The 222,499-nt window shown below is 43.1% G+C and overlaps 1 protein-coding gene across 1 annotated transcript; it reads right to left on the bottom strand.

Annotated features, from left to right (window-relative positions):
* Positions 1-72,297: 72,297 nt before the first annotated feature.
* fer1l6 (fer-1 like family member 6) lies at positions 72,298-207,320 on the bottom strand. Its single transcript, XM_033018878.1, has 41 exons — positions 207,193-207,320; positions 200,896-200,978; positions 192,518-192,638; positions 190,341-190,395; positions 190,106-190,237; positions 187,794-187,856; positions 185,408-185,486; positions 175,382-175,541; positions 173,442-173,628; positions 168,533-168,725; positions 166,386-166,708; positions 163,770-163,878; positions 159,782-159,959; positions 156,148-156,268; positions 154,826-154,926; positions 153,700-153,784; positions 147,811-147,927; positions 144,111-144,263; positions 141,118-141,298; positions 138,072-138,196; positions 130,886-131,020; positions 129,353-129,502; positions 126,678-126,788; positions 122,067-122,228; positions 119,489-119,663; positions 117,170-117,285; positions 115,290-115,406; positions 112,130-112,181; positions 110,378-110,493; positions 104,522-104,653; positions 103,310-103,429; positions 102,456-102,583; positions 99,995-100,165; positions 96,149-96,303; positions 87,551-87,693; positions 86,331-86,419; positions 84,559-84,657; positions 80,357-80,598; positions 78,949-79,112; positions 75,647-75,747; positions 72,298-73,011 (listed from the first exon to the last, which is right to left on the bottom strand). Exons 1-41 carry the CDS (start codon positions 207,213-207,215, stop codon positions 72,831-72,833), a joined length of 5,448 nt encoding a protein of 1,815 aa, XP_032874769.1. The 5' UTR covers positions 207,216-207,320; the 3' UTR covers positions 72,298-72,830.
* Between the last annotated feature and the right edge of the window lie 15,179 nt (positions 207,321-222,499).

Here is a 222,499-nt window from a genome sequence, read left to right as displayed (position 1 = left end):
TCCCAATCCGACCTCTCTGTCCTGGGTCTCCTCCATTGCCAGAGTGAGCAACACCGGAAATTGGAGGAACAGCACCTCATATTCCGCCTGGGTTGCTTGCGTCCGGATGGCATGAACGTTGAATTCTCCCAGTTTTGCTAGCCCTTGCTGTCTCCTCCCCTTCCTTAACCCTCGAGCTGTCTCCTCCCATCCCCCCGCCCTCGGGCTCCTCCTCCTCCTCCCTTTTTCCTTCCTTCTCCCCCCGCCCCCCATCAGTCTGAAGAAGGGTTTCGGCCCGAAACGTCGCCTATTTCCTTCGCTCCATAGATGCTGCTGCACCCGCTGAGTTTCTCCAGCATTTTTGTGTACCCTTAAGTCTTATGATTTGATTTAAAAAAACCTGTGCATATTTTAATTGTGAAGTTTAAAGTTGTATTTCCATGTTCACACAATAGTTATTGTAATTTTATGTTGTGCTTTTGAACGTGATACTTTGAACTTCATTTCAGTTACAGGGCACCATTAAATGAAATGGTGATACTTGCTTTGATTGCAGTGCTGTTAGATTTTTTTTTTTTAAAGATGCTGAAAAGCACGTCCAATTAGCACCAAGTAAATGCTATTGAGATTAGAGTGATATTTCCAAAACTTAACTTGCATTGTGTTCATTCCAATGCAAATCTTAAAATATTTTGTTTCTTTGGTCATTCTAAGAAGATATTTCTGCTGTGCGCAGCTGTGATGTCTTTAACTGAAGTTGCTATTTTGAGGGCCAGTACAATGACACTTGTACCCGTGGACAAATTTGAGCGGGGGGGGGGGGGGGGTGGGGTTTGCGGGAGGGGATAGGATGGGGAGGGGGGGGTGAATGGGGGAAGGGGAGCGTGCGCAAAATTATAGCAGTTTTTGTTTTGTTTTAGATGTGGTAATTAGGTTGCAAGCCAAGATAAGTTAACACAACGGCATCTTTGAATGATCAATGCAGTTTGTCTTTTGCCGAGAGGTGCCTGGAAGGAAAAAAAAATAGAACAAATTAGATCAGACATGCTGTGTAGCACAGCACGTTGGTGTTTATTCCAATGCAAATCTTAAAGTATTTTGTTTCTTTGGTCCTTCTAAGAAGATATTTCTGCTGTCTGCAGCTGTGATGTCTTTAACTGAAGTTGCTACTTTGAGGGCCAGTACAATGACACTTGTACCCGTGGACAAATTTGAGGGGGGGGGGGGTGAATGGGGAAGATGGGGTTTGCGAGAGGGGGGCTGGATGGGGATGGGGGATGGGGAAGTGGATGGGGGAAGGGGGGGGCGGATGGGGGAGGGGAGGGGGGGGGCGGATGGGGGAGGGGAGGATGGGGGAGGGTGGATGCGGGAGGGGGGGGCGGATGGGGGGAGTGTGCGAAATTGTAGCATTTTATGTTTTAGTTTCGTGGTAATTGGGTTGCACAACGGCATCTTTCAATGATCAATGGCGTTTGTCTTTTGCCGAGGGATGCCTGGAAGAAAAAAATGGAACAAATTAGATCAGAACCCTCAAGGAAAAAAAAACTCGTTTTGAGTATTGGGGAAAAAAACTTATCAAATGCTGATCAAGGTTTAATAAAAATAATTTAGGCTGAGATATGGAGGCTTTTAATTACTGCCTTCAATTGTGAAGTAATCTGCTTAGCTTTATTTATAATGCAGCTAATTTGCATTCTTTTCGTGCAAGCAAAATTGTTTTGTGTGAACATTAAAATAGTGCAATGACTTGTAGTTTACAGCTTAATGTATGTATGATAAATTTGTAGTTATATAAAATATTACTTGTATATAATTTGTGATGTCTAAATAAATGTGAGGAAACTCATTTTCATTTGACAGACAGATGTTACGATGGATTTTTCTTTATTGAAAGCTTCATATATGATCTTGAGTGCTAACATTTACTCTATCATCCACCCACAAAAATTCTTCATGTGTGCAACTATCAAGTTCTTATGTTGCACTAAAATGTTTTAAGTTTTCAAAATGATATATTTAATGTAGTGACTAACTTTAGAGAAGGGGTGCATATTGAAAGACAGGAAGGCTCTATAAAAATTGGGACAGGCTGCATTTGACCTAAAGTCCATGCTGAAAGAATACATTGATCTATAGATAGTGTTTCAGGTTTATGAGTGGCTGGTCTGTTATTTTAGCCTGAACCATGATAGTTCATTTGACCTGAAGACAAGCTAGCAAAGAGCGTTTGTTTGAGATGATGAATTCCAGATCACAAGGGCTTTATAAATGAATAGGAGAACATAAAAAGCATTGCCAGGCCAAGGCACTGTCCCAGTATTTTGTAAGAAGTGACATTTCCTGACAATCGTGAACATGTCAGCTTTAATTTGTAAGGATATGTTCGACGAGTCATTCAGTACAAAACGAGCACTGAGTCGCAGAAACCATACCAACTATCAGGCACTCATTTGTGCTAATCCGGTTTTATACACCACCACTTTTTTCACCAACTCCCCAAAGTTTCTACCAGCTAGACCTTTTTAGTGGGCAATTAACCTACCAACATACAGGGCTTTTGAAGAAAACTGGAGCACCCAAAGGAAGCACACTCAGACAGAGGGAGACCAAACTCCACACAGGCAGCACCAAAGGTTAAACTTGGACTCTTGTCAGTGGAGATGACGCAGCAGCTCCACCAGCTGCCCCACTCTGCCTTATGATTCAATTCATCACCAAGGTTCAGTCCTCGATTTTCATTGATGTTTCATTTTCACAGTAAGGCTACAATTTTGATTCCATATTACCCTGGACATACCTGGATACCACGTTACAATTTTCTGTCCTTTAGGCTGGTGGAACCGATTTCCGTACACTTTAAAGGTGGAATCCGTGAACACACACTCAACTTGGATGTGCCCTTTTAAATAATTTACCTGCCTGGCAGCACCCTCTCCCATATTTACACAAAAATAACCAAAGAAATGTTGGGGAAATAGATGTGATCTTTATGCAGATTTAGTTTCTATGTACAACAGCAATGAATTGAAATTCATCAATTTACTTTTTGTAGCAATCTTGAGTTCTGATAAGAGCTATGCTGAAGGAATGCATACCTCTGGTAACGTTTCCAACTTTCTAAATTAACTCTTGATATTCTGTCACCCCTAGATGCCAACATGCCATGATTATGTTGGTGCTCAAGGGATGGCAGTATGAACCAACCCTGAGACCTAAATAGAAGTCAAGGGGATCTGAAAATTTGCCTCATCCAGTAGTGGTCGGTTGGAGTTAGTAAGGGCGATCTTCCCGGCTCTGTTGCCGGTTACTAGATTGCTTTGGTGCAGACCCCTAAAGTAGTACAGTACACTACCTGCAATTTTCACCCAGTTCATTCGTTCCCCTTTCTATATATTTGACACCTTTATAGAATTACACCTTTGTGTCATTCTATATGTCTCTGTTTTTCTCTCTGTTGACACTGCAGTGTTCCAGAGCCCCATGTAATCATAAGCATTGACAGGTCAATTCCCTTAATTGTTTGGAGGATACGAATGTCGTTGGAAATGCAGGTCCATTCCTAAATTGTTCCTGAAACAAGGAAGCAGTCGAGTTAACCACTTGTAAAGGAAGTGGCCGAACCGGGAACTCCAAGCCGCGTAGTGTGTTCGGTCTGTCCCGACGTCAGAGCTTCGATCATCCCGACGAGAGGGCTCGCACATCGGGCCGGCCGTAGCGACCACGGGTGAACAAAGGAGGAACACCGACTGAACTTTATTGCCTTCCATCACAGTGAGGAATGCTGTGGTGGATGTTTATGTTGAATTGTATTGTGTATTGTGTTCTTTTTAATTGTATAGTTGCATGATAACTCATTTCACTGTAACTTCATTGGTGCATGTGACAAATAAATGTGAACCTTGAACCCCGAACCTTTAGTGAGTCTAGAATCACCTATGGGCCAGTCAGAAGGAGAATGCAACATTTTCCTTTCCTGTGGGCAATTAATATACCAATTACTTTTTACAACAATCTGACGATGATGGCTTTTTGCTTTAAATTCCAGATTCATTTAATTACTGAAATTCAATTCTAAAGCTGCCACGGTGGGATTCCGACATATGTCTCTAGATAAATGATCCAGAAACTGGCTGGTATTATACTATGCCTCTTATAACTTGTCGTTTCAGGGGCTATTATGGCCTGCAGTATTTTTTTTTTTAGTCTAGTTAAACTGTGGTTGAAGATAATCGTCATGCTAATCTGAGGAGTTTCGCCATGCTATTTCTAGGACAGACTGAGGACCAGTCTCCTCCATTGTCAGAATGAGGCTAAATGCAAATCGGAGGAACAGAATCCTATATTTTGCTTGGGCAGCTTACAGCCCAGTGGTATGAATATTGATTTCTCTCACTTCAGGTAGTCCCGGCATTCGTTCTCTCTCTATCCCTCCCCAACCCAAGGCGCACCAGCTTCTCATTTTCACCCTACAAACAGCTAACAACAGCCTGTTTCCTATATCATCGTTACTTGTTTTGCATTTTTTTTCCATTGTTCATTATCTCTACATCATCGTCTATTATCTCTTGTTTCCCTTCTCCCTAACCAGTCTGAAGAAGGATCTTGACCCCCCCAACATCACCCATTCCTTCTCTCCAGAGATGCTGCCTGTCCCGCAGTGTTACTCCAGCTTTTTGTGTCTATCTTCAGTTTAAACCAAAGATACTTTGGTTTAAACCAACATCTGCAGTTCCTTCCTACACTCCTCGGCCTTTACTCCACCCCCACCTATTAACCATATAACCATATAACAATTACAGCACTAAAACTCATAACTCATTAATAAAATCCAACTATCCTCAACTATTAGATAAACTTAGAAAAAATATTTTATATTGGAAAACACTTCCTATATCCATGATTGGTAGAATAAGTGCCATAAAGATGGTATTTCTACCGCAGTTGTTATATTTGTTTCAGGCTATTCCTTTTTTTCTTCCGAAAACTTTTTTAAAAAAAATTGATAATATTGTCAATAGTTTTATTTGGGATTATAAAAATCACAGAATAAATAAAAAACATCTATGCAAAGCTAAGATAAATGGAGGATTAGCACTTCCAAACTTTTTATATTATTTTTGGGCTGTTCAGATTAAGAATATGAATTTCTGGTGGGTAAATATGGATCATGAACCGACATGGTTAAATATAGAAAAGGAAGACTGTCTACCTTTCAATGTAGGTTCGATAATTTTTGCACCAACGGAAGTACAAAAAAAATATTATAAAGACAACCTAATAATATATAATAATAGACGTATTTGGAAACAAATAGTTAAGACTCTACATTTGGATAATCTCTCATTTAGATTACCAATTATGAATAATCCATCGTTTAAACCTGCTATATTAGATGGGGGGTTTAAACAATGGGATGATTTAGGAATTACAAGGATAGAACACCTTTATAGAAAAGGAAAATTTCTTTTATTCCAGGAGTTACAAGATATTTATGGATTGTCTCCACAACATTTGTTTAGGTATTTACAAATTAGAGATTATATTAAATCCAATACACAAGATTATAAAAATAAAGAAGCAGGATTGTTAGACGAACTGTTTAATTTATATCCAAATACAGAAAAATTAATAGCCTATATATATAACATCATTTTGGATAAGGAGAATCCAATAACGGAAATATATCGTCAAGCATGGGAAAATGAAATGGGATTGGCTATAACAAAAGAAAACTGGGAAGAAAGTCTACAACGAATACACCGGTGTTCATTAAACGCCAGACATATACTGATACAATTTAAAGTATTATATAGGTTACATTATTCGAAAACTAAATTAAATAGTATTTTTCCGAATCTCTCCGCTATTTGTGATAAGTGCAAGAAAGCAGAGGCAAATTTAATACATAGTTTCGTTACATGTCCTAAATTGAATTATTACTGGACAGAAATTTTTAAAGTTATTTCTGAAGTCATCAAAGTTAAATTGGACCCTAACCCAAAGCTAATAATATTTGGAATTCCGGATTTACATCTATCACTTACAGTAAATCAAAGAAATTTCTTTGATTACTGTTTGATAATTGGGAAAAAAATCATATTGAAATTTTGGAAGGGAACATTATCCCCCACAACCAAAATGTGGGCAACAGAGATGATGGAGACGTTACATCTGGAAAGAATTAGATTTGTCCTATTGGACAAGTATAATTCTTTTGAACAGATATGGTCTCCATATATACAGTATTTAGAGAAGTAGCTGTTCTTGGCAACACAGCTCGGCGTGCACCCTGCGGGATTTGGTGAGAATAATTCATTTTTATATTGGAATTAACATATATGTCTTTATTGATACTATCACTTGTAGTAGTGTTATTAATAATACATATTGTGGTTACTCAAATTTATTTTTTTTTTTTTTTTTTTTTCGTTTCTCTTTTCTTTCTTATATATAATCAAATTATTATTTAATCACTCTCTTAATGATTTATAACTGTTCTATTCTTTCTCTATCATTATTTCTAAAAAAATAGTAGATAAGTATTACTAGTGTTTTACTTAATGCAAATTGAATTAATTTGATATAAAGTTGTTTGAAGCATTGTAATTGATTACCTTTAATAAAAAAATATATTAAACAATTACAGCACGGAAACAGGCCATCTCGGCCCTACAAGTCCGTGCCGAACAACTTTTTTCCCTTAGTCCCACCTGCCTGCACTCATACCATAACCCTCCATTCCCTTCTCATCCATATGCCTATCCAATTTATTTTTAAATGATACCAACGAACCTGCCGCCACCACTTCCACTGGAAGCTCATTCCACAGCGCTACCACTCTCTGAGTAAAGAAGTTCCCCCTCATGTTACCCCTAAACTTCTGAATTCTGAAGTCATGTCCTCTTGTTTGAATCTTCCCTATTCTCAAAGGGAAAAGCTTGATCACATCAACTCTGTCTATCCCTCTCATCATTTTAAAGACCTCTATCAAGTCCCCCCTTAACCTTCTGCGCTCCAGAGAATAAAGACCTAACTTATTCAACCTATCTCTGTAACTTAGTTGTTGAAACCCAGGCAACATTCTAGTAAATCTCCTCTGTACTCTCTCTATTTTGTTGACATACTCTCTCTATTTTATTTTATTCTCCCACACCACCCTGGCAAGCCACATTTTATTCCTACCATTGGGAAGAAGGCACAGGAGTCTGAAAACCGTAACCACCAGGTTCAAGAATGGGTATTCTTATTTTTCTTTATTATATATTATCTTTGTGTACTAGGTTGTAGACGCGTTATGCTGCAGCAAGCAAGAATTTCATTGTGCTGTTGTCAGTACACATGACCATTGACACTTGATATCATTACAGATATGTTCTTCCCAATTCCTGCCTGACCACCCTTCACTATTTTACCTAGACCTATATATATATATTTTTTTTTTTTTAAATATTTTTATTAGAAGCAGACATATTATGGTAAAATATAGTTACATATTATAGTAAAAACTTTTCATGTACATCAATCATACATCTCAAAATCTATTCCTTAACTATGGTTTAATAATAGCAAAAAAATTAATTCTTAAATTTTGGAAGGGTACACCAATACCAACGCTTAAAATGTGGATTGCAAGTATGTTGGACACCGCTCATCTTGAGGAAATGCGATTCCTCCTAATGGATAAATCAGACCAATTCATAACGAGTTGGTCTCCATTCGTCGTTTTTTTGGAATCATATGGTGCAACACAATTGTAAAAAATAACTTTCAGGACTGGACGAGAGTTGGTCAAGATTATAAATAATGATCTCCTTTTCTTTTTTATTTTATTTTATTTTCTCTATTTTCTCTCTCAACTTTCTTCATTTACTCGTTTTCTTTTTTCAAAAAAAAGTAATAAAATAAAAACATGAATACATTATTAAAAATTTTCAATTGTGGATTGATTCTGCTTCTAGTATTTTTTATATAGATAGAAAGAGAGAGAAAAAAAAAAAAGAATTACAAATGTCAAAAAAGAAAAAAAGGAGGAATGCGTTACTAATAATACGTCATTGGAGATAGGTTCGTAGATTATAAAGTATAACTTTTCATCTAATCCTGAGCAAGCTTCAGTTAGGTTTCTGTGCCGAGCCAATCTATCCCTTCAAATAGTTAATGAATGGGGACCATATTTTAATGAAAAGTTCTTGTTTGTCCATTAAGACGTCTAATTCTTTCAAGATGTAGGGTCTCCGACATTTCCACGATCCACATTTTAATTGTGGGGGTTCTAGACCTATATTCATGGAAGCATCGTAAAGTCTCCAACATTGTCCAGTTCTGATGATAGGACAGCAATTACTATGTTTCTTTCTGAGCGCTACCAAAAATCATCCCTTGATTATACAAGGGATTTTTTTAAAGACTTCTTCACTGAGCTGGAATCAATATTGCTTTTACCAAACTGCCACTCTCGTATTATCATGGACATTTCCCAATTGTACATTGTCAAGGTCACTTTACAGTTAACATAAAAATAGCTGCATATCTGCCATAATTTATAGTTGTATTCCATAAATTATCTATTGCCTTTTAAAACTCGATCTAAATTTGTAGAGGCATACAGCATAAAAATGGGCCCTTTGGCCAGTATGTCCATGCCAATCTTTACCCCAATAATCCCATTTGTCCACTACAGGGCTGTACCCTTCAATGCCTTGCCCATCAAAATAGTTCTTAAATATAGTCGTTCAAAAGGGAACTGCAGATGCTGGAATATCGAAGGTACACACAATTGCTGGGGAAACTCAGCGGGTGCAGCAGCATCTATGGAGCGAAGGAAATAGGCGACGTTTCGGGCCGAAACCCTTCCTCAGACTGATGGGGGGTGGGGAAAGAAAGAAGGAAAAGGGGAGGAGGAGGAGGAGCCCGAGGGCGGGCGGATGGGAGGGTGGGAGGAGACAGCTAGAGGGTGAAGGAAGGGGAGGAGACAGCACGGGCTAGCCAAATTGGGAGAATTCAATGTTAATGCCATAAGGACGCAAGGACCCCAGACGGAATATGAGGTGCTGTTCCTCCAATTTCCGCTGTTGCTCACTCTGGCAATGGAGGAGACCCAGGACAGAGAGGTCGGATTGGGAATGGGAGGGGGAGTTGAAGTGCTGAGCCACCGGGAGGTCAGGTAGGTTATTGCGGACTGAGCGGAGGTGTTCGGCGAAACGATCGCCCAACCTACGCTTGGTCTCACCGATGTAAATCAGCTGACATCTAGAGCAGCGGATGCAGTAGATGAGGTTGGAGGAGATACAGGTGAACCTTTGTCGCACCTGGAACTGACTGCTTGGGACCTTGAATGGAGTCGAGGGGGGAGGTGAAGGGACAGGTGTTGCATTTCTTGCGGTTGCAACGGAAAGTGCCCGGGGAGGGGGTGGTGCGGGAGGGAAGGGAAGAATTGACGAGGGAGTTGCGGAGGGAGCGGTCTTTGCGGAAGGCAGACATTGGGGGAGATGGGAAGATGTGGCGAGTGGTGGGGTCACGTTGGAGGTGGCGGAAATGGCGGAGGATTATGTGTTGTATTTGCCGGCTGGTGGGGTGAAAGGTGAGGACCAGAGGGACTCTGCCCTTGTTGCTTGTGCGGGGATGGGGAGAGAGAGCAGTGTTGCGGGGTATGGATGAGACCCTGGTGTGAGCCTCATCTATGGTGGCGGAGGGGAATCCCCGTTCCCTGAAGAACGAGGACATTTCCGATGCCCTGGTATGAAATGTCTCGTCCTGGGAACAGATGCGGCGTAGGCGGAGGAATTGGGAGTAGGGGATGGAGTCTTTGCAAGGGGCAGGGTGGGAAGACGTGTAGTCCAGATAGCCATGTGAGTCAGTGGGTTTGTAATGTATGTCGGTCAGGAGTCTGTCCCCTGCGATGGAGATGGTGAGGTCAAGGAATGGTAGGGAAGTGTCGGAAATCGTCCAGGTGTATTGGAGTGCCGGATGGAAGTTGGTGGTGAAGTGGATGAAGTCAGTCTGTTGTGTGTGGGTGCAGGAGGTGGCACCAAAGCAGTCGTCAATGTATGTCGTCAATGAGCTTTGGTGCCACCTCCTGCACCCACACACAACTGACTGACTTCATCCACTTCACCACCAACTTCCATCCGGCACTCCAATACACCTGGACGATTTCCGACACTTCCCTACCATTCCTTGACCTCACCATCTCCATCGCAGGGGACAGACTCCTGACCGACATACATTACAAACCCACTGACTCACATGGCTATCTGGACTACACGTCTTCCCACCCTGCCCCTTGCAAAGACTCCATCCCCTACTTTCAATTCCTCCGCCTACGCCGCATCTGTTCCCAGGACGAGACATTTCATACCAGGGCATCGGAAATGTCCTCGTTCTTCAGGGAACGGGGATTCCCCTCCGCCACCATAGATGAGGCTCACACCAGGGTCTCATCCATACCCCGCAACACTGCTCTCTCTCCCCATCCCCGCACACGCAACAAGGGCAGATTCCCTCTGGTCCTCACCTTTCACCCCACCAGCCGGCAAATACAACACATAATCCTCCGCCATTTCCGCCACCTTCCAACGTGACCCCACCACTCGCCACATCTTCCCATCTCCCCCAATGTCTGCCTTCCGCAAAGACCGCTCCCTCCGCAACTCCCTTGTCAATTCTTCCCTTCCCTCCCGCACCACCCCCTCCCCGGGCACTTTCCGTTGCAACCGCAAGAAATGCAACACCTGTCCCTTCACCTCCCCCCTCGACTCCATTCAAGGTCCCAAGCAGTCGTTCCAGGTGCGACAAAGGTTCACCTGTATCTCCTCCAACCTCATCTACTGCATCCGCTGCTCTAGATGTCAGCTGATTTACATCGGTGAGACCAAGCGTAGGTTGGGCGATCGTTTCGCCGAACACCTCCGCTCAGTCCGCAATAACCTACCTGACCTCCCGGTGGCTCAGCACTTCAACTCCCCCTCCCATTCCCAATCCGACCTCTCTGTCCTGGGTCTCCTCCATTGCCAGAGTGAGCAACAGCGGAAATTGGAGGAACAGCACCTCATATTCCGTCTGGGGTCCTTGCGTCCTTATGGCATTAACATTGAATTCTCCCAATTTGGCTAGCCCGTGCTGTCTCCTCCCCTTCCTTAACCCTCTAGCTGTCTCCTCCCACCCTCCCATCCGCCCGCCCTCGGGCTCCTCCTCCTCCTCCCCTTTTCCTTCTTTCTTTCCCCACCCCCCATCAGTCTGAGGAAGGGTTTCGGCCCGAAACGTCGCCTATTTCCTTCGCTCCATAGATGCTGCTGCACCCGCTGAGTTTCCCCAGCAATTGTGTGTATCTTAAATATAGTCATTGTTTTTGATGCTGCTACCTTGAGTTCCAGATATCATCTGCTCTGTGTGGGAATGAAAAACTACTTTTACCTCAGATCCCTCTTTAGATCTCCATTCTTTGTTCATAAACCTATACCCTCTTATTTAAGTAAGTAAATAAGTTTATTGGCCAAGTATTCACATACAAGGAATTTGCCTTGGTGCTCCGCCCACAAGTAACAACATGACATACAGTGACAGTTACAAATGACTCAGAAAACACTGAACATTAATAATAATAAAACATTAATGATAAAACACCATTGATCAAGCATGTGAACCAACAAAATACCAGATCAAAGGGAGGCTGCAGATTTTTGGCAGTTGAGTAGAGCAACTACTTGTGGATAAAAACTGTTTTTATGTCTGGCTGCGGCAGCTTTGACAGTCCGGAGTCGCCTTCCATTTTTGATAACCAACCATGGAAAAAAAAGTTCTGACTGTCCACTCTATCCATGCTTCTGATAACTTCATATATCAATTACATACTAATAATAACATATTGTATGTTGTCTATCATCCTCTACTTTCATCAGTGGATTATTAGTTATTAGTTTCATTATTTCAATGGATAATTGAACTTCATTCATTTGATGAAACGAATGATGAATTTCATCATTCATGAAACAATGAATCCATAAAATAATATGGTATTATTGTTACACGCATTTTCTTCCAAGTGCCAAATGTGACAAAGCAGAAAAAATATACATGGCTGCAAGTTTGAAATAAAAACAAAGATTATTGGAAATATTCACCAGGTTTTTCAGCTTCTGTGAAAAGAGAAACTGAGGTAATATTTCAGATCAATGACCTTTCATCAGTATTGTGCCTTTTTATTTGTGCCTGAAGACTGCAACGACCAGGTTCAGGAATAGCTACTTCCCCACAGCCATCAGCCATTAAACCTGGCTCGGACAAACTCTGAACATTAATAACCCATTATCTGTTATTTGCACTTTATCAGTTTATTTATTCATGTGTGTATATACGTCTATAAGGGTATATGGACACACTGATCTGTTTTGTAGTCAATGCCTACTATATTCTGTTGTGCTGAAGCAAAGCAAGAATTTCATTGTCCTATCAGGGACACATGACAATAAACTCTCTTGAATCTTGAACTTACTTGCTAAAAATGTTGCACAAAATTTGTTGCTTCTTGTATATACATTTCCCAGAAGGCTTGTGAATCAAACATCAATAGATGAGCAGAAATTTATTTGGAAAAAGTGAACACATTAATTAAAATATGTTATTGGTATTCTCATTCTCATCTTTGTTAAAATATCATTGGCTTTACCCATTCCAGGCTAACTGCCTGCAACAATACAGCCATGCCCTAACTGAAACCAGTGATTCAACTCTGTGTTTGCTGACCCTCATTGGTGCCCAATAACAATGACGGTCAGCAAACACAGAGTTGAATCACTGGTTCCAGTTTTGTCTCCTTGTTTTTATTTTTGAAAACACATACTACCTGACCTGATGAGTATTTCCAGCAACATTTCGCTTTTATTTCAGGTGTGTCGCAGTTTGCAGTGTTTCATTTTTAAATAAATTTCAGTGTAGTCCCATTAACAACTGACTTGCAATGAATGATAACAATTTTTCAACCGTGTGCTGGGGGATATTCCATTTTATCCTTTGTTTAATAAATATACTCATTTTGTCATGTTTTGGACCTTTTACGTTTTTCCTTATTTCTTCTAATGTCAACTGTTCGAATGCTGCTTTGATCCTATTTTATACAATGTTCAGCATTGTTTATATGAGGCCACAACACAGTCTGTGGTCAATTGACAGGGTTCAATGAGTTCTATATGCCTTCACTCCCTGTTGATGCAGGGCACAACCCTAGCTTGAGTTCTGTGATTCCTTACACAACATTTAGAGATACTGGTTATTTTTTATTCAAGATATGAAATTCCCTTTTACCTCCTGCTAACATACTGGGCATATTGACAAAGAAAGAAAAGATCCAACACCAGCAAGGTGTATATACACTGTGGCTTATTATCATACTATTTTTAGATCCCTGACATGACCTGAAGCGCTGTAGCTTGAAATCGAAACAAGATCCAAGATACTCTGGAAAAAAAATCTTTCTTTTATTGAATGAAATGAGATGCATAACTGGTTCTTGATCATTTCATTTTACTTCATTAATATGATCATAATAACAACATAGATTGCAATTTGAAAGGAAGAAGAAGACATTACTTTTGATATGAATGCGCATTTTTCCAACTTGTCGCACCAGGGTTGGTTGAACAGAGTTTATTAAGAGATAGTCCCAGTTAGGAGATGAAATGAATTACTCTGATTTAGCAACACAATGATTTCAAAGCAATTTTACTTGGGGTGGGTAATAGAATAGAATAGAAGAATAGAATCTTTAATTGCCACGCAACCAGGGTTGGTGGTATTTGGGTTCGGTACATGATGGTACACTGCTTTTGTTACATACCACTAATAACACAGATCACCGTAATAAAGTGCATCCATACCACATCACAAATCACAAATCTCACCAACAATACATAGTGCAAAAGAACAAACAAAGACCATAGACAAGACACTGTATACATCAAAAGTCATATTATTGTCTGATTATTGGATGGAATTGAGAGTTCTTATTGCTGAGGGGAAGAAACTGTTTTTAAAGCGGGTGGTTTTAGTAGCAAGTGACCTGAGGCGCCTTCCCGAAGGGAGAGACTGAAAAAGGTGATTTGCTGGATGGGAGTGGTCCGAGATGATCTTTTTTGCCCGTTGTGAGGTACGTTGGAGATAACTGGAATGGATTGAGGGGAGGGGGGAGTTGATGATCCTGGAGGCCTTGGAGACAATGCGTTGTATTCTGTGTAGTGAGTGACTATCGGTGTTACCGTACCAGACTGTGATTGAGGAGGTGATGATGCTTTCAATGATTGATTGATAGAAACGGACCAGGAGGTGTTTATCGACTCTGAACTTTTTGAGCTGTCTGAGGAAATATAGGCGTTGTTGACCTTTCTTGATGACGTGGTCTGCATTGATGTGCCATTTTAGATTATTGGAGATATAGGTGCCTAGAAACTTAAATGAGTTCGTGGAGGTTATGGGGTGAGAGTTGACATGGACCAGGGGTTTGTGGTTTTGATTGCGTCTGAAATCTATGTCTGAAGTCTGAAATCTAAGATAGCAGTATGGATCTAATTTCTAGTTTAATTGCCATAAATGAGATTCAACCACACATCAGCCTTATCCTTTGTTAGCGTTTGCTAATACCTCCAACAGTTCCTCCAGCAGTTAGTTTATTGCTCTGATATTAGACTTTACTAATGATGTTATTTCCACAACTTCCTCAAGCTTTCACCATCATTATTAAACTTGCAAGAGAGTAACTTCAGAAACTATATGTTGTATTATTCACATGGGATGTCCATTAAGACTATCAGCATGCCAGATTATAATTATTGTGAAACAATGCATCTCATGCAGTCTTGTTCTAATTTAGAAATGCACCATTCAATTAACTGTGAAACCTAGCATACAATTCTCACTTTGCAATGTTATTTCCAGATGGTTGAATGATTCTAATGGAAATTGCTGGATTGTTAATTATGAGGAGATATTATTTGCTGGGACTGGACGCTTTAATCATGTATAAGACATCATTGTTGTCACAAATATCATACTATGCTGTACAGGTGTCAGGTTATGTGGAGAAGGTAGGAGAATGGGGTTAGGAGTGAGAGATAGATCAGCCATGATTGAATGGCAGAGTAGACTTGATGGGCCGAATGGCCTAATTGTACTCCTATTCCTTATGACTATACATAGCATACCAGGAGATAAGCCATGGTGCATAGTTATAGCTTCTGACTGAATAGAGAATCTTGAAGTCGCATGTCCCACCTGTCAATAAGGCAGCAGTAACCCAGCTGGTAGAGCTGCTACCTCACAGTACCAGAGATCCAGGTTTGATCCTGACCTCGGGTGCTGTCTCTGTGGAGTTTGCACATCCTCCTTTTGACAGCACGGGTTTCTTCTGGGTGCTCCAGTTTCCTCCCACATGTCAAAGACATGTGGGGTTGCAGGCTAATTGACCTCTGTAAATTGCCCCCACTGTGTAGGGAGTGAATGAGAAAATGGGATAAAATGGAACGAGCGTAAATGGGCGATCATAATGGTCGGCGTGGATTTGGTCGACCGAAGTGCCTGTTTCTATGGTTCTGTTTCTCTAAACTAAATTAAACCAAACTTAGAACAAACAAACATCTGGCAGCCGGAAGCTGGGAGTGGTGGGCAGTTGGGGGCAATAACAGAATAGGTGTGTGGGATTCAAGAAGAAGAGGAAATGCGAAATCATGAAAGGTGAACAAGGGGACAGAGACCAAGGGCGAGACTGAGGGAAACAGTTAGAGGAAGGGTTTGGGAAGAGATAAAGATTGGGGGAAAGTGGGAGGGGACTGAGACATAAAATGTGCGTAAGTGTGTGTTTATGGTGAATAGGTGGTGAGAGTACATTGGTGAGTACTTTGAATGTGTGTACATGCTAAATTGGTGCAGGAGAACCTGGTGCTCAATCATCTTGGACCTCCATCAGGCCCATGCAGTAGCTGGTGTGTCACAGCTTTCCTCTGGTAAAACAAATTCATGCACGTCATTCCGCGATGATAATAATATTGATAATAGATAAAGGTATGTTATCTGAGACAGAAGGTACAGATTATTAACCTACTATTGCATACAATTCATGAGCACTGATTCATTTTGTTACATTCTTTAAACGTACAATGGGATTTAATCATTCAATAAGAAATACATGATTGTTGCTGAAGGATATATTCACAGGGTTATGGGAAAAGGGGTGGAGAGTGGAGCCAGATGGATAGTTTTCTCAATAAGCTAGTACAGGTGAAGAGGACTGATTGGCCTCCTGTGTTGGTTGGTTTTGCTTAGTGTTGGATGCTATGTTTGACAGTTCTCTTTACTTAATAGTAATCAGGACTAAGAATATTTGCTTTTTCATGCAACACATGAGTATGATTGTGAAAGCCAGCATTTGTCATCTATCTCTACAGTATATTCAATTTCTTATGTTTGATCCATCTCCTTGAAATTCTGCAGTTCCGTTACACAGGGATATTCTGGAACTTGGCTAATCAACGATAAAGGAATGGGCGATGTGTGACTTAAAATGGAACGGAAGGCTGGCTCAATGCCGTAGCATCTGCTGCCCTAATTCTTTCGGGTGGAAGAGTGGTGAGCAACTCTGATGTAGTGTACCTGGCATTATGCATAGCCAGCATCCTGCCAGAGGTGATGGGGTAAAAGCTTGTGATGAAGTATGATGAATGGATTGTCGGTCAAACAGGCATGTTGACCAGGGTATTAAACCTGCTGAGTGTTAGTACCTCAATGTTCTAAGATGCCTGGGGATAGTCTATCACTCTTCGGGTTTCTGCGTTTTAAATAAGCATTATAATTTAAGAAGAAAGGTCAGGGTAGGTCAATAAAGGTGGTGTGGCTGATGTAATCTACATGGATCTTACCTTGTGATAGGCGGCTGGTCAAAGAAGTGCGAGTCTATAACATCCAAGTGGCAAGTTGGATCCAAATTCAATCACTGGCAGAAGTAACGGGTATTGTAACTGACCCTCTTGGCAACTAGAACAGTTATTTGACAGGACAAAAATATGGTGAGGATATTTACCATGTCAGGCATTATCTCTGAAGAGCAAAAGTCAGCTGTTGGCCTGTTTCCTTTTTCACCGTTACTTGTTTGCATATATTTCATCATTATTCTTTATCTCTCTACATCATCGTCTATATGTCTTGTTTCCTTTATACCTAACTAGTCTGAAGAAGGCTCTCGACCCGAAACGTCACCCATTCCTTCTCTCCAGAGATGCTGCCTGTCCCGCTGAGTTACCCCAGCTTTTTGGGTCTATCTTTAGTTTAAACCATCACATGTTTAATCAATGATGTTTTATTATTAATGTTTAATGTTTTATGTATCATTCCTAACTGTCACTGTATGTCATTGTCACTTGCGGGCGGAGCACAAAGGCAAATTCCTTGTATGTGAATACTTGGCCAGTATACTTATTCATTCATTCATTCATTCATTCATTCATTCATTCATCTGCAGTTTCTTCCCACAGATGGTTTCAAATGACTGACCCTTTGTCAGAACTTGAAAAGGGAGGAAATAAATGATTTTTTTTGCAAGTGAACAAAGTGAATGTCTATGATAAGGTTGTCCAAGTGATGTACTTGGTGTAAGCGCTGTCAAAGCGAGAGACAGGAATGCTGATTAATCATAGCAGATCCGTCTGGAGGAGCAGAAATATAGGAAGGTGAATGAAGGAATTTAGAGGAAAGAAAACATGCTGCATGTATGAGGTTCTACGTAGAATACAGCCGTTCTTGAAATTCTGAAATAAAAGAGAATAATGGAAATATTTAGGAGGTCAGGTAGCATCTGTGGAAAGAGAAAACAAAATTATTTTTAAAGGTGGATGACCTTTGAGATGAAGGAGCAGTTCACTCTCACATCATCTATCTTAGTGTAATGCATTCTTATAACAACAACATCAATGACAACACCCAAGGCAGCAATCCCATTAAGAAGTGAGTTGCTCAAGATGTCTCTCGTGTTGTACAATTCTGAATAGTTGACAATTGGTACTCATGGATTCTGTTCAGTTTTAAAGGAAGTAACTCTTTCCAAAGGACCTTCATTTAACTCTCTCATGGGATTTATGTTTTGTCCAGGTGGATGTGTTCATTCCTCCTCACAATCTTCAGTCAACATGTTCCCCAAAAGCCCATGTTAGGAAAGATCAACATTATTCACTAGAATATCAATCAATCAATCAATATCAATAAATATCAGTTTTATTCGTCACATTGCACATAAAGTGCAAGTGAAATGAATTTGTCAGCAGCGGTACAATGATAAAGAACACACAATACACAATAAAAATTTAACACAAACATCCACCACAGCATTCATCACTGCGGTGGAAGGCACACAATTTGGCCAGTCCTCCTCCATTTTCCCCCGTGGTCGGGACCTCAACCCTCCGCAGCCGTTGCTGCAAGCGTCCAGATGAGTAAACACGGTAAAGTCGAGGTAAAGGAATACCCAGCATTGTTCATAATGCCTAAAAAGGGAATGATCTGTTATATTTGCTGTACAATGCAGCACAGTGGCAAACCTAGTAGAGCCACTGCCTCACACACCAGGTGCCCTTGGTTCAACACTGACCTCTGATGCTTTCTATGGAGTTTGTACCTTCCCCGGGTGTTGCATGGGTTTTCTCCAGGTGCTCTGATTTCCTTCCACATCCCAAAGAAGGGCAGTTTGGTAGGTCTTGTAAATTGGTCTTGTCAATTACTCCTGATGTGTAGGTGAGTGGTACAATCTGGGAATAATAATATAGGGAGTATTTTTTTAAATAATTGTTGTCAGATTAGGTGTAAATGAGTGATTGATGGTTGGCATGGATTCAGTGGACCCTATCTATGTTGCATTTCTCAATGAATCTATCTAGCTATAAATCATAACAAAGCTCAGTTAACTCAATCTCTGAAACAAAATATTTGTACATATATTGTACCATTTCTCAGTCATTCTGAAACAATAAACCCTTGCAGTACTGTTATGCTGTCATGTGGCATTGGATGCTGATTTAATTACAGTCCTAGAGTCATCATACAGTGGGGTTGCCCCACCACAACAATGTTTCAATTTCTAAAACTATAGCAGAACATAAGGAGCGTAGAAATTAGGTTTAATATGTTTATTGTTCCCTGCAGCTTGTTTCTAAGACTGTGCCTTACTGGATGCCAATCTCAGATTCCTAAACCCGCGGAAAACTGCTTAACTAGTCCACAAAGATTAACGTTTAATTTAGATTTGTTTCGAGACACAGCATGGGAAAAGGGCCTTGGCTCACCAACTCCACGCCATCCATCGATCATCCATTCACGCTAGTTCTATATTATCCCGCTTTTGCATCCACTTCCTACCCACATTGCGGACAATTTATAGATGCCAATCAACCTGCAAACCTGCATGTCATTTGGACGTGGGAGGAAAGCAGAGCACTTGGAGGAAACCCATGCGGTCACAGGGAGAACATGCACACCCCACACAGACAGCACCTGGGTATGATTAGGATGATGTATTTCCTGACATGCACTTACCAGCCTGCAGTAGAGACACTAAATCAGAGAATTGTCTATATCAATCCAATTTGGATTGACTAAATTCTGTTGAATACTGGGCCACGTTGAATGCTTATCAACAATTATATATTACCACATGCAATTCAGTTGCCTCGTTGGAATGTGGTGCATTCACAGCTGGCAATGCCCACAACAAGTTGTCAATGTTACTTCCAAAAATGATAAAATTGACATTATTTTTAAAGTATTGACGAACTACTATTGCCCAAACACATACAAAAAGTCGTGATAGCTACTAGGGACAGCTAAACCTGACATTTTTAGATAGACACACAATGCTGGAGTAATTCAGCAGAACAGGCAGCATTACTGGAGAGAAGGGATAGGTGACACTTATCCACTGAGTTACTCCGGGATTTTGTTTGTATCTTCAGTATAAACTAGCATCTGCAGTTCCTGCCTACATATCAATCAATCAATCAATCAATTTTTATTTATATAGCAGATTTAAATCAACTTGCATTGAACCAAAGTGCTGTACATAGAAGAATTTGGGTGATTTGTTTTTAAGTGGATGGAGTTATTTTTAATAGTGCCCTTAATGTGTGACTACCGGAAAAGGATAAAAAGCTCAATGTTACCACAATGTTATTAAGGAATAATCCTGTGTCTGAAAAGCAAAGGGCAATGGGAATAATATTGGGAAATATCAAAGATAATTATGTTTGCACCTCCTCCAGGAAGTGTGTCAGCCAGGCTGCTTCCACAGGAAGCTTGTGGCAACCCACTGATAATTAGCCTGACTAAAAATACAAGCTGGTAGTACCTCTGAGACAAACAGAATCCAAGGGGAAAATAAATACTTCAGATAAAAGTCTGTGTGACTCCTTGGTTACCAACTTGTTTAACCATTTTAAAGATAGTCATCAGGGTTTACAACAATTTTAATTTGTGTGTGGATCCACAGAATCTACAGGAATGGCAATAGGTCTTTTAGTTTAGTTGAGTTTAGTTTAGTTTAGAGAAACAGGCTCTTCGGCCCACTGTCCGCACCGAACAGTTCCCAGTTTTCACTAACGCTATCCTACATACACTAGGGACAATACACAATTTTATTTCAAAGTCTCGTGACGAGACTACATGAAGAACCCGCCAGCCCACATGCGCATCAATAGGTCGTCGCATGGCGCGAGATATGGATGCATTCAGAAATGCTCCGTCAGAGTTTAACGGTGAGATAAGGTTTTTTTTTTGCAGGAACGGTGCTTCTTGTTTCAATGTGGGGTTGATTTCCAAAAAATGGACAAACCAAGAAACAAGAAGAAAAGCCAGCGGGGAATGGCGGCAACGAGCGAATTTGGTGGCCGTTGCTATCGAGCTCAGAGACGCTAACAGGGGGCTCGGAGATGCTGGCAGGTGTGGCCTGTACAACAACCTCTGCGAAAGCTAGCTCCAAAATGGAGCAGCTTGTCGACCCGGGCTCGGAGACGCTGGCAGGTGTCACCTGTCCAACAACCTCCACAAAAGCACCGAAAAGGAGCAGCTTGTCAACCCAGGCTCGGAGACGCTGGCAGGGGGGCCTGCACAACAACCTCCGCGAAAGTTATGAAAAGGAGCAGCTTGTCGACTCCGGGTTCAGGGAAGAACAAGTCGGAACTGGTTGTCCAAAAGGACAATACTGGCCAGGCAGGCACTGCCTCAACATCAGGTTATCAGTCAACTCACATGAGTGGGGATAACTGAGTGAGAGGCTGGTGATGGGGAGGTGCATTGCACTGATACAGGCAGTTCAATTCAGATATCTGAGGATATCTCCCACTCAGAGGCTGGGAGTTTGAGGATTCCCTCAACAAATGCACAAATTTCAGCTCACGACTAAAAAAGAGCTGCCAGCACTCGGGATCAAAATTTGCCATTCCCTCGGGGATAGGTGAACCAGTAGAGGCAGAACTGGCAAGTAGTATTATATACTTCACTTCAAACCAGCTGAATGAGGAGAACATGCTGGACAATGCTGAAAAGTAGGTTAATCCTGACAACCGCTAGACTCGTGATGTATCATAGAAACATAGAAACATAGAAAATAGGTGCAGGAGGAGGCCATTCGGCCCTTCGAGCCTGCACCGCCATTCAATATGATCAAGGCTGATCATCCAACTCAGTATCCTGTACCTGCCTTCTCTCCATACCCCCTGATCCCTTTAGCCACAAGGGCCACATCTAACTCTCTCTTAATAATAGCCAATGAACTGGCCTCAACTACCTTCTGTGTCAGAGAATTCCAGAGATTCACCACTCTGTGTAAAAAATGTTTTTCTCATCTCGGTCCTAAAAGATTTCTCTCTTATCCTTAAACTGTGACCTCTTGTTTTGGACTTCCCCAACATTGGGAACAATCTTCCTGCATCTAGCCTGTCCAACCCCTTAAGAATTTTGTACGTTTCTATAAGATCCCCCCTCAATCTTTTAAATTCTAGCGAGTACAAGCCGAGTCTATCTAGTCTTTCTTCATATGAAAGTCCTGACATCCCAGGAATCAGTCTGGAATCGAAGGTTAACATCACCATCTGGGACATTCTGATTGGCTAAACGAAGTCTAAAGATCTAAAGTGGGATTTTAGTGTTTGCGAGGTCGGTGGATGGAACACAACGTTCTGAAGTGAAGCAAGACACCTTAGCACTGCTGTGTAAGGATATCATCACTAACAAGTTAGTGGCTGAAACCGCTGCACTGAGGCAGGTTGGAGCACCAGGCCTACACAACTAAGACAGATCCACAAGCCTTTTTAAGACACAGGTTCATAGCACTCATTATGGAGACAGCGCGTGTAACACACTCGGTCTCAACCCCCAGCAGGCCAAGATGTCAGAGCCAGAGGGAACAAATATTAGTGTCAGCAAATGCTATCAATCAACCACCGAATCCCGTTGAGGTAGGTGAGTATTTATTATTCCTTCAGCTGCATGAAATGTACGGAGGATATTCAAGTCGAAGATATATTGAGGCTGTTCAAAAGTGGGAAAAGATAGCCACTGGCCCCTTCACTTTACTAGCCATAAATGGCTATAAATCTGGCATTCTGTCTGACCCGTTTCCTCCATGGCAAGAGAAGCCCTAATTCCTGCGTAAACAGTCAAAAGAGGAATATATAGCTATCCGAGTAGAGGCAGTGAAATTACCTTTTTTCACAGTGAAAAAGGATATGATTGAGGAGATTGTCCATGAACAAGATGAATATATTTCCAATATCTTCACAAGGTCTAAGGAAGATGGAGTATACCAAATCATTCTTGATTGGGCTAATCTGAACATGTGCTTGGAATGAAACCATTTTAGAATGGATTTTCATTCAGCAAAACTGCTGATTATTGAGGATCGCTTTATGGCCTCAATCGATCTCAAAGATGCATTATTTCCAGTACCAATATATGAGAGTCACAGGCAATAGTTGAAACACTCATCGTAGGAAAGATGATATATGAAACAGAGGCAGCTGCTTTAGCAACCTAGACATTCCTAGAAGATCTAGGATTTGTTCTTCATCCAGTTCTACAAAAAACTGTTGCATATCTAAGCTTTGTCATAAACTCTTCAGATAGGTCTGTGACCCTACCTGCAGATAAGAAACAGAATTTTGGAGATGCATGCACAGGGTTACTTAAGAATGGGAAGTCTACTATACGACAGCTTGCGAGGGTGATAGGCATGCTGGTAGCTGCCTTCCCAGCTATGGAACATTGAAGCCTGTATCGTGAAAAGGATCTTATCCTAAAATTGAATATGGGACATTTTGATAGATGTATGAGGCTGGCGACAGAGTCTATATCCAAATTCCAGTGGGGGATTGGGCACACACGAGGGTACAGGGGTCATAGTACCTCGTAAGCCTGCAATTACACTACAAAGTGAGGGCTGGGGTGCACCTGACACCTATACTGGTTGTGGTGGTAGGTAGAATGAGGATGAGTTGAGACATAGCCATAAAATATGGCATAAACTATTTGGAAATGCTGGCAGCATGCCAGGCATTGAGAATGTATTGTGGGAATGACCATGATATGCAAATTAGGCTACATAGGGACATTACAACAGCAGCAGCGTATGTTAACCATATGGGAGCTGTAAGTTTCCAACATGTGGCAGCATACCCACCAGATCGGAGATTGTGGGTGTTTATGATGTGAAAAAGTACAGTGAGGTTACTAAGAACCTACAAGATGATGGAAAAGCTTTCTTCATAGTTATAAAAAAGTCTCACAAGAGAGTGTCGGTGCAGACTATTTCATGATGGCTAGAGTGTACGCTGTTGAAAGCGGGAGTGAATACAGATAATTTCAAGTCACACTCTACCAGGGCTGCCTGTAAGTTGGCAGCCAATAGAATGGATGTTCCTCTTGATCACATTCTTGCAACTACAGGATGGTCAGATGAATGCACTTTTGGAAGTTTATAATAAGCCGTTTAACAGGTCTGGATGATTGCAGATAGAATTCTGGACTGTTACATAAGCTGTTTGTCTGTAATTCCAAGGCTAATGGATCTGTGGTCCAGTTAAAGGTGATGCACATGTATGTAAAGTTAGCATCATGTGTTAATGGCCTATGTCTTTTCTACCATTTATGGTTTATCTGTGTAGTGTGTACACATACAGATTGGTTTACTGCATGAAACCTCAGAGCTTCAAAGGCTTCATGTCATGAGACCAAAATATAATAGAAAGATTAAAGGAGAACTTACCGTTTGAAGCTTGATCTTTATTTTATGTGAAGTTCGAGTGAGAGACTATGTGCCCTCCACTACCAACCCTAAATCTCATAAATTCCATTCGGTAAGTCAAGGGTTATTAATCTTTCTATAGTTTGATTCTGGTTCAAGTGGACTGCGGTTTCATGCAGTGGCTCTGAAGATTGATACGCATGCGGGCTGGCGGGTTCTTCATGTAGTCTCTCACTCCAACTTCTCATAAAATAAAGATCAAACTTCAAACGGTATGTTCTCGTTTAATCTTTCTATTAACCTACAAACCTGCATGTCTTTGGAGTGTCGGGAGGAAAACGGAGCTCCCAGAGAAAACCCATGCAGGTCACAGGGAGAACATACAAACTCCGTACGGACAGCACCCGTAGTCAGAATCGAACCCAGGTCTCTGGTGTTGTAAGGCAGCAACACTATTGCTGTGCCAACGTGCCGCCCTGAACTCCTCGTGCTGGTGGCTGTGATTCTTCCTCTTTCCTCCTGAGGAAAGACATTGTTGCCATAGAGGGAGTACAGAGAAGGTTCACCAGACTGATTCCTGGGATGTCAGGACTTTCATATGAAGAAAGACTGGATAGACTCGGCTTGTACTCGCTAGAATTTAGAAGATTGAGGGGGGATCTTATAGAAACTTACAAAATTCTTAAGGGGTTGGACAGGCTAGATGCAGGAAGATTGTTCCCGATGTTGGGGAAGTCCAGGACAAGGGGTCACAGTTTAAGGATAAAGGGGAAATCCTTTAGGACCGAGATGAGAAAAACATTTTTCACACACAGTGGTGAATCTCTGGAACTCTCTGCCACAGAAGATAGTTGAGGCCAGTTCATTGACTATATTTAAGAGGGAGTTAGATGTGGCCCTTGTGGCTAAAGGGATCAGGGGGTATGGAGAGAAGGCAGGTACAAGATACTGAGTTGGATGATCAGCCATGATCATATTGAATGGCGGTGCAGGCTCGAAGGGCCGGATGGCCTACTCCTGCACCTATTTTCTATGTTTCTATGTTTCTATGTTTCTATACAGGAACTCAGCTGCCAAACAGCATTAGCCACAAACAACAAATGCTGCAGAGAACTTATCAAAAAGCTCAAGTTATTCAACATGCTCATTTTTTGCACTGAGGGTGAAAGGTGAATTCGTATACTCAAACTCTTGAATGGGAAATAAATGTACAAACTTTGCAAGTGGTCTCCTGGTTCAAGAGGAAAGTTAAGGATTTTAAGAAATAGTGCAGTCGGAAGAAACTAGCATTATAAACACAAACAATTGATATAGGCACACTGCCTTTATATATACGGTATCTAGAAATGGCACTCTGGTTATTAGCATGGATGAGGAATAGAGAAATGCTCAAAGTATTCTAATTCTAGATATTATTATTACTCAAAAAAATTGAATATGTCAGAAAGGAGAGCAAATGCAAATGGCTTATTTTTAAATATCTACATTCAGGATTGTAGGAAGCGGCTAAATGCCAGTAATAAATATTTTTTTCATGTAGTCACGATGACCTCAGTTTGAATCCTCTGCTTGATGAAAAGTCAAAGATTAAAAAAACGTAAGATTCCTTCCAGCAACAAATTGACGGGATTAATTTCCTTGGAGTGATTATTTTAGTGAGCCTGTTATCGTCATGAATATTTAACTTCTTGTACGATCACGGTCAATGATGTAGGAAGTTAGTGATCACATCTCTCAAAGGACAGTGCAGGACTGTGAAAAATTAACTATTAACGGAATGTGTAGGAGCATCAAATTCTATTGTTCTAAAATATTAGAGAAAAATTATTTTTAATAAAGTGACAGAAATATTAATTTTGCAGGCGCTCGCTTACTTAGTGCTTCAATTTGCGGTAATGAAAATATTAGCTGGTTACAATGCACCTACATTATGATCACCTCAGAATTTTGTTTAGCTAAGAAGCCTCTTAATTGGTACTAGACCAAGTAGGACCTGTTGGGTCCCGTCCCCTCAACGCCCGGTTGCGGAGGCAGCCTGCGGGGACACACACACACACACACACACACACACACACACACACACACACACACACACACACACACACACACACACACACACACACACACACACACACACACACACACACACACACACAAACAAACAAACAAACAAACACACACACACACACACACACACACACCACACACACACACACACACACACACACACACACACACACACACACAAACAAACACACAACACACCACACACACACACACACACACACACAACACACACACAAAAACACACACACACACACACACACGCACACACACACGACCCCCCTCCCCCCCACACACACACACACACTAACACTAACCACCTCATACACACACTAACCACCCCCCCCCCACACACTAACCACCCCCCACACACACACACGCACACACACACGAACCCCCCCACACACACACGAACCACCCCCCCACACACACACTCACACGCACACTAACCCCCCCCCCCCACACACACACACACGCACGCACGCACGCACACACACACACACACACTAACCACCCCCCCCCACACACACACTAACCACCCCCCCCACACACACACACACTAACCACCCCACACACACACACACACACACACACACACACACTAACCACCCCACACACACACACACACACACACACACACACACACACACACACACACACACACACACACACACACACACACACACTAACCCCTCCTTGATATTATATTAATATTATAATTAATATTAATTAATATTTAATTAAGAGAGAGACAGAAGGAACTGCAGATGCTGGTTTACCCAAAAAGACACAAGGTATTGCAACTTAGTGAGTCAGACAGCATCTCTGGAAGACAAGGATAAGTGACATTTTAGATCAAGACTCTTCTTCAGATTTATTTAGTTAGTTAGATTTGAATCTCACAGATGCCTTAGAAGGATTTGAACACCTCACTCTGGTTCCCTGCACTATCAAGCACATAGTTTACTGATCTATGATTTCAAAATGGGCGCAGCCTATGGCGTCACACATACACACTAACCTCTTGGTATTATATTAATATTATTCATTCGCTCCTTTCCCCCCATCCCCCGCCCTATCCACTCATGTATAGCCCCCAATAAAGAGGGGGAGGGCGTTAGAGAGGGAGGGGGATAGAGAGGGGAGTAGAGGGGGAGGGGGGTGGGGTAGAGAGTGAGGGGTTAGTGAGGGAGGGGGACGGGTTAGACAATAGACAATAGGTGCAGCAGTAGGCCATTCGGCCCTTCCAGCCATTCAATGTGATCATGGCTGATCATCCCCAATCAGTACCCCGTTCCTGCCTTCTCCCCATATCCCCTGACTCCGCTATTTTTAAGAGCCCTATCTAGCTCTCTCTTGAAAGTATCCAGAGAACCTGCCTCCACCGCCCTCTGAGGCAGAGAATTCCACAGACCCACAACTCTCTGTGAGAAAAAGTGTTTCCTCGTCTCCGTTCTAAATGGCTTACTCCTTATTCTTAAACTGTGGCCCCTAGTTCTGGACTCCCCCAACATCGGGAACATGTTTCCTGCCTCTAGCATGTCCAAACCCTTAACAATATGATATGTTTCAACGAGATATCCTCTCATCCTTCTAAACTCCAGAGTGTACAAGCCCAGCTGCTCCATTCTCTCAGCATATGACAGTCCCGCCATCCCGGGAATTAACCTTGTAAATCTACGCTGCACTCCCTCAATAGCAAGAAAGTCCTTCCTCAAATTAGGGGACCAAAACTGCACACAATACTCCAGGTGTGGTCTCACTAGGGCTCTGTACAACTGCAGAAGGACCTCTTTGCTCCTATATTCAATTCCTATTGTTATAAAGGCCAACATGCCATTCGCTTTCTTCACTGCCTGCTGTACCTGCATGCTTACTTTCATAGACTAATGTACAAGGACCCCAGATCCTGTTGTACTTCCCCTTTTCCCAACTTGATGCCATTTGGATAGTAATCTGCCTTCCTGTTTTTGCTACCAAAGTGGATAACCTCACATTTATCCGCATTAAACTTCATCTGCCATGCATCTGCCCACTCCCCCAACCTGTCCAAGTCACCCTGCATTCTCATAGCATCCTCCTCACAGTTCACACTGCCACCCAGCTTTGTGTCATCTGCAAATTTGCTAATGTTACTTTGAATCCCTTCATCCAAATCATTGATGTATATTGTAAACAGCTGCGGTCCCAGCACCGAGCCTTGCGGTACCTACTCTTTGTTTCCTGTCTGCCAACCACTTCTCTATCCATGTCAGCACTCTACCCCCAATACCATGTGCCCTAATTTTGCCCACTATTCTCCTCTGTGGGACCTTATCAAATGCTTTCTGAAAGTCCAGGTACACTACATCCACTGGCTCTCCCTTGTCCATTTTCCTAGTTACATCTTCAAAAAATTCCAGAAGATTAGTCAAGCATGATTTCCCTTCGTATATCCACGCTGACTCGGAATGATCCTGTTACTGCTATCCAAATGTTCGGCTATCTCATCTTTTATAATTGACTCCAGCATCTTCCCCACCACCGATGTCAGGCTAACTGGTCTATAATTCCCTGTTTTCTCTCTTCCACCTTTCTTAAAAAGTGGGATGACATTAGCTACCCTCCAATCCACAGGAACTGATCCGGAATCTACAGAACATTGGAAAATTATCACCAATGTGTCCACGATTTCTAGAGCCATTTCCTTAAGTGCCCTGGGATGCAGACCATCAGGCCCTGGGGATTTATCAGCCTTCAGTCCCATCAGTCTACCCAACACCATTTCCTGCATAATGTGGATTTCCTTCAGTTCCTCCGTCACCCCAGATCCTCTGGCCACTAGTACATCAGGAAGATTGTTTGTGCCCTCCTTAGTGAAGACAGATCTAAAGTACCTGTTCAACTCATCTGCCATTTCCTTGTTCCCCATAATAAATTCACCTTTTTCGGTCTTCAAGGGTCCAACTTTGTTCTTGCCTAATTTTTTCCTCTTCACATCCCTAAAGAAGCTTTTACTATCCTGCTTTATATTCTTGGCTAGCTCACCTTCGTACCTCATCTTTTCTCCCCGTATTGTCTTTTTAGTTATCTTCTGTTGTTCTTTAAACATTACCCAATCCTCTTGCTTCCCGCTCATCTTTGCTACGTTGTACTTCTTCGCTTTAATTTTGATACAGTCCCTGACATCCCTTGTCAGCCATGGTCGTCCCTTTCTCCCCTTGGAATCTTTCTTCCTCCTAGGAATGAACTGATCCTGCACCTTCTGTATTATTCCTAGAAACTCCTGCCATTTTTGTTCCACTGTCATCCCTGCTAGGATATCTTTCCAGTCAACTTTGGCTAGTTCCTCCCTCATGGCCCCATAGTCCCCTTTATTCAACTGTAACACTGACACCTCCGATCTACTCTTCTCCCTCTCCAATTGTAGATTAAACCTGACCATGTTATGGTCACTGCCTCCTAATGGCTCATTAACCTCGAGGTCCTTTATCAAATCCGGTTCATTACATAACACTAAATCCAGAATTGCCTTCTCCCTGGTAGGCTCCAATACAAGCTGTTCTAAGAATCCATCACTAAGGCACTCTACAAAGTCTCTTTCTTGGGGTCCAGTACCAACCTGATTTTCCCAGTCTACATGTTGAAATCTCCCATAACAACCACAGCATTACTTTTTCTACGCCAATTTTAACTCCTGATTCAACTTGCGCCCTATGTCCAAGCTACTGTTTGGGGGCCTGTAGATTGGTCCTATTAGGGTCTTTTTACCCTAATGGTTAGAGAGGGAGGTGGAGGGGTTAGAGAGGGAGGGGTTAGAGAGGGAGGGGTTAGAGAGGGAGGGGTTAGAGAGTGAGGGGTTAGAGAGGGAGGGGGTGGAGAGGGAGGGAGTAGAGAGGGAGGGGATAGAGAGGGAGGGGTTAGAGAGGGAGGGGTTAGAGAGGGAGGGGGTGGAGAGGGAGGGGTTAGAGAGGGAGGGTTAGAGAGGGGTTAGAGAGGGAGGGGTTAGAGAGGAGGGAGTAGAGAGGAGGGATAGAGGAGGGGTTAGAGAGGGAGGGGTTAGAGAGGGAGGGGGTGGAGAGGGAGGGGATAGAGAGAGGAAGGATGAGGGGGTAGAAAGGGGGGAGGGGTTAGAGAGGGAGGGGGAGGGGTAGATAGAGAGGGGGAGGGTGTAGGGAGGAAGGGGAGTAGAGAGAGGCCTGTAGATTAGTCCCATTAGGGTCTTTTTACCCTAATGGTTAGTGAGGGAGGGGGAGGGGTTAGAGAGGGAGGGGATAGAGAGGATAGAGAGGAAGGGTGAGGTAGTAGAAAGGGGGGAGGGGTAAGGTCCCAAGCAGTCGTTCCAGGTGCGACAAAGGTTCACCTGTATCTCCTCCAACCTCATCTACTGCATCCGCTGCACTAGATGTCAGCTAATTTACATCGGTGAGACCAAGCGTAGGTTGGGCGACCGTTTCGCCGAACACCTCCGCTCAGTCCGCCTTAACCTACATGACCTCCCGGTGGCTCAGCACTTCAACTCCCCCTCCCATTCCCAATCCGACCTCTCTGTCCTGGGTCTCCTCCATTGCCAGAGTGAGCAACAGCGGAAATTGGAGGAACAGCACCTCATATTCCGTCTGGGGTCCTTGCGCCCTTATGGCATCAACATTGAATTCCCCCAATTTGGCTAGCCTGTGCTGTCCCCTCCCCTTCCTTCACCCTCTAGCTGTCTCCTCCCACCCTCCCATCCGCCCGCCCTCGGGCTCCTCCTCCTCCCTTTTCCCTCTTTCTTTCCCCACCCCCCATCAGTCTGAAGAAGGGTTTCGGCCCGAAACGTCGCCTATTTCCTTCGCTCCATAGATGCTGCTGCACCCGCTGAGTTCCTCCAGCAATTTTGTGTACCTTCCCTCCTCCTCATTTCCCTCCTCCTCCTCTCCTCACTCCCATTCCCTGCCACAGCACCTATCCATGTTGTAGAGCAGAGTCAGGGCCTGGAACTCGGCCTGGTTCTCATACTCAGCCTGGCTCTGGCTGTAGACTGCAGCTGTCAGCTTGGCCGCTGCCTGGTCTCCAGTCCAGGCCCCGACTTCATCTCCAGACCAGGCCCCGACTTCATCTCCATGAGCAGCGATTGCAGACGGCAAATACATGGCTTGTCATTAGATTAGATTAGATTAGATTAAACTTTATTAATCCCCTTATTCAGCGGAAATTCTGATGTCCTTGCAGCACACTAATAAAAATACAACATAGCATTCAAAAAGAAGTTCAACGCAAAAACATCCCCCCACAGTGATTCCCACTGTGGGGGAAGGCACAAAGTCCAGTCCCCATCCTCTTGTCCACCCAAAGTCGGGCCTATTGAGGCCTCCACAGTCGCCGCCACGGCGCCCGATGTTCTCGCCGGGTGATGGTGCTCCGGCGTTGGGAGAACCCCCAGCGGCTTGGGGTGCCAGGAACGGCCGCCTTCCCACCGGAGCCCGCGGCTTCCAAGCCAACAGACCGCGCCGGACGGAGCTCCACACACTGGCGATCTCAGCAAGAGATCCCAGGCTCCGGGATGTAACGTTCAGCGTCGCAGCTGGCCGCTCCACAGAACCGCGGCTCCACAATGTTCTTATCGGCGGTCCCAGCATCCTGGAGTTCCAGCGCGGCGACCCAGGAAAGGCATCGCCCGCTCCGCAATAGCGCTCCAGCGCTGCGCCGCCGCCAAAGCCGATGTTCTGGCCAGGTCCCCTCAGGGAAACGTCGCTCCAGGACCCGCTGGTAGGCCGCAAGGACAGGTCGAAGTCGCTGCTCGGAGGAAGGCAACCCCTCCGACCAGGTAGGGACTCGAAAAGCAGTTTCCCCCTTCCCCCCCACCACCCCCCACACATAAAATGATTAGGCCCCCTGACTACACACTCAACGTACTAAAAATAATTAAAAAGAAGGGAAAAAAAACGGACAGCTGCAGGACAGGCAGCCATTCAGGACAGCGCCTCCTCCGGAAACAAAGAGACAGAGACAGAGACAGAGACAGAGACAGAGACAGAGACAGAGACAGAGACAGAGACAGAGACAGAGACAGAGACAGAGAGACACACACACACACTCGCTAATTTGAGTTTTTGATTAAACCTTGTCGGTCTTTTCTTTCTCTGCAGCTGCTGTCATATATTTGCAATAATTCCAGCATTTCATGGTCTCAATTCATTAATTTTAATCAAATGACATGCAGCATGAGCTTCCACCCCAGGATCTTATGTATAGAGAAAGCAAATGTTTAGTTGCTTTGTTTTTTTAGTAGCATGTTTGCAGAAGATGAAGAAAACAAAATCGTTTGGAATGCATCCCCCCACAGATGCACTTATCCCTAATGAGGCACAAAGAAAAATGTATTTGGATGTAAGGATTTATATCCCCTATTACAATTCCTGTAATAGAATAATTTAATTTCACTTACAAAAGTGCAGGGTTACATGGTTAAGGTTAATGTTACTGAAATCTTTTGAGTAGTTGAGACTTCCTAAAACTTATATCTAAGTTTAAGTTATCTCATAAACAAAATGCTGCATGTCATTTGATTAAAATTAATGAATTGAGACCATGAAATGCTGGAATTATTGCAAATATATGACAGCAGCTGCAGAGAAAGAAAAGACCGACAAGGTTTAATCAAAAACTCAAATTAGTGAGTGTGTGTGTGTCTCTGTCTCTGTCTCTGTCTCTGTCTCTGTCTCTGTCTCTGTCTCTGTCTCTGTCTCTGTCTCTGTCTCTGTCTCTGTCTCTGTCTCTGTCTCTGTCTCTGTCTCTGTCTCTGTGTAATCCATGACTATTATCGCATAATTGTTAAGAATTCTGACACTTATGAGCTACTAGTAGAGGCTTATCGTAATGAGATCACATTTAGCTGATTGGATTTCATTGGTCTGGCTTAAGGCAGCTGAATAAAATGGCTTGTTAGACATTCAGAAGTCATCTGACTCAAGATGATCTAAATCTGCTTTTGTCCTTCACCTCTGCTGGGATTGCTAGATATTGCCTTTTGTATCGTGATCTAAGTGAACAAACCAGGTAATTTGGATAAAAGCCAAAATATAGATGTGCACAGAACTGATCCAGCAGTTATTAACATCAAGGAAGGTTAAATATGTATGTTATCATTTCTGTGCAGGAAGGGATGGCAGTTATGTAAACTCATGGATGCCTTTAGCTAAGCATTTCTGACAGGTCTTTCTCGGTTCTTCTTTCCATGTTTGTGTATTGTGATCATGCCATGTTGCGAACTTCTGAACCTTGTTACAGTGATTCACTACATACCACATTTAAGTTGCCTAATTATGTGCAATCACTTCCACAAATGAGGCTTTTGCTCTTTAGTGAATAGCTCTTTAAAAGGCCACTCCCATAGTAATTAACCTTGTCATTAGTCTCTTTTTTTAAGGTGAACTCACCCAACAATTAAATATCCAGAGATGTTGCCCGTCTTGTTGAGTTACTCCAGCATTTTGTGTCTATCTTCGGTGTTAACCAGCATCTGCAGTTCCTTCCTACAAACTTAAAATACCTGTCCCTGGGATTTGAGATGAGGGTTGACGGCAGCCAAACTGAAGAGCTAGTTTTGTCTCAATGCAGTCTGATTCCTCAAAGCCAAGAACTTCCAGGTTTATTCCATCACATCTTTTCAGTGTGGGTGCATTTACATGAATTAACAATTCTTCCTGTGTATTCCAAGGTAGTTAATGTCAACATGAAAGTCAACATGAATAATACTAGTAATAATAATAATTTTAATGGAACTTCACTATCAAATTGATAGCATCAAATTTCCAATATAGTATCACTTCTGAATTTTGGTTCCAATGTGGGACTGAACATCAGAAGGAGAATACAATGCACAAACAAAACCATATATTGCACAGTTAGTAGTTAATGGATATGATACAGTTGAAATTATGGAGACATGGATCCAGGGTGACCAAGGCTGGGAGCTCAACATGAAGGGGTATTCATTATTCAGGAAGGACAGACAGAAAGGAAGAGGAGGTGGGGTGGCATTGCAGGTTAAAGAGCAGATTAATGCAATAGTAAGGAGAGACATTAGCTTGGATGCTGCAGAATTAGTATGATAGAACTGCGAAATAGCCAAGGGCAGAAAACACTTGTTGGAGTTGTATACAGACCACCAAAGAGCAGTGGGGAGGTTGGGGATAGCATCAAGTAGGAAATTAGGGATCCGTGCAGCAAAGGTACAGCAGGTATCATGGGTGATTTTAATCTACATGTAGATTGGGCCAACCAAATTGGTAACCGCACCGAGGAGGAGGATTTCCTGGAATGTATACGGGATGGTTTTTTAAGGCAATATGTAGAGGAACCGACCAGAGACAGGCCATCCAAGATTGGGTATTGTGTAATGAGGAAGAATTAATTAGCGATCTTGTTATGCAATGCCCCTTGGGCAACAGTGACCTTAATATGGTGGAATTCTGCATTAGGATTAGCATTAGGAACCTGCTCCTCTCTACATCAGATGGCACAGATGGCACAATAGGCTAAGTGTTCGGCTGGCAACCGGAAGGTAGCTGGTTCGAATCCCGCTTGGAGTGCATACTGTCGTTGTGTCCTTGGGCAAGACACTTCACCCACCTTTGCCTGTGTGTGTCCTTGGGCAAGACACTTCACCCACCTTTGCCTGTCTGTATGGAAGTAATTGTGTGAAGCACTTTGGGGTCAATGCAAGTTGACTAAAAATGTGCTATATAAATAAAGACATTATTATTATTATTATTATCAAAGGAGACATGGTGGAGAGAGTCACTGACTTTAAGTTCCTGGGAATTTACATCTCCCAGGACCTCACATGGACAGTGAACACCGTCACTCTCGTGAAGAAGTCACAGCAGCGGCTGTATTTCCTGAGGTCTCTGCAGAGAGCAAATGTTTCACAGCCGCTGCTACTGTCCTTCTACTGGTGCGCCGTGGAGAGTATCCTCTCCTATGGCATCCTGGTGTGGTTTGCTAGCTGCACTGTGGCTGAGAGGAGGGCGCTGCAGAGAGTTATTAAAACGGCACAGAGCATCACAAACGCTCACCTGCCCTCCCTGGATGACATATACAGGGCCCGATGCTTGCGCCGGGCCACAAACATCAAGCAGGACACATCCCACCCTGCTAACCACCTTTTCACTCTGCTACCCTCTGGGAGGCGATTCAGGTCTCTGAAGGCTCGCACCGGTAGACTAAAAAATAGTTTCTGCCCATGTGCGATAAAAGAACTTAATTCTAACAGAGAACACTGGGGGAAGCACAATATAATTCGGGGTGCAAGATAATGCGAAATATTTGAAAATATTTTTAATACCTATTTATTATTTGCTTTACTGATTTGTGTATATGTGAGTCAATGGCTGTTGTGTTTTGTTCTTTTTAAACCGAAGGAGATGTAATGGAATTTTGTTGCACAGTTTCTTCCCAACCAATTGTTCAAGCGCTTTTGATTGCAACATGCGCCTTAATTTCGTTCAACAAAGAAACTGACAAGTTACTAAAGAACCTTTGGTGCAATAAACGTATACTATACTAGGATGGAAAGTGATAAGGTTAATTCAGAGACTAGGGTCCTGAACTTAAGGAAAGGAGATTTTAATGGTATGAGATGGGAATTGGCTGGGATAGACGGGCAAATTATACTTAAAGGGTTGACGGTGGAGGTGCAATGGCAAAGATTTAAAGATCGCATGGATGAACTCCAAAAATTGTTCCTCCCTGTCTGCCGAAAAAATAAAACGGGGAAGGCGGCTCAACCGTGGCTAATGAGGGAAATGAAGGAATGTGTTAAATCCAAGGAAGAGACATATAAATTGGCCAGAAGAAGCAACAAACCAGTGGACTGGGAGAAATTTGGAATTCAACAGAGGAGGACAAAGGGGTTAATTAAGAAGGGAGAAAAAGAGAATGAAAAAAAGCTTGCGGGGAATATAAAAACTGACTGTAAAAGCTTCTGTAAAAAGGGAAAGATTCATGAGGACAAATGCAGGTCCCTTACAGTCAGCGACAGGTGAATTTATAATGGGAAACAAGGAAATGGCAGAACAGTTAAATGAGTACTTTGGTGCTGTCTTCACGAAGAAAGACACAAACAATCTCCATAAATACTAGGGGACCGAGGATCTAGTGGGAGGGAGGAACTGAAGGGAATCCACATTAGTCAGGAAATAGTGTTAGGTAAACTATTGGGACTGAAGGTATATACATCCCCCGGGCCTGTATGTGTGAATGTATTTCTCCCACTATCTCTCCCCCCCCCCCCACCACTTGTTCCCTTCCATCTATAACCCTCCCACTGCCTTTGCATTTCACTCCTCTCCTTATCTAACCGTTTTGTCTATTTATATCCTTTTTGTCCCCTTTGTCCCTTTGTTACCCTTTTGTCTCCTTTTCCTCTCTAGTCTTTGTCCACCCATCTGCCAGGAAAGCCGACATCATCCGTATTCACCTATCATTTGCCTGGCTTTGTCTTGCCCTCACCTCATTTCTCGCCTTCTTCTCTCTGCTACAATCAGTCTGAAGAAGGTTCGCCTATCCACGTCCTCCAGAGATGCTGCCTGACCTGTTGACTTACTCCCTTGTGTCTACGCAATATTCCAGCATCTGCAGTTCCTTGCATCTCCAAGAGCTTTTATATATTCGTCTTTATCTGTATGGTTACAATGGTATAGAATCAGTTTTAATTGCCTTATGGGCCTGTCCCAATTAGGCGACTTTTTAGGCGACTGCAGGAGACTATGCAGTCGCCACATGTTCGCCACATGTTCGCGGGTGGTTGCCGGGGAGTCGCCTTCATGGTCGTGAGGAGTTCCCACATTCTAGGAACTAGTCGCAGCCTCATTATGGTCACCACAAATTTTTCAACATGTTGAAAAATTAGCGGTGACTAGAATGAAGCCGTCATGGAAAGTAGCGAGAATTCTCGAGCCATTGGTGGGTCGCCAGGAGGTCCTAGTGGGTTGCCAGGAGGTCGAAGGTTCTCGAAAGTTCTCGTAGGTTGTAGCCAGTGCTGACCGATGAATTTCATTGGCTCATTGGGAAACAAAAACATAACCAAGGATAACCGACCGGTAATGTTAATGTCCTCCGAGCTTCACAGCGGTGTATCTCTGGCTACTTAAACGTTGGCTCCACTCCTTCTCCCCCTTCTCCCCCCTCTTTTAAAGGACTTATCGTACACTGTACTTTAGCCGTCTTAATTACAGCGGCCAACCTTCCTGTTCATCGCGGTGTGTGTCTGTATCAACTTGGTTTTGCACCGTGGGAATTTTTTAGACAGTGCTCCCCTCAGCTTGCCCTGTCCCCCAGCCTGCATAACGGGCTGGTGAAGGAAGCGATGTGTGTGTGTTCCACTTTGACAGTCGCCGTTCCAGTTGCCAGTTTTTCAGGCAACTGCCGGCAACTTGACAGTCGCTGGCAGTCGCCTGAAAAATCGCCTAAGTGGGACAGGCCCATAAGAGTATCAATGACTGTTACACAGTTTAATTTAGTATTTCAAAGGTGTCACTCGAAAAGATTTGCCATGTCAGTTTCTAAAGAAAATCTCTTGTGCCTTCCGGTTGTGAATTAGCAGGTGTGTCTCTAAAGACAATGTATCAGTTTGATTGTTTAAGAAGGAACTGCAGATGCTGGAAAATCGAAGGTAGACAAAAATGCTGGAGAAACTCAGCGGGTGAGGCAGCATCTATGAACCGAAGGAAATAGCAGCGTTTCGGGCCAAAACCCTTCTTCAAACTGCAGTTTGATTACTGCAGTGAGGTTACATGTAAATTTTATTTCTGCAAACTGGTTTCTTTTGAATTAACTAATAGCTGTCTCTATTCCATTACTCCTGTGAAGATGTTTACATTTCTGTAACTAACATTCCCGTCATGAAAAATGTTTAAAATATGTATGGGATAAAATCAGGGCCAGATTAAGACCCATAGAGCACTTAAAAGATTTTGGTGCCCCCATATATATGTAATTCAAAATATAAACAATAATAAACCATAAAATAAATTTTTATTTTTCAAAATGAAACAAAACTAACAGTAAGATTTAAAATAATGTTTATTTTTGTATACTTCCACTTTATTTATATTTGAAACGTTTTCTCCTACTTTTTTTAATTGCAAAGTCTTTGATCAGATCCTCAAAATTAATCTTACGTAACACATCTGCTTCTATACTTAGTGGAGATAAGGCATCCAGCCTGCCTTGTTGCATAGTTGATCTGATGGGATTTTTAATATTCTTCAACTGAGAAAATGAACGCTCAGCTGAGCGTTGTCTTCTACAATATTGTCTTCTACAATTATTTTATAAAGTTCAGCATGACTGAATCTTGTTTTTACATTTTTTGTTGCACTGAACTTATGACGCACTTCGAAATTATATTTCCGATCATATAAACCACTTCGAATATTATTTTAGCAAGTTTAAAGTGATTTCTTTTGTGCCATAAACCATTTACCATTTCTGCAGTGCCCCCCTTACCTTGATGCCCTAAGCACGTGCTTATTTTGCTTAATGGTTAATCCAGCCCTGGATAAAATTGAGTAAAGTCAGATTTCATAAATCAGGTCTTCCTTAACCTGGAGACCCCCTATACATAATTTCAGTACCAAGGGAAGTGCTGTGCTTGCTGTTGGTTACAGTGTGTTCTTACAGAGCCACAAAGGCAATGCAACGCTTAATTAGATTTACTGTATGTCTACAATTCCACAAATGTCAAAAGAATGATCACAAAGAGAATGATTGGGCCACTCAGAGTAGCCAGCCTCGGAAGGAGACCAGGGGACTTTAAACAAATGCTGATGATTTAAAATGGCAATGGGCTTTGTAGCTAGCAAGGGGAAATTATAATGTTTTCTATGTACATTTGTAATAGTCGTGGAGCTATTATCAATATTATGTAAGATTACAAAAGTGCATGTTACCTATCAAAAAACCATGATAGTTTTAATCATAATTTTTCTTATCAATCAATTATCACTGCCAGCATTCTCACAGTTTGTTTTCCCCTCGAGTAATGAAAAAATGCAAAGGTAGTCTTCAGATTCAAAAAGCTCCAATTACTGCAGTCAGTATTCAAAATATTTAAAGAGAGATTTAATTGGAATCAGATTATCCAAATAACTTCACAAATAGTGGTAAATTGACTGAAAAATGCCAGCAATTTCAAGAATGTTTCATGCAATTGTATTACTGGTGGTACCAGTTATATTGGTTAACAAAATCCCTTATGGTTACATTTTTGCTCAGTTTGAAGGAAACTATTACAAAGAATACAGAAAGCTGATGTCAGCTATACATCTCTCCAGGATATTAAGAATAACGAGAAGGTCACCACAAGTCATTTATTGTTTAGCTGTAGGTTATAAAATGAATCAAATCTTGCTCACAAAAGAAGCACTTACTGTAGCAGTAGATTCCCGTGATGCTTTGCATCCCACAGTCTTTACGCCTCAGTTATTCGGAAACCACATTTTTAATTTAACCCTTCCTCTTTCAGTTCTGGCCGTGTATCACTGCGGAATGAAAAAGTGTTTTTATTATCGTATTATACTCTGGATTATTTCTGTAGATACAGATTAAGAGAATAAATTATGTTACAACACCTTTGTTTGGGTTACATCTGGGATAGCTATCTGGGGATTGGCGATTATCTCTCTGTATATGAAATATGTGACTACATGATCAAGGAACAGATGGTGAACTCTGATAATTGGCAGCTAAACGTCCTTGCAGGCACAATCAACAGTGAAATGATGACCAAACTGTTTGACCCTGCCATATGGAAGATATCACCCATTTCTTGGAAATATAGAGCTTTGAGAAAAAATTGCACTTTTTCAGTTTGCACTTTATCAGTATATTTATTCATGTGTGTATATATTTATATTACGGTATATGGACACACTGATCTGCTTTGTAGTAAATGCCTACTATGTTCTGTTGTGCTGAAGCAAAGCAAGAATTTCATTGTCCTATCAGGGACACATGACAATAAACTCTCTTGAACTTGAAACTATAAATTAAATTATAGTTTAGCCTGGTAAAAAATATCAAGTGCATTTGCTCTGCTTAATGTTAATAGATTTAATGTGCATATCATTAATATTTTCTTTTCTCCTCTTTACATTCATAGTGTCCTTTAGTTGGGGCGCAGATTCTTACTTCTATCTCAAGAACATTTGGCAATGAGGAATGAGAACATGATCATCAACAACCAAGCTATGCCCACACTCCAGCTGCTTCTCCAAAGAGCCAAAGGTTGAAGATGGTCCAGCCAGCATTAGTATTCCTCATCTTGTTTGACCTGCCTGCAGGCTGCTTTTAGAGTTGTACAGCACAGCTGGACTGCTTTTAGATCTGAAACATCTTAATGGAAAAACATTATCCTTTTTCTCCAGAGATGTTGCCTGACCAATTGAGTTACTCCAGCACTTTGTGTTGATCTTTGCTCCATGTGTGGATCCATCAATTACTGGCTAGCTCTTGTCCCATCTCTTCCCTTCGCTTCTTTCTATCTGTTATCTTCTCTCGAACCTATCAATCTGAAGAATAGTTCTGACCCAAATGTTGGTCCATTTCCCTCAGATTTCTTCCCAGCTGTTATCAGGCAACGGAACCATCCTACCAACAATTAGAGAGTAGTTCTGAACTACTATCTACCTCATTGGAGATCCTCGGACTATCTTTGATTGGGCTTTACTGGCTTTATCTTGCATAAAACTTTATTCACGTTATTTCATTGATAATGTATCTGTACACTGGATGCTCGATTATAATCATGTATTGCCTTTCCACTGACTGGTTAGCAAGCAGCAAAAGCTTTTCACTGTATCTTAGTACAGGCGACAATAAACTAAACTCAACCCAGCTGAAATGCTGCCTAACCCATTGATTTACACACAAAGTTTTTTCTATTCTTTCAGCTCAGTGTATAATATCATCGATTGGGTGCATTTCAAACACTGTTTGGATTATAATGGGCACCTGGAGTCCGTATTAAAGCAACGGACCCATGCAGTTCTAATGTAGAGAGATGGAGAGGCATTCAAGATAAACAGTATTGTGGAAATTAAGGCTCAAGGATTAAAACGTGTTAGGATACTCTCCTGAGGTACCAAGCCACTGCTATTTTTAAACAAGAGCTCATTTATTAATTTTAGTTTTATTCCCCAATCCTTACCGTCATGTGCCACTGGATGAGTAGCCTGATGATCCAGATGGCTGATGAAATCAATTGCTGCTGACCCCAAGTGGCCCAGTGGCCCAGTGACTCACTGCCAATGCAATTCCACTCCAGAGCACAGGCCACCACTGTAGATACAACATCACGAGCCGGTGCCCAACCCTGCGAGAGCCATGGTTACAGTCTGGAATTTGCTGGGAAACCTGGGTGGGACTAGTCAGCCTTTGTCAGCGTCGTTCTGTGTAACTGTGAGAGTGTGTCTTCTGCATTACCATGCAGGCACTTGTGAACACAGAGGTCTCGAATCCCAGGTAAGGAAACACAGGAATGTTCAAGATCTGTGGCCGTAACAGAGAGAACTCAAATGCAGGCAGACTGGATGGCAATTGGAAAAGGATTTGAAAGTGGAACCAAAAAGATGCAAAGTGGGACAACCCTGTCTTGGATATGGCACTGCTGAAAAGTGCACACATCAACAGACGTGGAGAGCTTCAGGTTAAAGAGACACAACATGATTTAGGACAGCTTTGATACATTAGAACAAGTGAAGACATTATATGAAAAACCACTATTCCTCAAAGGCCTTTCACTGGGAGAAATTGTACATGAGTTGGAGTCAGCTTGGATTGTTGGCACACTGATGAGGTGAATCTAGGATTGTCGTGGGGAGGAAGTAAATCCTGAAGCTTGTTAAAGATCTACGTAATTATTCATAGACTCTTCATTGCCAATCAGAGGAGCTGAGTCATGCGACCAATCAGAGATCTGGACCTATGGTTTAGAAACATAGAAATATAGAAAGTAGGTGCAGGAGTAGGCCATTCGAGCCAGCACTGCCATTCAATATGATCATGGTGGATCATCCAAAATCAGTACCCCGTTCTGGCTTTCTCCCCATATCCCTTGAATCCCTTAGCCCGAAGAGCTAAATCTAACTCTCTCTTGAATAGATGACTACTCTTATGATGTTGCCTCTGTGAAAATGCTACTAGAGGGAGATTAAGGAGGGAAGAGACAGAGACTTTAAGACTTTTGCCTCCATCACAGTGAGGAGGTGTCCGGTGAACTCACTGTGGTGGATGTTAAATTTGTGTTTATTGTGTGTTTTGTTATTTATTATTATATGTATGACTGCAGGCAACAACATTTCGTTCAGCCCGACAGTTCTGAATGACAAATAAAGGAATCTAATCTAATCTAGATAGAGTGGTAAAGAAGGCATATGGTATCAGTCGAGGCATTAAGTATAAGAGTCATGAAGTCACAGTGTAGCTTTATGAGATGTTGATTTGGCCAAATTTGTAGTAGTTGGGTCGCGTATTTGTGCGTAGTTCTTTTTGCCCCATTACATGTAGGACCTGGAGGTTTGGGGAAGGTGCAGAAAAGTCTTACCAATATGCTCCTTGGATTAGAAGGTATTAGCTATGAGAGATTGGACAAAACCGGATTGTTTTCTCTGGAGCGTCAGAGGCTGAGGGGAGACCTGATATATGTGTGTAAAATTATGAGGCAGAAATAGACCCAATAGTCGGAAGCTTTCTCCCAGGGTGGAAATGTCAAAGTAGAGGGCACAGCTTTAAGGTGAGGATGCAATGTTTAAAAGGGATGTGCAGGGAAAGTGTTTTACACAAATAATAGTGTGTGCCTGGAACATGTTGTTAGTTGTGGCGTAGGCAGATACAATTATAGAATAGAATAGAATAGAATAGAATAGAATCTTTATTTTCCACACAACCAGGGTTGGTGGTATTTGGGTTCGGTACATGAAGCCTTAGTCACATTAACACCAATAACAACACAGAGCACAGTAATAAAGTGCATCCACACCTCATCACAAATCACAAATCTCACCAACAATACATAGTGCAAAAGAACAGACAAAGACAAGACATTGTATACATCAAAAGTCCTTAGTGTTGTCTGTCATTGGAGGGGATTGAGTGTTCTTATTGCTGAGGGGAAGAAGCTGTTTTTTAAAATGGGTGGATTTTGTGGCAAGTGACCTGAGGGGTCTCCCTGAAGTGGGAGTCTGGAAAAGGTGGGTAGCTGGATGGGAGGGGTCCGAGATGATCTTTATTGCCCGTTTTGAGGTACGTTGGAGGTAAATGGAATGGATTGAGGGGAGGGGGGAGTTGATGATCTTGGAGACAATGCGCTGTAATCTGTGTAGTGAGTGACTGTCAGTGTTTCCGTACCAGACTGTGATTGAGGAGGTGATGATGCTTTCGATAATGGATTGATAGAAACGGACCAGGAGGTGTTTGTGGACTGAACTGTTTTGAGCTGTCTGAGGAAGTATAGGCGTTGTTGTCCTTTCTTAATGATGTGGTCTGCGTTGATGTGCCATTTTAGATTATTGCAGATATAGGTGCCCAGAAACTTGAATGAGTTCGTGGAGGTTATGGGATGGGATGGAGTTGACATGGACCGGGGGTTTGGGGTTTTGTTTGCAGTCTGAAGTCTATGGTGATTTGGAAGGTTTTTGATGTATTAAGCTGGAGGTTGTTGTCTGCACACCATTTGACTGCGCTGTCGACTGTTTGATGGTATTGTGCTTCGTTGTTGTCTGAGATGAGGCCAATTATTGTTGTGTCATCTGCATATTTGAAAACTTTGACTGAGCAGCATTGGGATATGAGGTTGTTGGTGTAAAGTGAGAAGAGCTGAGGTGACAGAACGCACCCTTGGGGGGCTCCTGTGTTGAGAGTCAGAGGGCTGGAGAGTTTTTCACCCACCTTGACTCTTTGCTGTCTGTTTGTCAAAAAGTGCAGGATCCAATGGCACATGGCTGGGTGAATGCTCATGTCCAACAGTTTATTATAGAGTTTAATTGGGTGTATGGTGTTAAAGGCCGAGCTAAAGTCTATAAACGGATGCGTGCATAATTGTGGTATTTAAGCTTTTGGATAGGCACATGGATATGTCAGGAATGGAGATATATGTATCATGTGCAGGCAGAGGAGGTTAGTTTAAGTCGGTATCATGTTTGGCATAGACACTATGGTCCAAAGGGCTTGTTCCTGTGTTATATTGCTCTGTGTTTTATGTTCCATATTCTAATATCTTGTCCAACTGAGCTGAGAGTAGTTATTTTTTTTTTCAAAATGAGTTTTCCCTCAAAGTAATATGTAAACAAACAATTAAAATTCACCTTCATGGGTTTATTGCAATGGTTCCCATCAGCATGTGAACTATTTTTCTTGTACCTGAGTGATTACAGTGAGCATAGGTAAGTGGTAAGTCTAGTCCTGTTCTCATCCATGCATTGTATTTGTCCAGTCACCGTCCTGGCATTTTCCCTCCTGTCAAGCTGAGTTTGCCACTGCTAATGATTGAATACAGCTTGGATGGAGTATTGAAAGTAAACATGCAAGTACAGCAGGCAGTGAAGAAAGCTAATTGCATCTTGGCCTTCATTACAAGAGGAGTTGAGTATAGGAGCAAAGAGGTCCTTCTGCAGTTGTACAGGGCCCTGGTGAGACCACACCTGGAGTATTGTGTGTTGTTTTGGTCTCCAAATGTGATGAAAGACATTCTTGCTATTGAGGGAGTGCAGCGTTGGTTCACGAGGTTAATTCACAGGATGGGGGGACTGTCATATGTTGAAAGAATGGAGCGGCTGGGCTTGTATACACTGGAATTTAGAAGGATGAGAGGCGATCTTATTGAAACATATAAGATTATTAAGGGATTGGACAATCTAGAGGCAGGAAACATGTTCTTGATGTTGGAGGAGTCCAAAACCAGGGGCCACAGTTCAAGAATAAGGGGTAAGCAATTTAGAACTTAGAATTGTAAATCTGTGGAATTCTCTGCCTCAGAAGGCAGTGGAGGCCGATTTTCTGGATGCTTTCAAGAGAGACTTTCAAGGGGCTATGGGGGAGGGGGACTGTGGGGGGGGAGGGGCTGGGGGATGGGGGTGATGGGGGGGAGGGGGTGTGTGGGGGATGGGGGGTGTGGGGGAGGGGGTGTGGGTGAGGTGTGTGTGTGGGGGCAGGGTGTGTGTGGGGGATGGGGGTGTGGGGGAGAGAGATGTGTTGGGGAGAGGGAGGTGTAAGGGAGGAGGGGTTTGAGGGGGCGGTGTGAGGGAGGGGCGGTGGGGGAGGGGGGGTTGTGTGTGGGGTGGTGTTTTCGGGATGGGGTGGGGAGGGGGGGGGGGTGGGGAGGGGGGTGTAGGGGAAGACGGATGTAGGGGAGAGTGGGGTGTAGAGGAGGGGGGGTGTGGGTGAGGCGGGGTGGGGGAGGGGGTTGCAGGGGAGGAGGGATGTAGGGGAGGGGGAGGCATAGGTGAGGGGATTGTAGGGGAGGGAGGGTGCAGGGGAGGCAGGGTGTAGAGAAGGGGGGTGTAAGGGAGTGGGGGTGTAGGGGAGGGGGTGTGTAGGGGAAGGGGGTTTAGGGGAGAGGGGGTGTGGGAGGGATGTGTGTGGGCTCATCGGTTCCCGGATCCGACCGCACTCCTGGATCCACGAACACAGCCCGCCCCCACCCGTGGAACACAGCCCACATTCCGCTGCTTCAGCTTTATTCTCGGCGGCTTCTGCACGGGCGGCTTCTGCATGGGCGGCTTCTACACATGCTCACAGACTCAGCCCCGCCTCCGGGACTTTATTCTCCAGCGGGTGCCGGAAGGGGCATTACCTTCATAGTGACTGACAGGCGAGAAGACCAATCTGCTGTTCTCACAATTTTTTAAACCTTCATAACTTTTGTTACCTTCCACCGATCGGAACACAACTTGGTGGCTTGGAGCAGAGGCGAACGGTGAGTAATTCCGATATAGGATACTGATTTTGCGCAAATTTAAAAACAACGCAGACCGGAAGTGGTCACGATGAGAGTTTTAGTCATAGTATAGCGAAAATGAGACTTCGAAATATGACTTCGAAATATGAGACTTGTCTTAGCAGAAAAACCAGAGCAATTTTCGAAGACATGGACTCCATCCATAGATTCATTACAAGGATAGTATGGTGCAACACAACTTTGGAATTAAATCGATTTACGGGTGAGGTGATGGGTGGGGAGAGATATGAAGCAGGTATATCATCACTTTTTGTTTTTCTTTCTGCTTTTGTCTTTTTATTTCTTTACGTTTTTCTCATTTCTTTTACTTAATCACTCTTCGACTACACCAATTTGGTAGTCTAGGGGTTCTATTCTTACATATTCTCTTTCACTTTCTTTCTTTCTTTCTTGCTTTTTCTCTCTTTTTCTTTTTCATCTTATCTAAAAATTAAAATTGATAAAATAAAAATGGATAAAATAAAGATTAAAATTAATACATAATAAATAAAAATTGATAAAATAAAAATTAAAATTAATACATAATAAATTAAAATTGATAAAATAAAAATTAAAATTAATACATAATAAATAGAAATTGATAAAATAAAAATAAAAATTAATACATAATAAATGTATTATGTCATATGCCGTGGTTTATCCAACACTAGGAGCTCAAGCAGTTGCAACGCGATTTATGATATCTTTATATCTCTTCGCTATACTATATATATTTTTGTTTTGAATTTATTTTTATTAGAAGCAGTGTACAAAAGTATAAACCATGGCATATGACATAATACATTTATTATGTATTAATTTTAATTTTTATTTTATCAATTTTAATTTATTATGTATTAATTTTAATTTTTATTTTATCAATTTTTATTTATTATGTATTAATTTTTATTTTTATTTTATCCATTTTTATTTTATCAATTTTAATTTTTAGATAAGATTAAGATTAAGATCAAGACAAATCTGTGAATGTGCAAAGTTGGTTATCTACACATTACACCTTTAAATGCTGCTTTCTTTATGATTAGGGAAGCTGATTTTAGAACAAGAATCCATATTTCCTAAAAATGCAGTGATACTAACAAAAAGAGGCTTGAAATGTAAGCGACTTATGCCAAAACAGTATTTGTCTTCACACGTAACCAATTACAGGAGAGTCTGACAATTGTTATCAATCAGACAAGTTTATGGCCACAATAATACGGAGCAATAAATAGGTGAGAGTCCAACAGGTTATTCAAGCTGACCTTGTGGTTCAGTTAGAAACATAGAAAATAGGTGCAGGAGTAGGCCAATCGGCCCTTCGAGCCTGCACCGTCATTCAATATGATCATGGCTGATCATCCAACTCAGTATCCTGTACCTGCCTTCTCTCCATACCCCCTGATCCCTTTAGCCACAAGGGCCACATCTAACTCCCTCTTAAATATAGCCGATGAACTGGCCTCAACTACCTTCTGTGGCAGAGAATTCCAGAGATTCACCACTCTCTGTGTGAAAAATGTTTTCCTCATCTCGGTCCTAAAAGATTTCCCCCTTATCCTTAAACTGTGACCCCTTGTTCTGGACTTCCCCAACATCGGGAACAATCTTCCTGCATCTAGCCTGTCCAACCCCTTAAGAATTTTGTAAGTTTCTATAAGATATCCCCTCAATCTTCTAAATTCTAGCGAGTACAAACCGAGTCTATCCAGTCTTTCTTCATATGAAAGTCCTGACATCCCAGGAATCAGTCTGGTGAACCTTCTCTGTACTCCCTCTATGGCAAGAATGTCTTTCCTCAGATTAGAGACCAAAACTGTACGCAATACTCCAGGTGTGGTCACACCATGACCCTGTACAACTGCAGTAGAACCTCCCTGCTCCTATACTCAAAGCCTTCATCACTGCCTGCTGCTATCTCTACCAACTGCCAGTTGGTAGAGCTACTGCCTTCGAGAGCCATTGTCATGGGCTGAAATCAAGACCTCGGGTGCTGTTGCTGTGTAGTTTGAACGTTCCTCCTGGGATTGCATGGATTTATGTCCGGTGCTCAGGTTCTCTCCCAGATCCCATGAATGTCCCGTGAGAGAGAATAGATTTCAGAGAAGAAAATGGGGGAATAGGACTGATGAAAATGCTCTGAGAGCTGGCATGGACTTGATGGGTGGAATTGCTTCCTTCCACCTCTTATGAAAACATAATGCATGAGAAAGACTGGGAGGAAGTACTGCCCACCAGTTGACATTTTCCCTTTTGATACAGAATCAGGAAGGTTATGATCTTAAAGGTAGACACAAAATGCTGAAGTAACTCAGCGGGACAGGCAGCATCTATGGAGAGAAGGAATGGGTGACGTTTTGGGTCGAGACCCTTCTTCAGACTCGATCCGAAACATCACCCATTCCTTCTCTCCAGATGCTGGTTTAAACTAAAGATAAACACAAAATGCTGGAGTTACAGGGCAGCATCTCTGGAGCGAAGGAATGGTGACGGATCGGGTCGAGTCTGAAGAAGGGTCCTCGAACCCGAAACGTCACACATTCCTTCTCTCCAGAGATGCTGCCCGTCCCGCTGAGTTACTCCTGCATTTTGTGTCTACCTTCGATATAAACCAGCATCTGCAGTTCTTTCCTACACAGGCAATCTTTGCTACCAGACTCCCCTTAATGAGGCACTGAAACCAGCCGTAAATGTGCTGTTAATGATTGGGCTTCTGATAGAATCCACTCACCCTGTGCATCAGAACAACATGCCTGTCAGTAGAATGATCAGGTCCTGGTCCAGCATCTAAACCTAACAGGTTGGCTGTAGTCGAAAATAAAACTGAAAACACCATAAATCATACAAAATGAAAATATGTGCTTGATCCAGCCCACAACTTAGATATGGCATCTTCTTCAGGGAACGGGGATTCCCCTCCACCACCATAGATGAAGCTCACACCAGGGTCTCATCCATACCCCGTAACACTGCTCTCTCTCCCCATCCCCGCACCCGCAACAGGGGCAGAGTCCCTCTGGTCCTCACCTTTCACCCCACCAGCCGGCAAATACAACACATAATCCTCCGCCATTTCCGCCACCTCCAACGTGACCCCACCACTCGCCACATCTTCCCATCTCCCCCCATGTCTGCCTTCCGCAAAGACCGCTCCCTCCGCAACTCCCTCGTCAATTCTTCCCTTCCCTTCCCTCCCGCACCACCCCCTCCCCGGGCACTTTCCGTTGCAACCGCAAGAAATGCAACACCTATCCCTTCACCTCCCCCCTCGACTCCATTCAAGGACCCAAGCAGTCGTTCCAGGTGCGACAAAGGTTCACCTGTATCTCCTCCAACCTCATCTACTGCATCCGCTGCTCTAGATGTCAGCTGATTTACATCGGGGAGACTAAGCGCAGGTTGGGCGATCGTTTCGCCGAACACCTCCGCTCAGTCCGCAATAACCAACCTGACCTCCCGGTGGCTCAGCACTTCAACTCCCCCTCCCATTCCCAATCCGACCTCTCTGTCCTGGGTCTCCTCCATTGCCAGAGTGAGCAACAGCGGAAATTGGAGGAACAGCACCTCATATTCCGTCTGGGGACCTTGCGTCCGGATGGCATGAACATTGAATTCTCCCAATTTTGCTAGTCCTTGCTGTCTCCTCCCCTTCCTTAACCCTCCAGCTGTCTCCTCCCATCCCCCCGCCCTCGGGCTCCTCCTCCTCCCCTTTTCCTTCCTTCTCCCCCCCACCCCCATTAGTCTGAAGAAGGGTTTCGGCCCGAAACGTCGCCTATTTCCTTCGCTCCATAGATGCTGCTGCACCCGCTGAGTTTCTCCAGCAATTTTGTGTACCTTCACAACTTAGATATGTTGGATTGAGGAGCTGTGGGTGAATATGGATTCAAGGCTAACATAGGCAGAAGAGCAGGAGCTCAAGAAAATAAATGCTGTCTGTCTGTAAACACTCTTTAAATTGAGATGACACCTGCCTAGTGGAAGCATTTATTACTATTTACTTCTCGGTTATTATTTAACTTTTCAAATGACCATATGACTAGTTTAGTTTTATACCTCCTTGTTGTCAATGGGTTTGAAATGCGGCACTCAACAGCAGAATAATCTAATTACAATTTTACACAATAGGTGGTCACTTGTTTGTATTTTTGTCCATTGGTTTTATACCATCGTTGCTAACCAACAAGTTGTTCATCCAATGTTTTTTTAACAAGAGTACCTGTACCCTCAGGCATGCATTTCAAACACTGATTATCAAGAGAAACACAGAGTGTTATTTGGTCATTAATTGTTTGAGCATAGAAGGTACACAAAAATGCTGGAGAAACTCAGCGGGTGCAGCAGCATCTATGGAGCGAAGGAAATAGGCGACGTTTCGGGCCGAAACCCTTCTTCAGACTGATGGGGGGTGGGGGGGAGAAGGAAGGAAAAAGGGAGGAGGAGGAGCCCGAGGGCGGGGGGATGGGAGGAGACAGCTCGAGGGTTAAGGAAGGGGAGGAGACAGCAAGGGCTAGCAAAACTGGGAGAATTCAACGTTCATGCCATCCGGACGCAAGCAACCCAGGCGGAATATGAGGTGCTGTTCCTCCAATTTCCGGTGTTGCTCACTCTGGCAATGGAGGAGACCCAGGACAGAGAGGTCGGATTGGGAATGGGAGGGGGAGTTGAAGTGCTGAGCCACCGGGAGTTCAGGTAGGTTATTGCGGACTGAGCGGAGGTGTTCGGCGAAACGATCGCCCAACCTCCGCTTAGTCTCACCGATGTAAATCAGCTGACATCTAGAGCAGCGGATGCAGTAGATGAGGTTGGAGGAGATACAGGTGAACCTTTGTCGCACCTGGAACGACTGCTTGGGTCCTTGAATGGAGTCGAGGGGGGAGGTGAAGGGACAGGTGTTGCATTTCTTGCGGTTGCAACGGAAAGTGCCCGGGGAGGGGGTGGTACGGGAGGGAAGGGAAGAATTGACAAGGGAGTTGCGGAGGGAGCGGTCTTTGCGGAAGGCAGACATGGGGGGAGATGGGAAGATGTGGCGAGTGGTGGGGTCACGTTGGAGGTGGCGGAAATAGCGGAGGATTATTTGTTGTATTTGCCGGCTGGTGGGGTGAAAGGTGAGGACTAGGGGGACTCTGCCCTTGTTGCGAGTGCGGGGATGGGGAGAGAGAGCAGTGTTGCGGGGTATGGATGAGACCCTGGTGCGAGCCTCATCTATGGTGGCGGAGGGGAATCCCCGTTCCCTGAAGAGCGAGGACATTTCCGATGCCCTGGTGTGGAACGTCTCATCCTGGGAACAGATGCAGCGTAGACGGAGGAATTGGGAGTAGGGGTTGGAGTCATTACAGGGGGCAGGGTGGGAAGGTGTGTAGTCCAGTTAGCCATTTGAGTCAGTTGGTTTGTAGTGTATGTCGGTCAGAAGTCTGTCCCCTGCGATGGAGATGGTGAGGTCAAGGAATGGTAGGGAAGTGTCGAAAATGGTCCAGGTGTATTGGAGTGCCGGATGGAAGTTGGTGGTGAAGTGGATGAAGTCAGTCAGTTGTGTGTGGGTGCAGGAGGTGGCCCCAAAGCAGTCGTCAATGTAACGGATGTAGAGGTCGGGGATGGGGCCCTGGTACGTATTGAACAAGGATTGTTCAACGTACCCGACAAAGAGGCAGGCGTAGCTGGGGCCCATGCGTGTGCCCATAGCTACGCCTTGTGTTTGGAGGAAATGGGAGGAGTCAATGAGCATGTCAATCTGTGCCTCTTGTGCTAACCCTGCTTGATAAGCTGAACACTGTCCAATGCCTCGGGCACAAGCGTTAAAGCCCTCGCCAATCTGCCGAGACAGCCAGAAATACAGCATTTTTAACCCAACGGAATCCATCTCAGTCTAGGTTAGGTTACCCTGCTCCAGAAATACAAAGAGCTAACACTATGTTGCCTCGATTGAAACACTTCAGTTCAAGTAAAGTCAAGTCAAGAGAGTTTATTGTCATGTGTCCCAGATAGGACAATGAAATTCTTGCTTGCTGCAGTACAACAGAATCTTGTAAGCATAGATTCAGTTCAGTTCAATTCAATACACACATAAATAAACAGATAAAGTGCAATAGGCTGTTACAGTTCAGAGTGTGTTTGTTGGCAAGTTTAATAGCCTGATGGCTGTGGAGATGCAGCTGTTCCTGAACCTGGATGTAACAGTTTTCAGGCTCCTGTACCTTCTACCCGATGGCAGCGGAGAGATGAGTATGTGGCTAGGAGGTGTGGGTCCTTGATGATGCTGGCAGCCATTCTGAGGCAGCGACTGCGATAGATCCCATCTGGGGAGAGGTTGGATAGACAGGGTTTGTTTTCCCAGGAGCAATGGAGACCGAACGCTGGCTTGAGAGGTATATAGCACTATGGTAGGCATAGATAGGAAAGAGAGTCAAGATTTTTTTTTCTCCCGTGGTGGGGGGGGATGGGCATCAAAAACCAGAGGGCATGTTTAAGGTGAGAGGAAGGAGCTTTTATGGGGGATCAGAGGGGTAAGCTTTTTATATACAGAGAATGGTTGATATTTGGAACTTGCTGCCTGAGACATGACAATAAACTCTCTTGACTTGACTTGACTTGAACTGAAGTGTTCCAATCTAGGCAACATCCTGAGTGTTAGCGCTTTGTATTTCTGGAGCAGGGTAACCTAACCTAGGCCGTCGTTCCCGTAAGTCCAGGCAGGGCTGTAGGTTAACCTGGCGGGACAGGCAGAGCAGAGCTAGATTTAGCGTTGCTTCTCTGCGCTGGCTGCGGGCCTGGGGGCACCACTCCCGTCGTCTCTGGCCACCCCCGGCATGGGGGGGGCACTCGGGTGGGGATGGTCCAGTGGCGGTTCGGCAGCGATTGCAGCGCCGGAGACCCGGGATCGATCCTGGCTGCGGATGAGGCGCACATCTGTGTCCAGGGCTGCCGAGAGTGTTTTTCGCTTGTGAACCTATGACCTGGGCATGTCATTCAAGCTCCGCTCTATGATCTTTGCTCCACCAGGATGTCTCCCTCCTCCAATCACCACGCTCTATCCTCAGTCCCACCCCCCTAAATGGCGGAGGATTATTTGTTGTATTTGCCGGCTGGTGGGGTGAAAGGTGAGGACTAGGGGGACTCTGCCCTTGTTGCGAGTGGGGGGATGGGGAGAGAGAGCAGTGTTGCGGGGTATGGATGAGACCCTGGTGCGAGCCTCATCTATGGTGGCGGAGGGGAATCCCCGTTCCCTGAAGAGCGAGGACATTTCCGATGCCCTGGTGTGGAACGCCTCATCCTGGGAACAGATGCGGCGTAGGCGGAGGAATTGGGAGTAGGGGATGGAGTCTTTACAGGGGGCAGGGTGGGAAGATGTGTAGTCCAGTTAGCCATTTGAGTCAGTTGGTTTGTAGTGTATGTCGGTCAGAAGTCTGTCCCCTGCGATGGAGATGGTGAGGTCAAGGAATGGTAGGGAAGTGTCGGAAATGGTCCAGGTGTATTTGAGTGCCGGATGGAAGTTGGTGGTGAAGTGGATGAAGTCAGTCAGTTGTGTGTGGGTGCAGGAGGTGGCCCCAAAGCAGTCGTCAATGTAACGGAGGTAGAGGTCGGGGATGGGGCCCTGGTACGTATTGAACAAGGATTGTTCAACGTACCCGACAAAGAGGCAGGCGTAGCTGGGGCCCATGCGTGTGCCCATAGCTACGCCTTGTGTTTGGAGGAAATGGGAGGAGTCAATGAGCATGTCAATCTGTGCCTCTTGTGCTAACCCTGCTTGATAAGCTGAACACTGTCCAATGCCTCGGGCACAAGCGCTAAAGCCCTCGCCAATCTGTCGACACAGCCAGAAATACAGCATTTTTAACCCAACGGAATCCATCTCAGTCTAGGTTAGGTTACCCTGCTCCAGAAATACATAGAGCTAACACTATGTTGCCTCGATTGAAACACTTCAGTTCAAGTAAAGTCAAGTCAAGAGAGTTTATTGTCATGTGTCCCAGATAGGACAATGAAATTCTTGCTTGCTGCAGCACAACAGAATCTTGTAAGCATAGATTCAGTTCAGTTCAATTCAATACACACATAAATAAACAGATAATGTGCAATAGGCTGTTACAGTTCAGAGTGTGTTTGTTGGCAACTGCCTGATAGCTGTGGGGATGCAGCTGTTCCTGAACCTGGATGTAACAGTTTTCAGGCTCCTGTACCTTCTACCCGATGGCAGCGGAGAGATGAGTGCGTGGCTAGGAGGTGTGGGTCCTTGATGATGCTGGCAGCCTTTCTGAGGCAGCGACTGCGATAGATCCCATCTGGGGAGAGGTTGGATAGACAGGGTTTGTTTTCCCAGGAGCAATGGAGACCGAACGCTGGCTTGAGAGGTATAGAGCACTATGGTAGGCATAGATAGGAAAGAGAGTCAAGATTTTTTTTTCTCCCGTGGTGGGGGGGGGGGGGGGGGGGGGGGGGGGGGGGGGGGGGGGCATGGGGGGAGGGCATGGGGGGGGGGGCATCAAAAACCAGAGGGCATGTTTAAGGTGAGAGGAAGGAGCTTTTATGTGGGATCAGAGGGGTAAGCTTTTTATATACAGAGAATGGTTGATATTTGGAACTTGCTGCCTGAGACATGACAATAAACTCTCTTGACTTGAACTGAAGTGTTCCAATCTAGGCAACATCCTGAGTGTTAGCGCTTTGTATTTCTGGAGCAGGGTAACCTAACCTAGGCCGTCGTTCCCGTAAGTCCAGGCAGGGCTGTAGGTTAACCTGGCGGGACAGGCAGAGCTGAGCTACATTTAGCGTTGCTTCTCTGCGCTGGCTGTGGGCCTGGGGGCACCACTCCCGTCGTCTCTGGCCACCCCCGGCGTGGGGGGGGCACTCGGGTGGGGATGGTCCAGTGGCGGTTCGGCAGCGATTGCAGCGCCGGAGACCCGGGATCGATCCTGGCTGTGGATGAGGCGCACATCTGTGTCCAGGGCTGCCGAGAGTGTTTTTCGCTTGTGACCCTATGACCTGGGGCATGTCATTCAAGCTCCGCTCTATGGTCTTTGCTCCACCAGGATGTCTCCCTCCTCCAATCACCACGCTGTATCCTCAGTCCCACCCCCCTACTTCCGCCTCTGACCGACACCTCCCTCCTCCAATCATCGCGCTGAATCATCATGGTCCCCCCCATTGTTTGCTGACCGATGTCTCTCACGTCCAATCAGCGCCCTCGATCATCAGTCCCACCCCCACTGTCTCGCGGAAAGGTATAAAATCAGGATGATAAAAATAGGGGGGGAATCGTCCCCCACCTCTCAAAACAAGGGGGTGCCGTGTGTCCCCCCCCACCCCCTCCCGGGATTTCCACCCCGGACAAATGGCAGAAGCCAAAGGTAACCTGTAGAAAATCTTCTTTGCATGGAGATTTACTATGATTTGGACTGCACTGTGTGAGAGTGAAGGCAGATTCATTCACCTCTTCTAAAATAGATTTTGGTAGACACTTCAAAGGAAAACATTTGCCAGACCAGAGAATGGGACACCACTCAGTCCACGTCATCCATTGATTTGCTATCCATGTATCCTCAGACTTATAAGGAGGCCCAGACTACACTTGAATATTCCCATAATAGATATCTATATAAATGTATACATTGGGGAAAAAACTATAATCTATTGTTAGAGCAGGTTATATGCATCAATGTCTTGCCAATCTCTACAATTCGCGACTTATGTTTATTCATTATTTTTGTACGTTTGCAGGAATGTGGGTGTCATTGGCAAAGCCAATGGTTCTTGCAAGTCCCTGATTACTGCTTGAAAGAGGTGCTATTCTTCAACAGCTATTTCGGAAGCTGTGAATGTTCAAACACTTTGGTGTGGATCCAGAGTTACAGATCAGTCAGTCATGGTGGAATTTAAACTTGTGTCGTTGGACAATGGTACAACACTCTGAATTTCTTATCAAGTGGTTTAACTATTCTGCTGCCGTGCTTTTCATTTCTTTAGAATTTGGAACTAATATTATTATTAGTGGTTGGATGTTCTTGTGTGATGCAGCTGGTTCTTGACTGATCTACATTGTATTGGGATATTCAGTACAGGATGAATAATCTGCAGTACAGAAGTGTTGTCTTTTATAACAGGATGGCAGAATAATCAACTTCTGCAAAAACCTAACAAACCTTTTGCCTGAGAAGGTGGTGCAGGCAGGTAGTTTCGAAACATTTAAGAACCATCAACACCTGAATTAATCACTTAAGGGCCTGTCCCACCAGCATGCGACTGCATGCGACGAGCGTGACCTAACGTGGTCGCTTGAGGCGTACGGCCTCGCGGGGCCGGTCCCACTTCGATCGCCGGAGCCGTATGGAGTTGTGCGGGGCTGGTCCCGACATCGCGCGGGGCTCCGAAAAACTGACACTGTGTAAAAATTCCGCGCGGCAACGGCCTGTCGTCCCGCAGCCGCATTGAGGCCGTACGCAGCGTCTTGATGTCGTACGCAGCATCTTGACGGCGTACGCCTAGCGCGTGGCGTTGCGCGATGATGTCACCGCCCGGCGTGCCGTTGCGTGATGACGTCACCGCCCGACGCCAGAGCGACGTCCAAATACAGTCGGCCCGCCTCCTGCCCAGCTGATTGGTGAGTATGATGTCGGGACCAGCCCCGCACAACTCCAGACGCCTCCGCGGTTGGAAGAGGGACCGGCCCCGCGAGGCCGTATGCCTCAAGCCACCACGTTTGGTCGCGCTAGACGCATGCAATCGCATGCTGGTGGGACAGGCCCTTAAAGCTATGGACCTAGTGCTCATGAGGTGCTGACGAATGGAATTAGTATAAATGGTGATTGATGGCCAACATGGTGGGCTGAAGGGCCTGTTTCTTAGTTGTATCATTCTGTGACTATGTCTGCCCTTGAATGATAAAGACTCCCTGCCTCAACTGTTCACCATAGGAAACAACTGCAATGCCATAAACACTCCACTCACCACTTTCCCTGAATGATGTTTAAATTGAAGAACACGGCCCTTATTTCATCTACTTTCCCCAAACAGAGGGAATTGCTTCTTTCTACTCAGTAGACCATTCATAATTGTAAAAGCCTACATTAAATCACCCGTGGACTTCACTTTCCCAGTGGAAACTTTGCTCTCCATTAACCTGTGTTTATTCAGATGTAGAATTGGACCATAAATAGGTTACAGACGTCTGGTTTATAGCCTTACACACAGTCAAGCAGTGGGAGGGATATGCTTGCCACTGTAGGACTGCTAGGCATCTTTGGCTGTGTGTGAACTCTGTTCCTGGCATGTCTAAATGGTTGCGTTAAACGCCCTGGTTTAGCTACACATTGACCTTGCTTGGCCTATGTTTTATTTAAATGCATTGTTGGGAGGCCGCATTTCCAATTTATGAACTGTTTGGGTTACCTGACATTACCTGGGTATACTGTTGGGAGGACCTGGGTAACCTTGGGAGGACCTGAGCACTCACAATTTGATGAAGTTTCAAGGAGCAAATGTCTTCAGATAAGCATTAGACCCCACCCTCTGTTTTTTTTACTGGACAGGTAGAAAACGGCAAAATCAAGAGTTATTTCCATTATATGTGAGTGGTGTACTCTCTACAATTTTTCTTTCAATCAAGTGATTTCCTTAACCCTTTTGTAATGAAATGTTAAACCTGGAGAACATTGCAGATGCGTGAAGCTGATGGAGACAGATTATCAACAGCGGAAGGAAATATCAATGTCTGCAATTAGATTACAATATAATAAACTGTGAAAAAAAGGATTGTGGGGGTAAGATTGGAAGCAAAGCTAATTGAAATAATTGAAATAATTTAATTGCCACACAACCAAGGTCGGTGGTAATGAAAGGGGCAATGTTTGATTGTTTCTTATGTTTGTCCCATATGCTGGTTTGAACGAATGTGCTTCGTAATGAACTGAGTTTTAAAATGTACATCTTGTTGTCATTGAATACCATGCAGTATTTTCAACCATGCCACACTTCGAAGACAACTATGTGTATTTTTTTTTAAAGGGCATGTCTAGAATTCAGTACTCTCTAAAACTAAGATTGTTCATTTATCATGACATCTCCATCATCATTGGCCTGTCTGCATTATTCTCCAACAAAGAGGTTTGTCATTCTGGGTGTTTACTTTGATGCCATGGTAACCTGAATGTTGCTGTCCAACCTGCAGCAGAGATTTAAAAACAAATTCAAGTTGCACTGAATCTTCTGATGGAGTACAAGGATATCATCTTGGTGCAAACCCATTTGTAAACCATTCACAATCAATGCAAACACAATTGCATTGAGAGGGGACACTGTGCCCAAATCTACACTCAGAAATTGTCCACCTACAAGCTTACCCAGTAGCAGATCCAAGAAGGTCTTATTGCAGATTTACCCTATTGATTTGGAGACAGAGAACTCAGACAAAACGTGTGAGAATTTGAGAATTTGATCTAATTCTCCATGTGAAAAAAAATTAAATTGTCAGATTGCCCTGATTATGACAACTTCAAGATATCTTACTAGTTGATGACCACATGTTTTAATTTAATTTGCTGTGTTTTCATTTAATTTTGAATATGTATATACTGTAGTTATATGTACATAAAGGCTAATTTTCACTGACTTGCTTTCAGACATAATATATTAAAAATCTATTAAAAAAATGGAGCTTAATTTCAATTTAATCTTCTGTACACGGTAAGCTGATCTGGAAGGTTAAATCACGTGACCCAGGGTGAGATAGCCAATTGCATACAAAATTGACTTGAAATTAGCAAACAGAGTTGTAGTAAACTATAGTTTTTGATCTGGACACCTTTTATAAGAGACTAGACCAAGTGCAGACACGTTGGGTCTGGTCCCCCAACCCAAGATTCCACCAGTCACCGGTTCCCCCAACGCAAGCCGTTCCCCCAATGCAATATTGCGCCACTCACGCGCACGCTAACCCCCATACCTGCACAGGACTACCCAGATCGTAGAGCAGCGCCAGGACCTGGAACTCAACCTGGTTCTCATACTCGCCCCGACCCTGGCTGTAGATTCCAGCCGTCAGCTCGGCTGCTGCCTGGGCTCCAGTGGGCTCGTCCCTGACCCCGGACCCAGGCTTGTCCTTGGTTCCAGCGGCGGCTTCTGTCTCGGCCCCATCCCAACCCCCGGGCTCGGCCCTCACTCCAGCTCCAACACCACCCTCCCCGTCGGGCACCGGCAGCGGCCGCCACGCGAGTGCTGGAGTACCCCTCCCTCCCGGAGTGTCCCGTCCTGCCTTGCGAGTCCATTGTTACGTAACCCGGGTTTTTTTTCCGAAATGGGTGAGTTTTCTGGCTTTTTAAAAAAACTTTAAACGGTTAAAAAGTCTGGAAATATAGGTTGGAATGTGACGGGAAGATGTTTATCGCCTCTACGGGAAAAATGTGAGTAGAATGTGTGAAAATGGGAAGGCTGTGGCCTAGTGTTTGGAAGAAGATAGGAAAATAGGAAAATTAACCCGAATGACACATACACACACACACACCCACATACAAGACGAAGACTTTTAGTATTATAGAGATGTACCACAGGGATTGGTGCTTGGTCTACTGTTGACTGTTATTTATATTAATGATTTGGATGTGAATGTGGGAGGCATAGCTAGTAAGTTTGCAGATGACATTAAAATTGATGGATTAGTGGACAGTAAAGAAAGGTATCTTGAATTGGGTCAATGGACCGAGGAATCGCAGATGAAGTTTAATTCAGATAAATGTGTGGTGTTGCATGGTATGGGCTTTGAGGAGTGTTATAGAACAGAGAGACCTAGGTTGCAAGTGCAAGGTGCCATGAAGGTGGTGGCACAGTGTACAGGGTGGTAAAGAAAGTATTTGGTAAGCTTGCCTTCGTCAGTTAGTGTATTGAGTACAGAAATTGGGATATAATGTTACAACTGCATAAGACTATATACAATTAAATTATCAGGGGCATAGATAAAGTGAATACCCATCGTTTTGTTTCCAGGATTCAAGATCTCTGCCTTGGGATTTACCCTGAACAATTTAAACTGTTTTACTCGAATAGACATTGAAAAGCAAAAAATTGAATATGGTGGAAATTTGGAATAAGTTGAGTAAATGCTAAAAACATCCATTAGGTCAGTCAGCATCTGTGAGAGAGAAAATAAAAAATAGGAATAAAAACCAAACTGGACCAATATCATAAAGAGGTGATGGATACAGACCTGAGAAAACACATTACCTGTAGTTGTAGAATTCAATATTGACTTTAGGCTTTTAGGTTTAGAGATACAGCGAAGAAACAGGCCCCTCAGGACACGCCGACCAGCAATCACCCCGTACACTAGCACTGGGGGCCATTTACAATTGATACTGAAGCCAATTAACCTACAAACCTATAAATCTTTGGAGTGTGGGAGGAAACAAGAGCACCTGAAGAAAAAACACATTGGTCACAGGGAGAATGTACTAACTCCATACAGACGACACCCGTAGTCAGGATAGAAGATGCACACCCTTCTTCAAGCTTGTGTTTTGTCTCATTGTAACAGAACAGGAGGTCAGAGACCAAGCTCAGTGGGGATGGGGTGAGGAATTAAAGATGCCGGCAATGGGATTGTCAGAATCACTCCCACACACCAAGTACAGGTGTTCCACAACACCGTCACCCAGTCTGTGATTGGTTTCTCCAATGCAGGGGAGCCCACATTGTAAACACTGAACTGTGAATATCCGTCTTTAGAATGAGTCAGTACAGAATCTGGTATCTGATTCTAATAAAAATTAATGAAAATGAATCTACTTTAATTGTCTTCAAATTGAGTGAATCATTAGTTATAAAATGCTATAAATACCATGTGCATTAAACGCAATCATTGAAAGATTTATCTAATCATGAAACTCTCAACTAAAAAAATACTGAACTTTTTGTGGGCTTATTTTCACAAGTTTTAATGAATTTATTAGAACTTTTTAATGAATTGAGCTGGATCATTTTCTTAATTCTGATGACATTTGAATCCAAGGTTAAATTCACTTTTGCTAGTTTTGCAACAAATATAAAACAAGCATTGCTCATGTTATTGGCCATCTTGAATTGCTTGAGTTCTCTGCTCTATTTCCTTTTCGGCATTGTATCATCTTCCAACAATTACCATTGGGGATTGATCAAAATAACACATCTGCAAAGGAATGTGATCTCTTCTCTTAGTCATCAGATGTTTTTTATATCTCCTTCCACAAGCCGTAGGAAAACTTTATCCAGCTTTCTCCCCCCACTACAATCAGTCTGAAGAAGGGGCCTGACCTGAAACATCGCCCGTTCATTCCCTCCACAGATGAGTTCATTCCCTCCACAGATGAGTTCATTCCCTCCACAGATGAGTTCATTCCCTCCACAGATGAGTTCATTCCCTCCACAGATGAGTTAATTCTCTCCACAGATGAGTTCATTCCCTCCACAGATGAGTTCATTCCCTCCACAGATGAGTTAATTCCCTCCACAGATGAGTTCATTCCCTCCACAGATGAGTTCATTCCCTCCACAGATGAGTTTCTTCAGAATTTAGTGTTTTGCGCAAGTTATGGGAGTTGTGTAAATGATGACACCACACATTCACACTCAACAGTAGCAGCAAATGTGTTTATAAATAGAATCGCTATGGACAGCTCACTAACGCCATAGAATTAACGCATACGTCGGGCTGTTGTTCTTAGACTACAGCTCAGCATTCAATACCATCATCCCCTCCAAATTGGTTACCAAGCTCACAGAACTGATTCTCTGTGCATCCCTCTGCAACTGGATCCTTGACTTCCTCAACAGAACATAATCAGTACGAATTATGTACTGATTCGTACACAATCAGTACAAAACACTTCCTGTTTGGGTGACCATTGCATAGGGACACATCAAGGTTGTGTGCTCAGCCCCCTACTCTACCTACTCTATACCCATTACTGTGTAGCTGGACACTTTTCCTGCTCCATCTTCAAATTCGCTGACGACACCACCGATGTTGGAAGAATTATAAAAGATGACATGTCTTAATATAGGAGGGAGATCGATCTATTGTGCAAATGGTGACAGAACAACGGCCTTGCTCTCAAAGTAAATAAAACCAAGGAACTAATTGTTGACTGTAGAAGTGGAAGGATGAGGATCCACCAACCTGACTGGTGGAGAGAGTCAAAACCTTCAAACTCCTGGGTGTGCATATCTCTGAAGATCTATCCTGGACCTAGCACATTTATACAATCATACATAAAGCCCATTAATACTTCTACTCCCTAAGAAGATTGAGGAGATCCAGCATGTCAAGAATACTCTCTTACGGGTGTGCAGTGGAGAGCATATTGACTGGTTGCTTCATGGCCTGGTTCGGCAACTCGATTGCCCAGGATGGAAGAAATTTGCAAAAAGTGGTGAACATTGCCCAATCCATCATGGGTACTGACCTCATCACCATCGAAGGAATGTACAGCAGTCGCTGCATCAAAAAGGTATCATCATCAGAGATCCACACTACACTGGCCATGCTCTCATTTTAATTCTATCATTGGGAAGAAGGTATGGAAGACTGAAAACTGCATTGCCCAGGTTCAGGAGCAGCTTCTTCCCGACAACCAGGCTATTAAACATTACAACCTCCAACTAAGCTCGAAACTTCATAGACCTGGGGGCATTATTTTTGTCTTTGCACTATTATTGTTTTTTTTAAATCGATTCTCAACTACTTCTTGTTGTTTATTATAGTGTTTACAGAGTACTGTGTTTACATATGTGTTGTGCTGCTGAAAGTAAGAATTTCATTGTTCTGTTTTGGGACATATGATAATAAAAACACTCCTGATTCTCTTTTGATCTCTTGTTTAAAAATCTCATACCCTCAGAATTCATAAGCCAGAGACAGTGGTGATCTGTCAAAGTGCATGTTGGAGATGAAACCTGACTGTCTGAGGCCTACTGCATCTTGGAGCCTGGGCATGTCTTGGGTATGGAGGTCAACTTGTTCAGCATCCAGAGAGGTACATCTGTTTAGGTGGGTGGTGGATGCAGCTCAACTAGGCCCAGGGTCATCTCTAGACCAAGTCAAATGTGTCCAATTGTCATATGTGCTGGGAATGAAACAATGACATTGTTATTGCAACTGTACAGGCACATTAACGTAAGAACAATAAAAATATAATACACAATAATATAATAAATTATCAGTTATACTAGCTGACCAGATCATAACAGTGCAAGCCAAATTATATCATGCAACTCTGATACGAAGTGCACTGTGGTTCAAGAGCCGAATGATTATGGGGAGATGGCAGGAGAATGGGGTTGAGTGTTGAGAGGGAAAGATGGATCAGCCATGTAGGCTCAATGGGCCAAATGGCCAACTTTAGCTCCTGTAGATTGGTCATTGCATGTGAACCAATCATAGTAGAATAGCATCACTAACCCCACCTTACTGTATGATCCATACTAACACCCACTTCCTATACTGGTCAGTCTTGGAAGCGGTAACGATGAATTAACAACTACCAACCTGCTGTACCGTTATAATATGGGTACTGATTAAAGATGATCTTGAACTCCAGATTGTACAGTTTGCTTAGTTACATGGTGTCATTAAGCTTGGAGTAATCCACTGCGTCCGTTTATCAGTTTTTATTTCTGTTTATCAGTTTTTTTCTTGCTTCACTATGGCTCAATCATGCAGAGAGCTTGCACAGCTTATCTTCGATTCGGACATCGGTGAACGATGGAGACTCTTTGAAATTGATTACGGACACTACGTCAATATCGTCTACCGAAATGAACCAGACGCTGTCAAGGCTTCCCGCTTACTTAACCTGGTGGGACCCAAAGCCACGATCAGAGCTCGGACTTTTGAATGTGCACCAGCTGGCTATGACTAACAACAACACTACCTCTCCCGCATGCTCCCCCTGTCGGTCACCACGAGTGGCCCCTGCTGCTTTCTCACTTCCGGGTTCACCGCCTCCCTCTAACTTTTCTGGGGAAGGGGGAGAGGGCTTGGTCCGTACGTGTTCGGGCCATATTAGTAGACCGCCTGACAGACATGGCGAGTATGTTTGATTTCTAAGCTGCATGTGCGTTTAACTATATTCACTCTTTACGGGGAAGGATGTAGATTGGTTATTGCATGTGAACTAATCATAGTATAGGTATGTTGCAAAGCCTACCTGAAGCGTGGCTGAAAATCTGTCGCTGCGGGTGTGCGCGATTTTGGCGCCGTTTAGAGGGGGCGGGTTTAAAACGCGATTTTCTCTAAGCTGTTCCAATCGAAAATGTTCAGCCTAGTTAATTATTAACGAAAAATCGCTGGAAGACCCCGTCGCAAAAGCTATTATTAGGTTTAAAGCCCTTGAATAATAGTTATAGTAGTTTAAAAATCAATCTCTAAACCCGCGACCGCCAGCAACCGCAGGGTCTCATAAAGCAAACCACAGAAGGTAGGCTGTATATTTTTACATTAAAAAGGGCTTCTAAAGATCCCTTTATACAAAGTTTAATATTGCGAGTAGCTCATTTTGGGCCCATTATATCCCGCAGTATTTTTCTCGGGGGGCACAAATCTACCGCAATGTGAACGTTCTAAACCAGCGCGTTCCACAGGGACCCACTGGAAAGCTGATTTAAATGGACATTTATTTACAGCAATTAAACACTAAATTCCTTCCATTTGGCCTATAAATTAATGTAAATGAGATTTAAAAATCATGTTTTATTGTGAATTATTTGTGAATATTATTTGGACATTTAGGCTATTTAAAAATGTTAATCATTTATTAAGAAATGGATAGATGTTTAGATCTAGTAATTGAAGTCTGAAATTAGCTACAATTAGGTAACTAACTAATTATATGCTTTAATTTCAGGTCATCCAAGTAAGATTATTTTATATTTGTTTCAGAATGCTTCAATCTATGATAACTGAAAATTTCATTCAGTTCTCTTAATTTTTAAGAAAGTTATGGGCTTTTGACTGTTCACGATCACAGCTTTTTTGTTATGTCCATAGAAAATCAATAGGGAACAAGATGCTCATTTCCCAGTATGAAAATGGCCATAACTTTTTAAATACTTGAGATATGAAAGTGAATTAGGTGTCAAATTAAACTTATTTTTATGCTTTATCTGATGGGATAAATTACAGACTTGATTTTTTAAATCTCAAAATTTTGTAACATTGCTACATAGTAGAATAGCATCACTAACCCCACTTTACTGTACAATTCATACTAACACCCACTTCCTACACTGGTCAGTCTTGGAAGCGGTAACGATGAACTAACAACTACCAACCTGCTGTACCGTTATAATATAGGTACTGATTAAAGATGATCTTGAAATCCAGATTGTACAGTTTGCTTATTTACAGCTCCTATGACATATGAACCTATGAACTTATGAATGGTTGATGGGAAGATGCTGTTCTTTAACCTGGAGGGCACTGTTTTTTGGACTCTTGTACCTTCTTCTTGATGGTAACTGAGATGACAGGGTGGTTAGGGTGGTGTGGGTATTTGATGATATTGGCTGCATTTTTGAGGCAGCGCTTCCTGGAGATCTATTAAATTACTGCATTGCACTCAAATTGTAATAATTATAACACACAAACATTAAGAACTTGCCGAGCATGTTTAATTAATTTAACTATTACCGGATAAAACATCTAATTTAATTATCCTAACTGAGCATGACTCCTAAAAGGAATCAGTGATACTGTTTGCTCATGCAATGTAATCGTGACTTTTAGTCTACTTCATACTCCCTACAGGTTTTGGATTGAGCTGTAATAGAACCATTATTGAAGAAGCTAATGAGCTTTCACTTGTGATTTTGTGGAGATCCCAGCTAGTGACAAATTGAACATCCTGAATCCACAGTTGATGAAACCTCTCTCTAATTTATACCCGAGAATCTTCAAATGTCGAAGAATAATTTAGGTTCAGAGTCTGTACCCTCAGGAAGCTGCACAGAATTAGTGCCACTTATAACATGTGGTCACATGTGGCTGTTCCACTACCGGAATATGTTGCATCTTCCAGAACAAGCTGAAATGAATGAATGTAGTTCAATTTGTAAACAGCTCATAATATATTCAGTCATCCTTTACACCAGCAACCAAGCCATGTCGTATGTAATCATTTCCTCTTTTATTTGGCATTTTTCCTGACATCTCGCCCCCATATCTCATGGGAACAATGTCAATGATTACTGCATGATAGCACTCAACAGCAGCTGCATACATATTTATAAATAGAGCTAGCACAGATACCCTGATGTTCTCACTTCACTTGTCGTCAAGTCCTAGAGTTTTTATTTTTTTTAACTACTTCAAGAGTCAACAGTGTTTATTATATACGTGCCCCACACATGAACAAGCAACAACATGTGTAGGAAGGAACTGCAGATGCTGGTTTAAACTGAAGATAGACACAAAATGCTGGAGTAACTCAGCGGGACAGGTAGCATCTCTGGAGAGAAGGAATGGGTGGCGCTTTGGGTCGAGACCCTTCTTCAGACTAGTGTCAGGGAAGAGGGAGATACATAGATAAGGAAGTACGCACAACATAATATACAATCATTTGGCATTGTCAATAAATTGTGCCATTTAAGATGATTTTAGATAGGCACGTGGATATGCAAGTATTGGAGGAATATAGAAAATGTCTAAGCAGATGAGATCAGTTTATCTTTGCATTATGTTCAACATGGACATTGTGAGACAAAAAGCCTCTTCCTTCTTAATGCTGTACTGTACTGTTCAATGTGTATGTTATAAATTATCAGTTATACCAAGTCCACCATGATAGTACAAAAAACAAAGTACTTCATGCCCCAGTTCCATGCACAAGGAGTTAAGATCACAATCGATAATTGCAGGAAGGATGTGGGAGGAAAGTGGAATAATGGGACAGAGATTGTGTTGATGTGAGGGAGGAAGGTGGGAATTATCTCAGCAGTAGAGGAAAGAAGGGAGAAGGAGTTGGTAAGAGAGAACACGCTGAGTATGAAGCACAATATGAGGGTGTGTGTGGGTGGCACAAAGATGCTGAGCTTGTCAAAAGTAGAGGATCGGAATGGAACACAGGACCAGCTGGGCAATGGGGGCAGCAGGGGGACCTTAAAGGGAAGGTTAGAGGCATTATCTCTTCACAAGAAAATGCTTTGCCCACTAACCTTTCTCTGCTTCCCGATTTAGAATATTCACTGCTCAGGCATTAAAGTCTGAAGAAGGGTTTCGGGCCGAAACGTTGCCTATTTCCTTCGCTCCATAGATGCTGCTGCACCCGCTGAGTTTCTCCAGCATTTTTGTCTACCTAAAGCTTAAACACTGTGGCTGACCATGTGAGGAGCACAGTGGCGCAGCAATTAGAATTGTTGCCTTACAGTGCCAGAGACCCTGGTTCGATCCTGAGTACGGGTGCTCTCTGTACGTTTGTACTGCATGTGTTTTCTCCGGGTGCTCTGGTTTCCTCCCATATTCGAAAGATGTGCCGGTTTGTAGGTTAAATGGCTTCTGTAGGTGATACCCTAGCATATCGAAACAGAACTAGTGCATGGGTGATTACTGGTCAGTGAGGACTGTGTGGCCAACGAGCCTATTTCCACACTGTATCTCTAAACTAAAATAAACTAAAACTATAACGATAACTAAAATTAAACCTAAAACTAAATGTGCTGTCAGAACATACACTGTTTTGGAGTAATAAAAATAACCATCAAAAGCAAAGAATCTGGGAACAAGGTATCCTTGAGACACCTAGCTCTAACACAGGAGCCCAAACTCTGGGGCTTTTGCAGAGTGACTGGAAAATTGGCATGGATACACCATGGATACGCCATGGATATGCCATGGATACGCCATGGATACGCCATGGATACGCCATGGATACGCCATGGATACGCCATGGATACACCATGTATACACCATGGATACACCATGGACACCTTATTTTGAAGCCACAAGCCACAAAAAACAAGATAGCTGTGGTCAGCCTTTCTGATACCACAACAGCATTTGTTTTTTAATATGGGCTCAAACACAGGAATATCTCGCAAGGGACTTCACAGAAATGAGGCAAAGGGCGTTGCAAAGGGAGAGATTTAAAAAGGGTGACTTAAACACCTGGTCAAAGTGGTGGGCTTTAAGGCGAGCCTGAATGGAGGAGTGAGTGGTGGAGATTTGCAGGGAGCAAACTACAGGACATACATTTGTGAAAACACTGCATGGCTAACAGAGGCGGTGCGGACTAGATAAACATCTTGGAGGAGGTTACCGAGGGACATGATATTTGCAGACAAGGTAAAGCCAATGCAGGTCAATGACAACAGAAGTATTGGGTCAAGAGGACACAGTTCCTGGAGATTTACGGTCATCCCCACCAAGCTCACCACCAAACTCCACCAGCTAGGCTTCAGCTCGCCGATATGCGATTTGATCCTGAATTGAGTGAGTGAGACTGGGCCCGCACCTGTCCTCCACTATCACCCTGAGCACCGGCACACCACAGGGCTGTGCACTAAGCCCCATGCTCTACTCCCTCTTCACTCCCGACTGTGTCCCTGCATTCGACACCAACACCATCGTCAAGTTTGCAGACGACACAACAGTGATTGGGCTGATCACCAACGGTGATGAAACAAAATACAGAGTGGAGGTGCAGAACCTGGCGGACTGGTGCGCACGTAACAACTTGTCACTAAACACCTCCAAGACCAAGGAGCTGATTATTGACTTCAGGAGGTCCCATAATGGAGAATACGCCCCAATCTCCATCTACGGGGACAGTGTGGAGAGAGTGTCCAGCTTTAAGTTTCTGGGCACTCACATTTCAGAGGACCTCACATGGTCCACCAACACCGCTGCGTTGGTCAAGAAGGCACAGCAACGACTGTTCTTCCTGAGGACATTAAAAAGACTGGTCTGCCCCAACAGCTGCTGACAACCTTCTACCGCTGCACCACAGAGAGCATATTAACGTATGGCATCTCTGTGTGGTATCTCAGCTGCACGGAGGCGGAGAGGAGAGCTCTTCAGCGTGTCGTCCACAGAGCGCAGAGGATTATTGGGACACTGCTACCAGCCTTGGAGGGCATCTACCACACACGGTGCCTCAGGAAGGCCGTCAGCATCCATAAAGACTCCTCACACCCTTGTAACGGACTGTTCGAACTACTTCCCTCCGGCAGGCGTTACAAGGCCTTCTACGCTCGAACCTCCAGACTCAGAAACAGCTTTATTCCCAGAGCTATAGCGGCTCTGAACCGGCCCTGCTGAGTGTCCCCCACCCCCCTGGACTGTCTCCCTCGGATGGTCACGTCGCACAGACACATCTGCACTTTAGTCTGTTTGAACTGTTTTGACTATTTTACTGTTGTAATGTTCTTTTTACAAACCATGTTCTCGGGGTATCTAAATCTAAATTTTATTAGTTATTTAAGTTATGACATCGGATGGAAGCTGCAAACCCAAATTTCGTTGCACTTATGTGCAATGACAATAAAAGATATTATTATTATTATTATTATTATTATCATTATCATTATTATTATTATTATTATTGTTATTATTATTATTATTATTATTATTATTATTATTATTATTATTATTATTATTATTATTATTATTATTATTAGATGGGATAATAAAGGTAGATTTCTTTCCCTGGGGGGACTTGATTGGTTTGGACAAAAATCTATCATTTTCATTGTCACCATTATTGACACAAGCTTCTATTTAATTTCCAATTTGTTGAACTAACGAAATATAAATTCTTCAGGTGCCATGATGAAATTTTAACTGATACAACTAGGCAATTAGTAAAATAACCACATTGCTAACCTTCCTTAAATTTAATTGTGACGGTGTCATTTCACTTCTGCATTTCAGCAGTTGGTTTAACATTAGTAATTCATACAAAAATAATCCCATACTGTAATTTTTGAATTTCATAGGTGAAATTGAAATACTATCATTATTATCAAAGACCTGAAGAACACTTGTATACGTCTGAATTTTAATGATTGAATACATGAACTAACCAAGTCACCATAAAGCTTTCTGATAAATATGCAAAATACAAAGCAAATTAGGACGATGAACTTCATTATGAAAATTGTTATCTGCTTTATTTAAAGTCAATATGCAAACAATACAAATAAAAACTTGCCAATGTTAGAAACGTGAAAAAAAGAAATGTGTTGGCAAAACTCACTGGGTCATGCAGCATTTGGGAAGAAGACAATTGGGCTAATAACTTGTGTACAAATTCTACAAGTTATTCGCACACATAACAATGTTTATTCTGCAATCATGAATAGTCTATAATCTGTCTTTGGTTGCACTAAGGACTATAATTTGTTACACTAGTATTGTGGTTATTAATTTATCATATGTTTATTATATATGAATTATTTTATTATTGGTTAATGTGTGTGACGCCACATGCCCCCCCCCCCCCCCCCCCCCCTCCCAACTGCACGTTGGGGGAACAGACCCGATGGGTCTGCACTTGGTCTAGTTATTGATTTAAAAAGGCAGACTAATAAACAAAAGGAATATGATTTGCTTTGGGAAAATGAATAGAATGTTCTATACATGAAAGAAAAGTGAATGGTTTATTGCTGACCACCAACTTGGTGAGGATTAGCTATAATTCACTGTAATCCAATTCCTTTAATGTTAACGGCTTCACAAGCTGATCACAGTCCCTGGCAACATTTTCCAATGCATTTTAATCATGCCAGGTTATTTCCAGTCACACAACCAACATGGTTCAGCAACCTTCTCTCAATATGCCATTGTGTTATAAATTATTCCCTTGCACACCTCTCTCAGTTGTGCTGATATGAATTTGTTTTAGTCTACCGACTAATCACAAGCATCTAAAAGATCAGGAGTTTAACAAGTAAACCTTGTGCTATTGAGGGAATGCAATTTTCAAACTTTACAGCAATATGAGATTGAAATATAAAATGGATCGAATATTGGCAACTGTAATTGTGGGGAATTTATTAAGTGAAATACTAAAAGCATTGCACGGAAGATTACATCTTTTATCTATAAAACATATATTAACAGTTGACCCTTGGCACTGGATAAAAAGCATTACATTTTGAAGTAAAACAAGATAAAGATGATCAGATATAGACACAAAATGCTGGAGTGTGTCAGCATGTCACGTACTGGCTTTTTGTGCCCTTTTTCAGACTAATTGTAGTAGAGAGAGTGGGGGGGGGGAGGGGACATGGAAGCAGTGAAAAAACAGGACAAATTGGAGCAGGCAACAGATGACCTCAGGCAAAGTGGTTTCCAGATAGGCTGACTGTTGGCTAGGGACAGGTGTGAGCCCAAGAGGGATATATAGTTGCAAACTGTGGAATTCGTTAATCCACTTTTAGTGGACGAAGAGAGGGAAAGAAGGGAGGCGAGGGAGGGAGGTGTTTGTAGAAGTGACCTAAATTTAGAGAATTCAACGTTCATCCCATTAGGTTGTAAGCTAACCAAGCGAAATATGAGGTGCATTCCTCCAGTTTGCATGCAGCCTCTGCATATGCTCTTGTTTTCAATATTTCATAATTGTCTTTCTCTCAGTTACACTTTCACTCCAATTTTGGCTAATACATTTGCTACTTCAGTCAAATGGTTCCTGACAGGCAGATAGATGGTATTCACAGACAGGACAGACTAGATGCAACTAGATTGGTGTCCTTGCAATGAAAGAGAGATACATCAGTCAGATGGCACAATGTGCACCATTGTGCCTTAAAGCACTTACAGCGCCAGAGGGTTCGATCCTGACTACGGGTGCTGCCTGAACGGAGTGAGTATGTTCTCCCCCTGACCGCATGGGTTTTCTCTGACACTCCAAAGACGTACAAGTCCGTAGGCTAATTGGCTTGGTATAAATGTAAATAGTCCCTAGTGTGTGTAGGGTGGTGTTAATGTGCAGGGATCGCTGTTCGGTGCGGACTCAGTGGGACGAAGGGCCTGTTCGCATGTTGTATCTCTAAACTAAACTAAAGTCAAAAATAAAGATGAGCTTAAGTCAAACTCAGAATTGTTGTCACTGGAATTTTCCAATTATTTTGTTTTGCTTATTCTGAAATGCAGCAACTCCTATGCTTTGCTGATTCTTTCCCACAGTAATCTATAAAATGTGGGACAATTTGAGTGACCTATTGTCAAGTTGAGGCGAGAACTAACAGCAAAATGAGTAGGTTGCTGCTGCGCTATGCATTGTGGACAGGCCTCTCTCTAAGATGCAGCTATAAACTTTCCCCTTGAAATCTAATAGACATAGCTAAGACCATAGCTATATATCCATTTAGGTTCATTATAATTTAGTAAACTGGGAAGTTTGCATCATAGTAAAACATCACATAGACCTTGCAACAACAATAGAGTAAACTGCAGTGGCAATATCAGAGACCAATTCAATACATTGCAAACTACAAATTTTAAGAGCCTTTTGATGATGTGAAACTAAAACAGAAAACACAGTCTGAGTTTAATTTAAATAACTTGTGGGTGAGTACTTTTGGGATTCTGCAATTTCATTTCCAACTGTTTCCATTTCACCCATTCATTATCCGTGTGCTTATTGCAGCAGGCAGTGTGTAGATCAGCAATACAATGAACAAAGTTACAATGAGCAAAATGAGCCCAATAATGATGTACTTCTTGTAGTTCTTCCAGATGAAATAATAGACGCATTTGAACGGTTGCATGAACCAAGTGAAGGTGGTATCAGGACGGCTATAGAGTGAAAACAATAGCTTAGTGAAATAGTTAAAACCATTGCATGTACATTGTTGATGATCTTCTTAAATTTAAGAAGCTCCAGAACCAGGGGCCACAGTTTAAGAATCCAGAACCAGGGACCACAGTTTAACAATCCAGAACCAGGGGCCACAGTTTAAGAATCCAGAACCAGGGACCACAGTTTAAGAATCCAGAACCAGGGGCCACAGTTTAAGAATAAGGAGTAAGCCATTTAGAACGGAGACGAGGAAACACTTTTTCTCACAGAGAGTGGTGAGTCTGTGGAATTCTCTGCCTCAGAGGGCGGTGGAGGCAGGTTCTCTGAATGCTTTCAAGAGAGAGCTAGATAGGGCTCTTAAAAATAGTGAGTCAGGGGATATGGGGAGAAGGCAGGAACGGGGTACTGATTGGAGATGATCAGCCATGATCACATTGAATGGCGGTGCTGACTCGAAGGGCCGAATAGCCTACTCCTGCACCTATTGCCTATTGTCTATTGCATATTACCAGAGTATTTGCTGATAGGAATAAAACAAGTAACATTAAATCACCAAATATTAGGAAAGTGGAAAGATTTGAATTTCATATGGTTTTCAGGATGTCCCAAAGTGACAAAGGAGCAGCAGTTGCCATTTTAACACAGGCAATCCAACAGCTAATTTATGCCGAGCAATCTCTCCCAAAGAATTATATAGTAATGACCAGATCGTTTGTTTTGGGAATGTTACTTGATGGATAAATATTGGCCACAAAAAGCTCCATTACTTTTCGTTGAAATAGTGCCATGCACTCTTTTACATCCACATGAATGGGTATGAAAGGCTTTGGCTTAATGTCTCATGCAATAAATGGCATCTCCAGCAAGGTTATTGATGCTCTGGACCAAGGCATCCCAACCTGTGGTAAATTTACCCCCAGGAGGTAAATTCTGCCTACCCAGGGGGTAAAGTTGTTGATTCCGGATTTGTACATATTTTTCTCATTGACTGACTGTGTTTGGTTCTGGTATACCCGTATCTGTTCATCATTAGTCGTTCATAAACAAGTGAAATAACATTGTTATGTGCTATTAAAGTTGCCAGGGTGCAAACGGGACGAAAAAGGTTGGGAACCCCTGCTCTGGAGTATCAGTCTAGATGCTGCTGTCTGCATATTTTCAAGCTGCAACCTGTTTACTTAAAGGTAATAGTGTTTTCAACCAGAACAAAACAGAAATAAGTTTACAATCAACAATGCTTGGAAGTTCACACTGTTTGCAATATCATACACACTTAGAAAAATGCAGTGATATTTATTTGTTAAGAAATCCAATGGGTTAAAGTTATAGTAAAAGCCACATCATGGCACTACATTTAATTTAGCCCAATCCAAGAGTTTATTTGACTTTGCCAAATTTGTTCCAGTATTCGGTACGGCACGGTGGCAGATCGGTAGAGTTATGCCCCTGTCCCACTTAGGAAACATGAACGGAAACCTCTGGAGACTTTGCGCCCCACCCAGGTTTCCGTGCGGTTCCTGGAGGTTTTTGTCAGTCTCCCTACCTGCTTCCACTACCTGCAACCTCCGGCAACCACCTGCAACCTCCGGCAACCACCTGCAACCTCCGGGAGGTGGGGTGCAAAGTCTCCAGAGGTTTCCGTTCAGGTTTCCTAAGTGGGACAGGGGCATTACTGCCTTTTGGCACCAGAGACTCTGGTTCGATCCCGACTACGGGTGTTGGTCTGTACACCTCCCCATGACCTGTGTGGGTTTTCTCCAGGATTTCCAGTTTCCTCCCACACTCCGAAGGTATTTGTAGATTAATTGGCTTGGTATAATTGTAAATTGTCCCTAGTGTGCGTTATGGGGCGGGGATCGCTGGTCGGCGTGGACTTGGTGGGACGAAGTGATTATCTCTAAACTAAACTAAAGAATATTATTGTTTAAGAAGGATCTGCAGATGCTGGAAAATCGAAGGTACACAAAAATGCTGGAGAAACTCAGCGGGTGCAGCAGCATCTATGGAGCGAAGGAAATAGGCAATGTTTCGGGCTGAAACCCTTGGAAAAACGTTGCCTATTTCCTTCGATCCATAGATGCTGCTGCATCCGCTGAGTTTCTCCAGCATTTTTGTGTACTTAAAGAATATTATTCATTGTTAATACGATATTCTATGAAAGCACATGAAACCTTAGCTAATGTAATATTCATTCTGGAACATCATATCAACAATGATTAGTGCAAGGTAGACACAAAATGCTGGAGTAACTCAGTGGGACAGACAGCATCTCTGGAGAGAAGGAATGGGTGACGTTATGGACTAAAGACCATTCTTCAGACCTTCTTCTCTAAATCTGAAGAAGGGTCTCGACCTGAAACGCCACCCATTTCTTCTCTCTATAGATGCTGCCTGTCCCGCTGAGTCACTCCAGCATGATGTGTCCATCTGCAGTTCCTTCCTACACAATGAATAGTGCAAGTCATGATTGAAAGAGACAAATTCAATTGAATGTATGCTTATGGATCAGGACATAAAATTGCCTGTCAGCATCTTAATAGGAAGTGAACGTTACAAGCAAGTTTGAAGTACAGATAAGATTAGAGGAAATCCAGTCATCATGACACAGATCTGCAGTGAAATCAGACTTACTTGGGTTTCTCCAACGGCTCAGGTTCTTTACGACCACTTCCAACTGGATTCTTCTCAGACTCTTCGGCAGTGAGCAGATGGAATTCAGCTTCAACCTTACCCTAATTAGTGGGGTAGAGATTATGAATTCCACACATGAGCAAGGATAACCCATGGATATTAACATTAAAACACTTTGATTGGCCTTTGATCGGAGCAGGAGTGGTATTACAACAGTTTGTTTTTACAAAGATGCATTTCCAGCATCCCACTGCTTGGCTGTTTAGCAGCCAATTTCCACCATGGACTTATAAGAGTTAAGGGCCTGTCCCAAGAGCATGCAACCTGCATGCGGCAAGCGCAACCTAAAGGGCCGGTCCCACCAGCATGTGCCTGCATGCATGCGGCAAACCAGACGCGGGGACCGTGCGGAGGTCGAGTGAGTGAAATGAAGTTCGAGCGAAGTCCGCGGGGAGTTCGCGCGGTGCGTACGACGGAATTTTTAAACACGGTCAGTTTTTCGGAGGCCCGCGCGATGTCAGGACCAGCTCCGCACAACTCCATACGGCTCCGGCGATCGAAGTGGGACCGGCCCCGTTAGGCCGTACGGCTCAAGCGACCACGTTAGGTTGCGCCTGCCGCATGGAGTCGCATAGGTCGCGCTTGCCGCATGGAGTCGCTTGCTCATGGGACAGGCCCTTAATAGTCATAGAGTTCATTACTGTTGTCCTTTATTTCAATCAATTGCTCCCCAGTAATATCTTTTAACCTTCACATCTGTCATTGTAAGTGTTCTTCCCCTTCCCTACATACTCACTGTATCAAACGTATCAGATTAATCTTTGGAGTAAAACTGTGCCAGGATTAGATAACAGAAACATCATTCAATTGAAGGATGAGGAAGGGTCATAATTACATTTGTGCAAATATGCTATTAGATATCCTCTCAAGATCCAATCATATCCTCACCTTAATAACAAAGTTTTAGTAATTTGAATGTTAGTAATTGAAATGATGAAATTTAGTTTTCATCAGAACAAACCATCAGAACATAAGAGCAGGTATAGGCTACGGGGACCTTCAAGCCTGCCCCACTAGTCAATATGATCATGACTGGTCTAAGTTGGCCGCAACTCCTCTGCTCTTCAAATTCCCCATAACCTTCAACTCCTCAATCTTTCAAATATTTATCTCCATCTTAAATATATCTAATGATCTGGCCTGCATCGTGCTCAGGGGCAGAGAATTCCAGAGATTTACTACCTTCTGAAAGAAGACATTTTCCTTCATCTCAGTTGTATCTGATTGGCCCTTGTTTAGTTACCACGTCCCCTTGTTCGTGTGCCTCCCACTGGTGAAAAACATTGTAACATCTATCCTGTCAAATCCCCTTTGGATCTTATATGTTTGAATACGGTCACCCACTCATTCTTCTAAATTTCAAGGAATACAGACACAAAATGTAATGTCCATAATAAGACCATTTGGTCCATCAAGTCTACTCTGCCATTCAATCATGGCTGATCTATCTTTCCCTTTCAACACCATTCTCCCCATAACCCCGAACTTCATTAATAATCTAGAATCTGTCAATCTCCACCTTAAAAATATACATTGATTTGACCTGCACAGCTGCCTGCGGCAATGAATTCCACAGATTCAGCACCACTGGACTAAAGAAATTCTCCTCATCATCTTTTTAAAGGCATGTCCTTTTATTGTGATGTAATGGCCTCTGGTCCTAGACTCTCCCACCAGTGGAAACATCCTCTCCACATCCACTCTTTCCAGGCCTTTCACTATTAGGTAAGTCTCCATGAGGTCCCCCCTAATTCTTCTAAAGTTTAAATGTTGTTTGGCCAAAACAGCTAAATGTCTACCTATTTTAGTTTCTATTTTATTATTTTTAATTAATCTTGATAATATAGTCATTACTTGCTTTTTGAACAATGTTTGAACGGTATCTGTAGCAGGGAATTCATAAAAAGGTAAGCTTCATGCAGAACCATATTGACCAGGCCACGCTCAGGGGGCATAGAAACATAGAAACATAGAAAATAGGTGCAGGAGTAGGCCATTCGGCACTTCGAGCCTGCACCGCCATTCAATATGATCATGGCTGATCATCCAACTCAGTATCCTGTACCTGCCTTCTCTCCATACCCCCTGATCCCTTTAACCACAAGGGCCACATCTAACTCCCTCTTAAATATAGCCAATGAACTGGCCTCAACTACCTTCTGTGGCAGAGAATTCCAGAGATTCACCACTCTCTGTGTAAAAAATGTTTTTCTCGTCGCAGTCCTAAAAGATTTCCCCCTTATCCTTAAACTGTGACCCCTTGTTCTGGACTTCCCCTTTGAGAGTTTTATGATTTCCTCTCCAACTGTCTTCACACCTATATCAAAAATCCATGCCGTTTCTTTGTAACAGTGACAACAACCTCGGCATAATTATTGGCGAAAGGTCATGAAATAAAAATGTACTGCTTTGAGGGTTCTCCCTAAAAACAAAGTTTGTGATATCTCATTCAAGCTGCTTTCATCTTTCATGTGGATGAATTGGTGTCTGTTTCAAGGTTTATGTCTTTAAGGTTTGGATGTGGGGAGATTTTCAGAAGATATCTAACTTCTCATGTTTTATGATCAAGGAAACCCCAATAATTCAGGAAAGAACTTACGAAGATTTTCTTAACGTAAATAACTGAATTTACATTGTTTTTGGCTGCTCATTTATTCCTGTCACATTGTTTTATTTCACAGTTCATTTTACACAATGCTTTACCAGCGTAACTGGACTATAAAGAAGGTGCAGAGAAGATTTATCAGGATGGTACAAACACACTGGGATTCTAACTGGTAGTCAATGCACAATAATTTTTTTAAATGGAGAAAAAAATATATTTTTTTTTTAACACCGGAGTTGTCATGATCTGAAATGCTTTGCATGATGGAAACTGAGTATCATTTTCAAAAGGGAATTGGAGAAATGTTTGAAAGAGAAATGTTTGAGGTGTTGTGGCAAGGGAGTGAGACTAATTAGATAGACTTGTCAAAGCTCAATGGGCCAAATGTCCTACTGTGCCATAATATTCTCTGCTGCTTGACTTGATATTCCTGAATTACTTGGCATTTGCTTCCTTACTTCTAAGGTATCTGACTATCATATTCAGTATTATTATTTGGCCAAAACATAGGCTTTCTCTGCCTATAATGAGGGAAAGGAATGTTGCCAACTGGTTGTTATTTCTCAGTCCTCTTTCTCTATTTCTTTGTAAGTAGAACTTCAGCACCTTCATTATGTACAGAATGTCGAGTACTTACAGTGAGCTCTCCTGATTTCTCTAAAGGCCACCAAGCTCGAAGACGCTTCTGCTGAAATATTGAGATAAGTTTAATCTGAGCACCCTCTTCAATCATGTGTAAGCCACATTTCTTGGCAGATTTTGCACCACAAGGAAATTCATTGAGATCGAGCTCCACGGATCCTACAAAAAGGTGTGAGGGAAATATAAATGCACACAAAAAACTAGTTATATTAAATAACTTAGAAACATAGAAACATAGAAATTAGGTGCAGGAGTAGGCCATTCGGATTGGTTGAACATGCTCAAGGAACTAGAATGTGACTTCTGCAGGTTTTTAATATTCTTGTGGAAACAATTATATTTAGAATGTTTGGAAGGAATTAGTTCTTCTCCAAGTAAATGGTGTCTAATGATTTAATGATTTAAAACATCTGCTAGTGTCCTTGCATTATACAAAATTCAGTTCTATAGTTATATAGAGTGTGATACTCTATCACACTCCATCACAGTGAGGAGATGTTGGAGATTCATTGTGATGGATGTTTATGTAAACTGTGTTAAGTGTGGGTCTTGGTTTTTTTTTGTAATGTAAAAAACTGTAGAAATGAAATTTTGTTCAAAGCTAGGTTTGAATGACAATAAATAGCATTCCATTCCATTCCATATTATGTCATAACTAAATTTATGTAGCACTTTCAGACACAATATAATATCATTTATATGCAGTCAGTGAAATTCAAGGAATTTTCTCTATAATGGAATTGAATTTTTGGGGTACATGTCTTTGATTTAGAAAGCTATGTTTTGTTATAATGAATTACGTGCCACAAATAATGTTCAGGAACACACAATACCAAAATCTGTCTGGATTCCCACCTAAAATTTGATAGGCCTTTTCCCCAAAAGAAAATTAAAGTGGCTAAATTATCATGACAAAATATCAGGTTTCAGGTTAATTTGTTGTTTTCCAATTTACAAATTGCAAAATATATTACATTTAATCATAAAATGCATGGTCAGTTTTTTAAATCACCACTTCTGGGTTACTGGGCTGCTTCCTAATGATCAGTGTAATGTGTGGCCTCAGATCTGGACTTCTTTCCAATTGAAAACATTTTCACAGGCAGAGGTACATTGTTTGGACATTTGGGGGGATCATTCATCATCAACCTCTACTCAAAATCCAAGTGAATTTTCAAAATGACAATACTGCATAAAAGTAGCTCATATCTGGAAGAAACCTAGGTTCAAATCTACAGAAGTTGCTTAAAACTCTTCAAAAGTGGAACATTTAAACACTTATTTTTATGTCCATTAATTTGAATTGGGTCTCCAATAAAAGACAGTTTCCACAAAGTGAATTCCAAATGTTTTCTTAAACCTTGTGAAGGAACAATAGGTAACATTACAAACCTCCGACATACCTAGAAAGTCATTTGAAGAAAGCCTCTCAAAATCCCAGACCTGGAGTACAAGGATTGCAGGAAGTTTGCGTTCTGTCTTGTGCAAAGAGAAATTGGAATGCCTCTTGCTTATAACCATCAGTTTCTCCGCAGGTAGGTAGTCAAAGGGAAAGATAAAACGCCAATTGAAATTTCCCTCCCCAGTCAATGAGTTGTAATGCACATCTGTTTCTTGCTTATCTTCTTCTTTTCCTTTCAGCCAACTGTGGATGAAAGCGAAAGTCTCATATATTTGGTACAGGTGACCAACTTACACTGAGAAAGTAAACAGGGCTTTTGCGCCTTGTTCTCAAATCCAATACAATAAAATCCTGATTCCATTCTTTGACCGTTCAAAGATCCCATTTGTCTGGCATCTGGCTCATCGGGTGAGGTTTACTACATTCTCCCACTCACAGGGGCCCCAGTGCCTGCACTCCCTTCCAGTCACCAGTCATCTTGAAACTTACCTTAAAATATTACTGCGATACATACTTTTAGAAAGTGAATTAAAAGTATCAAAGTATTGATAAAACATCTAACAGTCTGGAAGGTCTGCTGGTTTGACAGAGTCAATTTTGCAAGCATGAACCTATTCTAGTCCCTTTCCCCCCAAGAACATGTGACAATAAACTCACTTGAACTTGAACTTGATCTTCTATTGCAATAAGATAGCCTCTCATTCTTTGGAACCTCAATGAGTCGAGTCTCGACCTGTTTAACTTTTCCTAGTAGGACAATCCTTCCATACCTAGAATTATCTCTGAACTGTCTCCAATCACTCCTTAAATAGACCAAAATTATTCACTGTACTCTTGAATGTGTTCTGACAATGCTTTGCAGAGTTGTAGTAAGTCTTCTTCACTTTACAGTTCAGCACTGGGTACTCTGTCATCCTGCAGGCACTGAAGGCACAGTAGTGTGTTTCTCTCATGGTGACAGGTCTCGGCTGAAAGGAACAATGAGATCTGAAGTGAAGTAACTCGTGGTCAAGGGAGTCCATGGCTCAGGAAGCTGGTTGAAGATGAGCAGGAAAAGGAAGAAACTCTCAATTGGATTTTCACTTGGAGTTTGTAAATTTGGACACAGACCAATGCCTGGTGGAGTTAGCAATGCTGGAGGTTTGAAATTGAATGCCACTTACTGGGAACCTGAAACAAAAAAAACTGGAGGAAGTCAACGTGTGTTGAGCGGAATGGATAGTTGTGTTTCAGGTCATGAGCCTTCACCTGGACTGAATGAAGCAACTTGAAGGTGGTTACATTCACAGCACGCTGCTTGCAGAAGGTCTGAAACTATAAATCGGTTCTGAGCTCAGCTTGTATGGTTCATGGGCAGGCTATGATTTGATTTTGTACCCAAGCAAATCACTGTTTTGACTTATTTGCTCATTTGCAAGAGAAATATGAAAAGATTTATCAGAAACTGAGGAATATGAGTAAGAGGTGACCTGGGCAGAAATCATGGGATAGATTTTCACTTGGTCTGCATGCATGAATGGGATGTCATCCATCTAAACATGGTCCACAGCTGCTCTCTGTGCCTCGTATCAGCTGGTGCCCCTTGTGAAAGAGTCCAGTACTGTCAGCTACTAAGTGTCTGCCAGCCTCTGGCAACAGAATTTATTGAAATCTGTGTGGGAGTCTTAAGACAAGGAAACACTAATGAAGCCACTGGGAAAACAACATGCCTTGGGCAGTTTCTTGCCTCCTGCTTAACGTTCATACTTCAGACCTAATATTAATACTTTTTTCATGTTAATGTATTCTTGATAACTGTACATATAACATTCAAATCATACGAGACCTGTTAAAAAAAACATTGCTAAATTACAATCATTTAAAAAATTGTTTCATCACATATATACGCCTGCGCGCACACACACACACAAAATCTCTTAAGAATCTACTGAAGGTAGACACAAAATGCTGGATTAACAAATGCTGAGTTAGATAGAGCTCTAGGGGCTAGTGGAATCAAGGGATATGGGGAGAAGGCAGGCATGGGTTATTGATTTGGGACGATCAGCCATGGTCACAATGAATGGCCGTGCTGGCTCGAAGGGCCGAATGGCCTCCTGCACCGATTTTCTATGTAACTCAATTGGGTCAAGCAGCATCTCTGGAAAAAAGGACTGACCCTTCTTCAGACGTCTCACCCGAAATGTCACCCATTCCATCTCTCCAGAAATGCTGCCTGACCCGCTGAGTTACTCCATCATTCTGTGTCTACCTTTGGTGTAAACCAGCATCTGCAGTTCCTTCCTACACATATCTTAAGAATAATTAGGTTTAAATTCGTGTTTATTATTGTCACGTATACTGAGTGTAAGGAAAGGCTTTGTTTTGCATGCTATCCAATCAGATCGAATAAATAGCTCTTCAACAAAACCTAAAAGCTCAATGTAATATCTTGCTGGATAATTTTTTCCCATTCATTTTAAGGAGTCCACAGGCACTCATCAGGAAAGCTGTATGTTGTGGGTAGTTTTATTTGCCAATACTGGTTGAAGGCTCAGAGAGCAGGTATCGAGCCTGAACTCTGGGATCTGTGCATGTTTACTCTGCCCCTTTGACTCTGCAGGCTATATACCTGTGCAGTACATGATAGCCAGCAGCAGGGGAGTCGGAGTGGAAGATGCTGCGCCTGGTTTAAACCCAGTGCAGGGCTGGATATTGTAACCTCCACAGAGATGTGGGCATTGAGCTAAGTGGCAGCTCTCCCCCAAATATTCTTTAAAGCATAAAAGGACACTAAGTGCAAGAGTAACTCAGCAGGTCAGACAGCATCTCTGGAGAACATTAATAGGTGATGTTTCTGGTCAAGACACTTCCTGCAAGCATAGAGCATTTACAACTACATACAATAGACAATAGACAATAGGTGCAGGAGTAGGCCTTTCGGCCCTTTGAGCCAGCACCGCCATTCAATGTGATCATGGCTGATCATCCCCAATCAGTACCCCCTTCCTGCTTTATCCCCATATCCCTGACTCCGCTATTTTTAAGAGCCCTATCTAGCTTTCTCTTGAAAGTATCCAGAGAACCTGCTTCCACCGCCCTCTGAGGCAGAGAATTCCACAGACTCACAACTCTCTGTGAGGAAAAAGTGTTTCCTCGTCTCCGCTCTAAATGGCTAACCCCTTATTCTTAAACTGTGGCCCCTGGTTCTGGACTCCCCCAACATCGGGAACATGTTTCCTGCCTCTAGCGTGTCCAAGCCCTTAACAATCTTATATGTTTCAATGAGATCCCATCTCATCCTTCTAAATTCCAGAGAGTACAAGCCCAGCTGCTCCATTCTCTCAGCATATGACAGTCCCGCCATCCCGGGAATTAACCTTGTAAATCTACGCTGCACTCCCTCAATAGCAAGAAAGTCCTTCCTCAAATTAGGGGACCAAAACTGCAGACAATACTCCAGGTGTGGTCTCACTAGGGCTCTGTACAGCTGCAGAAGGACCTCTTTGCTCCTATATTCGATTCCTCGTGTTATAAAGGCCATTCACGTTCTTCACTGCCTGCTGTACCTGCATGCTTACTCATGCATACATGAGAGAGAAGCTCAAAGAGATGTCAAAATCTAATTAATTCTGGCATAACCTCAGAAAAAACAGGATACTATATATCATATACTATTCAAAAACAGGACAGTGTACTCATATACTTGTGCAATACTCAGATTCTTGTGTAATACTCTGGTACGGAAAGGTCCAATTCAATTACTCATTGTTTAAAACTTTGAGATAGAATGTAGCTGCACCACGCTAAAATGCCCTTAAAGAAACTGTGTACATACTTCAGATATACACATAAGAGCACACTTTGTAGAACAGGGGGGCGTTTAGTTTATTTTATACTGGGATTACCAACACCCAACTATTAATGTGCAAGATAAATGGTCTTTTACTAAAGCAGGACTATGTGATGGTGCAATAATTTACTAATGAGGTTCATTAATGTCGGCAGGTTTTATTATGAAAACGGAAAGTTAATAGAACTGTCAGCATTATCCTTTCATGTCGTAAAGAGCAAGCTCTAGATATGGTATGAAAACCAATTCAATAATTAGGTTTGTTCCATTTTACAGAGTCTTGATAAAATTATAAATATAGCTAAATCTCAGTTTTCATAAAGCCATTCTTCTATTACAATAAATAAACGTCAATCACGTGAAATTCTTACCCTTTGATATAGATATCACTTGATTTTTGACCAGTAATAAAATTCTCATCTTCTAATACAACATCCTCAGTATTCCAAATAATGATTCTGAGTTCATACCTGTAATCACATGCAGCACCTTATCAGAGACAACCTCAGCTTCATTCAAGATAAGACATTATGTGTAGACACCAAATTGGAGACAATCTGATTTTTTTTTTCAGGCACTTTGTGGTAAACCAAACAAAATGCACAACAACTGAAAACTGGATCTCATTAGTGTAGATGACTAATGGACAGCATGGAGGAAGGAAAATAAAAGACATATAAGATCAATAAGCAGGCTAAGTCAATCGACAGAGGGATATTGGAAGTGAGGAGTGATAAGGGGCTATGTGTTCAGGGTGATTTTTTAGGATGTGGAGATAAGGTGGCTGAGGAACCACAGCCAATGAAAAGTATACCATCGCTCATAACACTGAAAGCAGGTGAAGGGACAGATGGTTAGGCAAGTTCAAGTTCAAGTGAGTTTATTGTCATGTGTCCCTGATAGGACAATTAAATTCTTGCTTTGCTTCAGCACACAGAACATAGTAGGCATTGACTACAAAACAGATCAGTGTGTCCATATACCATTGTATAAATATATACACACATGAATAAATAAACTGATAAAGTAACAGATAATGGGCTATTAATGTACAGAGTTTTGTCCGAGCCAAGTTTAATAGCCTGATGGCTGTGGGGAAGTAGCTATTCCTGAACCTGGTCGTTGCAGTCTTCAGGCTCCTGTACCTTCTACCTGAAGGTAGCGGGCAGATGAGTATGTGGCCAGGTCCTTGATGATACTGCCAGCCTTTTTGAGGCAGCGACTGCGATAGATCCCCTCGATGGAAGGGAGTTCAGAGCCGATGATGGACTGGGCAGTGTTATGGGGAGAACGCAGGAACGGGGTACTGATTGGGGATGATCAGCCATGATCACATTGAATGGCGGTGCTGGCTCGAAGGGCCGAATGGCCTACTCCTGCACCTATTGCCTATTGTCTATTTGTTAAAAACTAAACCATGGACAGAAAGGAAGTCAAGAATGAGTATCCCAATGACATTGTAAATGGGGCGTGATTAGACAATGATGTGGATTTTGGTCTCAAGTTGAATAGAAACAATGCACACACACACAAAATCATTTAAAAGTCATTAGGTTTAGATTTATTATTGGATGTTAGTTTTAAGTTGAATTGAACAATGCAGAAGATGGGCAACTTTGCAAAAGCAAAAGGAGAAATCTTGGTAATGAGTTGGAGAAAAAGAGGGCTAGGCTCCTTGAGGGCTCCTTGAGGGCTAGGCTCCTTTAAGCGCCTTGAGTATTAAGCGCCTTGAGTATTAGAAAGGCGCTATATAAATCCCATCCATTATTATTATTATTAGGCTAGAGAGAAAAAAACCAGAATTGCTCACAACCAGATTAGATAAAGCAGGAAAAGAACATGATGCAGTGGAGAACATGGGGACGTATGTGAGAATGGAGAGACATTGATCACAGGTGACTGCTTGACAGGCCTTTGGGGTCAATGCAGTGTTTCTTGCCTGATGTCCAGGATCAAATCCATAAGAGAACATTGCCACCGAATGTCAACAATACACATTAGGGAGGGAATTATATTAAGGATTCGATCGTAGCAGAAATTATATTCAATTTTTTAAAAGAATAAATGACACCACACCAGCTGTGCTGTGTACTTCTAAAATGATATAGTTCTCCTTGAAAATCTGTGAGAAATATTCTCTTACCCTTTGGGCTTGCGAGGGGAGATGTCAACAGGTGGCCCAGGAGGAGGTATATCCAGTGGGAACATGTCCACCCACATCTGAACACGGCCCTGGATGGATATTAAGAGCAGAAATATATTGACATTGAAGTAGTCACATACATACAAGAGCCAATTTACAGCTACCAATCAACCTACCAGCCCATCTCTGGGGTGTGGGAGGGAACGCAATCACGTACAAGGTGTAAAATTCATGCAGGCAGCACCCTACAACAGCTGTACTGGCTACGCCACTGTGCCATCAAAGCCCTGGATCTTCCTGCTAGATGCACGAAGATTGTTCCCGATGTTGGGGGAGTCCAGGACAAGGGGTCACAGTTTAAGGATAAGGGGGAAATCTTTTAGGACCGAGATGAGAAAAACATTTTTCACACAGAGAGTGGTGAATCTGTGGAATTCTCTGCCACAGAAGGTAGTTGAGGCCAGTTCATTGGCTATATTTAAGAGGGAGTTAGATGTGGCCCTTGTGGCTAAAGGGATCAGGGGGTATGGAGAGAAGGCAGGTACAGGATACTGAGTTGGATGATCAGCCATGATCATATTGAATGGCGGTGCAGGCTCGAAGGGCCGAATGGCCTACCTATTTTCTACGTTTCTATGATGGCCATATTCTTGGATACCTATATTTCCATTCAATCTGTGTAAATCTTTCAGAGAAAGGGGGAGTGGCATCAATGTGGTTTGAAACATCTGCCCTCAACCTCATGCCTCAGGTTGACTCATTAGTAAAACTATTGCCTCTTAATTAGAGGGTTCCAGCTCTAGCAGCAAATTATACATAATCCAAGCTTGTGTTCCAGTATTGGACATTGGCGATTGGTGGAATCCGTTGGGATTGATTAGAATGTAGAGGAAATAAAAATGGGATTGATATAGGGTTAGCATGGATTCAGCGGGCCATAGGGCCCATTTCGGTGTTGTGTGACTTTGACGCTAGGCACTGCAAAGCTATCTACTGCATTTCATCAAAATACCTAGAGCCACTTCTATTTTTGGTCTATTCCAGTCCTATAAAATACTTAGAGCCACTTCTATTTTTGTTCTAGTCAGATTGGGTCACAACCATGATTGAACGTATTATGCTATTACCTGATGGAGTTACACGAAAAGGTTATAAAATACAAAATGGTTGAAATGCAGCCAAGTATTAGCAACCAAGGACACTGTACACGTTTACATCACCTGTTCAATGCCTGGCCTGTCATTGTGGTAGAGGGGCCTTGACTCAATGTGTTCAGGAACCAGTCTATATCCAGTCCCAGGGATCGTTGACCACTGATTTAACACCTTTAGAGCTAGGTGTTCATGGGACACCACCAGTTCTTCTAAAATAGAAGTGCAATGGAAATATGTTGAATAGGCAGAAATATTTGTTACAGCTCAGCTGTGGATGAGTCACACACATTCTAACAAAATATAGATGATGAAAAACTTCTGCACTGCAAAAGTGACAAGAAACATGTTAATTGTACTCATGTTTATTATAATTCTCTGTGTAGCATTGGGAATAGTTCCAAGTAATTTAGCAAGACATGATGCCTGAGTGTGTCTTACCCATTGTTAATTTCACCTTCGTCTTCACATACTTCAGGCACAGGGTTGCTCCCAGACACTCCCTTACACATAACTTTGTTACATAATAATATAACAACTTTATTTGTGTAGCACTTTTCATACAATTGGATGCAACCCAGTACTTTCCACAAGGAACACAGGTCTAAACAAAAATACAATTTAAAACAGTAAGGACCTAGGCAGTAATGCCCCTGTCCCACTTAGGAAACCTGAACGGAAACCTCTGGCGACTTTGTGCCCCACCCAAGGTTTCCGTGCAGTTCCCGGAGGTTGCAGGTGGTTTCCGCATTTTGAATGAGCTATATCTTGTAGGTGGATTTTGAAGGTAAATAAGGCATTACAGTAATATGAAAGCATGTATGAGTTTTTTACAGTCATATTGAGTTAAGAAAGGCTGTAGTTTAGCAATATTTCTGAGGTGATAGAAAGCACACTTTGTTACCTTATTTATGTGAGATTTAAAATTAAGATCATTGTCGATTTTTACCCCCAGGCTTGTGACTTCTTGTTTGACCTAGGCAGTCAAATTTCCCAGTTTACCGAGTAACATCTCTCTCTTGGATTTTGATCCAAGTTATAAAATTTCTCTCTTGTCATCGTTGAGTTTAAGAAAGTTAGCATTCATTATTTTTTTATGGAAAATAGGCAGGAGGTCAAAGAACTTAAGGCGTTTACATCAGTGGGTTCGACAGAGAGGTATAACTCTGTCATCGGCATCATTTACATGATGCTGTCTGATAACTCCTCCTAGCGGCAGCATATACAAGGAAAAGAGTAACGGACCAAGGCTACACCAAAGGGTATATCATGCAGCTTAGACACATGGCCCCCAAGGCTATCAAAGTACTTCCTTCCACTTATATATGATTGGAATGAACTTAATACCTGATCTGACAGGCCGACCCAGTTTCCTAGGCGATCTATAAGAATACTGTGATCTATGGTATCAAAAGCTGCTGTGAGGTCTAAGAGGATCAGCACTGAGACTTTGTCCTCGTCAGTACTAACTCGAAGGTCACTGACTATTATTATCAGGGCAGTCTCAGTGCTGTAATTTGCTCTGAAACCAGATTGAAATTTCTCTAAAATGTCATTTTGATTTAGAAAGTGTTGTATTTGGTTGAATAACACTTTCTCCAATAGCTTGCGGATAAAGGGTAGATTTGATCTACCCTAATCTGAGGAAAGACATTCTTGCCATAGAGGGAGTACAGAGAAGGTTCACCAGACTGATTCCTGGGATGTCAGGACTTTCATATGAATAAAGACTGGATAGACTCGGCTTGTACTCACTAGAATTTAGAAGATTGAGGGGGGATCTTATAGAAACTTACAAAATTCTTAAGGGTTGGACAGGCTAGATGCAGGAAGATTGTTCCCGATGTTGGGGAAGTCCAGAACAAGGGGTCACAGTTTAAGGATAAAGGGGAAATCTTTTAGGACTGAGATGAGAAAAACATTTTTCACACAGAGTGGTGAATCTCTGGAATTCTCTGCCACAGAATGTAGTTGAGGCCAGTTCATTGGCTATATTTAAGAGGGAGTTAGATGTGGCCCTTGTGGCTAAAGGGATCAGGGGGTATGGAGAGAAGGCAGGTACAGGATACTGAGTTGGATGATCAGCCATGATCATATTGAATGGCGGTGCAGGCTCGAAGGGCCGAATGGCCTACTCCTGCACCTAATTTCTATATTTCTAAAAACTTTGCAGGAACCACGTCAAAAATGACATGTAATGGATTTGCTCTCAGCCACAATTTTACAAAGTTCTGAGGTAGAAATATTTATAAAACTGCTTATTTTTGCCTGCGCCTTACTAGGTCAGCAGCAGAGGACAGTAGCAGCAATAGAATCTAAAGGGATACCAGCTCTGATAGTCTGAACCTTATCTTTAAAATAATCGGCAAACAGCTCACATTTTTCAGCAGAAGCTTGGCTTAAAAAAATCAGGGGTTGAAGGAGAGTTTAGTAGTCTGTCAATGGTGGACAACAAAATCTTACTATTTCCACCACTTTCTGCAATAATTTGAGAAAATTGGGTCTTCCTTGCAGGTCTTACAGCATTATTATAAGTAGCAATGGTATCTTTATAGATGCCAAGATGTACTTCTAGTCCTGTTTTTCTCCACTTTCTTTCAGCTACTCTACATGATTTTTTAAACGTATGAAACAGAGTTATTTAACCATGGAAATATTTTAACCCTTACTTTCCTTTCAATCTTGAGAGGTGCAACTTTATCAAGTGTCTTAGCTAGGTTACTGTTAAAAGCTTTTATAATTTTGTCAACAGAATCTCCCTGGGTGAGAGGAGCGGGTGTACTTACAAGCTCAGAACATTTGAGTTCTGCTGCTGGATCTAAAAAAAGCCTTTTACATGGGGACGAAGGGGAATGGGGGAGGATAGGGGTAGGAAGAGGGATGGTGAGGCGCACTTGGGGATGGTTGCCGTGACTCGCGTCACAACGGGGATCTCTGCCATTACAACATCAGCCGTGCCTGCGCAGTTGGGGGCTATGGGTGAGTGGTGGAATATTGCGTTGGTGGAACGGGTTGCGTTGGGGGACCAGGCCTCCCGTGTGACAGGGACTCACGGGTCCCACTTAGTCTAGTATATATTACTAAAACTCTCATCTTGTTTGTTAGTATGTCTGTGAATTGGCTGTTTGTCTGTGAGTCTATCTGTGTGTCTGTGAGTCTGATCCTGGAACTACGCCAAAACGGTACATGATAAATTGATGGTATATTTTACAAGTTATTCACAATTTAAACTTTACAAAAAACACTTTGACAAAAATCTCTTCCATTTGCACTGGCCGTTAGCAGTGTATGACATCACAATGGCATCTTATTTACATAAACTGCCCATCACCACCCCACTATTACATCACAATGGCATCTTATTTACATAAACTGCCCACCACCACCCCACTATTACATCACAATGGCATCTTATTTACATAAACTGCCCATCACCACCCCACTATTACATCACAATGGGATCTCGTTTACATTAAAAAAAACTCAGTTTTCAAAAACACAGCAGCTCCCACCTCACAATGACATCAAGGGGTGTAGGGATGAGAGAGGGGTTATGGAGGGAGGGAGTGACTGAGGGTAGGGGAAAGAAGAGGGAGGGAGAGGTGAGGGAGGTAGTGGGGGAGCGGAGGAGGAGAGGGGAAAGAAAAGGGAGGGTGAAGAGGAGAGGGAGGAAGTGCTTGGGATGAGGGGCAATGGAGGAGGATAGAGGTAGGAAGAGGGATGGCGAGGTGCACTTGGGGAGGGTTGCCTTGACTCTCGTCACAACGGGAACCCGTCAGCCGCACATGCGCAGTTGGGGCTATGAGTGAGTGGTGGAATATTGCGTTCGGGGACCAGCCCTCCCGTGTGATAGGGACCCAACGAGTCCCACTTGGTCTAGTTGATGATAAAAGTCTCGTTGGTTAATGATCTAACATTGAGCAGACCCATTTTATACAGTTTCATGGATGTGATTTCAGATTGCGGGGAAGAAGTTCTTGTAGTTGATTTTTTTTACTGGCACTAGATTTAATCTATCCACAGTGTGGATCTATTTAAAATGGATCTTGAAGTAATCCTCATGGGGATTGTGAGTGGTTGTCCAGGGAGCCTATGTAAACTACAGTTTTTATCTGAAACATGAGCGTACTGGACAGAGAGAAGGGGAGAGAGTGCTTGTAGGTATGTCCAGATCATGGCCAGCATGTGGGGACAAATTAATTAGTCAGTCAAGTGCACTGCGTGTAATAGATTATTAGAAGGCTTTCGTGAGCCAAGGCTGTTGGGGTTAATGCCGTCTTTCATAAGAAACATAGAAACATAGAAAATAGGTGCAGAAAATAAATAAATAAATAAATAAATAAAATGAAATAAAAAGCGCTGGATTTCCCCAGAAAAGATTAAAATTGTCAACAAAATGAAAGTTGTTTGAGCTGCAAAATGACTGCAACCATGTGTGGAAATGTAAAATCTTGCTAAAGCAACAACTTCCACAATTAAAAGTCGGAATTGGTCCTGAGACAAAAATACATTTCTCCGTGTCCTTCAATGATTTAAAAATGGAGACAAAATTGTGTTTCAGTTGGTCGGATTGTTCCTGGGATGTGTCATTTGTGCCCGCATGGATAATGACATTTTTAATGTCTGGATATTTATCAAGAAGGCTCAGAATCTGCGCTAAGACCTCCAAGACTTTAGCTGCAGGGAAAGACTAAGTTACAGCTGAATTCCCCCTCACGCTTTTCATAATGGAGTCACAATTATAAGTGACGTCGGAGGAAGGGGCGAGGGACCCGGGCCCACTGCTGCTGAAGTTGACGTTAGATAACCCCTCTACGTGAGGGGTGGCCGTCTCTTGAGTCCTGCTGGAACCACAACCTGAGAGGTACCACATGTGGGAGGGGGCGGACGTCCCCAGGCCTTAGCCGGAGCTACAACATGGGAGGCTGAAGCCATGGCGGGGGAGAGATTGCCCGGGACCGCACTGAGACTACAGGTGGGGATGCAGTAGACAACACTGGACGGGCAGGGCAAGCGAGAGGCACTGGAGCATAATCGGCGGGTGGAGATGCATGCCTGGTCGCAGCTGGCGGACCCAGGAGAGGTTTATTTCTTCTAGACTGTACCACCTGGCCTCCTGTCCTCCCACTCCTTAAACAATAGCTCATCTAAAACTGTGCTCATTATTGCAACTTTCCACGATATTTGAAAGACCAAAATAGAAAATCTAGTAGTAGATGCTGGAAATCGGAAATAAAAATAGCTCAAGCCAGAAAAACTCAGCAGATAATGCTGCACCTGTGGGAAGAGAAACAGAGCTAATGTTTCAGTTCAAGGGACCTGACAAAGAGCCTTCAACCTGAAAGGTCGACTATTTTACTTCCCACCTATCTGGCTGACCCACTGTATTTCCAACATTTCCTTCCCTTTTATTGCCCTTACTATCATCACTATTGCACATTATTGATCATTAAATTGATCATTAAATGACTCTTAATTTGAAGTTGCTGTGCTTTACAATGTTTAAATCCACTTGTGACTTTACCCTTGTCTGTCATTATAGATTCCTCTGACCCTCTGTGTTCTTATGATTCCTGGTTGCATTTTTTTTTACATGTCCTCCTCTTCCCCATTTTTTTTCCCCACTAGAAATGCCAGTGTCTACAACTAATCATCCCCCTCTCAGATATCTACACCCAAATCGCTTTAGTGTCTCCACTCCCTTAAAAACAGTTTTTATCCACGAGTAGTTGCTCTACTCAACAGCCAAAAATCTGTAGCCTCCCTTTGATCTGGTATTTTGTTGGTTCACATAGAAACATAGACATAGAAACATAGAAAATAGGTGCAGGAGTAGGCCATTCGGCCCTTCGAGCCTGCACCGCCATTCAATATGATCATGGCTGATCATCCAACTCAGTATCCTGTACCTGCCTTCTCTCCATACCCCCTGATCCCTTTAGCCACAAGGGCAACATCTAACTCCCTCTTAAATATAGCCAATGAACTGGCCTCAACTACCTTCTGTGGCAGAGAATTCCAGAGATTCACCACTCTCTGTGTGAAAAATGTTTTTCTCATCTCGGTCCTAAAATATTTCTCCCTTATCCTTAAACTGTGACCCATTGTTCTGGACTTCCCCAACATCGGGAACAATCTTCCTGCATCTAGCCTGTCCAACCCCTTAAGAATTTTGTACGTTTCTATAAGATCCCCCCTCAATCTTCTAAATTCTAGCGAGTACAAGCCGAGTCTATCCAGTCTTTCATCATATGAAAGTCCTGACATCCCAGGAATCAGTCTGGTGAACCTTCTCTGTACTCCCTCTACGGTAAGAATGTCCTTCCTCAAATTAGGAGACCAAAACTGTACGCAATACTCCAGGTGTGGTCTCACCAAGACCCTGTACAACTGCAGTAGAACCTCCCTGCTCCTATACTCAAATCCTTGTGCTATGAATGCTAACATACCATTCGCTTTCTACATACCATTCGCTTTCTCATGCTTGATCAATGGTGTTTTATCATTAATGTTTTATTATTATTAATGTTTAGTGTTTTCTGAGTCATTCGTAACTGTCACTGTATGTCATGTTGTTACTTGTGGGTGGAGCACCAAGGCAAATTCCTTGTATGTGAATACTTGGCCAATAAACTTACTTACTTATACTTCTTTAAGACCCTTCTTAGCATCTATTATCTGTGATTAGTTACTCTACATAATTTCCTTTTTTCTCATGCCTCCATGAGGTTTGTGGAGTGTCTTTCCTTCAGAGGCACCACAAAAGTGGGGCAGAGCAGTGATGGGCTTTAATAAAGCTGCCACTCGCAGCACCAGAGATCTGGGTTCAATCCTGACGTTGGGTGCTGTCTGTGGAGAGTTTGTACATATCATCTTGGTGGTCTGGTTTTCTCCCATATCCCATATCCCATAAAATGTATTGGGTTGGAAGATTAATTTGTGTGTAGATGGGTGGTGGCATCAGATTGGAATTGACGGCAATGTGAAAAGAATAAAAGAGATTAAGGATTAGTGTAAATGGGTTATTGGTGAGCAGCAAAAAATCGGTGGGGCAAAGGACCTGTTTTCGAGCTGTATCTCTCCAACTCCGACTGGTGAATATTGTATTGCACTGAAGCTGGGTTGGATGCTACAGATCCCTCTGCTGATGAACTCCGACATTACATGCGACTCCCAGGGAGTGAAACAAGTGCCAATATACCAGAGCAAGAACTAATGCTTGCGAGAGGAACTGCAGATTTAACTCCAGTGGGAGACCAGTGTTCCATCAGGTGGGGATGTGTGGGACAAGTAAATTCATTCCCACCCTGCTGGATAGCCAAGGTTTCCCGAACAAGGTAGCTGGGCCTTAGGCAATTCAATGTGATGACCTGTAGCCCTGCATAGGTTAGAACCCTTCAACAACTACTAATCCTTACTCATATCAGGACTATTGTTGTTACCCTGTACCTAACAAAAAAAAACAAAACTTTCAGGGGACTAATTTGTGTCTTGTCTCATAATCAGAGGTCTGTACATGAGGATAATAGATATGCAGTGAAACAGGATAATGCTTGGGCTAGTTTAAGCCAATTCTGCTTCATTACAATTTAGCTACATTATGTTGGACTCCATCATTCCTTTCTGCCAGCATCAAGCATCACTGGAACCAACAAAAAGGTAATAGACAGTAAAGGAGGAATTTGTTTAAACGATGCATTCAGTCCATTTATTAATTCTGGTAATTTGCAACTTAAAACAAAGGTTCACCATTCATGAGTCTTGCAAATAAATGTATTTGCTTTAGAGATAGAATATGAAAACAGGCCCTTCGGCCCACCAAGGCCGCACCGGCCAATGATCATCCCATAGACTAGCACTATCCTACACACTAGGGATCATTTAGAATTATCTTTTACAGAAGCCAATTAACCTACAAACCTGTACATCTTTGAAATATAGGAGGAAACCAGAGCAACTGGAGAAAACCCACGTGGTCACAGGGAGAACATGCAAACCCCATATAGACAGCTTCCATAGTCAGGATCAAAGCCTGGCACTGTAAGGCAGCAACTCTACCAGTGTGTCATTGTGCAACCTGCGACATTGGACACAATTCCCAGATCTTGGGATACAATTCCAACTATGTATCCCACCCAAGAAAGGAAACTACTTTTGAATCAGATTCATTCAAAAGAATAGAAGATAGTTGTAAACATGGTGGGATTACTGCGGATGTTGAAACAGTGAGGTAAAGAATGTTCAGGTACAAAGTCAGTGCCTGATATGTGACGAAGAATTAATGACCTGAAACATTAATGCCCTGTCCCACTTAGGAAACTTGAACGGAAACCTCTGGAGACTTTGTGCCACACCCAAGGTTTCCGTGCGGTTCCCGGAGGTTCCCGTCAGTCTCCCTACCTGCTTCCACTACCTGCGACCTCTGGCAACCACCTGCAACCTCCGGGAACCGCACGGAAACCGCACGGAAACCTTGGGTGGGTACGCAAAGTCTCCAGAGGTTTCCGTTCAGGTTTCCCAAATGGGACAGGGGCATAAATGTCTCCACAGATACTGCATGAACACTTCCAGGACCTCGTCATCATACATAAATATAAACTCCAGTCGCGACATTGCAGTAGGAAACTGCAGTTTCAAGTTCTTAATAATATAAACATTGATAATCACCATCGTCCAGAAAGGTTGTTTTGCCGTGAAAGACTTTCCCATTCACTTCAATCTCTTCTGAATTACAGAAGGGTCTTTGGAAACCATTTTCCCTACACACCCTCTTCAGGATCTCTGTTGGTTTCATGGAATCACGCCAGGCGTTGGAACCTTCTCTGCAATTGAAAAAGACTCACAAAGATAATTAAATGACAACATTTTTGGAGGTATGTAAAATACACTAACTATCGAATCTCTCAGAATACTATTGATGGTTTGAAAAGCAGCACATGGAACCAAGTAACCTTATGAGATGTTTCTAATCTTTCCATTCCTCCTCCTTTGATTTAAGAAGCCAGGTAAGGTATGGCCTGAAGAAGGGTTCCAACCCAAAATGTCATTCCTTTTATCCATAAATGTTACCTGACCTGCTGAGTAATGCCCCTGTCCCACTTAGGAAACCTGAACGGAAACCTCTGGAGACTTTGCGCCCCACCCAAGGTTTCCGTGCAGTTCCCGGAGGTTGCAGGTGGTTGCCGGAGGTTGCAGGTAGTGGAAGCAGGTAGGGAGACTGACAAAAACCTCCGGGAACTGCACGAAAACCTTAGGTGGGGCGCAAAGTCCCATCACAGTGCAAAAGAAAATGAGCAAAAGAAAAAATAAAACGGAAAGTGATAGTAAGCGTCAATTCAATGAACAGTGGGGAAATGAGTTCTTATTTATTGTGAGTCTGTCAGGAAAGCCATTGTGCATTGTTTGTGAAAACACTCTCTCACAAAATAGAAAACATGATCTTAATAGACACTATAAAACACATCAGACTGAAATAGAAGGAAAACTGAAGCTAATGCTTGGATCTGAGTTACGGTAAGATTACGTGATTAAGAAAAAGGATGAAATGAAAAGACGACAAAATATATTTGTTAAAAGAAGTTGTCAAAGTTTGGCGATGAGAGAAGTGTCCTACGAAATTGCTTTAGTGTTGGCTAAAAAAAAACGGAAGTCTTTCACTGATGGCGAAGAAATTGTTAAGGCTGGTTCTCACGTTGCGATTTGAGTCAAGAGGTACCCCGAGTGAAAGACTCGTGGTTGTGTACGAGATTGCAAGTGTATGATCAAGAGTTTAACCAAGTTCCCACGGGTATGACAAGTTTGCTGTTTACTTGTCATTTCTGCGATGTTCCAAGTTCGTCTCACGAGTTACTCTTGAGCCAAGGTACACAAAAAAGCTGGAGAAACTCAGCGGGTGCAGCAGCATCTATGGAGCGAAGGAAATAGGCAACGTTTCGGGCCGAAACCCTTCTTCAGACTGATCGTGGGGGGGGGGGGGGGCGGGGACAAGAAAGGAAAAAGGAGGAGGAGCCCGAAGGCTGGGGGATGGGAGGAGACAGCAGGGGGACTGAGGAAGGGGAGGAGATAGCAAGGACTAACAAAATTGGGAGAATTCGATGTTCATGCCAACAGGATGCAGACTCCCCAAGCGGAATATGAGGTGCTGTTCCTCCAATTTCTGGTGTTGCTCGCTGTGGCCATGGAGGAGACCCAGGACAGAGAGGTCGGAGACGGAGTGGGAGGGGGAGTTGAAGTGTTGAGCCACCGGGAGGTCAGCTTGGTTATTGCGGACCGAGCGAAGGTGTTCGGCGAAACTATCGCCCAACCTCCGCTTGGTCTCACCGATATAGATCTGCTGACATCTAGAGCAGCGGATGCAATAGATGAGGTTGGAGGAGATGCAGGTAAACCTCTGTCGCACCTGGAACGACTGCTTGGGTCCTGATGAGGTTGGAGGCTCGGTCGGGTAGGGCATTGGAGTTGATGAAGTCGGTGATGGTGCTGGAGACGGTGGCCTGGTGCTCGTCAGTGGGGTCATGGTCCTTACAGGAAGCAGGGTGGGAAGAAGTGTAGTCCAGATAGCCATGGGAGTCAGTGGGTTTATAGTGGATGTCAAACTATGTCAATCTGGACCATGACCAGATACAGAGAAGGTTCACCAGACTGTTTCCTGGGATGGTAGGACTTTCATATGAAAGTCCTAGCCTGTCCAACCCCTTAAGAATTTTGTAAGTTTCTATAAGATCCCCCCTCAATCTTCTAAATTCTAGCGAGTACAAGCCGAGTCTATCCAGTCTTTCTTCATATGAAAGTCCTGACATCCCAGGAATCAGTCTGGTGAACCTTCTCTGTACTCCCTCTATGGCAAGAATGTCTTTCCTCAGATTAGGAGACCAAAACTGTACGCAATACTCCAGGTGTGGTCTCACCAAGACCCTGTACAACTGCAGTAGAACCTCCCTGCTCCTATACTCAAATCCTTTTGCTATGAATGCTAACATACCATTCGCTTTCGTCACTGCCTGCTGCACCTGCATGCCTACTTTCAATGACTGGTGTACCATGACACCCAGGTCTCGTTGCATCTCCCCTTTTCCTAATCGGCCTCCTCACAGTTTACACTGCCACTCAGCTATGTGTCATCTGCAAATTTGTTAATGTTACTTGTAATCCTTTCATCTAAATCATGAATATATATTGTAACTAGCTGCGGTCCCAGCATTGAGCCTTGCGACACCCCACTAGTCGCTGCCTGCCATTCTGAAACTACCCAGTGAACATTTTCCAGAACTAAGAAAATTTGCCCAAAGTTATATCTGTCATTTTGGAACAACGTACAGATTTTCATCCATGATATTAAAAACAAAAATAAGGTCGCGATTGACTGATTCAAATTTGAAGAATTCGCTGCTGCTCTCAGTAACAAAGTTAACTCCAAACATCAAAAGCTTGGCAAAATCAGACACAAAATTATCATTAAAGTAAGGAAGGTTTATCTTGTTTTTTATAGTAAATCATTATATCATGTAAAAATGCTATGTACATATTAAGATATTTTTACAAGAATTGAATGGGGGTACAAGTGTTGTATGGCGTCTGAACTAGTGCTTGAAAAAATTGGGGCATGGAATGTAAAAGGTTGGCCACCCCTGCTCCAATAGGTTGGCTGGAAGAGTAAAGGGCCTGTCCCACCAGCATGCGACTGCATGCGGCAAGCGCGACCAAACCGGAAGTGGGGGCCGCGCGGAGGTCAAGTGATCCACGAACAGGGCCTGTCCCATCAGCATGCGACTGCATGCGGCGAGTGCGACCAAACCGGAAGCGGGAGCCGCGCGGAAGTCGAGTGATCCCGTACGAGTTAACGTGAAGTTCGGGCGAAGGCGTACGCCGTCAAGACGCTGCGTACGGCGTCAAGACGCTGCATACGGCGGCGAGACACTGCGTACGCCCGTCGAGGAGGTGCGTACGGCCTCAATGAGGCTGCGGTCCGGCAGGCCATTGCCGCGCAGAATTTTTGAACAGTCAGTTTTCCGGAGCCCCGCGCGATGTCGGGGCCAGCTCCGCACAACTCCATACGGCTCCGGCGATCAAAGTGGGACCGGCCCCGCGAGGTCGTATGGCTCAAGCGACCACGTTAGGTCGCGCTTGCCGCATGCAGGCGCATGCTCGTGGGACAGGCCATTTAACCCTCCCAGCCAACAGTTTGCAGCCCTGATTACTTTGGATTGACTCATGCTGCAATATTGGTACATCTTCACAATGGTCAAGGACTTGACTGGGACTGTTTGATCTCCTCCCATGATGTTCAAGTACCTTATAGCATCATAGAGTTATACGGTGTGGAAACAGGCCCTTCGGCCCACCAAATTCGTGCCAACCATCAAGAACCCATTTACACTAATCCCATTTTTTCCATTCATCCACTAAAATTATTTACACCACTTATCATTGTCTGGCTTACATGAAGACTATTTCTTTTGTAAAATTAGTTTTTAAATGTCAGTGTAAAGGTAATTGATACTTCACCGTCCTTACATCTCGTATCTGTAGGGCAGTCCGCAGGTGGCTCGATGCCTGCTGTAAAAGCGGTTCTCCAGATCAATCTTGGTTTCTCCGATCATGTCATCTTTTCCAATCATGTCAAAGTCATAGATTCCTATTGTGAGCAGAGACTCCATTGGGAAGGTGGCCTCAATATCATAGGACCTGAGAGCAAAGTAAAGAATTACTGTATAGAAAATAGCTTTTCCCAAACTAGCTAAAAGAAGAGTAAATAATAATTTCATGGAAGTATTAAGCTTACAGAAACAAATGTTCGGACTTCAGAAATTACATTTAATGGGATCGGGCCATAGTCCTGACATACCTTGCTGTGAATGGTGGCGGATACTTAAGAGGCTAAAAAGAGGCTCCAAGAATAAGCCCAGCTTCAATAATGGGAGGTGAACTTCAGGAATAATTTACAACAAACTTCAGTCAAAAGTGCAGTGTGTTGAACCATTTTGCATTTGACCCACTGCAGTATCAAGGAGTCACAAGAAAACTATTTGGGCATCAAGGATGAAACAAAGCTAATGTCTGGAACCACAACCCGCTCAAAGGAAGATGGCTGTGGTTGTTAGAGGCAAATCACCCCAGCCCCAGTACACCACTGGAGGTGTCTGATCATCTTCTGCTACCATTAGTGATTTTCCTTTCATCATACAGTCAGACGTGGCAATAAGTCACTGTTAATTGCAATCAACAGTTCTATTTCAATTCCTCAAAAAATTAAGCAGCCGATCCTCACACACACAGCAAAAGCTAAACAACAGTTAGGCTTGTGGTGATGTGACAAATAATATTTACACCACACAACTGCCAGGCAATGTCTTCCAACAAGAAGGTCTAATTGCCTATCCTTCACAGGCAGAGTCATTACCATCATCGAGTGCCCCACCATTAATGGTCTTTGAGTAGGGCGTTCGATGATAAGGGTTGAGGCAGGTTATCTGATGGTTGATTCACCTTCTAAAATTACAAAGCATCTCACTATTTACAAAACACAAATGAGAATGTTGACGGAACACTCTCCATTAGTCTGGATGAGGGAAGCTCAAGCAATTCTCATCAAAAGCGATTGCGACATCATTCTTAATATTAATTTCCTTGACCACTAGGTCACAGCGGCTACGAAATACACAAACGACAAGATCTGTTTGTACATGCCTAGGATTATCATGACAGACACTCCTTTGAAAGGAGAACAAGGATAAAGGGCCCACAGGCACACCTCCACCGTTAGGCTCTTCTCCAAGTCACATGTGCATCCTGACTTGAACATTTATGGCATCATAGAAACATAAAAAATAGGTGCAGGAGTAGGCCATTCGGCCCTTCGAGCCTGCACCACCATTCAATATGATCATGGCTGATCATCCAACTCAGTATCCTGTACCTGCCTTCTCTCCATACCCCCTGATCCCTTTAGCCACAAGGGCCACATCTAACTCCCTCTTAAATATAGCCAATGAACTGGCTTCAACTACCTTCTGTGGCAGAGAATTCCAGAGATTCACCACTCTCTGTGTGAAAAATGTTTTTCTCATCTCGGTCCTAAAAGATTTCCCCCTTATCCTTAAACTGTAACCCCTTGTTCTGGACTTCCCCAACATCGGGAACAATCTTCCTGCATCCTTTCATTGTCACTGGGTTTAAATGCTGGAAATCATTTCCAACATCAAGACTCAAGAATGTTTAATAGTCATATGCACCAGGACTAGAGCAATGAAATTCTTTCTTCCTTCATCTTTACAGGCACATTAACACAACAAACAGCAAATAAATAAACAATAACACTTTCTCTTCACCTCTGCCTATCCTTAGCCCCACGTCCCCCCACGTCCCCCTCCCTTTTCATCTGTGCATTAATTGCCTCATATTGTGTTTTGTATTGAATTCTGTCTTTACTCTGTGTACTAGTCATGTCTCTACTATTTATTTCATTCCCCTTACATGTTTTTCCTCTACCTGCTAAATTTTTGTAAGGTGTCCTTGAGACTCTTGAAAGGCGCCCATAAATAAAATTTATTATTATTATTATTATTAATAATACAATGACATCAGTTAGAGTTGGTAACCAGACCATATTAGTGCAAGCCAAGGTACATAATGCAACTTAGAACAAAGTCCATAGTAGATTGTTGCTGAGGGAAGGTTGTGGTTAGGGTTAGGGTTGTGCAAGGTGGCTCAAGAGCCTGATGGTGAATGGGAGAAAGTCGTTCTTGAACCTGGAGGTAATAATGCTCGGGCTCCTGTATCGTCTCCCTGAGAGTGCAGGCAGATGGTGAACCTGATGACATTAGCATTCTTCTTGAAGCAGAGCTTCATGTGGAGAAAATGGTAACACATGACAGCAGACTACTTGACAGTCAATAAAATACAGACCGTGACCCTAATGCATGGTCAATATGAAATACAGACAAAAACACACACACTCATACACGCTTCTTCAAACCTTCCAAATTGTGGATGCAATTGTTTTGGGATATAATTGTCGCGATCCGTAATTTCAGTCTTTCCAAGCTTCAGTACAATGTATGGATCAGCTTTGCCATCAGGGTCTGCTGGATGTAGGTTGGTAGCCTAATAAAAGCAAACATTTTGAAGTAGCACATAACAAAAATCAAGTAAATAATCATGAAATATATTGGTTTTAATATACGTTGTTACAGCTTCACGATCAATTCACTGTATCAGCCACGAGGGGATATTCTACATGCAGTGTTATGTGTTTGGAATTCCCTTCTGCAAATAGTACAACACTAAATCAGTGGTTAATTTAAAAATGTGAAGCTGACTTTTTAAGAAGTGACGGGTGTTTGAAGCCAGTTGTAGATCAGCCACAGTCACATTAAATACAGGACAGAGGGACTGAGATGTCTATTTCTGTCGCTATGAGAGAATATCCAGAATATAAAAGGATAACTGAAGATGCCCTCTAAACTTCATTTGGAATTGATGCAGGAAACAAAGAACACACTACTCATGTGAAATATTTATGGCTGAGCAGATGGAGGAAGCTGATAGATAACGTTTCCTCTTAAAATAATTTTTCAGTGTCAGTACCACACCTGAAGATTAATGACCTCTCCTATCTACCAAAGCTATCTGGTTTTCTTAGGGCTTCCAGCATTTATAGATATAGTTACAGGTTTTCAACATATGTGGGCTTTTTAAAACTTTTTTTTAAAAGTCTTGTCGTGTTTTACAGAATTTTCAGTGAAAACTTGGAGGCTAGGGTGGGGAGCTGAGATTTATATATATATACTATATATATATATATATGGAAGAAACACTGATGATACTTACAGCTACAATGTAGGTTCGGATTAAAACTTTAACGGGAGTATTGGATGGCATTCCCTGCGGTATGTTGTATTGTCCTCCTGTATCGTAATCGTCATTGCACTTCCACACAAAGAATGAACCCTGGAAGAGAGGAGAGACTTTTATACTGTTATCCCATGGACACTGCTCATTTATGGAAGAAAATGACCTTCTAATTGTTCAGCCTTGTATCCTGTATTGGCCAGGTACATTTGCAGATGCTCAGCCAAATCCCCACATCCACTTTTGATGGTGCTTGTACCTTGCAGTGAGTTAAATTACCCCTGTCCCACTTAGGAAACCTGAACGGAAACCTCTGGAGACTTTGCGCCCCACCCAAGGTTTCCGTGCAGTTCCCGGAGGTTTTTGTCAGTCTCCCTACCTGTTTCCACTACCTGCAACCTCCGGCAACCACCTGCAACCTCCAGGAACCGCACGGAAACCTTGGGTGGGGCGCAAAGTCTCCAGAGGTTTCCGTTCAGGTTTCCAAAGTGGGACAGGGGCATTAAATTACCCCTCCATGGTCTTGCCTCCCACACCCCGCCCCCAATCTCTACAATAGGCTCCAGCTAAGGAACTAGTGTTTACAAGCCTCTTGTGTAAGCTGCACATACTTCCACTGGCAACAGTCTCTGCCAATCTTGTCCATCAGATCTGGAATTTCTTTCCTTGCTCTCTCTTTCTTCATTTATCCATTTTTAGAAGTGGGCAAGACTGATACATAGCACCCATCCCATAATGCCCTACACAAGATGGTGTATCGCCTCTTGAACCAATGCAGTCTTTTTGGTGAAAGCACTTCCTTCATTTGGAATTCTGTGCCACTGAAGGTAGTTGAGGCCAGTTCATTGGTTATATTTAAGAGGGAGTTAGATGTGGCCCTTGTGGCTAAAGGGATCAGGGGTTATGGAGAGAAGGCAGGTACAGGATACTGAGTTGGATGATCAGCCATGATCATATTGAATGGCGGTGCAGGCTCGAAGGGACGAATGGCCTACTCCTGCACCTATTTTCTATGTTTCTATGTTTCATATATTTGAGGAGGCCATTCCAGATTTAGACCAACGGTGATGAAGAAATGGTGTTATTTTTCAAAGGTAGGAAGCTGAATAACTTGGTGAGAAGGTACTAGTGTTCCCATGTGTGTACCGTGTTCCCATGTGCCAGTTTTTGATTCAATAGACTTAAACCCACCTTGAATTTTCCAACAATTCTTTCATCATCTGCACTGGTGTCATCTTCACTTGCTTTGCCACGAAAGAGGACAAACGTTTGCATCCAATCATTAAAGTTATCAAATGATTCTTCTAGATCATTTTCATATATCTGGTGGGGAAAAAAAAATCTGAAACCATTTGGTCTCTTACAATAAGGCAAGCGATTTCCTCCAAGATACAATTAGAAGGTAGAAATCTAGTACAAACAAACACCACTCATAAATATCCACAGGAGATTTCAAGACAAGAATTTGTAAGGAATATCATAAATTGAAATTTGCAGTTTAGGTTTGTGGTTGGGAGACAATGTAAAAGGGCTGCATTGCAAGTTACAACCGATTATTTTAACCCTGTGCAATTCATTGACTACTGGACTATGCTACACAGGAATATTATAGGCAGGCCTTTCCACAAAGATAGCCCTGGCACAATGGAGAAAGTAATAGATATGATTCTGGGACTTGAAGCTTGTTAGTGGGAAGTAATTGCAGAACTGAATCTGTGCTCTTCAATAAAGTACCAAGTTTTGTGGAACTTAAGTTCAAGTTCATGTTACATTTATTGTCACTGCACCAGTTGGTACAGTGAAATTTGTGTTGCCATACAGCCATACGAACACACGATAGAATTTAACACGAACATCCCCACACAGAGGAATCAGCGTTTCCCACTGTGAGGGAAGGCAAAAAAGTTCAGTCATCTTCTTTCCCCTTTGTTCTCCGTGGTCGGGGCCTCCGCAGTCCCGCGGCCCGATGTTCAGGCCCTCTCGCCGGGACGATCGAAACTCCGACGTCGGAACGGAAGAACATTCTCAGCGGGTTGGAGTTTCAGAATCGGCCACTTCCTACCGGAGACCGCGGCTCTCGAAGTCTACAGGCCAAGCTGGGCGGAGATTCAACACTGGCAACCCTCGGCAAAGGGATCCCAGGGCTCTGCGATGTTAAGGTCAGCGCCGCCTGCGGCTGGAAGCCCCGCAGACCACAGCTCCACGGTATTAAAATCATCAGTCCCAGCACTGCGGAGCTCAACACGGCGACCCCAGTAAGGCATCGCCCGCTCCGCGATGGTTCTTCAGTGCTGCGCCGCTGCTGAAGCTGAAGCTCTGGCCGGTCTCCGGCAGGAAAGGCCGCGCCAATCCAGATGGTAGGCTGCGAGGAGGGGGCGAAGAAGCGGCTTGGAGGAAAGACGCATCCTCGACCAGGTAGTGACTAAAAAAAACAGTTTCCCCCTCCACCCATCCCCCACATAAAAAGGCTAAAAGAACTCCAAAACAAAACTTTTTGACGGACTAAAAATAAAAAGAAGGATGAAAGGATGAACAGCTGCAGGCGGGGCAGCCATGCTCAACAGCGCCACCATCTGGCATTGAGTATCACATAATAAGATGAACATGCCTTAGCCCCTGAGAAGGTGCACTGTTAAGGGCCTGTCCCACTGACGCGACCTTTCAGCGACTGTCTTCGACCTTCAAGCTCGAGGGCACTCGCCTAAAAAACCTCGAGCTGGATCGACCATCAGCGATTTAACCGCGAGCTGGATCGACCGGCTGCGCACGCACACACACACACACACACACACACACACACACACACACACACACACACACACACACACACACACACACACACACACACACACACACACACACACACACACAGCGGGGGGGGGGGGCGCTGTCTGAAATTCACACCCGCGATGAACAGGAAGGTAAAAGACACTGCACAGCGTATGGTAAGTCCTTTAGAGAGCGCGGAGGGGGGGGGGGAGAGAGAGAAGGGGAGAGAAGGGGAGAGAAGGCGAGAGAAAGGGAGAGAAGGCGAGAGAAAGGGAGAGAAGGGGAGGAGAAGGGGAGGAGAAGGGGAGGAGAAGGGGAGGAGAAGAGGGAAGAAGGGGGTGGAAAAGGAGTGGAGACACTTTTAAGAAGCCAGATCTTTTAATAAAGTTTAGCGGCATTTTACATTACCGGTCAGTTTTCCTTGGTCCTGGAAACCCCAGTGAGCCAATTAAAATGCCCGGTCAGTGAAGGAGATTGCCTACGGCTGCCCTCGACTGCCTGTAACTACATAGCGACCCCACTCCACTGCACTACGAGTTCAAATGAACCATGCCGACCAATTTTTACGCGCGGAAAATTTTTCAACATGCTGCAAAATTTTCCTCGACCAAACTGAGGCCTCGATTATGCGGGAACTTCCCTCGAGCATGAAGGAGAGTTACAGTGACCTCCTAGGACAACGTGTCGACCATGCTGCGAGTTTGAGTCGAGGGCAAACTCTTCTAAACTCGCAGATTAGGTCGCCGCAGTGGGACAGCCCCTTTAATATCTGATGAGAGGATTGAAAATGCTGCAGCAGAGCGTGTATTCAACTTAAACGCTTCCACATGCAACAGTGTGCACAAGCAGAAAACAAAGACTTGGCCTTCCCCAGAAGATATGTAGAACAGGTTTCTGCCATATGAAGTAACTACCTGGAAATAAACACTTCAGTATGGAATTGGAGGCTAGGTGTTGAGCAGAGACACATAATCAGTGATTGAAGTGTAGAAATGTATGTGCATTCCACAAGATCTTAAGAATCTGGCTTCACAGATTATTTTGTACTTTTACTTCCACGATAATTATATAATTTATGTTAAAAAAGGTGTTTGCCCAAATTCCCAATTATTGTGCCAGTAAATATGATAATTATTGGAGTGTTCATTGGTTCTTTCATCATCTGTCCTTATGAGATTCCAAGGGGACCATTATTGACCCCCAAGAAGGGATGAGTCCGACAACCACACCATGTCTGGTATCAATGGATGCACATGGTGGGAGGTGGGTAGAAGAGAGGAGGTGGTACATTGCACTCCCAGATCAGCTATTGAAATTATTACAAAAAACATATCTATTTCCTCATGACTTTTACTATTGGTTTAATTTAGAGATACAGCATGGAAACAAGCCCTTCAGCCCACTCAGGCCATGCTGACCATTGATCACCCGTTCACACTACTTCATCCACTTCACCACTAACTTCCATCCGGCACTCAAATACACCTGGACCATTTCTGACACTTCCCTACCATTCCTTGACCTCACTATCTCCATCGCAGGTGATAGACTTCTGACCGACATCCACTATAAACCCACTGACTCCCATGGCTATCTGAACTACACTTCTTCCCACCCTGCTTCCTGTAAGGACTCCATCCCCTGCTCCCAATTCCTCCGTCTATGCCGCATCTGCCCCACGGATGAGGTGTTCCACACCAGGACATCTGAAATGTCCTCATTATTCAGGGAACGGGGGTTCCCCTGCTCCACCATAGATGAGGCTCGCACCAGGGTCTCTTCCATACCCCGCAACACTGCTCTCTCTCCCCATCCCCCCACTCGCAACAAGGGCAGAGTCCCCCTAGTCCTCACCTTTCATCCCACCAGCCGTCACATACAACAAGTAATCCTCCGTCAGTTTCGCCACCTCCAACGTGACCCCACCACTTGCCACATCTTCCCATCTCCCCCCATATCAGCCTTCCGCAAAGACCGCTCCCTCCATAACTCCCTTGTCAATTCTTCCCTTCCCTCTCGTACCACCCCCTCCCCGGGCACTTTCTCTTGCAACCGCAGGAGATGCAACACTTGTCCCTTTACCTCCCCCCTCGACTCCGTTCAAGGACCCAAGCAGTCGTTCCAGGTGCGACAGAGGTTTACCTGCATCTCCTCCAACCTCATCTATTGCATCCGCTGCTCTAGATGTCAGCTGATTTACATCGGTGAGACCAAGCGGAGGTTGGGCGATCGTTTCGCCGAACACCTCCGCTTGGTCCGCAATAACCAAGCTGACCTCCCGGTGGCTCAGCACTTCAACTCCCCCTCCCACTCCGTCTCCGACCTCTCTGTCCTGGGTCTCCTCCATGGCCACAGCGAGCAGCACCGGAAATTGGAGGAACAGCACCTCATATTCCGTTTGGGGAGTCTGCATCCTGGGGGCATGAACATCGAATTCTCCCAATTTTGTTAGTCCTTGCTATCTCCTCCCCTTCCTCAGTCCCCCTGCTGTCTCCTCCCATCCCCCAGCCTTCGGGCTCCTCCTCCTTTTTCCTTTCTTGTCCCCGCCCCCCCCACCCCCGATCAGTCTGAAGAAGGGTTTCGGCCCGAAACATTGCCTATTTCCCTCGCTCCATAGATGCTGCTGCACCCGCTGAGTTTCTCCAGCTTTTGTGTGCACCCGTTCACACTAGTTCTGTGTTATCCCAATTTCTCATCCACTCCCGACACACACCGAGGGCAATGTACAGAAACAATTAACCAACAAACCCGCACGTCTTTGTGATGTGTGGGGGGAACCACCCGGGAGGTAACCCACATGGTCACAGGGAGAACATACAAACTCCACACAGGCAGCAGCTGGAGCCAGGATCAAACTCGGTTCTCCAGTGCTATGGGGCAACAGCTCTACTAGCTACGCCACTGTGTCGCCAATACCAACCGCGATTTCCAGGATAGGAAACCCATCAGGCAAGCAGAGGCTGAAAGCTGTATAACATACATTCATTTACAGCTCTACATACAAACCTTTTCATTGATCATCCAATCCCTATCTCACCTCCCATTAATTCGACCAAATACTGTACATGCTTCCTCTGTCTTCCCCCAGCCTCCACTGATTATTTTGTAGCAATCTCCACCATCACAGTCCAACTTGATCTATAAATTCCCATCCACCCTGATATCCTCCATCCATTCTCCAAACTCTCACTGCCCATCCCCATCCCGCTCTCTGTTCACCGACTGTGTCCCGATGCTTTCTCATTAAATGGACAGTCTCCCAATCAAACCAACTGCAGCCAAGAAACATTTAAAGAAACATTTAAAAAATGCCTTTCTTTTAAGTCTTCCACATTTCCCATCCATAACTTCTCCACAGACTGCTCGCTCCAGGCATCCATGAAGGGAACTGGAATGTTGGCGTTTCAGGTCGAGACATTTCACCTGGACTGCTCAGCATTTTGGTAATTTCATTGACTCTAGATAAAGGATCTCGACCCGATTTCCCTCCACAGACGGTGGCTGACCTGCTGAGTTCCTTGAGCTGCTATCCTTTCTTGGCTACAGATTCCATCATCTGCAGTCTCTTGTGCCTCCATTGCACTGCGGCCCCATGCTCTGTAACTAGGAGGGTCTAAATTCTATGCAATGATATTTGGAATGCAACGATGCTGGAACCATGGCATTGTCACCCACACAATACAAATCCAAAATGTATCAATTTGTATACAAGAATAAAGTTGCAGGAATAGGCCATTCAGCCCCTCTAGCCTGCTGCACCATTCAATATGATCATGGCTGATGTACCTCAGGCCTCATCTCCTCTTCCACGCCAGTACCCATCACCTTTAATCCCACAATCTTTCACTTTGTTGTCTATCTCCTCTTTAAATTTCTCCAATAGTCCACCCTGCAGGGCAGAGAATCTCAGGGCAGGAGAATGGGGTTAGGTGGGAGAGATAGATCAGCCATAATTGACTGGTGAAGTAGGTTTGATGGGTCGAATGGCCTAATTCTGCACCTATTACTTATGACCTCAGAGATTTTCACCCTCTGTCAGAAGTTAATATCAGGTTAGCTATAACATTCTTGTACTTGTTTTGCATAAAGTTTGTTGGACATTATGTTTAAGTTTCACCATGGCGATTGTTTTGGGTTTTGCATAAGGCTTGTCATCTCATTAGACATTTGAATGGATGATGTGTAGCAATGTCCAATTAGGTCTTAAGAATGAGTCTGTTGGGCAGAACATATATATTTCTGTAGTGAACTAGTGGGTCATCTAGTTGTGAGTCCTACCTCTAGAGTTGCCAACCATGGAATCTGCATTTTCCTCAATTGGAGCAATTGATCTTTGCATCTCTTCCCAACATCATCATCGTCGAAAGAGAGCAGAGAGTCATGCAAGTTCAACACTAGCAATAAAACAATCAGATTAAAATAAGCATTATTAATATACGCAACAAGCAGTGAAAAACACAAAAAAGAATGGTCTACATTATCATAGAATATAGAATAGTACAGGACAGGAACAGGCCCTTCAGCCCACAAGGTCCATGCCAAACATGTCAGGTTAAACTAATCTCTGCCGGCATGTGATCTACAGCCATGCATTCCCTCCTAAAAGCTTCATGAAAGCCACTATCGGATTTGCCTCCACCAGCACCCTTGGCAGTATGTTCGAGGCACCCACTACAGTGCGTAAAATCTCCTTTAAACTTTGCCCCTCTCACCTTAAACTTATGCACTCTAGTCTGATGTTCCACCCTAGAAAAAGGTTTAGACTGTCCATCCTTTATTTATTTATAGGTCCCTACCTGGTCGGTGTGGCAGCCTTTTTTCCGGGCTGCCCGTCGACCCGTCGTCGTGGCCTACCAGCGGGCTTGGAGCGCCGTTTCTTGGCGGGAACCACCCAGCACCTCGGCCTGCGTGGCGGCACTGCATTGGAGCGCTGGAGCGGAGCGGAGCGGGCGATGCCTTGCCTGGGTCGCCGCGCTGGAGCTCTGGCGAGCTGGACCGCCGTAAGCAACATCTCCGGGCTGCGGGTTTGCGGAGCGGAGAGGCGGCGTGCGGAGAGACGGCGTGCGTAGAGGCGGCAAGGCGGCAGTGAGGAGAGCGGGGCGCCGACTTTTTCATCTGGAGCCTAGGAGCGCCAAACCGGCGCGGCCTTGTCGGCTTCGGCAGCCGCGGGCTCCAACCAAGAAGCGGTCGTTCCAAGTGGCCCAGCCACCGAAAGGACTCTCCCGACGCCGGGGCAAGACCACCCGGTGAGAACGGCCAGGGACATCGGGCCTCCGTAGAGGCAACTGCGGTGGCCCCAATAGGCCTGACTTTGGGGTGAACATGGGGTGGGGACTGGACATTGTGCCTTCCTCCACAGTGCTATCCACTGTGGGGGGATGATTTTTTTTTGTCTAACTGTAGTCCTGTAGGTCTGTGTCCAAGATGGCTGCCGTGAAGAGAGAGTGGACGCTGGCACGATTTGGTTGCCGCTGCTCTCTCTTCACACTGTGTTTTTGATTTTCTGTTTTTGGATTGAATTCTGTTTTTAATTTGTGTCATTGTGATGTCTTTAATTACTTGTTTTACTCCGATTATATGTTTTTATTCCGATTACTATGTAAGGTGTCCTTGAGATTTTGTATGAAAGGCGCCCATTAAATATAAAATTTATTATTATTATTATTATTATCCTATCGATGCCTCTAATACTTTTATATAGTGTACAATGATCGTCTCCCCTCAGCCTCTGACGCTCCAGAGAAATTAATCCTAGTTTGTCCAACTCCTCCTTATAGCTAATACCCTCTAATCCAGGCAGGCTACTGGTAAACCTCTCCTGCAATCTCTGCGCGCCCTTCCTGCAACGGAGCGACCAGTTGGAGCACAATACTCCAATATTGTGCAATGGAGCACAATACTTCAAACGCAGCCTAAATAAATTCCAGTAAATCTGCATCATTACACCTATTGGTGATCGATGTAATGTGGACAACAACAGAGAAAGCTGCAAGCGTAGCAGAGTTTGTGTCATTAAATGTGTTCACCCACCATTCTCATTTCCCTTGGTGTGTTGGTTGGACCTTGAATCTTTCAGTTTTACCTAATCAGAAAGACAATGTTAAAAGTAAGCACAGAAGTATGTAGCATTTGTAAATAATGTTGCAATATGTTCCAGGTGTTCAAATGAATGTAGCGCTTCAACAAATTAGTATTTTTTCCCTTCCCTAACAAACAGACCAGAAAGTCATTTGAGGCTCATTTAACATTGCCCCAATGTTGGACACTTGACCCACTAACAATGTGATTGGACTTTTTTTTCCGTTGCTCATTGGTGAATGGTTAACCAACTGGAGTGTTAGAACAATATATAAAAATCACACTTACACCCTGTTTAAATAAGCAGAAAAAGGCTGTTATTCTATTCATTTTAACATAATCAACCAAACTAAATCATCAATGGACCACATATTGTAGCAATGTTACAAAATTTTGAGATTTTAAAAATCAAGTCTGTAATTTATCCCATCAGATAAAGCATAAAAATAAGTTTAATTTGACACCTAATTCACTTTCATATCTCAAGTATTTAAAAAGTTATGGCCATTTTCATACTGGGAAATGAGCATCTTGTTCCCTATTGATTTTCTATGGACATAACAAAAAAGCTGTGATCGTGAACAGTCAAAAGCCCATAACTTTCTTAAAAATTAAGAGAACTGAATGAAATTTTCAGTTATCATAGATTGAAGCATTCTGAAACAAATATAAAATAATCTTACTTGGATGACCTGAAATTAAAGCATATAATTAGTTAGTTACCTAATTGTAGCTAATTTCAGACTTCAATTACTAGATCTAAACATCTATCCATTTCTTAATAAATGATTAACATTTTTAAATAGCCTAAATGTCCAAATAATATTCACAAATAATTCACAATAAAACATGATTTTTAAATCTCATTTACATTAATTTATAGGCCAAATGGAAGGAATTCAGTGTTCAATTGCTGTAAATAAATGCCCATTTAAATCAGCTTTCCAGTGGGTCCCTGTGGAACGCGCTGGTTTAGAACGTTCACATTGCGGTAGATTTGTGCCCCAAATGCCGAGAAAAATACTGCGCGATATAATGGGCCCAAATTGAGCTACTCGCAATATTAAACTTTGTATAAAGGGATCTTTAGAAGCCCTTTTTAATGTAAAAATATACAACCTAACTTCTGCTATTTGCTTTATGAGACCCTGCGGTTGCTGGCGGTCGCGGGTTTAGAGATTGATTTTTAAACTACTATAACTATTATTCAAGGCCTTTAAACCTAATAATAGCTTTTGCGACGGGGTCTTCCAGCGATTTTTCGTTAATAATTAACTAGGCTGAACATTTTCGATTGGAACAGCTTAGAGAAAATCGCGTTTTAAACCCGCCCCCTCTAAACGGCGCCAAAATCGCGCACACCCGCAACGGCAGATCTTCAACGACGCTTCAGGTAGGCTTTGCAACATACCTACATATTGTCAACACAAGGAATAGTCAATAAAAAGCAACCGCATACAGCCAGTAATTCCAATAGTATTAATGCCTGTCCCACCAGCATGCGACTCCATGCGGCAAGCGCGACCTAACGTGGTCGCTTGAACCGTACGGCCTCGCGGGGCCGGTCCCACTTCGATCGCCGGAGCCATATGGAGTTGTGCGGAGCTGGTCCCGACATCGCGCGGGGTTCCGAAAATCTGAATGTGTTCAAAAATTCCGCGCGACAACAGCCTGCCGGCCCGCAGCTGTCTCGACGCCGTACGCACCGCCTCGACGGGCATACGCAGCGCTCGAACTCCACGTCACTCACTCGACCTCCGCGCGGCCCCCGCTTCCGGTTTGGTCACGCTCGCCGCATGCAGGTCGCATGCTCGTGGGACAGGCCCTTTACACTTGCATAAATTACAGAATCTCTCAAACCTACAATATGGTGATTACTGACAAAAAGGACAAGACCAGCACCTCCTGGAAACTCTGCTGCATACAGGTATCCATGCAAGTTGCATATCTAATAATAACTTGATCTAAATCGCAATCCTACAGCACAGTGGAAGCCCTGTCACTAGAAGTTTAAGAAGGTGGCTCACCGCCAGTTTTTCCAAGAATTAGAACTATAATTATTAAACAGCTTTCTGAATAAAACAGGGATCTTTTTCTTTTGTTGTTTAGTTTTTATTTTCTCATTGATTGATTTTAATTAACCTGTTTGTTGTGCATACGGTATTGTGAACAAGATCTCAGAAGTAGGCTTTTTCTGACCTGTGATAATTCCTCTCGCCCAATGTAAGGAGATGACAACATTGCAAATGTCCAGATTACAATCTTCCAAAATCCTCTCGGTTTAGCATTGAACCTTTCGGTTGGAAAACTGCACACCTAGTCAATTTTCCCACCGGAAATGGGCTGGTGTGCAGTCGCTTTGTGCATAGATCAAATCGACAGGTGTGCAGTCGCTGGGGCGTTATAGACCAGTAAACTTAACAAGTTATGTCAGAAAGTTAACATCATCAATGCAAGAATAGTTGGAGACCTTGAAAATGTTCAATTGATCAGAAAGAACACCATGGATGTGTAAGAGGGCATTTATAATCAACAAATGTTTTGAAGTTAGTGAAAGACGTTTTGAAGAGTTTGTCTGAAGTATTGGAGAGGTGATTGTCTATGGGCTATACACAAATGGTCCAAGAGGAGCGCCCTTTTGAAATTTGCAGTTGATTCTTGATCAATTGGTAATTCATAGTTTTCAGTTAACCAAAGGCAAATATATCTTCTTGTGTGTGGTGTGCACAGCCTAAAGTTGTAGACAGCAAAACACTACATCTATCTGTTTGTGCACATCAGATTGCTTGCATTAGACAATAGACAATAGACAATAGACAATAGGTGCAGGAGTAGGCCATTCTGCCCTTCGAGCCAGCACCAGCGTTCAATATAATCATGGCTGATCATCCACAATCAGTACCCCGTTCCTACATATCCCGTGACTTGAAACAGGGTGGTCCACGTAAAGGTTGCAATCTCCCACCCCAGGTGAGTATGTGGGTTTAGGCCACAAATTACCTATAATCTCATTGAGTGGAAAAACAGTAACTGTCTTTTCATTAAATGATGAAATGATATAAAAAGATGCAATTAAAAAATATATATTAACAGACATATTCCCAAAAATCACCTTTTGAGCTTTTTCCATAGAATGATAATACCTTGACCACCAGTCCACAACAATTTCACTATCATCGACACAGGACTTTAGCCTCCGGGAAGTAAACCTTCGTGACAATCTCCTTTTCTGAAATAAAGCAAAGCCAGCAGAAGGCAGCTTCAGTGTGTATATAATTAAAGTTTTAAATCATTTTTGCACCTGTCCCATTGCTATATCCCATCATTGCAAAGACTCTTTGAGCTTGGTGGTTACATATTGTGGCTGATTGGAAATGTGACAAGATATTTCCTGAATAACCTGAAATACTGTCTAGACATCTGGAGATGACGACCAATTCCAATTTACTTCATGGCATTAAAATGAAAGGAATGAATAAAGCTAAATGCTTGATGCATTTTGAAGTTTCATGCATTTGCTAACTCTATTTGATTGTCTGAAGGTCTAGCATCTTACTTAATGTTTTTCACCCTTAGTTTGCCTACAACTGACTTGGTCAGCTACTTGGCCAGCTCAGGTAGCCGATAACATTATCTTGACAGACATTCCAGCGCAGTATCAAGGAAAAGCAGTTTGATGTTTTGGATGAGTCCAAAATATCACATCTCGGGAGGATATGAAAAATCTCGTGGGAAATGGATTTTTCTCAGTGCTCAGGAAACAACTTACCTCGATCAACACCACTAAAACAGATGAATTGGTCACTTATTTCCTTATAGTTTGCACAACCATGTTTGCCAATTCTGATCCTTTGCAATGAAACTAGAACCACGTTTACGTAGTGCATTGGCTGTGAAAAGCTTTGGAGTTTTAAAGGGTATGAAAGAAGCTGTATGCAAGCATATTCTTTCTTTTTCTTTGCTGTTTGGTTGGTACAATTATGTCAGTGACCAGAAACCAATTTCATCCACCAAGGGAGTGAAGAAGTGCATTTCGAATGCAATTTAAAAGCTGTCCAATTACAATACTGTGTAGGAAGGAACAGCAGATGCTGGTTTACACCAAAGATAGACACAAAATGCTGGAGTAGCTCAGCGGGACAGGCAGCATCTCTGGAGAGAAGGAATACGTGACGTTTCGGGTCGAGATCCTTCTTCAGACAGACCCTTCTTCAGTCTGAAGAAGGTTCTCTACCTGAAAAGTCACCCCTTCCTTCTCTCCAGAGATGCTGCCTGTCCCACTGAGTTACTCCAGCATTTTGTGTCTAATTACAAGACTGCCGTGGATAAAAATTCTGTTCAAACAGAGATCAGAAATTATGATTGCCCATATAGATTCCAAAATGTTTCATCCATGGGCAGCAGCACTTCAAGATATTCAATGGAGATTATTTTATTTATTCAACCTCTTGATATGAATTGAGAATCGTGATTTGGCTGGTGAATCAAATTAAGCTTGAAGCTTCAAAAGAAAAGAGGTAAATAGAGTATTCCCTGCATGGTGGGATACTGTTTGGTCCAAGTACCAGTTGAAGCAGAGAGAACTACTTATTCAAAGATTACGTAAATAAGTTGGCATCATTTTATTTATTTCACTTTCTATTCTAATTTTAATGTAACACAGGGATAAGACTTATGGGATTGATATTCATTGCTCTCAATCGCCTACCACAATGTAGATTTGTGCAATTATACAACTTCTTGCGTGCTTCTTAGGACAATCCAAAGCCACAGATAATGAGCTACTTATGAAGTACAGAAACTTGGAGATGCACGACTTTGACATTTTAGCCAAACATGGTCTTGGGCCAAATCACGAAGGAAAAGTCTCAGGGATTATTATTCTTCTTCAAAAAACATAAGCTAATATTCAATGTCTCATCACCATAATCTAACAACCATTTATCTATTACAGTACAAACTAAAATATAGAAACATTCAAGTCTTACTGACCATGGAACGTTGTACGTTTCTTGAATTTGTTGATCCATGATAATTTTCTATACCAATGTTTACATACACACTGCTTTCCAGTTTCGCTGATTCACTTTGCATTGCATTAGCACTGTCTGTTATTTAATAAAAAAAACACTTCAATAAATCATACAAATATGATTTAATCAATAACATGTCAGTAAATAGTATCACTGGTGGTTAAGGTTGTATGGTAAATCAACTTTTTTATTCTCCTTGCGCTTACTTTCCTGTCTGAATCCATGAAATTTGCGTCTTTTCAGTTACATTTTAAGACTTTCAGATGTCCAGATGTAATTTCCGAGCATTACAGATGGATATCATCAGCTCCCTTCTATCTGGTCCACAATCAGACTATCATTCTTTGCTGAAGATAATTGTAATTGTAATGTAGTAGTAATTAATTTATTAGCCAAGTATGTAAAAACAAAGTGCTGGAGTAACTCAGCGGATCGGGCAGCATCTCTGGAGAAAAAGGATGGGTGATGTTTTGGGTCGGGACCTTTAGACTGAAAGTAGAGGGATGGAACTAGAGGTAAGAAAAGGCCAGAACAAAGCAGGACTGGCAACAAATGGCCAAGAAGGGTGGGCAACAGATTAAAATACGTCAGCTTGCCTCATCAGATGGTGTTCCTCTTTACAATTTCAATAGGTCTTGTATTTAAGCTGTCATTCGAAGGCCAGGTTATATTCTTTAGTCTGACACTTCAGAAGATTAATGGAAATGCGCGGGTTGGTAAAGTGCTCGCCAAAAAAAATCATCCTCAGATGTAAAGCTAAATATATACTCTGGTGGGGTCAGTGTGTCGTATTCTCCCACTGAAATTCACTCCATCAATGTCAAGCCTTTAAAAGACCTTTAAAAACAGCAGGAAAGAGAATGGGAGATAAAGGCATATTCACAAGATAAACATCCTATGAGAAAAGAGGAGGGGGATGGAAAGAAATTAAAACAAAATAGACTGAATAATATAAACAAGTGCAGGGAAAATCAGGAAACAGCAAGAAATAGATGGGAGGAGAAGCTAAAAGACAGCTTGGAGTAAAATCAGGTGAAGGGAGATTAAATAAACAAAAATGCTTTTTCATCAGACCACAGTAATCATGAATGTCAGATTGTGTTTTTGGTTTTCCAACATATACTATGTGATTGTAGTAAATCTGGAATCATCCTTCTCATCACTCCAACACTCTCCCAACATTGTACCATTGGTAACCTGTGAATGAATTAATGAGTGCATCTTGCACTGAAATAATTATCTCTACACCAATCAGCCATACAACTTTCTACTACATTACATATCCATCATCAGGCATCAGCACTGAAGGCGTATTTAAATAATTTACACTCAAATCACCAAACCAGTTTCAAAGCTTTGAGACACACAATGGAATTATAATGATAAGAAGAATGCATTTACATTATACTTTTCATAGATTTCATGTCTCACAGTACTTGAGAATAAATAAACTTGTTGTGTAGAATAATCACTGCATCAGTTGCAAATTTAGAAAAATGACTAACATGTGCACAACACCATTTCATACATAGCAATGAGGTACATGACAATTTGAGGGGCAAATGTTGGACAAAAATTGGAAAGAATTCCCATTCCATGTTCAATCGTACAATGGGACAGCAGAGAAAGCCTCCACTTAAAACACAATTCAATAGACACTGGCTCTGACAGTGCAACACACACTGGAATCCACACCTCGATCACTGCTCAAAACTCTGGTGTGGGCTTGAACTCACAAACGTCTGACTCATATAACCATATAACCATATAACAATTACAGCACGGAAACAGGCCATCTCGGCCCTACAAGTCCGTGCCGAACACTTATTTTCCTCTAGTCTCATCTACCTGCACTCAGACCATAACCCTCCATTCCTTTCCCATCCATATACCTATCCAATTTATTTTTAAATGATAAAATCAAACCTGCCTCCACCACTTCCACTGGAAGCTCATTCCACTCTCTATTTTGTTGACATCCTTCCTATAATTAGGCGACCAAAATTGTATAACCATACTCCAGAATTGGTCTCACCAATGCCTTGTACAATTTTAACATTACATCCCAACTTCTATTGTTCCCATTATTGATAAAAGGTCTCGGATATAAAGTGTTAAAATATTTATTTTTCCAAATATTGTTGCCTGACCTGCTGAGTATTTCCAGCATTTTCTGTTTTTATTTCAGATTTCTAGAAGATGTTGATTTTTTGAGAATCGGACTAGTGCCCCCGTTAATTTTTCAGAGCTTTTGAAATATTAGTCGACAGATTCTCACCAGTGGCATTTCTTGTCCTGTTATGTTTTGTTGGGTGATGTCGAGAAGGTTTGCGGATATACTGCTTCAGCGAGCCGATTGTGTGCGTCCCTACAAAAGTGCTTCGGCCAAATGCCCTCCAGTCGACAATGGAAATGCAGAGTGATGAGTGTAGGTGTTCATTCTCAGGCAAATCCTAGCAAAGTAAACAGGGACATTTCTCTTTTTCATTTTGTTTTTTTCCATAATGCTCAAATGTTACTGCTGTGTAACAATGTGATTACAGGGAAGAAACATGGAATTTAATGAACAAGCTCAACTACAACAGACATCCGACAACTACATCCGACCTCTCTGTCCTGGGTCTCCTCCATGGCCAGAGCGAGCAACACCGGAAATTGGAGGAACAGCACCTCATATTCCGCTTGGGGAGTCTGCATCCTGGGGGCATGAACATTGAATTCTCCCAATTTTGTTAGCATTAGCTGTCTCCTCCCATCCTTCATCCTTCATCCCTCAGGCTCCTTCTCCCGAAACCAGTCTGAAGAAGGGTTTCGGCCCGAAACGTTGCCTATTTCCTTCGCTCCATAGATGCTGCTGCACCCGCTGAGTTTCTCCAGCATTTTTGTGTACCTACAACAGACAAGAACTTCTTGCCAGCTTGAACCATCTAAATTCATAGCTAATCTTTGTACTAATTATGGAAATATATTTTCCTGATGCCCAAGATGTCATGACCCAAATGTGATGGAGCCAATTGCAAGACAAAACCAAGCAAATCAGGGACAGGTAAGAGACCCAACATGCAGAAAAATTGGAAAACAAATTATAAATCCAGGTGTTGCTTCCTGTCAAAATTGTCAAAGAATATTAATAATTCTGAAATATTGAAAACATAATAAAATCAATTAAATAATTGAAAACTATAACATGCAATATAAAATTAAGCATGACTACAAATTAAACAACTTTCAAAACAATGAGGTTAAAAACTGTAAATAGATTTATTTGCATTCTTGAAGATTCAAGATTCTCCCACTCTTGAAATGAGTGGGATCAATCTTCCTGTGTCAAAACTAATGATGCAGGTTTGAAACATAGAAAAATAGGTGCAGGAGTAGGCCATTTGGCCCTTTGAGCCAGCATCGCCATTCGATATGATCATGGCTGATCATCTAAAATCAGTACTCTATTCCTGCTTTTTCCCCATATCCCTTGATTCCTTTAGCCCTAAGAGCTAAATCTAACTGTCTCTCTTCAACCGGGATATTCCCCAGCTCTGGTAACTTTTCAGCTCAACCCCTGGATTTCATATGGGGACCAACAGCAGGAAATCACTAGGAGAACTTAGCCACCAAGTTTGAGTCATCTCTATTCTCCCAGACGTCCCAAACTCACCAATATTTACTGAGAGCCAATGCCAAGTTCAGCATCACTCTGCTGACATTTCACAGCAAGTGGCGGTCCCAATTGTATTTGTATTTTTATTCCTGTCTGCTGGCTATAGCTGGCCTGAATCCATACATTTGAAGGGGGATGGACACAAATTTCAGAGTCCTTAGCTTATCCTTGGACTGGGTGTATTAGGGCAGGGTTTCTTCCTGCTATTGCCTGCTGCACCGTCACAGAGATCAGATCATTTAACTGATCCTGGCTACATATTTCCAAAGGTACATTGGCCCAGCAGAACAATCAGTTAAAAGCAAATTAGAGAGATACATTGTTGCTCTAAAGAGGAAAACCTGGCATTGAAATATATGTTGAACCAATTCCTATAAAGTCATAGTAATACAGCACGTAAACAGGCCCTTCGGACCAACTTGCCCATGCCAACTAAGCTGCCCCATCTACATTAGTCCCACCTGCCCGCATTTGGCCCATAGCCCTCTAAACCTATCCTATCCATGTATCTGTCCAAATGTCTTTTAAATGTTGTTATAGTAACTGCCTCAAGTACCCCCTCTGGCAACTTATTCCATATGCCCACCATCCTCTGTGTGGAAATGTTCCCCTCAGAATTCGATTAAATCTTTCTCCTCTCACCTTAAATCTATGTCCTCTGATCCTTGATTCCCCTACTCTAGGTAAAAAAATCTGTGCATCTACTCTATTTATTCTCCTCATGATCATATACACCACCTAAAAGATTACCCTTCATCTTCTTATGCTCCAAGAAATAAAGTCCTAGCCTGTTCAACCTCCTCCTATAGCTCAGACCCTCAAAACCTGGCAACATCCTCGTAAATCTCCTCTGCACCCTTTTCAGTTTAATAACATCTTTCCGTTAGCAGGGTAACCAAAACTGAACACGATATTCCACATGTGCCCTCACCAACATAACATAGCATACCAACTTCCATACTCCATTCTTTAGGGTAAATCCTTTTTACTTCTTAGCATGTCTGGTCTTTGGACATATCTGGGGCATCTTCCTGACATATTCTGTTAATTCTTATCAGATCTCCACAGATATCCTGCCTTTTTCAGCTGGTTTAATGTCTCCTGGGACTCAAAGGAATTGGTAAAATTCTTGGGACAGCCCTACAATTTTACACCTTTGAAAGTAATACGTACTGAATTCAGTTGGTTGTCCACTTACCACGACGAAACTCTCTGCTTGCACTGTAAAATTGGGATTTTTCTTGTAACTCTGGATGATGGAAGATTTGATGAGTGACCCGGCACATTGAATGAAAACTTGGGGTCGATCCACATTGAGGAGCTGCACTCGTTTGAGTTCACGAAGACCCCAGAAAAACACCTGCAGAAAAATCATATCCCATGACAAACAACTTAGAAACATAGAAACATAGAAAATAGGTGCAGGAGTAGGCCATTCGGCCCTTCGAGCCTGCACCGTCATTCAATATGATCATGGCTGATCATCCAACTCAGTATCCTGTACCTGCCTTCTCTCCATACCCCCTGATCCCTTTAGCCATAAGGGCCACATCTAACTCCCTCTTAAATATAGCCAATGAACTGGCCTTAACTACCTTCTGTGGCAGAGAATTCCACAGATTCACCATTCTCTGTGTGAAAAATGTTTTTCTCATCTCGGTACTAAAAGACTTCCCCCTTATCCTTAAACTGTGACCCCTTGTTCTGGACTTCCCCAACATCGGGAACAATCTTCCTGCATCTAGCCTGTCCAACCCCTTAAGAATTTGGTAAGTTTCTATAAGATCCCCTTTCAACCTTTAAAATATGCGCTAAATTCAGCCATCAAAGAATAGGGAATTTTGGAATGTGTATACAAATAAGGTAGGGGTAGATGCGTGAAATACAAGAGGATCTGGAAGATTTTGAACATATTATTGGCAGGGTTTAGAGCGTTTTTACATAGAATGGAGCAAATTTCTGAGGACTCTGCTAATATTTATTGTTCAACCATAATCCGCATATTTAAACAATAATTCTGGCCTATTACACAATAATATGTTCATGGTGTCTCAAGGACATGCAGCATACCATCTCTTAAAATGTCTTCAGATGTTATTTCAGTGCTCAGCACCACTCAATATAAGCGGTGGTTCTGCCCAGAGGCTTCCACATATCCATCTGAAGGCATTAAACATTGGAGAGAAGAATTCACTCCGCAATTCTAGGGAGGAGACTGGGATTATTAATGATTGTTTGGATTCTTCAGCAGGTAGACAAAAAATGCTGGAGAAACTCAGTGGGTGAGGCAGCATCTATGGAGAGAAGGAATAGGCGACGTTTCGGGTGGAGACCCTTCTTCTTCTTCAGAAGGTCAGAAGAAGGGACTCAAAGCAGGTAACAAGGCTGGTCAATGAGGGCAGTGTTCTTGATATAATCAACATGGATTTTAGTATGCCTATTAGCAAGGTGCCAGAAAAACATAAAAGTCGATGAAATCCAAGGAAAAATAGCAAACCTCATCCAAAAGACTCAGTGATAGAGAGCAGTAGCTAATTACTGTTGACACTTTTTTTTATCACTGGAAGCTTCTTACCTGTTTACATATAATGGGATCAGTACCCAACCATGTGCATTTTGTTCTATATGTTAACGTGTTAGGATTTGAAACGTATAAGATTGTTAAGGGTTTGGACACGCTAGAGGCAGGAAACATGTTCCCGATGTTGGGGGAGTCCAGAACCAGGGGCCACAGTTTAAGAATTAGGAGTAAACCATTTAGAACGGAGACGAGGAAACACTTTTACTCACAGAGAGTGGTGAGTCTCTGGATGCTTTCAAGAGAGAGCTAGATAGGGCTCTTAAAAATAGCGGAGTCAGGGGATCAGCCATGATCATATTGAATGGCGGTGCAGGCTCGAAGGGCTGAATGGCCTACTCCTGCACCTATTTTCTATGTTTCTATGATATGGGGAGAAGGCAGGAACAGGGTACTGATTGGGGATGATCACATTGAATGGTCTACCTGCTGTCTCGAATGGCCGAATGGCCTACTCCTGCACCTATTGTCTATTGGTGCCCCATAAGGATACGTTCTCAGCCCCTTGCTATACTCAATGTACACTAATGACTGTATGACCAAATTCTGCTCTAACTCCTTTTAGAGGTTTCCAGATTATATCACTATCATGGACCAGATTTCAAATTCTGATGAGATGGAGTACAGGAATGAGATATAGAGATTAGTAACCTGGCGTTAAGACAACAGCCTTTACTTCAATGTCAACATGATGAAGGAGCTAGTTATTAACTTCTGGAAATGGGGTGATGTACACAACTCAGTCAGCATCAATGGTGCCAAAGTGGAGATGATCAAGAGCTTTAAGTTCCCTGGTACAAATATCACCAACAATTTGTCCTAAACCAACCATATAAATGTTAGAGCCAAGAAATGTTCATCCCAGTTTGGCAAAAGAATAAATCAGGGAAGGTAGTGCATCCTTGGATAACAAGGGAAATCAGGGATAGTATCAAAGCAAAAGGTGAAGCGTACAAATTAGCCAGAAAAAGCAGCCTACCAGAGGACTGGGAGAAATTCAGAGACCAGCAGAGGAGGACAAAGGGCTTAATTAGGAAAGGGAAAATGGATTATGAAAGAAAACTGGCAGGGAACATTAAAACTACCTGCAAAAGTTTTTATAGATATGTGAAGAGAAAGAGATTAGTTAAAACAAATGTAGGTCCCTTGCAGTCAGAAACAGGTGAATTGATCATGTGGAACAAGGACATGGCGGACCAATTGAATAACTACTTTGGTTGCGTCTTCACTAAGGCTGATAAATCCCCAGGGCCAGATAGGCTGCATCCCAGAGTACTTAAGGAAGTAGCTCCAGAAATAGTGGATGCATTAGTGATAATTTTTCAAAACTCTTTAGATTCTGGAGTAGTTCCTGAGGATTGGAGGGTAGCTAATGTAACCCCACTTTTTAAAAAGGGAGAGAGAGAGAAAACGGGGAATTACAGACCAGTAGTCTAACATCGGTAGTGGGGAAACTGCTAGAGTCAGTTATTAACGATGGGATAGCAGCACATTTGAAAAGTGGTGTAATCATTGGACAAAGTCAGCATGGATTTATGAAAGGTAAATCATGTCTGACGAATCTTATAAAAAATTTCGAGGATGTAACTAGTAGAGTGGATAGGGGAGAACCAGTGGATGTGTTATATCTGGACTTTCAGAAGGCTTTCGACAAGGTCCCACATAAGAGATTAGCATACAAACTTAAAGCACATGGTATTGGGGGTTCAGTATTGATGTGGATAGAGAACTGGCTGGCAAACAGGAAGCAAAGAGTAGGAGTAAACGGGTCCTTTTCAGAATGGCAGGCAGTGACTAGTGGGGTACCGCAAGGCTCACTGCTGGGACCCCAGCTATTTACAATATATATTAATGATTTGGACAAGGGAATTGAATGCAACATCTCCAAGTTTGCGGATGACACTAAGCTGGGGGGCAGTGTTAGCTGTGAGGAGGATGCTAGGAGGCAGAAAGGTAACTTGGATAGGCTGGGTGAGTAGGCAAATTTATGGCAGATGCAGTATAATGTGGATAAATGTGAGGTTATCCACTTTGGTGGCAAAAACAGGAAAGCAGACTATTATCTAAATGGTGGCCGATTAGGAAAAGGGGAGATGCAACGAGACCTGGGTGTCATGGTACACCAGTCATTGAAAGTAGGCATGCAGTTGCAGCAGGCAGTGAAGAAAGCGAATGGTATGTTAGCATTCATAGCAAAAGGATTTGAGTATAGGAGCAGGGAGGTTCTACTGCAGTTGTACAGGGTCTTGGTGAGACCACACCTGGAGTATTGTGTACAGTTTTGGTCTCCAAATCTGAGGAAGGACATTATTGCCATAGAGGGAGTGCAGAGAAGGTTCACCAGACTGATTCCTGGGATGTCAGGACTTTCATATGAAGAAAGACTGGATAGACTCGACTTGTACTCGCTAGAATTTAGGAGATTGAGGGGGGATCTTATAGAAACTTACAAAATTCTTAAGGGGTTGGACAGGCTAGATGCAGGAAGATTGTTCCCGATGTTGGGGAAGTCCAGGACAAGGGGTCACAGCTTAAGGATAGAGGGGAAATCCTTTAGGACCGAGATGAGAAAAACTTTTTTCACACAGAGAGTGGTGAATCTCTGGAACTCTCTGCCACAGAAGGTAGTTGAGGCCAGTTCATTTGGCTATATTTAAGAGGGAGTTAGATGTGGCCCTTGTGGCTAAAGGGATCAGGGGGTATGGAGAGAAGGCAGGTACGGGATACTGAGTTGGATGATCAGCCATGATCATATTGAATGGCGATGCAGGCTCGAACGGTCGAATGGCCTACTCCTGCACCTATTTTCTATGTTTCTATGAAAGCACACTAACTCCTCTACTTTCACTGGAGATTAAGAAAGTTTGACATGTCTCCAATGACTCTTACCAACTTCTACAGATGCTTCATAGAATTAGAGTGAAGATGAGCAAGAAATGTTTTTACCCAGGTTGATAGGGATGTGGAACTCCCTTCCTGTTAGGGTTTTAGAGGCAGAAACTCTCACACACCTAAACAGTAGTTGGATTGAGGAGAGATGACTATGGACTGAGCTCTGGGGGGAGATTATGAATGAGTAGCTCTTTTTTAACTGCCATGGACATAATGAGCCAAATGGTTTCTATTACATTGTAAATTATCTATGATTCTGAAGGTTTAGACTGACAGCAAACAGAGTACACACACAGTCAGGACCGCTGCAATCTCCGAAATCTCCATTGTACAACATACCTCCACCTTGTATTTGCTCAAGATTGGACGGATGTTGGCAGGCACTAGCAAAACCTGATTTGCATCTGGTTCATCCACAGGAGGAAGATCTTTACCTTCTGGATCAGACAGCTGAGGACCGGTAATTTATAGAAAAAAAATGGTGATCATTCCATGTATTACAGCAATGAATACTATCCAATCCCACATTCCTTCTCCAGCTAAAACCTTTTGAAATAAACACCATAAGCTGACCTGTTTTCATCACATTTACCTTTTTGGAGTGTTTATCATGTGAGCATTTTTAATTAAATCATGTTGAAAGGGAAATTGAAAACTCTGCATTAAATTCAACCTACGAAACCACAGGTTGAATCTTAACTAACAATGAAAGGGTGGGGGACTTTAAAACTTGAGTCCAAACTTGTCTTCAACTCAGCTGCCTTGCACGGCGGCAAGACAAGGGGCAAAAGCCACTCCCTATTTCAGTTGAGATCAGTAGCTCAACTTTTAAACTGCTTTGTGAGTTAAAAGCTGACAAGCATGCAGGCCACAGGGAAACGTGGCTGGTGAAAGAATGCAACAACTTCAGGGAGCAGGTGTAATTCAGTTCTCCTGGTCTACAATTGTTTATCAGATTAATATCCCCATTTGGAAATTGTATTAGGAGATTGAGGGGGGATCTTATAGAAACCTACAAAATTCTTAAGGGGTTGGACAGACTAGATGCAGGAAGATTGTTCCCTATGTTGGGGAAGTCCAGGACAAGGGGTCACAGCATAAGGATAGAGGGAAAATCCTTTAGGACTGAGATGAGAAAAACATTTTTCACGCAGTGAATCACTGGAACTCTCTGCCACAGAAGGTAGTTGAGGCCAGTTCATTGGATATATTTAAGAGGGAGTTAGATGTGGTCCTTGTGGCTAAAGGGATCAAGGGGTATGGAGAGAAGGCAGGTACGGGATACTGAGTTGGATGATCAGCCATGATCATATTGAATGGCGGTGCAGGCTCGAACGGCCGAATGGCCTACACCTGCGCCTATGTTCTATGTTTCTATGTTTCTATGTATTCTTCAAGGGATCAGATGCCCCATGCCACCAGAAGCAGAATACTTTTCACCTGCTGCTGCAACCTGCAATACAGCATTCCTTCTGGAAAACAGACCTCTCAGCCAAGGTGACTCCCTAACACATGCATTAGCACAGTGGAGGCAAATATTTATAGCATGAAAGTGAAATGACAACCAGCCTCTCACGATTCAACCCCATCTCTTCACAAACTGAATCCATGGGTTAATATCATGATAGAGCAATTTCCATAAATTCCTCTTTCTTGGTTTAACAATTACATTGTAATTCAAATATTTAATTTTTAAAATGTTGCTTTAAAATCCTGGATATTCAAAACTACCTCTTTTTTCGTAGAAATGTTTGAGGGGTTGACTTAATATTTTGGCAATAAATTAAAAATTACAATTCAAATTCTACATTTCATACATTCAACAGAACATCATTAAATATTTGTTTCTAACTGCCTTGGTTCAGTCTATAAAATGCATACATTTCAAATTACCACTGTGCAGTAATCAATTGTACTCTATTCTGAGGGGCAGGTTTTCTTTGAAGCTTTCGTTTTTTATGCCTTATGCACCCATGAAAATAATTTAAGGTTAATGTGCCATTTTAGGTTCAATGCTGAGTCTTCCCTATTTGGCGTTGTAGATTTTATTACAGAGTATCATTTAATTCTACGTTGAGATTCTCTACAAATCACCCGTAGAGTAGGAGCTGAATTTTTCACAAGCTATGAGATTAATATTTGTCATTGGGCCCATTGGTATTGGATCAGCGACTTCCTCGGTTAAATGTCATGAGGGACCTGGAAACACTTGGAGATGAAGGTTGGAACTCTTTTTAGTATTTAGCTTTGAAGTGTTTTAAAGGTATTTTTAAGGGTTTTTTCCCCCCATAATGCTGAGAAGATTCAAAGATTCTTGAAATTTAATGCATTTCGTAATGTATAGATTTATATTGTTTTTAAGCATTGTGGAATGGGCCTCAGTTATCACAAGAAGTTCCTTCAAGCTGCCATTTATCGTCTTGTCTTTAGAAGGCCGATTTAAAAGGCACCATAAACACAACAGAGGGGTGAGAGATTGCAACCTTCACCTGGTCCGCCCTGTTTCGACAAATGCAATCAACCCGGCGTGCACAATCAAATAAGATCAAATAGAACAAGTTGTCCAACAACTTCAGGCTGTGCACGCCATATGCAAGAAGAAGAAGATAGACACAACAGGCAGTAAAACCATACAGATTCCTTCAGCAAAGCTTCAGAAGACTGTACCTCATCTGGATGTCACCAAATATATACTTCATTAGAAAGACCTAAAGATTACTGAGCCCACTGCCTTCTGATGTTATCAGGACACACATTATCTAAATGCTCCTCCTCTACCATCTAGTTTGATATAACCAGGCTCTTGTGTGAAGTATCAGCAGATTTAGTTACAAAAGTGACTATATATTATTTTCTATTATTTAAGCTTTAATGTCCCTTTATTGAGCATCATACATGGTGTGCTTCCACTATATTGGCTTTGACAGCTATAACAAGCATTGTATTCAGAGAAGCATTTTAAGCGGAGGCATTGAACGAGGTGGAATTATATGTGAATACTAATACATCCATACCTGCAGGAGTTCAAAAGCGACAAGTAGCTCACCCCCTGGTACACTGCCACAGTACATTGGGTAATATTGAAGTACAGGGGGAGTATAAGCCTGCCCAACCAGTTGCACAACTGGAAGAGCCACTGTGCTGCCAAGGTACTCTGCTTTACCCTGCAATAAAGGGTGCATACAAGAACATCCAATATTTATAAGGTTGTAACATAGGTTTCAATCAATATAATCCATTAGGTTGAAAATGAGCTGATACAAGTTGGTGGCCAGTTTACGTGGTGTCCAGAGACACAAATTAATTGATGTTAAATAATTACTGGAAATACTAATTTGAAGATCGTTCTCAGCAGAATAATAAATCTGAAGAAAGTTTCCAACCCGAAATGTCACCTATCCATGATGCTGCCTGACTCAGTACGTTACCCCCCCCACCCACCTTGTGTCCTTTTTTATAATAAATCCAATAATCATGTGCGCTTGCAAATGCATTGTTGAATGACTTGATCAATAAATTATTGTATTTTACAATAATACTGTTTATCAATAATGAAAAAAACACGCAAATACTTGATCAAATGATGATTGGATTTGTGCGACGAGAAGAGATAATACTCGATATCCCATGCATAATTATCCATGTCAATGGTAAGGAAAGAAGAAGGACTTTAATTTATATCAGGACATAAGAGCAGGAAGAACTCAGCGGGCCGGGCAGCATCTGGAAGTCACAGTGGCGCAGCTGGCAGAGCTGCTGCCCCACACCTCCAGCAACCCTGGTTCTATCCTGATCTTGGGTGCTGTGTAGAGAATTTGCACATTCTCCCTACGATTGCGTGGGTTTCTTCCAGGTGTTTTGGTTTCCTCCCACATCCCAAAGACATGTTGATTTATAGATGAATTGGCTTTTGTAAATTGCTCCTGGCACCTAGGTGGTGAATGCAAAAGTGGGATAACAAAGAACTCCTGTGTCTCAGGTGATCAATTGTTGCAGTGGGCTGAGGGGCCCATTTCTGCGCTGTATCTTTCAATCAATCAATCCAGTGGGAATGGGCAGGTCACTTGAGTCTGAAGAAGGGTCCAGAACCAAAATTTGCTTGTCCATTTCCTCCCTAGATGTTGCCTGACCCATTAAGTTCCTCCAGTACTTTGAGTTTTGCTCAAGATGCCAGCATCTGCAGTTCCTTGTGTCTGAATGTTATATCATGGTGTTTATAACCTCATGAACACTTTACTGAGAATGAAATACTTTGTTATAGGCTGGCAGCCAATTTTTGCACAGCAAGCTCCTTACAACATCTCAGTTGACAGCAAACACCTCTTGGACGTGGGAGAGGAGAGCCGAGAGAATGTATTATACAGGATAATGCGTTATCAGCTGAAGAATGGAACTAGTGTTGGTTGCTTGTAGGGAAGTCAGTAATTGGTTTGGAGTTTGAGACTGAATTATGAATTGATAAAGAACTAAAGTCAACAAAATGCAAACAACAAAAGCCTCGAGGTTTGTTTATCTATGATACTTGCAGATTAACACTTCATACTCACAACAGCATCTTGATCATAAACCTCAATAACCACAAGTGGAGGATCCTCACTGATTTCCATTACTTCACCATAGAGGTGGATGTTATTGAATAAGAGCATCTGGTTCCATGTAGGTGATAAAGTCTGAGTGATAACCTATAAAGAATCCACAAGACAAAGACACGATGGGAGATTTTTGATCTTGGCTTCTTAAAATAAACATTACCACAATTCATTCAGGTTTTCTTTCTTTATTCATGAGATCCGAACATCACAGGCACTCCCAAGAGTTAAGAGTCATTGAAATTGGTGAATTCAGAGTCACATATAGATCAGGTCAGTTTAGAATAGCAGACTCCCTCCCTGAAGCACATAAGTGAGCCACACGGCTTATTAGGATGATTTACTAGTATTGTATTTATTGACACATATTCATCTAACAAAGTTTGGTTACTGATTTTAATATAGAAATGGAAATTGAGCAATTTTGCTCATTGGCTTAGCCTTCTCATCACAATGACAACTTCTCAATACCATGTCACATCAGTTGAAAGGCATACCAGATCTATGACTTTAAAAACAAGCAGGAATCTGAGTTAAACCTTAAGTAAATACTGAGCAAACATCTGATAAATGTTAATGTTTAATTTCATGAAGTGTTTTGATAAGTAATTAAGGGATGTTCAGGGGTAGCAGATTCAATAGCTAAAGGACAAAAAATAATTAATTGGCAGTTTGGAAAGGTTCTGAGCGTGGTGGAAAGGGCAGGAGAATGAGATTATATAGCTAATTATTTAAATGGCTAACACAATTGTGATGGCATGAATGGACATCTGTGCTTTATCATTCCATGGTTTGGTGAACAGAATATGCTGTTTAAGAAGGAACTGCAGAGGCTGGAAAATCGAAGGTAGACAAAAATGCTGGAGAAACTCAGCGTGTGAAGCAGCATCTATGGAGCGAAGGAAATAGGCAACGTTTTGGGCCGAAACCCTTCTTCAGATATAAACTGAACCTCCCTGGGCATCAGTGGTGCCAACTGATCTGATAGGCGAGGAACTGATGCCCCTCCATGCTTCTTTTCCTGACACAATAAACTCTTTAACACTGTACAGCAAATTGTCTTAAAAAGCCAAGAGCAGGGAAACCTCAATCAATGGGCCACATTGGAGGAACAGTCATGGGTACAAAATCATGAGGGCAATTAATAGGGTGAATGTACAGTCTTTTACCCAGGGTAAGGGAATCAAGAACCAGAGAATATAGGTATAAAGTGAAAGGGAAAGGATTTAATAGGAACCTGAAGGGCATATTTTTCCATTCAGAGAGTGGTGGGTGTATGGAATGATCTGCCAGAGGAGATAGTTCACACAGGTACTTTAACAGCATTTAAAAGACACTTGGACAGGTACATGGATAGGAAAGGTTTAGAGGGAGATAGACCAAATGCAGGCAAACGGGACTAACAGATAGGGTTTATTGGTTGGCATCGATGAGTTGGACTGAATGGCATGTTTCAGCGCTGAATGACGATGTCTCTAACACCAGCTTCAATGCATCTCTTTGAGATCAGGATTATCAGGTTGTCCTTTCTGCTGTAGAATAAAACACTCATCAGTCACAAATATCACCTTCTCAAAAAGCAGAATTCCAATTTGTTTACTGCTTTTGCTGTTCATGTCATCCTGTGTTGCAGCTTTACCAGGTCAGCAGCTCATGGTCAGTTGCACCTAGTGCTGCTCCGAGCAGATGCTGGTTTACAAAATAGGACGCAAAGTGCTGGAAGAACTCAACGGGTCAAGCAGCATCTCTGGAGAACATGGATAAGTGACATTTCCTGTCAAGACCCTTATTCAGACGGGATATTGATGGTTCAGCTCATTATCATTCCTTCCTGAACTCTTTGCAATATTCAAGCCACATCTATTTGCCCTCCCACTGAGGTATTCATTATCAGCCAACAATGGTCTGTGTGGGTGAGAGATCGAGACAAAGCACAGGGGAAAATGAAGCCCCAAATTCAACAGACCTTATAGTGGCCAGCTGTTTGATTAATCAATGGAAAAAAGATGGCATGCATAAAATGAACGATAAGCCATATCTCTTATTTGTTCTTACTGCTCTTCAATAAGTGGAAGTCCTCTGAGTTCTGCATGCTTGTCTGAATCTGTACACTCCTCCTGGGAGTAAAATCCAATCTGTTCATCGGAATCACGTCAATAACCATAACCAACGTGGTAGGGACCTTTCCAAACATAATATTGAAACCATTTCCTTCAGATGGATACATCTGTCCAACACACGATAGCTGCTACCAATTCCTGTTAATTCTTGGTTCTTGGTTTCTTGGTCCTCCAAAATATTCCAAATGGAATTTAAACCAGTCTGCCGATTTTCTAGTCCATTCCCATTTGTACCATTAGAACCGACTTCCATAAGCTTTGCAATATAAATGGAACTGTAGCTACATTCAGAAAAGTCCATTTGCCTAGGCCTGGGCATTAGTTTGAATGTCTGACTGTAAAACATCTCAAGCTACTTATAGTACTCTACAGTTTTTCCAAAGTACAATGAAGTACAGTAATGACACATTAAACCCTACTCCAAACTCCTGCAATATTAGTCAGCCCACATGAAGACAGTTGCATCATATCTGGATGGCTCATTGTAACACATCTAGCTGCCAATTGCTTGGAACATAAGACATTACTTCTATTTCATCTTGCCTCCAGGGCATCATTCCCATTTGAGATTGAACTGTAGTCAATGTTTAAACACAAACGGTAACTCGCCCATCAACACCACAAGAAACTATCTCAGGTAATTTCTATGATGACATATCATGCTCAGCAGATGTTCTGGAGACCCTTAGAGAAATCCGCGATGAACAGATTGGATTTTACTCACAGGAGGAGTGTGCAGATTCAGACATGCATGCAGAACTCAGAAGAACGCCACTTACCAAGTTTACACTGATTTTTGAAGCATGTCATAAAGTTTCTATGAAGAAATCAGGAGTTAAATTGAACTTGGTCAAATCAAATTCATCTCTGAATAATTCCCTGGCTCTAAAAACTTTTATGTCTGATACTCAACTAATCTATTTCTGCAGGGAATAAAGCATAGTTGCCAACATTCATCTTCACTAATGTGTTGGATAATTGCAGATATATTGTGAGATAAAGGATTGGAGCAGATGACCTAAAACTGATTTATTGATAGACCTGTCGAGCCAATAGAATGGGTTCTAATTATTGTTTAAAAGAGTGTAATGAGCAGTAAAGAATGATGCTCAGCCACTGCACATCAATAGAGAAACTCTAAAGCACGTTGGAAGACACAAGGAACATTTGTCCCCCTGGTTGTTTCTACCATGGTTGTTTTGGGACGACAGATGGGACGACAGATGGCACAATGGGCTAAGTGTTCGGCTGGCAACCGGAAGGTAGCCGGTTCGAATCCCGCTTGGAGTGCATACTGTCGTTGTGTCCTTGGGCAAGACACTTCACCCACCTTTGCCTGTGTGTGAATGTGTGTGAGTGATTGGTGGTGGTCGGAGGGGCCGTAGGAGCAGATTGGCAGCCACGCTTCCGTCAGTCTGCCCCAGGGCAGCTGTGGCTACAGAAGTAGCTTACCACCACCGAGTGTGACTGAGGAGTGAATGAATAATGCGATGTAAAGCGCCTTGAGTATTAGAAAGGCGCTATATAAATCTCATCCATTATCATTATTATTACCTATACCCTGAGATTGGTTGGGAAGATGCAGGGGTGGGATTCCAGTTAGTATTAAATTCCTTCAGGATTGAGCTAGACAGCAGAAAATGCTGCTGTTTGCTTTCTTATCTGCCTCATTAACTCGAGATAAATTAATAAGGTACAGGACCATGCCACAACAAGTCTAAAACAGCATTAACAAAGAACATAAAACAGTACAACACAAGAACAGGCCCTTCAGTCCATAGTGTCTCTGCCCAACATCTCTTATCTACATCCCTGCACATAACCCATATATCCCTTCATTCATAAAAACATAGAAAATAGGTGGAGGAGTAGGCCATTCAGCCCTTCGAGCCTGCACCGCCATTCAATATGATCATGGCTGATCATCCAACTCAGTATCCTGTACCTGCCTTCTCTCCATACGCCCTGATCCCTTTAGCCACAAGGGCCACATCTAACTCCCTCTTAAATATAGCCAATGAACTGACCTCAACTACCTTCTGTGGCAGAGAATTCCACAGATTCACCACTCTCTGTGTAAAAAATGTTTTTCTCATCTCGGTCCTAAAAGATTTCGATTTGATTTTGATTTGATTCCTTTATTGTCATTTAGACCTTTCGGTCTGAACGAAATTTCGTTGCCTGCAGTCATACACAATAATAATAAATAACAAAGCATACAATAAACACAAATTAACATCCACCACAGTGAGTTCACCAAGCACCTCCTCACTGTGATGGAGGCAAAAGTCTTAGTCTCTGTCTCTTCCCTCCTTGTTCTCCCTCTGCGCTGAGGCGATCGATCCAGGCCGAAGATGCCGCTCTCCCCCTTATCCTTAAACTGTGACCCCTTGTTCTGGATATCCATATGCCAATCCAAAAGTCTCTTAAATGCCTCTCTCATATCTGCCTCAACCACCAACCCTGACAGCGGGTTCCAGGCACTCTGAGCTTGATACAAAAGTGAAAGATTGCCCAATTAATGCAACACATCCAGGAGAAACAACAAATGAGGTGCATTGAAGGTGATTAAGGGAAAAATGAAATCAAGGCTCTCTCTATCCTGGATGAGGAATCAGAGCCTGTATGTCTCTGTGCCAAAGCTCCTCAGAAGTAAACTCCAAGATGTTACCAGGAGGCTCGGAATAGGTTAAAATAGCCCAAAGAAAATAATGCTTCAATATTTGATGTTGAGTTAAGAAATGCTAGAGAGCAGAATTTTATATAACATATAACATATAACAATTACAGCACAGAAACAGGCCATCTCGGCCCTTCTAGTCCGTGCCGAACACTTACTCTCGCCTAGTCCCATCTACCTGCACTCAGACCATAACCCTCCATTCCTTTCCTGTCCATATACCTATCCAATTTATTTTTAAATGATAAAATCGAACCTGCCTCCACCACTTCCACTGGAAGCTCATTCCACACAGCTACCACTCTCTGAGTAAAGAAGTTCCCCCTCATGTTACCCCTAAACTTTTGTCCCTTAATTCTCAAATCATGTCCTCTTGTTTGAATCTTCCCTACTCTCAATGGGAAAAGCTTATCCACGTCAACTCCGTCTATCCCTCTCATCATTTTAAAGACCTTATGTTTCAAAGAATTTGAAACATAACCAAAGAATGTTATGATGTTGGAAGAAATCTCAGTGAGTAAATGGATATTGGAGAAATATAAATATATTAAAAGTAATCTAAAATGTAAATGATGTAAAATTATTGACAAAGCAAGGCACACAGTTGTTTCCTACATTACAAGATAATCTATACTTGAAAGCTATTTTACTGAATGTAAAACACTTAGGGAGGTTAGAGGTCTTGAAAGACACTGAATAAACATGTGTTTATTTCTACTTCAAGAAGATAAATTAAACTATTACAAAATTACCTGACACTAACAACCAACAAATCACAATCAACATGGACTAACATTAGGCAGATATAGGCTGGGGCACCTTTGAAGAAGTATATGACTCTACAAAGACTTATGATAAGCTTTCACATAAACTGAATTCAATACTATGGATTCAGTGTGATTACTGGCAATGAAGAGAAATGGTAGGAAATGAACAATGAACTGTAAAAGAACTAGATTGGAATAAAGTGGCGTACTTAGCATTGAAGAGAATGTCAAGTTGCTCAGAATTCACTGATTGGATCACAATCTCTGCTGATTTACACGAAAGGCCTTGAAATCAGACAAGCAAGTGAAATGGGATACACAAGAAGGAAGGATATACTGGAATGGCAAGAAGCTACACCAACATTGCAGAATACATTGAACAAAACAGTCAAAAGGACAGAAATAACTGGAGTTCATAGTTAGTGCTCGAACATAAGGGAATTGCACACTGACATGAAAAGTTTTCAGGCTTACTCCAGGAATGAAGCAGAGAGGCTAAGAGGTCAATATGAAGAGTAATTAATAAGCAGGTCCTGGGAGGGGAAAGATGACAAAATATTAACAGATACTGGAGTTCTAAGGCACAACATAATACCATGAAGGACCATGCTCTAAAAACATTGCTTTCCTCAAATATGATGTGTTTCTGGATAAAAGCTGTGATTATGTTTCCCAGAACATGGTTTTAACCTGCAGGTTTGAAGGCACTGTTGTATATATGTGTAACATTATCTTCACTGTTTATCAAGGATAAATCCAATGCTTATTTTATGGATAAACAATAGACTCACCCACACCATAGATTCAAAAACCCATACAAAACGCAGCCAGTAAGTGGATTATTTAAAATGACTGGCAGCCAATTTGAGGAAATGAGTTACATGGTGTGTTATGCTCAAACAGTGGGGTACTTACAGTCAGACACATACATCCATGCTGACCAAGAAGCCTACCTGAGTGACTCTTACTTACCTGAATTTGGGCCATATCCCTCTAAACCTTTCCTCTCCATGTACCCTGGGATGTCAGGACTTTCATATGAAGAAAGACTGGATAGACCCGGCTTGTACTCACTAGAATTTAGAAGATTGAGGGGGATCTTATAGAAACGTACAAAATTCTTAAGGGGTTGGACAGGCTAGATGCAGGAAGATTGTTCCCGATGTTGGGGAAGTCCAGGACAAGGGGTCACAGTTTAAGGATAAAGGGGAAATCCTTTAGGACCAAGATGAGAAAAACATTTTTCACACAGAGAGTAGTGAATCTCTCGAAACTCTCTGCCACAGAAGGTAGTTGAGGCCAGTTCATTGGCTATATTAAGAGGGAGTTAGATGTGGCTCTTGTGGCTAAAGGGATCAGGGGGTATGTGGCTAAAGGGATCAGGCAGGTACAGGATACTGAGGGATGATCAGCCATGATCATATTGAATGGCGGTGCAGGCTCGAAGGGCCGAATGGCCTACTCCTGCATCTAGTTTCTATGTTTCTATGTTACCCATCTAAATGTCGTTTAAACATTGTAATTGTAGCAATAGAAGGCTTTAAACTACTGCAATGTCATTAGCACATCATATTTACCTTAGTTGTCTGACATTGTGAAACAAATGTTACTTTAGCAAAGGGATCTGAAAGACCACTACTGTCAGCAGGCAGAAGTCCTCTTGCCTGGTACATGTGGCATCTTAGCTGAAACACATGCTCATCTGTTCAATACAAGAAATTCAAAGCACAGCTGTTAAATATTTTGCTACTATGATTGCAGCACCTTATTAGTTAATAATCAGTTATTAACAATACTAATTATAGCTGGTGAAAATAAATAGGTAAATATACCAAACAGTGGGAAAATATTTTATTTAATCATTCCCTTTCATTTGTATTTAATTTAAAGTGTTTGTGTCTTAAATATTCCCAAGTCCTTTTAAAGGAAGAAATCTTGCAAAGTTTCTCTCTCTTCGTGTTTCCTTTCTGGTAGCAATTTCCATTATGGAAATATTATTCACTTTGCAATAATTTGTGGTTAGATATCACCTTTTCAACACCCATTTCCAGTCCCTGAAACAAGCCCTTGAATTTGCAAGATAAAACATTCATGAACAAGGCAAGGTGCTGTTCAATTGATCAGATTGTGCTCCAGTTTGTATAGAATGTTCATCTACCTTTAACCACTCTCTGAGCTCATCTTGCCCACAATATTAACATCCACTACTTCCATTGATTCTACTGAGTGTTTCCAACATTTTCTGTATTATTTCAAATTTCCAGCATCTGCTCCTGTTTTCATTTTCAATTTAGCCTTATTCTTCTCCCAGGTCCAATCCGTTTAGCTTCTCTTGATTATCATTTTGTCACATTGGGCACTCATCACTGCTCATTAAATCTGTTCCCTCCTGACAACCAGCTTCCTTTTGACTGTCTTTTACACCACCAATTACTGCCGTGGCCACAACATAGTCATGGAGTCAGCGATGTACAGCACAGGAACAGGCTCTTTGGCCCATCACGTCTATGCTAACCTTTTCCCCCCTCTACACTAATCCCATTTACCTGCATTATAAACATATCCTTCTATGCCTAGCCTACTTAATTGTGGGTCCAGATGCCTCTTAAACGCAGTACAGTATTTGATTCCACCACCTCCTCTGGCAGCATTTACCTGATATCACAATCTGTGTAAAAAAACTTTGAACTCCCTTAAAACTCTTTTCTCTCACCTTAAGCCTATGCCTTTTTTTGTTTTTGATACCTATATAGCATGGGAATTTTTTTTGACTATCTACCCTATCTATGTCTCTTATAATCATATGTACTTCCATCAGGTCACCACTTCTTATAGTGTGGTGACCAGAAATCCCCACATGTTTCAAATGTGACCAAACCAGACTTTTGTAAAGTTGTAACATAACATCCTAGCTTTCATATTCTAAGATCTGAGCTAAGAAGTCAAGCATGCCATGTGCCTTCTTCAACATTTTACTGGCCTATGCTTCACTGAACTCTGGACTTGGACCCCTCTGTTACCAACACTCCATAGTGACATATCATTTACGCTACACCTATTTGATTTCCCCAAATTCTTCACCTTGCAATTGTCAGGATTAAATTCAATCTGCCAATGTTCTGCCCAATTTTCCGTCTGATCTTTCACCTGCTGATGACAACCTTCCTCACTTTTCACCAATGTTTGTGTCATCCACAAACCTACTAATCGTATCTCCTGCATACACATCCAAGATTAGTATATATCACAAACAACAAATATCCTAACACCAATCCCTGGGGCAAACCACTGGACATAGGCTTTCAATCAGAACAAGCTTCCTTCCACTGCTATCCTCTGCTTCCTATCACCAACCAATTTGTAGATCAAAATAGCCAGTTTACTTTGGATCCCATCTGCCTTAAATTTCTGGACAAATCAATCAAATGGGACCTTGTCAAATGTCTTAAAGTCCACATAGACAACATCCCAAACCCAGCGTTCATCAACATTCTTTGTTACTCCCTCAAAAGACAATCAAATTAATGAATCAAGAGTTCCCCCCACAGAAAGCCTTGTTGATTATCCGTGATCAGTCTTTGCCCTTTCAAAGTGCCCAACATAATCCTGCCCCTTAAGATTTTCTCCAGTAACATCACTAGCACTGACACTTAGCATTAGTGACAGAACCAAATGCCTGGGCTCCATTCTGCAGAAAGACCATTTCAATGCAATTGTGTTTGTTCAAGATATGTCATTCAAGTTTGCAAGCATGTAGATTTCAATGAAACAGAAAGCCATTGAACTTACTGTCATCATCATTATTTGATTAGGTTTGGCTTAAAGGTTTCACTGCTGTGTGTCCCAGGGTTGAGGCAACTAGAATTGATTTTCTCTCCACTCTCTTTGGACTAATTCTAAATGCAACAGACCATACAGAATGTGTTCCATCAAACCAGGCCTTGCTCAATTATTGGTTCAGGTCATGCAAATTGCATGGTGCATGTTGAGCACAAGCCTGATCCTTGCATAAACCTTTGGGGTGAAAACCAGTCGGTACTCAAGGTTTGACAAGGACCTCCTAACCATTCAGATTTCCGCTTGTAGCCAGAAAACAGCAGCCATCGATCCAGGCCTGCACTAATCGTGTTTATTGCAAATCAAAAGCCAGGATCCTGGTGTGAATACAGCCATCAGGAGGGCTGCACTCCAGGTCTAAGGCCAACATCTCCAGCGTCAATGTGTCCCATCCCACGCATGCCGAACTTCCTAAAGCAACATCTACCAGAGGGCTATGAGGCAGGAAACACTGTGAAATGTTTCCACACATAATAATTTCCCATAAAATAATATTCAAATTATTTTAATGCTTGCTCTTCATCAGGACAAATATTTAGCATGCAAACAAAAGCTGCATAGCCGGTAGTTAAACCGGAGGATGGGCATCAATGCATCGTTCCATGCCCAGAATGTCTGCACTTCCGTGTGGAATATGGGAAGCACGGCACACACAGGCTGGAAGAAGGAATCATTGGCATAGTCCACACTTTAAAAATATCATGCCTATATTCTAATCACAGCTTCATATAATAGAGATAAGAAAATGGAATGACCTGTAACAGCACAGATCAGCATCACACTCACCTTTATAAAGTATGCTAAGGGGTGGGGAAAGCTGATGGCCAGTGCTTGGTGCTGGAATTTCTGCTTCAAATCCATTGGGTAAGTTTGTCAACATAGCATCCACATGTCTCATCAAACCCAACCAAAGGTAAAAATCCACTTTTGCTTGTACGGTCCAGCCCGTAACATGTTTGCCTGGCAACTTTAAAAAAAATAAATGTTCTTTTAATTACTTTGACAGCTGTTGTTATTATTTCTAAATAAAATCGATCAGACCATGCAAACCACAGACAATCAATGTCCTCAGGGTTGGGTAATTTGAATTTCCTTTAAATATTTCTCCTTTCACCTTAAACCTGTGTTATCTAGTTTTAGACTCCTCCATGCTTGGGAAAGTACTGAGATTACTTACCATTAATAATTTTATAGACCACTATCAGTTCATCCCTCAGCCTCCTATGCTCATTTGTGAACAATCCTAACATGCACGGTTCACATTTAATCTTGTCCCGGGACTATGGCAACTTGTTGTCTTATTTTCATTGTGATTTTCCATTGGAATTCCTAATGGACATGGATCTGGGATACAATGCAGCTTGCGATATAAAGCAGATAAGTAAATCTGCTCTAAGATACCATAGGGATCTTGCCTGAAAATTATTTTTCATAAAATACAGAGGAGAAATGTATTCCATTCCTATCCATGCACCTGTCCAAATGCTTTTTAACCACCTTGTAGATCTGTTCTGGCAGCTTGTGCCACAAACCCACTCCCTCTGTGTGAAAGACATGCCATTTGGATTTCCTTTAAATATTTCTCCTTTCACCTTAAACCTGTGTTCTCTAGTTTTAGACTCCTCTATGATTGGGAAAGTACTGAGACTACTTACCGTTAATAATTTTATAAACCACTATCAGTTCATCCCTCAGCCTCATATGCTCATTTGAGAACAAGCCTAACCTATCCAATCTTACCTAAAAATGAAAGCTCCTTGAGCCTCTTTGCACTTTTTCTAGCACTATCACTTTCTTTCTCTAGTGTGGGGACTAGAACTGCACACAATATTTCAATGATGGCCCAAACGATATCTGGTACAGCTGCAATATGACTTCCCAATTATAATGTGTAGGAAGGAACATGTGTAGGGAACGGTGTGAACATTGACATCTCTAACTTCAAGTAACCCTTGCTTTCCCTCTCTCTCCATCCGACCTGTCTTGCTGTCTCTGACTACATTTTATCTCTGTTTGCTTTGTTTTTATCTTCTCCCAGCTAACAATGATCTATTCTGCATTTTCCGTGATCTCCATTCCCTTTTTCACACCTTACATTTTCTTATCTATGTACCTCCTTCTCCTCTGACATCAGTCTGAAGTAGGATCTTGACCCGAAACATCACCCATTCCTTCTATCCAGAGATGCTGTCTGTCCCGCTGAGTTACTCCAGCGTTCTGTGTCTATTTTCAATTATTATAATCAATACCCCTACCTATTAAGGCAGCCTAGGTCTCCTTCACGACCCAACTGCATTTTCAGGGAGCTATGAACTTGCACTCCAAATCCTTCTGTACATCATGCTTCTAATGTCCCAGCCATTTATTGGGTATATCCTGACAGAATTTGATGACCTAAACTACATTCCCTCACACACTTGGCTAGATTTAATTTCACCTGCCACTATTCTGCCCAACCTTCCGCCTGTTCTATGTCCCTCTTCATCCTTGGACATCAATCCTCACTCTCTACAACTCCACCGATCGTCATGTCATCAGCAAACTTACTTATCAGATCACAGACATCTCAACACCAAGCCTTGTGGTGCATCACGGATTACAGACTTTTAGTCAGGAAAGCCACTCTCCACCATCACTGTCTGTCACCTATCACCAGGGGCGGAAAACCCAGGGGGGCCATGTCCCCCCCATGTATTGAGAGGTGGGGGACATCCCCCCCCCCAAGTTTTTGTCATCCGGATATTAAAATCTCCGCTTTCCGCGAGACAGTGGGGGTGGGACTGCTGATCGAGGGCGCCGATTGGACGAGAGAGACGTAGGTCAGCAGGCAATGGGCGCGGGACATGATAATTCAGCGTGATGATTGGAGGAGGGAGGAGTGGGGGTGGGACTGAGGATAGAGTGCGGTGATTGGAGAAGGGGGACGTGGCACAGACCTGCGCCTCATCCGCAGGCAGGATCGATCCCGGCCGGGTCTCCGGCGCTGTCCCGTCCCCACCCGAGTGCCCCCCCCCATGGGTGGCCAGAGAGGTCGGGAATCAGGCGGAAGCTGTATCCCCAGGCCCACAGCCAGCGCAGAGAAGCAGCGCTAAACCCAGCTCAAATCTGCCTGTCCCGCCAGGTTAACCTGCTTGGGGTTACGGGAAATATGGCCAGCGCGGAGAAGCAGCGCTGGTGTCCCGTCAGTCCAGTCAGGGCTGTAGGTTAACCCGTTGAGATAGGCAGAGTTGAGCTGCATTTAGCGCTGGATTGAGCCTCCGAAGCCTCGCGCATGTGTGTGTGTGTGGGTGTGTGTGTGTGTGTGTGTGTGTGTGGTGTGTGTGTGGTGTGTGTGTGTGTGTGTGTGTGTGTGTGTGTGTGTGTGTGTGTGTGTGTGAGTGTGCGCATGCGCGCGCGGCCGTCAAAAAATAGTGTCCCCCGGTCCCCTCCATGTTTTGATAGCGAGTTCCGTGCCTGCCTATCACCAAGCCAATCTTGGATACAGTTTGCCATAACACCTTGGATCCCGGGTGCCCCATCTCCCTGATCAGTCCATCATGAGGAACCTTGTCAAAAGTCCGTGTATATCACAATTACCACCTTACCATTATAAATTGCCTTAGTAACCTCCTCAAACTATCCAGTCAGATATGTGAGACTATATTTCCCATTCGCAAAACCTTGCTGTGTCCACATTAGAAAGAACTGAAATAAAAGTTGTGTGCAACTGACAAGGAGTAAAATGAACATCCTATAATTCCAATATTTGAGACATGTGAGAACAAAATAAAATTATATACTTTCAGAAAGAATGTTTTGATTTTTCCACAGTCCTTTCCTTTCTCGTTTGTTTTCTCGGAAAACAGGATGTCTCGAGCCGGAATCCGTGCATATGCGATTCTCTTGTTACTGCTGCGCATCCAAATGAACACGTCCGGAATTGTATGCTGTGGCTGAAAATATTTTTAAAAAGATGTTAAAAAGATATTTAAAAACCTGGCCCAATTTTTAAATGTTCCTGCTGTGATTTTCTCAGTATCTATGGTGCTGCAAATGCATATTAATACAAGTTTGTGTTTGGAATTTCGATCTATTTATAGCTCAAAATTTTCCTTCCCATTAGCTAATTTTGGACTGCATACTCACTGAGTCAGAGAGAAGAGTAGAGCATGTTGCTATGGATACCTCAATGGCCCCCAGCATTGACGTCGGCACAACTTACAAGGACTAAAGTCCCAATTCAAACCAGCAGGGTTCCTTATTATTAATGGAAGTTGGTGTAGCTTAGAGCTATACCTGATGGTTTTTGTGCAAATCCCTGGTCCCTCAGTACAAAGATAGCATCTTCAAGCTGCATTCCTCAATATAATGGTTGTCTCGGCCATTGTGTGTTATCACCCCTCTGATGAAAATGCCAAAGAGTTGAAGTGATGTAATTGTACTGCAGTCGAGTTTTGATTTGTTATGTCGTCAGCAGTGACCATGATTATGTGTTAGACTGCAATAGTCTAGGAGTTACACAAAAAAGCTGGAGAAACTCAGCGGGTGCAGCAGCATCTATGGAGCGAAGGAAATAGGCAACGTTTCGGGCCGAAACCCTTCTTCAGACTAGTCTAGTCTAGGAGTGTTTGATTTATCAAACTTAGATCCTTTAAGTGTAAAAATAACTTCATATGTATAGCTGTCAGACTTTGGGAGAAAATAAACTATTCTCTTGAGTAAATACTAAAAGAGGAAAAAAAAAATACAGAACTAAAGGGAGAGGGCGTGTAAAGGGGCTGTCCCACTGCGGCGACCTAATCCGCGAGTTCTGGCGAGTTTGCCCTAGACTCATACTCGCAGCATGGTCAACACGAGGTCCTAGGAGGTCTTTGTAACTCTCCTTCATGCTCGAGAGTAGTCCCCGCGTACTCGAGGCCTCAGTTTGGTCGAGGCATTTTTTTAGCATGCTGAAAATTGTCCACGAGTAAATAAAGGCCGCCATTGAAAATAATCGATGTTTTTTTTTACTCGTAGGTTTAGTCGAAGTAGGTCGTAGTAGGTCGGCACGTTGTTCTTAGGTAATCGAGGGTAGTCGAAGGTAATCAAAGGTAGTCGTAGATAGTGTTAGTACAGTTGAAGGTAGTTGAAGGTGGTCGTCTTCACTCTCCACTATTCGGTGTCCAATTTTCCCAAAGCTAATCAAAGCTAGTCTTCAACATAGTTGAAGGAGGTCGAAGGAGATTTAAAGAGGTTTTCTACATAGTCGAAGGAGGTCTTCAACATATTCGTAGGAGGTTCTCTACATAGTCGAGGAAGGTCGAAGGAGGTGTTCTACTTTGGCGATACAACACGACCATGACAATTTTTCATACTGTCCTAAACTCTTCTACACTCGCAAATTAGGTCCCCGCAGTGGGACAGGCCCTTAAGGGGCTAATTGGATAAATCTATCAAAGAGCTAGCACACCAACAGGGGACAAAATGGCCTGCTTTTGCATTGCACCAATCAACCAATCTGGCTTTGGTTAATAACCTATGATTGAGGTATCAGGTTTTCTCTGATGTTATCTGTGGGATAGATAGATAGATAGATAGATAGATAGATAGATAGATAGATAGATAGATAGATAGATAGATAGATAGATAGATAGATAGATAGATCCTTTATTGTCATTCAGACCTTTCGTTCGAAGAAAATTATGTTGCCTGCAGTTATACACAGAATCAATAATAACAAAACATACAATAAACATAAATTAAACATCCACCACAGTGAGTTCACCAAGCACATCCTCACTGTGATGGAGGCAAAGTCTTAGTCTCCGCTCTCCAGTCCAGCGGACCTCCGTGGTGATGTCGCCGCCGCCGAAAGCCGGAACGCCGTCTCCGCTCTGAGACGGCCCGCCACAGCATCAGCTCCGGGCAACCGCCACAGCTCCGGGCCACCGCCCACGCTCTAGGCCGCTGCCCCAGCTCCGGGTCCCGCAGTCGCCGCTCCAGGTCCCGCAGTCTCCGCTCCGGGCCGCCACCCCAGCTCCGGGTCCCGCAGTCTCCGCTCCGGGCCGCCACCCCAGCTCCGGGCCGCCACCCCAGCTCCGGGCCGCCACCCCAGCTCCGGGCCGCCACCCCAGCTCCAGGCCGCTGCCCCAGCTCCGGGTCCCGCAGTCTCAGCTCCGAGCCCCGCTGCATCAGCTCCAGGCCGCCGCCGAAAGCCAGAACGCCGCACCAGCAAGTCGGGCCACCACTGCCTTAGCCCCGAAGACGGCCAGCCTCTCATTGGTAAGTCCTGGCTGGCTCTGCCTCCGGAGTCTCGGGGTCAGTCGCAGGTTGGAGGCCGCCAGCTCCACCATTAGGCCTCAGCGCAGACGAGGGGCAGAGAAGGGGGATACGACACAAAAAAGTCGCATTCCCCCGAAGAAGGTGTATTGGTAGTAAAGAAGGTGTATATGTTGTAAAGAAGGTGTATAGGTGATTAAAAAAATGCGTAAAGTATGCTTGCCATCATTGTTCAGGGCGTTGAGTACAATAGTCAGGAAGACATGTTGCAGCTTTATAGAACTTTAATTAGGTTACTTCTGGAAATATATGTGAATTTTTGATCACCCCATTACGGGACTGATCACAGGCTTTGGAGGGGGTGCAGAAGAGGTTTACCATGATGCTGCCTGGATTAGGTTTAGGCTAAAAGAAGAGACTGGGATATATTGGATTGTTTATTTTTCTGAAGCATTGGAGGCTGAGCGTAGACCTGATGGAAGAGTTTATAAAATGATAAGAGGCATAGATAGGGTAGACAGTCAGAACCTTTTTTCCCCAGGGTGGAAATGTTAAATATTAGACCAGCGGTCGGCAACCTTGTTCTGCATAGGGGCCGGGACGTATGTCTGTGAGCGGATGGCGGGCCACATCTATCACGTGTACACATGGATCCCACCACCATTCCGCCCCGGATGGCAGGCATCAAATCACGTGTTCACAGAAGGTAGACAAAAGTGGTGGAAAATCTCAGCAGGTGTCTCACCCACTGAGTTTCTCCAGCAATTTTGTCTACCTTCGATTTCTCCAGCATCTGCAGTTCTTTCGTAAACGTGCTCACAGAAGGTGCGCGGCCGTTCCGGCGGCTTTGCGCAGGATGCGGTACAGCTTGGCTGTGCTCGGCGGGCCAGATGATTACGAGGGAAAAATTCTGTCTGCGGGCCGGATGATTTCGGGTTATGGACCGCATTCGGCCGTAGGTTGCCGACCCCTGTACTAGAGGCATTGATACAAGGAAAGGGAAAAGGTTTCACGTTAAGATAGGGAAAGAGGGAAAAGGCTTCACAAGTTAAGACTTGTTTCTTCATGAGTCCAAAGGTCACAAACAAAAAACATATGAAGAACCCTGAAGGAAAATCGAAAACCTATGTCTCTCATAGCTAGTCTTTGATTTTCCATTATATTTTGTTAATGAATTGCATGACATGATGCTTTTATATCCGGTTCCTGAGCAAGAGAATATTTTTATATTCTTCACCATACCTCATCCACAAGGAATCGCAGTCTTTGTATGCAGCTCTGGATTGCACGTAGCTGTTCATTCACAGACAATTTCTTCTTTCCCTGAACAATGTTCTTGGCTTCATGGGACATTAACTCCTGGAATTCAGATGAAGAATTAGGTGATAACAACAAAAATACAAATACATTTTTAATTTTGCTTTTCCATTTTCTATCCAGAGATGATATTGAAAGACAAGCCGGCACGAAAGTGCAGCTACAAGAGCTTCAACATACAACTCCAGTGACCAGATTCAAACCTGACCTCCGGTGCTGCCTATGTGGACCTTCTACAGGTGCACAGTCGAGAGCATGCTGACCGGTTGCATCGTGGCTTGGTTCGGCAATTTGAGCGCCCTGGAGAGGAAAAGACTCCAAAAAGTAGTAAACACTGCCCAGTGCATCATCGGCTCTGACCTTCCTTCCATCGAGGGGATTTATCACAGTTGCTGCCTCAAAAAGGCTGGCAGTATCATCAAAGTCCCACACCATCCTGGCCACACACTCATCTCCCTGCTACCTTCAGGTAGAAGGTACAGGAGCCTGAAGACTGCGACGACCAGGTTCAGGAATAACTACTTCCCCACAGCCATCAGGCTATTAAACCTGACTCGGACAAAACTGAACATTAATAACCTATTATCTGTCATTTTGCACTTTATCAGTTTATTTATTCATGTGTTTTGTAGTCAATGCCTATTATGTTCTGTGTGCTGAAGCAAAGCAAGAATTTCATTGTCCTATCAGGGACACATGACAATAAACTTGAACTTGAACTTGAATTCTCCCTGTGATCCTCCATGTGCTCCGGTTTCCTCCCACATCCCAAAGAAGTGTGAGGTGGTAGGTTATATCGACCACTGCAAATCACCTCTAGGATGTGGGGGAGTGGTAGAGTGTGGGGAGAGTTGATGGGAGTGAGGGGAGAACAAAATGGGATCTGTGTAAATGTGTATTTGATGGTTAGCACTAACTCAATGGGCCAAAGGGCTTCTTTCCATGTCATTTGACTCAAAGACAAAGTTGTGCACAGCTGAACTCATACCAACAATCTAGCGAGAGGAACATAAATTTAATTTTTCAATCTTCCGTAGCTCAGCAATACGGACCAGACTTCACCCAAAGACCTCTGGGACTGAGTGAGTCTGGCTTGATTGATGGGCTAAAAGTCTCCTCTTTCCTCTGTCTGTAACATTTCTGGAACAACCAAGTTCCAGCAGTCTGAATTCCTCATAAACAGTGTCCCCTGGTGGAAAAAGTCCATGGTTTGCCACAAGATAACCATATAACCATATAACAATTACAGCACAGAAACAGGCCATCTCGGCCCTTCTAGTCCGTGCCGAACACTTATTCTCCCCTAGTCCCATCTACCTGCACTCAGACCATAACCCTCCATTCCTTTCCCGTCCATATACCTATCCAATTTATTTTTAAATGATAAAATCGAACCTGCCTCCACCACTTCCACTGGAAGCTCATTCTACACAGCTACCACTCTCTGAGTAAAGGAGTTCCACCTCATGTTACCCCTAAACTTCTGTCCCTTAGATGTCTCTGATCCTCAAAGAGGGGCAAGTCGATGGGCTTGGTGGCCTGTGGACCATGTAAAGATGTTTGAAGCTTCATCTGATTACCATTGACATTGAGTGACTACCATGAAGTCCATTCCTACTGCTCATTTTCCAAGCTTGTCACGGGTGAAAGGGGGAGGATTGGAAGCAGAGTTGGATATGAAAGGGCCGTTTTAGGAAAGTGGAACATGCATGGACTCGTTCACATGGCAATCTGCTCACCCTGCCCCCACAACTGTTCCTGCCTAAGCATTCACTTGCCTCAATGATACTCCACGCTGGTGATATGTACCAGCTACCTAATAACAACTCACCAAGTAACCATATAACCATATAACAATTACAGCACGGAAACAGGCCATCTCGGCCCTACAAGTCCGCGCCGAACAATTTTTTTCCCTTAGTCCCACCTGCCTGCACTCATACCATAACCCTCCATTCCCTTCTCATCCATATGCCTATCCAATTTATTCTTAAATGATACCAACGAACCTGCCGCCACCACTTCCACTGGAAGCTCATTCCACACCGCTACCACTCTCTGAGTAAAGAAGTTCCCCCTCATGTTACCCCTAAACTTCTGTCCCTTAATTCTGAAGTCATGTCCTCTTGTTTGAATCTTCCCTATTCTCAAAGGGAAAAGCTTGATCACATCAACTCTGTCTATCCCTCTCATCATTTTAAAGACCTCTATCAAGTCCCCCCTTAACCTTCTGCGCTCCAGAGAATAAAGACCTAACTTATTCAACCTATCTCTGTAACTTAGTTGTTGAAACCCAGGCAACATTCTAGTAAATCTCCTCTGTACTCTCTCTATTTTGTTGACATCCTTCCTATAATTGGGCGACCAAAATTGTACACCATACTCCAGATTTGGTCTCACCAATGCCTTGTACAATTTTAACATTACATCCCAGCTTCTATACTCAATGCTCTGATTTATAAAGGCTAGCATACCAAAAGCTTTCTTTACCACCCTATCTATATGAGATTCCACCTTCAAGGAACTATGCACGGTTATTCCCAGATCCCTCTGTTCAACTGTATTCTTCAATTCCCTACCATTTATCATGTACGTCCTATTTTGATTTGTCCTGCCAAGGTGTAACACCTCACATTTATCAGCATTAAACTCCATCTGCCATCTTTCAGCCCATTTTTCCAAATGGCCTAAATCACTCTGTAGACTTTGGAAATCCTCTTCATTATCCACAACACCCCCTATCTTGGTATCATCTGCATACTTACTAATCCAATTTACCACCCCTTCATCCAGATCATTGATGTACATGACAAACAACAAAGGACCCAACACAGATCCCTGAGGCACCCCACTAGTCACCTGCCTCCAACCCGACAAACAGCCATCCACCATTACCCTCTGGCTTCTCCCATTCAGCCACTGCTGAATCCATCTTGCTATTCCTGCATTTATACCCAACAGTTTAACCTTCTTAACCAACCTTCCATGAGGAACCTAGGCCTTGCTAAAGTCCATATAGACAACATCCACTGCTTTACCCTCGTCAATTTCTCTAGTAACCTCTTCAAAAAATTCAAGAAGATTAGTCAAACATGACCTTCCAGGCACAAATCCATGTTGACTGTTCCTAATCAGACCCTGTTTATCCAGATGCTTATATATATTATCTCTAAGTATCTTTTCCATTAATTTGCCCACCACTGAAGTCAAACTAACAGGTCTATAATTGCTAGGTTTACTCTTAGAACCCTTTTTAAACAATGGAACAACATGCGCAGTACGCCAATCCTCGGGGACTATTCCCGTTTCTAATGACATTTGAAATATTTCTGTCATAGCCCCGGCTATTTCTACACTAACTTCCCTCAATGTCCTAGGGAATATCCTGTCAGGACCTGGAGACTTATCCACTTTTATATTTTTCAAAAGTGTCAGTACTTCTTTTACTTTGAAACTCATAGTATCCATAACTACTCTACTCGTTTCCCTTCCCTCACATAATTCAATATCCTTCTCCTTGGTGAATACCGAAGAAAAGAAATTGTTCAATATCTCCCCCATCTCTTTTGGCTCTGCAGATAGCTGCCCACTCTGTTTCTCCAATGGACCAATTTTATCCCTCGTTATCCTTTTGCTATTAATATAGCTGTAGAAACCCTTTGGATTTACTTTCACCTTACTTGCCAAAGCAACCTCATATCTTCTTTTAGCTTTTCTAATTTCTTTCTTAAGATTCTTTTTACATTCCTTATACTCCACAAGCACCTCATTTACTTCATGCTGCCTATAATTATTGTAGATCTCCCTCTTTTTCCGAACGAGATGTCCAATTTCCCTTGAAAACCAGGGCTCTTTCCAATTTTTACTGTTTCCTTTCAACCGAACAGGAACATAAAGATTCTGTACTCTTAAAATTTCCCCTTTAAATGTCCACCATTTCTCTTCTACATCTTTCCCATAAAACAAAATGTCCCAGTCCACTCCTTTTAAATCATCTCGCATCTCATCAAAGTTAGCCTTTCTCCAATCAAAAATCTCAACCCTAGGTCCAGTTCTGACCTTCTCCATAATTATATTGAAACTAATGGTATTGTGATCACTGGACCCGAAGTGCTCCCCAACGCATACCTCCGCCACCTGTCCCGTCTCATTTCCTAACAGGAGGTCCAGCACTGCCCCTCCTCTAGTAGGTACCTCTATGTATTGCTGCAAAAAACTATCCTGCACACATTTTACAAACTCCAAACCATCCAGCCCATTTACAGAATGTGTTTCCCAGTCTATGTGTGGAAAGTTGAAATCTCCCACAATCACTACCTTGTGCTTACTACTAATATCTGCTATCTCCTTACATATTTGCTCTTCCAATTCTCGTTCCCCATTTGGCGGTCTATAATACACCCCTATAAGTGTTGCTACACCTTTCCCACTTCTCAGTTCCACCCAAATAGCCTCCCTAGATGAGCCCTCCAATCTATCCTGCCAAAGCACTGCTGTAATATCTTCCCTGACTAGCAATGCAACACCACCACCTCTTGCCCCTCCAATTCTATCACACCTGAAGCAACGAAATCCTGGAATATTTAGTTTCCAATCACAGCCCTCCTGCAACCACGTGTAATTGATAAAGGCTAGCTACCAAGTAGTTAGTAGCTAGCCTTTATCAATTACACCTGGCGCAAAATGTAACTTTCCCTGGAGTAGAATCTAAATCGAAGACCATGATTGAAGCCTTGATTGTTAAATGCCAAAGAATGTGGATGGATACAGAAAAAAAACATTTGAAGAATATCACAGTTTACATTGAACTGTAGTTTTATGTTCTACACTATCTGGAGGCATAGTTATTTTTTATACTTGCACAGTGAGTCAGAGATGATAGGTTGTCATACTGATAACATTTGGAAAGCCTTCATATTTATTTTTGATGTCTTATTTGTGGTAGGTATTTGCACTTCTTATTGAGAATTCAAATTTAAAACTGGTTTGATGGGTGGATATCTTCAGGTCTACTTTACTTTCACTAAGAATTGACATCCACCAGGAAATTACTGTATGTAACACGATCATTTGAACAATTAGTGTATGTGTATAAAATTCCTTAATCCATTATTAAATACTTTAACTTCAACAGAATAAAGAAATTTGCGGCCTTTGTTACTTCTACTTATAATGAGATACAACACTAAAATCATTGAGAAACTGACAGAGCTGTAGTTGTCTCTAGATAATAGTTAAAATGGGCATCATATTATGAAGTTGTGTCTTGAAGCACTGAACATAACACAAAATGCTGAAGTAACACAGCGAGTCAGGCTGCATCTTTGGAGGGAATCGATAGGTGGTTTTGGGTTGGAACTCTTCTCCAGATTGGGGTCCCAGTCGAAATAGTGTCTTTTGCTTGATTCCAGCATCTGTAGCTTCTTATGACAGCCTTGAAACATTGGCAGAGGTTCGCCCCAAACCCCTCCCATCATATCCTCGGGAGGGGGGGGGGGGGGGGGGGGGGGGGGGGGGGGGGGGGGGGGGGGGGGGGGGGGGGATGCAATGGAGACTCCAATAAGAGATCTAAATGTATTTCTCCAGATTTCAAGTGACGAGGCAGGGGCAGCCTTGAGGAAATTCCAGCTTTTATGCCAATTGCATTCTCCCAATATCATTGAATCAGAGTTATACAGTGTGGAAACGGGCCCTTCGGCCCAACTTGCTCACACCGGCCAACATGTCCCAGCTACACTAGTCCCACCTGCCCGCGTTTGGTCCATATCCCTCCAAACCTGTCCTGTTCATGTACCATGTACTGGTGTATCTTACCAGTTCCAGCCGGCTCATGGTGACTCGTTTCTTATCAAGCACTGTCTGGTGAAGTCCATCCATCTGTCCAAAGCCGGTAAAATCTCTAAGGCACAGGTCAATTAGTAAGAAAAATCGGTGAACATTTGACCAGCATAAAGGTGAGTTTTTATATTTGACTTTGAATTACAAAGTAACAATTTCATCGAGAAGAGTCCATTGGAACAATTACACATGTATTGACAAAGTTAGCCATTTAATTCCATTGCTCCATCCTTTATCAATGAACTCAATTTCCTATTTAAATATTTATCAATGCCAGAGGATCAATCCACCCATTCGACTAACTAGTTTGGCTGCCTGAATGTACCTGCAGTCTGCCTCAAGGTTAGCCTCTTGTTCACTGTTTTTGTAGTTTTTGTAGTTTTTGTAGTTTTTTGTAGTTTTTGTAGTTTTTGTAGCTGACAAAAACAGCTGGGCATGTGATATGAACCGCAGCAGATTCCCCTACTGGGTGACATTGACTGATGATCCCCTGCGGACAAGGCAAGCCAGCTGCCTTCTCAATCACTTGCATTATGGAGACAGAAGGGACTGCAGATGCTGAAATCTTGAGCAAAAACAAAGTGCTGGAGGAACTCAGCAGGTCAGTCAGCATCTATGGAGGAAATGGACAGACGACAGGACAGTCTCGTGTTGGGACACTATTTCAGACTAATGGAGTTACAATGGGGGAAAGCTGGAAAAGAGAGGTGAGGACGGGGAAAAGCCTGGCATGTGATAGATGAATACAGATAGTGTGGGGGTTGTAGATGGGTGAAGTTAGTGAGGAAAGCTGGAAAAACCTGGAAATCAAATAATATGAGGGATATCAGGAATCCACTATACCATGGTTTTATAATTTTATACCTGATACAGTGAATATACTATAAATAACAGGTCATGTTGTGGTAGGCATTTTCAACTCTTTTATCTTCACTATTGATGATTATATTTTGAAGATGAGATGAAAATGATCAGTTTAACACAAGAAACATACAAGGGAAGCAAAGAACAAGAATAGAAAGACTGTGATGTGACTGAGAAATATTTTACCTGCAAGCATAAATGATACACTGGAATGTTTAACATATCAGGACCATTTTACCTGCATCTGACTATAAAATCATTCAGAACATCTTTCGTCTTCTTCTCCATTCGGGAATCAGAAACCTTCATGCATTCTTTGATCTCTTCCAACCCTTCTTCCTAAGTATAAAGTTGAGGCAATGAGTAAAGTTGCCAAGGCTCCTGCAAACTTTCTGCAATGTTAAGCCCATTATACACAGTTTTGTTAGGTTCCAGGGCACTCAATCTTGCATGACCAAGTGTGCAACTCACTTAGGGAATCTATTTAATGGTACAAGTATTGATGCTGTTTTTAACTGATTCTGTACTGGCTGACACTTTCATTCTAGTCCTGTGGGATCTGAAGTGACCTTTGAGGTCACTGTGAGTCCCATGGACACCACCAGAGATGGAGGGAGATGCCTGATGGAATAGGCAGATGTGTAACTTGTGGGGAAGAATGCTTCTTTGCTGGTATATTGTGTGGTAATGCAAGGACTCAAATCTTTCTCTACTTTGATGGGCACGGGTTATGGAATACCACAATTCAGCAGAATTAAGGGCCTTCCCACGAGCATGCGACTCCATGCGGCAAGCGCGACCTAACATGGTCGCTTGAGCCGTACGGCCTCGCGGGGCCGGTCCCACTTCGATCGCCGGAGCCGTATGGAGTTGTGCGGAGCTGGTCCCGACATCGCGCAGGGCTCCGAAAAACTGACACTGTCCAAAAATTCCGCGCGGCAACGGCCTGCCGGCCCGCAGCCGCATTGAGGCCATACGCAGCGCCTCGACGGGCGTATGCACCGTCTCGACGCTGTACGCAGCGTCTTGACGCCGTACACAACGTCACGTGCGAACTTCCCGCTGACTTCACTCGAACTTCATGTCAACTCGTACGGGATCACTCGACCTCCGCGCAGCCCCCGCTTCCGGTTTGGTCGCGCTTGCCGCATGCAGTCGCATGCTCGTGGGACAGGCCCTTTACTGAAGGAAGTTTTGTGAACATCCTTTAATCTTTTCCTCTGTCTGGTAATCTTTCCCCATGGCAAAAGCAGGGAATATCGAGAAAACCAAGGAAATCCTTGAATCTTATGGGTGTGTGGATGTGCTCATTAACAACAGCAGCCTGGAAGTTAAAGGAGGTGCTCTCAATGTCCTTTTTCAACTGGACAAGAAGATAATAATGCCAATAGGATGTTTTGGGAGTCTGTTATCTTTCCAATAGAGCAGACCATGTGTAAATAAATTATCAATATTGAGAACTTTTGCCTGGGAGAGGACACCGACAATGGCTTTAATCTGTGAAAGGGGAGGAGTGAGCTGGCAGCTCCAATGTACATAGTTATGAAATAAAACACGAACAAGCCTGTCAGCGATTTTGTCCAGGAAGTTGGAAATATACAATCGAAAAATCTGGTCCTCCCAGCAACTCTTGACGAAGACGCATGGTTTCTTGTTATGAAATGGCAAGTAGTAGTAACTCCTGCAGACAAAGGAACAGATTCAGTCAGAATAGTCATCCATTTATTACTGTTATCATGATAACGGGACGGAGGTGGAACGTGTTTCCAGCTTCAGGTTCCTGGGGGTCAACATCTCCGATGACCTCTCTTGGACCCACAATACCTCAACTCTGGTCAAGAAGGCTCACCAGCGTCTCTTCTTCCTGAGGAGACTGAAGAAGGTCCATCTGTCTCCTCAGATTCTGGTGAACTTCTACCGCTGCACCATCGAGAGCATCCTTACCAACTGTATCACAGTATGGTACGGCAACTGCTCTGTCTCCGACCGGAAAGCACTGCAGAGGGTGGTGAAAATTGCCCAACGCATCACCGGTTCCTCGCTCCCCTCCATTGAGTCTGTCTAAAGCAAGCGTTGTCTGCGAAGGGCGCTCAGCATCGTAAAGGACTGCTCTCACCCCAACCACAGTCTGTTTACCCTCCTCCCATCCGGGAGGCGCTACAGGTCTCTCCGTTGCAGGACCAGCAGGTCCAGGAACAGCTTCTTCCCTGCGGCTGTTACATTACTCAACACTGTACCTCGGTGATTGCCAATCACCCCCCCCCCCCGGACACTCCTTCCACCAGGAATTTAAAAAAATAATAATAATAATTGCACTACTATGACTGTTTGCACGTAAATATATTATTTATTGCTCATATTCTATGTCGCTCTTCTGGGGAGATGCTAACTGCATTTCGTTGTCTCTGTACTGTACACTGCACAATGACAATAAAACTTGAATCTGAATCTGAATCTGAATATAACAGCCAAAGGTTTTTAGGGAGGGGAAAAGCCTGGAGGGCTCAAGATAAGATATGGAACAACTTTAAATTCTAGTTAATGGCTCTTTTTAAATGTTTACAGCTAGCGCAACTTGCATTTAGTCTGTAGGACAGATAGCATTTGTGCAGGAAGAACAGATGAAGTGGAGAGACTTCTCTCTTTCACACCTGCTTGGTGTTTCACTGTTCTTTGCTTTTATTCCAGGTTTCCAGCACTTGCAATGTTTCGTTTTCATTCTCATCGAATTGGAGATCTCTTCAGGTCTCGAGTCACATGACTCCAATATTGGCAACCATGATCTCAAGCTGCCTACAACCCACACTCTGAAATCCCTTCCTTAAACCACCCTACCTACCCTCTTCCTCTCAAAAACACTCTCTTCGACCAAATGTTTGATTTTAATACTTCCTGCGTCCAGTGTCAAGCCTTACATAGGGTGATGGGTTGTATATATGACTAAGATACTGTATAGTATATGAGGGTTTTTTCTTTGTCTTTTCTTTTTTCTTTTTTTCTCTCTTTCTTGTATGGCTTTGTAAACATTTAACTAGTGTATAAATGTAAATAATTTGGTGTACATATAGCTGCTGGTGTACATATGGTGTACATATATCTGCTAAATTTGTATAAGATAATTATAAGCAGTTGAATAAGGGGTGGGAATTAATAAGCTTTGGCTTCTTCCTGCTCCTTTTCAGACACATACGATTTCATTTATTTATAGATATTGTTTATGACATTTTATAAATATTCTTGTTTTGTTTTTTGTATGCTGTTTCACACTTGCGTTTTATTCTTTTATTCTGTTCGAAATAAAGAATTAAATAAATAAATAAAATAAATAAAACACTTATATGAAGCATGTTAGGATCTTTTTAAAGGCCTTTTATAAATGTTGTTAGTCTGGACAAAAAATCTAAAGGCACAACACAGTGGTGTTGACAGTGAGTTGGATGACAAGTAATGGATGGATACTAAGTAACGAATCAATTTCAAGCTGCCCCTTTATGTATACAAAGCCCTTAACGGGCTTGCCCCCACCTACATCAAAAATCTGCTCACCTACCACACCACCTCCAGGTCCCTCAGGTCGACCGACTTGGGGTTACTGACCATCCCGGCATAAGTTCAGGGGTGTGGAACAGCATCCCCCTTCCCATCAGAACTGCCCCCTCCATCGACTCTTTTAAGTAGACTTAAAACTTATTTCTTCTCACAAGCCTTTCTTAAGGTCCTCTGAGGGAGCGTTGTATGTAAGTATCTATGTATGTATTGTTGATCTATGTACCACTGTGTAGCACGTTAGTATCTGCACCAATGTAAAGCACTTTGGCCAACGAGAGTTGGTTTTAAATGTGCTATAGAAATAAAATTGACTTGACTTGATGAGGAGGACCAACTAAGTAAAGGGATGAGATTTAAGCGAGAATAGAGTGCACTGGAAGGGAATATCAGAACACGAGTGCTTGGTCATGATGGGATAGGTGCGAGGAGGAGACAGTGGAGTATACAGGGATGAGGTCAGATACAGAGAAAGTGAGGGTGCAGACAGAGGCAATTGATGAAGAGAGTTCACCACAGGATGCGTAATTTAATCACCGGATGATCAATAGGCAATATTAATCAGCAAATTTAAGGTGATGGGTGAATTGGATGAGGGAATATTGGATACAATGAGCAGAGTTGTGTATGAACTGAACATCAAAAAATGTGGAAGACATCAAAAGTATTTGAGTTTGTTTCTCCAGATCCATTATGCAAACCATGATATCACAGTATGGATTGGTGGACTTTCAAGGAGGTATTTTGTGATAATAGTGGTTTCTGATATCATTCTGAATTTTTTGGAGAAGAGACTTCCCAAATTCTTTCCCCTGAATCATCATAGGAATCGTCTCCCTGGCTGTTCATCTTCTGCCAGGAATTTCAGGCAGCTCTGATAGTTTACAACATGACTCCATGCATCACCCTGTCTTTCTCTGTTCATCATTGTCATATTTTCAGACAAAGGAGGTCGATGTTCCGTGTTAGAAGGAATTCTCTGCAGCCATTAATAGACCAGCCACGGTTAGCACACTCGCTGGGTAAGCAGTGTTGTAGCAAACAGCCTTTAGCTGAGAAGGAGAACTCAGGATGGAATTTTCTCCCTTGTCCATCTGGCTCCATCTAGTGTTTAAGAAGGAACTGCAGATGCTGGAAAATCGAAGGTACACAAAAATGCTGGAGAAACTCAGCCGGTGCAGCAGCATCTATGGAGCAAAGGAAATAGGCGACGTTTCGGGCCGAAACCCTTGGGTTTCGGCCTGAAACGTTGCCTATTTCCTTCGCTCCATAGTTTTCCTTCGCTCCATAGATGCTGCTGCACCCGCTGAGTTTCTCCAGCATTTTTGTGTAGCTCCATCTAGTGTCAGCAATAAGAAATTTGAATACAATGCCAGCAAAAATAGGACTGCCATGAGCAGAGCTTTCAATTTTGAAGTTGTGAGAACCATCTTCACACTGTTGGACCACAATGATCTATTTAGATAGTAGCCCCAAATGCCTCTTATATAAAGCACTGGAAAGATGCAACCTATGTAGTGGTGCAATTAATGTTTCATCAATCAGACATTCACCACAAAAGTAAGCAATTACGTAATTTGAATTAGAATGAAATACATCCCAAGTAACATTTTTTTTAGTGTTAGTACAGTAGAATATTTATGGTTACCTATTGCCCTCGGTTAGTAGCGGCTTCACAGGTTTGGTAACAGGATTGTCAGACTCAAGGGTTTGATCTGACCCAGTGGCTTGCAGCAATGATGTCGCTTCTTCCTCATGTGTATCTGGTGCTCGCTTTTTGCTTGATGCAGTTGTAATAGCTCTCGCCATAACATTTCCGTAATTCCCTGTCAGACAATAAGCAACATTTAACTTCCTGTTCTCCTTCTGGCTCACTGGTCACTATAGTTTTCACATATTTATTTGTCCTAAACCTTTCTCCATTTGTTCTTCAGCTCGTTTCTTCAAAGATCGTTCTTATGTCTTACTCTTGGGACCTTGGGATGCAGGCTACCCAAGTGGAATATGAAGTTTTGTTCTTCCATGTAGCGTGTGGCCTCACTCTTGTAAAGAAAGAGACCAGGAATAGAAACATAGAAACATAGAAAATAGGTGCAGGAGTAGGCCATTCGGCCCTTCGAGCCTGCACCGCCATTCAATATGATCATGGCTGATCATCCAACTCAGTATCCTGTACCTGCCTTCTCTCCATACCCCCTGATCCCTTTAGCCACAAGGGCCACATCTAACTCTCTCTTAAATATAGCCAATGAACTGGCCTCAACTACATTCTGTGGCAGAGAATTCCAGAGATTCACCACTCTCTGTGTGAAAAATGTTTTTCTCATCTCGGTCCTAAAAGATTTCCCCTTTATCCTTAAACTGGGACCCCTTGTTCTGGACTTCCCCAACATTGGGAAAAATCTTCCTGCATCTAGCCTGTCCAACCCCTTAAGAATTTTCTACGTTTCTATAAGATCCCCCCTCAATCTTCTAAATTCTAGCGAGTACAAGCCGAGTCTATCCAATCTTTCTTCATATGAAAGTCCTGACATCCCAGGAATCAGTCTGGTGAACCTTCTCTGTACTCCCTCTATGGCAAGAATGTCCTTCCTCAGATTAGGAGACCAAAACTGTATGCAATACTCCAGGTGTGGTCTCACCAAGACCCTGTACAACTGCAGTAGAACCTCCCTGCTCCTATACTCAAATCCTTTTGCTATGAATGCTAACATACCATTCGCTTTCTTCACTGCCTGCTGCACCTGCATGCCTACTTTCAATGACTGGTGTACCATGACACCCAGGTCTCGTTGCATCTCCCCTTTCCCTAATCGGCCACCATTCAGATAATAGTCTTCTTTCCTGTTTTTGCCACCAAAGTGGATAACCTCACATTTATCCACATTATACTGCATCTGCCATGCATTTGCCCACTCACCCAACCTATCCAAGTCACCTTGCAACCTCCTAGTATCCTCCTCACAGCTAACACTGCCCCCCAGCTTCGTGTCATCCGCAAACTTGGAGAAAATAGAAGGGTTGATATGGAAATGAGAAGAGAAGTTAAAAGGGTTAGCAACCGAGTTGCCGCAGGTTTTGGAGGACTTAAGCACAAGCACATTTGATGAAATGATCGCCTACTCGATGCTCGATTTTGTTGATGTAAAGGAGGATACATCACGAGTACCAAATGCAATGGACAAAGTTGAATAATGTGCACATGAATAATCTCTATCTCACTTGAAAGGGCTGCTGGGGTCTCAGGATGGAAGTGAGAGAGGAGGCAGAGGGACAGGTGTTACATCTCTTGTGGTTGCAAGGGAGGGGCCTGGGGAGGTGGCAGGTTTAGTGGGAAGGGACGGACCAACCAAAGAGTTTTGCTGAGGGTGATCCTTTTTGATAAGGGTGAAAAATGTGACTGGTGGTGGGATCATGATGAAGGTGGCAGATATGAAAGAAAATAATGTGTTGGATGTGGAAACTAGTGGAGAGAAAGATGAGGACCAGGGAAATGCTATCCAAATTCTGTTTGGGGGGGAAGGGCAACTAGAGCATAACTGCAGGGTACTGAGGAGCCACATGTGAGGGATCTACCACAACATCAGGGACGATACTACGTTTACTGAAGAAAGAGGGCATCTTGGACATTCTCAGGTAGTAAGCTTCATCTTGGGTGTAGATACCTTGGTGACGGAAAATTGGCGAGTAAGGGATGGCGTCCCACTACCCTAGTCACCTCCTCTGTACTCCTCCATTGTCAGAGTGAGGCCACACACAAATTGGAGGAACAACACCTCATATTATACTGGGGTAGCTTATGGCATGAATAGACAATAGACAATAGACAATAGACAATAGACAATAGACAATAGGTGCAGGAGTAGGCCATTCGGCCCTTCGAGCCAGCACCGCCATTCAATGTGATCGTGGATGATCATCCCCAATCAGTACCCCGTTCCTGCCTTCTCCCCATATCCCCTGACTCCGCTATTTTACGAGCCCTATCTAGCTCTCTCTTAAAAGCATCCAGAGAACCCGCCTCCACCGCCCTCTGAGGCAGAGAATTCCACAGACTCACCACTCTCTGTGAGAAAAAGTGTTTCCTCGTCTCCGTTCTAAATGGCTTACTCCTCATTCTTAAACTGTGGCCCCCGGTTCTGGACTCCACCAACATCGGGAACATGTTTCCTGCCTCTAGCGTGTCCAAACCCTTAACAATCTTATATGTTTCAATAAGATATCCTCTCATCCTTCTAAACTCCAGAGTGTACAAGCCCAGCTGCTCCATTCTCTCAGCATATAACAGTCCCACCATCCTGGGAATTAACCTTGTATTCAACATTAATTCAACAATTGAACATTAAATTTACCAATTTCAAGTAATACACTCCCTATCTGCCTTCCCTTTTCACACCCCACCACCCTGTCACACACTTTTTCCCACCATCCTCCACTACCCTAGTCACCCTGCTCTATTTCCCTCCTCCAAACACTCATCTCCCATCCCAGTCCCATAACTCCTTTTTATTTTCCCTCTTTTCTCACTCCAACACATCCCTGTCGCCCACCCCTTCCATCAGCATCCCTCCATCCAGCTTTACATTTTACTCCTCCTCGTCTACCCTTGTCTGAAATCCTGTTGTTTTCTTTCCGCCTCTAGCCTTTGTCACTCACTCCGCCCATCAGGCAATCACCCCCCCACCTGTCTCCACCTCCCAATTGCCAGACTTTGCCTCACCCTCCCCTCCCTCTCTCTCTCTTTTCTAGATGTTTTCCCAGTACGTCACGGTGGTGCAGCAGTATAGTTGCTGCCTTACAGCGCTTTCAGCTCCAGAGACCTGGGTTCGATCCAGATTATGGGTGCTGTCTGTACGGAGTTTGTACATTCTCCACGTGACTGCATGGGTTTTCTCCGAAATCTTCGGCTTCCTCCCACACTCCAAAAATGCTCAGGGTTGCTGGCTAAATTGGCTTGATGTATGTAAATGTAAATTGTCACCAGTGTGTGCCGTTAATGACCCAACCCACAATCTTTCAGTCAGCAAAATGTACAGATGGATAATGGTAGGTGAGGGGACAATATATTGGAATTCATTTGCCAATATTGGTCGTGAAAGACCATCCAATTGTACCAACATTAGACAATAGGTGCAGGAGTAGGCCATTCGGCCCTTCGAGCCAGCATTGTCATGGGAGCCTCACCTGCTTTAAGGGGATCGCGCTTTGTTGCCTGTGGATCTCACATGGGTCTTAGTGGGAGGGGCTGCAAGGTTCTCCAAGGCTACGGAAGGATTTTGCTCATTTTATTGCATTGGAAGTCAGTGAGACACAGGTATCTGACCTCACCACTTACCTCTGCAGGGGAGAGTGCAATGGGAGAGATATTGCAGATCAATTATTACAATATGGTTCAATGGTTCTTTATTGTCACGTATGCACAGCACAGTGAAATTCTTTTGCACAACCCACAAATGTACAGTCGCCATATTTTGGTGCCGTTTACAAAGAAAAATTAATATTCGGGTGTAAACATTTCTTCTTGTCGCACACTTAATGTTTGCACATTGTACACTTAGTGCCTGGTGATGTGTCTGAACATATTAATCTGGCGAGATGGTCAGTGTGAACATGTGAAATGACCTGCGAATCCTTACCCAAGGATACCTCAAAACTGATTGGCTTTTCACCAAGTTTCCTGTCAATCATTGTTGCCTCAAAGAAGGTGCCGAACAGAAGAAAGCCCTTAAGACTTTCTTCATCGATCTGGAGAAAGACACAGCAAGTAATACACAGAACATAAATTATAGATAACATTTCAGATGAAAAATCTATACGTCTTTGAGATTTTTCAATAGGCAACATCCAAGAGAAAATTGAAATTAATTTTCAAATTCAGTCAACGCTCAAATGACATCTTAATATTTATTTCACTTTGGGTTTTTTCCCCAGAACATTATTTTATCTGGAATAAAACCAACTTTGTGATCCCAGATGTTGTGACATTTAGGTGTTGGATTGCATTTCATTTGATTTTTGAGATGTATTGCGACCACATATTCAGGTAATGTTAAGGCCTAAGATTAATCTGTAAAGTTGTTGATCCATCTGCTAAATTAATAGTATTATCTAGTGTCCTGGGCAGGCTCATGTGGGTGCTGAATAGTCTTAGGCCCATCATAAGCACCAAGATTATGTTTGTGATGGGCCTATGACCTATTGAAGGATCCCTCTATAAAATTTGTCACCATGACCAGAACAGACACTTCAATGGTCGTCAAGGGGATTCTTCAGTAACCAAATAAAAGTAAATATGTTTTACTAAAAATTTCCAGAAAGACCCTTGGATAGTTTCTAAAAAAATCTCCATCCATCCATCCCTCCCACAACCCATCACCTCGCGCTTAGATTCAATTAGCGACTTCTTGGAAGCATATGGTGCAACAAAATCGTAAAAACCAACTGTTTCAGGACTGGGTGAAGGATGGTCAAGAATATAAATACCTATCTCCTATAATCTCCTACTTTCTACCTCTCTCCTTTTTTTTTCTCTTTTTTTCTTACTTTCTCTCTTTCCTCCCTTTTCCTTTTTAGACACCATACATCACACGTTTTTCTCTTTTTTATTATCTATTTTCTCTTTCTCTCTTTTATTATTTTTTTTTAAAAATGAAGCTGTACATAAGATGTAACATGCCACTATATATTAGGCACCTTGGTGCCACATTACTGTACTTACTTCTAAATACATTTTTTTTTTTAAAGAAAAAAAGATTCAATTAGCTCCATTAGAATGGGAAAGTGTTCATTGAATCTTCCATAAAGTTGTTTTATGTTTCAATAGACAATAGACAATAGGTGCAGGAATAGGCCACTCGGCCCTTCGAGCCAGCACCGTCATTCAATGTGATCATGGCTGATCATCCACAATCAGTACCCCGTTCCTGCCTTCTTCCCATATCCCCTGACTCCGCTATCTTTAAGAGCCCGATCAAGCTCTCTCTCGAAAGCATCCAGAGAACCAGCCTCCACCACCCTCCACCGCCCTCTGAGGCAGAGAATTCCACAGACTCACAACTTTCTGTGTGAAAAAGTGTTTCCTCGTCTCCGTTCTAAATGCCTTACCCCTTATTCTTAAACTGTGGCCTTTGGTTCTGGACTCCCCCAACATCGGTAACATGTTTCCTGCCTCTAGCGTGTCCAAACCCTTAGTAATCTTTTATGTTTCAATAAGATTCCCTCTCATCCTTCTAAATTCCAGAGTATAAAAGCCCAGCTGCTCCATTCTCTCAGCATATGACAGTCCCACCTTCCCGGGAATTAACCTTGTGAACTTACGCTGCACTCCCTCAATAGCAAGAACGTCCTTCCTCAAATTAGGGGACCAAAACTGTACACAAACTCCAGGTGTGGTCTCACTAGGGCCCTGTACAACTGCAGAATGACCTCTTTGCTCCTATACTCAACTCCGCTTGTTATGAATGCCAACATGCCATTCGCTTTCTTCACTGCCTGCTGTACCTGCATGCTTACTTTCAATGACTGATGAACAAGGACCCCCAGATCCCGTTGTATTTCCCCTTTTCCCAACTTGACACCATTTAGATAATTATCTGCCTTCCTGTTTTTGTTACCAAAGTGGATATCCTCACATTTATCCACATTAAACTGCATCTGCCATGCATCTGCCCACTCCCCCAACCTGTCCAAGTCACCCTGCCACCCAGCTTTGTGTTATCTGCAAATTTGCTAATGTTACTTTGAATACTTTCATCTAAATCATTGATGTATATTGTAAATAGTGCGGTGCCTAGCACCGAGCAAAAGAGATGGCTAAAAAAGAGATGGCTAAAAAAAAAGAACAATTAATTTCCAATTTGGACAAAGTTAGTGAAAATTAATGTTGCTAGTGGAGGCAATTCTATGTTTTCTAATAATGAGAAAAACTTCAAATCTCAATGATTAAGTTGACATGCAATGGATCTTTGATACTTTCATATATATTTCATATCAGACCACCGTTACAATTGTACTGCATAAGATCTTGATACTGAAATTGAGAAAGAAACTAATTAATGTTAAAGAAGGATAGCATCTAAAATTAACCTTCCTACTTTCTTCACCAAAATTCTGTCTGAAATTGTAATCAACTTTGAGAACAGTTAATGGTAATACATTTTAAGGAATAAGCAGAAAACCAAAGCTCCCCTTCTCAGTTGAATACATCCTTTTCCCAGGATTAACATGAAAGAAATATTGATTGCAATACAAACCCATTTGCAAGGTTCCACTGATTCCACTTCAACTTCAGTTGAATTTGTCTTTTCAGAACTGGATGAGTTGGAATCTTGCATTGCTGACTTTCCCAATTTCAATTCTTTGGGTGCAATCTTCAAATCCGTTGTCGGCTTTGAAAATGTGGTGTCGATAATGCTTGCTGACAGAATCTCCACTGCAATTTCAATCAGGAGACGGCCCCTGAATGACACGCCTTCTCCAAAGCCCACATTGAGCTCCTGATTGCCATCCATAAGTGTGTAGTTGCGGGTGGAGCCATACAGATTGATCCATGCTGGCCCAAACGTGGGCAAAAATCCTGAAAGGTTTTGAAATATTAACATAATACTTAGTGTTCTTGTTCTCTGTATTCTACAACCAGCCCCAAATGGGTTTCTCCATCTAAACTCAACTCCTTTACATTTTTCACTAATTAATGTAAAGTAAGGGGAGGTTCAATATCCAGACAGTTGTCTGGATCTCATTGTAATTCCTTGGTCAACTTCAAGGAGTCTCACAAGTAATCGATTAATGTTCATTATATTTTTAATCATTCGTTGGAATGAAAGGCTTGCTTAAATCTATTTTATTAGTTCCACTTAATCCAAATGTCCTTCCTCAACTCACAGAAAAAAAACACATTTTCTAACCCATGCCATTACTAAAGGGCCTGTCCCACGAGCATGCGACTGCATGCGGCAAGCGCTGCCAAACCGGAAGCGGGGGTCGTACGGAGGTCGAGTGATCCCCGTACAGGGCCAGTCCCACCAGCATGCGAGCGCGACCAAACCGGAAGTGGGGGCCGCGTGGAGGTCGAGTGATCCCGTACGAGTTGACGGGAAGTTCGAGCGAAGTTCGCACGTGACGTACGGCATCAAGATGCTGCGTACAGCGTCAATGCGCTGCGGGCCGGCAGGCGGTGCGTACGGCCTCAATGCTGCTGCGACAGTGCCAGTTTTTCGGAGCCCAGTTTTTTGGGACCTGCTCCGTACAACTCCATACGGCTCCGGCGATCGAAGTAGAACCGGCCCCGCGAGGCCGTACGACTCAAGCGACCACGTTGGGTCGCGCTTGCCGCATGGAGTCGCATGCTCGTGGGACAAGCCCTTTATATTTCCCATCACTTCTTAGGATGTAGGAGTTGACCATTGAGTAAATTGTGCCCAATCCCATCAGTTCCATCCGTTCCCTTAATTCCCTGTACCTAGTCTTTCACTCTACCCTTAAACACCCTCCAATTTTCTTGCCATCCAACTACATTTAGACTTACTGTAACATTTTTATTCTATTAGCACATCTTTGAGATGTGGGAAGAAACCAGGGCACTAGGCAGAAACTCAACCATTGACGGGGACAACAAACACATTTCATCAAAGCAGAGGTCAGGATCAAACCCAGGCACTGTAACTGTGCAGTAACTGCTATGGATCAGGATCATACACCCAAGGTCAGTCCTTGTTTTTCCTGCACATTCCCTCCCCCCAGCGTAATAAAACCTTCCAATGATGTGAAAACCAGAAACAGTAAACGGGATCCCCAGTAAAGCTTTATATAATGATATCGGGGTCACTTTCTGGAGCAGTACATGTGACGCGGCACTTCTCACACCTGAAGCACATCTGAAATTCCCCAAACGTTTGAGAAAATTCTACTTATCAAATTAAATTGTCAATGAATTGCAATATACTTAAATGTGAAATGAGAACAAAAAGTAAGGTCTTATGAGATAAAGGGGCAAGTAGATAATCGAGGAAAAAGTCACTCAGTTTTCACACAGAGAGTGGTGAATCTCTGGAATTCTCTGCCACAGAAGGTAGTTGAGGCCAGTTCATTGGCTAGATTTAAGAGGGAGTTAGATGTGGCCCTTGTGGCTAAAGGGATCAGGGGGTATGGAGAGAAGGCAGGTATGGGATACTGAGTTGGATGATCAGCCATGATCATATTGAATGACGGTACAGGCTCGAAGGGCCGAATGGTCTACTCCTGCACCTATTTTCTATGTTTCTAAGTCCCCAAATTGCTGGAAGTTGCAATAAAAATCAAAGTGACACCAGCAGAAGTAGAAAAAAGGGCATTGAAAACTGAGACATTTTCTTGGAAGGGGTCATTTTTTCTGCTGAGAAATTCACATTATTTAATTTACCTTTATCTCCTTCCTGTTCATTTGATATTTTCCGCAAGTCAATATAATGAGTTCCAATGACGACGTCATTGACATTTCCCTCGTCCCACACCTGAATTTTGACTCGACGGCAGAGCGGGGGAAACATTTCCTTGAAAATTATTTGTTCATTCCATACAGGGTCCGCACAGTTTTTCTGCACAGATGTTCGACCCTGTAGACCAGAAGGGAACAGTAGTGTTTCTGTCATTGGGAAGGTGCTGAAGAAACATTCAAAGAGTAACTCACAGCTCAAGGGTCCTCAAAGATTTGTTAATCAGGCGGGTTCAGATGCCTGGGTGTGAACTGTACTGCAATCACATTGAGATGATTGCATGAATTCCCTCCAAGACACTCTCCAACACATTGTCAGATCATATTTTGCAAGTGTATTGAGGAAGTACAGGGAGAAACTTACAAAATTACAATAGAAATTTATGTATCTTATAGAAACGTACAAACTTCTTAAGGGGTTGGACAGGCTAGATGCAGGAAGATTATTCCCGATGTTGGGGAAGTCCAGAACTAGGGGTCACAGCTTAAGGATAAGAGGGAAGTCTTTTAGGACCGAGATGAGAAAATCATTTTTTACACAGAGAGTGGTGAATCTGTGGAATTCTCTGCCACAGAAGGTAGTCAAGGCCAGTTCATTGGCTATATTTAAGAGGGGAGTTAGATGTGGCCCTTGTGGCTAAAGGGATCAGGGTGTATGGAGAGAAGGCAGGTACAGGATACTGAGTTGGATGATCAGCCATGATCATATTGAATGGCGGTGCAGGCTCGAAGGGCCGAATGGCCTACTCCTGCACCTATTTTCTATGTTTCTATGAGAAATACATTAAATTTCTTACAGTAAAGGGCAATTGATCTTTGGGTCATTTCAACAAAAATAAAGGTTTGGTAAACTGGAGCATGAGAATTTGTATCATTGGGCCTCAATGGTAGATGCCAAATCTGGCACTTTTTAAAAATATTACCCTGGAGAATGTTTTGAGTTGGAAATATTCAATAGGTCAAGCAGCATTATTGGAGGGAGGAATAGAGTTAGTGGTTCATATCATTGACCTTTCAGCAAGACTGCTGTCCTGTGTCCTGCCCGCACCTTTGTGTGGCACAGACGGACTGCCAGGGTTGAAGTTGGCAGCTCACCAGCACCTTCTCAGTGGCAATTAAGAACAGGAAATAAATCCTGGAATTGATGGTCTCCCTATTTACGCTCCTGAACTATAATGTCATCACTATGTAGGTGTTTTGTTAAACTAAAAGTCGGCTCTGCATGACACCACCACAGCCCATAGTACATAATTATGAAGGAATGCCATGCTTATATCAATCAGTGGTTGATTCCAGATCTCAAACCCAGAGGGGCAGAATACATTGCAACCTGCCCATTGGTTGGATGCATTCAGTGCAGCCTAAACACTCCATTTCCAGCAACCAAACTGGGCTAAAATGCTACAACATAGAATACATAGCAGACTCGATTACAATCAGCACGGGAGCACCTCAAGGCTGCGTGCTCAGCCCCCTGCTGTACTCACTCTATACTCATGACTGCGTAGCCGGTCATAGTGTGAACTCCATCATCAAGTTCGCTGACGACACCACTGTTGTGGGACGTATCACTGATGGGGATGAGTCCGAGTATAGAAGAGAGATTGAGCAACTGTCCATATGGTGCCAGCACAATAACCTGGCCCTCAACACCAGCAAAACCAAGGAACTGATTGTGGACTTTGGAAGGAGTAGGATGGGGACCCACAGTCCCATTTATATCAACGGGTCAATGGTTGAAAGGGTCAAGAGCTTCAAATTCCTGGGAGTGCACATCTCTGAAGATCTTTCCTGGTCCGAGAACACTGATGCAATTATCAAGAAAGCACATCAGCGCCTCTACTTCCTGAGAAGATTACGGAGAGTCGGTTTGTCAGGACTCTCTCTAACTTCTACAGGTGCACAGTAGAGAGCATGCTGGCTTGGTTTGGCAACTTGAGCGCCCTGGAGAGGAAGAGACTACAAAAAGTAGTAAACACTGCCCAGTCCATCATCGGCTCCGACCTTCCTTCCATCGAGGGGATTTATCGAAGTCGCTGCCTCAAAAAGGCTGGCAGTATCATCGAAGACCCACACCATCCTGGCCACGCACTCATCTCCCTGCTACCTTAAGGTAGAAGGTACATGAGCCTGAAGACTGCAACAACCAGGTTCAGGAATAGCTACTTCCCCACAGCCATCAGGCTATTAAACCTGGCTCGGACAAACTCTGAACACTAATAACCCATTATTTGTTATTTGCACTTTATCAGTTTATTTATTAATGTGTTTTGTAGTCAATGCCTACTATGTTCTGTGTGCTGAAGCAAAGCAAGAATTTCATTGTCCTATCAGGGACACATGACAATAAACTTGAACTTGAACTAGGTGCAGGAGTAGGCCATTCGGCCCTTCTAGCCTGCACCGCCATTCAATATGATCATGGCTGATCATCCAACTCAGTATCCCGTACATGCCTTCTCTCCATACCACATGATCCCTTTAGCTACAAGGGCCACATCTAACTCCCTCTTAAATATAGCCAATGAACTGGCCTCAACTACCCTCTGTGGCAGAGAATTCCAGAGATTCACCACTCTCTGTGTGAAAAATGTTTTTCTCATCTCGGTCTTAAAGGATTTCCCACTTATCCTTAAGCTGTGACCCCTTGTCCTGGACTTCCCCAACATCGGGAACAATCTTCCTGTATCTAGCCTGTCCAACCCCTTAAGAATTTTGTAAGTTTCTATAAGATCCCCCCTCGATCTCCTAAATTCTAGCGAGTACAAGCCGAGTCTATCCAGTCTTTCTTCATATGAAAGTCCTGACATCCCAGGAATCAGTCTGGTGAACCTTCTCTGCACTCCCTCTATGGCAATAATGTCCTTCCTCAGATTTGGAGACCAAAACTGTACGCAATACTCCAGGTGTGGTCTCACCAAGACCCTGTACAACTGCAGTAGAACCTCCCTGCTCCTATACTCAAATCCTTTTGCTATGAATGCTAACATACCATTCGCTTTCTTCACTGCCTGCTGCACCTGCATGCCTACTTTCAATGACTGGTGTACCATGACACCCAGGTCTCGTTGCATCTCCCCTTTTCCTAATCAGCCACCATTTAGATAATAGTCTGCTTTCCTGTTTTTGCCACCAAAGTGGATAACCTCACTATCCACATTATACTGCATCTGCCATAAATTTGCCCACTCACCCAGCCTATCCAAGTCACCTTGCAGTCTCCTAGCATCCTCCTCACAGCTAACACTGCCCCCCAGCTTAGTGTCATCCGCAAACTTGGAGATGTTGCCTTCAATTCCCTCGTCCAAATCATTAATATATATTGTAAATAGCTGGGGTCCCAGCACTGAGCCTTGCGGTACCCCACTGGTCACTGCCTGCCATTGTGAAAAGGACCCGTTTACTCCTACTCTTTGCTTCCTGTCTGCCAGCCAGTTCTCTATCCACATCAATACTGAACCCCCAATACCGTGTGCTTTAAGTTTGTATACTAATCTCTTATGTGGGACCTTGTCGAAAGCCTTCTGAAAGTCCAGATACAACACATCCACCGGTTCTCCCCTATCCACTCTACTAGTTACATCCTCGAAAAATTCTATAAGATTCGTCAGACATGATTTACCTTTCGTAAATCCATGCTGACTTTGTCCAATGATTTCACCATTTTCCAAATGTGCTGCTATCCCATCTTTAATAACTGACTCTAGCAGTTTCCCCACTACCGATGTTAGACTAACTGGTCTGTAATTCCCCATTTTCTCTCTCCCTCCCTTCTTAAAAAGTGGGGTTACGTTAGCTACCCTCCAATCCTCAGGAACTACTCCAGAATCTAAAGAGTTTTGAAAAATTATCACTAATGCATCCACTATTTCTGGAGCTACTTCCTTAAGTACTCTGGGATGCAGCCTATCTGGCCCTGGGGATTTATCAGCCTTTAATCCATTCAATTTACCTAACACCACTTCCCAACTAACCTGGATTTCACTCAGTTCCTCCATCTCCTTTGACCCGCGGTCCCCTGCTATTTCTGGCAGATTATTTATGTCTTCCTTAGTGAAGACGGAACCAAAGTAGTTATTCAATTGGTCCGCCATATCCTTGTTCCCCATGATCAATTCACCTGTTTCTGACTGCAAGGGACCTACATTTGTTTTAACTAATCTCTTTCTCTTCACATATCTATAAAAACATTTGCAGTCAGTTTTTATGTTCCCTGCCAGTTTTCTTTCATAATCTATTTTCCCTTTCCTAATTAAGCCCTTTGTCCTCCTCTGCTGGTCTCTGAATTTCTCCCAGTCCTCTGGTAGGCTGCTTTTTCTGGCTGATTTGTACGCTTCATCTTTTGCTTTGATACTATCCCTGATTTCCCTTGTTATCCACGGATGCACTACCTTCCCTGATTTATTATTTTGCCAAACTGGGATGAACAATTTTTGTAGTTCATCCATGCAGTCTTTAAATGCCTTCCATTGCATATCCACCGTCAACCCTTTTAGAATTAATTGCCAGTCAATCTTGGCCAATTCATGTCTCATACCCTCAAAGTTACCTTTCTTTAAGTTCAGAACCATTGTTTCTGAATTAACAATATCACTCTCCATCCTAATGAAGAACTCAACCTTATTATGGTCACTCTTGCCCAAGGGGGCACGCACAACAAGAAAGTCAACCTACATTGTTGTCTGGCCAACAACAGTTCTGTTCAGGACTAAGTAATAAACTAATGAAGCATCTGTTTCCAATAATTGTTTAAGGTATTTAATAATGCAAAGGCAAAAGTTCCAGAAAGACACAATGAAGTCGACAAGAAATAGAGAGATAATTTTAAAGGAAATACCCTTTGACCAAAGAAGGTGATTGTGACATAAGGGTCCACGAAATCCTTGTTGTCTCCCATGAATGCTTTTGTTACATTTGCCACAAGGCTCGAGTTCATCTTCGGAAGTCCCTGGGCTTTGTAAATTTTGACAAAAAAGCGTGCCCAAGGCCTCTCTGTTGGAAACCCCACCGGATTGAGAAGGTTCCTGTTACAGATCAAAAATTACACTGCAAATGTAAATGCTGCACCTTTTTACTTTTCCTTGAATAAATTAACAGCAACAAAATTCAAATAAAAACTGTTAAAAAACAATGGTTGTTCGGAACAGTGACCATTCAATTCTGCAGACCAAGGGTAAATTCGATCTCTGACATGGCAACGGATCTTTGATGCCACTGAACCAGCATTTAATAGAGTATTTAGTTCTTCTTTTCATAGAAACATAGAAACATAGAAAATAGGTGCGAAAAGAGGAGGCCATTCGGCCCTACGAGCCAGCACCGCCATTCATTGTGAGAATGGTATGGGGGTATGGAGAGAAGGCAGGTACAGGATATTGAGTTGGATGATCAGTCATGATCATATTGAATGACGGTGCAGGTTCGAAGGGCCGAATGTCCTATTCCTGCACCTATTTTCTATGTTTCTATGTTTCTATGATCATGGCTGATCGTTCCCAATCAATAACCCGTGCCTGCCTTCTCCCCATATCCCTTAATTCCACTAGCCCCTAGAGCTCTATCTAACTCTCTCTTAAATCCATCCAGTGATTTGGTCTCCACTGCCCTCTGTGGCAGGGAATTCCACAAATTCACAACTCTCTGGGTGAAAAGGTTTTTTCTCACCTCAGTCTTAAATGGCCTCTCCTTTATTCTAAGGCTGTGGCCCCTGGTTCTGGACTCGCCCAACATTGGGAACATTTTTCCTGCATCTAGCTTGTCCAGTCCTTTTATAATTTTATATGTTTCTATAAGATAACCCCTCATCCTTCTAAACTCCAGTGAATACAAGCCTAGTCTTTTCAATCTTTCCTCATATGACAGTCCCGCCATCCCAGGGATCAATCTCGTGAACCTACGCTGCACTGCCTCAATCACAAGGATGTCCTTCCTCAAATTAGGAGACCAAAACTGTACACAATACTCCAGATGTGGTCTTACCAGAGCCCTATACAACTGCAGAAGAACCTCTTTACTCCTATACTGATATCCTCTTGTTATGAATGTGGACGTTTGCCAGTTTGTTGAAAATCAATGAAAATGACCAAAGAGGGCCAGTTAAATCGCAACTATCCCTGACCAACTGTGCTCCTTGCCTCACCTTTTAGTGTTTAATCCCTTGCCAAATGTCAGCAGGTAATCTGGGCACAAGTACCAGTGAAGAGGGTTGGGGGGGGGGATTTCAGGACCAATTAGTCTCAATGATGGGAGGTGGTGGGGAAGAGAGCAGACAGGAGAAATGTAATGAAGCATAATTTAAAGTAGATCTGAGGGGTATGTTTTTCACACTCCGAAGACGTACAGGTATGTAGGTTAATTTGGTTTTGGTAAAACTGGTAAATTGTCCCTAGTGTGTAAGAAAGTGACAGTGTACGTGGATCATTGGTCGGCGAGGACTCAGTAGGCTGAAGAGCCTGTTTCTGCGCAGTCTCTCTAATCTAAACTAATTCTGCAGTTGTTTGGATTCAACATCCTGCCTCTTTTCTTCATCTATACCACCTGGTCAGTTTAGTTAGTTTAAGCCCTCCAGACTTCCAACCTATCACAACTTTAATTCTGTACTGTCCTTCTCATTACCATTGCCTCAATACTGATAGCCTTTGCATCCCAGCACATTTCATTTTGCTTCTTGCTCCACAGATGCTGCCTCATTGTGACCATTCCCAACATGTTCTCTTATTACAATGGAATATGTTTTGTTCAGTTTGCTCAGCGGGGAAAACAAGAGTATCGCCATACTTTTCAATTTCTTCCTCAGCTGCCTGGCTGGTTTTCTGAAGCATTTGGATTCCGTCGCCTTTCCCAGTCACAGAAATGTCACATTTAAGGTAACCTTTCACCCCTGTCTTAATATCACTGGGATTAATAAGAGGTGCCCACTTTTTGCTGAAAAGATGACCTGCAGAATAACAAGAGAAAATGGTGAACCAGAAAGATCACTCAAATGCAATTTTGAAATCGTAGATAACTGCTCAAAAGTACGTGCATTTATATAGCAGCTTTTACAATCTCAAGATCCCCTAAGCGCTTTACAATGTTGCAAAGTGACTGTCAAGTTGTGGTAGCGAGTTCCACAATGTAAACATCGCCAGTTTGCTGAGAGATATTGTTAATATTAACTTAATAAAGATTATTTCCATGTTTTCCTTCAAAATGGTAGACACAACAGAAGTATTGAATCCAAAAGATTACAACTCTAAGCGAGCAGTTCCTCAGCATCGTCTAGTGAGTAAGTAAGTAAGTAAGTTTATTGGCCAAGTATTCACATACAAGGAATTTGCCTTGGTGCTCTGCCCACAAGTAACAACATGACATTCAGTGACAGTTACGAATGACTCAGAAAACACTAAACATTAATAATAATAAGGCATTAATGATAAAACACCATTGATCAAGCTTGCGAACCAACAAAATACCAGATCAAAGGGAGGCTGCAGATTTTTGGCTGTTGAGTAGAGCAACTACTCGTGGATAAAAACTGTTTTTATGTCTGGCTGTGGCAGCTTTGACAGTCCGGAGTCGCCTTCCAGAGGGAAGTGATTCAAAGAGTTTGTGGCCAGGGTGAGAGGGGTCAGAGATGATCTTGCCCGCTCGCTTCCTGGCCCTTGCAGTGTACAGTTCATCAATGATGGGAAGGTTGCAGCCAATAACCTTCTCTGCTGATCGGACGATTCGCTGCAGCCTCCAGGTGTCGTGCTTGGTGGCTGAGCCAAACCAGACCATGATGGAGAAGGTGAGAACAGACTCTACGATGGCCGTGTAGAATTGGACCATCACTGCCTGTGGCAGATTGTGCTTCCTCAGCTGCCGTAGGAAGTACATCCTCTGTTGTGCCTTTTTGACTGTGGAGTCGATGGTAGCCCCCCTCTTAAGGTCCTTGGAGATGATGGTTCCCAGGAACCTAGAGTCTGCCTGAACACTTCCCGTGGAAACTGCTACTTTCTGATTCAAACAAAAGTGTTGGCCAACTGAGCCACAGCTGGCTCCAGGTCTGAATGATGTGAGTCCAAATCAGAGTCTGTCGGATTTGATGTGCTTTCACATTGCTGTTCAGCCACAGTGCCACAACATGGTGACCCTGGTTCAATGCTGACTTCAAATGCTGATTGTGTACAGTTAGCATGCTCTGACTGCGACTGCATGGCATTCCCTCAGGGGCTTTGGTTTCCATTCACGTCCCAAAGATATGTTGGTAGATTAATTAGCTGTTGAAAATTCCCCTAGTGTCGGTGGGTGGCAGAGAATCAGGAGTTAGTTAATGGGGGCATGTGAGAAAGAACAGCTAACAGCAAAATAACGGGATTGAGAGGAATGTTCTGAGAGCCATCATTGACTTAATGGGCCAAACGACCGCCTTTCACTTTATAAGGAAATGAAAGGGCATTTAGAATAACTGGTCTTAATAAGTTTTGTATAAGAAAGATTTTAAAAGGCTATGGCAAATGATGAGGAATTGGTCAGTGTTATTGAAGTGGCTCTTGTAAGATTTATAATTAGGAATTGAAATTTAGGTAGATTCACAGCAACAGAGGGTCAGAATAATGTGTTTTAAATTAGAGGTCACATTCCAAGAATTCATCAGTTCTGGATCCCCCAGCGGGACTGGGAAAAAAACGTTGCATTTTCTCAATTTAAGTGGGACAACATCCTTCAAAATTTAATCTTTTCAATTTTACAAATATAAATTGATCTTTCCAAGAGAATTAATATCTGCCATCGTGGGCATTAGTGTTATTTAAGTTTTGTAAAGTTCTTTGGATGAGGATGGCTTAACTTTATGATGGGAATAATGCAGCCTAAGGGGCCAAGAAAATAAACATTGCTCGAAAACGATCCACAGGCAAGTTAGCTTGAAGTTTCCACGGCCAAGCAGATGTAGTGAACTAATGGAACCCATCAGACTTTATCATGCCAGACAGTCGGCCAAACCTAGCACCACACAGCAAGAAACATGAGCACGTCACAGAACATAGAAACATAGGTGCAGGAGTAGGCCATTCGGTCCTTCGAGCCATTCAATATGATCATGGCTGATCATCCACAATCAGTACTCCGTTCCTGCTTTTCCCCCCATATCCCTTGGTTCCTTTAGCCCTAAGAGCTAAATCTAACTCTCTCTTGAAAACATCCTGTGAATTGGCCCCCACGTCCTTCAGTGGCAGAGAATTCCACACATGCACAGCTCTCTGGGTGAAGACGTTTTTCCTCATCTCTGTCCTAAATGGCCTACCCTTTATGGCCCTGTCCCACTTTCCCGAGTTGCTCACGAACTCTCCCAAGTTTTCCCCTTGATTCGAACTCAGAGAATTACGGTAATAGCCGTTCGTAGGCACTCGGGGTTATTTTTTTAACTCGTGGACAAGTGTCCAGACTTACCTGATGCCCCGAGTTCCAACGCTGGCATTACGAGCTGCTACGAATCATCTACGGACTCCTACGGCCTACTACGGACTTGTTACGGACATTCCCCGACATTCCCCGAGTTCGAATCAAGGGGAAAACTCGGGAAAGTTCGTGGGTAACTCGGGAAAGTGGGACAGGGCCTTTATTCTTAAATTGTGACCCCTGGTTCTGGACTCCCTTTACATCGGGAACATTTTCCTGCATCTAGCCTGTCCAATCCTTTGGGAATTTTATATATTTCTATAAGATCCCCTCCCATCCTTTGAAATTCCAGTGAATACAAGCCCAGTCGACCTATTCTTTCATCATATGTTAGTCCCGCCATCCCAGGAATTAACCTGGTGAACCTGTGCTGCACTCCCTCTATAGCAATAATGACCTTCCTCAAAGTAGGAGACCAAAATTGCACACCATACTCCAGGTGTGGTCTCACCAGGGCCCTGTACAACTGAAATAGGACCTCCTTGCTCCTAAACCTAAATCCTCTCGCAATGGCCAACATGCCATTAGCATTGTTCACTGCCTGCTGTACCTGGATGCTTACTTTCAGTAACTGATGTACAAGCACACCCAGGTTCGTTGCACCCCCCCTTTGCCTAATCTGATACCATTCAGGTAATAATCTGCCTACCTGTTCTAGCCACCAAAGTGGATAACCTCACATTTATCCACATTATACAGCATCTGCCATGTATCTGCCCACTCACCCAACCTGTCCAAGTCACCCTGCAGCCTCATAGCATCCTCTTCGCAGCTCACACTGCCACCCAGCTTTGTGTCATCTGCAAACTTGAAGATGTTACATTTAATTCCCTCTTCTGGACCTCAAAAAAGGGAGTTTGTGGAGTGCCTCCATGATGGATTCTTAGAGCAGCTTGTACTGGAGCCGACCAGGGAGCAGGCAATTCTGGATTTAGTGTTGTGCAATGAACTAGATTTGATAAGGGAACTCGAGGTAAAGGAACCATTAGGAGGTAGTGACCATAATATGATAAGTTTTAATCTACAATTTGAGAGGGAGAAGGGTAAATCAGAGCTGTCAGTGTTACAGTTGAGCAAAGGGGACTATGGAGCCATGAGGGAGGAGCTGGCCAAAGTTGACTGGAAAGATACACTAGCAGGGATGACAGTGGAACAACAATGGCAGGTATTTCTGGGAATAATACAGAAGGTGCAGGATCAGTTAATTCCAAAGAGGAAGAAAGATTCCAAGAGGAGTAAGGGGCGACCGTGGCTGACAAGGGACATCAGGGAGAGTATAAAAATAATAGAGAAGAAATATAACATAGCAATGATGAGCAGGAAGCAAGAGGATTGGGTAACTTTTAAAGAGCAACAGCAGATAACTATAAAGGCAATACGGGGAGAAAAGATGAGTTACAAGGGTAAGCTAGCCAAGAATATAAAGCAGGATAGTGAAAGCTTCTTTAGGTATGTGAAGAGGAAAAAACTAGTTAAGGCCAAAGTTGGACCCTTGAAGACTGAAAAGGGTGAATTTATTATGGGGAATGAGGAATTGGCAGATGAGTTGAACAGGTACTTTGGATCTGTCTTCACTAAGGAGGACACAAACCATCTCCCTGATGTACTAGTGGCCAGAGGATCTAGGGTGGCAGAGGAACTGAAGGGGATTCACATTAGGCAGGAAATGGTGTCGGATGGACTGATGGGACTGATAAATCCCCAGATGCCAGATGGTCTGCATCCTAGGGTACTTAAGGAAGTGACTCCAGAAATCGTGGACGCATTGGTGATAATTTTCCAATGTTCTGTAGATTCAGGATCAGTTCCTGTGGATTGGAGGGTAGCTAATGTTATCCCACTTTTTAAGAAGGGCGGCAGAAAGAAAATGGGGAATTATAGACCAGTTAGCCTGACATCGGTGGTGGGGAAGTTGCTGGACTCAATAATAAAAGATGAAATAGCGGCACATTTGGATAGCAGTAGCAGGATCGGTCCGGGTCAGCATGGATTTACGAAGGGCAAATCATGCTTGATTAATCTTCTGCCATTTATTGAGGATGTAACCAGGATATTGGACAATGAGAAGCCAGTGGATGTAGTGTACCTGCACTTTCAGAAAGCATTTGATAAGGTCCCACATAGGAGATTATTGGGCAAAATTAGAGCACATTGTATTGGGAGTAGGGTGCTGACATGGATAGAAAATTGTTTGGCAGACAGGAAACAAAGGCTAGGAATTAACGGGTCCCTTTCAGAATAGCAGGCAGTGGCTAGTGGGCTACTGCAAGGCTCGGTGCTGGGACCGCAGCTATTTACAATATATATTAATGATTTGGATGAAGGGATTAAAAGTAACATTAGCAAATTTGCAGATAACACAAAGCTGGGTGGCAGTGTGAACTGTGAGGAGAATGCTATGCGGATGCAGGGTGACTTGGACAGGTTGGTTGAATGGGCAGATGCATGGCAGATGCAGTTTAATGTGGATAACGTGAGGTTATCCACTTTGGTGGCAAAAACAGGAAGGCAGATTATTATCTAAATGGTGTCAAGTTGGGAAAAAGGGAAGTACAATGGGATCGGGGGATCCTTGTTCATCAGTCACTGAAAGTAAGCATGCTGGTACAGCAGGCAGTGAAGAAAGAGAATGGCATGTTGGCCTTCATAACAAGAGGAGTTGAGTATAGGAACAAAGAGGTCCTCCTGCAGTTGTACAGGGCCCTAGTGAGACCACACCTGGAGTATTGTGTGCAGTCTCCAAACTTGAGGAAGGACACTCTTGCTATTGAGGGAATGCAGTGAAGGTTCACGAGGTTAATTCCCGGGATGGCGGGACTGCCATATGCTGATTGATTGGAACGGCTGGGCTTGTATACTCTGGAATTTTGAAGGATGGGAGGGGATCTTATTGAAACATATAAGATTATTAAGTGTTTGGACATGCTAGAGGCAGGAAACATGTACAGAATGTTGGGGGAGTCCAGAACAAGGGGCCATAGTTTAAAAATAAATGGTAAGCTATTTAGAATGGAGGTGAGGAAAAGCTTTTTCACACAGAGAGTTGTGAGTCTGTGGAATTCTCTGCCTCAGAGGGCGGTGGAGGCTGGTTCTCTGGAGGCTTTCAAGAGAGAGTTAGATAGAGCTCTTAGTGGATAGCAGAGTTAAGGGATATGGGGAGAAGACAGGAACGGGCTACTAATTGTGGATGATCAGCCATGATCACATTGAATGTCGGTGCTGGCTCGAAGGGCCGAATGGCCTACTCCTGCACCAATTGTCTACTGTCTAAATCGTTAATATATATTGTAAACAACTGGTGTCCCAACACCGAGCCTTGCGGCACCCCATTAGTCACTGCCTGCCATTCTGAAAAGAACCCGTTAATTCCTACTCTTTGCTTCCTGTCTGCCAACCAGTTCTCCATCCATATCAATACCCTACCCCCCATACTATGGGCTCTAATTTTGCACACTAATCCCTTGTGTGAAACCTTGTTAAACGCTTTTTGAAAGTCCAGATACACCACATCTACTTGCTCTCCCTTATCCATTCCACTTGTTACATCCTCAAAAAATTCCATAAGATTAGTCAAGCATGATTTCCCCTTCATAAATCCGTGCTGACTTTGACCGATCCTGTCACTGCTTTCCAAATGCACTGCTATAACATCTTTAATAATCAACTGACATGGATAGAAAATTGGTTGGCAGACAGGAAACAAAGAGTAGGGATAAACGGGTCCCTTTCAGAATGGCAGGCAGTGACTAGTTGGGCACCGCAAGACTCTGTGCTGGGACTGCAGCTGTTTACAATATACATTAAGGATGTAGATGAAGGGATTAAAAGTAACACTAGCAAATTTGCAGATGACACAAAGCTAGGTGGCAGTGTGAAATGTGAGGAGGGTGCTATGACGATGCAGTGTAACTTGGACAGGTTGGGTGAGAGGGCAGATGCATGGCAGGTGCAGTTTAATGTGGATAAATGTGAGGTTATCCACTTTGGTGGCAAAAATAGGAAGGCACATTATTATCTGAATGATGTCATGTTGAGGAAAGGGGAAGTACAACAAGATCTGGGGAGAAGGCAGGAACGGGGTACTGATTGTGGATGATCAGTCATGATCATATTGAATGCCGGTGCTGGCTCGAAGGGCCAAATGGCCTACTCCTGCACCTATTTGTCTATTGACTGCAGCAGCTTCCCCACTACCGATGTAAGGCTAACTGGTCTATAATTCCTTCTTTTCTCTCTCCCTCCACTTTTAAAAAGTGGAGATACATTGGCTCCCCTCCAGTCCAAATGAACTGATCCAGAGTCGAGAGAACATTGGAAAATGATCACCAATCCTTCCATAATTTCTAGGGCCATCTCCTTGAGTACTCTGCGATGCAGACCATCAGGTCCTGGGGATTTATCTGCCTTCTGTCCCAACAGTTTACCTAACACCATTTCCTGACTAACATGAATGACAATGTGCTTATCGTAAGTTGTTAATTGATAAGTGACATTTCTTAGTCATTTTTTTTAATTTCCCAAGATCAAGGAATGACTTGTTTCTTATTTTCTCAGACTGTTCCTCAGATTTGTCTGGCTTCCACTCTGGTTCTGTGAGACCTTCCCCCTGTGATCACATGAATTTCCTCCCACATCCCAAAACCACATAGGTGGCAGGTTAAATGGTCACTGTAAATTGTCCCAGTATATAAGTGTGTCGTAAAATCTAAGAAAGTTTGATGGAAATGTGCGAATAAATAACTATTGTGTAATCATGTATTCCATGGTCGGCAGACTGTGGGCTAAAGAGCTTATTTCTGTGTGATATATTTTAAATATTATTGAGATAACACCTTCTGTTGGCCTTATCATTATCAATACATCATTGGCCAGGAGTTTCAGCCATCACGTGAGCCCCTGCTCATTTTCTAGGCTGAGACTTGATGAATCTGGGTACCATTAAGGAAGATGCTTACTCTTATTAGGAAGCAAACCTAAACAGTGGCAAGATGGACACCTTGGCCACTAGACAGAAGAAGAGAAGAAGATTAAGGGCCAGAAGAACCCCAAATATTAGCTTTTTAAATCCTGTTAAAAGATCTGACTGAGCCAATGGGCATTTAAACAAAGAAATTATCCTCTAAAAGACACTGGCCGACACAGGACTTACAAATCACTGAATAGTCATTATTTATATTACTATCACTCTCACACCTGTCCCAGAATGACAGAGAAACCGATTAGACAAGGCCCTTTTTCCCTACCATTCATGGGTATGCTTTGCCCCTGGAAAGAGGACACAATAACCATATAACCATATAACAATTACAGCACGGAAAACAGGCCCTCGGCCCTTCAAGTCCGTGTCGAACACTTACTCTCACCTAGTCCCATCTACCTGCACTCAGACCATAACCCTCCATTCCTTTCCCGTCCTATCCAATTTATTTTTAAATGATAAAATCGAACCTGCCTCCACCACTTCCACTGGAAGCTCATTCAACACAGCTACCACTCTCTGAGTAAATAAGTTCCCCCTCATGTTACCCCTAAACTTCTGTCCCTTAATTCCCAAGTCATGTTTCCCGTGAGGGGCTGTGGCCTGTCGGAGTGGCCCAGCCCGAGGGAGGAACGGCACTCCCGTCGGAGTGGCCCAGCCCGAGGGTGGAACGGCACTCCCGTCGGAGTGGCCCAGCCCGAGGGTGGAACGGCACTCCCGTCGGAGTGGCCCAGCCCGAGGGTGGAACGGCACTCCCGTCGGAGTGGCCCAGCCCGAGGGAGAACGGCACTCCCGTCGGAGTGGCCCAGCCCGAGGGAGAACGGTACTCACGGGAGGGCGATCCGGCTCGGGGCTGGAACGGTGCTCCGGTGGCTGGGACGGCGTTCTGAGGCGGTGACCTGAGTCCGGGGTTCAGCCGCGGGCCAGCGGCTGCGTGTGCTGGACTGGAGGGCGGCAGCTTCGACCACCCCCGGGCCGCGGTGTTTGAACCGGCCCGTTTGCGGGGTTCGGTGAGCCGCGGGACTGTTGTGCCATCGCCCGGTGGGGAATCGCCTCAGCGCAGAGGGAGAAGAGGAGGGAAGAGACAGTAACCCTAAGATTTTTGCCTCCACCACAGTGAGGAGGTGCTTGGAGGATACACTGTGGTGGTGTTAATTTGTGTTTATTGTTGTTTATTATTGTATGATTGTATGTATGACTGCAGGCACGAAATTTCGTTCAGACCGTAAGGTCTGAATGACAATAAAGGTATTCAATCAATCAATTCAATCAATGTCCTCTTGTTTGAATCGTCCCTACTCTCAATGGGAAAAGCTTATCCATGTCAACTCTGTCTATCCTTCTCATCATTTCAAAGACCTCTATCAAGTCCCCCCTTAACCTTCTGCGCTCCAGAGAATAACGACCTAACTTGTTCAACCTTTCTCTGTAACTTAGTTGTTGAAACCCAGGCAACATTCTAGTAAATCGTCTCTGTACTCTCTCTATTTTGTTGACATCCTTCCTACAATATTAGATTTGCAAGAGTCAAAGTGGAGATACAACTAGTTGGAGCTTCATTCACGCACTGGTCACTTTACTTCATTTATCATGCTAATTTCAAGTAGTAATATTGAGGAAAATATGTTCTTTCATCTAATTGTTGCATGTTTGCCTATGTAACCACAATAGCAAAGACTAAATTCACAGCAGGTTAAACCACATTATGTGAATAAATGTAGATTAATGGAATTGTATTTTTCATCATAAATTCCACCAGGTAATCCAAAAGATATTGCCGAGTTTACTGTTTCTTCAACAAATCCTAGCCTAATGAAGTGAATCCAACCATGGAATTAAGGCTTCAAGCTGCATTGCATCGACACAGGAGACAAATTATTCCATAGCAACATAGAAACCAACATCTTCGAAGAAATCAAAGAGTTTGAAAATGCAGAAAGGTGAGACAGTGGGTGAAAGTATATGGTGAACTTTGATTACAATATTTGAGGTAAAATGCCAAGAAAAAGGTTTTTTTTTTAAAGAAAGCCAAGAATTGCAAGAAACTTACATTTAATTATAACTAATTTATAACATTTAAAATTCTCTATTTTATTGTTTCTAATTTTAAATACTCTACTTCAAAATTCTGAAGAAATAATTAAATACATTATGGAGAAAGTTAGAAACATTAATACTGAATGTTTATACAGTAATACATTCTCCTGGATCTCAAACCACAGAGTAGACTTTGAAACATCAGATGGGCCAAACATGATCTCAGTACTGGAACTAACCCAAATTTACTCCAGGTGTGTGGTGCTATGCATCCATGTTACCAACATTTTATGGCATTCAGGTGCTCAGAGGCAAACCACCAGACACCTTGTATTTTATGATGAGCAAATAGCCATTGTACCTACCTGGTTCATTGTAAACTGTTCCGACATCCAGTTTAAAAGCTCCAATCAGCGTTCCTCCGATCAATTTGGAATGCCTGACCTGCAGGATTGCACCAGTGTTGAGAGCAATAGTAAATGGGTGCAAACGTTCACTGAAAATCTCCACATTTTCTAATGAATATTAAGATAAAAACAGGACAAACTCGCCTGTAAGTAATAATATAATTAAAGGGAAATGCAGATGTTGGTTTATACCAGGGGTAGATACAAAATGCTGGAGTAACTCAGTGGGACAGGCAGCATCTCTGGAGAGAAGGAATGCGTAAAGTTTCCAATCGAGACCCTTCTTCAGGCTGGTTTCTGTCAGAAATAGTTTCTGTCATAATCTAGACCAGGAAACCAAAACATTTCTACCTAAATCATAGGTTTGTGCCAAGTAAACTTAACCTTGAGAGAGTTTGCAGTGAGAAAAATGTAACATTCAGCTCAAAAATGGATGTATGCTGATAAGAATCAATCAAGCACTTGATCACATCCTGAAGAACCAGCAACTCCAAAAGAACAACACTTGAAGCAAAGTTATTAGCTAATTGCAACAAAAATCTGTCATTCTTGGCCTGAGCATCTTGACATCATGTTGGCCAAGGAGGTGTCCAAAATACCTCTACTAATCCCCACCACAGTGTTCCGATCTAGAGCACTAGAACGACTTATAGATCTTTTAAAGAGAGCTTTGTGTTGGTCATAATATAGTGTGTTTGAGTCATACAGCAAGGAAACAGCCTATCAGCCCCCTACGCCCATGACAGCTATCAAGTGCCTATCGATACTAATCTGTTTTAGACAGACATAGACATAGAAAATAGGTGCAGGAGGAGACCATTTGGCCCTTCGTGCCTGCACTGCCATGGCAGATCATCCACAATCAGTAACCCATGCCTGCCTCCTTCTCATATCCCTTGATTCTGTTAGCCCCTAGAAAGTGTTTTCTAGCACTTACCTATGCCATGTGTTAAAGGTGTTGTTGTGAGACCCCCTGCCTTCACCACCCCCTTAGGCAATGCATTGCAGATTCAAACCTTCATTCGAGCTGAAAATATTGTTCCTCCTGTTCTGTCTAAATAGTCTACCTCTTACCTTAAACATATAGCATCCATAGTAGACACAACCGCTAAGGGAAATGTTTCCTGTTACCTACACTACCGATGCGCTCTTACTTTTATATGCTTCAATCATGTCTCCCTTTAGCCTCCTCCGCTCCTTAGGAAACAGACCCAGCCTATCCAGCCTCATGTCTGAAATGATCCATCTCAAGAAACACATTGGCGAATCTGCCCTCCAGTGCAATCACATCCTTTATTAACTTCCTGGCATCCCAATGATCATTATATATCATATTATTATACTTATTTAAATTCTGATCTTGTGCCTGTGTATATGTTGTGTATATATGTGTGTCTTTACATCTTCGCTAAAAAACTACGTGGTAACGATATCATTCTTACATATTCCGGTTGACATTTTTTCCGTCGAGGCCGATCACCTTATCTGAACATTTCATGCTTTATTTCTTGACTTTTTACAGATTAAAGTTGAAAATCGTCAAAAGACTTTGAATTTAAAACGATCGACTTTCGCTGATGACGTCACAATGGGTCTGCTCCGAACTATCTCACACACAGAATCTTCCACGCACTTCGAGTGATGTCACCCTCCCCCCCCCCGGCCCGCCCCCCTCTCGCTGCCTCTGACCCCTCCCTGTCTCTGCCCTCTCTCTGTCTCTGCCCTCTCTCTGTCTCTGCCCACTCTCTCTCTGCCCTCTCTCTCTACCCCCCTCCCTCTCCCTCTCTAGCCACCCCTGTGCAATTGGGGGCTATGGGTGAGTGGATAGGGTGGGGGATGGGGTAAAAGGAGTGAATGAATAATATTAATATAATATCAGGGGTGGGGGGGGTTAGTGCGTGTGACAACACCACCAATTTTCTTCCCAACTGTAAGCTTACTTTTGCCTACATTTGCATCAAGATCACTCACATATATAACAAATAGCATAATATTCACACATCTTTTTAAAGGTTTTTTATTATACATTGGTCTTTTCACCTGCATGATATACTGTGTTTTTGACCAGTTTGGCATGCTGATGATTTGAATTGGCAGTTGGCTTTTAAATATTAATTGGCTTCAATAGAGATAATAATAGGGTGTGTGTATAAAAATGTGAACCTTGCTACCATATCTTTTACTCCGTTTAATTACAATGAGCACATTTCTACTTTTGAATGATCAACCTTTTCCAAAATGTTAATGATATTCATTATTAACATTCATTAAATGTTAATGAAAATTTAATTTAATCATCTTTAAAATGCAATTAAAAATTGTGTTGAAGAATATGAATTCTCACCGAAAATGTAATGATTCTGTCAAACAGTATCTCTGCTGGACCAATGTAATCAAAGACAAAGTACTGCAACAAAAGAATAAAAAATAAGGTTTACAAAGGTCTACTGAACAGTCCATAGCAACACAGAGACAGAAGAATCACAAGTGTTGCTGGGTATTAATCAATAATAATAACACATCAAGCATCAGAGGAAGGAGCTTCAATGAACTTAATTTAAGGAATTTATACCCCTATCCCACTTAGGAAACCTGAACGGAAACCTCTGGAGACTTTGCGCCCCACCCAAGGTTTCCGTGCGGTTCCCAGAGGTTGCAGGTGGTTGCCGGAGGTTGCAGGTAGTGGAAGCAGGTAGGGAGACTGACAAAAACCACCGTGAACCGCACAGAAACCTTGGGTGGGGCGCAACGTCTCCAGAGGTTTCCGTTCATGTTTCCTAAGTGGGACAGGGGCATTACACTCTTAGGTTTGAACCTTCCTTTTCATAAAAATGTACACTTCTAACAAGATGCAGAAACATTTGTAATGTAATGAAAGTGATGGCACATTTCACTCTGTTGTCAATCCTTGGAAATGGCAATCCATGGAAACAACATCACTTAAAAGTGCACGGGATAAATTTTACTTTGTATTCTAAAAGGTTAAATCAACAATGACTGAAACAGCAAACAAATCTGCAATTTACACGTGTCCAAATGTAGCTAATTTCTATTTGGAATGATCTATGTGATTGTAGTCTTTTTCCTTAAAATGAAACTAATTTCAGCCATAATTTGTTTGAGAATGATTTTCTTCTGACCCTTCTATACCTTATTCGTGGCAAAGAACATGGGATGTTGGGTGTCCCAATGTGGGTCTGATGGATAGCCCGCATCCTTTGCAGTATTAGTCGGTAGCTGTGAGGAGCAGGATTTTCCAGAGGTTCCTCGGCAATATCCTTTCTCCATCCCGATGGGAGAAGTCCTATTTTCCACTGCCAATTCCCCACAGTCAGGGAATGAGTCAACATGCACAACTGCTCCAGAGAAAATCCAATGTCTTCCATTCTGAGCAAATTGCCTGAGAGCCCTCAGATTGATGCAGCATGTTTAGGATTCTTAATTAGAGATGTCAGAGGATTTATGGCTTGAACTTCCAGGTCTCCCCATATGGTGCAAACTGGGTGGCAGTGAAATGAAAATAATGTGCAAGGACATAGTGCCATTGCCATTTTGTCTGGGATCCTCAGGCTAGGCTCAAGCAGCTGCCTGAACTGGATTGCTGGCCAGTGGCTCAATTTAATTTGAGATACAGTGACGTTAAATGCAAATTCATTTTGAACATAGCTAGATGTGCTTAAAGCTACACACACTCTGCCAACTGTTAGCCTGTGGCTCAACAAACTCTCCTGACACCCTTAGGCCCGCGGTTTCCTCCGAACTGCGCAAACCTAGCACAGACTTCTGCCTCTCTGGCTCATATCCTGATTCCAGGTGTGAGACCACATCTGGAGTATTGTGTACAGTTTTGGTCTCCTAATCTGAGGAAAGACATTCTTGCCATAGTGGGAGTACAGAAAAGGTTCACCAGACTGATTCCTGGGATGGCAGGACTTTCATATGAAGAAAGACTGGATAGACTCGGCTTGTACTCGCTAGAATTTAGAAGATTGAGGGGGGATCTTATAGAAACTTACAAAATTCTTAAGGGGTTGGACAGGCTAGATGCAGGAAGATTGTTCCCGATGTTTGGGAAGTCCAGAACAAGGAGTCACAGTTTAAGGATAAGGGGGAAATCTTTTAGGACCGAGATGAGAAAAACATTTTTCACACTGAGAGTGGTGAATCTGTGGAATTCTCTGCCACAGAAGGTAGTTGAGGCCAGTTCATTGGCTATATTTAAGAGGGAGTTAGATGTGGCCCTTGTGGCTAAAGGGATCAGGGGGTATGGAGAGAAGGCAGGTACAGGATACTGAGTTGGATGATCAGCCATGATCATATTGAATGGCGGTGCAGGCTCGAAGGGCCGAATGGCCTACTCATGCACCTATTTTCTATGTTTCTATGTTTCTATCCTCACCTACAGTGTCAGGCCCCTAACAAATACTCATCAGGCTGCTACTGTGCAGCCCTGTGTCCAGCTGACTGCTTGTTTCACCCTCCCGCTGGTACCAACAGTTAGACAACCAGCTCGCCAGAACATGCACATTCAGAATGACATTTTTCCGAATATCCAACTTACTTTTGGAATTCATTTGACCTTTTCAAAACTAACATCAAAACATCAGCATGCCGAACCACCACCCATGAATGACACAAGAGATTTGCTGCATTTACCTCATTGTAAAAAGGGAAATTTGTTCCTTCTTTCACTGTTGTTTGTTTTTTCTCATCACCAATTTCAATTATCACCATAGGGTCGATATTTTCCCCAGCTAACTGGCGTCCCTCAGTGATTGTAATGGCAATCTGTCAGACACGTGAAACAACAATTCTCTGGAGAATAGTTTTTAAGTCATATGTCACAGATATTAGTTGATTGACCAAATACCTTTACAGTAAATATGCTTACCTGATAGTGTTGAGACCTGCTTTCAGTTGATTGTATTTTGGACAGTGGTTTTGATCTGTACAACAAAGTTGTTAAAGATGTGTAATTCATCCATATTTATGGTTTAGAATTTCATAAATTAAATTAGTTAGTGAACTCAATACTCAACACCTGTCCTCTTAAATGATAAAATAATAATTACTGGGAAGAAAATAGCTTAATAGTCTTAATAATTGAACATTGAATTCTTCCAATTTTGTTAGTCCTTGCTGTCTCCTCCCCTTCCTCAGCCCTCCTGCTGTCTGTCTCCTCCCATCCCCCAGCCTTCGAGCTCCTCCTCCTTTTTCCTTTCTTCTCCCCGCTCCCCCCACCCCCGATCAGTCTGAAGAAGGGTTTCGGCCCGAAACGTTGCCTTTTCCCTTCGCTCCATAGATGCTGCTGCACCCGCTGAGTTTCTCCAGATTTTTTGTGTACCTTAGCTTAACAGTCTGTTTGGTTTGATATCAGCAAAAATGTTTTCAAACTTTTCACCAGATGACCTGAAACATTAATTTGGTTTCCCTCTCCTCAGATGCTGCCTGATCTGCCGAATATTTATTTCTGATTTTATTTGGAGATATTAGCAGAGGAAGCCAAAAGGTTGATCAAAAGGCAGGATTTCAGGAGTACCTTAAATCTGTGGTAGGGACGTGGATAGTTTAGAGCTTTGGGGTAGATAACTGTAGACTTGGCTGTCGATGTGGAGAAATTTAATTGAGCAAGGAAAAGGAGGCCAGATTGAGAGGGGGACAGTGATTTGGAGAGCGCTTGGACTGGAAAATGGTGTAGAAAGGTGACATTTTGGGCGAGTGCAGGAGATTCTGCGCTTGCCACATGGTCGCCACATGGTCACTGGTGGTCTCTGGTGAGTCTCCTTCATGGTTGCGATGAGTTCCCGCATTCTGGGAACTAGTCGCGGCCTCAGTATGTTTGCCGCAAATTTTTCAACATGTTGAAAATGTTTCTGTGACCAAAAACTGGTCGCCATGGGGATAATCGATGATCCTGTAGTCGTTGGTGCAGTTGTAGTGGGGTCGCCATGTAGTTATGGGTAGTCGAGGTGTTCGAGGTAGTTTTAGTTAATCGCCTTTGCCATTTTCGTTGGCTCATTGGGGAATAAAAACAAAAGCAGTAGTTTTCAGAGCAATGAGAACCGACCGGTAATGTTAAATGTCCGCCGAACTTCACAGCTGTGTATCTCTGGCTTATTAAAAATTGTCTGGCTTCTTAAAAGTTGTCTTCCCCCCTTCTCCCCCATCTCCCCCCCCCCCCCCTCTCTTTTTTAAAGGACTTACCATACACTGTGTTAGCCGTCTTAATTACAGCGCCAACCTTCCTGTTCATCGTGGTGTGTGTCTGTATCACCTTGGCTTTGCACCGTGGGAATTTTTTAGACAGAGCTCCCCCACTTGTCCTGGTCCCCGCCTTTGCGATGTGTGTGTGTGTGTGTGTGTTCCAGTCTGCCAGTCGCAGTTCCAGTTCCCGGTGTTTCAGGCGACTGCCGGCAACTTGACAGTCGCCAGCAGTCCGCTGAAAAATCGCCTCAGTGGGACAGGCCCATTAAGAACTTGGAAGGAGAGTCAAGTCTCTGCAGAAAGAGTCACGTCCATGGAGGGCAAGTTATGTCCGAGGAGGAAGAATCAAGTCAATGCAATGAAAGTTAAGTCCACAAAGGTACAGTTAAGTCAATGCAAGGAGAGTCGATTCCATGGAGGGAGTCGAGTCTGTTGAGGAATATGAAAATAAATGTGGGAATTTTTAAATCCAGGCATTGTCATATTAAGAGACAACAGAGGGTGTTAATCTCAGGAGTGGCTAAAAAGGATTTGGTGCAAATGGGATTACAAGTAACAGGTATTTGGATGTTCAGGTTAATGCATAGTAGATGCTGGGAGTCTAAATATTATGATGTTGCAATAGGCAAGTAGAGAGGTATTAAAGGAATGTTGTGAGTTTCACTACCCATGTGAGCTGGGTAATGGACAGGTGATGTCATTGAGGTAAGTAGCCAATCTTACCGTGCCTGCTAACTGATCTCTGAATTAAATGAATACTAACATTCATTTCAGCCACAGATTCAGCCACAAGTAATGCGGTTTCTGAAATGTGAATGGAAAATTTATCCGATGTGCTCTTATAGTCCGACGGGAATCACGCACCTTTTCCTGTGGGAAATATTACTGGAGAAACTGTTGGATAGAATGTCAGTACTGGCTCCATAAGCATCTGCACCAGCGACTTCTGGGCTGTACGACTGGGTGTCAAAGTCATCTTGTTCATCTGGGAAGCAATCATAGTGAAAGAACTGATAACTAGTGGTTTCAAAAATTCTTAATTTATTATTTGAGAGACGCAGGGAAATGATTAACTCATGCTGGAGAATCATAGAAACATAGAAACATAGAAAATAGGTGCAGGAGTAGGCCATTCGGCCCTTCGAGCCTGCACCGCCATTCAATATCATGGCTGATCATCCAACTCGGTATCCATATATAATATAACCATATATAACAATTACAGCACGGAAACAGGCCAACTTGGCCCTTCTAGTCCGTGCCGAACACTTATTCTCCCCGTCCCATCTACCTGCACTCAGACCATAACCCTCCATTCCTTTCCCGTCCATATACCTATCCAATTTATTTTTAAATGATAAAATCCTGTACCTGCCTTCTCTCCATACCCCCTAATCCCTTTAGCCACAAGGGCAACATCTAACTCCCTCTTAAATATAGCCAATTAACTGGCCTCAACTACCTTCTGTGGCAGAGAGTTCCAGAGATTCACCGCTCTCTGTGTGAAAAAAAAAATTCTCATCTCGGTCCTAAAAGATTTCCCCCTTATCCTTAAACTGTGACCCCTTATTCTGGACTTCCCCAATATCGGGTACAATCTTCCTGCATCTAGCCTGTCCAACCCCTTAAGAATTTTGTAAGTTTCTATAAGATCCCCCCTCAATCTTCTAAATTCTAGCGAGTACAAGCTGAGTCTATGAATCTGTGGTGTTGCTGTTTCTATGGCCTTTTGTACCACTAAGTTTTCTGAGGTAAGTATTATATAGTTCAAGTACTCAGCTACCATTTATTATTCCCAACTTCAAAAGATTATCCTAGATTGAATTTCTCTATTTACCAGTAGCCAAAAACTCATGTCCCCCATAAAAGGAAATGCCAAATTATAGGCATTGGTTTTGCGCTATAAATCATATTTCACTTCAAATCATATAGAAATTCTCCCTATAATGAACCAACAACATCTGACACACTCCCACTCTCAGCTAGTAATAGGCAAAGTAGTGCAGCTGGTACTTCTGTGCTTCTGTGTGGAGTTTGAACAGTCTCCCTATGACAGCGTGGGTTTCCTCTGGGTGCTCCAGTTTCCTCCCATGTCCCAAAGACGTGTGGGTAAGTAGGTTTTTTGGCCTCTGTAAATTGCCCCTGATGTGTAGGGAATAGTTGTGAAAGTGGGATAACATAGAACCAGGGGATAGATGATCGCCATGGACATGTTGGGCTGAAGAGTCTGTTTCCATGTTGTATCTTTCAATCAATCGATCATATTATGATCAATTCTGATGCCACCATCCAATCAACTCATGTAAATGTGAGTAATGAATGCGTTCTAACACAGGGTCTCAGACCTGCTATATTAATTGTTTCTCTCTCCACAGATGCTGCCTGAGTTGTTAATTTTATTCTTTTGCAAAATTGAAAATATAAACTTAGTGTTAACTCGCAATTTTTAATGACCAACTATGGGTCGCAAAGTAGCACAGCCAGTAGAGCTGCTTGCAGAAACTTGGGTTAAATCCTGACCACAGGTGCTGTTTGTGTGGTGTTTGCATGTTCTCCCTGTTTCCTTAGGGATCTTCACCTTCCTCCCACATCACAAAGATTGATGAGCTTGGAGGTTAATTAGAAACTGCAAATTGTAGCTGAGTGGGAGAATCTGATGGTGGTTGATGAAAATGTAGGGGGAATAAAAACAGTGGGAATAATGTAAAATTAATTTACATAAATGGGTGATTGACAGTTAGTTCGAACTTAATGAGCTGAAGGGTCTGCTTCAGTTGATATCTCTCTGTGATAATGACTCAGAATAATATTACACTGTGCAAAGCAAAATTATTTCCAAAGTTTGCTGTTGTGTTGATTGCATTGGAAAATAATTTCTACTCGTATGAATGTCAGGAATTTGCTGGCCCCAGCTCAGGTTGTGCGGCCATATTTTACTGCTTTTCACATTCTCCCTGTATTTGAATCTTCCTGTTATGCAATTCTAAAAATTGACAGAATGACTGCGGCCATTATCAAGTATAGGTCAGAAAAGGACGTCAGTCTTTCATTGTTGCTGGGTCAGGATCCTGGAAACTCCACCCCAACAGCACCATGCAAGACCTTTCACCAGACGGACAGGAGCAGTTCAAGCTAATATCACACCATGACCTCGCAGGGGGAATTAGGGATGGGCAATAGATGATGGCCCTCCCAGTGACACCCAGATCCCAAAAAGTAAATACATCCAATTACAACCAACAAAAACCTTCAAAGAGTCATATTGCCTTCCATTAGTGTAAAGGCAAGGAGATTCCACATCCCAGCAATATCAATAGAGATCACCTACATTGTGGGCAAACCACTCTGCCAACCTTCTGACGAGAAGCAAGGGCAGCCCTGGGCATTTTGGTTTAAGTTTATTATAGTCACATCTCCGAAGGCACAGTGAAGAGTTTTGTTTTGCATGCTATCCAAACACATCAGATATACCATATCTAAATACAATCAAGTTAAACCCGTATAATAAATAGCACAAATGGTGCAGAAAATAGTTCTCAGCATTGTAGTGCATCAGTTTCATAAACAAACTCCAATGTCCACAATAGGGTAGAGGTGAATCGGACAGTACCCTAGCTTATGGAAGAACTGTTCAGAAACCTGATAACAGAGGGGAAGAAGCTGGTCCTGAGTCTGGTGGTGCACACTGTCAAGCTTCTGTACCTTCTGCCACATGGGAGCAGGGAGAAGGAGGAATGACCATGGTGGGACAGTCGTGGTCTGAAATAACATGGAGCATAGATAGAGTCATTGATGGGAAATTTGATATGTGTGATAGACTGGGCTTTATCTACAACTCTGCAATCTCTTGTAGTCTTGGGCAGAGCTGTTCCCAAACCAAACTGTGATGTAACCCAATAGTATGCTTTCTGAGATGCATCAGCAGAAGTTAGTAAGAGTTTACAGTAGCATCTGCCAGTTGCACAATATATCCATAATCGAACAGATGTCAATGTCTGGATCAAGGTACAAAAGACAATGGCGTAAAGAATATCAAGTTTGCTACAGTATGCTTTGTATTTAAATTCTCCTGCTGTTGATTTATTTGCTGTTGAAAGAATTGAATCACAAGGAACGATTTGCATGAAATAATCACTCACAAGCTATTTATCTTTTGGGTTGGGACAATGGTGTGTTGTCACTATGTTTCCTGGAAACTGGATAAAAGTTAGCAATGAATTGGTAAACCAGTTTTATTGATGACTTCATTTCAGATCTTGAGTATTAGATATCTAATCCAAATTTGACAAGCATTTATAGTAAAGTTTCAAGTTCAAGTTTTGAATTTATTGTTACATTCACCAATTAAGGTACATTGATATTTGAGTTGCCATACGGCCATACTAAGTGAAAAGCAATAATACACACAGCAACATAAAATAAAATGTAACATAAACATCCACCACAGCGGAATCTACATTCCTCACTGTGATGGAAGGTAATAAAGTTGTCCCTCCTTTGTTCACCCGTGGTCGGGGCTGTTGAACCCTCCGCAGTTGCTGCTGCCGACGGTCCGATGCCCGAAGCCCTTGCGTCAGGATGATGTAAGCTCCGACTTCGGGATGAAATGGAACAATCCGCGGCATGGAGCTCCTCTTCTTGCCGGAGACCGCGGGCTTCACGGTATTAAAGTCCACAGGCCCCGCGGTTAGAGCTCTTTCACAGGCGATCCTCGGCAAAGGATCGCAGGCTCCTTTGATGTTCCAGTCCATCGCCTGCGGATTGAAATGCCAGGCCAGTCTTCAGGAACGGCCACACCACTCCATGTTGTTAGGCTGTAGTGGGGGGGACGAGGATGCGATACAGAGAAAAATCGCATCTCCGTCGAGGTAAGTGATTGAGAAAGGTTTCCACCATTTCCCCCCACCCCCCACATAAACCAGACCAAGAAACATTTAAAGATACTTTTAAAACGTACTTAAAATAATAAAAACAGAGAGGGGACAGACTGACTTTTGGTGAGGCAGCCACTGCACTACATGTTGGAGTGTATGGGGTGCTTGGGTAGGAGTAGTACATCTGGTCGGGTAGATGTTTGACAAGCTCCTATCGAGCTCCTCATCCACCATTAGTCCCCACCTGACACTTGGCTCTCACCTGTGGCTCCAAGCTACAGTTGCACATGGCAGTGGCCGCAGCCCATGAAATGGCTTCATCATGCCGGCTAAACAAGGTGAGAGTGTGTCTCAAATTCTTGGGGCTCGCTCACCCCAACATTAGAGACTATTGAATCAAGATTCAAACGTCAAGATGGTTTAATTATCTTGTGCATCAGGACCATAGCAACAAGTTGCTGAAGCTTTACAGACACATTAACCACACCAATGCAACAAATAAATATACAATAAATTATTAGTTATGCTGGGTAACCAGGCTATAATGGTGCAAACTAAAATAAGCAAAGCAACCGAAACAAAGTCCATTGTAGATTGTTGTCGAGGTTGGATTGTGGTTAGAGTTGCGCAGTGTGGTTCACGAGACCGTTGATTGATGGGAAGAAGCTGGAGGTAATTGTTCATGGGTTCTTGTGCCTACATCCCCATGGTAGCAGCAAGATGAGAGCATGGCCACGCTGGTGTGAGTGTTTGATGATATTAGCTGCCTTCTTGGGGCAGCAATTGAAGAGTGCACCCCCAGAGATGAGGACAGTACAGAGCTGGTCGGGAGGGGGGGGGGGGGGGGGGGCAGAAGAACAACTCCAGGACTGTTTGGAGTCTGTAGACTGGGCAATGTTCAAGGACTCGGCAAAGGACTTGAACGAATACGCCACAGTCGTTACAGACTTCATAAAGAAATGTGTGGAGGACTGCATCCCTACAAAAACCTTCCGAGTGTTTCCCAATCAGAAACCTTGGATGAACTTTGAGATCCGCACTCTTCTAAAGTCCAGACACAGGGCATTCATGTCCGATGATACAGTGGCCTACATGAAGTCCAGATACGACCTTGGTAAGGCCATCAAAAAGGCCAAAAGGGACTTCTGCTCCAAACTGGAGGATGAGACAGATGTTCGGCAGCTGTGGCGGGGCCTGAATGCAATCACCTCCTACAAGGCGAAACCAGGAGGCAGCTCGAATGTCGGTGAAACATCACTCCCTGACGAGCTCAATGCGTTTTACGCACGCTTTGACAGGGAGAATACTGATGTGCCTTCCCGATCCCCCATTCGCTGTGATGGCATTTCAGTCTCAGTCACAGAGGCCGACGTCAGGAAATCCTTCAGAGGGGTGAACCCCCGAAAAGCACCTGGTCCTGATGGTATACCCGGTCGTGTTCTAAAAACCTGTGCGGACCAACTGGCGGGAGTTTTTACGGACATTTTCAACCTCTCACTTCTGAGGTCTGAGGTCCCCACCTGCTTTAAAAGGGCATCAATTATACCAGTGCCCAAGAAGAGTAAGGTGACGTGCCTCAATGACTATCGACCAGTGGCACTAACGCCGGTGGTGATGAAGTGCTTTGAGAGGCTGATCATGGAGCAAATCAACTCCTACCTCGACAAAAACCTGGACCCACTGCAGTTCGCTTACCGCCACAACAGATCAACGGTGGATGCGATCTCGCTGGCCCTCCACTCCGCACTGGACCACTTGGACAACAAAAACTCATATGTCAGGCTGTTATTCATTGATTACAGCTCGGCATTTAACACAATCATCCCCTCCAAACTGGTTACCAAACTCGCAGAACTGGGTCTCTGCGCATCCCTCGACTTCCTCATCCACAGACCACAGTCTGTTCGTATTGGTGGAAATGTGTCAGCCTCGATAACAATCAGTACGGGAGCACCTCAAGGCTGCGTGCTCAGCCCCCTGCTGTACTCACTCTATACCCATGACTGCGTAGCCAACCACAGTGCGAACTCCATCATCAAGTTCGCTGACGACACCACTGTTGTGGGGCGTATCACGGATGGGGATGAGTCAGAATATAGAAGGGAGATTGAGCAACTGTCCATATGGTGCCAGCGCAATAACCTGGCCCTCAACACCAGCAAAACCAAGGAACTGATTGTGGACTTTGGAAGGAGTAGGAGGGGGACCCACAGCCCCATTTATATCAACGGGTCGATGGTTGAAAGGGTCAAGGACTTCAAATTCCTGGGCGTGCACATCTCTGAAGATCTTTCCTGGTACGAGAACACTAACGCAATTATCAAAAAAGCTCATCAGCGCCTCTACTTCCTGAGAAGATTACGGAGAGTCGGTTTGTCAAGGAAGACTCTCTCTAACTTCTACAGGTGCACAGTAGAGAGCATGCTGACCGGTTGCATCGTGGCTTGGTTCGGCAATTTGAGCGCCCTGGAGAGGAAAAGACTACAAAAAGTAGTAAACACTGCCCAGTCCATCATCGGCTCTGACCTTCCTTCCATCGAGGGGATTTATCGCAGTCGCTGCCTCAAAAAGGCTGGCAGTATCATCAAAGACCCACACCATCCTGGCCACACACTCATCTCCCTGCTACCTTCAGGTAGAAGGTACAGGAGCCTGAAGACTGCAACAACCAGGTTCAGGAATGGCTACTTCCCCACAGCCATCAGGCTATTAAACCTGGCTCGGACAAAACTCTGATTATTAATAACCACTTTCTGCTATTTGCACTTTATCAGTTTATTTATTCATGTGTGTATATATTTATATCATGGTATATGGACACATTTATCTGTTTTGTAGTAAATGCCTACAATTTTCTGTGTGCTTAAGCAAAGCAAGAATTTCATTGTCCTATACAGGGACACATGACAATAAACTCACTTGACTTGACTTATCGATCCCTTCAATGGTGGGGAGATCAATATCTGTGATGGACCGGGCAATGTCCACCACTTCCTGCAGCTTTCTTTATCCTTGGGCATTTAAAAAACCGAACTAGCCCATGATGCAACCTACTAGAATGCTTTCCACCGTGCGCCTGCCGAAGTTTTCTGGGACTTGCCAAATCTCCTGAAACTTCTGAGGAAGTAGACTGTTCCACCAGACTAGGTGAAGGAAATCAATTGTATGATTCCAGCACTGCACTGTGGAGTGCATTGGGCAGATCTGTGCACGGAAGAAGGCCAGTCCATTCATTGCACGCAAAGAAGTCCCAATCATAATTTCTCATCATGCCACATTGCCCTCTGTGGCCAAGAGGGTAGGATTACTCTGTTGCAAAAAACGGAGTACTCAGCTCCACTTGTTATGAAGGCCAACACGCCATTCGCTTCCTTCACTGCCTGCTGTACCTGCATGGTTACTTTCATTTCATGTTTTAACCACTTGTATGCTATTGCATCCAATCATGGCTTTTATTTCTTATTCTCTTCCTATAACTCTTTCCCAAGAGGTTACAACAGTGGGACTTTAGAACCTCTGGCATTTTATTCAATCAGCTGCTTTTGTTTCTACGAAGCTCAGCTTGGTGTATGAGCATTGAAACGTACATTGGCTTGCAATTATTGGCATGGGACAAAGAGACTGCTGAAAAATTGATTGTCTACTGAATATTACGCAACTAATCTTGTTATTGAAACATAGCAATCTCTGTCTTACCTTCTAACACCAAAGTAAGCCAAGACATGTTTCAGCAGAAGGTAAATAAGATATACAGGGGCTGGTAGATAGCAGTAGAAATAGCCGGGGAGTTAATGCCTTTCCTTCTAACACCAATATAACCAACATACCATTTACTTGTGGGGAAGGATAACCATTTGATTCATTTTAGAATATAGCTATCTGAGTGTGAGTCTTAAGGGCCTGTCCCACGAGCATGCGACTGCATGCGGCAAGCGCGACCTAACGTGGTCGCTTGAGCCGTACGGCCTCGCGGGGCCAGTCCCACTTCGATCGCCGGAGCCGTATGGAGTTGTGCGGAGCTGGTCCCGACAACGCGCGGGGCTCCAAAAAACTGACCGTGTTCAAAAATTCCGCGCAGCAACGGCCTGCAGGCCCGCAGCCGCCTCGACGCCGTACGCACCGCCTCAACGGGCATGCGCAGCGTCTCGACGCCGTACGCAGCGTCTTGACGCCGCTCGTCACGCGCGGACTTCGCTCGAACTTCACGTCACTCACTCGACCTCCGCGCGGCCCCCGCTTCCGGTTTGGTCGCGCTCGCCGCATGCAGGTCGCATGCTCATGAGACAGGCCCTTAACAATCTCTTGCTACATTCTAAAGCACAGAGTTCACTTAATATTGGCAATAGATATTTACTTTTGTTGTCTTACCTAGTGCGTCTTTGTTTGCTATAAATAAACCTTTATCTTCCTTTTTCTTCTTTTTCAGTTTTATACCAGCAAACGCCTTCTTTCTAAAAAAATAAAACATACTCTGTGATTGTGAGCTAATGGTATAGCTTTGAAGTAAAACGAGAAAAAAATTGATGTGAATGTCTTTATGAGCAATGTAACAAATGGGTGATTTTACATTGAGATACCGGTTTGAAAGAACCTAAAGGAAATAGACATGCAGACATCCTTAAATATCTTTCCACACATCTCCCACACTCTTACCTCTATTAGTACTAAGTTCTTCACAGGACTAGATAGTAATTCATTCATTCTATTGTTTTGTTCTAGTATTGGCAATATTCACAGTGAATGGTAGGACTTTGTGGAGTACTGGTGAGCAGTGTGATCTAGGACTGTTGTAGAGTGGAGAGATGTAAGTCTACAGGTACATCGATCTCTGAAAATGGCATCTAAGGTGGATAGAGTGGTCAAGGCATTTGGTACATTGACCTTCATCGGTCAGAATATTGGGTATAGTGGTTGGGATGTTAAGTTGCAGTTGTTCAACGTGTTGGTGAGGCCACATTTGGAGTTTTGAGTTTAGTTTTGGTCGCCCTGCCATAGGAAGGATGTCATTAAGCTGGAAAGAGTGCAGAGAAGATTTGCAAGTATGTTGCCAGGACACGAGGGTCTGAGTTACAGGAAAAAGTTGGGCAGGCTAGGACTTTATTCCTTGGAGCGCAGGAGGTTGAGGAATTATCTTATAAAAGTGTATAAAATCATGAGGGGAAGAGATGAAGCGAATGCACAGAGTATTTTACCTCGAGTAAGGGAGTAAAGAATCAGAGGACATAGAAACATAGAAACATAGAAAATATGTGCAGGAGTAGGCCATTCGGCCCTTCGAGCCTGCACCGCCATTCAATATGATCATGGCTGATCATCCAACTCAGTATCCCGTACCTGCCTTCTCTCCATACCTCCTTTAGCCACAAGGGCCACATCTAACTCCCTCTTAAATATAGCCGATGAACTGACCTCAACTACATTCTGTGGCAGAGGATTCCAGAGATTCACCACTCTGTGTGAAAAATGTTTTTCTCATCTCGGTCCTAAAAGATTTCCCCTTTATCCTTGAACTGTGACCCCTTGTTCTGGACTTCCCCAACATCGGGAACAATCTTCCTCCATCTAGCCTGTCCAACCCCTTAAGAATTTTGTAAGTTTCTATAAGATCCCCCCTCAATCTTCTAAATTCTAGCGAGTACAAGCCGAGTCTATCCAGTCTTTCTTCATATGAAAGTCTTGCCATCCCAGGAATCAGTCTGGTAAACCTTCTCTTTACTCCCTCTATGGCAAGAATGTCTTTCCTCAGATTAGGAGACCAAAACTGTACGCAACTGTACTGCAAGGCGTGGTCTCACCAAGACTGTGTACAACTGCAGTAGCCCCTGCTCCTGTACTCAAATCCTTTTGCTATGAATGCTAACATACCATTCGCTTTCTTCACTGCCTGCTGCACCTGCATGCCTACTTTCAATGACTGGTGAACCATGACACCCAGGTCTTGTAGCATCTCCCCTTTTCCTAATCGGCGACCATTCAGATAATAGTCTACTTTCCTGTTTTTGACACCAAAGTGGATAACCTCACATTTATCCACATTATACTGCATCTGCCATGATTTTGCCCACTCACCCAGCCTATCCAAGTCACCTTGCAGCCTCCTAGCATCCTCCTCACAGCTAACACTGACCCCCAGCTTCGTGTCATCCGCAAACTTGGAGATGTTGCATTCAATTCCCTCATCCAGATCATTAATATATATTATTTAAGGTTAGCACAGAAAGTTAATAGGAACCTGAGGGGCAATGTTTTCACACAGAGGTTAGTGGTTATATGGAATGAGCTACCAGAGGAGGTAGTTGAGGAAGGTACAATAATAATTTAAAAAGATATTTGGATAGGTATATGGATAGGATAGGTTTAGAGGGATATGGGCCAAATGCCGGCAAATAGCACTTGCATGGATGGGGCATCTTGGTCAGCATGGATGAGTTTGGCCAAAGAGCATATTTCTGTGCTGTGTGCCTCGACTCCAAGTGGTAAATCCCTAATTATGGAAGTGCCAGTATCTTTGTAATTTTCAAGCATGATAAAATATTACGTGAGAAAGAACTTCCCACTTCATCCATCTTCTGCCTGTAGTCACTGAGGTCCCTGAATCCATTGTGTTAGCTTCTCATGTTGACAACCCTGCTTGCGACTGCGGTCAACCAGACCAGACCATCCCACACATCGTGAATAGCTGCTCACTGATGCTGTCCTGGCCTGGATGTCTACCCTTGACCTACAACTTTAGGCTGTACACGCCATACACAAGAAGAAGAAGATCCCCCTCCTTAGTGCTCCATATTCTATGCTGGCATCTATTTCCCCCTTCTTACTCCATATTACTCCTTATCTGTGCAGCCATTTGAAGTTGCTGATAAATATCTGCAATGGCCTCCAGATTCTGTACGTGACGAAAATCTTTAGTCAGGATAGAAACAAGGTTAAGAGCTGTCATTATTTCCCGTTCTGAAGCGATGAACAAACGAGCCTTATTTGTTGTTAATCTGTACGATACTGTGACCAACATATCCAGCCTCAGCAGCTCATAGATGGAGACAGAAACAGAAAAGGGCTTGGAATATCAAAATGCATCAAAATAACTGATGAGTTTAACAAATAGAATAAAGTGAACTTCTGACATTTTTTTCAATTTGGCCAGTTTTCTAAATTATTACTATCGGTATCAGCAACTAGTCCACGCACTGCATCACAGTAATCCTCACTCTCTGTTGATCCCATCATTCAGAATGCCTGTGGATTGCCAGTTAATTCGTTTTATAGCCTTTTGTTCACTTTTTGGAGTGCTAAACATTTCAAAAACAAACCTATACTCATTTAGTTGCTCCATTATGCCTACAAGATCAGATATTTATCACAGCTTTGCACTGAAGTGTCCTTGTGTCAACCATGCTCCATTGAAGTGCACTCTGTTCGGGAGCAATGTTGCAATGGCCAGGCAGCATGCTCAGCGCCTGCTACAGTTTGATATGCTGTACAGATCTATCAAAGGAAGGATATCACTTTTTTTATTTTAGGCAGCAAAAATGTATTTAAATAATACCTGGAAAGGCACTTTATAGTTCTGAAGAAAGCCTGCAAAACTTACAGATTATTCATCGGAAAGGGGAAAATGAGCAGCATTTTGGCACAGCCAGTAGAGACATTCCCTCATAGCTCCAGAGACATAATAATAATAATAATAAATTTTATTTATGGGCGCCTTTCAAGAGTCTCAAGGACACATAGGTTTAATCTTGATGTCTGGTGCTATTTTTGTGGAGTTACCATCTTCTCTGTGGTCCTATGAGTTTCCTCTGGGTACTCTGTTTAGTTTAGTTTTTAGTTTAGAGCTACAGCCTGGACACAGGCCCTTCAGACCACCGAATCTACACCGACCAGCGATCCCCACATATTAACACTATCCTACACACTCTAGGGACAATTTACACCTATACCAAGCCAATTTACTTACAAACCTGTACGTCTTTGGCGTGTGGTAGAAAACCGAAGACCTCGGAGAAAGCCCACGCGGTCAGAGGGGAATGGACAAACTCGGTACAGGAAGCACCATTAATCGGGTTTGAACCTGGGTCTCCGATGCTGCAAGCGCTGTAAGGCAGCAACTCTACCGCTGCGCCACCTCTGGTTGCCTCCCACCTCTCAAAAACAGGTTAGTAGGTTAATTGTCCCCTGGTGTGTAAAGGAATGGTGGAATCTGGGCGGGAGTTGATAATAATAATAATAATAATAATAATAATAATAATAATAATAATAATAATAATAATAATAATAATAATAATAATAATAATGTGTAGGGTAGTGTTAATAATAATAATAATAATAATAATAATAATAATAATAATAATAATAATAATAATAATAATAATAATAATAAAAATAAACTTTTTTACGGACTCAAGGTCCAGACAAGGGGCAACATTACATTAAAAATGCATTGCATATTAAATATCATAAAATTCATAAAATCTTGGTATATCACTTATAAAAACATCATAAATTATATATTTTTAAAACACACAATACATGTTAAAAATCCAGATTAAAAGAATGATCAATGTCCTACAACGAGACAATGATACTGATGATAATGTGGGGAGGACAAAATGCATTTGTGTAAGATAATGGGTCTGATGGTCTCAATAGGCCAAGGGCAGATTTCCATAAAACTATGAGAGGGACAAGTGGGGAAATGCACCTTCAGTCACCAGCGCTATGCAAGAATATCAATTGTGGCCAATTGTGGCAGAGTTACAAAGTCAATACTCTTTTGTACCAGGGGCAATGATTAACAACAGATTTTCCTCGGCACTAATTTGAGATAAGATGCATGATGCTAGCAATATAAATCTTGTTTAAAACTGAATTGAATAACTGATTGTAAAAGAGTAGAAAGGGATATTGGAAAGAATAAGGAAAAGGGATTCAAACTCTGGAACTGCAGGCGTAAGGCTGCATATTTTATGATTCCATGCAGAATACAGATTTACTGAATGAGGTCTTTAAAGTGGAATGACTTACTGGGCAGCTTTACCTCTTGGAACAGAAATGGAATAATTCCCCAAAGCTCTTCTCACATTTCTCCTCAGAGCAATCCCATCAATTTATGTTACCCATTCCCTCACACATGCCCATCAACTGCAGCCTGTCTCCTATTACCCTCCTATACTAGGGGTAACATACAAGCACAGGATTGGGATTAAGGAGAAAACCAGAGTGCTCAGGAGAAACCAGCACAATATGGGGTGATCATGCAAACTCCATACAGGCAGCAGCTAGGATCAAGCCCGGGCGCTGGAGTTGTGTGGCAGCAACATTAATTCCTGATGATAGTTAATTCGGGAAATCTATTATTAAGAACCAATTAAGAATGCCATTTATCATCACACAAAGCGAAATAAAATACTGTATGACATCTGGCTGCAGTCCAGACACTATCAAGAAACAAGTTCCACTAAGTACCATTAAGCATTGTAAACTATGAAAACTATAAAACATAGAGACATGCAGCATGGAAACAGGTCATTCAGCCCAACTCATCCATGACTAGTAAGCTAGTCTCATTTGCCAGTGTTTGACCCAGATCCTGAGAAATGCTTCCTATCCAGGTACCTGTCCAAATGTTGTTACTGAACCTGTCTCAACTGCTTCCACTGGCAGCTCATTCCATATACACAACATCCTCTGTGTGAAGAAGTTACCCCTCAGGTTCCTATTAAATCTTTCCCCTCTCACCATAAACCTATACCCTATATGTTAATTCCAAGCAAGACAGAAGTTAGCTAGTGTTTCTCTCTGGTTATTATTGCTGTGTGTATTGTATATAAGTGGAACACCGTGCAAAAAGAGATTTTGTTTTGATGATCCTAAAGCTATTATCCTCACATTTTCCTAATGTAGTATATTGAGTAAATCATGTGAAGGCAGATACTTCTGTGCATTTCAACTTACAGGAGAAGATTGTATAGGAATAAAAAATAAAAAGAAAACCCAGAGAAAGTAAGTGATGTTTTGTACAACTTTCTAATCATCAATTTTACAAGATTTAAAAATTAAAATGTAATATTGTATATAAAACGAGAGAGGATTCTGTGGCAATATGTGGAGGATTGATGGAGTGAGTGCTGGCTTAGACACAATGGGGTGAATGGACTCTTTCTAAGTAATAAGGAAACACAGGAAAATGTCAGAGAGAGCGGATTCCTCCTAAGAAATTGGCACTCCCAGTAAAATTATGAACACACTGATATTGTTTTATTTGGAATTTTCATCACAATTTATCAATCTTGATAATCAAGGAGAGAATTGAACATTACCAATCCGCCTCTTGTCATTAAACTAACATTATGCAGAATTTCTTAAAAAGCAAACTAATAAAAACATACAATATCAATATATTACCTTGCACATTTATCATTATTTACTTTAGACCACGTTAAAAAGTAGCATATGTAGGAGCTTATAGGCCATCTCCATATTTAGAAAATGTTGCAAATATAATTTAATTTCTGTTTTTCCGCACTGCAAGGAACTCAAATGTTATTTGATTTTTCTCTCTTAATCACAGTTTGAATTAAATTCACTTGTCCCTGATATACTTTGTAATTAGAATGTAATGCATCACCCACATGCTGAAAGAACACATCGATAGCTGCTACTTACTTTAGTTGGATGCTCGGATCCATCAGTGTAAAATACGTGTTTCTCCAGTTGCAGGAGGTGAAGAAGATGGATGGCACTAATTCACCAAATAAAAACAACAATGCTTTTTCATCAACTCTACTCCAGCCTGGCTGTTCAGCCTTCCAACGTTGAAGCAACTAAACACTTACTCCTATGTTTGAGTTTTGAATAATAATCATATTGTAATAAAAGAGGGAGGTACAGAATTTGTGATAGGTTGCTCACACATTGCATTCAATTTGATTACATGGAAATAACTTTCCTGATAAGTCTCAACATTGGACGTTAAGGTTTTAAACAGAATTGTTGCTTCTGGTGTCAGGTGGGTTGTGCACAATTGAGGATGATTAAACTTTAGGAGAAGAGACTATAATAATAACTATAACCCTTTACCTTTTATGTTAATTTTCTGGATATCAATACTTTCTGCAAGGGAACAGGGAAGAATCAGTGATAAAGGAGTCACAATGCAGGTGACTCATGTTGCATGGAATAATCCTTTGCATTAGATCCAGCCTAGATATACCCCTGTAGACATGTGGTAGACAAAACACAGAGCATTTGATAAGGCTGGTCCATGCACTTCAGAGTTGTATTCATGATATGAAGATTAGATATCTGAGTGGGGTCAGTTCTGCACTTTGGGGATGCATGTTCTGGTGTTCTTGGTGATAAGCAGCAAGAAGTTGTAGGTCCCTCAGAGTTCCTGTGGGGAGTTAAAGTTCAATACACTCGGTTGCTGCCTTCAACCCAGAAGGGGCTTTGGGGCTCAACCATCGGGCACTGATGTTCCCACCCACTTCATGAATTACTTACACTGGATAAATGCATGCAAAATAAATCTTAGAGCATTATAATAAGTAAAGAAATAACATATTTACCCCTGAGTTTCCTGAAACACAATAATTGAAAATCTCAAGTCAACTCTTCATCCCTACAAATAATATCTCTAACCAAAGTCACAGATGACCAGTCCTGTGTTTTACCTCTGTTGTTTCTGATATGCCAACCAAGGCATCTTCCTTCTTATTGGACCACATTTGCAGCAGCTTGAAGGAGCTTGAAAGGTCAGGAGAAGTCCAGGCAAATGATTTTAATTCCATTTACAATTTTCTGCATCACTTCAGACTCATAATTCTGAGCAATTGCTCAATATTGTCGAACTGTATTGGGGATGACCATGTGCCACAGTTGTAACAATATTTAATAAGCAAATGATATGGTTAATTTGCTATTAGGCCAACCACACTCATCTGTAAACTAGATTTTACATTTTCACAAAAACACTGTCACGCAATATCTCAGATGTATGTTTACCAAGGGCTGATTTGGGAACAGATGCAAAATGAGTCCCTGGGAGTGTGATTAAGTGGAAGATCATGTGATACTTACTGTGTACAGTTGTAAACTATACATGGTATTACTTTGACGTTTGTTTTGCTGTGTGATTTTGAATTTGGAATGAGAAGTAGATGAGAACTTAAAGAAATCGCTCACGGGAGTTTAAAACCCAGTTAAAGTATGCTGGTGATCAGTCTTTCCTATTTCTCAGTTTCGACAAAAGCATCTTTCATTTTTACAGTGCTCTTAATATGTGGAAAAATATCTCGAGGTACAATCACGTGAAAATGGACTCTGATCAAGAAAGATACAATAGCTGGGATGATCAAAATGCAAAGTGTGAGTGATCTGTTGCTGTCAGGGCTGTTGACAGAGATCAAAAGGACATTGAGATAATATATTCCTATTGGGGATGGGACCTTGAGAAATTAAACTGGAACTTGAGAAATGAAACTGGACAGGTGGTGGAAGTGTCAGTTTCCCAAGAACACTTTGGTAATGGTAACTATAATACTGTAAGTTTCAATAACTTATGGAAAGGGATAAGTCGCTAGAATTTAGGAGATTGAGGAGGGATCTTATAGAAAATTACAAAATTCTTAAGGGGTTGGACAGGCTAGATGCAGGAAGATTGTTCCCGATGTTAGGGAAGTCCAGGACAAGGGGTCACAGTTTAAGGATAAAGGGGAAATCCTTTAGGACCGAGATGAGAAAAACATTTTTCACACAGAGAGTGGTGAATCTCTGGAACTCTCTGCCACAGAAGGTAGTTGAGGCCAGTTCATTGGCTATATTTAAGAGGGAGTTAGATGTGGCCCTTGTGGCTAAAGGGATCAGGGGGTATGGAGAGAAGGCAGGTACAGGATACTGAGTTGGATGATCAGCCATGATCATATTGAATGGCGGTGCAGGCTCGAAGGGCCGAATGGCCTACTCCTGCACCTATTTTCTATGTTTCTATGTAAAAATTTGAGTTGGGAGAAGTTGACTTGAATAGCATAAGAATGAAACTTGGGAAAGTAGATAGGAAGCGAGGGAGGAAATATCTGAGCCCCGATTGCTGCATCCTTGTTAGCTATAGTTAAGGTGCCAGAGGACTGGAGATTAGTTAAAGTTCCTTTTTTTAAGAAGAGCAGCAGAGATATTTTCAGGAAACTACATGCTCATGAGATTACATTAGCGTAGAGAAATTATTGGAGAAAATCCTTAGGGATATTGGTATTTATGTATATTTTTAAAGTTATGGGCTTGGCAGAGAAAGTCAGCATGACTTTGTGCAGGAGCAATCCTGCCTCACTAATTTGATTGAAGAGGTAACTAAAAAGATGGTTGAAGATATAACCATATAACCATATAACAATTACAGCACGGAAACAGGCCATCTCGGCCCTACAAGTCCGTGCCGAACACTTATTTTCCCCTAGTCCCATTTACCTGCACTCAGACCATAACCCTCCATTCCTTTCCCGTCCATATACCTATCCAATTTATTTTTAAATGATAAAATCGAACCTGCCTCCAACACCTCCACTGGAAGCTCATTCCACACAGCTACCACTCTATGAGTAAAGAAGTTCCCCCTCATGTTACCCCTAAACATCTGTCCCTTGATTCTGAAGTCATGTCCTCTTGTTTGAATCTTCCCTGCTCTCAATGGGAAAAGCTTATCCACGTCAACTCTGTCTATCCCTCTCATCATATTAAAGACCTCTATCAAGTCCCCCCTTAACCTATTGCGCTCCAAAGAATAAAGACCTAACTTATTCAACCTTTCTCTGTAACTTAGTTGCTGAAACCCAGGCAACATTCTAGTAAATCTCCTCTGTACTCTCTCTATTTTGTTGACATCCTTCCTATAATTGGGCGACCAAAATTGTACACCATATTCCAGATTTGGTCTCACCAATGCCGTGTACAATTTTAACATTACATCCCAACTTCCTTTACCATCCTATCTACATGAGATTCCTCCTTCAGGGAACTATGCACAGTTATTCCTAGATCCCTCTGTTCAACTGCATTCCTCAATTCGCTACGATTTACCATGTACGTCCTATTTTGATTTGTCCTGCCAAGATGTAGCATCTCACACTTATCAGCATTAAACTACATCTGCCATCTTTCAGCCCATTCTTCCAAATGGCCTAAATCTCTCTGTAGACTTTGGAAATCTACTTAATTATCCACAACACCACCTATCTTAGTATCATCTGCATACTTACTAATCCAATTTACCACACCATCATCCAGATCATTGATGTACATGACAAACAACAGTGGACCCAACACAGATCCCTGTGGCACCCCACTAGTCACCGGCCTACAACCTGACAAACAACCATCCACCATTACTCTCTGGCATCTCCCATTCAGCCACTGTTGAATCCATCTTGCTACTCCACCATTAATACCCAACAATTGAACCTTCTTATCCAACCTTCCATGAGGAACCTTGTCAAAGGCCTTACTAAAGTCCATATAGACAACATCCACTGCTTTACCCTCATCGATTTAGTAACCTCTTCAAAAAATTCAAGGAGATTAGTCAAACAGATGGCAATAGATGTGTCCAAAATGGACTATAGTCTGGGATTTGACAAAGTCCTACTTGGTAGAGAGGTCCATAACGTTAAGGCGCATGAGATCCAAGGTGAGCTGCTGATTAGTTAGATCCAGTATTACCTTTGTGATAGGAGGCAGAGGGTAGTGGAAGTAGAATACTTTTCTAATTGAAAATCTGTGACCAGTGATGTACGGCATTGGTGTTGGGACCCTTATTTTTTTTAATGATATATATTATTGACTTGGATGTAAATGTAGAAGCAATTATTAGTAAAGATGAGAACAACACAGAAGTTGGGGGTATTGTGGATAGTGAGGAAGGCTGTCTACAATCACATTAGGTGCAAATCAGATGGAAAGACAGAAAAAGCTTAATCCCAAAGTTAATCCCAATAACAACATGATGATGCATTTTGGGAAGTCAAATAGGGCTAGGTCAGGCACTGTAAATGGTAGATCACTAAGGAATGTTGATGAACAGAGGGACCTTGGGATTCAAGTCCATAGATCCCTGTAATTGGTAGAACACAGGTAGGTACAGTGGTGAAGATGGCAAGTGGCATGCTTGCATTTATAGGTCAGGGCATAGAATATAAAAATTGGGAAATTATGCTGCAACATCGATAAACACTGATTAGACTACGCATAGAGTATTGTGTGCAGTTCCTCTCACTGCATTATGGGAAGGATAGGATTGCGTTGGAGGGAGTGCAGAGGAGAACCACCACCATGTTGCCTGGAATGGAGAACGTTAGTTATAGGGAGTGATTGCATAGCTGGGTTGGTTTTCCTGGAGTACAGGAGGCGGAGGGGAGATCTGACTAAGATATATGAACTTGAGAGGCATGAATAGAGTAGACGGGATCTTTTCTTCCCCTGGTATGGTTGTGAAAAAACAAGGCTCGTGGGATGTCACAGAGGTATCCAAGGATAAAGCAACAAAAAGATTTTAATACTTGAGATTAACAGAAGGAAACTGAAGGAATGTTCAAGAAGGAACTGCAGATGCTGGAGAACCGAAGAGGGAGGAGGAGACCTTCTTAAAACATTGGCACAAAGTAGTCGTTCCAGGTGCGACAGAGTTTCACCTGTATCTCCTCCAACCTAATTTATTGCATCCGCTGCTCTCGATGTCAGCTGATCTACATCGGTGAGACCAAGCGTAGGCTTGGAGATCGTTTCGCCGAACACCTCCGCTCGGTCCGCATTAACCGACCTGATCTCCCTGTGGCTCAGCACTTCAACTCCCCCTCCCATTCCGAATCCGACCTCTCTGTCCTGGGCCTCCTCCATTGCCAGAGTGAGCACCACCGGAAATTGGAGGAGCAGCACCTCATATTCCGCTTGGGCAGTCTGCATCCCGGTGGCCTGAACATTGACCTCCAATTTCCGGTAGCCCTTGCTGTCTCCTCCCTTTCTCAGCTCTCCCTCAGCCCTCTGGCACCTCCTCTTCCTTTCTTCTCCCCCCCCCCCCCCAACCCTGCATCCGTCTGAAGAAGGGTTTCGGCCCGAAACGTCGCCTATTTCCTTCGCTCCATAGATGCTGCCGCACCCGCTGCGTTTCTCCAGCATTTTTGTCTACCAAGGAAACAGAAGGTGTAGGGACGGTGGACTTTAAGCTGGAAGTAATATGGGCACCAGATCCTTATCAAACTTAAATTTATAGAGTGTGGAAATTGGATGACAGCTAGGGGAGCACTTCAATTAGAATGAGCATTTCAATTGGTACTTGAGTGAAGGTAAATGAAGGATTTGAAGGATGTAATCAGCATAATGGAGTGTCTATGGGTCACACAGAATATCATGCTCATAATTCACCTGTGACATTTGCTGAGGTGGGGATTAAATGCAATTAGGTCAGGTCCTCCATTGTTTAACTGAAAGGATATGTTGCTCAGCCCAGATTGAATATACAACAAGAAAATGGTGAAGACAGACACAAAAACCTGGAGTAACAGTGCATCAGACAGCATCTCTGGGGGAAAGGAATAGGTGTCATTTCGGGTTGAGACCCTTTTTCAGACTCAGAGTCGGGGCGAGGGAAATAGAAGGTGGTAAAGAGAGATTTAGAACAAATTAATGAAAGATACTAGACAGAATTCTGGGCTTGTATTCACTGGAATTTAGGATGAGAGAGGATCTTATAGAAACATATAAAATTATTAAGGGATTGGACACACTAGATGCAGGAAACATTATCCTGGTGTTGGGGGAGCCCAGATCCAGGGACCACAGTAAAAGAATAAGGAGTAGGTCATTAGTTAAAGAATAAGGAGTAGGCAGAAAACGCTAGTGGGTGTTGTGTACAGGCCACCTGACAGTAGTAGTGAAGTTGGGGATGGCATCAAACAGGAAATTAGAAATGCGTGCAACAAAGGTAAAACAGTTATAATGGGTGACTTCAATCTACATATAGATTGGGTGAATCAAATTGGCAGGGGTGCTGAGGAAGAGGATTTCTTGGAATGTATGCGGGATAGTTATCTAAACCAACATGTAGAGGAACCAACGAGAGAGCAGGCTATTCTAGACTGGGTATTGAGTAATGAGGAAGGGTTAGTTAGCAGTCTTGTTGTGCATGGCCCCTTGGGCAAGAGTGACCAAAATATGGTTGAGTTCTTCATTAGGATGGAGAATGATATTGTTAATTCAATGGTTCTGAACTGAAAGAAAGGTAACTTTGAGGGTATGAGACGTTAATTGGCCAAGATTGACTAGCAATTAATTCTTAAAGGGTTGACGGTGGATATGCAATGGAAGGCATTTAAAGACTGCATGGATGAACTACAACAATTGTTCATCCCAGTTTGGCAAAAGAATAAATCAGGGAAGGTAGTGCATCCGGGGATAACAAGGGAAATCAGGGATAGTATCAAAGCAAAAGATGAAGCGTACAAATTAGCCAGAAAAAGCAGTCTACCAGAGGACTGGGAGAAATTCAGAGACCAGCAGAGGAGGACAAAGGGCTTAATTAGGAAAGGGAAAATAGATTATGAAAGAAAACTTGCAGGGAACATAAAAACTGACTGCAAAAGTTTTTATAGATATGTGAAGAGAAAGAGATTAGTTAAAACAAATGTAGGTCCCATGCAGTCAGAAACAGGTGAATTGATCATGGGGAACAAGGACATGGCGGACCAATTGAATAACTACTTTGGTTCCGTCTTCACTAAGGAAGACATAAATAATCTGCCGGAAATAGCAGGGGACCGCGGGTCAAAGGAGATGGAGGAACTGAGTGAAATCCAGGTTAGCCGGGAAGTGGTGTTAGGTAAATTGAATGGATTAAAGGCCGATAAATCCCCAGGGCCAGATAGGCTGCATCCCAGAGTACTTAAGGAAGTAGCTCCAGAAATAGTGGATGCATTAGTGATAATTTTTCAAAACTCTTTAGATTCTGGAGTAGTTCCTGAGGATTGTAACTAATGTAACCCCACTTTTTAAAAAGGGAGAGAGAAAACGGGGAATTACAGACCAGTTAGTCTAACATCGGTAGTGGGGAAACTGCTAGAGTCAGTTATTAAAGATGGGATAGCAGCACATTTGGAAAGTGGTGAAATCATTGGACAAAGTCAGCATGGATTTGCGAAAGGTAAATCATGTCTGACAAATTTTATAGAATTTTTCGAGGATGTAACTAGTAGAGTGGATAGGGGAGAACCAGTGGATGTGTTATATCTGGACTTTCAGAAGGCTTTCAACAAGGTCCCACATAAGAGATTAGTATACAAACTTAAAGCACATGGTATTGGGGGTTCAGTATTGATGTGGATAGAGAACTGGCTGGCAAACAGGAAGCAAAGAGTAGGAGTAAACGGGTCATTTTCAGAATGGCAGGCAGTGACTAGTGGGGTACCGCAAGGCTCAGTGCTGGGACCCCAGCTATTTACAATATATATTAATGATTTGGATGAGGGAATTGAATGCAACATCTCCAAGTTTGCGGATGACACTAAGCTGGGGGGCAGTGTTAGCTGTGAGGAGGATGCTAGGAGGCTGCAAGGTGACTTGGATAGGCTGGGTGAGTGGGCAAATGCATGGCAGATGCAGTATAATGTGGATAAATGTGAGGTTATCCACTTTGGTGGCAAAAACAGGAAAGTAGACTATTATCTAAATGGTGGCCGATTAGGAAAAGGGGAGATGCAACGAGACCTGGGTGTCATGGTACACCAGTCATTGAAAGTAGGCATGCAGGTGCAGCAGGCAGTGAAGAAAGCGAATGGTATGTTAGCATTCATAGCAAAAGGATTTGAGTATAGGAGCAGGGAGGTTCTACTGCAGTTGTACAGGGTCTTGGTGAGACCACACCTGGAGTATTGCGTACAGTTTTGGTCTCCAAATCTGAGGAAGGACATTATTGCCATAGAGGGAGTGCAGAGAAGGTTCACCAGACTGATTCCTGAGATGTCAGGACTTTCATATGAAGAAAGACTGGATAGACTCGGCTTGTACTCGCTAGAATTTAGGAGATTGAGGGGGGATCTTATAGAAACCTACAAAAATCTTAAGGGGTTGGACAGGCTAGATGCAGGAAGATTGTACCCGATGTTGGGGAAGGCCAGGACAAGGGGTCACATCTTAAGGATAGAGAGGAAATCCTTTAGGACCGAGATGAGAAAAACATTTTTCATACAGAGAGTAGTGAATCTCTGGAACTCTCTGCCACAGAGGGTAGTCGAGGCCAGTTCATTGGCTATATTTAAGAAGGAGTTTGATGTGGCCCTTGTGGCTAAAGGGATCAGGGGGTATGGAGAGAAGGCAGGTATGGGATACTGAGTTGGAAGATCAGCCATGATCATATAGAATGGCGGTGCAGGCTCGAAGGGCCGAATGGCCTACTCCTGCACCTATTTTCTATGTTTCTATGTTTCTATTTAGAAGTGAGATGAGGAAAAAAATGTTCACACACAGAGTTGTGAATTTAAGGTATTTCCCTGCCTCAGAAGGCAGTGGAGACTGATTCACTGGATGCATTCAAAAAAGAGTTAGATAGAGCTCTTAGGGCTAGCAGTATGGGGAGAAGGCAGGAACTGATTGTGGATGAGCAGCCATGATCACATTGAATGGCGGTGCTGGCTCGAAGGGCCGAATGGCCTACTCCTGAACCTAATGTCTATGTATCTATGTATACAGGGCAAGATTAGCAAGTTTGCTGATGATACAAAAGTGATTTTTTTAATTTATTTTTTATTTATTTTTTATTAGAAGCAATTGTACAAAGAGAAATTAATCGACATAACAGTTATTCAATTTTCGGTGAGTGGTTTTGCAGATAATGAAGATGGTTGTGAAAGATTGCAGCAGGATCTGGATCAATTGGCCAGGTGGGCTGAGGAATGGTTGATGGAATTTAATACAGAGAAGTGTGAGGTGTCTTGGGACGTTTGGGACGTCTAACAAGGGCAGGCCCTACACAGTAAATGGTAGGCCTCTGGGTAGTGTTGTAGAGCAGAGGGACCTAGGAGCGCAGGTGCACAGTTCCTTGAAGGTCGAGTCGCAGGTAGATAAGGTAGTCAAAAAGGCTTTTGGCACATTGGCTTTCATCAGTCAGAGTATTGAATATAGAAGTTGGGAGGTCATGTTGCAGTTGTATAAGACGTTGGTGAGACTGCATTTAGAATATTGTGTTCAGTTCTGGGCACCATGTTTTAGGAAAGATCTTGCCAAGCTTGAAAGGGTTCAGAAAAAGATTTTTGAGGATGTTGCCAGGACTAAAGGGAAGGGGAATTAAAATGTTTGGCAAACTGGAAATCAGGTAGGCCCAGGAGGACTGATCAAAGGGGTTCAGCAAAACGATCACCCTGTCTACATTTGGTGTTGTCAATGTATAAGAGTCAGCACCTTCAACAATAGATACAGTAGATGAGGTTGAAGGTGGTGCAAGCGAACCTCTGCCTAACCTGAAAGGACTGTTGGGGTCCCTGGACAGAGTCGAGGTGGAAGGTATAGGGACAGGTGTTGCATCTCCTGCGATTGCTGGAAATGGTACCTGGGGAGGGGATGGTTTGGGTGGGAAGGGAAGGGATGAGTCCCTCCGCAACTCCCTGGTTAACTCATCACTTCCCATCCAAACCACAGCTTTGCAGGAACACCTCAGAAGAGACGGCAAGTAATGGTTTAACCAGCTTTTCAAATTGAAATAGAAATAAATATTGTGAGAATTTTCCAATGGATATACTGGTTTAAGGACAACATCACTGCGCTTAGAAATTGAAAAAAAGATCCACTTCTTTTAAAAATGCCATCAAATATCCAGTGATGCAGCGTTAATCGAAAGATATTCCATATTCTCTTCCACACGATAAAAACTGTCACAGATCTGAAAACTAAGGGGAAGAAACCTGAAATGTCAGCTAACAGGAAAGCAACTATCATCTTTACATAACTCAGCTGTTCATGACTGTGGGGTTGAAACGTTCATTCTGAGTCAGCCTCTCAAATTTCCTTTTGTAATGCAAGTGCAACTTTCCCCCATTATGTTAAGAACATCCTTGTATGTGGTTTGGCAAGTTCTGTTCCTGAAATTTACTTTGCATTGAACTCACCTTATTACTATCAAAACTTTTTTTTTCAACTCATGTATTTTGATGCGTGCAATTCATGCCATTTTCTTGAAATGCAACACTCCTGTGACGAGCCATAAGGTCATAGAGCCAAATAACATGGAAACAGGCCCTTCGGCCCGACTCAGCCATGCCAATCATGCTGTCTAACCGAGCTGGTCCCATTAGTCTGCACTTGGCTATATCCAGCCAAAATATTTCTTATCCATGTACCAATCGGATTGTTTTACAACTGTCAAAAGTATACCTGTCTCTCCAACATCCTCAGGCAGCTCGTTCCATGTACACACCACCTTCTGTGCAAAAAGTGGCTCCTCAGGTCCCATTTAAAACTTTCCTCCCTAAACATCTCCTACCCTGGGGAAAAGGCTGTGGCTGTTTGCCTTTTCTGTCCATCCTCATGGTTTTAGATACTTCTGTAAAGTCACTCCTCAGGAAAAGAAAAACAGCCTGTGCAACCTCTCATAACTCAAACCTTCCAGACCTGGCAACAACCTTATGGGTTTGTTTGCACCCTTTCCAGTTTAATGACATTCTTTCTTTAACAAAGAGACCAGAACTGTGCAGAATACTCCAACTGTACACTTACCTATGTCCTTGACATCTGTAACATGAAGTCTCAACTACTGTACTCAATACATTGACCAATGAAGGCAAGCAGACCAAAAGCCTTCTTCACCAACCTGTCCACCTGTGTTGCCACCTCTGTGAAATTATGTACCTGCACCCCATGCCCTCCCTGATCTACAACACTCCCCAGAGCCCTATCATTTACTGTGTAAGTTCTGCCCTGGTTGCCCAAACAAAATGCAACACCTCACATATATCTGAATTAAACTCCACCTGCCATTCCTTGGCCTATTGGGCCAGTTGAGCAACATCCTGTTGTAATCGTAAATAACCTCCTGCACTGTCCACTCAACGTTCACTGTAGTGCCATCCGCAAAATTACTAACCATGCTAGTTACATTCATATTCAAAATGGTAACATAACTAACAAACAAAGGCACAGTGATGCCGTTGCCTCATAGCACAGGAGACCTGTGTCCATTACTGACCTCGGCTGCTGTTTGTGTGGAGTTTGCAGATTCTCCCTGTGACTGTGTAGATTTCCTCTGGTGCTCCAGTTTCTTCTCATATCCCAATTAGATTAGCATTTACCTGTGCAGAATGTCTCACTTGTTCAAAAAAATACAAAACCGTGGAGCTTGAGTTTAAAAGGCCTGTCCCACTTTCACGACCTAATTCACAATCTCTGCCGAGTTTGCCCTTGACTCTAAAGGGCCTGTCCCACGGGCATGTGACCTGCATGCGGCTAGCACGGCCTAAAGGGCCAGTCCCACCAGCATGCGCCTGCATGCGGCAAGCGCGACCTAACCAGAAGCGGGGACCGCGCGGAGGTCGAATGAGTGAAATTAAGTTCGAGCGAAGTCCGCGGGAAGTTCGCGCGTGACGTATGGCGTCGAGGCGGCTGCGGGCCGGCAGGCTGTTGACGCACGGAATTTTTAAACACGGTCAGTTTTTCGGAGCCCCGCGCGATGTCGGGACCAGCTCCGCACAACTCCATATGGCTCCAGCGATCGAAGTGGGACCAGCCCAGTGAGGCCGTACGGCTCAAGCGACCACGTTAGGTCGCGCTTGCCGCATGCAGGTGCATGCTGGTGGGACCGGCCCTTTAGGTCGAGCTTGCCGCATGTAGGTCGCATGCCCGTGGGACAGGCCCTATACTCGCAGCATGGTCGTCATGAGGTCGTAGGAGGTCGTAGGTAGGTCGTAGCAGGTCGTGACGCTAGTCGTAGGTACTCATGGCATCAAGTAGGTCGTGGCGATTTTTCTAGCCTGATGAACAATGTCTACGAGTAAAAATTTAGGTTGTGAAAGCGGGACAGGCCCTTAAGGAATCTCATCAAATCTAATGAGTTTTGGAAAACAGAAACAAGAAACATGTCCGATTTTGCAAGATTCCTCTATGAAAGATGTTAATGGTTAGCTTGCATTTACTTGTTATCATGCACATTATTTATCTGAAGCTAGTAATTACATGGAAATCAGCATCATATGACCTTCATAAAGCAACCTTCATTTGTTCTGCAATTTTTTTTAAATTTGAATTATGTTGTGGTCAAACAGGACACGCTCACATTCTTTTTCAAATGAACTTCAGTGGCATCAACACAGATCATCAGCAGTAATACATCAAGTTGTCTTCTGTGAATAATTTAGAGAATCAAAAGGAATTATTAACCACACAGCAATTAAACAAATTAAAACAATGCAAATGATGTGGTTTGTTCGCAACTTAGACATGCTTTTCATAATGATTCTTTGTTGAATGTAAGATGATGAGATTGTCAGAGCAGAATAAGACGTTACTCTGATGAATTAAATTGACGGACACCATCAGTCGGGGGGGCGTGGGTTTGTGGGGGCAGGGGGGTTTGGCAGTGGAGAGGGGGGGGGTTGTGGGGACGGTGGGGGGGGTTTGGGGAAGAGGATTTGTGGGGGAGGGGGGTGTGTGGGGGCAGGGGCGGTTGTGGGGGTGGGGTAGTTGTGGGGCAGGAGGGTTGTGGGGGGGCTGTGGGGGTGGGGGTATGGGTTGGGGGGGAGGGGGGGAGGGGGCGTGGGAGGTGGTTGTGGGAGGGGGGGTGGGCAGGGCGGGAGTGTGGGCAGTGGTGGGAGTGTGGGCGGGAGGGTAAGGGTGTGTGGGCGGGGGGGCTTGTGGGGTGAGAAGGGTGTGTGGGCAGGGAGGAGTTGTGGGGGGAGAGGGGTGTGTGAGCAAGGGGAGGGCAGGGGTGAGCTCGGAGAAAAAATGGGGGAAGAGCCATGGGGGAGAGGGGGGCATCATGGAGGGGGGGGGGAGGAGCCAGCGAGGGGGACCAGAGGCGAAGTGCCTGGAATTGGCGGTGCGATGGGCTGGTCGCTGGTCGTTCTCCTCTGCCGGGATCAGTCTCCGTTTCCGTTTGGCGACATCTCCGACTCTGGGCTGGGCTGGGCTGGGCTGGGCTGGGCAGGGTCTCCCACGCTGGGCTGGGCTGGGTCTCCCACGCTGGGCTGGGCTGGGCTGGGCAGGGTCTCCGACTCTGGGCTGGGCTGGGCAGGGTCTCCCACGCTGGGCTGGGCTGGGCTGGGTCTCCCACGCTGGGCTGGGCTGGGCTGGGTCTCCCACGCTGGGCTGGGCTGGGCTGGGTCTCCGACTCTGGGCTGGGCTGGGCTGGGCTGGACTGGGTCTCCCACGCTGGGCTGGGCTGGGCTGGGTCTCCCACGCTGGGCTGGGCTGGGCTGGGCTGGGTCTCCCACGCTGGGCTGGGCTGGGCTGGGTCTCCCACGCTGGGCTGGGCTGGGCAGGGTCTCCCACGCTGGGCTGGGCTGGGCTGGGCTGGGTCTCCCACGCTGGGCTGGGCTGGGCTGGGTCTCCCACGCTGGGCTGGGCTGGGCTGGGCTGGGTCTCCCACGCTGGGCTGGGCTGGGCTGGGTCTCCCACGCTGGGCTGGGCTGGGCAGGGTCTCCCACGCTGGGCTGGGCTGGGCTGGGCTGGGTCTCCCACGCTGGGCTGGGCTGGGCTGGGTCTCCCACGCTGGGCTGGGCTGGGCTGGGCTGGGTCTCCCACGCTGGGCTGGGCTGGGCTGGGTCTCCCACGCTGGGCTGGGCAGGGTCTCCCACGCTGGGCTGGGCTGGGCTGGGCTGGGTCTCCCACGCTGGGCTGGGCTGGGCTGGGCTGGGTCTCCCACGCTGGGCTGGGCTGCTTGGGGCTGGGCTGCTTCGGGTCGCTTCGGGTCCCTCCGAAATTTGTGTCCAATTGGAAACCTCCGCCGGCCATCCTCTGCTCCAGTAAAGATGCGATGGCGCTGGAAGGGGCGTTCCGTCCCGGGGAGTGACAGGGGAAAAGACTAATCCGCGCGGCGCTAAATGGCAGGAGAAGAGATCGATCTGCACACGCGCGGTTTTTAAGATTTTTAAACCTCACTAACTTTTACAACATTCAACCGATTGGAACAATACTTGGTGCACTCGCAGCACAGGGGAACGGTGAGTGAATTGGTGAAAAATCGTAGCGTTATCATGAACCATTTTTGTGCAAATAGAAAGACTGCGCAAACCAGAAGAAGATAGACAGACAGACAGACAGACAGACAGACAGACAGACAGACAGACAGACAGACAGACAGACAGACAGACAGATAGATAGATAGATAGATAATCACCATGCAAACTAACCTACATTGGCTGCCGGTTAAACAGGGGCTCAAAATTAAAATTATCAATATTATTTTCCAATTTCACTATATCAACGGGGAATTACAGACCAGTTAGTCTAACATCGGTAGTGGGGAAACTGCTAGAGTCAGTTATTAAAGATGGGATAGCAGCACATTTGGAAAGTGGTGAAATAATTGGACAAAGTCAGCATGGATTTACGAAAGGTAAATCATGTCTGACGAATTTTATAGAATTTTTCGAGGATGTAACTAGTAGAGTGGATAGGGGAGAACCAGTGGATGTGTTATATCTGGACTTTCAGAAGGCTTTCAACAAGGTCCCACATAAGAGATTAGTATACAAACTTAAAGCACACGGTATTGGGGGTTCAGTATTGATGTGGATAGAGAACTGGCTGGCAAACAGGAAGCAAAGAGTAGGAGTAAACGGGTCATTTTCAGAATGGCAGGCAGTGACTAGTGGGGTACCGCAAGGCTCTGTGCTGGGACCCCAGCTATTTACAATATATATTAATGATTTGGATGAGGGAATTGAATGCAACATCTCCAAGTTTGCGGATGACACTAAGCTGGGGGGCAGTGTTAGCTGTGAGGAGGATG

Source organism: Amblyraja radiata, chromosome 4 (genome assembly GCF_010909765.2).
Source record: "Amblyraja radiata isolate CabotCenter1 chromosome 4, sAmbRad1.1.pri, whole genome shotgun sequence".
Taxonomy (NCBI): domain Eukaryota; kingdom Metazoa; phylum Chordata; class Chondrichthyes; order Rajiformes; family Rajidae; genus Amblyraja; species Amblyraja radiata.
This window is presented reverse-complemented; position numbering and strand designations above follow the sequence as displayed.

Coding starts and splice junctions, on each gene's coding strand:
- fer1l6 (XM_033018878.1), bottom strand. CDS start 207,215: ATGGATCCGAGCATCCAACTAAA. Junction 138,197..141,117: donor CCTTAGCATACTTTATAAAG/GTGAGTGTGATG, acceptor TGTATTGAACAG/ATGAGCATGTGTTTCAGCTA. Junction 103,430..104,521: donor GAATTGTTGGAAAATTCAAG/GTGGGTTTAAGT, acceptor CCTCTCTTCCAG/GGTTCATTCTTTGTGTGGAA.